The 281674-nt window shown below is 37.3% G+C and overlaps 29 protein-coding genes, 2 long non-coding RNA genes and 1 other non-coding gene across 47 annotated transcripts in view; 18 read left to right on the plus strand and 14 right to left on the minus strand.

Annotated features, from left to right (window-relative positions):
• Positions 1-1578: 1578 nt before the first annotated feature.
• On the minus strand, positions 1579-31823 carry LOC116297454 (ras GTPase-activating-like protein IQGAP1). Of its 3 annotated transcripts, none has more exons than XM_031705676.2 (43): positions 31627-31823; positions 31459-31555; positions 31157-31313; positions 30852-30929; positions 30296-30372; positions 28491-28558; positions 28020-28111; positions 27263-27284; positions 26582-26760; positions 25324-25441; positions 24676-24839; positions 24082-24172; positions 23528-23728; positions 22272-22435; positions 21619-21709; positions 16910-17073; positions 16218-16476; positions 15772-15911; positions 15332-15502; positions 15122-15205; positions 14975-15046; positions 14430-14499; positions 14056-14142; positions 13505-13626; positions 12995-13138; positions 12446-12609; positions 11820-11894; positions 11414-11563; positions 10700-10840; positions 10533-10617; positions 9930-10037; positions 9720-9776; positions 9146-9238; positions 8674-8741; positions 8028-8263; positions 7614-7746; positions 7363-7450; positions 6804-6907; positions 6460-6574; positions 5143-5309; positions 4373-4504; positions 3619-3727; positions 1579-2841 (listed from the first exon to the last, which is right to left on the minus strand). In XM_031705676.2, exons 1-43 carry the CDS (start codon positions 31688-31690, stop codon positions 2728-2730), a joined length of 5115 nt encoding a protein of 1704 aa, XP_031561536.1. In that variant the 5' UTR covers positions 31691-31823; the 3' UTR covers positions 1579-2727. The 3 variants fall into 3 exon arrangements, with proteins under 3 accessions (XP_031561536.1, XP_031561535.1, XP_031561537.1); XM_031705675.2 differs by having other exon boundaries at positions 31459-31558; XM_031705677.2 differs by lacking the exon at positions 9146-9238 and having other exon boundaries at positions 31459-31558.
• On the minus strand, positions 17470-20232 carry LOC116297455 (uncharacterized). The gene is made up of 2 exons (XM_031705678.1): positions 18370-20232; positions 17470-18095 (listed from the first exon to the last, which is right to left on the minus strand). The coding sequence occupies exons 1-2, from the start codon at positions 19561-19563 to the stop codon at positions 17751-17753; spliced, it is 1539 nt and encodes a 512-aa protein (XP_031561538.1). The 5' UTR covers positions 19564-20232; the 3' UTR covers positions 17470-17750.
• Positions 31824-32141: 318 nt separating the features above from the next.
• Positions 32142-34134, plus strand: LOC116297470 (protein FAM81A-like). Its single transcript, XM_031705692.1, has one exon. The coding sequence runs from the start codon at positions 32380-32382 to the stop codon at positions 33475-33477; it is 1098 nt and encodes a 365-aa protein (XP_031561552.1). The 5' UTR covers positions 32142-32379; the 3' UTR covers positions 33478-34134.
• A 981-nt stretch (positions 34135-35115) lies between these two features.
• Positions 35116-38743, minus strand: LOC116297467 (uncharacterized). The gene has a single exon (XM_089037532.1). The coding sequence runs from the start codon at positions 38656-38658 to the stop codon at positions 36688-36690; it is 1971 nt and encodes a 656-aa protein (XP_088893658.1). The 5' UTR covers positions 38659-38743; the 3' UTR covers positions 35116-36687.
• A 78-nt stretch (positions 38744-38821) lies between these two features.
• On the plus strand, positions 38822-49247 carry LOC116297464 (lon protease homolog, mitochondrial). Of its 2 annotated transcripts, none has more exons than XM_031705687.2 (23): positions 38822-39081; positions 39524-39580; positions 39933-40152; positions 40279-40367; positions 40722-40841; positions 41229-41481; positions 41877-42009; positions 42191-42333; positions 42897-43117; positions 43364-43502; positions 43857-43926; positions 44513-44565; positions 44688-44743; positions 45206-45293; positions 45371-45493; positions 46024-46140; positions 46391-46531; positions 46938-47103; positions 47231-47370; positions 47450-47521; positions 47598-47723; positions 48237-48275; positions 48513-49247. In XM_031705687.2, the coding sequence occupies exons 1-23, from the start codon at positions 38828-38830 to the stop codon at positions 48657-48659; spliced, it is 2967 nt and encodes a 988-aa protein (XP_031561547.1). In that variant the 5' UTR covers positions 38822-38827; the 3' UTR covers positions 48660-49247. The 2 variants fall into 2 exon arrangements, with proteins under 2 accessions (XP_031561547.1, XP_031561548.1); XM_031705688.2 differs by having other exon boundaries at positions 39936-40152.
• A 152-nt stretch (positions 49248-49399) lies between these two features.
• On the minus strand, positions 49400-53058 carry LOC116297451 (cyclin-Q). 4 transcript variants are annotated; one of them, XR_016121270.1, is made up of 8 exons: positions 52764-53058; positions 52330-52439; positions 52166-52251; positions 51820-51952; positions 51513-51737; positions 50613-50760; positions 50358-50405; positions 49400-49791 (listed from the first exon to the last, which is right to left on the minus strand). XR_016121270.1 is itself a non-coding variant. In XM_031705673.2 (6 exons), exons 1-6 carry the CDS (start codon positions 52915-52917, stop codon positions 50671-50673), a joined length of 798 nt encoding a protein of 265 aa, XP_031561533.1. In that variant the 5' UTR covers positions 52918-53058; the 3' UTR covers positions 49809-50670. The 4 variants fall into 4 exon arrangements, 1 of the variants encoding a protein (XP_031561533.1); XR_016121269.1 differs by having other exon boundaries at positions 50358-50760; XR_004197231.2 differs by lacking the exon at positions 49400-49791 and having other exon boundaries at positions 49809-50405.
• A 72-nt stretch (positions 53059-53130) lies between these two features.
• On the plus strand, positions 53131-54410 carry LOC116297453 (cytochrome b-c1 complex subunit 10-like). Its single transcript, XM_089037573.1, has 3 exons — positions 53131-53251; positions 53600-53743; positions 54204-54410. Exons 1-2 carry the CDS (start codon positions 53190-53192, stop codon positions 53724-53726), a joined length of 189 nt encoding a protein of 62 aa, XP_088893699.1. The 5' UTR covers positions 53131-53189; the 3' UTR covers positions 53727-53743; positions 54204-54410.
• On the minus strand, positions 54398-56204 carry LOC116297452 (ribonuclease P protein subunit p14). Its single transcript, XM_031705674.2, has 5 exons — positions 56113-56204; positions 55946-56042; positions 55608-55684; positions 55244-55322; positions 54398-54576 (listed from the first exon to the last, which is right to left on the minus strand). The coding sequence occupies exons 1-5, from the start codon at positions 56166-56168 to the stop codon at positions 54502-54504; spliced, it is 384 nt and encodes a 127-aa protein (XP_031561534.2). The 5' UTR covers positions 56169-56204; the 3' UTR covers positions 54398-54501.
• On the plus strand, positions 56151-59906 carry LOC116297448 (leucine-rich repeat-containing protein 72). The gene is made up of 8 exons (XM_089037556.1): positions 56151-56292; positions 56372-56445; positions 56568-56637; positions 56782-56977; positions 57193-57282; positions 58354-58513; positions 59308-59352; positions 59441-59906. The coding sequence occupies exons 1-8, from the start codon at positions 56272-56274 to the stop codon at positions 59607-59609; spliced, it is 825 nt and encodes a 274-aa protein (XP_088893682.1). The 5' UTR covers positions 56151-56271; the 3' UTR covers positions 59610-59906.
• Positions 59894-75432, minus strand: LOC116297461 (myb-binding protein 1A-like protein). Its single transcript, XM_089037542.1, has 38 exons — positions 75190-75432; positions 73613-73819; positions 73404-73484; positions 72977-73090; positions 72267-72389; positions 72065-72157; positions 71675-71786; positions 71095-71180; positions 70649-70741; positions 70283-70362; positions 69887-69950; positions 69719-69804; positions 69220-69268; positions 68533-68658; positions 67975-68068; positions 67595-67668; positions 67435-67488; positions 67273-67326; positions 67047-67154; positions 66815-66872; positions 66470-66615; positions 66005-66068; positions 65444-65643; positions 65032-65146; positions 64592-64625; positions 64443-64500; positions 63993-64109; positions 63654-63729; positions 63516-63565; positions 63271-63360; positions 63069-63139; positions 62445-62496; positions 62009-62077; positions 61379-61420; positions 61200-61262; positions 60813-60920; positions 60439-60563; positions 59894-60139 (listed from the first exon to the last, which is right to left on the minus strand). Exons 1-38 carry the CDS (start codon positions 75313-75315, stop codon positions 59989-59991), a joined length of 3513 nt encoding a protein of 1170 aa, XP_088893668.1. The 5' UTR covers positions 75316-75432; the 3' UTR covers positions 59894-59988.
• A 108-nt stretch (positions 75433-75540) lies between these two features.
• LOC116297468 (stomatin-like protein stl-1) lies at positions 75541-81954 on the plus strand. The gene is made up of 14 exons (XM_031705690.2): positions 75541-75666; positions 75798-75896; positions 75982-76056; positions 76379-76478; positions 76908-76966; positions 77866-77938; positions 78408-78467; positions 78902-78958; positions 79056-79102; positions 79176-79221; positions 79354-79452; positions 79793-79872; positions 80303-80431; positions 80950-81954. Exons 1-14 carry the CDS (start codon positions 75625-75627, stop codon positions 81223-81225), a joined length of 1242 nt encoding a protein of 413 aa, XP_031561550.1. The 5' UTR covers positions 75541-75624; the 3' UTR covers positions 81226-81954.
• Positions 81955-83268: 1314 nt separating this feature from the next.
• On the plus strand, positions 83269-89360 carry LOC116297444 (G protein-coupled receptor 161B-like). Of its 2 annotated transcripts, none has more exons than XM_031705667.2 (2): positions 83269-83563; positions 88012-89360. In XM_031705667.2, exon 2 carries the CDS (start codon positions 88034-88036, stop codon positions 89330-89332), a length of 1299 nt encoding a protein of 432 aa, XP_031561527.1. In that variant the 5' UTR covers positions 83269-83563; positions 88012-88033; the 3' UTR covers positions 89333-89360. The 2 variants fall into 2 exon arrangements, with proteins under 2 accessions (XP_031561527.1, XP_031561528.1); XM_031705668.1 differs by lacking the exon at positions 83269-83563 and adding an exon at positions 86908-86970.
• A 7095-nt stretch (positions 89361-96455) lies between these two features.
• On the minus strand, positions 96456-99791 carry LOC116288042 (uncharacterized protein CXorf65 homolog). 2 transcript variants are annotated; one of them, XM_031694751.1, is made up of 5 exons: positions 99621-99791; positions 98500-98586; positions 97995-98111; positions 97626-97694; positions 96456-97175 (listed from the first exon to the last, which is right to left on the minus strand). In XM_031694751.1, exons 1-5 carry the CDS (start codon positions 99643-99645, stop codon positions 96922-96924), a joined length of 552 nt encoding a protein of 183 aa, XP_031550611.1. In that variant the 5' UTR covers positions 99646-99791; the 3' UTR covers positions 96456-96921. The 2 variants fall into 2 exon arrangements, with proteins under 2 accessions (XP_031550611.1, XP_031550612.1); XM_031694752.1 differs by lacking the exon at positions 97626-97694.
• A 282-nt stretch (positions 99792-100073) lies between these two features.
• On the plus strand, positions 100074-108533 carry LOC116288047 (angiogenic factor with G patch and FHA domains 1). 2 transcript variants are annotated; one of them, XM_089037623.1, is made up of 13 exons: positions 100074-100195; positions 100313-100585; positions 100931-101031; positions 101627-101743; positions 102632-103056; positions 103777-103828; positions 104482-104583; positions 104855-105017; positions 106105-106199; positions 106566-106633; positions 106921-106986; positions 107196-107295; positions 107792-108533. In XM_089037623.1, the coding sequence occupies exons 2-13, from the start codon at positions 100321-100323 to the stop codon at positions 107993-107995; spliced, it is 1758 nt and encodes a 585-aa protein (XP_088893749.1). In that variant the 5' UTR covers positions 100074-100195; positions 100313-100320; the 3' UTR covers positions 107996-108533. The 2 variants fall into 2 exon arrangements, with proteins under 2 accessions (XP_088893749.1, XP_088893755.1); XM_089037629.1 differs by having other exon boundaries at positions 100074-100585.
• On the minus strand, positions 106632-108347 carry LOC148913935 (uncharacterized). The gene is made up of 3 exons (XR_016121276.1): positions 108222-108347; positions 106959-107108; positions 106632-106874 (listed from the first exon to the last, which is right to left on the minus strand). It is a non-coding gene; the product is annotated as an uncharacterized LOC148913935 (long non-coding RNA).
• An 865-nt stretch (positions 108534-109398) lies between the features above and the next one.
• Positions 109399-113050, plus strand: LOC148913936 (uncharacterized). Its single transcript, XM_089037612.1, has one exon. It carries the CDS (start codon positions 109567-109569, stop codon positions 112303-112305), a length of 2739 nt encoding a protein of 912 aa, XP_088893738.1. The 5' UTR covers positions 109399-109566; the 3' UTR covers positions 112306-113050.
• On the minus strand, positions 112287-114887 carry LOC148913937 (uncharacterized). Its single transcript, XM_089037616.1, has one exon. It carries the CDS (start codon positions 114768-114770, stop codon positions 113181-113183), a length of 1590 nt encoding a protein of 529 aa, XP_088893742.1. The 5' UTR covers positions 114771-114887; the 3' UTR covers positions 112287-113180.
• Positions 114888-115116: 229 nt separating this feature from the next.
• Positions 115117-127647, plus strand: LOC116288044 (E3 SUMO-protein ligase PIAS3). 2 transcript variants are annotated; one of them, XM_031694756.2, is made up of 17 exons: positions 115117-115348; positions 115441-115795; positions 117063-117147; positions 117498-117548; positions 117683-117773; positions 118410-118538; positions 118898-119003; positions 119096-119169; positions 119700-119731; positions 120015-120077; positions 120561-120626; positions 120731-120822; positions 121491-121562; positions 121950-122139; positions 122396-122580; positions 123821-123852; positions 124394-124646. In XM_031694756.2, the coding sequence occupies exons 1-17, from the start codon at positions 115325-115327 to the stop codon at positions 124457-124459; spliced, it is 1713 nt and encodes a 570-aa protein (XP_031550616.1). In that variant the 5' UTR covers positions 115117-115324; the 3' UTR covers positions 124460-124646. The 2 variants fall into 2 exon arrangements, with proteins under 2 accessions (XP_031550616.1, XP_031550615.1); XM_031694755.2 differs by lacking the exon at positions 124394-124646 and adding an exon at positions 124946-127647 and having other exon boundaries at positions 115119-115348.
• Positions 127648-150463: 22816 nt separating this feature from the next.
• Positions 150464-150549, plus strand: Trnay-gua (transfer RNA tyrosine (anticodon GUA)). The gene is given in 2 exon segments: positions 150464-150500; positions 150514-150549. It is a non-coding gene; the product is annotated as a tRNA-Tyr (tRNA).
• A 2827-nt stretch (positions 150550-153376) lies between these two features.
• On the plus strand, positions 153377-175296 carry LOC116306638 (high affinity cAMP-specific and IBMX-insensitive 3',5'-cyclic phosphodiesterase 8B). 4 transcript variants are annotated; one of them, XM_031716716.2, is made up of 26 exons: positions 153377-154020; positions 154159-154218; positions 157365-157499; positions 158508-158563; positions 159035-159094; positions 160030-160087; positions 160709-160797; positions 161177-161276; positions 162058-162153; positions 162462-162503; positions 162989-163077; positions 163353-163455; positions 164041-164098; positions 164380-164435; positions 164569-164640; positions 165044-165151; positions 166008-166192; positions 166934-167027; positions 167521-167625; positions 168093-168310; positions 169116-169257; positions 169964-170143; positions 170556-170636; positions 171078-171126; positions 171530-171606; positions 173244-175296. In XM_031716716.2, exons 1-26 carry the CDS (start codon positions 153751-153753, stop codon positions 173391-173393), a joined length of 2733 nt encoding a protein of 910 aa, XP_031572576.1. In that variant the 5' UTR covers positions 153377-153750; the 3' UTR covers positions 173394-175296. The 4 variants fall into 4 exon arrangements, with proteins under 4 accessions (XP_031572576.1, XP_031572577.1, XP_031572579.1 ...); XM_031716717.2 differs by having other exon boundaries at positions 163353-163434; XM_031716719.2 differs by having other exon boundaries at positions 171530-171624; positions 173244-173386.
• Positions 175297-175802: 506 nt separating this feature from the next.
• On the minus strand, positions 175803-179597 carry LOC116306644 (translocon-associated protein subunit beta). Its single transcript, XM_031716724.1, has 6 exons — positions 179470-179597; positions 178919-179079; positions 178445-178543; positions 177916-178024; positions 177248-177325; positions 175803-176430 (listed from the first exon to the last, which is right to left on the minus strand). Exons 1-6 carry the CDS (start codon positions 179470-179472, stop codon positions 176320-176322), a joined length of 561 nt encoding a protein of 186 aa, XP_031572584.1. The 5' UTR covers positions 179473-179597; the 3' UTR covers positions 175803-176319.
• A 409-nt stretch (positions 179598-180006) lies between these two features.
• On the plus strand, positions 180007-183593 carry LOC116306641 (uncharacterized). Its single transcript, XM_031716721.2, has 3 exons — positions 180007-180929; positions 181284-181499; positions 181565-183593. The coding sequence occupies exons 1-3, from the start codon at positions 180305-180307 to the stop codon at positions 182506-182508; spliced, it is 1785 nt and encodes a 594-aa protein (XP_031572581.1). The 5' UTR covers positions 180007-180304; the 3' UTR covers positions 182509-183593.
• A 568-nt stretch (positions 183594-184161) lies between these two features.
• Positions 184162-189479, minus strand: LOC116306642 (guanine nucleotide-binding protein subunit beta-5). The gene is made up of 13 exons (XM_031716722.2): positions 189334-189479; positions 188578-188714; positions 188433-188474; positions 188050-188126; positions 187825-187951; positions 187167-187264; positions 187008-187053; positions 186807-186898; positions 186560-186608; positions 186229-186325; positions 186012-186070; positions 185391-185498; positions 184162-185082 (listed from the first exon to the last, which is right to left on the minus strand). Exons 1-13 carry the CDS (start codon positions 189440-189442, stop codon positions 185071-185073), a joined length of 1053 nt encoding a protein of 350 aa, XP_031572582.1. The 5' UTR covers positions 189443-189479; the 3' UTR covers positions 184162-185070.
• Positions 189480-189569: 90 nt separating this feature from the next.
• LOC116306643 (sperm-associated antigen 8) lies at positions 189570-193228 on the plus strand. The gene is made up of 6 exons (XM_031716723.2): positions 189570-189765; positions 189848-189913; positions 190333-190555; positions 192622-192653; positions 192754-192816; positions 192907-193228. The coding sequence occupies exons 1-6, from the start codon at positions 189694-189696 to the stop codon at positions 193018-193020; spliced, it is 570 nt and encodes a 189-aa protein (XP_031572583.1). The 5' UTR covers positions 189570-189693; the 3' UTR covers positions 193021-193228.
• On the minus strand, positions 193209-197208 carry LOC116306639 (U3 small nucleolar ribonucleoprotein MPP10). The gene is made up of 7 exons (XM_031716720.2): positions 196313-197208; positions 195845-196163; positions 195442-195583; positions 195125-195192; positions 194910-195053; positions 194412-194525; positions 193209-194173 (listed from the first exon to the last, which is right to left on the minus strand). The coding sequence occupies exons 1-7, from the start codon at positions 197167-197169 to the stop codon at positions 193688-193690; spliced, it is 2130 nt and encodes a 709-aa protein (XP_031572580.2). The 5' UTR covers positions 197170-197208; the 3' UTR covers positions 193209-193687.
• Positions 197209-197286: 78 nt separating this feature from the next.
• On the plus strand, positions 197287-200781 carry LOC148913938 (uncharacterized). The gene has a single exon (XM_089037674.1). The coding sequence runs from the start codon at positions 197416-197418 to the stop codon at positions 200677-200679; it is 3264 nt and encodes a 1087-aa protein (XP_088893800.1). The 5' UTR covers positions 197287-197415; the 3' UTR covers positions 200680-200781.
• A 532-nt stretch (positions 200782-201313) lies between these two features.
• LOC116306634 (uncharacterized) lies at positions 201314-225176 on the plus strand. Of its 2 annotated transcripts, XM_031716713.2 has the most exons (15): positions 201314-201428; positions 203959-204102; positions 206826-209234; positions 209696-209722; positions 209861-210225; positions 213109-213139; positions 217088-217146; positions 220605-220694; positions 220778-220864; positions 221059-221268; positions 221571-221750; positions 222188-222400; positions 222940-223059; positions 223357-223497; positions 223680-225176. In XM_031716713.2, exons 1-15 carry the CDS (start codon positions 201329-201331, stop codon positions 223749-223751), a joined length of 4248 nt encoding a protein of 1415 aa, XP_031572573.1. In that variant the 5' UTR covers positions 201314-201328; the 3' UTR covers positions 223752-225176. The 2 variants fall into 2 exon arrangements, with proteins under 2 accessions (XP_031572573.1, XP_031572574.1); XM_031716714.2 differs by lacking the exon at positions 209696-209722.
• A 256-nt stretch (positions 225177-225432) lies between these two features.
• LOC116306636 (xaa-Pro aminopeptidase 1) lies at positions 225433-238193 on the minus strand. Its single transcript, XM_031716715.2, has 26 exons — positions 238007-238193; positions 237189-237274; positions 235008-235118; positions 234125-234188; positions 233655-233759; positions 233473-233504; positions 233267-233318; positions 232868-232890; positions 232586-232706; positions 232396-232491; positions 231735-231816; positions 231427-231577; positions 230673-230717; positions 230464-230550; positions 230130-230180; positions 229768-229832; positions 229238-229315; positions 228916-228987; positions 228494-228554; positions 228348-228417; positions 228153-228257; positions 227626-227700; positions 227363-227439; positions 227174-227221; positions 226950-227000; positions 225433-226606 (listed from the first exon to the last, which is right to left on the minus strand). The coding sequence occupies exons 1-26, from the start codon at positions 238125-238127 to the stop codon at positions 226406-226408; spliced, it is 2130 nt and encodes a 709-aa protein (XP_031572575.2). The 5' UTR covers positions 238128-238193; the 3' UTR covers positions 225433-226405.
• A 13832-nt stretch (positions 238194-252025) lies between these two features.
• Positions 252026-254225, plus strand: LOC116296568 (adenosine receptor A3-like). The gene has a single exon (XM_031704605.2). It carries the CDS (start codon positions 252470-252472, stop codon positions 253769-253771), a length of 1302 nt encoding a protein of 433 aa, XP_031560465.1. The 5' UTR covers positions 252026-252469; the 3' UTR covers positions 253772-254225.
• Positions 254226-259624: 5399 nt separating this feature from the next.
• LOC116296567 (proline-rich protein PRCC) lies at positions 259625-266318 on the minus strand. The gene is made up of 7 exons (XM_089037717.1): positions 265643-266318; positions 265194-265253; positions 264184-264762; positions 263533-263667; positions 261807-261944; positions 260909-260974; positions 259625-259791 (listed from the first exon to the last, which is right to left on the minus strand). Exons 1-7 carry the CDS (start codon positions 266195-266197, stop codon positions 259705-259707), a joined length of 1620 nt encoding a protein of 539 aa, XP_088893843.1. The 5' UTR covers positions 266198-266318; the 3' UTR covers positions 259625-259704.
• Positions 266319-272989: 6671 nt separating this feature from the next.
• LOC148913939 (uncharacterized) lies at positions 272990-273506 on the plus strand. Its single transcript, XR_016119539.1, has 2 exons — positions 272990-273118; positions 273204-273506. It is a non-coding gene; the product is annotated as an uncharacterized LOC148913939 (long non-coding RNA).
• Positions 273507-275119: 1613 nt separating this feature from the next.
• LOC116296570 (uncharacterized) overlaps positions 275120-281674 on the plus strand; it is a 9668-nt gene continuing 3113 nt past the window's right edge. The window contains exons 1-2 of one of the 2 annotated variants that reach the window (XM_089037721.1): positions 275120-275369; positions 278189-278403. In XM_089037721.1, the coding sequence (XP_088893847.1) occupies positions 275321-275369; positions 278189-278403 (264 nt within the window). In that variant the 5' untranslated portion in view covers positions 275120-275320. Of the gene's footprint in view, positions 275370-277064; positions 277661-278188; positions 278404-281674 lie in introns of those variants that run through there. The other variant, XM_031704606.2, reaches the window with a different exon arrangement.

Genomic DNA, 281674 nt, shown 5'->3' on the forward strand with positions numbered 1-281674 from the left:
AAATTTATAGTCTTTATAGAACGATACGATCATTATATATACTCCAATCTACTGAACTCCTATTGGCTAAAACACATCACGTGAGTAGTAGATCATAGAAAACGCAGGACAGTTAATGGCAGGGTACGTTTTTGATGAACATTCGGAATAAGGTTAATGTAAAAAAAAAAAAGAACTTTCAGTACGTTAGGTTAAAATAACAAGAAATAATGCTTTGATAACAGAATGATGAGGAGAAAAAAACGGATCATGATTCGAATTAATAAATTTACTCTTTAAACTGACAGGAACGTTTTGGAGAAGCCTTAAATTTTATTGCGGCCTTGAAACATCCTCTGGGCCGATCCAAGTCAGAGCACAATGTAAAGTAGAGTTACGGGAAGTATACGATAGTATTGGGAAGTTTTTAGTTAATAACTTGAAAGGGGTCGCGAACTACTTGTAAAGTTGAAGCATTGACATGAAAATTACCAAAAACAGCACACAATTAAGAGTATTAAAGAGTACAACGAATAATCTATAAAGCGTATGTCATCACAGGAGTAAAAAACACTAGATATGAAAAAAATAGCAAAGATTAATATTTAGACCAAGACAGTACTCGTTTATATTAATTTGAAATTTATAAAATCAAGTTTTTTCAAAAAAAAAAAAAAAAAAAAAAACTCGTATGAGCGATACACGCATTACTCAGAAAGGTAAAAGTAAGTAAATATGACCAAAATAACAGTTTCTTTGCCCACTGTTGGATGAATAAGTCACGCATAGCTGTCGAGTCTCACTTAAATAAGTGTTCTAAAAATAACGTCATTACTATAAATGACGTCATCGCTATATAATAAAGTGTAGGCGGATATAAAAATATCGTAGCCGTGACGAATGTACGGGAATTAATGATTAATTCGTAAGTTATATTTTTAGCAGTATTGAAAATGAGATTTTCGCATCACATTTACAAATTTTGTTCCCTCAAAATTTAACAGGAGTCTTTTTCATGCTATTCTCAAATCACGCCATAATTTACCTGGGTGGTGAAGATATACTCATTTTATTGTCCATGCTATGAAAAAAAGAAAAAAAAAACTAAAAGTGCTTTCGAAGGAATGAAAATTATTGTATTATTCGGCTCCAATCTCTGCGCGAGTCCACAGCAATCGGAGGGAAAGGTGGGACTGCCCGCAGTCTAGTGAAGAAAAAGAAAACGCGCGCGCGTGCTGTGCTGTGTGCATTCATAAAGCACGTGGGAGTTGGCAGAACACAAACGAAGTGTTAGGTACGCTGAGTGCTTCTGGACACTTCTCGAGTGTTCTGCTAATTCCCAAGTGCTTTATAACGGCACACAGCACAACAAGCAAGTTTTTTATTTCTTTTATGAAATACAAAATACAATAACCGTTATTTTAGATATGAATGACGCAACGGAAAGTGCGCGCGCGTGCAATGTGCTCTCATAAAGCACGCGCTCCAAATCAATCAGAACGCGACATTCATAACAGTTATTTTATAAGAATGAGCATTTTACATTTTTGCTAAGTTCTCTAAAACGTCTTGTATTACTTTATATCACAGCACTATTACTTTAATCAATCAGAATATTTATTTAGCACAAATAGCTTACGTTTTCTTACAATTATTACATCCAAAATGTCAAGACATTCAGTATTTTCGGTGGTAGATAAACTGGTCTACAGTGTTCCCTCTTTGTATACTATGGAAAAATATCTACTGACCTGTGAAGCCAGCCTAACTAGATATTGATAATCTGTTCGACAGAAAAGCTGTCAAAATGTGGTGATGGTGGACTTGTGGTGATGGGAAACGGGAAGCTAGTCTAACCACAATCCTTTGTAAGCGATCATCAAGAAACAGCTCTTCGTTATTATTCAAAAACTTAATGTTCTTGAAGCAAGTGAAATAATTAGCTGATTTGCAATTCAAAAAGACAAGTGTTAAGTTTGCAAAGCATTGTGGTCCAGTCTCCAATCCTTATTTCTTAAATTAAATTGAACGTCTTCCCTCTAATTCAGCGTGCTAATTTTGATATCGATGCAGGAATATTAAACCAAAGCTTAAATATCTTTTATATTAGGTGTAAGGCAGTGAAAGGCAAGTAACGTTTGAGTGCGTTAAGTATCCTAGAATTGTTTAAAATTTTGATCTGATTATCGAAATTAATATATTTAGTTTCGGTTTAAAACTATATTTTAATCTTGAGGATTTTGAAAATTCATGATATATCAATAATTTTCAAGTGTTTTTTTTTTGTCCAAGCTTGTCTGCTTTAAAGACACCGATTTCAAGAACCAGCTCCTCATGACGAGGATGGGCTCCCTGTGGAGAACTTCAAAAATATAACCGAATGAACCACAAATGTACCGCTTGACATCATTTCAGCGATCATTAGTGATTTGACAGGCGTAATAAATGCTTCTTGTTTTGGTAGGTGGGCTACCTGTGGTGCGCTTTAGGAGAAAAAGCATGAGCTACCTTGTGTATAAGTACATTAAAGTACTCATACGAAGGTTATCACTTGGCAGGCTAATTTATATTACCTCTAGCGATTTCAGTTGGTTGTAATTGGCTTATTAAGTGTTCGAGTTGGGCTTCCTGTGGTGCGCTTCGCGCGTGAGACAAGAACCACGTTTGTTTAACAAACAATTCAATCTATTGATTAGCTGATCATGTCAAGCAGCTTATCATTATTGAGTACGTCTAGCTAGCTACTCATTATTTGCCGTAGAACTTCTTGTTCAACAGGAAGATAAGAAGATTCACATTGATTTTCGCTCGTCCAAACATCTTCATGACAGCCACGCCCTCGTACTGAAGCTGAAGAAGATCCTAAAAAGCACAAAACAAAATCGACTATTCAGTACAAGGCATCCATTTTTTTGCAAAGTTGAGAGAGGGCTGGTATCGAATTTGTCCTGCTATGAATCATGGGACACAATCTCGCGCCCAGAGTCGGGCTTCCGGCTTTTTGGTCAACGGGCTGGCGCTGACGGCAAAGCAGGAAGGCGCTGGAGGACTCTGGGTGGTCTGACACGTGGTCTGAAATGTGAAAACATTACGCCCAAGCTAAAGGTCTATTCGGTTTGAATGAGCAGCGTGGGTGTATAAAAGTGATTCAAATCCAGCGTGTTCTTTATAGTCTAAAGATATAATTATAAACCGTTTCAGCATTTCTTAAGAACTGATATATCTTCCCCCGCGTGGTGAACTGTTTCCGCCCTAGAAATCTTATTCGCAGCACTCAGTTATTCTTACGAAAGATAAACTGTACACCAACGCAGACAAAAATAGTACGCTGGACCTAAGCAGGTTGATATTATAAAGAAAATCACACAGCACTCAAATGGTTTCCGTTGACGCCAATTACGCAGCGCGGCTACGAAATTATCCAATCAGAATCGGACAACACACATTATCCAATCAGAGCGCGTCCGCACGAAAGCCATTTGAGAGTCATAAATTTCTATTTCGCGTTAACAGCCGCGTACCTCAAAGAATCATAATTATGGGCCAACTCTGACTAAAAAGTCTGGAGTTTCCAGAATCTCATGGCTTTTTTTGTTTGTTGCATTATCGCAAAGGAAGAATAACCAACAAACGACTAACCTGAAAAACCAGTTCTACTTTCTCCATGGCAACGCCCATGAACTTAGCCGACACCGCAAATGAACCAACATCATCTCCTGACTTAATTTCGAACATGACATTCTTAAACCTTAAAACGAACAGAAAAGGAACATATCAGTGATAGTGCAGGGCTGTCGGTCAGAATAAGGATGGGAGAATGGGATTGGGAGAATAGGAATGAGATAATGGGAAAAAGGAATGGGAATTGTAGACTGACCACTTGGGGCTGTGCAGTCCAGAACAGTTTTACGATTAGCCATTTTTTTCCATGTTCACTAATCATAACATAAAATGCAAATACGATGTTATCCGTCCCTCCCTCTTTCCATCCCTCCTCAGTACGTATATTAAAATACTTCAAATAATACCCTAATGAGAACGCCATATCTGCCCTACGAGCCACACAGGTATAGAGTATAATGGTGATGAAGAGGACGCCAAAGACGTTGCGCGCATGAAAAAAAAAACAAGAAGATCCTGGCGCCTTCGTGCCGAGGCTGCGTCGTATTTGCTGAATCTCTACACCGATTCAGCACGACCACTTCAAGATTTTGTCTAAGCGTTCTATTCTTAAACTTGTAGCATTCTCCCTCGGTGATCCTTCAAACGTGTTAGCTCGTACGTTTTCGCAAGGTTTTAGTAGGATTTTATCTGAGTGTTGGACCACCATTTGTAGCAGATTATGAATGTTTAATGACTTTTATCAGCTGAATGAAATCTTAAGGAAACTTACTGTGCAGGGGGTAGACCCTCGATTTCCAGAATCACGCCTTTCTCGTACAATCTTTGTGCGCTGTACTTCAGTTCTCCCTTGTAAACCTCTTCTTTAGCCTTCTTGCCCTGTTTAATGCCTCGCGATGGTTTCCTGAAAAAATGAAAAATAACTGAATAATGAAAGAATGGCATGGGATGGATGGGATGGATGGATGGGATGAGATTGGATGGATGGATGGGTGGATGGATGGATGGATAGATGGGTGGATGCATGGAGGCACGAATGGTTTTGGGATGAATAAACAGATGGGAAAGTGAATGAATAGAAAGATAATAGAATACGCAAGGGATGAATGGGATAAGACCGTGGATAAATAAAACGATGAGAGAATGGCTGTGGGATGAATGAAAGAATGGATATGTGGATGAATAGAAGGATGGCAGAATGGATGGGAAAACAAGACCAGAGTAGCGGTTTGACATTGCTCGTAGCAGTCGAAGCACTTTTTTAAATAATTACGCGACCAACTCAGTCCAAGAGGTCTGGCTCTTTGGCTTCCGTCGATCAAAAGAAATTACTAATGCAGACCATACGAAATTTGATTGACGGAAGTAAAACACTCAGCTGGTATCTGGCTCGCGTAATTACGAGAATGGGTGCAACCAACGTGGTTGTAAAATTCCCAGCTTGACAGCACTATTTAAAATAGATGCTCCCATTTTTCTCCACGAAGACTTATCATTCAAGCCTGGCTTGGACAAGTCCTAAGGGTGTTCAAGCCTACTTACTTGCCCATCTTAGATAGATTATCCAAACACACGCGTATGTACTGATTGTAGTAATCGATTTGTTCTTCGTAAAAGTGGGTTTTTGTCTGCAGGCTTTCAAGGGTTTGTTTAAGCTTCTTTCTTTCTTGTCGTCTTCTTTGTCTGTATCTTCTCTGATTCCTAATATCCTATAACAATCATGGTAATTTAGAGTTAAAAACAAGCGAAGAATTAAACAGAATAATAGAGCTACCTTTGAACTTTGCTTCTATAAGGTATAACAGTCACACAATAGAATGTTTTTCTTTATTTAAGAGCCCAAAAATTAAAAGAAAAAGCAACGAATACCAAGTAAATGTGTAGCTAAAGTAAGGTTTAGTAGCAAACAAAACAGAGTTAACTACATTTGAAATTTATTTTTTTACGGTGACTATTTCCTCAAGACAGCTGCTTTAAGGGTCAATTCATCCAAATACAATGACCCCCCACTGTTCTTTTAGCACGCGGCTCAGTCATCGAAAATACTAGTCAGATACATCGATTTCCCATCGACGAACTAGTCAGTAATTGAGAGTAGTTTGGGTGATATGGGTAAGACCATGAATCCCGAGGGATTCCCGATTTATCTTGGTCCTCGTTTGAGGCAAGAGAGTGGTTCGTATTCTTGTTTCCGTGATATTCTATTCATAGTCATCAATGTTTGTTTGATACAGATATGAAGAAGTTTCTAGAAGTTTCTACTGTAGTAGAGGACGTGCAGAAGGTAGCGTCGGTGCGTAACGGCAAACAAAAGAACATAGTTCACTGGTAGAGACAAATACTCCTCTATGCAACTCGGGGAAAGCACATGCTGAGTACACGAGGAAGCAAACACGCCTGAGGGGAGGGAGGACGGGTCAGAAAGAACCAATCCACCCATTTAAGACCATGTATCTTGTGCGGTCTCTCCCTTGATTCAAATGGTTTTCTCCAGGTTCTCTGGTTTTGTTCCCTCCGCAAAAAAATAAACTTGTATTTTCAAATAGTCCAATTTACAGTTCCCTGCGCCATCTTGAAAGGTATCCGTGCCTCTTCATCGAACGGTGAGCATGCAATGATAGAGACATGTGAATAATTGTCCAAGGTGTTAAAAAAAGGTCACTATCGTTACAAGGTCACCGTTAGTCTTGTTTCGATGCAAAGGCTCGAATACCTTTCAAGACAATGGCTGTTAAGTTATACTCTCGTAAAAACAAGCACGATTTGACCAGAATTGTAGACACCGAAGGTAGCCTTTGGCGGGAAGAAAGGTGCAGAGATACGAATCTGATGTTTGATGTGATGACGTGTCGTGGTTACCTTGGCGATGGCATTGACGATGTCCTGATAGTCATTCTTAATCGTCACCAGTCCCTGGCTTTCAAGCATTCGCAAGTTTCGTATAATTTTTCGTTTCAGACCCTCCAATGGAAGTCTAGGTTATGAAAGATTGGATAGGAATTAGTAGTGAGTCATTGGGGGCATTCCTCAAGGTTCGATATTAGGACCTACTTGATATCCCAAAAAATAAAAATATGGAAACAGATAGCTAGGGAAACAAATGGACCAGTCAACATCAATTTGATTGGTGGGCGCTAAATAACAAGTCACACACAGAATGTTGGACATGTCGGAATTCCTCAAGGTTCAATACTAGGACCTACTTGTTATCTCCATATATGGAAGCAGATCGCCTGACTTGTGTATTTTTTCGTTTTCTTTCTTCGTTCTTTTCTCTTTCCTTCACAAGATTCGTGTGTGCCGTTTCCTACAAGACAAGGCGAGACAAAAATGATGACGACGACGACGATTGTGATAATGCTTGTGATAGTAATTGTGATGATAATAACGAAGACAATGATGGCAATGATGATGATGACGATGATTATGATAATGATGATGACGAAGATGATGGTAATAATGATTTTAATTAAATGATGACGGTGATGATGATTATGATGATGGGATGATAATCAGTATTATGACGAAGATGATTACGAAGATGATTACGAAGATGATTATGATGGTGATGATGATTATGATAATGATGTTGACAACAATCGGTATGTATAAGATAATGATGATGATTCTGATGCAGATGATGATTATTATGACGGTGATGAATATGATGATGATGACAATTGGTATGTATAAGATAATGATGATGATGACAAAGGTGGAATTCCATCGCACGGTTTTCTAGCCTATAGTAATACAGCTTACCTGTTCTTCTGTAGCCGGTGTTTCTAGAATTTCCGTAAGGTTTTCTCCTTGTTGTACCATTAGCACATCGACTATCAATCTCTTTGTTCTACGAACAAACAACTTAACTGTAACATCCACCAAAACCTACTTTATCGCTATGACGATCACGCGCGTGCAACTGAGAACGAGTAGAGGGACGGGACTTCTTGCAAGACGTAGGAAGCGATAAGACAAAAAGATATTTGTTTTTTCCGCTGGTGTTTACTTACCTGACGAAGAGAGCCCGCATATCGGAATCATCGTCATCAGGAACCTCGAATTTATTGGTCAACATGAGGGAGATCTCTGTTTTGGCCACGTTGGCTAATTCTTGGTCCTCGTCTTCATCGTCAGGGTTACCTCCTGTTGTTAATAGAAACAGCAATATATGAAATATCGGCATGAGTAACGACAACAACAACAACAACAACAGTAACAGCAGCGGTAGGAGCAACAACAACAGCAGCAGGAGCAACAACAGCAGCAGCAACGACAACAGCAGCAGCAAGAACAACAGCAGCAGCAACAACAGCAGCAGGAGCAGCAACAACAGCAGCAACAACAATAGCGACAGCAGCAGTTACAAGGCCACGATGCCAAAGATAAATAAAAACAGACAGAGTGATCATGTGGACCCAACTAACCAATCAGATCCTTGACATTAGGGGCGTCACCCAAGTCGTCTAACAGTTCATGCAGAGGGTCATTAACGTCTGGTGCTATCTGTTCTTGGTGTTCGAGGAGAAGCGTATGCGTGTCACAGATTTCTTGTACAGAGATGTAGATGACAGGCTTTGTTAGCATGACCACGTCTGTGTATTCATCGATGTTGAAGCGTGATTCAGGCTCTTCCACGGTTGAGACTTCGAGGAAGTATTTTCTGTACGTGAATGAAAAGATAAATAAATGGAAGGTGAAAGGAAAAGGGGATTCAATGATGGGAGGGTGATACTTTGGGAAGTACTTTCTATACAATGAATAGAAATTGAATAAATGAATAAAAGGCGAAAAGAAAATGGGATTAATAGGTAAGAAAGGCAATGCGTTGTTGCACAAAAATGGTGAACGCAAGGTGAAAAAGGAATGAGTTGTTATTATTATTATTATTTGAATGAGCGAAAGGAAGGAAGGAAGGAAGGAAGGAAGGAAGGAAGGAAGGAAGGAAGGAAGGAAGGAAGGAAGGAAGGAAGGAAGGAAGGAAGGAAGGAAGGAGGGAAGGAAAGAAGGAAGGGAGGAAGAAAGGGAGGGAGGGGTCTTCGAACTAAACAAGTTTAGAGTAACCCAACTTACTTAAACTTTATATGCGCTTCTTTGATGTAATTGTTCAGTTCACCGAGATGAGAATTTGCTCCATCGTACTGAAAAAATGGAAAATGATAAATGGATAATTATTCAACACCAACTAATGCAATAATAAGGTATTCAGCGACAAAATGAAATAATAAAATACTTGATAAAAAAGTTAATCACACTATCGATACAAATTATTATCATTTTTCATTCAGATAACGTTATAGTTAAGTGTTCATATTTTTATGTTAAAAAGACTTTGTCACGATTGAATATTATTATTTTTATTCTTCATTATTTAACGAACTCATCGGGTTTTTTTAACTTTAAAATTTAGATAAAGATTTTTTTAAATAATATTTTTTTACAAAAGCATTATGACATAAGCTGGATGCATATTAGAAGCTTTATCATTAATTAATAATATCCATTAATTTATTAGTTTGGTTTAATTGATTAATTTTATACTAACAACATTAAAAGCATCATTTGTTTGCGCAGCTGAATCATTCAAGTCGTTGTCAGATGAAGCCTTCCATTCCTCCTTGTTGCTGTTCATTGTTACCTACGAGTATGTTAGTTAGCTGATTATTAGGTTACACTTTAATGCATATTATAAATTATCTGTTATAAGTCTTTCTGCTACGCGTCTTGCTTCTCGTAACATTTCTCTCGTGTTCTGTTAATCCTTAATGCTTTAACAAAAAACAAAGCAAAAAAAAAAAAAAAAGCTTTTTTAGTGCTCTGTTCGGTAATTAAAGCACGGACGTACGTACGAACGAAGTGTAAAGAGAAGCGCGAGCAGTATGCGCGTATTATCTCTGCTTTTGCTTTCAGCTCGCGCGCGCGTTTTTGATTTCTTCATTTTCTTGAATTGTGCGCAGGCAACCAACATAGCACCTACTACATACTATCCCCTCTTCTCCCTCCCTCTCTCTCCACGGGGAAGGCCTTCGACGTAAAGCAATCTTGACATGACAAGTAACGTCTCTTGACAACCAGGTCAGATATTTTCCTCAAAAATGAATGATACGACATAAACTTACGAGTTTGTTTGAGGCAGCGAACTGGAGAAGTTTTGCAATGATGCCCAGATTACGTCTCTGAAAAAGAAAAAAAGATTCAAAACTGTCAATAGAGATTTACTCCATTCAAAAGGATGACAATAAAATTCCATTTTTCTGTCGTCAAAGTCATTTACCGCCAAGGCGCGGCTGAAACAGGAAATTATAATTTTGTAGACGAACAGTGGTTACCTGCTCTGGTAGAAGGCCTTTCTCGACGCTTAGGTTCACAATATCAAAGGCATCTGGTGCGACGATTGCAGGGTTCATGTAACGATAGTATATTAGATTACCAACAACCTGCAGGAAGGACAAAGAATCAATGAGATAATTCTGTAGTATTCATACGTCAATAAGTCAGGTAAAGATAATTATGATGATGATAATGTTGATAATGGTGGTGATGATGATGATGATGCCAGATGGTCATGTAAGATGCTGATGATGATAATGATGATGGTGATAATGGTTATGATGGTGGTGATGATGATGATGGTGGTGATGATGATGAACAAGGTGATGATGAAAATGATGATGGTGATAATGATTATGATGATGATGATGATGAAGGTGATGATGAAAATGATGATGGTGATAATGATTGTGATGGTGGTGATGATGATGATGATGAAGAAGAACAAGGTGATGACGAAAATGATGATGATTGTGATGATAATGATGATGATGATGATTGATGAAGAAGAAGGTGATGATGAAAATGATGATGATTGTGATGATGATGATGATGATGATGATGATGATGATGAGCCATCAAATATGTATTTGGATTCTTACCTTTAAGATCTCATCTTCTGGTACATTGGGGAACTTCTCCATTAATGATACTCGTAGCGTCATTGCTACGTACCTTAACCCAAAACTACAAAACGAGCAATGTAAAGAACATCTGATTCAAAGTCTTACATGTGCAAAAACAGGTGAGGACAACTGCAGATACTTACGGTATTTTATCCACTGATTGAATAATTGAGTTAAGGAACTTGTCCGTGGCTGCGATAAGTGTCTTTACAGATGCACCGATTCTTTCCACTACTTCGGGGTGCTTCAGGGCTTGTTCTGGGTCCACATCGTATGGTAACTTACTAAAACATGAAATAACAATTACTTTGTGGATACTCCAACCGGGACCACTATGATAAATTAGTATCATTAACCAATCATATTGCGACATTTAGTTCAATATCTTTAACCAGCCAATCAGATAGCGCCTCGATATTACAAGAGCGTGAGAACGTGATAATCTGATTGGCAAACACTGTTTTTAGTTCAATTCCTGTCTAGTTTACTGTTATCTGATTGGTCAGTTTCATTCAGGTGGTCCTGGTTAGTGTGTCAGCACAGTAACTATATTGCTTTTATTGATGCACGCTTTACCTCATCGAACAGTGCAAATGTGCGCAGTATCTTCTACATCGATCGATTCAAATGCGCACAACTACTTTGGCGGCTCCTTTACTCTGGAGGAAACGACTTGGAATATAGGATCTTACCTAGTTTAACGGCTCCGGTACTCTGGAGGAAACGACTTGGAATATCAGATCTCACCTAGTTTGACGGCTCCAGTACTCTGGAGGAAACGACTTGGAATATCAGATCTCACCTAGTTTAACGGCTCCAGTACTCTGGAGGAAACGACTTGGAATATCAAATCTCACCTGGTTTGTCCTGTCTCAGTCTCCATTTGATTAATCCATGATTTATACACATCTTGTGGACTGGTATTAACATTGATGTTCTTGTCTTTGAGAATATCATTCACTAATGGCTGCAGTAGATCTCTTAGTGAACTCTGACCCCTTTGACCTCTGTGAAAACAAGAGATGTGTTAATTAAGATGTTGCGGCACTTTTACGGTCACGCCAGTCACACAACACCTGCGCTATACAGAGATTTCGTGATTTCGTATGTCTGTGAAAGACGTGACCATAAAGATGCCATGTTTGAGCGTTCTGATTGGACGCGGTATCGTCACGGTCATGGCACGGCAGTCGAAATAGATTGGTCGAAATAGATTTGTCACACAATCCTCCTTGTAAGAGCTTGAGAATATAAATATCGTACCTGTTAAAATGAACCACCATCCTTATTACCGTTGGGTTCCCTGTGATGATTTCAACCGGTTGATCTACTTTAGAACTGGGGACAAACAAAATAAAATCTTATGTCAACTGCGCGTCACTGAAGCTGTCATAATTGGTTTGTTACATATTTCAGACCACATGTCATTCCCTTGAGTATTATCTCTTTGTCTTCCGGCAACAAGACACTCATATTGACGTTCTCTCAGCGCATGGGGGTTTGAATCCTCGATTCCAGTAGTTGCTTGTTTTGTTATTCTAATTTCTGCTTTTGATTAACGACCTCAGTAGTGAGGCTAAGCCCGCATGACTAAAGTTTAAGAGTCGTCAATAGATGTGACTTATTCCAAGAGGTGTAAAATGGAAAAACATTTCGCTCAAAATAAAAGTGTCTAATGATATTTTCCCAGAACGCTTCCTGTCCCTGTACTTCTATCGGGATAATTGCTTACTATCAATCACGTGACTTTTTGGAGTAGACTGGGGGGCAAACAAGCGGTTGACTGGGGGGCAACTAGCGGGTGTTAGGTCAAAACATGGCAAAATAAGTCCTGGAAGTGACGTCTATTGATAGCAGCCTATAGCTAATGGTATAATTAAGTGACTTACCAGATTTCTTGCCGTAACGCAGTCTCGAATAGCCTAAGTAACAGATATTCTTCTCTGGTGTTGGACGCGTAGTTGTACAAGGTGAGGACCACAGACTCCATGAATTTGGTTGTTTTGCTCTGAGGCATTTCGAAGATCAGCTTGGCCAGGTATGTGGGATTTGTCTGGAAGAGAAAAGTATTATAAATAATAGTAGAAAGATAAAAATTTTCTTGGGGACGCAAGTTGATAGATACAGCGACACCTTCATAGACCCCTTGCAGCACTTCGGAATGCAGCTCAATTTGGATGGACTTTTTCGTCAACGTTTTTCTTTCGTGACTCTGTGAGAGAGATCGTGTTGCAGCAAGAATAGGTATTGACTTACAGCACGTACACGGTACATGTCGTAACACTGAAATGGCTTCCCATTGTCTTCGCGTAATTCATCCAATCACGACGCGCAGTTACGGTTACGGTAACATACGGTACGACTACGAATTTGGCGTATCAAAGTACAAAATCCGCTCCATCTTGCAAAGCACTGTAAAGGTCTTTAGTGAGACTAACCTGTAGTAAGTAGAAGAGGTTCTGATAGGCTTCAAGTTTCTCTCTGCTTTCTTTACTTAGAGACTTGATTCCTTTAGTTCTCTGTACAGCTGACATCATGTCTTGTTTCTCTCTCTTGAGCTTCTTCCCGTGATGCACCACATCCTAAAAGAAGAAGAAAGGTATGAAAATCAAGGATGGGAAAGGTGATGACTGATGGTAGTGATGATAGTGACGATGGTGGTGACTGACGATGGTGATAGTGATGATGGCGATGACTGATGATGGTGATGATGATGATAGTGATGACGGCGATGACTGATGATGGTGATGATAATGATGGTGATGATGATAGTGTCAATAATAATGATGGTGATGATGATGGCGATAGTGATGATAATGGTGATGAGGATGCTGGTGATAGTAATACTGATAATGATGGTGATGACGGTGATCGTGATGCTGGTGATGATGTTGTTGGTAGTGATGATGCATGATGATAGTGATTATGGACAAATGATAATCACGTACCTGTAATGTAATCCTATTCTTCACTAATAATCCAATCTTGATATCCATCAGGTTAAGATCGTTCTCCAGCTGTTGATTGGATCTGATGTCTGTCACCACTTGTGCGCGAAGTTTTTGTAATTCTAAAAAAAGAGACAATCAATCTTAAAATATTAGAATAATATTAGCCATCATTTCGTTATTGGTAGGTTTTACAGAGGGAGAAAAACAGGAGAACACGGAGAAAAACCCTTCGATTCAAGGGAGAGACCTAACAAACTTTGTTCACATTTGCTGCCAGAGACCCCAGAGTTGATAGGCGAGAGGCTAGAGCACTAAGGCTACACACTGCTCATTCCCAGCGTTGTGGAAGTGTTATGATGCACTGTAACATTGCCCAATTAATTTTGTAAGATCAGTGAAATAGGTTTGTGGTACTGGGATATGTAGACCTTCTTAACGCCTCTCGCATCTCTTCGATGCCTGTCTCGTGGTCTGCCTCTGCGTACGACTTGGCACAAGCAAACAAAACGGCTTGCTTGCTCTACTGAGGTAATATACCGACCACTTACCAAGTTCTTCTTCAAAATCAGCGTCACTGTGCTGCAGCAAATGAATAAATTTTCGAACAGTTTTGACCGGAGGATCCTGCATGGATACTAAAAAAAACAAAATAGAATCAGAGTCACGCAATCACTGGTCACATATTACTAAGTCGTAAGCGAATGAGAAAACTAGAGCGTGGATGGAAGAGTCTAGTCTTACTCCAAGTCGACCTCACTTGTCTTCAGGAGTTTTTTTATTCGAAGAGTCATGCAATTGCTGTTATCGTAAGTTCTAATACTAAGTAGAGGGTGGGGATATTAATGCTACTGGAGGGGAGTGAGGCAATCTCTGGTACCGGAAGAAATAACAGCAGTGTGGATTGTTTGTAGGCGACACTTACTAAGTTTTCTGTAGTCATTCTGCGCCACATTTGCTCTCACCCAGGCTTGGATCTTGATAATAGCAGCTTGCTACAGTGAACAAGTGGAGAAAATGGTTAGTAACATGGACACAGAGGAGCACTCCCCTTTACTCACGAAAATACCTCTGACACCCAAGATGATGATGATGATTGATGATGATGCATGTTGCTAGTGGTGGTGGTGGTGGGAATGCTGATGCTGGTGATGGTGCTGATAATGGTGGGGTACTGATGCTGCTTCTGATGATGATGATGGTGATGATAACGATAATGCATGATGCTGCTGATGATGGTGGTGATGATGATGGAGAGGATGGTGGTAAAAATGAGGATGGTGATGATGCTGATAATGATGATGGTGATGCTGCTTCTGATGATGATGATGGTGATGCTTCTGCTGATGATGATGTCCGATTACGATACTGCTGCTGCTGCTGATTATGATAAGATGATGATGAAGACGGCCCACGATAGGAACAACGAGAAAACCGTCGATAAAAGTATAATACTAAGGAATTACATACGTGCTCATCGAAGTATTTCTTTCTTCCTCTGTAATGCTTTCTTGCAAGAAACATTCTGACATGTGACTGGATCTGGAAAAAAGGGATGAACAAATGGAATATGAAAGAAAGGAAAGGAGTGTGCCTTGAAACAAGCTGCCTGATTACCTTTATGACATCTTGTTCTGATGATTTCAGTTCTTTTAACCTTTTACGATACTTGGTTCGTTGTAAGAATCCTTTAATGTTGGCCTGGAACAAAGAGATGACAAACAAATTAAGTTCCCATTCCTCCTCAAAGTCGTTTTTAATTCCAAATCTCAGACTATAGCGTTATGATGCCCCCTTTGGTCCACGCCCTCGTCTGTCCCATCTCACCTGTATCTTGATGATAGCAGGTAGCTGCTCTTTGATGAAGGTCACTCTGTTCTTGTATGATTTACGGGCCAAGTATCCCTTCCAGTGAGCCTGTAGTTTGATGATGGTAGGCTCGTTCGAGGTGAGATAAACCATACGGTCATGTTCTCCTGTCTCACGTGATACTACGGTCTGAAAATAACACGAGTACATTTATTAGAATCTATTCGTATTTAAAGATACCAATAGAGGCTTTGCAGCATCACGTGCCGGCACCCATAATACAGATTGGGCTGCCGGTGGTTAGATGGCAGAAAAATAAAATCCCTTTGCTCTTGGGAATTGAATTCTTTCTCATGTAAAACGATTGCATTGTTCCTGCCATCTAACATGGCTGCCGCCACGTGATGGTGCAAAGCCTCTATTGAAAAAAAAAAGATGTATTACAAAGTCAAACAAACCTGAATCTCTTCTTTTGTTAGAAGCGAGGAATTGTCCTTGAAGTCGTCTGGTTTCGTCCAGCTTGTCTGTCCATTCTCATTGTTGTAGTAATAGACATGACCATAACTGGTTCTCTGCTCTAACCACGGTGATGTTCCTCCTGAAATAACCACAACAATGATTGTATTAATAGTTTCAGGACTTCTTTTCACAGCTCACTTCATAGTTCCTTGACATATCGTTTACGAAACATGCTAAGACGACTGTCATACATCATTCTGGCGTGACAGATTTAATTCCAACTATGACACGCTATTTTTGACATCGACAATACATAAGGAGCGTGACACAGTAGTTCAACCATTACAGTTGTCCGGCATTGTCATAACACATTGGTCACGCAATCTGTCCTGATATGTTATTTCTATATAACTAATATCACGCAATACCACGGTCACGCACATACCATTCTCCTTCTTCTTCTGTTTAGCTTCCTGTAGCGCATGTAAATATTTCTCAGTACATTCTTGCGTGACACCTCGTATTCCTACAGCAGAGTCACCCAGTGCATTACTAAAGGATTGCTGATCCCCACGGTCAATAGCCTGGTTAATAGCCACCAGTCCCTGCGCAAGTTGATGGGTTTCATCGGCATGTTTGTTAGAGTGGTCGATACACGGCTGAATCTCGTCGTGCCATAGCTCCGCGGATCTGTCATTGGTTTTCTGTGTAATAGAACAAGATACTTAGTTTGTATTGAAACGGGGTTCCTGTGTTGTGTAAAGGAGGAGAGGAGGCTAGGAAGCGTAAGAACACTGATATGGTTAAGGGCACGGCACGGTGCTCACAGAGGTGTCGATACTTGTTTTAATATCCTACGCATATCATCATTAGAAATATGTTTTTAAAAACCTTATTATATATCATCGTTTTTATCATCATTACCGTCGTCACCATCTGTGTTCATCATCGTCACCTTTCAACTCTTGTTTCATCAACGCCATCATTTTGATTCCCTTCATTTCCATCACCACTTTTTGGTCACTGTCATCACCCTCAATATTATCATTACTATCATCTAATATCATTTGCTATAATCATTACTATATATCGCCAATCATGATTTTCATCATCATAGCTAAGCTGTCATTTACTAACCTGTGCTTTGGATCTTTTGGTGGCAAACAGTACATCTTGGTAGATCTCTGCGTTGGCAGCGTCCACGCCTGACAGCTTAGCAGCAGCCGCTTGTAAAGATCGTGTGGTTTCGTCTGCGTCTCCTTTATCGATGTTTACATTAATCACCGATAACGCGGCGATCACTGAGAATTGAATGTAGGGATAAGAAATAAATGAATGGGATAATAAAAGCCAGATATAAAAATGGGAATCGGATGGAAGGATAAATGGGATAATGAAGCCAGGTCTAAAATGTGTGAATGTGGTTCTTAAAAATATTTTGGCAGATTTTTGTATGAACGTGGGAGATAATTGAACCAATGACGCGCGGACACGGCACGGTACCCCGTAGCGCTGTTTCTTCGTCTTCATATGAAAGCCTTCAATCACGTGTTTGTTCATGTTCAAATGAGTGAGTGGATGAGTGGCGATAGGCAGAAGTATTCTTGGTGCTCTGTCACGCAACGCGCATACTCGGTGTCACTCATCACACAACTCTCGCTTTATGGACAGAAGATAACAAACGACATCTACAACAACAAAATACGTGCATCTTTATTGGAAGAAGTCGTAAAACACACTGAGAAATTATACATATTCTGTTCACCCAAAGTTATTTTTAAATTGTAGAAGAGTATTCATAATGGCGTAAAAATAGGTCACAATAAAATGCACGAAATTAGACGTATATTAGTATAAGTCGTATTTACATGGATATTAACAGATTGCACAACATTACACGCATCTTTACACGCCGTTTAACGGAAAACGCCACGCGTATTTACTAGCTGTATGACAAATTTTCTTCGCGTCCATTTTGCTATAGCGGTATATGCACATTCTTCATCTTCAGTTGTTTGGTTTTATGTGCCTTGATAATAGCGTCATCTTTCTTTAAGTTCTTCTTATGATAGATTTCGAACACATCATCTCCTTTGATGGCCACCATTTCACTGTAGTTTATCCCACCATCGTTATCAACATCCAAGATGTTCACCAGCTTCTTTAGTTGTCTTCTCGTCATTGGGATCCCTGCTTTCCTTACTCCAGTCATGAATTCAGCGCGGGTAAGTTTTCTGCTGCCATCCTTGTCTAGCTGACGAAAGAAGTCCACCATGCGAAGACCACGTAGCTCAATGTACTCAAGCAGAAGGTTGAGGACATCCTAGAAATGAGACAGATGATGAAGGAATTAGGTATTGAGGTGTATATAGTGAACACGCATTCTTTTCGAGGATTTACGATCAAGGGGATGTTGGTGTTCTAGTCAATAAGGTATATTGCTGACACGCAAATAGGCAACGAGCAAGGAAGGAAAGGAGCAAACAAGCAAACAAACAGACAAGCAAACAAAACAAACAAGCAAGCAAACAGACAAGCAAACAAACAATTAACAAAATAAATGCATAGTAAAGCATTAGAATTACAGTAATACTCACCACTTTATTCTTGATCTTCTTGACACGTTCCTTGCCCTTCATAGCAGCCCCACACTGCACAATCAAATTAGGCCTTGCCTCCAGCACATCTTCTAACAGTTTCTCAAACTCCGCATTAACAGGTACATCATCAAAACATATCTCTTCTATAGCACTATCAGGATTAATATAAACAGCATTGAGAATATCCAGCGCGCCTTTACTAGTAATGGGGTTCTTTCCAACACGTAGAGTCTGTAACGTGGTATTCTTGGCCAATCCTTTAGCAAACTGCGCGGCGCCATAGACGGAGATCCTGTTACAAGAAATATCAAGTTCAACTAAAGAACTATTCTGCTGGAGAGCCTCACCGATAGCTTTCGCGCCATCGTCCGCGAACCCATTCCACGAGATGTCTAGAGTTTTTAAGCTGCAGTTTTGGGCAAGGCCATGGGCTACTGCCAACGCTCCTTTACGACGGATGTGATTCCAGCTCAAATTCAAGTACTCTAACCCGACATTAGCGTCTATTCCCGGTCCCAACAACTGCCCTCCGACCTCACAGAATTCATTCTCACTTAAGTTCAAAGCCTTGAGTGTAAAGTTTTTCTTCATGGCTTCAACTAGTGGTTCCACATCCTTTTCGATGAACTTATTTCCCGATAAGTTTATTTCGATTAACTCGGCGTTTTGTCGCAGCATTTCCGCTACGGCATACGCCCCTTGAGAGCGAAGATCATTGAACGAAATATCAAGTTCTGTGATAAAGAAATTCTCGGTCAGCATCTTCGATATGTAGATAGCTCCTTCCTCTTTGATATCGTTGTACGCTATATTAAGACTAAGGACTATGGTGTTTTGCATCATGGCAACCGCCACGGCTTCCGCTCCTCGCGTGCCCAAGTTATAGTGCTTGAGATTAACGTCAGATCTGTGGAGCTGTCTGAGGAATGTTGAACATGGTATGAGCGAAAGACTCTTGCAGGCTTTAAGATAGGCACCCCTGCCTTGACTAGTATCCTCTTCTGGCTTTCGATTTACGGGCTCTTCTTCTAGATCAGTGTCGTATTCAGCATCACTGTTTTCGAGGGCTGCCTCACGCGAAGGAATGACGGTTTCCTGTTCTTCTTCTTCTTCTTCTCCTGGTTCTTGTCTGGAATTAGTGTGAGGGATGTGTCGTATGCACCCAATCGTTAACTTTGATGAACTGGCCATTCTCAGTTATTGCTTCAAATATCAATTAACGTTTCCTGCAGGTTAAACGAATGTCGAAATCCAACAGCAATTACTAAGCGAAGAAAAGCCCTCGTGAATAAAGAATTATTGATTCTGATAAAACAGTAACGCCTGGAATTCCAGTAGACTTCCTTACAAAGCTGAATCGTTTTTTGTGCAGCACAAACGGTTCAAAATCCCGAGATATTTCTTATGCAAACGCACCTTTTCCTTTCCACTTGATTATATTAGGAGTTAATCGTTTCGTTGTGAATAACTAACGATAGAATTCATTAAGACAACACCAGATGTTCTCTGTTGACGGTACGAACTTCAAGACTGTCAGATACACTTCCTTCGTAGAGATAAGTTCGTTTTTACACTGTCAGTATAAAGAAGATCATAGGAAGCACCAGTTGAGCTCTTTGAAGCTTAATCTAAGTACAAGGCAAGGCTATGTCTAGTTAATCTAGTCAACTCAGCCAAAATTCGAAAACGAGACGAAAATCTTTAAAAAGGCGAGGAAAATTCCATAGAATTTCTCGTCCAAAACATTAAATGGAGCGACTAAATGTCAGGATTCTTTTTGTCTTTTTTTTTTGTCTTATCCTATTCTCTCTTACAGTGAAAGAGAATTCAACTTCAACGAAGGCTGACAGCTTCGATCGACTCAAAAGCTTTAATATTAGTTGCTAGGGACACAAAGAGATAGACTCTAATATTTTGCTGTTTCACCTCATAGGGATGATGACTGCTTGAACAAGAGAGCCAATGAGAAATCCCCTTTTAAGTACCTATTCAATTTATTTCATCAATAATTCAAATCCTACAGCGAGAAAAAAAGGCTTTTGGGCTCGATTAAGTTGTTTACTCGCTCGAAGAATAAATCTGAATTATCTCCATATTTTTATAGCGTGGTGTTGAGAAATTCTGATGTGAATGTAAAATACTTCCTATCACGATCAAGACAAACAAAAGATTTGCTTTATCATCGATGTACTTGAAAATTCACTCGAATTCAACAAGATCAGTAAACATAGTTGTTAACTTTAATCAACAGCATATATTTATGAGCACTTCGTAAGTTTTCTGCAATCGTTTTTTTAAGATTACGAAAATAAATAAATAAATAAACTTGCCTTGAATGTTCTAGGCACTTATATATTATATGTGTTTTGATTCTAGCACAGAAAACCCTCTGTCTTTTCACGTCGAAGCAAATGTATGCAATATCAAATGCTTTTTTCCTTCCTTAGTATTTCTGTATTTTGTGTGGGAAGAAGAAAGCTATTCGAAGGAAAATACGAGCCATAACGTCGCGAAATTAGATCGACTATAGAAAGCAACTGCTACAAAACGAAAAACGGAGTTTAGCATTTAGTTTCAAAGTTGAAAGAAAAACCGACACTTCTTTCACCTGTCCTTTCTTGACGATATGTTAATGACAGGTTTGCTAAATTGGTTCGAGTAATTTGAATACATACTAGCAGGGATAAAGAACGATTTGTTGCAGGTAAAAACATCCTTCAAGTAATACTTAAGGAATAAAGAATTCTTGTACGTTAATCCTGATAAAAGGAGGGGGAAACCCGAAAAATTCGGATGCTTTCGTTCCTTTAAAAATATTCAGAAAAAAGGAGTTTTTTCTTTATTTAGATTCCGAACGGTTTTTTCCTCCTTTTTTTAAACTAGATATACTTGAAACAAGAAACAGAGTTGGGCAATTTAGAGGAAATAAACTAATAAAAAACTAAAGAATTTGTCAAAATGGCGAATTTCTTAAGCTTAATGTGATAGGTTAGGGAGAAAAAATGGTTTTAAAATAAGAGAAAATGTTTTAAAAATGAAGCAAGGGTACTGAAAATCAAAATCAAAATTTTTCTCTAAATTCTAAGATATCTTAGGAGACTTATACTCGGTGTAAAAGGCAAAGCTACCATACATAACACGAGATTTAAAACGGGGTGCGTATGGAGGTGTCGCTCGTGCGACGAATGGTTCACATCAAAGGTCCCCCCACCCACCCCCCGGTGTAGTTTTTTTTGATCTACTTACGATCGTGTTCCTCTTGTACAACCGCGTTTACGTAATCCACGCAAATCTGCAGCTCTAATGGAGTCAGATCATCCTTTCCTATTCCACAGTCCTGGTTTGGATTGATGGGAATAAAGAAAGATGGCAACAGTAACTCAAGGTTGTCAGGTGTACTATCCCCGTCTACGGTTGTGTGCTTATTCATCTATCTTTCTTTCAATCCCTTCCTCGTTTGCATTATCTTCAATCAATCCATCCATTCATTTCTATTTCAGTTATCCTTCCACTTTTTTTACTGATCATTCGATCTCTATATTCATTCCTCATTCGTCCATCCATCCTTCCTTCCATCCATCCATCCATCCATCCAAAATTCTATTCATCCATCCATCCATCCAAAATTCCATCCATCCATCTATCAATCCATGCATTCCTCCATCTAACCCCCCTTCTATCTATCCATTGGTTCACCTATCCCTTCCTCCCGCCCTCCAATTGTTCGTCCGTCCGTCCGTCCGTCTATCCATCCTTCCATCCGTTTATCCATTTTTTCATCTATCCTTCCATCCATCCATTCATCTATTTCTTCTAAACGATTTTTTAAAAGTCGCCCTCAACCCATAGAGAAGAAAAGCCCAGACAAGCTAATGGCATTATAGCCTAACATTTTTTACCTGTGCCTTTTCGTGTTTGACCGACATAAAATGATCCAAGTATCTTCTACCCAGCGTCTCATCTACTGATGATAACTCTGAGTTAGGGTCCTCCATCGTTTTCATCAGTTCATCCGCGTTTTGCTTGTCGATGGCTGCATTAATAGCTGCTGCAGCTGTCAGAACTGTGGAGAGACAGCCACAACATGTGTCACCATGTTAAGGGTAGTGTGATGGTGATGATAATGAGAGTAACAAAGATGATGCTTATGATGATGATGGTGGTGATGATCGGATGATGAAGATGACGATAATAATGGTGGTGATGATGATAATGATGATGATGCTGGTGGTGGTGGTGACAATGTGATGATGATGGCGATAATGGTGGTGCTGATGGTGATAGCGATGATGGTGATGATGATGGTGGTGGTGGTGGTGACAATGTGATGCTGATGGCAATAATGGTGGTGCTGATGGTGATGGCGGTGATGATAATGATGATGATGATAATGGTGGTGCTGATGCTGATGGCGATAATGGTGGTGCTGATGGTGATGGCGGTGATGATGATGATGATGATGATGATAATGGTGGTGCTGATGGTGGTGATGATGATGATGATGATGATGGTGGTGGTGGTGGTGACAATTTGATGCTGATGGCAATAATGGTGGTGCTGATGGTGATGGCGGTGATGATAATGATGATGATGATAATGGTGGTGCTGATGCTGATGGCAATAATGGTGGTGCTGATGGTGATGGCGGTGATGATGATGATGATGATAATGGTGGTGCTGATGGTGGTGATGATGATGATGATGGTGGTGGTGACAATTTGATCTGATGGCAATAATGGTGGTGCTGATGGTGGCGATGATGATGATGATGATGATGACGGTGGTGGCGGTGGTGGTGGTGACAATTTGATCTGATGGCAATAATGGTGGTGCTGATGGTGGCGATGATGATGATGATGATGATGACGGTGGTGGTGGTGGTGGTGACAATTTGATGCTGATGACGATAATGGTGGTGCTGACAGTGGTGATGATATTCTTGTTGGTGTTAGTGATGATGCATTGATGTTGCTGATGACTAAGATGATGATGGTGTTGATGATGATCATGACGACAATGATAATGCTGATGGTATTATTGATGATAATTATAACGAATAGTAATGATAATATGATGGTCACAAACATGATAGCTGCATAAGTTCTACTTATAAGATATAAATCCAAAAGTTGATTTCACAGACAGACTAACTCACCCTTGATCCTATCCTCAATTTCAATATGCTCCAGATCAGCTTGTTTCTGGTTCTTTGCCTTCTTTAGCTCATAATGATAGAGATAGGCACTTCTACCAAGCACTTTAGGCAACATAGCCTCTTGTTTTTGTATCAACATGTGAGTTTCTTCAGCGTTTTCTCCATCAAGACTCTTGTTGATGGCAGATACAGTAGCTTGCACTGATTGACAAAGAGACAAGTATTTTTAGCAAGCAGTACTAGTATATATAATAAATAAATAAATAAATAAATGGGATTTAACAGTGGCATTTCTACAGAGTAGCTATTCATCCACTGTCATACTAATTGGGATTTAGGAGTTGACTTTTGCGAAGGGAGGAAAGCCGGGGAAACCGGAAAACCCTCGAAGCACAGGAGAGAGCCAACAAACAACTCTACTCACATAAGACACCGAGCTCAGCGAGACTTGAACCCAGGTCGCATTGGTGAGGGGCGAGTGCTCTCACCGCTACACCACCCGTGCTTCCCGTAGTATATATAAATCTCACAAGCTTGAATATCATATTTCATACTTTGTCGGTGTGTTTCAGCAGCTTCATTGGCTCCATTGATACTTTCTTGTATCTCACTCTGAGTCAGCTGTGCATTTGGGTCTCCAGTCGTCTACAATACAACATAAAAGTGACACTTAATTGACATCAGATATCTTTTTTTTTCATTTTCTATTGATGACTCTTAAAACTCCAGTGTATGCAGGCTTAGCCTGGAATCCAGGAGTTGCTTGTTTCGTTATTCTAATTTCTGCTTTTGTTTACCGACTTCAGAAGTGAGGCTAAGCCCTCAAGCACTGGAAATTTAAGAGTCGTCGATATATAACATTTTTACCTTGTGCATAATGTTTTCTCATTTCAGACCACATGTCATTCTCTAGAGTATCATTTCTTTAACAGTTACGCATGAGAAGACACAAGAAAATGGATGCAACTCAAACAAAGAATTCTCAAGAGAAAGAAATGTGGTCTGAAATGGGAAAACATTACGCCCATGCTAAAGAGGTCTCAGAGCTGTGAACTCAGGTCGGCACATTAATAGATGATATCAGCATGAACATCTTTATACTCTCCTAAACTAAACTGCCAAGAGTTGAGTTAAGAAGACCAGTTTACCTCTTGTTTAACTTGTCTTTTCTCCCTCAGCATCATTAGATACCAAGGCCCATTCTGGCCATCAACATTCCTTAATCCTGCAGATTTGTCAGACAGGGCTGCTATTAATGCTTCAAGGTCTTCGCCATCCAGCATGCTGTTGATATTATTGATTGACTTCTTCACTGCAATCATTAATGTCACTGTGAGTTAGACTTATTTGGGTTACCTGTGTACACAGGAAGACCAATACTTATGATACTAGACAGGGTATATTTTTTTAGAAATAAGTTTCATACTTATTTCTAAAAAAATATACCCTGTCCCACCTATTAACTACTGTCTAACAAAGAAATAATACTCAGGGGAATGAGGTGTGGTTGAAATGGGGGGGACTTCATATCCAAACTCTTCCTATTTCACTTTGACAATGATGGTGGACACATCGGAACCTCGGTTATTTATATCACTAGTTTTTATCATTAAATCTACAACATAGATACCCAACCTAAATTGGTAAATTGTCCTCTTATAAGTAGGGAAAACACAAATTACACTCATGCATTGATTTTGGGGTTTTTTGTTTTGTTTTTTTTTAATCAGTTTTTGAGCCAAAAAGCCTCTTAAATCCCAAAGGCTTCAAAGAATAAACATAAACCATGAACTCACAGGCTTCTTCAGCCTTCCTCTTTCTGATCGTCTCATTAACTTGATTGATGTTTCCTTGTATTTCTGCTTGAGTTAGATACTTGTCGTAGATGTCTTCCTCTTTGTCACTTCCTGGTGACTAAAATACGAAGGAGAAAAAAAAAAGATCATTATCTTCATGCTTTTAAATTTATTAATTTTGTATGGAATATCCAGGTATTTGTTTTCAAAAAAAATATGAATGTTTAAAAAAAAACAAAAATGAGAATGTCCTGGAAGGTGTTTTCGTTGTTTTTTAGGAAAGTGTCATGAATGAATGTCAGCTTTATTTCTTGAGAAAAATGATAAGAAAACTATTGAATTTAAATTATCAAAATGTAAGATAACTAGTTATTCTATTGTTAAAGATATATTTAAAAAAAGTATCTCATCAAGAAAAATCTTGGCTCAGAGTAATAACTGCTTGCCAGGAAGCTTTAGCTGTGGCTTTTTGGAGTAAGAAAAGGAAGTTGAAATAATGAAACAAACACCTGTTATGTAAAACAGTCAAGTTTATAAGATTAAAAGTCTATAAAAAATGACAAATTAGGCCTTAGGGATCATAACACCGATATAATGCATTTTTACTCAAACCAGGGACAAAACCTGGATGTTATTCTCAAGACAGATTACAGAAATAAATGTACATTTTGTTTGTATGTCAAGGGTGGATTTAGAAGGGTAAATAGGGTGTCATAAATTAGAGTCAAAAAATAAGAATAAAGGACAAGGTAAATCCTAAAAAGGATATGTGATGCCTTTTCTCTAGGTACATTTACTCCCTTCAAATCGTTCTGGATCTGCCGCTGCATGTATATTAAACAGTGTATTCGTGTATAGAAAAGTAGCACATGCAGTAGAACCATGAAAACAAAGTTGATACTGACAAATAGTAGGTATTTAGTGACTAATAGTTGCTATCACTCAACCAGAACATTTATTAAACAAGAGACACAAATGGTCTCTTGTGTATTTGTCTTTGTATGATGAATGTTCTGGTCGAGTGATAACAACTATTAATCACTAAATAGCTACTATTTGTCAGTATCAACTATGTTTTTATTTCATGGTTTTACTTTATGCACTCCAGTAGCCACTGCAGACTAAGTATCAAGTGTTGCAGCAGATCCCTGAGGGGGGTGGGGAGGGGATATTTACTGGTAAACACCATCTAGACCAATAAGCTTGGGTCCCTGTTTTGATCCATTGTTTTGACCTTAAGTCCCTAAATAAGTCCTACCTTTGCAAGGGCCTGCTTGGTTTTAGTACTCTTTGCTTCATACAACAGGTTCTGGTATTCTTCAGTGTTTTCTGAATCAAGGTCAACAAGATGGGCATTGGGATTTTTCATAGCTTCCATGGTACCTGTTGCATCTTGGTGATCAATGGCTTCATTGATGGCAATCACAGCAGCATGTACTGGACAATACAAAAAAAGGCTCTTAATTGCATGAAAGGATGGGTGAGCTAATTAATGAGTTAATACATGGAAGAATGGGACAGACAAAAGATGAACAGATCTATAAATAAGTGTATAGATGAATGGATAAATGAATGGATGGAGGAACAGATCTATAAATAAGTGTATAGATGAATGGATAAATGAATGGATGGACCAACAGATCTATGAATAAGTGTATAGATGAATGGGTAAATGAATGCATGGAGGATAAGGGATAGAACGAAAAATGGATGGGATAAATGAATAAACAGATGCATAAAAAAGTGGATGGATGAATCCAAGGATAAAGGGATGGATGGAGGGGTGAAGGACGAAGGGATAACCAAATGCATGAATGGGTGGAAGGATGAATGGATAAATAAATAGATGGATAAATGGGATAGGATATATAAATGAAGCGAGAGTAGGATGAATGGGATGGATTAATAGAGTGAGGATTTAGAATATCATCTCACTTACATGCAGCCTCATCAACCGGCAGCTATAAGAGAATAAAAATCATTAACATAAAAATCTCTTTGTAATCTCGTGAAAGTTAAGAAGATGTGATAACATCAGTGTATTTATACAGTGTTTAGCAGGCAAGCTTTCAGTATTTGATATCAAACAGTCTTTGAGCACTGAATAAACATTAATTATACGTCCTAATGATTATTAAAGTGCTAGTCTTACGAAAATGACACCAGCACTTTTAATGCATTGCAACCCCAGGCAATTTCAAGGGAACAAGCAGATGGAAAAATAATATTCAATTCTTATAATTTCTGAAAGTTCTGAAATGTCAATGTATAGTCCCAGAAAATATCCATACACCACTCATGGACGAAATTGGGAATTCTGGAGGGGAGGGGGGTCAGAGAATGAACAAAATTACAGAGTTTGTATGGAAGACGATTGGAAGTTCCTGGGGGTAGGGGCTCCTTTTACAAATTTCCTCCGTGGTGGAGGTATGGATATTTACTGGAACTACACAATATAGGATGTTGTGAACTTAATTCTGTCATTTGCATGGTTAAAAATAACGACCAGTCATCGGATAATGTCTGGACAGAATTGAAACTTGTCCGGTCAAATCTATCGACCTTGATAGTGCCTTACATCACATTTTGGTCGATAACATTAAGCTAATAATTAGGTATGACCAAGATAAAACTAATTTGGCCAGTAATCATGGCCAGCGATGACTAGACATTATTTTTAGCCCTGTACACTATACCTCACTCTCAAGGATGCCTCCTATTTTACTGAATGCTGGCAGCTGCAATCCATATTTTTCCAGCTCTTTACGCATAGCACTGATCTGCTCCTCTAAAAACAAGACAATTTGTTTTGATTCAATTATCTATTTAATTGTCTTACATGATGACCTAGTGACTTACACCACAATACAGGACACAATTTATAATAATAATAATAACTTTATTAACGTCTCGAATACTTCTAGCCGGTCACAAGCGCCCTACTAATCAGGGAGACAATTTGTGATGTTTATGCTTAAACGTTTTTCTTGAATACTTTTTACAGTTCAGTTAAGTGACCATGAATAGTAGTTCTAAGTCGAAGTGGGAGTTTCCGAGCATAGCAAAACTATAGTTTATCATACATGTCAACTCCAACTTCAGCTTGGAACTATTATCTGTGGTCACTGAATGGAACTGTAAAATGGAGTATTATAACCATTTTATACCTGTGAACTCAGCCTTTCCATACAAATCTTGAATCTGTGGAGCCAAACCAAGCTTGAATAGGAACAAACTGAAAAATCATGAATGAATAGAAAAATGAATGAGCAATGACCAAGACAACAATAATTGTAATAAATTGAAGGCAGAGTTCTAATAGGTACAGAACGTACAAAACGAGTAAAAAAATAAAAAAAAGACAAAGAGGGAGGGAGGGAGGGAGGGAGGGAGGGAGGGAGGGAGGGAGGGAGGGAGAGAGAGAGAGAGAGAGAGAGAGAGAGAGAGAGAGAGAGAGAGAGAGAGAGAGAGAGTATATCAAAAGGGAAACAGAATAATAATAATTTAATGAAAACAACAGAAAATGACTGTAATTCTATGTCATTGTGATCGCTTAAAAATATGCTTTTACTTTTAGTCCCTCTATCAATATTACATTTATAAGGTAGTTATCAATTTATTGTTTTTCTTAATAACAATAACAATTTCGAAATTATTTCACAAATGCTCCTTTTTATAGTTCCATTCAGTGACCACGAATAATAGTTCCTAGCTGAGGCTGAAGTTTCTGCGCATAGCAAAACTACAGTTTATCATGCACGGTAACTCCAGCCTCGGCTAGAACTATTATTTGTGGTCACTGAATGGAATTGTAAAAACGTGTATTCTCTTGTCTCCTGGAGGTCGAAATTTTTTGCACAATTCACATCTTATATGATTTTCCAAGCAACAAAAAAACCTTAATATTACACAACTGTCTTTTAATAATGCTTAGTCATGACAATAGATGTCATCATGTCTATACATGTCTTTCATTTATAGTCTGTTTGCAGAGACAAGTAGTGCTTTGCATATTATGTGCTGAAGGTGCATTAGTTGAAACAATATGAGATACCAGGATATGAAATATGAATAAATGAATGAAAAAATAAATAAATAAATAAAGCACTAGCACCAAGAGGAGTAAAAAGTTGCATTATACAATGGAAACATGAAAAGTTGGATTCACAATACTTTCACAAATGACAAAAAACACTTGAAAAACTGTTAATAACTAGATTAATTCTTCATGAAAAATTTATAGAATTACTAGCATAAAGAAAAATTTTGGAGAGGCTTATTTACTTTCATTCTTTTCTACATGCATCGACTTTTCGATCTGCATGTTCAATGATAAATACTTGAACTGATAATAATAAAAACGGCAGGAAGGATAATTTAGCATTTGATGTATCCTATCCTAAATCCTAGTGTGTGGGTGGCTAAACTCAATGGATACTATTAGTAATAATTTGTTTCACAGCTTCTTATATCTTGAGAAGACCTAAATTGAAGTTATCAACTTCAACATCATTAGATGTGTTATGTTAATGTGCTCACTAATGCATTATCCATTCACTTGGAATTCAATTTGGCATGCATTTATTCAAAGCTTATACAAGGGACATAACTTATTTCATGGTTTAACAGCAAAGGATGGCACAAGACGTTCTTATTGTACTACATACAATATAGAAAACTACAGAAAAATAGTTTCACTTTCACTTCACTTTGACTGACAGCTTAACTTCTTAATAAAGATTTATTTCAAAAGAATTCAAAAACAAGACTTCAACAGAATGGGTATTACACAATACATCAGCACTTACATAAAATACATGTCAATTAATAAGTGGTTTTAATAAAACGTTAATGAGAATATCAAAGGATAGATAAATAACAATGGTATGATTTATCATATTGTTTAGGGAATAGGATAATAAATACAGAAATAATTAGGACGATGAAGCGCTTAGATTGATTATTTTCTAACCTTAAGGCGTGAATACAGTAAATAAGTTTTGGCATATTCTTTTTGTCATAAATGTCTGTAGTTTCTGGGAAAAAGACCTGAAATAACAAATAGCAGACAACAAAAACAACAAAAATATATATTAATATTGAGCAAAAATGTAACACAATTTCTGTAAACTAGAAATTTCAACAAAAAATTTGCATAAGTATTAAAAATTATAAACCTGGCATAGTAACTTTCAAATACATATTTTTTTGCCTATTTTTGGAAGTATATATATATATATAAGATATTGATTCATGGATCAGGGATAAATCTTTATAATTTATTTCAGAAATGCATTATTATATTGGAAATTTATTTTTGAATAATAATGTTTTGAACAGTCTAAAGTGGAATTTTATGCTCAAGTAGATATACTAAAGAATGCTTTAGAGGATAGAGAGGTAATAACCAAAAGCAATTTTGGAAGTTTAGGATCACGTTATTATTCTAGAATCTGCAAAAGCCTGAGTAAATATATCAACAACGTGTCTAATTCTGTCTAGAAATCAAAGCATAGATTATAATATACCTTTGGAAGACCAACATCATCTAATGCTTTAAAGAAATAATTTATATTGTCTGTGTGGCGAAAATGGAGCCCCTTGGACTGTAAAACAAGAGAAAAGGATAATAGTAAAGTTTGTATTAAGACGAAAAGCGAAAGTAAAATAACTTGGTGTTAAAGTTTGTACATTTCAATGAGTTAGTTCATTTCAGACAAGAATGCTTTAACGAGTTATATTCAAACAATAACATCCAATAACTGCAGTATACGGAATTGGAAATTTTGTTATCGGGGTGTTAATCTATTTGATGGGGTTTTATTGCGCTTACAAGAAAATGTTTCAGCTCTTTGTCGAAGATTCTACGATGAGGTACAACTTTTGGAGCAAAGAAGTTGCCGAGTTTCGCAAGATGGACACCATTTCTCATGCTTTCTTCAAGTTCTGTAGTTTCAGGAAGGTCCTCTTTAAGGCAAGCTTCCATCCACCTGTAAGAATGATACTCGAGTTACAAACCCACAAATTATTTAACGTTGACAAGCAAGCATTGAATCTTAATGCCTCATTCAAAGGGTGTTGCCTATGCACTCTCAGCCATTCAAACCACGAGTAACTCTCAACTTATATACTCACACTTTGGCTTCTTCTAAATGACACAAATATTGATAAGCCAAGTTTTGTTTTCTTTGTTCATCCATCTCTGTTCCTGAAGCTCTCTCGAGTCCGCTTTCTCCTCAGAAAAATAAAAATAAAAATATTAGATTTTTCTTCAAAATCGCGCGCTAGTCTCGGCCATTTTACCTCCACTTTCATAAATTCCACTTGGTTCCCAATGTCCATCTTCCTTATCTATATTATTCTCCATATCTTGAATATACTTCCCTGTCCTCAGGGTCTCAGTATGACCACGACAGTCCCCGTGGTTTTAACGCTAAATATTCGTGAGGATAAGAAGGAGGTGGTTCGTTTGTTTTGTTCAAGGCGCACTTTGGAGGGAATTTCGAACCAGACCTCAGAAATTATGGGATAGTTATCAACTCCACCCCTCCCCACACGTTAACAAACTTCCCTCATTATGCCCACGAAAGAAAAATATAACATCTTCTAATATGATTTATCAGGGGGAAAACACCAATTTTTATATTTTAAAAATCTCATTGCGAATATCTTTTTATTCATCTATTTTTTTCAAAAATTAAACAAGAAAATAATCAAATACGCAAAACGATGGTACCAGCCCTCCCCTCCCCTAAATTAGTTTTGTATGTTGAAAATGTTAGGGGTCAGTTAATCAAATAAAACTTCGTGTTAGAGCGAGTATTTTTACAATCTTTGATCTTTGATCGTTTATCATTGATATAAGGCAACAAAAGAAGAACTTTGAGCGATTTTAGATTGAATTGGTAATTGGTAATTTTCTATTTTTACCAATCACGTCGTGTTCAACTGTGCAAAGTATTGTGTAAACATCGTTTTAGTGAGTGAAGTTGTTGCCGTGATTACGTGAATGTAAACATTGATTAACCTCGAAAACTCTACAAGAAACCCACAGTTATGGAGAAACCAAGCTCTAGAGGAATGGAAAAAACTTCACTCCCCTCTTTGACAACCGTAGAAAACAATCAAATGGCTATGCGACAAGAAACACTTAGTCGTATGGATTTTCTTGAAGACAGGCTGATGTATCAAGAAAAGACGACAAGATCGCTAATTGAGAGAGCACTGCGCGCTAAAGAGGACATCGTAGAGAGCCTGAATTATGCGCAAATGAGTTGGCAAGGAGAGAAAAAAGCGAGGGCATTACTACAAGAACATATTCGTACCATTACTTCTGTTGTCAAACGACTTAGCCGAGAGATAGAAGTTTTGGAAGATGAGATACGTTCAAAGGAGAGCAAGCTTGAGGGAAACAAGACGGCGTTCAAAAACCTCGAGTTACACCATGTCGCTGGAGTTACAGACTTGAGAGGAAGGGTCGCGAGATGTGATCATGCAATTGAAAGACTTGTAGCTGATGTGAGAGGCTGTGCTGAAGCAATTCATGAATTAAGACAGAAACAAGAATACAGTTCTAAAACTACTCATGATAAAATCCAGGATTTACAATCTGCTATCAATGAACTGACCTTAAAATTTGAGAAGTTCATTGCTGAACAATCTACAAATATCCAGAGGGTTAAAGGTGAAGCAGATGAACAAGTAACAAGGCTTGATTCCAAGACAAAATCTGTAGTCGAAGACCTGAGGGGAACCATATCTTCCAGTCGTCAATGGACAGAAAGTGAATACTCAAAACTTGCAAGGGATTTTCAAGAGAGAATTGAACGAATGGAAGGGATAATGTTTGAAAGGCAAAACAAACTGGAAAACAGAGTTGAAACGTATCTTTCAAAAATCGAAAAACTGTTAGAGGAAGAGAAGGGGAAGTATTATAACATATGGGAGGTGCGTCTCAAAGAGACCAAGTCTGCACAAGACAGAGCACTGAGTAACACTGCAGCATCGATGAGGCAAGAGTACAATCAAGGCTTTATTACCATTCATGAAAGTGTTACAAGTCTACAAAAAGTGTTTGATGCAAAGCTAAAACTTGCTGAGGATAATTTACAAAAGTCTATAAATAATGTACTGCGCATGGTGGTACTTACATAGTGTTTGATCACACTATATTTCATGTAGGATAAAGTATTCTTAGAGTTATAGCCATTCTAAAAACATACGATTGCCATCAAGTAGCTATAGTCAGAATCAAAACTGCAAAAGCAAAACTGGGTATATATAATGAACTAGTTTTTGATTGACATTGTCCAAAGCTCATGTTTTTGTTTAAAGAACTTGCTACTCCTTAGTACTATAAATGATTGGCAGTAGTTGTAAGTTAACAAGTTTTGGGTGGCAAAATTCTAGATGTAAATAGCATAATGACAAACAAAGTGTTAGTTGTATAGAATTTCCTTTTCCTGCCTTTCATGAGCATATTAAATTTATCACACAATAGACCAATCATCTTGGTGCAATGGTTCATATTTAGACCAGGTGTCATTCCCTAGAGAATGATTCTTTGTTTATTGTCTTCTTATGCACAACCATTAAACCAAGAATCATACTCTAGGGAATGACACCTTGACATGGTCTGTAATGGGGAAACATTGAACCAAGATGATTTAGGTATATTCAAAAGCTCAACGAATGTAATTGGAGTTACATATCAATGTGTCTAATTTCTTCGTAAGCTAATGGAATGTCATAACATAACATATATTACTTGGGTGATAATTTAAAGAAATAGAGATTAATAATGTAATCAAACATCTGTTGTTCTACTGAAATATTAGTATCTAAAGAAACACTAACAGATAGAGTGGATGCAATTAAACCGTGAAATAAAATCAAACTAAATACTAACTAATAGTATCTATTTAGTGACTAGTAGACACTATTACTCAACCAGAACATTTATTAAACAAAAGATTTGTCTTTGTATGATGAATGTTCTGGTTGAGTAATAGCAACTATTAAGTCACTAAATAGATACTATAAGTTAGTATTTAGCTTGATTTTATTTCATGGTTTAATTGCATCTGCTCTAGTAAGAGTGGTACCCTGCAGGGCTTAAAATAACAGCTGGTAAGTCGCTGGTTGTAATGACAGGCCAAATTAGTTTTAGCTTGGTCATACCTCCTTTCTGGCTCAACGTTACTGGTCAAAATAAATGGCAGGCAAAGATTTGACCAGACAAGTTGCAATTCTGGGTGGACATTGTCCAATGTTCTGCATTATTTTAAGCCCTGCCCTAGGTTCCAGAGGCTCTGTCAGTCATTCAAGCCCTTTCCTGTAATAGGTTCCAGTGTTCTCTTTTGGTGGTGAAACCAATGACCATCAAGACTAGATTGAAAGGGCCTCTTGAACCCAGGTTATACAAGAAGCAATCTTCTATATTTACACACTTGTGCTTGGCTTTTATCAGTCTAACTAATGACGGTTTTATTATGGTAATAATGGTAACAATCCACTTGGGCCTAATGTTTCCCCATATCAGACCATGTGCCATTCCCTGTTCAAGTTGTATCCATATTCATGTGTCTTCTCAATGTGCAACCATTAAAGAAAGAAATTAAACTCTAGGGAATGACATGGTTTGAAATCAGAAAACATTACGCTTAAGTGGATTTGGTCCATTTTAGCAACTCCATCTTTTTAGTCGTTAGTCGATTAAGTGTTTTGCCTGTGAGAAAGATAATATCTTAACACATAGCTTCTACTAATATGAGGAGTGACTGTATAACTTTGTACAAATGGTTTTTAAAAAAATAAAAAATATACAAAATTTGTTCTCTAAATAGGTCACACATACACACACATGTTATCTACTATAAGACTTACATCCAACAAAAACTTAGTACAACAAACAGAAGAATAATTTGATGGGGTAGAGTTTTTCCAAAGAAATTGATGCCATTCATTAAATTAAAGGCATGACTCTAAAAAGATAGTAATTCAAATCGATACACCCTGCTTTCCTATACTCATATCAAGCAAGTATTTTTGCTGTGAACAAAATTCAAAGCATTTTTCTCCTACCATAACAATTGAAATACAGTGAGAAAATCTGAAGGCCTATAGAGTAAATTTCTTACGACTGTGAAACACTACAGCGCATGGCAGAACAGACCTCATTTGTCTTGCTGCAATGTTTTCCCATTACAGACCAAGTGTCATGTCTCATTCCCTAGAGTGTTATTTCTTTGGTTAATGGTTGCACATGAGAAGACACATGAATATGGATACAACTCAAACAAAGAAACCAACTCTCCAATGAATGAAATGTGGTCTAAAATGGGTAAACATTGCATAAGACAAATTAAGTCTATCAATGACCAATCAAAGAATGCAAGATCACTCTGCACCAATGAAAATGCTCGGATATGATAAAGTCATGAACCTGGCATGGCCTACTAGACTGTTCATTTTTCACAGTCCTGTGAAATTAGATGGACCTTGAGATTTCTATTTCACCAGTGTAGCAATGTAAACTGTGGTATCATAGCTGACATGAAGTGCAAAGCTCTAGGCATCTAGTAAAAAAACTATACACCTATTGGCTTCTTGTCTGGTTTATGTATTCATAAAAAGAGGTGAAGATCTGTAATAATTACTTAAATATTTTTTTACAGTTGGAATGTTAAATATATTTGCTTGAGGAAAGGACTTGTTCAACATTTCAATGTAAATGGTACAGAACGAATGAACCCAAACCAAAGCAAACAAGCCAAACCAACCCAAACTCATGTAAAGCTTGAGTAAGCATTGTTTTGATAAGCATGTTTGACTGTCATCTTAGAGCCCAAGACAGCAAAAATGATAATATTTATCATCAGAGGCAGATTCAAGGTGGGGGGGTTACAGCATTTTTTACACCATAGCATCTTCTGGACACATTGGATTACCATACAGCAAAGGCAATATTCTTTAGAAAAGAAATGCTAGCAGGTTGTGGCTGTTTCACCCCTTCCCTAAATCTGCCCCTGATCATGTCACTAAAACTGAATGGTGTCGCACATGCCTCAAGGGATAAAACCAGATTTAAGGTGAACTGGAGAATGATTTTCTTCTTTTCCTGGAGTACCTGATTTATGACCTTTTGTGTCTTTTGGAATGACATTGCATGTTCCTTCGACAAAAAAAAAAAAAAAAAAAAAAACAGATTCAAGGCAAACCAGAGAGAGATTTTCTTCTTTTCCTTGAATAGCTAATTGGAGAATGAGAACATGAATTTCTTCTTTTCCTGGAGTACTTGGAGAATTGATGACCTTCAATGTCCTTTGGAATGAGGCTGCATCTTCCTTCAGAATAAGACCAGATTCAAGGCGAACTGGAGAAGGATTTTCTTCTTTTCCTGGAGAAGCTAATTGGAGAACGAGAACGTGACCTTAAATGTCTTTTGGATTTTGATTTCCTTTTTGATGTTAATAAGGGAGATCTTGACCTTGACCTTGAACTGTCAGATGAAGCATCACTATCAACAGACCCAGATTTATACCATGATTTCTTGTTTGCTTTCGATTTATGATATGGTGAAGGTGATCTTGATTTACTTTTACCATTTTTAGCTCTTGAATTCTCTTTATTTTCAACAATATGTGGTGATGGGGATCTTGATTCTCTGCCAGAACCAAATCTCTTCCTGGTCATAGACTTTGGTGGTGATCTTGATTGTGATCTCGATTTAGATCTTTTCTTTGTTTTGAACTTTGGAGAAGTAGATCTTGATCTATGCCTTGCTCTTCTCTTGGTCTTGGATTTTGATGGAGATTTAGATCTTGATCTTGATAATGACCTATTCCTATCTTTAGAATATGGAGAATTTGATTTTGCTCTAGATGTGGACCTAGACATGGATCGGGACCTTGATCTCTCCTTATTTTTAGACTTTGGAGAAGCTGATCTCGATCTTGATCTGGGCCTAGATTTCTTCTCAACTTTAGACTTTGAAGGAGATCTAGACATTGATCTGGACCTTGATCTCTCCTTATTTTTGAACTTTGGAGAAGCTGATCTCGATCTTGATCTAGGCCTAGATTTCTTCTCAACTTTAGACTTTGAAGGAGATCTAGACATTGATCTGGACCTTGATCTCTCCTTATTTTTGAACTTTGGAGAAGCTGACCTTGATCTTGATCTGGGCCTAGATTTCTTTTTAACTTTAGACTTTGAAGGAGATCTAGACATTGATCTGGACCTTGATCTCTCCTTATTTTTAGACTTTGGATAAGATGACATTGATCTAGACCTTTTTCTATATTTAGACTTCGGCGGAGACGCTGATCTTGATCTCTTCTTGGCTTTAGTTTTTCTATTATGCCTAGATCGTGATCTGGACCTTTTCTTGTTTTTTGACCTTGATTTAAGCTTGGATTTAGAAACTGATCTAGATCGGGATCTTGAATGTGACCTAGATCTACGCCTGGATTTTCTCTTTCTAGGCCTTGATTTGTGCTTTGATTTAGATCTCGATCTCGATCTGGAACTTGAAGATGACTCAGATTTACTCCTTGATCTGGATTGTACTTTCTCTTTTGACTTTGATCTTGAGTGAGACCTGGACTTGTCTCTTGATTTTGATCGAGACTTTGATCTGGATTTATGTCTAGATCTTGATCGTGACCTTCGTCTTCTATTCCTAGAATACCTAACAGGAGATCTTGATGAAGAACGCTTCCTTGGGCTTCTAGACCGGGATTTGTAAGTATGCCGCCTTGACCTTGTGTGTGATCTAGATCTTGACCTCGACCGCGAGTGTAATGCTTTTGGAGTTTCTTCTGTCAGCTTTATCTTCCTGCCAAAAAATTCCTTGTTATTGAGCCCCTCGATTGCCCTGCGCATATCATCCTCTGTTGTGAATTCCACAACCCCTTCACCTGGTCTTCTCCGGTGAGTATCTGCAAAGCATACTTCACCAGCAGTGTTCATAAATTCCTTCAGTTCTAGCCATTTGGCGCGAGTTGACAGGTTTTCAACCCTTACGCGGTAATTTGATCTGGTAGGGGGTCCCATCTGCTTGGTTCTGCCGGCATACCCCCCTGATACCGTATACCCACCAACTCCATTCCTCACTTCCTTGGCTCTCTCTACCAATATACTCTGGCCGTGGAAATTCGTATTATTTAGTGCTCGTACCGCCTTATCAGCATCTTTGGACTCTTTGAACAACACATAAGCAAATCCTTCTCTAAAGTCAACCTCGCGCACTTTACCAAAGGTTTTCACGAGATCTTCGAGTTCTTTCTCCGTTACAGTCGCCGCCAATCGACCACAGTACACCTTCCCACTCATTTCTACTACTATAAATGAAATAAATAGAGTTTTCAGGGTCAAAAAATAGAGATTTTTGTCGGATTTTCAGCTAGGCTTGCAGAGTTTGATGGCCATGCTTGCAGTGACGCGCATACATGTTGGTGAGATACCGCTGTGCTGGGGCTGCGCACGTGGATCAAGAACCGCCATGTTTCGCTGTCGTCGTATGACACCAAGATATTTTAGCCTTCGAAAAACCGCTTTATCCTCACATAGAACTCCAAATCACTGCTGTGGCATTAGAAGAGATGCTGCTTCATCCAATGCAACAGCTGATTCGATTTATTTAGCTCCTATTCGGAGTTTTTCAAGGTATCTTCCAAGGAGTTCTGCAAGAGTTGTTCCAGACGTCATTCCATTCATAATAAAAAAACAACCTTTGAAATTTGCAAGATCTGCAAGGTTTGTAGAATGTTTAGTTGTAACGTGAGCTGTTTATATGTTAATGCATAAAATTTATGCAATCAAACTTTAGTTTTTAACATTTTTGTACAAAATATCACCTTACATATATAGCCAAGGGCCTCGGCTTTAATGGTTATTATGTAATTACACTCTTGATGCATTACCGAGTGCAAACAATTAATCCGTGAAACACTAATTACTAAATAGTACAAAATAGTGCTAATTAAGCAATAGAAAACAATGGAATTTGCATGAAATTATGCTATTTAGTATTACTAAAGTTTCACTGTTATGTTGTTTGCACTCTATGACAGATATCTATGATTATTATTATTATTATTATTATTATTATTATGAGAGGGTGGTACTAAATAGTATTTACACTAATTCTCAATATTATGCATATTATTAATTGTGCATGTACTGATATTTGTTACAGCTGGTTTAGTCCTCGTCGATTTGCAGGATCTCAGAAGAATGGTGATGGTAGCTCAAGGTACAAACAGCCAACCACATTTAAGCAAGGAATCAAATACCTTAAGATAATTGATATTTTGGCTAAGTGATCATTATACTTTCATATATTTTCAAAAATATTTCAAGGAAGATATTTTCTTATTCTCCTGGCTTGTAGAGGCTAGTAGAACTTTCACCAATTTGCTTGAGTGACCACGAAACAATTGCTCCAAGATGAAGTTTGACGTGGTAAAACTTGGAGTCATTGTCTTGTAGTCACTCAAGTAAACTCAGGAAAGGTTTATATGTGTGTTACTTGACCTTTAACCTTGGAGCCAAGGGCACTGTATACATAGTTAAAAGCATATGTTTGGTATTATATTTGAATCCAGCAGTTCATCCGAATCAAGTAGCAATGGAAATCAAGATGATAACGGTGACGGCTCCAATAAAGATGATCCAGAAGTGGTTATTGAGGATAAGGCAGGAACAAGCCCTGATCCAACGCAGGGTGTTCTTACACAGATCCTAGTTCCTGATGTGTTTCCAGAAGTACCACTCATCCCAGTTCACAGAAATCCAGTTTTTCCACGTTTCGTAAAAATGCTTGAGGTATGTTGGGATCCCTGTGGTGTGTATTCCACAGGTAGTCCATCCATTACCGTGATATATTATAGAGTAAATCATGGGTATTTATTAATTTGTTTGTAATTTTAATATGTGTTTCTGCTTGTTTAGATTAGTGATAAATCTTTAATGGATTTATTGAGGGTAAAGTGTCGTCTAACCCAACCATATGCAGGAGCTTTCTTAAAGAAAGATGATAAGTATGTGAATACTCCCTTCTTGAAATTGTCTTGAATGTGAGGCGAACGGAACATACAAAAGAAATGCCACGAATTCCATCAAGAAAAAGCGTGATTTCTTTCTTATCTTCATGTTGGCCTCACATCTACGATATTTTTAAGAAGGGTCCATGAGGCTCTCGTTTTGCAATAAAAATCTGTTAATCAAAGATATTGTTAGAATACATTAAGGTACACAAGAACTGTACTTTGATAAAATGTATTTGATTGATTCAATGGTAGTCTATCACCAACCACTTTTCAGAACTTTTGTCTCAATTAATATTTTACGATGAAAATAGTTCTAAATCTGAGTTGTCAATCTCTTCTTTCCAGCGATGAAGCTGAGGTGGTAACCAAACTGGATGATGTGTACCAGGTGGGTGCATTTGTGCAAATTACAGAAATGCATGATATGGGACATAAGATGAGGATGGTGATTCTGGGCCACAGAAGGTAAGATGCCGCTCTTTGAAATAACCATGGGAATCCAGAAGCTTAGAAGTTATTGTAACAAGGCTATTTACTGCTGAGTCGAGGTTCAGATACAGAAAAACCGTGCTGAGGTCTTGAATATATGTTTTCAAGGCATAGGGCATAGTTTTTTACTATTTGAACCAACTTTATGACAGTATAAAACTTTTTTTTTTCCATGTACTTTCCCACTTGTTTTGCAATTTGTTTTGATGTTAAGCAATCCGTCATCTCAGGATACCAGACTGCAATTAGAGATAAAAAATACAGCTTGCTCCAACAGCTAATCAAAACAGACAATTTTTAGGACACAGAACAGAACAAAAATGAATAGTAATTTATAGAACTAATATGTTATTGTGTTATTAGAATTCAAATAATGGGAATCGTTGAAGATCCTGCCCATGTTGAAAAGTCAGTCAAAGAAAAAAAAGATGCTGTTTCTACTGAAGTGAAGTCTCCAGAAGAAGTTCAAGATCCAGCACAGAACATAGTTGAACAGGACAGTGAATCAGAAAGGATAGATTTAGAAAACATGGTAAAGCAGGGAGAAAAACCAATATTGATGGTTAGAGTGGAGAATGTATTACACCAGCCATTTAAAATCACACCGGAAGTCAAGGTAAATAGTCATGGGCTGACAAAGATTTTACATCAGAAATTTTACCTTTGTCTTCATATCTTTATTTTTACCTTTTACAGATATGGTTTTTATCTCTGTCACTAGTAATAATAGTTTTAAAGTGTTTATGTGTTTTATCCATTCTTTCTTTCATTAATTCTTTCATTCATTCTTTCTTTCATAATAGTTCTTGATAATTTTTTTTCTTTTTATTTAATTTTTTTTTTTTTTTTTTGTAATAATTTGGTAATTCTTTGATTCATTAACTTTTTCAATTACTTACGTTCTTTCGTTCATTTTTTTCATTTTTTCTTTCTTGTCTTCTTTCATTCATTTTTTTATTCATTTATTCATTCATTCATTATTTCATTTATTCTTTATTTCATTTACCTCAGGCATTATCAGCGGAAATGATCAAAACCATCAAAGAAATCATTTCTTTGAACCCACTTTACAAAGAGTTCTTGGCTCAACTCATAGAAGGTGGAAAGAAAGTTGTTGACAATCCGGTTCACCTCTCAGATTTTGGTAAGGCTATGTGCAAATGGTAATCATCATGTCAATAATGCTTGACATATATAATGTATCCCATGAGTGATATATCCTTCCCTACCTCACTCCTGTTGAGTATATTTTGCCACTCAATTAATATGGTTTCATCATGGTCACAAATCTGTACAATGACGATGACAAACTTTTAATGTTATAGGTGCTGCACTAACTAGTGCTGAGTCCAACTTTCTGCAAGAAGTCTTAGAGGAGACAAACATTCCTCGTAGGCTGAGACTTACCCTTGAATTACTGAAGAAAGAGTTGGCAGTTTGCCTTCTGCAACAGCAGTTAGGGAAAGAGGTAGGTATCCCAGGCCTTGAGAAGGGGGATAGGGGGAGTATGGCAACTCTAGCTATCAGCTACCTTTGTACAGTAACAACCAATTAGCATTTGATAAAACTGTGATGTCATAGTACACAATCCGGCATTCAACATACAGGCTCTGACTATAGTAAGCCCAGAAGCTGTTTCAAGGTATCAATAAAATCTGGTTTTGCCTTGCTCGCTATTATTGCACCAGTCCAGTATTCTCAGTATCACTATTTGCTCTGTAAATAATGCCGCCCATTTATTACACATTTAGCTTCAATATCTGTGTGATAAAGCCATGAAAAAAACATATTGTAAACAGTGAAGTGATATCAGTAAACTGGAAACTGTAAATTTTGCTATTTTATTTACCCTAAATGTGTAACAAACAAATTATTACATGTTAAGAGCTTGATATCATTTTTATTCACTTGTTTTCCATATGATATCACTCACTCACTTGCAGACTCGCTCATTCGTGATGTGATATGGAACTTGTGTGAATAAAAACCATATCAAGCTCTTAACATGTGATATTCTTAATGTATTCACAGGTTGAAGAAAAGGTCAACAAGCATCAAAAGAAGTTCCTCCTTCAAGAGCAGCTGAAAATCATCAAAAGAGAACTTGGGCTGGAGAAGGATGACAAAGATGCTGTAGGGGAGAAGTTCCGCGAGAGGATTAAAGATCTTGTTGTTCCCAAACATGCCATGGAAGTGATTGAAGAAGAGCTAGGAAAGCTGTCGTTTCTTGATACTCACTCATCTGAGTTCAAGTGAGTATTATTAAATATTGTAGTCAAATAACTGACCAATATCTAAAATCATCCACAGTAAACAAAAAAAAGATAAGTCAAAGATAAGGTCTCTCCCTTGATTTTAGGGGTTTTTACTCTTTAGGGCATAGTCCTTGCACGCCCTGACTTTGATAAGCCTAGAGGTTGTTTTCAGAAAATTTTAAAAAAAAATCTTTTGTATTGCCTATATGGTGAAGGTCCATATTCATGTTGTTCATTTAACAGCGTAACAAGAAACTACCTCGATTGGTTGACAAGTGTGCCGTGGGGAATGTACAGTGAAGAAAACATGGATATAAAACGAGCAAGAGAGGTTCTGGATGAGGATCATTATGGACTTCAGGATATCAAGGACAGGATTTTGGTAAAACCATTAGACTATCCTAGCGTAGATAGTACAGTACATACCATATATCTGTGAAAAACGCTGGAAAAAATTGCACAAGTTTGCAGGTGTTAATAAGTTCATTAGACCTCAGTAGACTTTAAACTTTGCTTTAATTTAGACAATTTTGAAAGTTAATTTTTTCATGGATATATGGTATGCACTCTATCTATGTGTTATTCAATTTGTTGTCACTGGTTTGAAATAATTTGTATTAAAAACACAAGTGTTTTGGTTTAAAAATGGTCGATTGTTACTGATAGCTGGCAATCAAAGTTGTGATGGTTTATTGACTATGAAGCATTTATTAAGATGTATATTTTTTGGATGTAGGAATTTATAGCTGTTAGTCAGTTGAATGGCAGTGTTCAGGGAAAGATACTATGCTTCACTGGTCCTCCAGGTATGCCGCAAAGCTAATATTTTAAGTAATATATACAGTATGAGTGGCCGTGTTGTATCAGATATACAACCATGAGGGGTAGCTGAGTGATTGTATATCTGATACGACACGGACACAAATACTGTATATGACTTATCAAACGTCTAGGTTAGTTCCTTTGTGTTTCACTAAAATTTTCAAAATTAAAGTGAATTTGGCCAAGAAAATCCAACTTAAAGTTTATGCAAATGAACACAGTTTTGTATCAGATTTACAACACTCTTCATGGTCGTGATTTCTGTTGTGTTTTCCTCATGAATTATTAATGAGTTTGATAAACTTAATTATACCGTAGGTACAGTGATAAAAGTATAAATATTTCTTGCTGGAGGGATATGATGATATTTGTTTTCCATAATATAGTTGTGTCTGTTAAAATGTGGTTTTACACATATTATTATACCCCATATGACAGAAGCAAAATAAAAAATTCAGATGCAGCTTGGAGCCACCGAGTTTGTGTAATACTGAAGAATGGTGTACTTGGTTTGTTCTCTTGCTTTTATAGCCGTACTAATTTTATAAATTCTATATTATTGTTTTTCAGGTGTTGGTAAGACAAGTATTGCAAAGTCTATAGCACGTGCCTTGAACAGACAGGTAATCAAACTAAAACATTATAGTCATAGTATTCTTTAACACCCTATACTCCAAATCCAGATTATATTTATAATGGAATACACACAAGACTGTAATCTATTTCATTCTGTATTATTTTTCAGTATTTCCGCTTTAGTGTCGGCGGCATGACAGATGTAGCTGAAATCAAAGGGCACAGGTTAGTACATGAAACTTGTACCAATGGCTGTCACTCATTTGATTTCCTTAACTTATGTGTTGAATCATCTGAATAAATAAATAAGATATATGAACTGAAATCATGATAGGTCTATACAATACAATAAACTTTATTTAAGGAGGGTGACACAATTAACCCAGAGAGTTATCTAACTTGTGGCCTTAGGTCAGCCTAGGTGTCGTTTCTGATGAGGGAATAAAATTTGATGTGAAATGTGATTGTCTGGGTGAGTGACTGGTGGTGACTGACATTTTGACAACCTGAGTGGAATTCATCTTCAGACACCTGGGTTCAAACCATTTACTCTTGGGATAAAATTTGTATTTGGTTTGGTCATGAAAGATGGTGGGGCTTTAACCGGAATCCATACCATACTTTATTTGAGGTATGAAATATCGCCATGGTTAAGACATTAGAATGACTGTGGTATTTGATTTGCAGGCGAACATATATTGGAGCCATGCCAGGAAAAATTATTCAGTGTTTAAAGAAGACCAAGACAGAAAATCCACTAATTCTCATAGACGAGGTATGGATTATTGACATGATTATAACATATTGATGCTGTCTGACAATATAATGATCTCTGTTTTGTGCAATTGACAGGTTGACAAGATGGGGCGTGGAATACAGGGTGACCCAGCGTCAGCCTTGTTGGAGCTGCTTGACCCTGAACAGAACTCAGGATTCTTGGACCATTATCTTGATGTGCCAGTGGACTTGTCGAAGGTCTAGATTCTACAGTAGTAACTCATTGGTCTTTTCAGTACACTTTACATTGGGTGTTTTCCCATTTCAGACCATGTGTCATTCTCTAAAGTATTATTACTTTGTTTAATGGTTGTGTATGAGAGGTAACATGAATGTGGATACAACTCAAACAAAGATTTTTTTCAAGAGAATGACACATGGTGTAAAAGGAGGAAACATTACACCCAGGCCCAACTTAGAATAAATTATCGTACTAGTATTTTGGAAACTCCAGTATAGGTGGGATGTACGATGACGATATTTGTTTTGGTTGATTGTTATTTAAGCTTTCAACCAAAAATCTAATGAACAATCCAACAATGAAGGGCGACAAAAACTATTGTTAAATGTTAAAATGTTTGGCACATTAACATCACAATGGCAACATTATAAACATTATGTCCAGCTATTTCAGCAATAATCGTTTTTATAACATAATTTGCAAAAAAAAAAAAAAAAAACACTGTATAATAATTATTAAAAACTGCTACTTTGTATTTTATTTTCAGGTTCTCTTTATCTGCACAGCCAATGTTACCGACACAATACCTGGACCTTTGAAAGACAGGATGGAGATCATCCATGTATCGGGCTACGTAGAAGATGAGAAAAAATCTATTGCTAAGGTGCGCAGATATTTTTTGCACACTAGTGCTTATTGCTGGGTCATACCAACCAATCTTTAAAAAAGCTGGGGAAACTGGACCACTTTTTGTAGCACCATTTTTTTCGTTTATTTTTTTGATGAATCACTGACATATTGGAACTTTGCCAATTGTTCCACTGTGTTGGCTACAGCCCTGTTTTGTGACAAATGTTGGTGTTTTTGAGTTTAATATTGTCATTAGTTCAATATCATTTTGTTACCCTCCTTAGACGTATCTGATTCCCCAAGCCAGAAATAAGACAGGAATCAAAGTAGAACAAGTGGAACTACAAGATGATGCACTAGAGACTCTTATCAAATCCTACTGTAGAGAAAGTGGGGTTAGGAACTTACAAAAACACATTGAAAAGGTAAAAACAATATTTGGTTAGAGGGAACCAAAAGAACCCAAAAAGCCATTTATGTGTATTGGAAACTACTTGAGTGTTGGAAGCCATTTGAGTGCCAAAAGCCATTTGGGTGTTGGAACACATTTGAGTGTTGGAACCCATTTGAGTGTCCAAAGCCAGTTGGGTGTGGGAATCCATTAGAGTGTCAAAAACCATTTTGGTGTTGAAACCCTTTTGAGTGTCAAAATCCATTCAAGTGTTTGAAATCATGAGTGCTGATAGCCGATCAGTTGTTTAAAGCCATCTGGATGCTGCAAATGGATTGTGTATGATTGTAGGCTGGGGTGGTGCAGGTGACACTTCACAATAAAAAATGATATACTTTTCCAAATGTGCAAGAAATATTATGGATTGACTTTTTTCTCAGATCTTTCGTAAAGCTGCACTCAAGATAGTCCAGGACAAGGATGACTTGATTAAGATTGGTCCAGACATGCTTAAGGATTATGTTGGCAATCCAGTGTTCAACTCAGATCGTATGTACGATGAAACCCCGCCAGGGGTAGTGATGGGCCTGGCCTGGACATCTATGGGTAAGAAATTAATTTTCACACCTTCATCTTTGTGGAATTAAGTTAGAGAAATATTTTGAACTCTTCTATGAAAAAGAATAATCCAAAAAGTAGTTAAGAATTGTTTATTTTAAATTTATCGCCGCAGGTGGTTCAACTCTCTACATCGAGACGTCGCTCTCCGAGAGCCTTGGTGCTGACAAAGATGGAGCAGGTTCAATGAGTGTCACTGGACAGCTTGGCGACGTGATGAAGGAGAGCACACAGATTGCTTACACATTTGCTAAAGTATGAAAATTTGAATTTATTTACTTCACTGATTCCTACTCTTTGAAGAGAAGGTATGATTATTTCAAACTGTTTTCAGGGCTTCCTGGCCAATCTTGATGCCGATCAAGACTTCTTTAGAAAAGCAAAGATTCACCTTCATGTACCAGAGGTAAAAATTAATATATCAAAATTTAAAAATTCCAATTCCTTTGGTATCTTATGTAATTCTACATATTTTAAAATAGGGAGCAACACCCAAAGATGGACCATCTGCAGGCTGCACAATCATCTCAGCTCTCTTATCCCTGGCCATGAATAAACCAGTAAGGCAAAATATAGCCATGACAGGAGAGGTGTCTCTGACAGGGAAGGTAAATAACTAAAGGCAATTACAAGATTTTATGCCTCAAATATACTTTATAGTACAGAACAATTATCAACTTATATTTAAATATTACAACCATCACTCGCTTACAGCTATTTTCATAAACATGCAACCTCAGCGCTCTTGAGTTGCACTCTTAAAATTTGGTTTATGGCTGGGGCTAATCAAACCTAATCAGTCGGTACCTTTCATATTTTTGACTGACAGCAGCGAAATTTCAGCTTGCAACTCAAGAGCACCGAGGTGATATGTTTATGAAAATAGCTGTAAGAGGGCTCTTCTGTGAGGTTTGCTCTACACGCACAACTTACAACACTCAGCACTAAACTTATAAAGAGAGGAAAACTGGAAAACCTAGAGAACCAGGGGAAAAACCTAATGGCAAGGGATAAAACGACACATCAAACACTCAGCTTACAAGACATTGCCATTGCAGCACCCATGCCACACTTCTTTTTAATGTGCATTAAGATTTCCATTTTTTGCAACTTGCTTCCAGATATTACCAGTTGGAGGAATTAAAGAAAAAATTATTGCAGTAAGTAGAGATTTTTTTAAAATTGTTATGTTGCAAATCACGAATAGAGCATTTTTGCTATAACAACAGCAGCCATATTAGATGCGGACAGGAACAATACAATTGTTTAACATGAGAAAGAATTCAGTTCTCAGGAATAAAGATTTTATTGTTCTGCCCTTTGACATGGCTGTCAGGATGTGATTATACGAAACCTTTTTTGAAATGTCTTATTTATTGAAACTTTTTCTTTAACAGGCAAGGCGAGCTAAAGTCAACTGTATTATCCTGCCTGAGGGGAATAAAAAAGATTTTGCCGACCTGCCAGATTTCGTAAAGGAAGGATTGGAAGTTCACTTCGTCCCTCATTATAATGATGTTTATAAATTTGCTTTTGAGTCGTAACACTTACTAGGTAAAAGTTAGGATAGGTTTAAAAGTTGCTAGGAAATTATATTTATACAATGGCTTAGATTTTCAGTCACTGAAATTTGAGAAGTATAACTTTTTTACAGTGCTTTTCAATCACATAAGTATGATGGTAAAATCATTCAGTTTGCTGTATCAACAAAATAGGGATTTAGTGGACATCAATCAAAGTGTTTCCATGATGATGTCTGGAAACAGAAAGTTGCAAAGAGCATATGCCTATGGAATGTCATGAAAATGCTTTGATTTCTATCTTCCAACCCTACTGAGTGATGACACCAATAGTTGTTATTGCAGTTGAGCCGGTAATTAGACTCTTCCACAGTCTCTCGCTTGTCCGTTCCGTCTCCACGCTTAGAGACTGTAACAGTACAATGACTGAAAGGACTTATGGGTCCCGAAAACTTGTACCCAGCGTGCTTTGGGAACCAAAATACTCGTCCACAGTCTCTCTCGTTTCTGCTGCCATCTTGAAAATATTGAAACGAGAGAGACTGTGGACGAGTATTTTGGTTCCCAAAGCACGCTGGGTACAAGTCTAAGCCGGTAATGTGATATTTTTTTTGTTTTAAGAATCATACAAGTGAGGCTGTTGGGGCAATACAATGCTTGTTGTCTCATTTGCATCTCATTTGCATGCATCCATAATATCTGCTATTTTGTGTGTGTTATTGAGATCAAGTACCATAATTTGAAATAATGAATCTAGCCAACAGTTTTGCAGTCTATAGCATTTAATTAGTTTAACTGTAAGTATTGGACAACAGTGGTGCAATATGTTGCAGGCAATATCCTTGATCTTCAATATCCAATTTTGATAAAAATAGATTTATTGTTCAAGTTAACAATCTGAAACAAAATATGTTATTGTCTACTAGATAAATGAATACGAAAATATATATCGCTACACTCTAGTGTATAAAATGACAGTCTGTTTTGCTTCATTGCAAATAAATATTTATAGAAAAGCTTTAAGATAAGGTGGACTATCTTTCTCTCTGTGAGGATTCATCACATTGGTTGGTGATTGTTCAAGCTTTTAGTGTTTTCACTATGTTTTAGACACACAAAGATATCTAGAAAATTGTATAAACTTTGGCTTCTGGTACTTATATGACAAAGAAATAAAATAAAATAATTTTTAATGGACTAAATTTGTATAATTTTTTGATTTTATAAATAAAAGATACTCAGAAATACTCCCTTTCCCCTTTTTATGCCCCTTAATTTTGTACAGGATCAGAGAGCCCCTTGGATACCAGTATTCATTACCAAGGTTATACCTTTGCAACATGCAGTTTTCCATATTCTGAGAACATTCCAAGGGCTTGTTGTGAAATGGGCTTTTCACTGCCGCCAGTCAAGAACATAAAAGGTACCGACTCATATTTGACTGACGGCAGCGTGCAACTTGTAACTACGGAGTTCGCAGAATAGGGAAAACCGCAGTAAGACTACATGTCATTCCCTTGAGTAGAGAGAAAACTAGTTCAAAAATAAAGAATCTTATTTGGAAAAAGAGATGCAACATGGGACCGTGAGAAATAATACAAATGAACACAATTTGAAAGTATTTAGCGCAGTTATCGATATTCTGTGAACTTGATAGGTGTGAGCTGTACACTGAAATTTGATTTTTAGCTGACATCAATCAAAAATAGACAGTACATGTACCTTTTATGTTCTTGACTGGCAGCAGTGAAAAACCAATTTCATGATGAGCTGTTGAAATGTTGGAATTCGCAGAATATTAAAGGATACAGTAAAAACAGTAACATCTGTGATAGAGTACACGCACTAAACCCGTGCACAATAATTAGTACTAATTAGTACTATTTTATACAGAATCCTTTGTTTTCTATTGATTAGTTATCACTATTTAGTGCTAAAATTAGTATTAGTTTCACGGGTTTAGCGCGAGCATCCTACCTGTTATTTCAAATGCTTTAGTTTCTAGTATGTCCTTGCCCTAAATGTTAAGGTACTGTCATAACGGCTTGCTCTCAAAATCATACAAGTCCATGATATCCTCTGTTATGTCTTGAAGCTCTTTCTCAGTGGCTGTGTCACACATTGCCTGTAGAAAAAAATATGCACCTATAACAATTCCTAAACAAGACAGGCAACTCAGCAAATTAACTAGTGAATCTATTATGAAATTTTGCAAAAATAAAAGCAAAATATTTTTTTATGTTTTGGATCGTGGCACTGGTTGAATTCAGTCAAAGGCAAAGGTTTTTCAAAGGACTGTATACATCATGTGTCTATAGGTGACTGTGGATCGTTACAGAATTTTACGACTAATTTTCCTCCATTAAGATGCTATCAATTTCATGTTATTTGGATGTGAATGGAATGGATTGGTTGTGACTGAAATGGATTGCAAGTGACACGGCCTTAGTCAGTAACTGGGTCTTGAATCAGAAAAAAACGTTTTGAATTTTCACCTTTTGATAGGCCATGGATAATCTTAATGTATAGCAAAATCATGCCCAACTTCTAAAACTTCTTTTCCTCTTCTAAATGCCCGAATTTTGAGTGCTTTTTAATTTTGGAAAATCCGGAACCGTACATAGATGGAATGGACTGGACTTCGGTTGGCTGGATCGTACGGAATGTAGACGTTTTTTTAAGCCGAATTTGCAGCTTTTATCCTACGATTTTTATTTTATTATTAATAACTAGTGATTCTATTCTGAAATTTTGTAAAAAAAATGCAACAAGACACTCTTGGAGGATGCATTAGGTTGCCCAGTGTGCTGGTATGCTGGAGCTTATTCATATCAATTGTCATCATGCACAGAACAAGAAAAAGCTCTGACATCATACCTTCCACCAAGTCTTCTGTGCTTCATGTGAAGGGACTTGCATTCCAGTACATAGTATAGCAAAGTAAATCACAGCAATAGCTACATGTGATGGTGGATATTTAAGAATGATAGGAATATGGTAGCTGTCTCGGAGTATAGACCAGCTTAATTGGGTTACTTGGCTTAAGCGCCAAGCGTCCGGTTCAACCCAATCTTGTAAAGATTTGAGGTAATGAAGAAGGTACTGAAAAGTAAAAAGCAAAAGTAACATTGAGGAAATTATCTCCATAAAAAAAGCCAAAATTTGAGGGCAAAAGAACACTTACCTTGTGCGGCTTGTCAGTATCCACTTTAAACGCTAAGACTCTAAGCACCAATAACTCGCAGTTGACTATGCTGTCTCTTAACTCCCAGTACCTGTTGCCAACCTCGAGAAATGGTACATTCTTGTGAGTGGTCCTTAAATGAAATGATGGTAACCAAGGTATTAGTAACTATGACAACTTAGTACAATTAAAACAATATGCTACAATAATATAGTAACAGTATCTATAGTTACTGGAACTTTCATAGTTAATGTAGCTATAGAACAGTAACTATGACAACAATAACCATGGTAACAGTTATTTTGGTAACAGCAATATAATTGAAACAGTTTGTTATTCAACATACTTATAACAGACATTGATAACATCTCTTAATTTACGTGGAGATTCTTCTGCTTTAGATGCCAAAAATAGAACTGCAGTTCCAATCGACTAGAAAATCAAATATATGAAAAGTTCAGTATTTGCTAGGAATAGGCTGAGTAGCAATACATGAAGGTTTATTATTACCTCAGCATCAAAGTCCTCTTTTTTGCATAATGATACAGATTCTATCCAGAAACGATGGTACAAGACACATGCTGTTGACACTGTTACTGCCGACAGTCTGAGCTTACAGCCTGAAAACAAAGATTGATAATGAACATGAATATGATGATGATTGATGATTATGGTTAGGATGATGCATAATGTTGATGGGGATGATGATCTAGGATGGCAATGATGGTGACAATGATCTGTGATAGTAATGATTGTGATTATGATCTGTGATAGTGATGATGGTGATTATGGTGATAATGATGTGTGATGATCCTGTTGATGATGATGATGATGATGATGATGATGGAGGAGGGTGGTGATTATCATAATGATGATGATGGTGATGATGATGATGATGATGATAGGCACATCAATTAAACAACATCACTGTCCCATTTCCTTACCAGACTCCATGATAAAAGAAGTTACTTTAAAATGTTCTTTAAGATATAGATAATTCCCTCTCTTTCTTTCACTATTTGTAGCCTCTTCTTTTTTCTTGTCTTTCAGGACACTAACGTCCTCAAGTTTGGCCGAAACTTTTGCCATATCTGTCATTGTTCTTCTTGATGCACCAGCTTCATTAAATACCTATGGCCACCATGAAACCTCTAAGCTTTTATTTTCGCGGCTCGTTTGAGAAATAATCGGGGGAAATTAACTTTTATTACGATATTTGAAGTTTTGGTTATTGTTTGTGGACGCCATATTGGAATGAGCCTGCAGTGTAGGTATCAGCTGATATATGAATAGCGCATGCGCTTTTAGTCTTCCTTCGTCGCCATCTTTGAAATTTGAAGAGGAGAGAGTAAAACGTTCTGGTGGGAAGAATGCCTTTAATACAAGAAGCAAAGATTATTACAAGACATTATTCAAAGATAGCAAGGCTATGGTATGGTTCTTAATGCCTTAGTAACCTTTTTCGCAATTCGTTGATGATTTTGGGAATTATAATGGTTTAAAGATATGGCGTCTGGATCTTGCTAGGATAAAAATGATAACTTAAATGATGGACTTGGATGTGGTATTTTACAAATACTTCGTAGTATTCTTAATTAACCTTGTTTACTATTAATGATTATACTTTTTTTCTTGAAATACTCATGGTTACTAATCTTATTTTGTTTTGCTTGTTTATTTATGATCTTTTAAATTTATTTTCGTGATTACTTAGCTTGATGGCAAATTATTAGAGATTATTACTGTTATTGATTAATGAGCGTGTGTGTAATTTTGCCAGGGTTCCAACCATCGGTGCATGGGGGACTGCTGGAGGTGCAGTTTTACTCTATCTCACTGACTGGAAGGTCATCATGAAACACGTCCCTTATGTTGGCAAGAAATATGATCATGAATCACCACGGTAGTAGTCTAACTATTGAGGGTATGTTTGAGAACGTTTGCTTTCATCTTGTATGTGCAGGGCTTAACACTCACTTTTTTAGGCACTAGTCCTTGGGGTAGTCACTGTGGATTATTCTTTTATTTATTTACGCTAGTCTACAGCAAACATTTACTCTAGTCCGAGACTAGTACATATATGTTAGTGTTGAGACCTGGTTTGTATGTGTGCACAAGCACTCTTTTTGGGCACTTACGAGCTCACCCTCAAAGCACAGCAGTGAACAAACAAGCAATTCTACTTGTGTGTTATGATGGGTCCTGAGATTATACCCAGCACCAGCAGTTAGAGGTAGTGATAAGTAACTCATCTCCCTAGCTTACAGAAATATATGTAGAAAGCAAACATTAGGGGAGGGGGTGGAGAGGTTGGTGTTGGGGGAAAATAAGGTAGGGAAGACTAGGAAGTGCATCATGGTAACTGTGTTTCCTTCTATTTTCAGTACCAAATATCTTTACTATTGAAGAGATGACTGTCTTTGCTGTATTAGGAAATTATGTAATTTTGACATTGGTGTCTCTGCTGCTGAGAAGCACTTGGATTGTCATTTTGCCTTTTTCTGCATTAATTTTGCTTAATTTATTAGAGCTGTCATTTTTGCTAAAATTTACTGAAGCAGAATGAATGTGGAATAAATGCTTAAACTTTTTGTTGTTTCTTTTATTATACAGTAGTATATCAACTCTATTTACAAGATACATATTTTATACTTCTACCTATTCTTTTATAAATACATTTTGTTAAGTTTTGATCATTTCATTTTCTGGATGCCATTGTCTGCTGTCTACGGCAAATGCCATTAAGTGTGGTGAAACCTAGAAAAAAAGAAAATATATAGAGAAAACTAGTGGAGTTTAAATCTAGTAATTATTACTAGATTTAAAAGTAGGAAACTCTAATTACCTCGAACTTGCTACTGGACTTCCTTTCACAACACAAATCTAAATTTAATGTAGTTACCACTCCTGGGTGAACGGCTAAACACCTAACAGGTTTTGTGACCCAATTGATAAGGCAGCTGATATATCAAATTAGAATTTTGTGTTGGGAGGAAAAACAGGAGAACCCAGAAAAAATCCCTTCAAGCACAGGAGAACACCAACAAACAACTCAACTCACATATGACACCAAGACCAGCATGGTACTGGACCTGAGTTCCATTGGTGAGAGGTTATGCATTAGCAGCGCACACCACCCATGCTTCAGAAATAGATTCTCATGCTTCTCTTCTCTCATGCCTCCATTTAACATAGGTATCCCAATATGTATTATTTTATCTAAGGAATGAAAGATGTATTTCAGCATAAGGCTTAAAAATATGGCCACATTTATTTAATGTATTTGCATACTTCTTCTGCACTTTTTATTTGGTTAAACCAGCCAGCTTCATGTCAAAATGTGTTGGTTAATGTACAAAAGCATAAAAGTAAATAAATACATTCTTGCTGGTCATACTTTTGCACATAATGCTGTAAATCTTACCTGAAGAACTCTAAAAGCACATCTTTGATCTTGATAAAAACCAAATAAAGTCAGAGCACTCCATACTTTGACAAGACCACTAAAAAAATAATCATGAACATTGGTTGGACTGAATCGTAATGCATGTATCAATAAAACAATACAACAGGGCTCTTAAAACAGATTTTTGATGGGGATATGGGCAGACGAGCAGACAGACCAACAGACACATAGATAACAAGGTATTTTATTGTTTTGCCATCGAACCACAGGTAGCCCAAGCTGCATTATGAGTGTGGACACGTAATTGTACAAAACCTCTATTAAACAAGCCAGAATCTCAGCATTAACATTATTCCCATCACATGCATATAACAAGACAAACCTTTCAGGAACTCTTAAGATAGCTTCCAATGTTGAAGAATCGTATTTCAGCACATCAACTGTCAATGCAGCGCCAACCTAATGGTTAAAGTTGCCATTAGGGGAAGTTCATTTGATATGCCGAGGTAAGGTGGATTAAACTTTCTCCTCAAAAACCTTATTTTTTACAGCCCCCCCTAGAACTTAACATTATTTTCAAAGCCCCTTCAAACGAACCATGAAAATTTTCAAATTCAAATCGAGAGCCCACCTGACTACTTCCAAACAGGGGTCTGGCTACGAATATCCATTGATTATTCGCATTGTTAATCATTGTAGAGGTGAATAACGATGTCTTACCTGTCCATGTAATTCCTCTAGGGCTTGAATCAGAAGTCTTTTATACAGCAACATATCTATTTCAGGTACGTTCACACCATCACATCTTTCAAACTCTCTAAACAAATACCCACAAACATCACTAAAGTTCATCATTAACACCTAGTATAAAGCATAAACTTACTCACAATAATACTTTTAGGTAGAAATACTCAGCTTTTTGCTTAAAAGTAACTCTTTCCATGGCAAGACTGAAGACATGTGGACAATAATACTACCAGCTGAGCCCACAGTTATTGACCTGCGGCCATATCAGCTGGTTACCATAACAACAGCTGCAAACCAACATGGCGGATCGTGCAACGAAGGTTTGACTTTTGTAGTTTTTGGGTGATTTTTATTGACTTTTTCACATTATTCTTATTTTAACTAGTATATTCGTTGTAGGAAGTTGAGGAGCAGCTTAAGAAGCGTCATATTGCGAAAGATAAAGACGTGGTTGAGCTGTATTTGTCAAAAAAGTATGAACAGAACGTTGTTTGTGTCGATATTTAGCTTCTTTGTGTTGCTTTTTCTGGTTTCTCTTATCTTATTTTGTCCTTACAAAATAAATAATTCAGTTGATTCTTTTCTCTTCTTCTAGGGGATTAGATACTGTTAGTGATTTAAAGCGGTTTAAGAATCTACAAAGAATATGGCTCAATGGAAACAAAGTAAGCTTTAGTTTTGAAACGACTGTTCCATCGAGAAGTTCTAGAACTACACCCCTATTCTACATTTAATAATCTTACGATTTACTTTTTGACAAAGTGATTATAATGTAACTTAACTATGTAATAATCATCATATATATTTAGTTTCGTAGGCTAAATTGCTTCAGAACCAACTTCCAGCTCACAGAAGTCTACTTACAGAACAATCTATTAGTGGAGATCAATGGCGCGCTACAACATCTGAAATGCCTTGAAGTTCTCATGCTGAATGGCAACCAGCTGACCAAGCTTACAGATGTTGTACATGAATTTAGAATGATGCATAGGCTCCGTGATCTGAGTGAGTAAAACAAGTCATACAAGGTTGATATGATATCGCGATCCAGGATCTTTTGAGAGAGTGTGTGTTCCGAGGTGCGTTGAGGGAGAGGCGGGCGGGGGAAGATAATGTTTCAGTGTGACATTATAGCAGTTGAAAAAGTTCTTCCTACCCTAGTCCTGTGATATCTTCAGTTATTTATATGGTTAGTAACTTGCCATTTGTTCTTTTTTCAGATCTTTTTGGCAACCCATTATCACAAGAGTATGATTACAGATCCTATGTTATCCATCATGTTCCTTCACTTGAAGTACTAGATAGAAAAGGTAACGTGATGCAGACATATGTTCATAGAATGATTCTCGTACTAGTGGGAAACATACGGTACTGATTTACAGCGCGTACATGGTACGGCATGCCGTAACAATGAAATGGCTTCCCATAAGAATGGTTATCGTATGGGTGGGAAACATACGGTACTGATTTCCAGCACGTATATGGTACGGCATGCCATAACAATGAAATGGCTTCCCATAAGAATGGTTATCGTATGGGTGGGAAACATACGGTACTGATTTACAGCGCGTACATGGTACGGCATGCCGTAACGATGAAATGGCTTCCCATAAGAATGGTTATCGTATGGGTGGGAAACATACGGTACTGATTTACAGCGCGTACATGGTACGGCATGCCGTAACAATGAAATGGCTTCCCATAAGAATGGTTATCGTATGAGTGGGAAACATACGGTACTGATTTCCAGCACGTATATGGTACGGCATGCTGTAACATTGAAATGGCTTCCAATGGTCTTCCAGTAATTCATCCAATCACAACGCGTAGTCACGGCTAAAGTAAGATACGGTACCGACTACAGTACCAGGGCCGTAACCAGAATTTTTACAGGGAGGGTGCGCATCGAATAAAATCGGGGAAAAAAGGTAACCAAAAGAAAGCCAGAACCAAAAAAAAAACAAAAACAAAAAAGGAAAAGATAACCAAAAGAAAGCAGAACTAAAAAAAAAAAAAAAAAAAGGAAAAGGTAACCAAAAGAAAGCAGAACCAAAATGGATGAGCGGGCCTTAAGCTTTTATGGGGGGTGCACGTACACCCTGTGCTCCCCCATTGGTTACGGCCCTGAGTACGACTATACTATTTTGCCGTATCGTTTCCCACACATACAAAACCAACTTAGTTATTTCACATTGTATTAACTTGTTAGTCTATAACTTCAAGTAAGCGATTTTTGATTGTGAACCCTGGCTGTAATAAGACCATTCCCCTCACCTGACCCCACCCCTATGCCTTCCATACCTCCCCACTCCCTACAGTCCCTACACCACTAACTATGCCAAAGTCCCAATGACACATAGTTTTCCTTTGCATATCAACAGAGGTCCTGAAATCCGAGAGAAACAAAGCATTTAAAAAGTACGAACCAAGTCGTGATATGGTCAAAGAGACTATATCCTTTGGACGTCGTGTCGATGGGCCACCAACTAAAGTTCATTTTCCCCCTTCTTCTGCGACGTTTCCTAGTCCTGATATAGAACGATGGTAAGTATTAAATGACTATTATAGATATGTATTTGTAGGGAGTGAATCAATGATTAGTTTAGTTGTCTACCAGCAGGAGACTTAGGGACCTTGATTTTGTATCATTATGGATGGATAAAACGCATGAAATATTAAATCGCGAACTTAAAATTTCTGCTTAGAGATTCTTTTTGCTTTTAATTATCGAGTTGCAAATGATTTCATCGCCATGAAATTTTCAACATACCTCTGTTTTTTTTCTTCCAATATTTTTGCGTGCACTTGTAATTCTCACTGTGATTAATGCAAAATATGCCACCTGTCAAAACGTCTCTTAAGATGAAAAGACCTCAATTTCGATTTTTGCCCCATCTGAGTTTGCGCACAAATATTCGTTGCGGCTAGTTTTTCAAAACGCATCCCACATGGAAAAGAAAGACTATGGATGTTTAGACCCAAGCGACGCAAACGAAAAATCGGATATGCTGGTCATAGCAAGGGGTTAATCGTCTACGGTCTAGGGGCCGACTAACCTCTCCCTTAGGCTTCGGCCGAGCTTCCTGATCAGTCTGTAAATCCGGGGATAGCGGTGTCGGGGTCGAAATCTCCGGCGTAGCCGTAAATGCTTCGCGCTGCCATACGACGGTTCAGCACTCGATGTCTGGATGTATGGTCCTAAATCGATAAAAATAAAAATAAAATCACAAAAACCAGTTTTCCTAACAGATAAAGGTTTAGACAGAAAAAGTGTGCATGCCGTTGAAGGTGACTTTTCAAACGTACTTTTTTCTTTCTTCCTTATTTTATTCAACAGCTGAATTTCACACCGACGAAGGGAGATCCGAGTCTAATACAAGGTGTGTGAAAGATTTTAGTTCAATGAAAACTTTGAAAAAATAATGGTTATGAAAAATTAATATATATTTTTTGATAATTGTCTTACAGCAGTACAAAAGTAGATAATCTGGAAGCAGCCATCGAAAAGCGCAGTCTGCAGAGATCGATAGTGCAGTATTCGACATTTGATTGGTCATCTATACCTTTATCTGAAGAAAGAAGGCTTGCGGGAGGACAAACACAACAACCAAGAATATTAACTGTTAGATTTAGATGAATATAAACAACATAGAAAAGGAAATTCAATTATTGCTCAAATATCAAAAAAGCTTTTTGTTAGAAGCAATATTTTATGTGCCTTAACTCTAAGGTAAATCCCTAGGAATTGTACAGAAGAAAAAAAAACCAAGTCAAATCCTCTGAATTATAGCTGCAAGTCGAAAGTCCGTAACATATACTTCACTGTTGAATTTCGACAACCTGAATTACTGTTCTACCAAGTGCAGCTTTAAAAATTGTGCCAGCGAAAATAGCTATGAAAAATCAAATTTGAAATAAAACTTGATTGAATATCTTTTATTCTTATTCATTCTTTGGAAATTTTTACATGTTGTCTTAAAAAATCCAGAAGTAAAACAAAGTCGTAGAGGTTTAATTTATTTGTTCTTGTCTTTTTTCTTTTTCTTCTTTTCTTTCTGTTTTGGTGAAGACTGTGTCGTGACATTAGACTGGGTTCCATTGGGTCGAGCTTCTTTCTTTAGTTTCTTCTTTTTGGGTTGGCTGTGTTCTTGTGCTGTCCCTGAAGACCTTCCAAATAAACAATCGTGATTAAATTAGTACACTTAACACGGTTTTAATGAATGCGAACGATTTATTTACCATCTCTGCTACTTGTGCTCACACTCGCATTCTCTCTTTTCTTTCACTCACTTCTCAGGCGTGAATTCCTTCGTGCAACTGTCCAACAACTACTTACAAGGGAAGGAGGGGATGTTTTCGCTCAAGATTTCTTCCCCTTGCAATAACGTTAATAGTCTTGTACAGGTGGATTTGATAACGACTTATTAAGAGGGAGGGTTGGGACGGTCTCACTCAAGATGTCTTACCCTTGTAGTAGTGTTAATAGTCTTGCACAAGTGGATTTGATATCCTGTGATCTACCAGTCAGAACACCTTCCGATGCTTTCTGCAATCCCGCCATAACTGAGCTGGAGTCAATTACCTTCTTTTCCTACCACAAATCAATAACAAAAAACAAAAATACAGACTTCATACAAAAACTATTAAAAAGCAGATCCAATTGGGGTTAGGAGTAACACTAGGGGAATATGGGTACAACTGGGGGAATATGGGTACCACTGGGGGAATATGGGTATCACTGGGGGAATATGGGTACCACTGGGGGAATATGGGTACCACTGCTATGGCACTCAAATGGCTTCCTCTCTAAACCAATCAAAATGCAAAAAAGATGATATACCTCGTTCAGCACATTAACTTCTTTGTAAAATCTATTCATCAGCTTTAGAACTTCTTTGAAATGCTTGGCTTTCAGTGTTGTATCAGGTTTGGTACTTTCTTCAAGAATCTTTAGATAAACAGATGATAAATAGGTTATAAAGCAACATCAGTAATCATTTTTGAGCAAAGGGGAAGGGCCCAGTAACTCCAAACCCCCGACTCCCACCCCCCAATGTCTTAAAATAGCTTCAGAAAGAAAGACATAAGATGACAATGCATTAACCTCTGAATTAGCCTTTAAATTCAGCATTAAATTAGTTTCCCTCTCCTCTCTTCCCAGTCTTAATTCCACTCTGCCCCACCCCTCTTGTGGTTAGGAATATATCATAGTATACGACAGACTTACAGATTTTAAGGTGGTCTGTAAATATGGGGCTAATTTCTTCAGGTTTTCTTCATATGAAGATGTCTGGAGATTAGAAATAAGAGAAAGAGGTCAAAAACGAAATATCAATCAAAAATTTCATAGTAATCTTTATTTTTGGTGCGAACCACAGCAATGCTAGTGATGCATATTCAAGTTACCTTGTAAGAAACGAGTGAGGTTAACATCACACATGCCTGACTCTGAAATAAAACAAAACTATCAATCAATCCTTTGACATTCAGACAGAGACAGACTGTTAAGTATTGATGGATGGATGGAAGGATGGATGGATGGATGGAAGGATGGATGGATGGATGGATGGATGGATGGATGGATGGATGGAAGGATGGATGGATGGATGGACAGACGGACGAAAGGACGGAAGGATGGATTTATTTATTTATTTATTCATTCATTCATTTATGAAAATTTCTGGTTTTCAATCATTCCCTGGGGAGTGAAAGAAACCGAGTGAAAAATAACAAAAGGCCATGTTGGTTGATATAACAAGAAAATTCATTGAAAATACTTTTGTTAATTCAACCAAGATGGCAGGGATGATGACGTGTGCAAACGAAGAATACAACCATGAACCACCTTATAGAGGTTTTGCGCCATAATCCAGCTTGGACTGCCTGTGGTTCAATGACAGAACAATAAAATCCCTTTGCTCTCGGAAATTGAAATTTTTTCTCATGTAAAACGATTGTATTGTCCCTGTTATCTAACATGGCTGCCGTCACGTGATGGTGCAAAACCTCTATAGAAAGAAGCAAGGTTCACTCTACCTTTCTAAAATTGTTTACAGCACTGTCAATGTTTTTAGCTAATTCTGGAGCCAGCTCCCAGCCAAGAAACTGAAGGTAAGATAATAATATGACAATTTATTAGAACAACAATATTTCCCATATTTGAAGACTAAAACTATCCTTTCAATTGTTTGTGTGTGTGTGTGTGTGTGTGTGTGTGTGTGTGTGTGTGTGTGTGTGTGTGTGTGTGTGTGTGTGTGTGTGAGTGTAATTCATTGGGACTTCTAAGAAGAATTATCCTAGGCCTAGGGCAAATGTCAAACTTTCCATGCACCAAACTTAATTACATCAAAGAATGCTGCCTCATTATCACCTGATATCCATTGTTTTTAGTGAGTTCAGTGTATGGAAAGTTCGACATTTGCCCTAGATCTTAGAGACTGTTTATACTAAACAGACAGATTTTACTACTTACAGGAAATCGGTTGATTAGTTCTGTAAAAAACACTGGGTGCAGATGGGTTGTCCTGTTAAATGAGTTCACAAGTCAAGGTTAATTCAGCTAAATAAAAACTAATACAGAGTAAATCTGCTGTTCATAAAAATCCAACACCTTCTCTTTGAAGGAGGTGGACCTTTTTGCAAACATCTACATCCAGTTTTTAAGGGCGACAGACCTTGACCATAAAGTGATATATTCATTTCCAATATTTGTTTATTCTACCCTGCGATCAGAGGTTGTTTTTCTTCACTTCTGTAGGGCTGAGCAGCAGGCTGGTCAGGAGGAAAATAAAGCCAGAATAGGGGGCAGAAAAAGAACCTCACAAGCAGTTATGTTTATTCCCATGTAAATGTAATTCTGAAGCACTTGAATGAGAGGCTGCGGGGGGAAATTTCTATTGTTCCAGTCAACATGGTTATTACATGAGAAGGGTACTACGAAAATCACCAAACTGTGGAATAGGCCTGAAATTTCTTATGACAGCTATACCCCTCTTTTGTATACCACAAAAGTGGGCACAACAAAACTCAGGCCTATTTTCCACAGTTTGGTGATTTTGGTAGTAAATGTCATGAAAGTACAGTGTTATAAATGTACCTTTTCTCCATGAAATCTTTCAGAGCTTCTTTAAACAAAGCAGCTACTCTTGGAACATCAAGTACACCAACCTTTACAATTGTTTAGTTTTGTTAATAACCAATTAATTATCAAAACAATACTGCATATTTATTAACCAAATATTAATAATTAAATAAGATCAATGAATTGTTAATACACTAAATCATTTTTAGTATCTTACACTTTCTTTTGCTTGCAATCCATTATCATGTTTTCTTTTCTTTGCAGATGATTCAGGTTGTCCCTGTGCTTTTCCTTTCAACACTCGAATCTAAGAATCATAATGAAATTAATGATGATGTTATATAGTCACCAGGTATGTATGATCAGACAGCTAAACAACCTCTGGCCTGATCTATGTCGTGCAACCCTTCAGGCAACCCAGTAGATGCCATTATCTTTAACATTAACACTACAAGTACATACCAAAAGCATACAGCCTCGTGTAACCAGAGTTACTATATTCAGTGATGGTGCTGTTGGTACAAAATATAACATACAAATCAATAACCATAAGCATAAATCTGAAAATAGAGACCATTTATAGCAACATGACTTATTTACCTGACATAGCTTTGTGTACTAGAGTATCCAGACAGGAGTGTATTTCATCGGCTTTAATATCAGTCAATGACGGATGCTGTGGAAAATATTGATATAACTTAACTTTCGAAATTAAAATATACTGGTGACAGGCCCCCCGGGGAGGGGGGGACGAAGAGCATCCCCAGTACTTTTTTCCCTGAGCCCCCCCCCTCCGGGACAGGCCTAGGCCTGCGACATATGAATTTCATAAGAGAGCAAGATGTATCAGGGGAGATTGAGGTGACCTCTCAATTCACAAGCAGCTCCCGCATGCTCGTTTTCAATGGTCAGTCTATGAATGGATATTGCATTCATTACCTCTTTGATTGCACACAGTTTGTTCCTGTATATCCCTTGTGCGCGTTCCCCTAATGTCTGGTAATCCTTGACATTTAGTGTTGTCCATGCTAGTGATAACAATGGCTCAACAAGATCCTAAGACATAAAAAAATATTACAAATTTGAATAAAAGCTGTTAGTAGAAAGGGTCTACACTACCAACACTAATTAATAATAGTTGTAAAGGTAATGAATACCAGAAATCTGACCCACCCTCTCCATTGTTGCATAAAAAAGTCCCTTTTGAACCTGATTTTTTTGAATGACTACCCCCCCCTCCCACTGCCAAATCTCACAGCCCCCCCCCCCCCCCCCCAAGTTTGATTATAGAATGATGGATACAGGTTTGTTAGTTATAGAGCTACTGTATTTCATTCATTGTTTCCCTTACAAAACAAGATAGTAAAATCCTTTTCTTAATAAACTTACCAGAACTAATGGATTGGTTGACTGCTTCTTAATGAAGATCTCTATGATGTCTAGCACCCTATGGATCAATGAATTAATAAATTTTTAATTTCTAATATTAATCTATATTTTTATTTAACTCTATAATATCCTCAAAACAAACTCCTCACCTTAATTTGAAATGAAGGATGGTTCTTGATTTATCTGAAATAAATATTAATTTTCGGTTGAAGGAGATAAAAATGTAGATCTCTTAACCTGGGCCCGATTGTACGAAGCCTGGATAGCGCTATCCGACGGATAAATCTTATCCAGTGGATAAATTTATTGGATAATAGCATCGACCTATCCACCGGATAAGGATTTATCCGCCGGATAGCGCTATCCAGGCTTCATACAACCAGGCCCTGGGCACAATAATTTTCCACATTTCAGACCAATTGTCTTTTCCTTAAGAATAACATTCTTTGTTTGAGTTGTATCCATATTCATGTGTCTTCTCATGTGCAACTGTTAAACAAAGAAATGATACTCTAGGGAATGACATGTGGTCTGAAATGAGAAAACAATACGCCCGAGGTAAAGAGGTTTATTGGGTTGAAGCTTGTACCTTTCTTTTTCTTTTTCTCTTTTGTGACTTCAGCTCTTGTCTTGAATACTGCAGCTAATGCATCATCTAACTGCATCCTTGACTCTTCATCTAAGTCTTCATCATCGATACTTTCCTAGAAGAAAAAAATGGTGCTCAGGGGAAAAAGAAAGAAGACAGGTACAGCGGCAGATCCAGGAATTTGTTCAGGGAGGGGTGCTGCGCACAAAGTTAACCCAGGGAGGGGTGCACCCATTAGAATCAAAGGGAAAAAACATTATTTTGTATTGGTTATCTTTAAAGTATAGGGGCACAAAGTCAAACCAGGGAGGGGTGTGCACCCCCTGCACCCCTCCCCTGGATCCGCCACTGAGGCATACACACAAAGCAGACAGTTTTTTACCACTACTCAACTATAAAGATAAAAATGTACCTTGTCATTATCATTGTCAGGCAAAGCAGCAGAACCAAGCGCTGCCTGGACTTCAGCTCTGAATGCTTCATCAACTTCGTTACCATCATCTTCATCATCATCACTTGGATCATCATCGTCATCACTGCTATCATCAACATTATCACCATCTTCATCATCATCCTTCTCTTCTTCATCTTCAGAGTCCATGTCTTCATCATCTTCAAACAAAACAATAAGTCTTTTAGGTTACAAAATAATAGCATCATCTCCCCAAGGGGGGTACTCTTGCCCATTTAGGGTAGGGATGTGCCACTGAGCCCTCTGAACCCTGACCCTGATGTAGAGTAAAATCGCTGAAATTCATACCCTGTTCCAGAGCAAGATCACTGAAAACCCTGTTCCAGAGCAAGCGCAATTTTATATACCCTGTTTCAGAGTAGAACCGCTGAAAACCATACCCTGTTTGGCGGCAAGTACCCGTATAGCGAATATAGGGGAGTACCCCCCCCCCCCCCCCCCAGGATCATCTCTGACCGTGTGGCTCAAGTTATTAGCCGTTTTACAGAGAACACTTCTTACCTGATGCATCAATCACTTCAAGGTTTTCATCTTCTTCTTCACCAACATTCTTAGGATCAATAGCCTAAATTCAATAATGCAAGGGTTGGGGATCAGATAAGGCTCTACCAGTAAATGAGCAAATTTCTCTGCTTTAAACTAGTATTCATAGCTTAATAATTTAAAATTTGGTCGCCAGAAATCTCAGCTAGTTTATCATAAAATAACTGTTAGTAACAGTCATAAATTGTCGCTGGTTGCAATTGGGGTGTGTTTTTCAATTATGAGAGCAATACAGCATATGCACACTTTGTATTTAATCATTTTCATTGCTTCTAAAAGAAAAAAAATTTAATCGTATTTTATGAGTCTGGGTTTTTTGATGATATAAACCATATATTTGCCAACACTTCTCTCAAGTCTTGCCATTTGCAGTGAATGTGCTTTATCAGTGCATACAGAATGCACATGTATTTTCTTAAATACCTGCAGTATAATACCAAGAGCATCTTGTGTCAGGTGAGGTGCAATAGCTGTAAACACTTCATCCACAACATGCCGCAGCAGGTTTGATGGGCGTGTCAGAAGACTGAGAAGAATCTCAGTAAGGACTTCAACCCAATGGGGCTCATCTGGGTAAACAAAAAAATTTTTGTCACTCATTCTCTCACTCACTCACCCATCACCTCCCTTACCTAAGTCAACCACTCACTGCACACCCAACCAACTCTATCTCTCCCTTTAACATTCATTTGTATATTTATTCAATTATTATCCATTTGTTCATCTGTTAAATTTACATTCTAACTGTGAGCGACTAGATGGTCTTACCAGAGGATTGCTGTCCCTTTTCTTTTTCATTTCTATTTTTGTAGCATAGCTTCAGTTCCTAAAAAATAAAATAGTGTGCAAACCATCAAAAAATATTCAGCGTTTAATTATTATTTTCTGTGTTCTGTTGAGTAACACTAAATACAGTACAGTTCTCAACCAATCAGAGCATGCATTGATCACATGTAGTGAGGTGTCTGTAGAAAAATGAAGAAGAAAGAAACAGACTTACTTCCAGTATTTCAGTTGCTTGTTTGGGTTCCGTAAAAAGCTGTAGAACCATGTGAGACAACAGCAGTTCGAATGCTTCATCTTCAGGGGTTATCATCCCATCTTGGTGCTGAGTATAACAGGTTTAAAACAGGTTTATGAAAGGGTTTAAACAGGTTTAAAACTAGGTTTGTAAAAGGTTTAAAAGCAATATAACTCAAAACAACATTGTTAAATACAACATTTACCTTTTTATGAATCTTCGTTATCACTTTTACTGACTGTTCAAACATTTTCTTTGCCTATGAAGAGGAAATTAACAATTTATTATCATCTAACAAACAAATAATGGAGTACAAGGTTAGTAACAGTTTCATTGAGGACACCAAAATTTCTTGACTGAGTCTTACATTTTCTGTCCATGAAGGAGACGACACAGTGTAGTCATCAGAAGCAAGCAATTCCTGCCGAAGAAAGAAATGTCCGTGTGAATTATTGACTGAGTTGAAACTACAAATAAAATGTTTGTACTTATTAATGATTCATATAAATAAACATTGGAATAGGTACCTTGAGGTGTTTGATGATGGTGAACATCCATTGCTGCTTTTCGTCTCCCTTGTCACTGGTTTTGGTTTTAGATTCTAAGCAATGATCACAAAAATAACATCATCATCATCATCACCATCAATATCATCATCATCATCATCATTGATTTCACTATCACCATTATCTTGACCATCGTCACTCATCATCACCCATCATCATCATAATCATCACCATCGTCATCATCATCATAATCATCACCATCACTATCAGTATCACCATCATCATCACCACCACCATTATATCTATCATTCACATTATCATCATTATCATCAGCATCACTTTCATCATGAACATTGCTGTTATCATTAAATTATGAGTGAATTGAGCATGTGTCTTGCTACCTTTGTCTTGTCTTCCTTGAGGTGTACCAAGATCCTTTATGATAGTAAACAAGCGCTGTTCAGATATATCTCTAACTTGTTTGGATAAGGGAGCCTAACAAGGTTTAAAAGGAAAAAGAGAATCGTAAACTTCCAGACATTATATATGTAGCTATCATAAACTTACTTTTTCTTTTTTAGTAAATGACAGAATCAGAATCTAAAGCAGTTCATGCATATATTTGCAAATGATAACCATTTGTCACCAGTATAGACCCAAGCCAAGAAAAAGGAAACCTTCAGATCTTTTGGATATAGATGTGACTCCAATCGTGACTCCATAGACCTTTTTGAGATAGCAAACATGGTGCATTGTGGTCTAGCTTGGGTACAAAGGTCTCTTGTTCATCATGCCTTATATGGTGTTCTTTGTACCCAAGCTAGACCACAATGCATACTGTTTATGGAAATCAGAAATGTTGCTTTTGACTCTTATTCCATCGCTAATTAAAACCAACCTTTAGTGTAAATTACATAATTTACTGTAGAATCAAAGGTACAGATGCTACCATAACATACCAATTTGTTGCCTAGTGTGCCACTATCTCCTAACTCAAAGTATGCCGTTTCAATCAGAAAAAATATAATTTTCTTTCTCCATGGGCCAGAATGGTCAAGGTTCTTCTTCTTGCTCAATAACAGGATCTGGGAAAATCAGATTAACGATCTTTTAATTTTGAATTGCGTTTGATTCTTTACTGGACAATAATGAAAAGAAAATGCACCAGATGTAAAATTTATGTAGACTAATAGCATGGTCACTTGGAATCAATGCGATCCATTGAGTTTCCATAGGGATGTTTAAATACTAACATCCCTATGTTGTTAGACCTTCGACGAAACCCTATGTCATATATTACTCCCTAATCACCCTATATGTCATGTCTTACTAAATAATAAACAAATAAAATAAATAAATGGGAATTAACAGTGGCATTTCTACAGAGTAGCTATTCATCCACTGTCATTCCACTTGGAATTTAGGAGTTGATTTTTGCGGAGGGAGGAAAGCCGGAGAACCCGGAAAACCCTCGAAGCACAGAAGAGAACCAACAAACAACTCTACTCACATACAACACCAAGCTCAGCGGGACTCGAGCCCCGGTCGCATTGGTGAGAGGCGAGCACTTCTCACTGCTACCCCACCCATGCTTCCCATATAAGTATACTTAAAGTATAAAAATAAACATTTGATTATTTTTGTACCTGATTGAGGATTGACATTCTTGTGACATCTACCTCTCTCAAAGATGGCCTACAATAAACATGAATAAAAAAAGACTCCCAAATTACTTCCATAAAATCTATACCCTATAATTAAAGTACATAAGTTTTTTTTTGGTGGGGGAGGGAGTGAGGTGGTAAGGTAAGCAATTTTGTTCTATTCTGTAAAACACTACCCTGGCTTCCAGAGAGCCTATGACTGAGAAGCACTGGAGCAAGAGAGACTCTGGAACCCATGGAAATAAAATAGGAGAGAAAAACTATACAAGTGTAAAAGATTACTTGTTGTTTGATATAAAGCTTTCTTTATTGCTGTATAAAATGCACTCAACTTCACACACTTCCACTCAACGACTCAACCAACAACTACGATAGTCATCATCAAAAACTGATGCCATCAAAGTGTACGCGTCAACTATATTTCCATATGAAAATCACAATCTCTACACAAGAATCAAAATTAAGCTTGAAGCATCCATACTTTCCATCTTCTGTGTTGCCTACACTTCCATTTTTGAAACACTCTATGCACCATGAAGCAAGCCTTTCTAATCCAGACTCTTGAAGCTGAAAGAGAAAAATAAAACAAGATTGTCAAGATGGTTCCTTGGTATTCAAGAAATTCATTTTCAAGAAAAAAAATTCTTACTTTTCCCATTAATGTTTCTACTGTTTTTGTTTTTGTCAGCTTGTCAAACTGCAAGTTTCCCTGTCTAAAAGACAAAAGACAGCTTTTAATGTGAGTATTCAGAAAAGAGTAATCATACTTCACCACTAAAGGAGTTTATCATACTTGCCATCAAAGGGGAGGGATGAGAGAAGTGAGAAGAGAAGAAAGGAGAAGAAATGAGAAGGGAAGAGAAGGGAAAAGAAGCACAGAGAAGCAAGAAGAGGTAGGAGAGGAAAGGAGAAGGGAAGAGAAAGGACTAGAAATAAGGAGAAGTGAGATCAATGTTGGAGGCTATACAGTAGTAAAATAGTTTACATGTGGACAACTGGCCATTTCATTCTAAACTATTGCTTCATGTTTGTCACACCACTTTACCTTCCAAGTAGCTGCATTACAACAGCAGCTATTACGTCTTGATCTTTATTTTCAGCAAGAGCAATAGGCATTGATGAAGACTGTGGATCATAGAGAAAATGTTTGATTTATCAAAGAATATTGCAAGCTATACTAACACAGGGGTGGATCCAGGAATTTGTTCAGGGAGGGGTGCACTGCACAAAGTTAAGCCAGGGAGGGGTGCACCCCTTAGAATCAAAGGGAAAAAACATTATTTTGCATTGGTTATCTTCGAAGTAGGGGCACAATGTTGAACCAGGGAGGGGTGCGCACCCCCTGCACCCCTCCCTTGGATCAGCCACTGTAACAAAGTAAAGAGGTAATTTCGTATTTTAAAATGTTTACCAAATGTTTAGCGGCATTGTGAAGATAGCTTTGATTTGATGACAAATTATTGATAAAAGATCTCATGACATTTTTACTTAGTACCATAGCAACCTAAATGGGAAAACAAAAATAACTATTAATGTATGACAAAATAATGCACAGGGACTGTTAAGAGCAAGGGCTATAGCCCCCAACATAGCTGTGAGAGTTCTCTCCGCTCACTATTGTAACCTGTTTTCGAGTTCCGCCAAGCTCAGTGGTGTATGAAAACCCAGAGAAAAACCCTCAAAGCACAGGAGAGAGCCAACAATCAACTTTAATCACATACAATGCAGAGTCTAGGGGGACTCAAACCAAGGTTGCATTGGTGAGAGGTGAAACATTAGCAGCACACACCACCCGTGCTAAATAAAAATAAAATACATGGAAAATGATACGGCAATCTTCAGCACTAAACCTTTTACCTGGTCAGCTTGGAGGTTTGGTAAGACTTTGGATATGAGTGAAAAACCAAGGTATTTTCTATCATGTGTAGACTTGAACAAACCATCTTGAAATAACATGACAATAGATAAAAAAATATCAAAGAAATGATGGATGGATGGGATGTGATTGATTGAAAGGAATGGGAAAGATAGATGGATGGAATACATGAAGTTGATTGGGATGGGTGGTTGGGATAATATTAATAAAACAGGATGGATGGGATCAATCGGAATGGGATTACTGGATGGGATAGATTTGATGGAATACAAATTGTGGGTAGGATCAAATTGAATGGAAAGGATAGGATGGCTTGGATGAAATAAAGGGACAGCTGGGATAAACTTATTGGAATAGGATAGATGAACGGCACAGAGTTTAATTTTAATGGAATGGAATAAGAATATGATGGATAGATTGAATTAAATGATAGGATAAGATGGGATAGGTAGATTTAATGAAATGAAACAGATTGATAAGAGGGAATGGTATAATGAATGAGATAGATGGCTGAGATAGAAGAATGGGATGGATGGCAGAATGAAACTAGACGAAACTTACCATCTACCACAATTCTCCAAAACTCTTCAAAACACTCAGACCCATCTTGAAAAACTTGACTTAATACCTCATCCCAGACACAGTGCACATTGGGATGAACAGAAGTAGATTCCTATCGAGCCAGACATAAAACAAATAGAATATCAAAAAATTATTCTTATGAAATATTCGCACATACAACTACTCCTCTCAGTCTCTTCTCTTTCTTTTACTCCCTCTGCATTTGTAAGTTTTCCCACCTGCCCGACAATGAACTACTGTTAGGGGATGAGTGGGGTCCTATTGGTCACCAGTCTTTCACTTATCCACTGTGGGCTCGAGTAATGGATATTACCTAGTCTAAGAATTGCATGAATCATGATTTTTGATTTATATATGAACAAGTTTTACCTGTAACACATTTAACAGCTTTGAATAATTCTGCTTATCTAATATATTGACACTATTCCAAGCTTTCTTGAAAGTCTTCTTGTCTAGATTTTTCTATCAAAAAAACAAACAAATTGCAACAAGGGTTGTTAGTTATCAATTGGGTTTTTGGGCTTCCTGTGTGATACCACAGGCATCCCATCAACCTAAATCATGTACTAACCTCAAATCTTTTTTTTACAGATAAAGCGACAAGAAGAGAGTCTGGCGAAGCAGTTGGCCATCCACCATAAACAAAATCCCTGACCGATGGCAGAACATGTTGTTCAAAGACATCATATGAAATCTGGAAACAGAAGACATATATGTTATTTACCGGCCAGGAGGTCCGGATAGGGAAAAACTGTGCCCGAGGTCTTGAATATACAGTCCGTTTTCAAGACCGAGGGCACAGTTTTTCCCTATTTGGACCGACTATAGGACGGTAAATAACTTATTAATTTTTTTCTTGTATTTATTTTACTTGCTTTTGTAATCGTTTTGTGTTGTAGTTTAGCGGCAAAGGATACCGGACCGCACGCACGGGCAGATACTGACAAAATACCGCCAGCTCAAACAGCCAATCAGAACGCACCATTTTTTAGGATACCGGACCGGAAAAAAATAAACAACATTTATTTTTCATTCATTCATTCATCCACTTTCCACTTACTCTATTATGAGTTTCAAACCAGGATAAAATGTTGTTTTTTTTCTTTTTTTATTGAAGACAACTTCTAGTTATGTTACATATATACCATACCAAGAGCACTTCCACAAGTTTATTTATTTATTTTTTATAATTCGTACGAAAATTCCACTAATGTCACTTTTTGTTCAAGATCTTCATAAGGAATCAATATTTTCAAAATGTTCTAAGTTCTGTCAGCTTACCATGGTAATAATATCCATAATGGACTTCATATAAAGCTCTCTCAGGTAAATTTTCTTTTCACTCAGCTGTTTTAAAGTTGAAACAACCTGTTCCAACCAAGTGCAATCTTTTGCCTAAATGAGAAATGTTAAGAGTAAAGTAAGTAGCTAACTCACTGATAGAACTGGAATTTAGCAATGTTTGGATGTTTGAGTACCCTTGGACCAGAGAAATGTTTTTCATGGATTTACTGAGAGCAGCAAAGCTGGGAGAATTGAAAGAGTCTAAGAATTCCCAAAATGCCAGAGGTGATATGTGAGGTACCATATGTGAGTGCATTACCACTATGCCACCCTTGGACAAAGCTTCATAAGATTTGATTAGAAATCGACATTAACAATGCCAGCGTTGTTATGGATACAAACATTCAATATGATTTTACAGTACCTTAGTTTTGGTGCTCAGGTCATGTGATCTGACAACAGACATTAAACCAAAAATATGGCCAATATATGCATCTCTTTCTTCCTAGAAAAAATAACAAGTTGATCAGGCTATAAGTAGCTCAACTTTAAATAGGCCACATAAATTCATCATCAATAATATCTATAACCTTCCTCAGCAACGATGGAATAATAGGCTAATGTGTCTTATACCTGACTTTTAACACTCCCTGTGACTTGCAAATGCTCCTCCAATAACTTCATTATATCTGGAGTGCTGATACATTTAAATTGATGTAGAATTTCTGCCAAAACTGTGGCAAATCCTTGTCTGGCTCCTTTTCTTGATGAAGCAAGGCCCTTTGCTAGACGTTTTATGCTATAATTCAAGTCAGTGCAAAGGGGATCTTCATTTTCACCCTGTCAGTTTACAAATACATTATGTTATTGTCATATCTATACTCACTGGTCTAGTATGTAAAACTCCTTTTTACAGTTTTGTTCAGTGACCATGAATAATAGTTCCAAGTCGAGGTTGGAGTTGCAGCACATAGCAAGACTTTATCATGTGTGGCAACTCCAACCTCAACTTCAAACTAATATTGGTGGTCAATGAACGGAAATGTAAAAAGGAGTATTGCCATACTCTTACTTGCTGGTGTAGTATAACAAACCTCTAAAAGCAGACACCTTTTTCCCTTGTCTGGTGTTTGCTTTAAAAAAGCATCTGCTGACTATGTAATTTTGTAATATCGTAATCTTCATTTGTAGACATATATACGTATACAAGATCTAAACTAAACATATATTTACCAATACATGTACATTATATCTAATTGTTTATAGAGCATGTGCAAGTCCATGTTACATCGTCATAACCACCATCTTGGTTGACGATAACAAAGCATTCCTCATTATAGCTACTCTTGTTAGATCAACCAACATGGCTGTCGTTATTCATATCTCAAGGGATTTTGAGTCACATGGTTGCACAAACTTTACAGAATGATTCCCTTTGCCCCTAGCCTACGGCAATGTCCTTAGGGTCTGTGTAAGCTACCCATTTCCCCCTCCCCCCCCCCCCCCCCTCCCCACCAGTTGAGATCATAGTTAGAGGGGTCTGTCTATTAAAGTGCTACTACGACGAAAATCGCTCCAACTTGGATTCAGCTGAAAGTTCCTAAGAATACTCTTTAAAGGTCGAATAATCACTGTATAAAGTGTTTTCTCGATATTCAGGACGAAAGTATGATATTTTTACGATTATTTTTTGGAGTCTGTGACGTCATACACTCAACATCGAACATCGCTCCATACATTTCTTTGTAGTTTATGATCAAAATATCAGTAGTAAAGGGAGAAAGAAATGCCCAAACACCCCAAAATATAAATTATAGTCACAAGTAATGTGAAATAAGCACATTAGCCACCCTTTGGGCTTCACAGGAATAAAATAAATTAAGGATTTATATACAAAGAAATATATGTAGCAATGTTAGATGTTGAGTGTATGACGTCACAGACTCCAAAAAATAATCGTAAAAATATCATACTTTCGTACTGAATATCGAGAAAACACTTCATACAGTGATTACTGGACCTTTAAAGAGTATTCTTAGGAACTTTCAGCTGAATCCAAGTTGGAGCGATTTTCGTCGTAGTAGCACTTTAACTATAAAGAGATGATAAATTTCTACTTCTTTAACGAATAACACCGTTAATTATTAATAATAACAGCCTTTTACTAACATATATGTTCTTTTCAAACGCCTATAAAGAGAGCATCGTACCTCTTTAACATACTGTCCCTGAGATTCAACCAACGTCTTCACAAGTCCATCAGCTGCTTTGATTCTTGTGCCTTCGTTTGGCGACGCAAGCTCCCAGTAATAAGACAAAACACTCTCTGAAGCCATAATGAATCCCTCTTCCCTCAAAACACCCTGTAACTACGCTATTCGAGAAAAATATTCTCAATTTTCGTCATGTTTTGGGGTCCAGTTTTAAAGTTTCAGAAAAACACGTGCAAAGAAAAATACAAGCCCGCGCGCACAAGAAATATTGGCTTGCGGTATACACCCTGGTGATAGACTCGCGCGCGTACATTCATTGTATTACCGCTGTACGACAAATCGCATTCTCAGAGAGGAAATTGGAAGCAAAAATTGCATGTGATAAAATAGAATTATTGCAAAAAAAATAGTAATATCTCTTAATAACTGAAGATGATGCCTTTATCACTGTTAAGACGGACATCCTTATCACAAGTGAGTCATGGCATCATCCAAAAAAATATACGATTATGTTGTGCACAACTTTTATCGTTCCATGTTTGTTGAGAAAGTTAGACTTATTACCTTATTTGAAGTCTAAAACATAGTTGTGTTTCTTGTTATAGATTGGAAGATGGCAGTCTCAGATGGTTTTTACTAGATGCATGGCGAGTTATGGATTTGGTGGAGGTTACAGAAGAAAAAAACCATTACCTCATAATACTGTACGAACGTATTAAACTCTTCTTTAAGTAAGACTATTTTGTTCAGTTTCATATTTAAATTATATATCATTTATTCCTTTTGTAGGTCGTTAAATTTGTCCCACAACAAGAAGCCTGGATTGTGGAAAGATTTGGAAAATTCCACAGAACGCTAACTCCTGTAAGCAGTTTTATTGACTTACGTGCATCCCTCATGGGCTATTGCATTTATTATCTGGATTCCCCCCATCCCCACCCCCACCCCCACCCCCGTTGAGGACCTTGGAATTCTTCAGGGGTCCACAGGGATCTTCATGTCCAGGATTTTTTTAGGGGGTTCATAAAAACTTGGGTCCTCAACATGGGGGGGGGGGACATATAATAAATGCAATAGCCCAATGATTTTTTGCATGCCTCATTCAAAATGTTTACATAAACTAGTTTTTATTAATTTTATATATGCAATTGGATTTTCTTCTATTAAACAATGTTTCCTTTTTCAGGGTTTAGCTATTCTTATTCCTATTATTGATGAAATCAAATATGTTCAAAGTTTAAAAGAGGCAGCGATTGAAATTCCATCCCAGTCAGCCATTACTCTTGGTAAGATATTTAAATAGACAATATTGGTCATGGTGCAATGTTTTTATGTCATTTCCAAGAGTATCATTTCTTTGTTTAACGGCTGCACACAGAGGACAAGTGAATATGGATACATGTAAGACATGGTCTGAATTCTGCTAAAATTGGAAAATATTAGACCCAAATGAATAAGGTCTACTGATGTATGTTCTCTATTATTATTAGTTGTGAACTTTTCATCCTTGTCTCATGTCACTTTTGATTTACCTGTCTTAAGTTCAAATGTAGTGATGACCTTACAGTGCATATTTGCTGCCGTGAGTAAAACCTCTTATTCCAGACTCACTATCCCACACCCCATTATCCTCCTTATTACTTTGGAATAACAACTTGATACATCATTACGAAGTAGCAGAGTAGTCTATTCTAAAGGAGTGATTTGTTTTTCAGACAATGTCACACTGCATCTTGATGGTGTTTTATATTTGAGAGTTGTTGATCCATACAAGGTAGGTATACAATAAGTAATATATACAGTATGAGTGGCCGTGTTGTATCCGATATACAACCATGAGGCGTAGCCGAGTGATTGTATATCTGATACAACACGGACACGAATACTGTATATGACTTATCAAACGTCTAGGTTAGTTCCTTTGTGTTTCACTAAAATTTTCAAAATTAAAGTGAATTCGGCCAAGAAAATCCAACTTAGAGTTTATGCAAATGAACACAGTTTTGTATCAGATTTACAACACTCTTCACGGTCGTGATTTCTGTTGTGTTTTCTCATGAATTATTAATGAGTTTGATAATGTAGAAAAAAGTTGGCAGAGCTGAGTTTTTAAAGCCACATATGAGATTTAGAGACATTGAGCAAGGATAATACAACCACTGAGAGTAGTTGACATAGCCTCCCATAACTCCCTACCTTTTAACTGTAATATATACAATATGAGCAGCTGATCTGTATGGGCATTTACAATCACCTGCTGGAGACAATTGTAAAGCCCATACAAATCTGACGCAAATATTGTATGTTACTTATCAAATGTCTCAGGCTAGTTCTTTTGTGTTGTATAAAATTTTTGAAATAAGAGTGAATCTAACAGAGAAAATCCAAGTTTAAAATTTATGCAAATCAGGATGATTCTGTATCAGCATTTGCAAATTCCTCCACGGTCATGATTTCTATTTTGTTTTCCTCAGACTTTTGATAACCTTACTAAAAACATCTACCCTTAATGCCCTAAATTTCAATTCCCTTTTTTTCTCTCATAACTTTGAATAAGAATATTTTTTTTTTGTATTCATTCGTTTGTTCATTCCTTTCTTCCTTCCTTCCTTCATTCATTCATTCATCCATTCATGCATTCATTAATTCATTCTTTATTATTTTTTTTCATAGGCTTCATATGGAGTTGAAGATCCAGAGTTTGCTGTGACTCAGTTAGCTCAAACAACAATGAGATCTGAACTAGGTAGAACTAAACTTGGATACACCTAATTCAAAAAAGGTTGTTGGGACCAAAAGAGATAGGTGATGATAGATCATTCCAAATCCTAATTAGTAATTATGGGCATTGACTAAACTCAAATAATCTAGGCCATTTTCATAGAATACGAACAAACAATACTGGATATCTCAATACTAGCTACTGTATTCTTGACAAAAACTAAAAAACACAAGCCATTTCAGCTATTCCTGGATCTTGGAATCACTTATCACCTATTGGCTATTGCCTTTGGATCCGACAACCATTTTTAATGGGTGTATCTAAACCTGTAATGTACCATAGTGTACCAATTTAGGTAAGGGAGGGGAGCAAGGTGGGTTATATTCCCAAATAAGCCACTTGATACCTTGGGGGGAGGGGGGGGGGGGAGAGGGTATAGATAATAGGAATCAATTTTTATTTCTGATTAATTCATGTTATTCTTATTCCCAAGGTCAAATAAGTCTCGATAAAGTGTTCCAAGAGAGAGAAACCTTGAATCACAACATTGTGGGTATGTTATACTAAACGCACAGACACACAGTGCAACATTGTGCGCAACATTGCAGGCAATGTTGCTGAAATAGGATAGTTTTCTACAGTACTTCAGCATTAATGTTGTGTGCAACAAATTGCATCGTGTGTCATGGCTCACAACATCAATTGCATGCAACATTGCATACAATCTTGCTCTGTGTGTCTAGCCTTAGTTTTAGTCTCAACTTGACCTGTGTTTTTTATTCCCATTCTTGGGGTGCATGTTATGCCATAGCCGCCATGTTGGTTGACTATACAAAGCATTCCTCATTAAGCTTCACTTGTTAGATCAAACGAGATGGTGGGTGTTTCATTGTATCTCAAGAGATTTTGAGTCACATGGGTGCAAACAAACAATATGCTATTGTTCTTTTATTCAAATTCTTATCTTTCTTTCTTTTTCTTCACCAGAGGCAATAAATTTTGCTGCTGAAGTATGGGGAATCAAATGCCTTAGATATGAAATCCGTAAGACATCTTTTCCATGACATTGTTTATCTTTCTTTATCAAGAGGTAACAGTGCTACATCATAATTTATTTATGGATATTTTACACTTATTTCAGGTGACATTACATTGCCAAAAACAGTGGTTGAGGCCATGCAAATGCAGGTATGACTTTCATATTAATATTAGCTCAAATATTATTATACATTTATTGAATTACATTTTCTCAAATTTCTAGGTTGAAGCTGAGAGAAAAAAGCGTGCTGCCATATTGAAGTCTGAAGGTCAGTTCTTGAATATTGGGTGTCCTGTGTTGATATACCACAGGCATCCCAGCACCTGTTTTCCAATCTTTGTGGGCTACCTTTGTCATCAGGTTCAATAGGTAATCCACAATGCATATTTTTGTCAAATAGGAGAAAGAGAGTCTGCCATCAATGTTGCAGAAGGAAAGAAACAGAGTCAGATTTTAGCATCAGAGGCTACTAAAATGGAGCAGATAAACAAAGCCGTTGGTAATACACTTTACTCAATAAATCCCCGTTTACACTAGTGATTTTTACTGCAATCTTTTTGCAATTTTGTCCATAATAAATGATGGTAAAGAATTTACTTGTAAAGCTTTTTTCAGGATACCAAGATTTTCCTAGACAATTGTCTCTTTTGAAGGATTAGACAAAAGATTTCATATTTCCGGAAATTGCCAAAAAATCGCAGCAAAAATTGCCGCAAAAATCGCCAGTGTAAACGGGGCTTAAAGCAGTTTTTAGAATGAAGTAGAGCAGTGGTTCTTGAGCTCCACATCCCTACCCCTCGCCTCAAGTGCTCATGTTTTTTTGCCCTTGTTTATAACAGGTGAGGCAGAAGCTATAATAGCAAAAGCAAAGGCAAGAGCAACTGGTATTAATAAAGTAGCTGATGCTCTGGCTGCCCAGGTATGAATGATGTCATGGCAACCCTGTTGCCTTGGCAACCCTGTTGCCTTGGCAACCCTGTTGCCTTGGCAACCCTGTTGCCTTGGCAACCCTGTTGCCTTGGCAACCCCAGTGAAATAAATTGAATGGAAATTGAATAAATTGAATGGGAATTGATGGAAACATGGCCTGTTCTGAGATAGCTAGCATAGTGCATCTTGGTCTAGCTTGGGTGTAAACACCTTTTGCTCATCAACATCATCATTGAATAGTGTGGTATTTCTACCCAAGTGTGACCCTAATGCACCATAATGAGTTGGTCAAACTTTTTATTTTATTTTATTTTATTTATTCAAACTGAAAAGATAAAAAGTGTCATAATCAGAATCCTTTACTCAGACTGTGTGATTTGCCTACACATCTGCATTTGTTGCATTGTCATTTTTTTCAGCGTGGAGAGAAAGCAGCAGGTCTCAATGTCGCAGAGCTGTACGTATCAGCCTTCAGTAATCTAGCCAAAAGTACCAATACAGTTGTACTACCAGCTAACGTGGGTGATGCTTCATCTATGGTAGCTCAGGTAACCATCAAGTCTTCGTATATTTTCTTATTTCTTTCTTCAAAATGAAATGTGTGTGGACGGGAAGCATGGTTGGCGTGCACTGCTAATGTGCAACCCAAGTTCGAGCCCCGCCGTGCTTGGTTTCGTATGTGGGTAGAGTTGTTTATTGGTTTTCTCCTGTGCTTCAAGGGTTTTTCTCTAGGTTCTCCGGTTTTCCTCCCTCCTCAAAAATCAACTTCTAAATTCTTTCGATCTTGGGCTCCTGGGCACAAGCAGTAGGCCTTGCTGAGCATCTGATCTCACCTCTCGGACATGGCACATCAAACCCTACTATCTACCCCAGAGCCCTGTCATTTTTACTGTGCACAAATTCTTCACAAAGTTTACCTGGCATTTTTTTGAGCATGCACAGTAACGACGACAGGAGTCTGGGGCTGAGACTGACAAGATCCAAGTTGCTATCTGAATTGCGCAAATTTAGAAATGCTCTTTTGTTCTCCATTCTTTATTAATGCTGTCGTACCTTTATTTTGAAGGCCATGGCCGTGTATGCACAGGTAACCCGTAACCCACTAACTCCCAAGTCAGAACCACCTCAGGATCCCACAGGAAGCCCACCAAAATTGAGTACAGAACCAAGTGCTGCAGAAAGCAAGCCTTCCAGTCCTAAAAACGAAGACTCTATTGAAGGGCACTGGATTGCTCAAAGTAGTAGCAACAGAGATTTACGTGAACCAAGCAGGAATAGTAACATGGTTGGAATGCCTCACTTTACTGCTTCAAGTTCACCAACACGACCTTCTCAGTTCTAGACGATTCTGCAACTAACCGCTGGTCGTGGGGTTCCTGTGTTAGTAAGGGACTGGAAAGTACTTTTTCGAAGTGAAAAAAGCTCGAAATAACATCGATGCTTATGCGGTTGGGTTACCTTTACTTCGTTACCAGTGAAAATAGAATCTGATTCGTTAAAGTAATACTAAATTTCGACCAATAAATCAGCGCGTAAGTTAGAGAAAATTTAGGAGTCCTTGGATATCTGATATTTTCCTGTATGCCTCTAGAATATCTGCATCACGCAAGCAATATGCTCAACTTTTTTAGGGTACTAACCTCGTTTTGGTGCTTATGGATACCAGTCTTGGTTTCTTTTCCAGAGATAAAAATATAGTTGTTTTGGAAACATTTTTAGCACACACATCTACATTGTCCAAGCCCAGTTTTCGTCACATGACGAAATCCTAGTTTGACCAGCTAACTAACGTCATTAGAGTGCATGCGATGTATTCGTAGCCTGCGTAGCTCGGCTCTAGGGGGGGAGGGGAGAGGGCCGCAGGCTAATGTATTCGTGAAAAAGTTAACTAACAAAATTGTACAAATTAGTTCAAAGTTTTGTAGGCCTACGGTTTACTGAGATCTACTCAACCTACTAATTTGTGCAATTTGTATTGTCACTATTTTAGTTTAAAAGATGATACATTGAAAACGAAAATTACATGAACTACATAAATCATCGCTTGAAATAAATTGCGTAACAGAAATAAGGACTGCATGAATTATTCATATCGAGAATCTTATTCCTGTGGGGAAAATACTTTTAAAAACAAGACGCTAAAATCTTTTACTCAGATCAAAACACTCTTTAATCGATACTGGGCTGATAAAATTCAGGGCACGGCTAACCCACAGATCGAACCCTGAAACAAAGCAGGGGACGGCTAACTCGCAGATTTTACATCAGAATATTCGATTAACCAATGACGGATGGGGTGTCTTACTCAATCGCCTGAGGTTAAGTTTTGAAGTTAATTTTTTGCCGAGATTATCGATTGTTTCTTATGGATTGATTCATTAAGGACCATACTTCCAGACATCGAGAGCTGAACCGTCGTATGGCAGCGCGAAGCATTTACGGCTACGCCGGAGATTTCGACCCCGACACCGCTATCCTTGGATTTACAGACTGATCAGGAAGCTCGGCCGAATCCTAAGGGAGAGGTTAGTCGACCCCTAGACCGTAGATGATTAACCCCTTGCTATGACCAGCATACCCGATTTAAAGTTTGCGTCACTGGTGCCTAAACATCCATAGTCTTTGGGGGACGCGTTTTTAAAGACTAGCCGTGACATATGTTAGAGTATATATTGGTAAGCAAAACACTGCGCTATTGGAAAAAGTGCGGTTTGGTGGTAATCGAGGCTGTAAAAATGATTGTCGAGCTTTTTTGAAGATAAATTCAAATATACGTGAAACACGACGAAATTGCGCGCGTCGAAGAAAGCCTCTAAAAGGTTAGAGAAACATTTATCATCCAATCACAGCGCTGAAATAAGGAAGCCATGTAAGTGTCACTTGTGGTAACTGACGTTTCTTTTCTTTTTCCTTTTTTCGTATTCATTGTTTTCTAGTTTATTATTTCTTAATTTTTTTCAATATGTTTTAGACCGTTTTTTATAGTCATTATCTATAGGTTTTCTTCACATCTGAAGAAATAATCAAGATTTTGAGAGAATAAAAACTTGGTTTCTTTTGGTTGCGCTTCCTCTCCATAAGCAAACGGAGTTGAAGTCGCTGAGAGAGGTTTGAAGTAATTATCTGCGTTGTTGGGGTATCGTTGTCAAGGTATTTAATTTTTGTCAAAAGCGATTAATAACTTTGAGATCCGCTAGCCAGAGAATAAACTGAAAAACAGGCTTTAAAAATACGCTATAAAAACAGACAGAAGTCATGGAAAGCTCCTGAATTCGTTGCAAATTGAATGCCAATTTTTTCATGGGTCATACTGACAGGTTGGTAAAAGAAATCATAGCTGGTCGTTCCTTACGTCAGATAGTCGTACTTAATCCCAATACTAACAAAACGTCATGGATGGAATGGTTTGATTGAATATTCAAAGCATTCATTGCTTTACTGTGTTTACTTGTTCTGTTAATCTTAAGAACTTCAGTTTCTATACGATGCTTTATGAGTTCACATAAAAGGATAACTTACAAGCCAGCCTACAAGAAAGTTTAGACAACAACTAACCTCTTCTTGTAATACCTTCATTTACTGTGGTTTCGTATCTTTAAAACTCGACAAAGCTGGTTTATTTTGTGTTGTAAAGCTTCCAGACAGCAAAAGCCCGCCAATCGTGTAATATTTATAAAAAGGTGAGTTTTTGAGTATTTGTTTGTTGTCTTTATCGTTTTGTTATCGTTTCCTTCATCTCCCTAAACAACTTTTTCCCCTTTTGACTCGTTCGAAGAAAACAATTAGCCCAACAATACCAAAAAAGGTTATTATTTTTAAGTTACTTTGGTTGGTTTATTGAGACGCTATTGAACAACGCTGATGAACCTCCAGTTGACATTTAGTTTTACTTTAACGTTTGTCGAAGTCACGAACAAGTCCGCAAACGAATAACTATCTTTTTTTTCGCCCGTAATCTTAGACGCAATCTATCAAAACTTCTTTGGCCAGGAGAAAACGAATAAAATAAATTATAGGTAAAGTTTGATAAAAGATAAGTTTACATTTTCTCACTCGCGCCGTTTGCGTAATTTAAATCAGTAAGACTATTTTTCAAACAGCATTTTGTTCAAGCTACATATCCATTCCTAAACTTTTTCAGTTTTTAAATCGCTCAACTGCTTTTCTTTATCATACTGGGTCATTATATCAAAAATGTAAATAGGGGGTGGCGGTTGGGAAGGGATAGACTCGCTTATTATATATTACGCAGCATTTTGAAATCTTCTGACAGATCTCAAAATACGATGCTACAATTTTTGTAAGAAGAGATAACTAGCTAAAAACTAGTGTGAGCTGCGTCGGTGTTTCTAATGAAACGGTAATGATAAAAGGGTAAATTATACACCGTGAAAAGATGAAAAAACTTACTGACGTTTCTTTCTCTTTTGCTCCGACGAAGGAACAGCGTTCGAAACGTCAGTAAGTTTTTTCATCTTTTCACGGTGTATAATTTACCCTTTTATCATTACAATTTTTGTATGATACTCAACGAAATATTCAACGAGGGGGTGGGGGTGGGGAAGGGATAGACTCGCTTATTAGATATTACGCATCGTTTTGAAATCTTTACAGATCTCAAAATACAATGCTACAAGTTTTGTATGATATTCATCCGAAATTAAGCATACTTTCCTTTCCTTTATTCTTCTAATCTTGCTCGTATTTTCTAATAAAAACAAGACGCTTAGACAATTTTCTTCCCTCCCTCCCCTCCCCCACAGGAATATTCTTTTCACGTTAAGTTTAATTTTCGCCAAGTCTCCAAGCTTATCTAATTAACACCTTGCATGTTATAATATTTTCAAAAACACCGATTATTACTTTGAATTCCAAACGAATTTACATAAATTTAGAAATCTGATTCATCTCACATTCTTCATTGTATTTTCTTTTACATTATACATTGTCGTCGAATAAGGATGATTTCGGTGTTGTTTTCACATGAGTTCAGTTCGACCCTGTTGAGCTGCGCCACTGCTGTACTTGCGGTGGTGCCTTAGCAATGACAAGTGCTTTAAAATTTGATTTCGGTCTTGTCTTGTCTTGTCTTCATTTATTTTGCTTTCCAACCATAGTTCTCGTGCCACGGCCGGTTACGCCAAGGGCCGGTACAGTAGACACTGCGAATGTAAAACAAAAAATATTAGTAAAAATTATTAAGAGTACTCTGAAACTCATTCTTTTTTGTTGTTGTTGTTGTTGTTGTTGTTGTTGTTGTTGTTGTTGTACTTTTGTAATGTACGAATAATTTTGTAGAGGTAGTGGTAATGGTGGTAATGATAGTGGTGATAATGGTAGTGGTGGTAATGATAGTGGTGATAATGGTAGTGGTGGTAGTGGTAGTGGTAGTGGTAGTGGTAAAGGTAGTGGTAGTGGTAGTGGTAGTGGTAGTGGTAGTGGTAGTGGTAGTGGTGGTGGTAGTGGTAGTGGTGATAATGGTAGTGGTGGTAATGGTAGTGGTGGTAATGGTAGTGGTGGTAATGGTAGTGGTGGTAATGGTAGTGGTGGTGGGTGTGGTGGTTGGTGTGGTGGTGGTTGTGGTGGTGGTGGTGGTGGTAGTTGTGTGTGGTGGTGTGTGGTGTGGTGGTATGGTAGGGTGGTGTGGTGATGGTCGTGTGTGTGTGGTTGTGTGTTGGTTGTGTGGTTGGTGTTGGTGTGGTGGTGTGGTGGTTGGTGTGTGTGTATTGTGTGTGGTGTGGTGTGGTGGTGTGTGGTGTTTGGTGGTGTAGTGGTGTGTGGTGGTGGTAGTGGTAGTGGTAGTGGTAGTGTTAGTGGTAGTGGTAGTGTGTAGTGGTAGTGGTAGTGGTAGTGGTAGTGGTAGTGGTAGTGGTGGAAATAGTAGTGGTGGTAATGCTAGTGATGGTAGTGTTCGTAATGGTGGTGTGCTGATGGTGGTAGTTAATGTGTTTAGTTTTGGAAATGCAAATTGTGACAATATATGATCGAGAAAACTAATGACGACAATTTTTTTTCCGACTGCAACAAATAACAATTAACAAATCAGAAAGTTCTACACTTGCTGGCATCAATAACTGTGGCACATCGTCTGTCCTAGCCTGTTGTCGGAATATACTATATTACTGTTTAAACGTTTAATCTTCCTGGCTAATAATAGTTCTCCATGATAGAACGATAAATCTGGCTGCGGTAATATAACTAAGCTACCTGAATCATAAAGGATTATTACTACAACACGATTAGCAGAAACTGAGGAACAGAATTAAAAATATTCTTGATCCTTTAACTCAGTACGCGAACTGAAGTAAGGCAAGTGGCACAATGAAAAATTTCATAGAATAAAGAAACATCGAAGTCCTGTTTTCCAGGATTGTTTTAGTTTCGTTTCTGGGCGTTCATGATGTTCGAATTTGGTTGGTCAAGACCAGGTTTAAGTTTTTGCAAGTACCGTCAAGAGTAAACTCTCTTTTATCCCCTTCAGTAAATATCACATCAACTGTTCCTTTTCGTTTCCAAGTTCTTTTAAGGTTTATCTTAGTTATCTTGTTTCTCGTGACATTTGTATTTAGCGGCCTAATCTTCATTTGCGGTTTAAGATAATATCTCAAGTCAGCTTGTTCACACCTCATTGAACGGGGCCTGAAGTCACTTCGGTAAATCATTGTCTTTCCTCGACATCATCTAAGTCTGGTCACGCGCCGTTGTAATTCCTAAAACAACTTTCCAAATCATGTAGCACAGTTGTAGCTATTTTTGAATCCTTTGAGACAAAAGCTGTTCAAACGAAGAGTTTACTAAGTACATATTTTTAAAGCTAAAAATGACGTTTCTTAATCACTCTATTCAGTAATGTAACTCATACCTGACGTCTGTCATTAAATAGCCCAATATTGTGTTAAATCAAAAGCCCTCCTTAGAGACATGGTTTCAGTTCAAGTCTTGACATCTGACATCTAGCGTGAGCTCACCTTTGAGTGCATTAAGGAGAAATAGGCTTTAGAAGGCATTCCAGTTCACTCGAAAACTGAACCTCTTAACTACCGGCAAAGCTATACAGCGATAAATCTTGGTTAACTACTGCATTAAGGTACTTCCATGAATCAATTATTTGTCAAGATCAGCTTTAAAAAATCCGAACCGCGAACACTCTTTCGCGGCTTCAGTATATTCTTTCTGGTGCGAGTGTAGGTTTTGGCGTTGACTCCGATTATTTTATAAATTGAACACTTCGGAAGTTCGATTCGTGGCCCAGGTTTTCCTAAAAACATTGAAAACAACGGAGGAAAACATAACCGCAACGAAGGAAAGAAGGCAAGCTCTTTTCACACGTAGTGCTTTCTTGCTCAGCACTTTTTTTGCGCGATCGTGAGACAGAACATAAAGAAAATCTCTGGCATCGATTAGAAAACCATAGATAGCATTGGTTATAAATGAATGATAGCAATCCATGTTGAAATTTTTTATAGCAAAGCCCCAAGCAAATAGCTGGAATGTGTTAGGATGCTCATATCACGAAAGTCTGTTTTTGGCTGCGCCTTGCTGAATATATCTTTTGGCTATATTTTGGAAATCAGTTCCATTGTCGTGAAAGAAAAATCGCTCAGTACATCTGTTTACTGAACTCTGTTGCAAAATCTGGCGTGCAGCTGGGTAAATACATAAGTAATTAATGATATATATATCATATCATATTTAATTACGAACAGGAGTAGCCTCACAATTGTTTTACGAATTCCTTGCATTTTTACTTTGCCGCTTTACCGTTTTTCACATTTTCTGCTCATTTTGAATATGCGATATTAGTTCACGGATTCGATGCTCTAGCCAATCAAAAAGGGGAATGTATTGGCCAATCAAAATAATTTCTAATTACAGGTAATCATATTTACCCACGTAATCAATCAGTCAATCAATCTGGAAAAGACTCTTTAGATGAACTAGAGCGAACATGTAGCAATGCACATGACAACCTCAAGAACCAATCAGAGTGCACAAAGCTTAATACTGCTCATCCAATGAAAATGTGTGGACCCGGCACAGCACGGTCACAGCACGAAATCTGCCGTATTGGTCAATAGTAACTTAAATAATTTAAAGGTAATCTTGTTTTTCTCTTTTTTCTCCCTAGGAAATACAGTCACTAAATAACCATGGATAACGAACAAACACTCAAAGCAATACAAGAAGATTACCTGAAGTTGATTGAACATGAGAACCAGCGTGCCAGAGGACAGGCGGAAAAAAACATCGAATCTCTTCTCATGGGAATTTTATTCCTGGTCTCCTTCCTGGCCAATGCTACCATATGCACGGTATTGCTTCAGTCCAACCACAGGCAGACGGCATCAAATGTGCTGCTTCTCTCTCTCATTCTTGCCAACTTGTTAATCTCAGTGTCGCTTATCCCATTCAACATTGCATCAGTCATAGCAGATGAATGGCTTTTCGGGACAACGTGGTGTGAAACATCTGGATTCCTGGTCAATACGTTGTTTTCAGGGTCAAACTTATCAATCGTTGCCATAGCAATACACCGGTATTATTTTGTAGTGAAACCGCTTGCTCTGAAGATCGACGTTCGGCGTGCACACTTCATTGTGGGTTTCCTGTGGTTTTCCTCGCTGACATGCGCAGTGCCTCCATTATTCGGTTGGAACTCGTATGCTTATTCCCCCGGTAAAGCTCACTGTACATTAATGTGGAAATCAGGAGGACCAGCGCTATTCTATTCGATTTATTATAGTCTATGGTGCTTTCTCATTCCGTTGCTCATCATCCTATTCGTTTACAAATCAATTTACAACAAGGCTAAAAAACAGCGCAAACTGGGTACCATGGCAACGGGGAAATTCCCTACCAACGGGCACATTCCACGCGCAGCTAGTTTACAGTCCATCGACAACCAGCAATTAGCTTGTGGATGTTTCCCTAAATGTACCTCTCAAACGCAAAATAATAATTTCTATATGCAAAGAAACCAAATAGTCTCATCAGTATCGTCAACGTCTTTTTCCTTCGAATCGAGTACGCAAAGCCTACCGGGTAGACTGAATGTTCAGCAAAGGAAAGAAGCCTTAAGGAGACAGGTATCCCGTCACAGTTCAGTCATACAGCAGCGAACGTTCCAAAGCGTCTCAGCTATTGTTGTCTCTTTTATCGTGTGTTTATCGCCATATTTTTTTATTAACTGGTGGTCGTTATTTAGCCAATCATCGCCTCATCGTATTCTGGATTTTTTGACCTCTTGGTTGTATCTTATAATGACAGCTGTCAATCCAGTGACTTATGGGTACTCCAATAGGCAGATACGACGTGCAGTGAAAAGGCTTCCTTTGGCTAAACGTTTCTTTAAGGCGCACGGTAGGGGAAGAGCTTACCAGATGGACGCGACGATTTACAAGAAACCAGCGATAAGCCAAAGAAATGAAGCTCTTGAACATGATAGTTAGCATAAGACAGTCTTTCAGTCGTCGCGTAGGGGAGGGGAGGGGGAGGAGGTCTTCATGGCTCACACCCAATCATGCGCCGCAGCGACGGACCATTAGATTTTTGAGGGGGGGGGGGGGTTGGGCAATTTATTTACCATTGGTCAATGACAGGTTGTCTATTTACAAGTCATTAAAATAAAGAGGTTTAGCAAATAAGTTTCTATTTTGAGATTTCGATTTCTGTTTTTCCTCAATATTTTCCCTTAATAATATTTTTCCCTTCTACGAAAATCATGGCCGAGAACAACGATGACCCAAGAAGAGTGCAATTTCGCTATTTGCTTTTCTTTGTATACATAGCGACAACTCGGAAGCGACAACTCGGAAATTTCCGACTTTTCGCGTCCGCGAGAGCCTGGGACATAGCGACAACTCGCAAACGAAACTGGAGAAAGAAATTATTTGACCCTTATCGGCTTCCGTAGATGTTTTTTACAATAACGAAAACGATACAAACTTCTCATTTTTACTGATCAAAACAACTAACGGAAAGAGCGCGCGCTCGTTGACGTCAGCTTTATCTGTCTGTCCTCTTATTGATGATAAAAAAATAACCAATCAGCGCGCGAGAAATTTGTAAGTTATTGTAAAATAAAGCGTTTGCCTTGTGATTGACGTCCACCAAAATCTTCTTCGTACGCGACAGTAACAATAGCTAGAGAGCGCGTGTAATTGAGAATGGCTGTAAGAATACATGATAGTTCAGTAATTTCAACTTTGTCTGATTTTGAAGACATTTTTCTCGTCGGAAACTAAACATTTCCCCCTCCCATTGAAGTCACTACAACTCTGACCAATCAGGAAGCGCATGCTAAAAATAGCTCAGGCTTGCGCGCGGAGCTAAAAATAGATTTTCAAAAACTTTCATGGGTTAGAGACCCATGTATGGGAGATGTGCTCTCTTACTTCATACATGTATTTTCTTTTCATGGGTTAGAGACCCATGTATGGGAGATGTGCTCTCTTACTTCATACATGTATTTTCTTGGTGGGTGCGCATAATAAATGGAATAGCCTAATGCGCCAGGCATCTTTTGTCACAGCGCCATAGACCTTTTTTTGAGATAGCGAACATGATGCATTGTGGTCTAGCTTCGGTATAGACTCTTCCACAGTCTCTTGTTCGTCCGTTCCGTCTCCACGCTTAGAGACTGTAACGGTACAATGACCGAAAGGACTTATGGGTCCCGAAAACTTGGACCCAGCGTGCTTTGGGAACCAAAATACTCGTCCACAGTCTCTCTCGTTTTCGCCGCCATCTTGAAAATATTGAAACGAGAGAGACTGTGGACGAATATTTTGGTTCCCAAAGCACGCTGGGTCCAAGTTTTCGGGACCCATAAGTCCTTTCGGTCATTGTACCGTTACAGTCTCTAAGCGTGGAGACGGAACGGACGAGCGAGAGACTGTGGAAGAGTCTAGCTTCGGTACAAACACCATGCCTTATATGGTGTTGTTGGTTCTGAATCTATACGACAATGCATCGAACGCAGAAAAGGCTATCGCTACAGACGTCATCGCTACACAGGTTGCAGAGAAAATTGCTCCTTGTAATCGCTCCTTTAGATCACATATTTTTTCGTGTAAATTAGTGTATGTAAACTTTTGAAATTCTGTGCTTACTAGTCATCTTACTATCTATTAACATGCTTACTATCTATCTTACTATCTATCATTTATGTTGTAGCGATGGACATCCTATTGGTCCACGATGAACGCATACCCCAAAAACCAACTTATCGGAAAACAACAACAACAACAAAGTCTGTCATCTCCTTCACATGAAGCTCATTGTATGGAAAGAGCACCACCAGACAAAGGCATGGAAGAAAATGTACGAATGTCTATTAAGAGAGCATGGGGAAGTGGTGATTATGAAATGGTTATTTCATTAATCCAGGTATTGTAAAGGCTTATGATCTTACTAAACTGCTTTACAAAAATCTTATGAGATACCTCTGGGAGCTTACTTTTTTGTTAATATCATTTTCACATCCTTAGCATGTCTCGAGTATTACTGAACAAGTTTTGTATAAACATGCCTGTGCATTCCTTTCTTCATGTTTCGGCATCCTTTGATTATTCTCTTCCTCAAAAGTTTATACTAGTATTATGTAAAAGGTGCCGAAACGCGAAGAAAGGAATGCAGACTAAAAGGTGATGTTTGTCGACAGAGTTGCAGACGTTGGCGGCCACACGGAGACATGACTGGCTGTTTATCGAGCAGATAAAACTTTACCAATTACTAAACTGGTTTACGAAAAGCTTATGAGAAATTCTTACTTATTGTCGAGCAACATACAGGTTACATGACCATTCCCTTGAGCACAGAGACATGACTGGCTGTTAACTACCAAAACGGGTAGAGTGACAATGGCGCCCGAAAAAAGCAGTCGCCAATGACGATTAAGATAAACGTATCTGGTTACATTCAAAGTTAAATTGCCGCTCTGGGCTCAGGAATGTAACCAGATACGTTTATGTTAATCGTCATTGGCGACTGCTTTTTTTCGGGCGCCATTGTCACTCTACCTGTTAGTGTTTTCGTAGTATCGAGCAGATAAAACTTTACGAATTACTAAACTGGTTTACGAAAAGCTTATGAGATACTCCTGGGAGCTTACTTATTGTCGAGCATCATACAGGTCACATGACCATTTCCTTGAGCATCATACAGGTCACATTACCATTCCCTTGAACATCATACAGGTCACATGACCATTCCCTTGAGCATCATACAGGTCACATGACCATTCCCCTGAGCATCATACAGGTCACATGACCATTTCCTTGAGCATCATACAGGTCACATGACCATTCCCCTGATCATCATACAGGTCACATGACCATTCCCCTGAGCATCATACAGGTCACATGACCATTCCCTTGAGCATCATACAGGTCACATTACCATTCCCTTGAGCATCATACAGGTCACATGACCATTCCCTTGAGCATCATACAGGTCACATGACCATTCCCCTGAACATCATACAGGTCACATGACCATTCCCCTGAGCATCATACAGGTCACATGACCATTCCCTTGAGCATCATACAGGTCACATGACCATTCCCCTGAGCATCATACAGGTCACATGACCATTCCCCTGAGTATCATACAGGTCACATGACCATTCCCCTGAGCATCATACAGGTCACATGACCATTCCCCTGAGCATCATACAGGTCACATGACCATTCCCTTGAGCATCATACAGGTCACATTACCATTCCCCTGAGCATCATACAGGTCACATGACCATTCCCTTGAGCATCATACAGGTCACATGACCATTCCCTTGAACATCATACAGGTCACATGACCATTCCCTTGAGCATCATACAGGTCACATGACCATTCCCCTGAGCATCATACAGGTCACATGACCATTTCCTTGAGCATCATACAGGTCACATGACCATTCCCCTGAGCATCATACAGGTCACATGACCATTCCCCTGAGCATCATACAGGTCACATGACCATTCCCTTGAGCATCATACAGGTCACATGACCATTCCCCTGAACATCATACAGGTCACATGACCATTTCCTCGAGCATCATACAGGTCACATGACCATTCCCCTGAGCATCATACAGGTCACATGACCATTCCCTTGAGCATCATACAGGTCACATGACCATTCCCTTGAGCATCATAAGGTCACATGACCATTCCCTTGAGCATCATACAGGTCACATGACCATTCCCCTGAGCATCATACAGGTCACATGACCATTCCCTTGAGTATCCTACAGGTCACATGACCATTCCCTTGAGTATCCTACAGGTCACATGACCATTCCCCTGAGTATCCTACAGGTCACATATTTATATATTTCATAGTTAACCCTTAGACGTTTTACCATAACTTGGATTAGAGGCTAGACCTGCTTGTGCTTACAACGTCCGTCACGTGCACACTGAGCGAGCGAATGAAACGGCTTTTTCAAACTATTTAATTGTTTTTTTGTTTGCTTTTTCAAACTATTTCTCTTTTTGTTCAGTTTTTTCGACTTTGTTATGGTATCGCTGTGCTCGTGGTTCCACTTGAGTTTGGATTTTTTTGACGTCATTTCATGTTCGATTACAGCACAGACCCATAGAAAATTGAGTTCGATTTGTTAAACAACTAAGATTTCATGTATTCATTACATTCATGTATAAAGCATTTGCATATGTATAATATATATTCATATTTTTCATTATCATTTTTACATTTTATTTGTACTTTCACTGCATTTCATTCATGTATTCATTTCATTTATATTTCCAGCCAGTAAACCCTCATAAGTAAAAGTGATAAACCAGTAATTTGTCTTTGTTGCCAGGGGAATAACGTTAATGAAGGACAAGAGTTAATTGACCTTTGGGATCAAGCACATTACTGCATCGCAGAAAAGGAAAAAAATAGGACTCTGACATCGTTGGAGAAATTCCGAATAAGACAGAAGTAAGCAAAGTTGCTTTTGAACGAACTTTTCAGTTGAAGTTAGAACAACAAAACATTGGTTAGAAGAGATTAACAGTCATTGCTCTCAACTTGAGTCTGTCAGAATTATAACAGTTTGACGACCAAATGCTAACATCCGGTTTGTTTAAACAATCAATTTTTGAAGTCCAATTAAAGATAACTTTGTTTTCTGTTATTCTTAGGAATTTACCACCAGAAAGCATTTGTCCTTTGGGAAAGAGAAGAAAGATTTCACATTCGAAAAAAGCTGTACAAATCCTAAACAGTTGGTTTGAAGACAATTCTCACTATCCATACCCAAGTAGGGCAATCGTGGAAGATTTGTGCAAGAGATGTGGGCTCTCAGACAAACAGGTACTATTACATAATCCTAATAAGCTTATAACTTATGCTTTTAAAGAATTTCTGAAAATTTCTGTTCAAACTCACCTTAGTATATTTCTACCTCAGATAAAAACGTGGTTTGCAAATGCGAGAAGAAAGCTGAAGGATCCTGGTTTAAAACAAGTAGAAAGAAACATCGACAGCAGTTATATCGATGCTTTAGACAGTCACAGTACTCCAAAAGATCTCCAAAAAATTCATCATCCTGACTTTTCTAATACCACAAGCCAACCACGTTGTTTGGAAGATCAAGTGCTACGTAATGTAATGTCGAGTAGAGGCAACTTTGAAGCACCTGTTGGTCCGTTTTTCCATGAGCTTGCAGAGCCCCGTGTAAACATTATCCCACCCTTAAAACTACCACACGGAATGAATAGTGGAAGACCCAGTGTGATTCTGTCGTGGTTTCGAGAAGGTTTATACTCAAGCCCACCATCGATATCTCCAAGATATTTCCACGACAACAGCTATAACTTGAATACGCCATTACAAGGTGAAAACCTATGTCCACATTGGGCCATTCCAGGACCCGGTTGTACGAAGGATGAATAGCGCTATCCGGCGGTAGAATCCTTATCCAGTGGATGCTGTCATGCAATAAATTTATCCAATGAATAAGATTTATCCGTCCGATAGCTGGGCCCCTGTACTTTAAAGGACCTGAAAAAGTTATCCAACTCATGATCGGCACTTCCATTTCTCATCTCATAAGTGTTTTTTTTTTAAGCCAGCGGAAGGATCGAACCATCTACAAAGGTATACGTTCAGAGCTGGATTCCCGATTTGCTTCCTTGTTCTTGGTAAATATTTAAAATATCTTTGTTGGATATACGGAGGGGGAGATCCGGAATTTGTCAGGGGGGGGGGGGGGGAGAGGTTGTCCAAAATAAAGAAATGTATATAGAAATATTATGCATCGTAAACATTTCTTTTAACAGGGCTTTCACGCGAGTCACGCTTCAAAAAAGCAATTAAGAAGTAATTACGACATAAGGGGGTATCCGTGGACCCGCCCCTGATATGAGTCCATTATATTACCAACCTCCAATATATCTCTATAGTCTTTGACAAAGATGTTAACTGCAAGTACGTACATCCTTCTAAACTAAGGCGCCCTTTTTTCTTTTTTTAGGGCCCAACAACTTTGCCCAAACAAAACCATCGTATATGGCGAAAATATTGTCAGAAACGCAGCTCGCATTCTTCTCCATTTGGCTGGAAAAGACAAGAAACCGTCTCAGTCTACACCAGCGAAAGACGCCATTTAAGCTTATTCTAAGAGAATCTCGCGTCTTATCAGCTGCTGATGATCGCTTCTTAGGGTATTGATCGCATCCCATCAAGATCATAATTCCAGTATATATGATCGTTAGATTTCTTTTCAAAATTATTCTTCTATTTTCTTGAAACGTTAGGTTGAGTGTGTGCGCCATTAATGTTACTACTGGTCGTCGAAATCTCTGTAAATAGTTGATTTTTGGGTGCTTTTTTTTCTGACCATGTCTAGGGAACCACCATAACGCGCATGCGCTCATAGCAGGATTCCTCTCAATCTTCAATCTCGGTATCCAAAACTTGTGTATCTTCTGGCCTGCGGCAAAGAACGAGGGCTCTGGCATACTCCATTTTTTGAGACCAGAATTTCTTGGACTTTCAGTATAAGAGGGCATGCGTTTAAAGACTTTTGATTGGAAGTAAACATAGAAATCTATTTTGAATCATGATTGTCATTGATCATATTTTACTTCCGGAAAATTGCGCATGCGCCAAAAAATGGATTATGCCAGAGCCCTCGTTCTACGTCGCAGGCCAGAAGAAACGCAGGCTCTGGGGACGAGATTGCTCAATCTTATACCCAGAGCCTGCATTTTATATGGTCAGCGCCTGGGTGCTGACCAAGATAAACGCAGGCTCTGGGGACGAGATTGGATTTTTATTTCCTTCCCAGATAGACTCTTAGCCGTGAGTGTAATGATTTCCCATTTCAGATCGACGATGTGTCATTCCCTTTAATAACATTCTTGGTTTGAATTGTATCCATATTTATGTGCCTTCCCATGCACAACTCGCGTTAAACGAAAAAAAGTATACTTTAAAGAATGACACAAAAAACATTTCGCTCAAGCAAGAGAAAATGAACTTGGCTCAAGCTAAAATGGTCTATTGAACTGCGTCTTTTTCGCTTGGTGATAGTGAAAAGTGATAGGAAAAACCTTAATATTGTCGTGTTAATTTTCAAATTTATTTTGTTTCCTGATGCATAAAATGTCAACTGAGTGATGAAGAGTCCCTCAAACCAGCCCCATAATGCAACGTATTTCTACAAATAGACCTTACCCGAACATTGATCAAATAGAAGATATTACAGTTGCATTCTATTGTCTTCAAAAAATTGTTGCATTTGGGTCAGGTTCTATACATTTTCATTGTATTGACCTAAATGCCTCGACTTGAAACGGCAATAGAGAGTGTGACTCTGATGTTTGACATTGCACGAGGTCGTAATGGCCCGGCAGGTAAAAGGTACGGTACGAATAATTAATACTTTCAACATTTAAATTTACATTTGAGTTCAATTTCAGTTGTTAAAGGTACGCCAATATGGCGGCCGTGACGTCATCGGTGAAAGCGCTCTATATTTCATATGACGATCACGTGATCTTAATTGTCGTCGATGTGTTTGTAGCTATCGAGGCTTCTTTAGCAAGTTAAGAGGAGTATGTGATAACTGAACACTTTGACTTCGGGCTCGACTTGATCTTCGGCCCATGTTTGGACTGAGCAAATTACGGGATTGTTGCGGGATGCCGAGGTTTTTGCTCGGTCTTGGGACCAACGACGTTCTTTTTGAACCCAAGCCGGGATGCATTCCTCTTGCGGAATTCCGTGGAGAAGAGTGTTTTTCTTCCTTTTGTTTCGGCGGTGGTGGGTTGAGTCTCTCTTAAATAAAAAAGAACCATTTTTGAACAATTGTCTCTTATATTGTGTATTATTCTGTTCATTATTATTCATGGGGGCGGTAACGGGGAAGATGTATTGGTATAACAAGATTTTCGATGGCCCAAAACTATAGTACAAAAGGGTTTTCTGCGTTTTGTTTTATTCTGTTTCCCCGGTTCCTAACAAAATTGAATGCGAGACTAACTGGAAATGCATGAGACTGCGTAAATCACTTGGGTACACAGCATGGTTAGTTTCTAAGGATCGAATAAAACCGGCTTGATTAAAGAAGAAGACCCGGCTTGTCTACTGATCAAACTCCACTCGAGAGCATAAGGGACAGAGAGGTACTGTACTAGATTAGGCGGATATCTTGCATGTAATTCTTACATGAAATTTCTTTTTACATATGCGGACCTCTTAGTATAGTAAATGGTTACTTGAATTCACCTAAAAATTCTTTATTATCTTCTAGGCTTTCTAGTAAAGGTACAAACGTCATTTGATTGTCATCAGTCTCTATGAATGAAATAAATGGCGGGAGACGTATGAATAAATCAGAAGTTCTCTGTTAGGTTTATTCGTGCGCAAAATCATCTGCCTCTCTCTTAGTCTCGTACCCAGAGCTCCTTGGTCTTGGGAGTTTCATCGGCCGCGGTGATAAACGAGTCAGTGTGCCAGACCTAGTAGCGACCAACTGCAATAGTTTCCCGCTATTTTTTCGGTCATACGCATTATGTGTCACTAGTTTCGTAGTAATAGGCTCAAATTTTCTCAAACGTTTCTAATTTCAAGCAGAATATAACAGGAATGACTTACTTTCTCCTTTGACAAGAACAAGAATTTCTCGACTTGTCAGGAATTTAGTTGCATATTCTAAAGGATGTTTTATCAGGTTCTTGAGACAGCCTGTTTCATCTGATAGATCCACGATATCTTTGAAGCAAAAAAAATAAATTCAGCGATTACTATTATGAGATGATTAGCACAGCAAAAGAAGAAAGATAACCAAAAAATTACAATACATTCACTCAAGACGTCACATGTAAGCATTAAGATTCGAATAAACGACACTGGAAAACAGAAATAATGCTAAAAAAATATGGAAAACAAACAAAAAAAGATAGCAACTTGAATAAACAAAATCTACAAAATATATTTCTAGGAAGTTTTCGGAAGTCAAAACATGGTCTGGCTGGATATTTCATCCTTTCACTTCTCTACTTTTATGCTTCTTTGACAAAATTTAAAAAAATATATTTTAGAGGTTCTTATGTGAAATATTGGTTTATTACTATGGAAACATAAGTTGTCGGATATTTACCATCTTCGTCACAGTCACAACGTTCCTTTATGTTGTTTAGCAACAAGCAGCTTCTACAATCCGGATTAAACAGCTCTCGTCTGTCATCTGAAAATCATAAATTCAAAATTCACGAAGGCAAATGACTTTAATTAATAAATGAAGAAATTAATTACAACCCCAAATTTTCTTTTAATTCTGAAATGTTCGTCATAGTAGTCAAATCTAGTGATAGTGAAATGTTGGTGTCAGAATCAGTAAAAAGCTTTGTCCTTTCAGCTGTTGAACAGGTTACTTCGGTAAATTAATTTGTTGCATGGTTTTATATTGTAAAAACGGGCCTAACAAAGATCTCCCAAAATAAGAAGAATTTTTGAAATAAAAATACTGAGGGTTAAAAAAATCGATTCAATGAAATACGCGCCTAAAAAGTCCAAAAGTCCAATGCTTGTCGTAATCGCGATGTTTCACAACCGAAACTTCATTTGAACATAAAAACGAAATTTTGAACTCTATCTCTGAAGACGGTGGGAATCTTTGCTTAAATACTGACTGTAATATCAAAAAGAAACAAAGGCCACGCGCAGATTTCAAAAAAAGTTACTTTACTTTGCGGGAATAAAGTATAATCTATTAATCAAAGGTTGCAATTTTTGTTTTATTCTTTAGAATAACAGCGAAAAATTGTTAAATTTCAAAGTTTCTTATCTGTGATATTCCTTTGATCTTCAGAATCCGGTGCCTCTAGGAAGAGCACGAATAAAACCGTCAACCGAATTCATAGAAAAGTAGCTTTTAAATATATTCAATTCATCGCTTAATATTTTACTTCTTCTAAGAAAAGAATTTAACCGAACATCTTCTCTAAAACAGGAAATTAAGATGATTCCCATAAGAGAAATTATGAGTTCAATGCCACGTATATTTGAGGATTTTCGCTTGATTTACAGGATCTATAGATCATCTAAAAGTTACTCTTAAAAAATATTTTAGTGACTTAGACAAAGTGTAAAAACACAGCGCTTAAGAAGCGCATGCCGTTATGAATCCATTCATCTTTTAGGAGTATTTCTTTTTAAAAGAATTAGTTGTATTTAAAACAACACTTAATTAAAAAAACGTAGGGCTTTCTTCTCACTTACCTGCATAACGCACGATCACAAACATGACTGGATTTGCTCGTAAATTCAGACTGATTAGTTATAAACACATTTAAAAAAATAGAAAATATTAGTAAAAATTATGTTTACGTTAGCTTATCGTTTAAAATGCCCACGCGCAACGGGAATGAAAGAATAAAAAGATAATATTCCATGAAGTATAGTTTGTTTTTATTCTAGTTTACATGGAGATGGGGCTTTGCACCTGTCACGTCTGCCGTTTCCGCCAGGCGTTCCTGGTGAAGACATGGGTAATAATAAGAAGAAGAAATGACACGAACGATTATTTTATTATTTCCATAGTAAATATTATCTATGAGTATTTTAAAATTTATTATTATTATTTTAAAGATTGACTCTCTACGTCGCAATTTCGCATGAGGTCTTAGATGATTAGAAACACCGCTGGTTTGTGGTATCGCAGACCTCACATAAAACCAAAATGGCGGACGATTTGGTGTCTTTTCGTTTTCTCGTTTTATAACCTTTTTTCTTTGACAAAAATGGCGCAAAAAAGATTTCAAAGACTCATTTAGATCGAAGGACATTATATTTTTGTAAATAGCTTTGTTTTCTTTTGTAAAATGCTCTTAAAAACTTCAAAAACGCCGTTCTTGGCCTTCATAGTCAGAATCCTCCTTATGCCAAATCTTTTCTGTGTTTGCTGTTTCCAGAGCTTAAAATGGCTACAGACTCGCTGGGAGTTGACCAAGTTCAAAAAGAAAACCAAGCTCTTAAAAAGCAGGTTTCAGGGTTAAAAGCTGAACTGGAAAATCTAAAGGAAGAAGTGAAAAGTTGCCATAAAAAGTTGAAGAAGTTGGAATATGAGAAAGAAAATGCAGAGGGACATGTTATCAACTCGAAGAGAGATTTGGATGCGCTTAGGAAAGAACTTTATGATGAGAGAAAAAAGTGGAAACAAGAGAAGGAAGAACTCTCTAAGGCTTGTAAGTATATTATCTTTTACCTCAGTTGAAAGTTAGTAAGGGAAGGGGAGAGGAAATGAGGCACAAATAGAGTGGTACTTATACCCTCCATCTGAATTTCACAACTATGTTTGTCGCAATTTTGGAACATTCTTGTGTTGCTTGTCAGGATCTAGCCCTGATGGGGCCTTGCTGTCAGTAATCCATTAGAGTAGTCTGTTGTTTGTCAATACTTTGTGTCTCTCGTTTTGCATTTCAAGGCCGGTCAAATTTACCCCTAACAAGGCCTCAGTAATACCGCTTGTTAGATGGGCATTACCAGGTCTCGTCCACAAGATTTTTTCATGGTATTTTCTTCTTTTTTAGGTTCTTATGTAGGCCAAAGAGAGAGTATTTCAACTGAGTCTGCACAAGAACTTTCAAACTCTTCAAACAGTTATCTTAATCCTTGTGAAAATGATTCAAAGGTTGGTACATTTAGTCAAGAGTTCCTTGTGTCTACATGACCTGCGCAAGAACAATAACAGACCAAATTTTGATGTATAGATAGACATGCTACATGCCACCTGCGGGGTGGGGTACTCCCATATAATATGGACTATACGGGGATGATCCGCTGAACAAGGTATGGTTTTTCAAGCTTCTTGTCATAAACAGGGTATGCAATTTCATTCAAGTTCCAAGTTCTTCCTGAGTTTCCTGTCATATTCAGGGTTTCTACTTTCGTATTGACCAAAACTCGTTATTATGGTCATCAAAAAAAAAAACAATACGTGAGCTGACATGATAATTGAAACAGGAACTCAGTGCAATTAATTATAGGGTCTACAAATTTGTGGGGTTTTTTTGTCATAAACAGGATACCCCTTTCAGAATCCCAGCGGAACACCCCTACCCAAATCCTGGTGGAGTACCCCCCCCCCCCCCCATCATGACATAAGCTGTGTTTGTGTTTCCTGGGTACTTGGATGAAAACTACCTTTAAACCAAAACCTCTATCCAAGTTTACCAGATGGCATATAAACACATTCACCTATGAATCTTTTATTGTGAATTTTACAGGACATAAAAGCCGTTCTTGAAGAGGCTGCAACTCAAGCCATGAGTAAAAGTGGATTTGTGTATGACGACAGGACTGGTCTGTACTATGACTGGAATTGTGGGTTATATTATGATCCTGTAAGTACATCCATACTACTCTAACCTGTCACCACCTCCATCAGCGTTCTGCAAAATTTAATTTAATGCGTTTACCACTATTGGTGGACGGCTTAAGTAACGATGCCGTTTAGAATGATAGCGAGAACAATAGGCCTGCGGCATGGGCAGCTGTTTACGATTTGGATTACAGCGGTGTTAATTAAATTATATTTTTCAATCTTATTGACTTAAATTCGAAAAGCGCCAAATTCAAACTTATTTTCGTTCTTGTTCTCATACGAGTCCGGTATAGTTGCCGTAAATTGGCGAGCAGACTTGTTGAACAACGATTGATAACATAGGCGAGTTTGGAACAAATTGTATGTGGGGAACCATTTCCGAGTGTTCCCCACATATGATTGGTCTAAAAAAATTCGGACAATAGTTCCAATGTGTCTTTGGTAAATGGAATGACAATTCAGTACTATTTCGGCGTTTTTCCGTAAAAAATACAATGACTATTTTTTTCGGCCAATCAGAGAGCTTGGATATAATTACTTAAGCCAATTATAGAAATCTTCACTGCACATGCCTTGCCGTTGGGTGCTATCGTTCTAAACGGCATCGTTACTTAATGCCTAACAGGTTTTACAATCTAATTGATAAGGAAGCTGATAGATCAAATTAGAATTTAGAAGTTGATTTTTGTTGTGGAGGGAGGAAAAACCAGAGAACTTTGAGGAAAAACCTTCAAAGCACAGAAGAGAACTAAAAAACAACTCAACTCACATATGACACCAAGCCCGGCAGGACTTGAACCTGGGTTGCATTGATGAAAGGCAACTCATAAGCAGCCCACACCACCTGTGCTTCTGAAATTGGTTTTTTGTTTACTGCTAAACTAAACTTTATTTTCTGACCTGACAGAATAGCTGTCTGTATTACAACAACCAGACTGGAACATATTACTTCTATGATGAAGCAAGTAAAAGTTATAAATTCCACTCACAAGTTGAATTACATCCTGAAGAAAATAAGATTGAACAAAACAATGACCAATATGATAAGCCTCCAAAAAGGAAAAAGAAAAAGAAACCAATGAAACGAAGAATCATTAAAGTTAAATCAAGCTCTGATGAGGAATGCAGTTCTGGAGAAATTATTAGTACTGATGAAGATGATGATGATGACAGGGACTTAGAAGAAGGAGATGATGATGATGATGATGATGATGCAAATGAAGAGCAAGTACACAAGGTTGCACCATGTATAAGAGCTATTGTAACAGAATCGGACAAGTTGAAAATTGGGACTTTATTTATTATTACATGTACTGGCGGAACCCTTGGAAGGTACAGTATTTACATTCAGTAGTTTATTTGAGTTTTGAAGTTGTTGTTATTTTTTAGGGCTTAAAATAACAGCTGCTCAATGGTGAGACATGATGAACAGCCACATTAGGTAGATTCAACATGTAACCAGATGTTCAATTATCTGGCCATTATTCTTATCCTTGTATGTTTGAATAAGATTTATCCATTTGTACAGTCATTAACTTGGATTCATTCATTTTAAAGGCATTTTATGGCCAAAATTGGACAAAACAATAATTTATTTTTTTGCAAAAAAAAATTAGTTTCCTAAAGGAGAAAATTTTAATTGTTTTGCCTCGCACAACTGCTATGAAACCCCTCTAGACTTTTAAGCCTGGTTGTCACTAGCAATGCAAGCAGACACAACCTACATAGCAAGCTGTTAATGTAATGTATTCATAAAAATACAATGAATCATACCTAATACAATAGATAGAATACAATAGATTCTCTGAATATATTACATCATCTGATTGCTACGTAGGTTGTTTTTGTTATTCACTATGAAATGAAGTGACACATGTGCAAATACAAGCACAAGATAACTGAAGATTTTGTTTTTCTTTCATTGGCTTGCGCTTTTCCCATGCTTGGGTCGCTATTAGATTAGAACCAGGCTTCAAAGGCTACCTGTGTCACACTGTCCAGTCTATTGTTATGCAATATTCATGTATTCTGACTGCTGTTTGATGTTTGTAGAGAAAAGGATGTTGGACATGGAATAAGAATACCTGATGTATCCATTAGTAAGGTATACCCTTAGATATACAAAACTCTAAACTACTGTACTCTATCCAGATTGTCTTCATCAAATGAAAATTCTGTGATTTCAGAGGCAATTTCATTCAAGATTATGATTATTCATTAAAAAAATTAAGTTCAAGCTACGGTAACCAATGTCTATGTACAATCCAATGATCTAAAATGTTATTTTTCCAATTATGGAAAAAAAATTAAATCTTTACTTATTTGCAAAATTTGAGCACAAAATTACTATTTATGAAAATTAAAAAAATAACAATAAATTGTAGGATAAAAACTACGAATCACAGCGTAAATAACGTTTTGCGATCTGAAGTTCCACTTAACTGAAGTCCAGTCCAGTCCATCCATGAACAGTTCCTGATTTTCCAAAATACAAAATCCCTCAAAATTCAAAATTTAAAAGTATAAATCAAATGTAAGAGGTTAGGCATGTTTTTGCTTTAGATTTAGATTATCTATACCCTTTTAAAAGCTGAGAATTTGTTTTTTGCAATTCGAGATCCGATGTCCAGTCCAGTCTAATCTTCATGATTCTTGATTTTCCAAAATGCAAATTCCTCAAAATTAAAAATTTTACAGCATAAATAAAATTATCCATATGCTCTTTCAAAAGCTGAGAACGTTTTCCCCCTTCCCTAGTATCACTGTAGGATATCATATGATCAAGAGAGGAGACAGTACTTCATTACTGACTTGGGAAGTAAAAATGGTTCTTTCTTGAATGGGCAGCGACTTGGACAGGTATGACAGTATTATAACCTATGTAACATTCAGGGGTGGTTCATAAATATTTATGTATTGGGAGTTTTAAAACAACACCTTTTACAAACCTAAAATTGTTTTGCCCAGCACCCCAGAAGTACAGAGTAAATTAGTGGACCTCTCACAGCATCCCCACACCTACCCCCTCCCCACCCCCCCCCCACCCCCCACAATCCTCAGATAGTGATTAGAGCTTCTTCTTCTTAATGTTATGTCAAAATACGACTTATAGTCGTTTTTTTATTTATAGGGGAATGAGGAAAGTGAGCCACATGTATTTTCTCATGGAGATGTACTAAAAGTTGGAGGTACAAGCCTTGCTATTCATATCCACCAAGGGAATGAGACATGTGATGATTGTGAACCAGGCTTGGTTCAAGCAAACCTGTCAACAGCTGTGAACAATGAAGAAGGTAAGATCAAAGTGGACATCATGGTGATGATGGTGATGGTGTTGATGATGGAGGGGTTGGTGATGGTGATGGTAATGGTAATGGTAATGATAATGATAATGGTGATGATGATGATGATGGTGATGCTTCTTAAAGTGTATATGACACGAAAACATTTCATCGTTTAAAATGTATAGTTTGTTAATAATGATAAATATATCGTAATAAAATTTGTTTCAAAAGCTTAATTCTTGAGATATGTGAGAAAATTAAGCCCAATTTGTGACGTCATTTTGTTGACACGTACTCTACATTCGGTAGTAATGCACTAAATATAAATTGTAATTCATATAAAATAACAACAAAAGGCATATTCTATTAAACTTCATTTGATAGCTTACGTAGTACTCTTCAAATGGTGGGAAACTGAAAAGTGTACTACATGAAATTAAGATTCTGCATTCAAACAAATTTCGTGTATTTGCAACTAAATCTGGAGACTTGTAAACAAAATGACGTCACAACTTGTGCTAAATTTTCTTGAATTTCTAGAGAAATACGTTTTTGAAACAAATTTAACTGTGATATTCTTATTCATGCCAATAGAATACACATTTTTAACATTAAAATGTTTTCGTGTCATATGCACTTTAAAGAGATGATGATGCTTCTGTTGATGATGATGGTCATGTTCTTACAGTATGTTGCTGGTACAGCCTATAATAATAATTCTGATGATGAGTTTGATGCTGGTGTTAGTGAAGATGATGGAGGCGGTGGAGTGATGGTGATGGTGAGGCTTTGGATGACGGTGGCAATGATGGTTTTGATACTGCAAACAATGGTAATGGTAGTGATGAGGATGATGGTGTTGCTATAGATGTTGGTGGTGATAGATAGTGATAGATGATGGTAGTGATGGGGATAATGATGGAGTTGTTGCAGATGATGGTGCTACAGATGGTGATGCTGTAGATGGTGATACTGCAGCTGACGAAGATGATGGTGGTGATTGTGGTGCTGACTTGATATGAATGAATATTGATAGTTTTTTTGTCAGATTGTTCTCATGCCCCAGAACTAGACTCAGACTCTTATTTTCTTTCAGTTTATGAGTCCAATACTACGTCCCAGAGAAACTTGAACTCTGAAGACAAAAGAAAGAAGCTCCTGAGGAATCTTAAAAAGGCATATGGTTTAGAGGTCTGTGCATGTCATTCCCTTTTGTATTACTTCTTATAAGTAAAGAAAAAAACTTTAAATTTTATGAATACCCTGAAACAACCTCTGGGTTGATCTAAGTCAGGGCATGGATAACTTACAGATCGGACCCTGGAACAACCTCTGGGCTGATCTAAGTCAGGGCATGGATAACTCACATATCAAATTGAAATTTAGCATTTGAAAATGGGAGGTGAGGAGGGAGAAAAACCTTTGAATCAAGGGATAGAGGTTCAGGGATAGACCCAACCTTAGACCCCAGAGCTGGGGGCGAATGCACTTCCGCTACCATTACATCATATTTTGATTTTCCTTCAATGAGGTTTGACCCCACAATATTTTTTTCAGAAAGAAGCCTATGAAGAAGATATAGATATTCCGAATAAACGAAAATACAGAGATCGAGCAGATTTGAGGTGAAGAATTATACAGTCATTGTAGACTTTAAAAAAATTAAAGTTATTGAATTGAAAATAACATATTGAATTTTGGGGAGGAATGAAATCTGAAGAACCCAGAGATGTCCCCTTCAATTGAGGGAGACACCCAATAAACTTTACTCATATATAAATCTGAGTCCAGGAATTGAACCTTAGACCTCAGAGGTGAGAGGTGTGTCCAACCAGTAGTACAACAGCATCCTTGATTCCCTGTTTGCTGAAATGGAGAAACATTGTTCTAATCATATCGTTTTTCTATTCAGACGAATCAAGGTTGGAAGTGACGTTCCAGTTGAATTACCTGATGCCCCTCCTGCATCCGTCCACAGGTTAGTCTAACAGTTTCTAAGGTCGTGTTTATCCAGGGGGGAGGTTAGCTTGGTGAGGTAACCCTCCTTCTCACACAAATGAATCGTACTACTCTCTATTTGACCAAATCTCTTTCTTGGAACTATAAAAAGATGAATGGAGTCAAATGAATAAATGCAAATGAGTATCAAAGGGAAATAGTTTCCAAATGTTTTTATTCTTATTTCAGGCCTATTAGCTCAGAGAACAAGGGTCGAAAAATGCTGGAAAAAATGGGTTGGAAGGCTGGCGAAGGCCTTGGCAAAGAAGGCTCTGGGCTCAAAGAACCGGTTAGTATGGGAAATAGGAGTATGGTCCAGTTTTTATTCCATCCATCCATCCTTCCCTCCATCTATCCCACCACCCCTCCCTCCCTCCCTCCCTCCCTCCCTCCCTCCCTCTCTCTCTCTCCCTCCGTCTATCCCTCCACCCATCCATCCATCCATCCATCCACCCACCCACCCACCCATCCATCCATCCATCCACCCACCCACCCACCCATCCATCCATCCATCCATCCATCCATCCATCCATCCATCCATTCATTATGAATGTTTTTACAGGGACATTACTAATTGAAATTAATTAGCTTAACATTAATTTAATACAACATAAAGACGCAGTAAAAAAATACAAGGAGATAACGTTGAAAAACATTACGCTTATGAACAAATACTTAAATTCGCTTTTATCTCTCCCATTTTTTGAAGACTTACATTCTTGTTACTTATTTCCACAAAATCTTTAAACTATACAGAAACTATACATTCTAATTTCTTTTACCAGGTGACCGCCGGTATTCACGAGAAATCACGAGGTCTTGGAAGTGGAACACTAAGGTCCATAGACAGTGTCAACTTTTCTCCTAGTGTTTCTAGTGTGATGCGATCAAAAGCAAGACAAAGATACCAGAAAACACAGACGTCTGACGCACAAATCGTCACTTACAAGGAAACTGTATTCGTTCCTCCAACGACTAAACCGCCGTAGGCTTAACAAGAAAGTAGTCTAAGCGAAATTTCATTTTGATGTATCATGTAAATGCCGACACGGACGAATAATACGACGACTTTATCGCACGTGAACGGGCTTACGAGTAATTGAGGAGATTTCGGGAATAATTTTACGGACAGCACTTGACGACGAATTGAAGTTTATTACAATCCAAGAACTTGTCGTAAACTATAACTTATTATGAGAAACAAAGCGTACTTACATAACAGTCCCGCTTGCCGAGGTTAAGATATAGGTTATTGCTCCAACAAAGATAACTAAAAAACTACTCTAAACTCTTTGATCACGAATAGATGTGTTCTCGTCGACTTCATACACTAATACTAACGCTAAGTGGAATTGAGACGTGTTGTAACTAAGTGAAACGTTAAGGATATGACGTAACTAATAATAGATACAAAAATAAAGTGTTCGTGGGCGGGGCTGATAAGCCTTCCTTTACATATCAGTTGTCGCCTCTTGTAAGAAATGTAAATATGAAATAAATAAATAAATAATATGAAGTTTAATCGAATGGAATTTGTTATTTATTTCTTACAAAGCTGAATTAAGGTGGCTTTACACCTTTCACACTTATAATGTATGATTTACATATGCACCCCCTTTCTATGTATACCGCTTACAATCATGAAAGGTCGTTTAGGCACTGATCTTTTCCGTCCACAGTGGTTCTTCTGATTTCAATTCGGAAACTGACTGTTTTTGGAATAGGATGAAAGGAACAACTAAAGCCCGGTGCAATAAATTTTTATTTTTGTGATCATTTTTATTGATTGACCATACTTCCAGACATCGAGTGCTGAACCGTCGTATGGCAGCCCGAAGCATTTACGGCTACGCCGGAGATTTCGACCCCGACACCGCTATCCCTGGATTTAAAGACTGATCAGGAAGCTCGGCCGAAGCCTAAGGGAGAGGTTAGTCGGCCCCTAGGCCGTAGATGATTAACCCCTTGCTATGACCAGCATACCCGATTCGACGCTTGTAGCGCTGGTGCTTAAACAACCTTAGTCACTCCTTTCCATGTGGGACTTGTTTTGAGATTAGACTAGCCGCAACGTTAATTTGTGCGCAAACTCGGATGGGGCAAGAAACGAGATTACACGTAAGCTAGCCAGTTTTCATGATTTGCGCAACACAAGTTTATAGTGTCTATATTCGCTTGTTTTTTTTTTGGGTAGACTTCTGGAAAAAAAATTTTTGTAAAAAAAATCCTAAGACAAGGATTGATGAGATTACTCTCCGTGATTGACTTTAACTTTAAATGTGTTCTTTTGACGCAAGTCGTCGCATTCTTTTAACAAAAATAAATATTCAAAATTAAAAATAGCCTTAGGGTGGAAACTTGAGTCAAAAGTCCGGTTTCGGATTTCCAATTCTTGGCTTTCACGTGACGTCACTGACCTATTTCGACCTATCCAAATATGGGCGTCCGCCATCTTTGTGCCCCTCCGAGTGTGAAATGTTATGATAATAGTAGGCCATTTTTATAGTGTTTAGAGTTTTAGCTCGCTTCAGAGACAAATGACGTCTCAAAACTTTGGAAAATGGCTGTGCCAGTGCTCTCGAAATATGGATCAGGTCTTGAAAGTCATGTAAAGGAACGTTATTTGAAGAAGATCGAGGCAGTAGGCGTTGATCCAGTCACCATACCAAGTGAGCAGTTTGATCCTGAATGTTTGCCTCCAATAGAGCAGTCAGATTTGTTTAGTTACTTGGTTTTGCAGACGAGCTATTATACGAACGATCAGTTTAAAAATTACAAGAGTTTGGAAGCATATAATCAAGTGGTGTCTGGATTTGTGGCTTCAGTAAGAGGACGAATTATCTCAAGCAAGCATGTGGTCGTGGCGAAAGTTCGCCATTCCCAACGCATGAATGACCCTCTGGCCGATATTTGGATCATTGCCGGCAAGGATGGCACGATTTTTTCTGCTCATTGTTTGGGTTGTAAAGCAGGCCTAGCAGAATCTTGTTCGCATGTTGCCAGCGTCTTATTTTACATCGAATGTTGGACAAGAATCAACGGGAAATTAGCCTGTACCCAAGTTAAGTGCACGTGGCTTCTTCCCACGTATGTCAACCAAGTATCTTACGCAAGGGCCAAGGACATAGATTTCTCTTCTGCGAAAAAACTCAAAGAGATTCTAGACAGTAACATTGATAAATTGAATGATGAAAATTTAGGACAGTCTCGTAAAAATCAAGCTGGACCTGGACGAGACCCGAACCCTTCAGCCCAAGTTTCAGCAGCGGAAAAGGAGGAATTTTACACAAAACTCTACAACTGCCAAACAAAAGCTGCTTTGTTAAGTTTAATCGACCCCTTCGCTGACCATTTCATTTCCAAAAGTCGGAATGTTCCAGTTTTATGTGATCTTTACGAGCCTTGTAATTTAGATCTAGATTATCTAGAACTGTTGCGAAAGTGCTTAGATGTCAAGCTGAACATTTCAGACGAGGAGATAAAAGCGGTTGAGCAAGACACAAGAGATCAAGCTAAGGGCCCAGGTTTTTTTAGACATCGTGCTGGCAGAATTGGAGCCTCTGTATGTGGTGCTGCCTACAACACCAACCTAGCTCAGCCCTCCCAGTCACTGATCCAATCTATCTGCTACCCCCACTTGTACAAGCTGGATAACAAGGCCATTCGACATGGCATCAAGTACGAACAGTATGCCATTAATGCATATGAAAGCTTAATGAAAACAAAGCATATTAACTTTGAACTTAAGAGATATGGTTTGTTCATCAACAGGGAATTTCCTTTCATCCATGCAACCCCAGACTTTTTAGTTTCTTGCAATTGCTGCGGATTGGGATGTGGAGAGGTGAAATGTCCCATTTCCATCCCCAACTGTGACTTTAAGCAGTATGTTCTACAAAAAAACTCTTGTCTTGAGGTGGTAAATGGCCTAATGAAGCTAAAGAAGAGCCACAATTATTACTTACAGGTTCAACAACAGTTGTTTACTCTGCCAGAAAGAAAATATGCTGACTTTGTTGTTTGTGCTGTGGATTCAGATGGAAATGCACACATTGTGTGTGAGAGAATTTACCCAGACCCCCACCACTTCAAAACTGTCGTGAAAAAGCTTAAAGCATTTTGGAGGATTGGCATACTCCCTGAGATCTTGGGACGGTGGTACACAAGAAAGTGCAATGTTATCATTAAAGTTCCAGGTGATCAAGCAGTCTGCTTTTGTAGAGGACAGTGCAGTGATGAGATGGTCTCCTGCAGTAATGCTGACTGTCCTTATGGCCAATTTCACATAGAATGTTTGGCTGTAGGTGGGAAGTCCATACCTAAAAGATGGTATTGTCCTCACTGCAGCAGGCTGCCACAGTTTAAGAGAGGAATTGGGGCTTCAAAAGCCAAGCCGAAACCATCTACTGTCAACCAAGCTGCAATGCAATGCAATGCTATCTGTGTTTGTAATGCAAAGGCACTCATAAGTGATAAACTGGTCGAGTGCCACAATGCCAACTGTACAAATGGTCATTTTTTTCATCTTAGCTGTTTGGGATTGAAAAGAATGCCAAAGAATCACCAGTCAACGTGGGTGTGTGGTGCCTGTAAAGCTAAAGAAAACAAATCATCCACACCTACCACTTCTACTTCTTCAAAGACAACCTCTGCCAAGCCAAGCAATTCACCATCACCAGAAACTTCAGAATCACAAACAGATGATTGTAATAGTGACAGTGAAGATGATATTGAAATCACACAGGTTACAACCGGTGTTGTTGACAAGTATAGTGCCCTTGCAACACTAAACAATGCTGATTATGACCTCATCAGTGATCCTGCTGGATGGCTTAATGGTGATATAATTCAAGCTACCCAAGTATTATTGCAGAATGTAAACCAGTCAATTGAGGGATTTCAGCGCCCAACCCTAGGAAGAGTAAGGAACTTTGATGTAGTTTCGGGAGAATTTATTCAGATTTTGCATACAGGGACTGATCACTGGGTATGTATTAGCAGTATAGGATGCTTACCTGGTGTTGTAAATCTTTATGATAGTCTCTACCATCATGCAATTAGCCAGGAAATAGAGGAGCAAGCAAATGACTTAATCGGTGGAAGACTAGTTAATTTAGAATTTGTACCAGTTCAGCAACAAAGTAATGGTAGCGACTGCGGAGTTTTTTCAGTTGCTTTTGCTACGTGTTTGGCTTTTGGTACTAACCCCAGTCATGTAACTTTTGATGTTGCTAAAATGCGTCCCCATTTATTAGCTTCCCTTAAAGGTGGACAAATAAGCATGTTTCCAACTTTTTAATTCATTCTTTAGCAAAGAAAATTATTAGTGATAAGTAATAGTCAGTAATATGACATAAATATTATAATAAATAATTTTTAATAAATAACCAAAAGCAAAAAGCTGATAATCAAAATAAATACTTCATTTAAGCGATTTAAATCAGACATCTTTTCATTGGAACTCAGTGAATAAAATGTAAAAATGTTTGTGTCTGAACTGTCCAGCATTATCAGCTTCTTACTTTAGGCTCAGTCAAAACAGATTAATTCTGCTTTGAGAAATACACCAACATATTAAAATCTTTTCTTTCGAGATTCAATCTACATCTCTTATTATGAAATCTAGTGACAATATTAAAATAAGCAGGAACCCATGTTCAGGGAAATGGTGTATCAGGGAAGAAACAGTAACATGACAATGAGTCATACATAGAGCAATATTTCTAGCAATAAAATTAATTAATAAACATTTCAGTTGCTATTGAATATTATTAGACCTCTGTTTACCTTTGGCATAATATTTTTCAATTTCTCTCTGGCTAAAAAATTGTTAGTTGAATCAAAATCAGTATTCATGTGTTAGCCACAGTTATCTTCTTAGCACATAATCTCAGATGAAAAATTAGGCCATAGGTAAAGAGTTATTTTCACTTTCTTTTTCCTTCATGCCCTTTTTCATATCAAAATTTAATTTTTAAGATTGTTTGTCCCCTCCATATTTGGACTTGTTGAAGAACGTGAATAAAATTGTTGCTTTATTTCTAGTGAAATAGTAATTGTGATGTTTTTGTGTTTTGTGCCTGTCGCAATGTAATAATGATTTCTCCTGGTATAATGTTATTATAGAAAAAACTTTAAACATTGTTACCACCCCTGCTTTTTATGAAAAATGTACTACTCAAATGGCACTATGGAAGGACAAAAATTAACAAGTGCAGAGCAAACCCTTAAAATGCGGTCAACGATTGGTACCTGGAATTCAGGCGACCCATTCTGGTTGCTGCTTACAAAGTTTGTGGGCAGTGTTCCTTCCAGAATAGTGTATTTTCGCTGCAGTAGACCAATCACTCTTTCGACGTGTATCCTAACACTGGCTATCCCCCTTGAATGTTCAACGTCAATGGGATCTAACTGGGCTTTCCCTTTGGTAAATGCTGGAATTACCAGTTTTCCATGCTTTAAACCAACACTTTCTGTGATGGTAAATCCCCGATCAGCCATGACTGTATCCCCTGGGGTCAACTTATCTAAGAATCCACAATTCTCAGTTAAATATTTATCTGAGGTGCGGCCACCCCAAGCTTCAGAAACAAAGCAAATTGTACCTTGGGGAGTGATACCAATAAGGATCTTTATGGTGTTGTGGTGCTTATAAGATGAGAACGTTTGAGCTCTGGCCATAAGATTTGTTGGTTTTTCAATAAAAACTTCAAAGCAATCGATTATGACAGTTACTTTGCGCCTAAATGTATATTGAAAGCACATTGGCATAGTTTTCCACAACTGTTCCCTTTCAGGCCAATGGATAAAGCAGGACAACCTAGAATCCATTGCCAATATCCAAGAGGTAAATATTCTTGATACACTTGACAGGGACACCACGAAACGATACGCTAGGTCTTGAAAGGGAACGTTTAGTCTCAGCTTCATCAGTACCAGCACAAATTCTTGAAATCTATTAAGAACTGTAGATTTCCGTTGAACATGTGGCGCGACATGCTCAAACACCACCATCAGGACTTCATAGGAAGGTAGTCCTGTGTAAAATCGAACTTTATCAGCTGTATCGAAGAATTCTCTGTCCGGAGCTTGATATGCAGATTTTAAAAACATGTATTCAAATTCATCTGTCTGTGTGTCAGCGTTCTGTGAACCTTCACAATAAGTTAAGTCTAAGTCCATCTGTGTTGACTCGTCCTTGAAAGTCACTACGGGTGTCTGGGTGCTCTTGTCGAGTATTTCTTCACGCTCATCATTCGCACTGCTGCAAGAAGGCTCAATATTAAAACATGAATTACTCTGTGTTTCGGTAGAAAACTCTATATCTTGGACAGCATTCCCAGTTTGATTCAAGTCCTTCTTTTTCCTCTCGACTCCAAGTTGCTGATGTTCTATGATTCGCTTCCTGCGCTCTCTTGCCCTTTCAGCTCGTTCTGTCTTAGCTTTCGCTGCTTCCTTCAGATCTTCTTCCTGACTTTCCTTTTTGCCAAGGTTAATAGTTGGAACCCAATCAATATTATATCTGTCCCAGACTTTTGCAGGCTTTCCAGAGACAAAGTGAAGACCACAAACACGTTCGGTTTCAAGAACCCTCTTCGCGTCAGTATCGCCTCGACTGATGGCCGAAATCCAAAGCCTTCTCCGCTCTCGTGTCAACTCTTCGTGCTCTTCGCCTTGATTCGATATCACTTTAGGTATTGAAGAAAAGGAAACTTTTTTCTTACCGCTCTTTGAACCGCAACCAACTACGATACAATGCACCATGTTCAGTGAAAAGTTCACACATATCTCTCTGTCGCGTCTGTTTGTTTACTATCGAGGGGCACAAAGATGGCGGATAGCAACCGTTGTCAAGACCGGTGTCACGTGGGTGAAAGCCAAGAATATATGCGTTACCAAATCGGCTTAAAGTCTAATCATTCATTTCTTTTTGCTTTTTCCACAGTTTTTGTTTGTTTTATTGATCTTTTTAGTGAGTGGGAAGCGAATACGTGCGTAAAGGGTTATGCAGTTCTGTTCTAAAAATAACAGTGACGCAATAGATCACATGACCTTTTGAGCGGTAAATGAAACGCTTGAATTTCCTTCTTCCTCCTTTGAAAAATTCTGGTTTCATATACATTTATCTACGTAAAGAAATCTCAATTTATTCCCTAATGTGATGAAGTAGGAATCTGCAAAAAAATATGAGGAAGTAAAAGCGAAAGTTTGTTTTTATTTCTGGGGTGCCTTTGTTGGTAGTTATCCGAGTGAAAGGGCCTGTGAAGTACGTTGGGCGCATGCGTCATTTTTAATATTTCTTTGAGTGTAACTGAAAGATGGACGAAGTAGCGGAATTACGGGTAAGAAAAACCCTTAAAACTATTATGAATGCTTATTTTCCCACCACAAATCTATACTACATACTTACTTTGGTTTATTTTCAAAATTTCAGCATATGTTGATGGGGTTTAGGGTGTCAGAACTTCAAGTACTTTTAGGCTTTGCTGGGCGGTCGAAATCCGGTCGAAAACATGAGCTTATGGGGCGAGCGTTACAGTTACTAAAATGCGAAGGAAATTATCAAATACGAGCCAAAATTAAAGATTTATACCGTCAGAGATATCCAAGAAAGTTATCCTCTCCTCCACCAAGAGCTGCTCCACCTGGAAGAGTTTGTATTGTCCCACAAAGTGTTCCCGTACGAGGTCGTGAACCTCCAAACGGTATTCCTGTCCATCCTGATGTCCGTCTAATTTCTCTACCTTTTTTTGAATATATCGACGATTTGGTACGTCCTACTAGTCTAGGTAAGAAATATTATTGTTATATTTAAGGAATTTAATAAAGGGCTCGGTAAGGGTATTGATAATTCCATCAAAATGACAACTCCGATTGAGTGAATATCGCGTAACATTTCGTTGTTGCTGTTATCTATGCCAACGAAATACGCTAATAAAAATACATCTTACCTACTTAAACGTCGTTATAAAAGCCTCAAATCCCAAAGAAAAGACAATAAAGGTCATCCTTTTCGCTTATTTATTGAATTTCTTAATGATATGATAATTTTCCCTCCAATACGAATGGGTGAAAATGGGAACTGAATGTTTACATTCAAGGATTACGCAAAATCTGCGTGAAAATATAACATACTCGACTTGTATTTTATGGTTTGTAAATGAAGAATATTTGCGTTAAATGTCAAAATAACCGAATAGAATCATAGGTAAAATATAGAACATTAAATTATAATCAAAGTTTTTTTCAATTTCGTAAGACTTTTTTTCAAACATTTTTACAAGTAACAACACGAACAGGAAAAAAGTTTATGATGATATAAGCACTTTCCTTCATTCGTTATCTCTACTTTTCCTTTTTTCCTTGCTTATTTGTTTTTTTTTTAAACCTCAGTTGGTGATTCATTGTAAGCAGACAATCATTCGATTATTCATCATTTTGATTCTAATAATAAACGTTCCCTTACAAGTATAAATTGCATTTTATTTCATAGCTGCCATGTTGGTTGATGATAACAAAGCATTCCTCATTAACTTCTCTTGTTAGATCAACCAACATGGCAGCTGTTCCATTGTTATTCATATCTTAAGGGATTTTGAGTGATATGAAGGATCCCATTGAAAATACAACCAACCTTACTACAGTTGTGTGTTTTTTTTCTTCTCTAACCCTGATTCTTATGCCCTGATGTTTTATGCCATAAAGGATACCATACTTCCTTGTGGCCTTCTATATGCATATCTAAGTTCCATAAACATGGTGCATTGTGGTCTAGCTTGGGTACAAACAAAACGATATCAGGCATGAGGAACAAAATACGTTTATATGCAAGCTAGACCACAATCCAGCATGTTTGCTATCTTCAAAATACCATTCAGGCTTCAGGTCTTGTTTTTAAATTGTACAAAGGCATTATTTATTTGTAGTTAGTGTAGTTAGTGTGCTGCCAAAATAAAATATCAACATGCCTTAGAGATCCCTGTGACATTTGCTAACTAGAGTATTACTCTTATAATCTGTGTGATTAATTTGTATCTTTCTATATTTGCATTTCAGTTCCACGAGGCATGTCCCAATTTCAAGAATCATATGTAGTGTTTCACCTTACCCCTAGACAAGTCAACCTAATAACTACTTCTAGGTATATACGAATAAATCAGGAGAAAACTTAATGGCTTTCCTCTATAGACTAGGGAAGTTTTATGGATGCATGGGTTGGATAGGCTGCTTGTCACTGCTGGGTCACATGGGTTTGATACTCGGACATGCCATCATATAAGTAGAGTACCTTGTTGGTTATTTCCTATATTTTCGAGGGTTTTTCTCTGGGTTTTGCTGTCTTTTCCCCCCAGTCCTCGAAGAATTAACTTCAATTCAGAAGATTGAAGACTGGTTTTGTTGTGGTTGTCAAACACTGTGATATAACACATTTTTTTTCCAGAATTTTTTGTTAATTTGGTAATTTTGGTAATCTTGTTGATTTGTTAACAGAGATATAAGACCAAACTCCAAAAATGAATACACAGTTCAAGTACAAATAAGGTATGTCAATAAACAACAATGAAATAAGCATTCAAAACTGATTTTTATTGTCTGCTTATATTAAATCGAAATGACCTAGCATTGTCATGGTAACAAGTAACTCATTGTTCCTTGACTATTTTGTTATTTCCTAGATTTTGTTTATTTGAAACAAGTTGTGAACAGGAAGACAATTTTCCATCCTCTTTATGTGTCAAAGTCAATGGGAAGATCTGTCCATTACCTGTGAGTATTAATTATAAATTAATGAACTTTATGATAGGGATGTTCACACTGACGTCAGCTATTGACATAAGGAAATCAAGGGTGGTGTAGTAGTACTGCATTTAGCCTCTCACCTCTGGGGCTCAATTGCTGAACCTAGGCCAAACAAAAAAATAAGTGTGTTTCCTGTTGTGTGACCGACTCTAATTTTCTTATATTTTTTTCATTCCCAAATGAACCACAGGGTTCCCAGTAAGCTCATTGTTGTATCAGTAAAAAAAATCAGACCTACCAACCCCAATTATTTTTCTCATGCAACAGGAAACACACTTATTTTTTTGTATTTTTTGCATCATATTGTAAGCAGAGTTTGTTAGGTCTGTCCCTAGATAGTTTTCTCAGGGGGTTACAGTTTTCCTCGATGAACAAAACTCCAACTTAAATCTGTGAATTAGCCTGCCTTTACTATAATTGGCCCAGAGGTTGTTTCAGGGCATTGATAAAATTTTAATATGATTTTTTTTAAATGTTCGTCAAATGTGAATTTGACCATGTAACCCAATAATTAACTTGTATTAAATACATTTTCATTTAGTGGTTGTGTTTCTCTTCATTATTAAACCAAATGTTTATTTTATAATGTATGTTAATTTTCAGGGTTATGTTCCCCCTGGCACCACAGAAGCAAAACGTCCCAGTCGACCTATCAATATTACTTCTCTTTGTCGATTATCTTCTACTGTCCCTAATCATGTTCATATCACTTGGACACCCAGAAATGGGCAGGTATGATTTTAATTGCAAACATGTTATAAAATTGCAAATAAGAGACATCAAATTTACTAGTTCAATAATTATTAGAGCGATTTTCATATGAGTAAAAAACATACAGCATTCATTTACAGCAAGTACATGGTATGACATACTTGTGTTCCAGTAATATTAATCCACCCATAACACTTAGTTACTGATATGGTAAGAGACAGCTACAGTACCAATACAAATTTGCTGTAGTGTTTGCAACTCATACTGAAAGCACTCTGACAGAAGTTCATGAACCAGCATGAATTTTTTTTTTTGCAAAAATATTATACGAGAAATAAGACTTTCATTAATATTTTTTAAATTTCTTTTATGTCCCTCAGCGGCATGTTGTAGTAATTCGGCAAGTAAGACAAGTTACTTCTAGCTGTTTGATGCAAAAATTGAAAGCAAAAGGATACAGAAACCCTGATCATTCAAGAGCATTAAGTAAGTTTTTATGTTCCATATCTTATCATTACCCAACATTTTACAAACAAGATCTATAAATAACATATGATGTAATTTCTTGTTTGTTGCAGTCAAGGAAAAGCTAGCTCATGACCCTGAAAGTGAAGTTGCGACGACAAGTCTTCGAGTAACGCTACTTTGTCCGGTAAGTATAATTAGCATTTTTTAATAAATAGAGGATATTACATGGGCGCGCGGAGATACGAAATTTATCTTCGAGTGTTGAAAAGATCTCTCACAAGTGAGCGCAGCGAACGAGTGAGAGATTTTCAACACGAGAAGATAAATTTCGTATCTCCAAGCGCCCATGTAATATTCTGTTTATTATATAATTATCAATGAAGTATGTTTTGGCTTTTTCAAACAATTCTTTCCGTGTATTTTTGAATAGCCATCACAATGGTGTTATTTTCACGTGTGAAGATAACAATTTTTTCGAAATAGAGAAAAATAGATATTTCATTGGTAATTATATAATAATCAACTTTATTTGGCGAGGCCAACACATGGTTTATTCTGACAGACCTGTGGTACTTCTAAAATATTTAAATACTGTTGGAGATATATGATCTAATTTCATACCCTTTATGCACTAAAAATTATTCTGAAAGAGGACCAGGGGCTCATGTTAAACAAGAAGGATTAATTCTAACTTAATTTTCTTTTATCTTAAAGCTTGGGAAAACGAGAATGACGCTACCATGCAGGTGAGGAGAAATTCTTAATCAAAATGAAAATTATCCCTCTGTTGATATAACCAATATCAGAGGGACATAAAAGTACCACTGAGGATGTAAAGAAACCCTGGAAGTGACCACCCTCAATGCCTGCATTTCATACTAACCATCTCTCATGCTTGTAAATTGCATAAAAAGCAATCTGTCATTCACAACTCAATGTTAAATGCCTTTGATTACATACATATAGAAAGGGCACTATATTGTAAATCATTAATCATAAATCATATAAATATGGACTTTTGTTTGACAGGGCATCGACATGTAATCATCTACAGTGTTTTGATTTGGCTCTCTATCTGCAGATGAATGAACGGTAAGACACTTACTGTCACGTCATACTCTCAGCTGAAACTTGCTCAGACTAGTTTAATGCATAATGATTGCGGCATGGTGGTGACTATGATGAAGATGATATTGATGATAATAAATGTGACCATGGAGAATGATGAAGATGGTGGTGATGGTAGTGGTGATGGTGGTGGTGATTATGATGAAGATAATATTGAAGATAATAAATGTGACCATGGAGAATGATGATGATAGTAGTGGTAGTGGTGGTGGTGGTGGTGATTATGATCAAGATAATATTGAAGATAATAAATGTGACCATGGAGGATGATGATGATGAAAATGGTGGTGGTGGTGGTTATGATGAAGATGATATTGAAGTCAGATAATAAGTGTGAACTTGGATAATGATGTAGATGATGCTCTTATTAGGAGAATGTTGATGATTGCAATGAGAATTGTATTAAATATAAAAAAGCATTACAAAATATATTTTCATTTTTTGTAGGAAAACAACTTGGGTATGTCCTGTTTGCGATAAAAAAGCACTTTACAAAGATATCTTCTTGGATGGGTAGGTTTTCTTACTCACTAGATATTAAAATCTAAAAATATATTAACATTATACCCATGGATATTCTTTTTATTAATTCCAACAATCTATCAATAAATTCACAGGTTGTTCAGAGAGATACTAGATAGTGCTCACTGTAAAGAGATTGCTTTTTACGAAGATGGTTCATGGAGACCTATTGATCAAGATGGTCAAGGTGAGCAAATATGAGGAAAAAAATTACGGTATAAAGAAAGAATGTTTCAATTATCATCAAGACCTCGTCTTTAACTATTGTGCAATCATTAGCTACTTCTAACACACTGTTTAATGTGAGGCAACTGTAGTAAAATTATCACCAAGACCTCGTCTTTAACTATTGTGCTATCATTGGCCACTTCTAAGACACTGTATAATGTGAGGCAACTGTTGTAAAATTATCATCAAAATCTTGTCTTTAACTATTGTGCAATCATTGGCCTCTTATAATAACACTGTATAATGTGAGGCAAACTGTAGTAAAATTATCATCAAGATCTCTTCTTTAACTATTGTGCAATCTTTAGCCACTTTTAAGACACTGTATAATGTGAGGCAACTGTTGTAAAATTATCAAGATCTCGTTTTAACTATTGTGCGATCATTGGAAAATTCTAAGACACTGTATAATATGAGGCAAACTGTAGTAAAATTATAATCAATATCTCGTCTTTAACTATTGTGCAATCATTAGTCAATTCTAAGACACTGTATAATGTGAATCAAACTGTACTAATATTTCATCCACTTGTGGGGGTAGAACTGAAAACCCTTCCCTTTTTATTATATTACAAGTTTTGTACATATAACTGTTGTTTACTAGATAACATCTTTTTTATCTGACAGATCAAGAGAGCAAAGCAGCAGTTAAAGCCATAATAGCTTCAAATAATTCACTTCAAAAATCAGTTATCAAAGGTATATTGCATATCCATGCAGTGCTCGACTCAAATATTTCTAGATACCATGCAATGGGCTAGTAAGTCCAGTAGCCCAGCAGAGTAATCTACTAGCCCAGATAGTTAATAATCCAAAAAGTCACTAGCCTATGGACTAGTATGTCTTAATTTTCACTAGTCCGCAGCAAAGATATACTAGTTCCAGGCAAGTGGACTTTAGTTAATGTGGAGCACTGACGTGTTGTAGGCCTCTTATTGTCATAGTCATGAGTTAAATCTCTGGACCTGCCACCATATGTGGTTGGAGTTGCTTGATGTTGGTTCTCTTCTCTGCTTTTTGTTAGACACCAAGTCAAAAACACCTCTTGCTCATTCGTTATTTCTTGAAATTGTTTTTTTCCCTCAGCTTCTTCGGAAACGAGCTCATTTCAGAAAAGGGAAGCAGAAATAATCGATCTTACTGGTGATAGTGATAGTGATGATGATGACACTGATGATGATGATAATGATGATGATGATGATGATGAAGAGAGAGATGAAGGTATAGATGCTGGTGATGATGACAAAAGTATGGATACTGATATGAGTCTTTATAGGTGAGTCAAAACATCCAATATTGAATTATCTGTTACACTGTGATGCACGAAAATATGACCAAATTAATGTAATGTATTCGCACACTTCTATGCACAGGTTTTTACTTGCCTTATGAAATTTGTGAAGAAATTTTCTGTTTTGCTGCTGTGAACCCCCATTCTATTCACAATAATAATAATAATTTTATAATTTATAAAAAACGACTACTATATCTGGAGATTAATTTGTTTTAATGTGACTTTCATGCTGTTTCAGAGAGCAAATCAGCAGTACTAAAATAAGCAGTAGCATTAATGGCTACCCTAAGAGAGTGTCATCAAGCTCTGTGATCATGCCACCTTCCTCATCAACCTCCAGAAGCATGGCTGGTTCTTCATCATCCAGTAGCCTCTTTAACCATCCAAACTTTTATTCATTACCACATCAATTAGAATTTCCAGGTAATTTCAATTCTTTCTTCTGCTAGAACAGAACGTTTATGATTGTAAAATTTGTCACATGGTTCATTGAATGTGCCATGCTGTGATGGTGCCACTACAATTTTCCAATATTTTGGTTCCTTGTACTGTGACTCACTAAAAAGAAGTCTTCAGTACACCTCTTTAGTTTTAGACAACAGTAACGTTTTCACATTTCATAATGCATGTCATTCCCATATGAATATGATTCTTTGATCCATATTCATTTATTCTTTATGAGCAGCCATTAAAGTGCTACTACGACGAAAATCGCTCAAACTTGGATTCAGCTGAAACTTCCTAAGAATACTCTTTAAAGGTCCAATAATCACTGTATGAAGTGTTTTCTCAATATTCAGGACGAAAGTGTGATATTTTTACGATTATTTTTTGGAGTCTGTGACGTCATACACTCAACATCGAACATCGCTCCATACATTTCTTTGTAGTTTATGATCAAAATATCAGTAGTAAAGGGAGAAAGAAATACCCAAACACCCCCAAAATATAAATTATAGTCACAAGTAATGTGAAATAAGCACATTAGCCACCATTTGGGCTTCATAGGAATAAAATCAATTAAGGATTTATATACAAAGAAATATATGTAGCAATGTTTGATGTTGAGTGTATGACGTCACAGACTCCAAAAAATAATTGTAAAAATATCATACTTTCGTCCTGAATATCGAGAAAACACTTTATACAATGATTATTGGACCTTTAAAGAGTATTCTTAGGAAGTTTCAGCTGAATCCAAGTTTGAGCGATTTTCGTCGTAGTAGCACTTTAAACAAAGAGATAATACTCTAGGAATATTGACATGTGGTCTGAAATGGGAAAACATGCCATTAGGCCAAACAAAAAAATAAGTGTGTTTCCGACCCTAATTTTCTTGCCGATTTTTGCAGACCCTAATATTTTTTCATTCCCAAATGCACCACAGGGTTCCCAGTAAGTTCATTTCCACTGTTGTGTCAGTAAAAAATCCGACCTACTGACCCCAATTATTTTTCTCATGCAACAGGAAACACACTTTTTTTTCCGTTTGGTCTTAAGGTAAACATTAAAGTAGAGGTCCATGCTATACCATAAAATCTGTTCTGTTTTCTGAGCTATTTCACAGTCAAGCAAACTCTACTCTAACATTGCTTCATTGATTTAACAGTTTTAGATTCCTAGCATTCTTATTTTCTAATTTAATTTTGTATTATTGTCGTAGGTCTTGAACTTTATCGATTCCTCAATGATGACGTGAGTAAGCAATTAAGGAAAATATTCTCCTTTAGTCAATAGTGATAATCCAAACACTGTCTGTGTAGATGTAATTTTTAGTGATTTATTTTCTATTTTAACCTTTTTTCTTTTTCCTTACTTTTTTCTCTTTTTTCTTCCTTTTTTTCTTTTTTTTTTCTTTCTTTTTTTCTTCTTTCCTTTCCTTCCTCTTTTCAATTTAAGAAAATATTTTGTTTGGCGAAATTTCTCTCATCAACCTTTAAATAATTACTTAATTTACTGAGCTTTCAACCTACATGGTCATCTTCAACATCTATGTATGAGATAAACTTCGCCATAAGAAAATCTTTTGGTTCAAGAAAACAATTAATAGTTGTTTTAATCATATTTCCTCTCATTTACCATGGTTTGCATTATCATTTTATTGAAAATTTGTAATTGAAGTGGGTCTATACCACTGCCGACAAATTTGCCAATAACTTTGTTAAAACAGAGGACAAACAACAAGTATAACCTTAAAATCAATAACACCACATTCCACCTATCACCCCCTATGTAGACTGACGCTGTGGATGAACACTGTGCGCAATTGCTGCTCCGGCGCTGCTTAGATCCAAATACTTAGGTACATGTTGATAGCAAGGTGGGTTAGATTGAATACTGTGTCTTTCCCACCACTTCGTACAAGAGCCTTGTTCTATATTGAGATATAAAATTTCATTTTAATAGTCATGGGCTATCTGAGAAGAGTACATGTGAAAACCTCAATTAAAATATTGGAAGAAAAAATTGAACAAAAAACATTTGTCTCTGCTTGTCAAATAATTTATCTAAAAATATTCTGACTAATGCTGGTGAATATTAGTAGCTATTATAGCACAACATGCAAATGTATGATCACATTTAATTTATTTGCATATTTCTATGCGCTGGCTTTTTGCTGCCAAACAAGCATTTGCATGCCTTATTTGGTAAAACAAGCCAGCTTCGCATCGAAGTGTGTCAGTTTAATGTACAGAACCTGTGCATAGGAGTATGAGGATACATTAAATGTGGTCATACTTTTGCATGTTGCACTGTAATTAATCTATTATTTTGTTTTTACTTTTAGTTTGCTCCTAATATGTACCTCAGTGATCAAAGTAGCTTGTTGGATCAACTTGGTGGTGCGTCCAACGTCATCCACCTAGACTGAAAGGAATGGGCATTACTGAGGTGATGTTTCACATCCGCAGACCCCAGCTTCTTGGTCTAGTGCAGTTGCTATCCCATGAATCCAGTACAGCTGTTGCAATCACTCCTGCCAGGTTTCGTATGGAGCGGTAAGACAGCGTAGACCTGACAACTGTTTGACAAGCTGATAAGATGAACATTTCTATATGTTGTTGACCAAATGAACAAAAAGCACTGGAAAATGCAGATATTCATGGTATCATTTTCACAATTATTGTCCAGTTTTGACCCAGTTCCCCCATGATATGAAACAATGGATGTGGTGATGATAAGGATGTTATACCCCTCGTACATTACCCACCTGAACTGAATATCAAAAAATCACTAGGTGTTGAATGCCTCTCAGATAAACAGCTCTTCTTGAAGCAGCACTTGTCCATCACATTCTTCATTTCTGAGTTTCCAATTCCCAAGAGGATGAAGTAACAGGAGTCATGGCAGCCATGTTGATGGATATAACAAAAGAGACTAATGGCAAATCTTTTGTTAAATTCATCCAACATGGCGGCTGTGAAAACCAGCTGTAGCAAAACTCTATTATCATTACTTGATAATATATGTCAAAAATGGAGCTTGGTATACCTGTGTTGCCAACCAGCTTCATACAGTGATTATCGACATCAAAATATCTGAGAGAAACAACAATAGAACGTTTTCTCATGTTTGCATGCGCATTTAACTTGACGGGCTGCAAAACTGCAAAACGCAAATTCAGTAAAGGCAGTTTTTTATTTAAAGAAGAGAATAATCAATTTTATGAATTCTTGTCGAAAAAAATCATGGCAATGAATGATAAAGATCATCATAAAGCTCCTGTTTTGGTATCGTGGCCCGTCAAGTTCTTTAAATTTGGATGAGCACGCAATCTTGAGAAAACGGTCTATTACCATTTGGGCATGCCATTTGGGCAAGCCACACAAACCCAAATACTTACTTAGGACCAGCTTACATGAAGGTAGTGTAACCCTAGTGCTAGGACCAGTCTTGTTTCCCTGATACCAAAAAGAGTTAGCCCCAGTTGTAAGATCAACTTTAATGATCACAAGAGCTTCAAGCTTGTCTGGCTTATTGCTTTTGAAATGCTCTGAGAGTATCACATTCCTCAAGTAGACCTGAAAGATTATTTTACTCACACATACGGAAATATAAATAGCGAAATTTTATTTACAGATTAGATGTTTTCCTGTACAGTTCTATAGAAATCAAGAATGTTCACCCATTCTAAGTGCCAAATTTTTTATTGTACATATCATTTTCTACTTCCTAGATTTTCTCTTAGACTGTCGACAGCCCTCAATATCTCAGGCCTAGGGCAAACGTCGAACTTTCCATGCACCGAACTCATTAAAAACAATGGATATCAGATGATAATGAGGCGCCATTCTTTGATGTAATTAATTTCGCCGCATGGAAAGTTCGACGTTTGCCCTAGGCCTCAGCCTTTTAGAAACTGTAGCTGAGAAATAGACTACTTTACCTTGGGCGTAATGTTTTTTCCATTTTCTTTTTTTTGTAATTCACTAGAGTATCATTTCTTTGTTTAAACCTTGTGTATTAGAAGGCACATGAATATGGATACAACTTAAACAAAGAATCTTATTCTCAAGAGAATGACACGTGGTCTTAAATGGGAAAACATTACGCCCAAGGTAAAGAGGTCTTTAGTTTCCGCATGCATGGTAGTGCTTTTGGCTTTAGTAGTGAAAAAGAAATTTTGCCGAGATCAAAATAATGTCAAAACCATAGCAGTTGACGCCACTGCTGAGTGCTACGTTCTTGGAGGTTTATTTTTTTAGAGAAATGCCTCTAATTTCTTCACTTACTGATATTTTTAGTAAACATGCGAACCCGGGAGCTGCGAGCTGCATGCTGAATTTTGGTTTTTCGCTGCCGCCAGTCAAAAATATGAAAGGTATCAACTGATTAGGTTTGATTGATGGCAGCGAAAAACCAAATTTCAAACTAGCTCGTAGCTACCAATATCGCATGTTAATGAAAATAGCAGTATGTTTGACGTAGACATCGAACATCAAAATATTCTGGGCAGCCGTGCACCCGCGAACTTAACTGGCTGAAACACTTCAGCTTCAGTTAGAGTTCATAACATATATCCGTGAAAGAGTTAACTAACAAAATTGTAGAAATCAGTGCAAAGTTGTGTAGGTCTACTACAATCTACTGAGGCCTACTGAACTTACTAATTTGTGCAACTTTCTTACAAAGTTTTTTCACGTATATATGGTATACACTCTACTGAAGTAGGGCTTCATTCTAAATTTTGCTATTTTCTTGGCAGTTTTGCGTGCAATAGTCCCTTGAGATAGACATTGCAAGAATCATTTATGTCGAGTTTTTCACAAAAACACGTGACCACGGCTGGGAGTTGTCTTTACAATGCTTAGCTCAAGCATGTTGCTAAGCAACAGAGTAATACCCATAAGGGAACGGGGTTAGAATGATAATCAGATTACCGATAGACTATAATGAATAAAGGAATGTTTTGTGATATATTATATATATATATATATTATACTAATATTTGAAAAACTGAACACAGTTAATAAATTATTGAAGAATCAACTCTGTTACATCTAGCACTTTTTTGCTTTGCTTTGGAGGGCGCGCAGGTCTTATAGCAAAAATCAAGTAGTATATAGGACATGGAAATGCCGTTGTAGTAATGGTAAAACGCATGTGCGCAAATTTAGATTAGCCATAATAAGGGGAACTTAGTTGCTTTAATTAAGTCGCTATTTTCAAAGCTATTGTGAGACAGACTTGTAAAAGAAATTTCTAAAGCCAACGCCCTCTGTAGATCGCAACATTACACCGTGTATACACGTAAAAACTGTGATGTTTTGCAAACAAAATGCTGCTTTTCGGGAACTTTGTAACAGGCTACCCAGATCTTAACAGAAATCAAAACGTCAAAGCGCAAATCTCCTTTTCCACTGCAATTTATTAGTATTCATAATAATAATTTTCTTCGATTATCAAGAACACAACCACTTGAAGTCAAGAGAACAAGTTTATTTAGAAAATACCATTCAATATCTATATTCACATTTAAAATTTTTAGGAATAGACGAAAACTGCTAAATGAGAATGAAAACCTATAAAATCCAAAAAAAGTTTCCAAATTTTTAGTCTTTCAAATTTCCTCTATTACGTGGTTTTCTGTGTATGCGTCGTATCGGTTTTCGAACGAATGACTGACACCATCCGCACTTGACTGGATTCCAGTGTCCATAACAACAAGCTCGGTAAGTTCTCCTTGTTCGTTGGTATCGGTTACGAGATGACATCGCACCGGAGTCTCTAGTGCTCCATCATGACTTGTCGAAGAATATGAGCTAAAAATATATCTTGGAAGATTTTGAGATGAAGATCCCAACGAGTAGGCTTCCGTTAAATCACCTTCATTGTAAGAGTTTTCGAGAACGGTCTGTTCAGTCGTACTGACTGGGTTGGCTGTGGTGGAGGAATTGGCGCTTTGACTTGAGGCTACATCCATGCATGGTGTCATTAGTAGTTGCTTGTTTGATTGATGGCTGTCAATCAGGAAAGTCTCCTGGGGACTTCCTCCGTATGACTCTGAAACGGTTGGAATCCATCAACGTTACGTGTATAGTTAAGTGCAAATAGGTGCGCAAAGTCGCACTGACCTATTTAAGTTATTGTATGAAGCGGGTAAGCTCGATAGCTCCTTTTTGATGAGTGGATCGTCGTATCAAAAGAACTAAAGAAGCAAGCATTAAACAAGAAAGCAAGCAACAAGGAAGGGAGGAAGCAAAAACATGTGAGGGAGGAAAGAGCGAGAAGGAGGGAGGGAAGATTTCTATCGTGTCTCTTCATTACCTGTATTATCATACATAGTATCCTTTATCTGTTCCACCGCGCATACATTTTCGTCACGAACGATTGCGTCTGAACTAACGATTGTCTGAATGGCATTTATAGTCTCGTGGTCGCTCTCTTCTTTTCGTTCTAGTAATGAAAGTAATTAAGTACCAGTCATTCAGTCGGCCAAAAATGTAAATAAATTCTATCGATACCCTGAAACAACCTCTGAGCTGATCTCAAAGTCAGGGAATTGAACAGATTAGAATTAAGTGTGTTGGGCTTTGCGGAGATGGGAAACCCGGAGAAAAATCCCTCGAATCCGAGAGGCGAGGCCATATACCGCTACGCTTCCATTGTCTGTACCTGCAGTTTTCTAGACTTTTACCTGGCATGGAGCTCTGTTTCTTTTCCTCTAACAAACGCTTCTCCTTTGCTCGTCTGTTCTGGAACCACACCTGAACACGGTCCTCAGCCAAGCCACTCTTAGTAGCGATAGTGTGACGTAGTTTACCATCAGGGTAATGTTGTTCGTTAAACCCTGCTTCAAGGATAGACAATTGTTCTTGAGTGAAGACAGTTCTGCAACGTCGACGCTTGTCCTTCGGTCGACAGTCATTTACTCCTTTGGAAGACAAAGAAAGCTAGCTTAGTACAGCAGCCAATAGTGATTCAGTGGAAACTCTCAAAAGCGGACGTTCTTAGGAACCGACCATGCAGAATGTTCGGATAAACTAGATCAAAGCTTTTGAATTTATGACAATTATTTTACTGAAATTAATGATTCAACAAGCATCGATTGGTTTTTGATATTCCGCTTACCAAATACTTATCTTAGGATGCTACATTTTCGCTATTTTGTGAATCAATTTTAAGTTACGATTCGAGGATGAGTTAATGACGTCAATAATGAACAATGCCCAAAATTTATCTTTGATCAATCAGAACCTAATTTTTAAAAAAATGAAACAATTTATAAATTAAGATCTTCTTGGCGATAATCATTAATTAATAAAGCTAAACTATTCCAAATGATTGAGAACTTTGAAAAAGCGCGCATACAATTTGTGATCAGGTCAAAATAAAATCTATGTTGAATGTTTTGAAAAGCGTTACCGTCACTCGGAGGTACATTGGGATAAATTCCACACGAGCTCAAGACAGATGAAGGAAGGCTAGCTGTATTTGGAAGGTAATACTGATAGTAGTAGCGTGGTGGATAAAAAGGCATCTGGGATACAGGACTTCCATGAAGCGTGGAATAAGACGAGGGGTCGATTTGGTGAGGCTGTTGGAAAGCTGAAAACTGCTGTTGTATACTTTGATTCTTGTCTGTTTTTGTCTCGCAAGTTGGAAACTTCGGAGACTGTTCTTCGCTACTCATGGAAGCAGATTTCTGGGGAATTTGTTCTTCCATTCTTTCAAAATGATAAAGCAGAATACGTTATTTAGTTTGAGAACTTTACTTTTGAAGTCAAGTTGACTAGACTACTTGCATGTGACGTAAAACCTCGTAATTGTGACGTAACATAAGCGCGCGCAATCGACGTGATCCTTTGCCTTACACCAGACCTCCATCAGTACACTCACCAGTGAACAATGTAAAAACATCTGATGAAAAGCATTGATTTTGGTGCTTAGAAATTAATAAACAATATAAGATAAATTTCAAAGTTCATATCGCAGTGCGAATAGTTTTTCTTCTTATTTCTGTTTGCGCTTTAATTGCAATATCATTTTTAAAATGCTTTTCGCAAGGGGCTCTAGATCTGAACTGTAGATGAAAATAACGTGAATCGAAGATGGCTTCACAGCTAAATTACATCGTTTGAGGCTTGGCAACGTCATATTGCGCTAAAGTCTAGCGTATTACCGTGTTATTTAGAGATGTCGCGCTTCCCCGGACGCGATTCCATGTTTTTGCTGATGCAACTTTTAACTGCGTCATTACTGCTGGAAGAGAGAAACAAGGGCGATGGTTTGCTTTTGACGGAATCTCTCTGTTATTCAAACAAACTATGGCGTCAAAGTAATTTAAAGTTCATCGTTGAGTATGGACAAGAGTATGGATCGCAAATCAATTTGCTACCGGAAAATTCTGTTATATTTTTTCAAAGATCTAACCTCGAGTTTAGATAACGACGGTTGTCGCTGTGCTTTGATCATGAAGTTTTTGGCTTACTGTGTGTAAGCTTGAATCATTAGAAGTTGGTATTAAATATGTGTGAAAAAACTGTCCAACTGCGGCAATTTTAATAAGAATTTTATGTTTTTCGGCCTTTTTTTTTTACTATTTTCTCTTATTTGCGCTCGTAGCCCAAGTGTTTTCGCAACTTGGAACATAGACACAACAAAGACAACAAGTTTTAGTAAAGCAACAAGAAAATTGATTTTAATCGTTGTACAAAGAAAATTATATCTCGCCAGCATTCCAACTGCAGAGTAGGAAACAAAATAACCTTTTTAGGAATTCAAAATAAATGATATACTTCATGTAAGCTTTTTTCCGTAATAAACGGAGAGCTAATAACCACTTTGTTTGGCGAAGGAAAATCTGGAAATTATTGGAAAATAACTCTATCAGATTACCAAAAGAGTCAACAATAAACAATTGGTGTTTTATTTAATGATTATATTACTAGCTCGTATTTAACTGCATGCTTTTCCAGCATTGGCTCTGAACCTTAACCCTTTTTGTCTATATAAAACAGGACAGCGCATTTGTAAGCGTACTGCGACACAAATTCAGTCTAGCAAGTTCAAAGGAAGAACGAGAAAATGGCTCTGGAAAATTTGGGTAAGTTAGACAGTCTTCATTTGCATATCTTTCATCTTTTATGGTCATTGGAGGTTAAAGTGATTACCGCGACGGTTCGAGATATAATTCATTGCACAATTTGTATAATTTTTATAAGACAAACCCTTTACAAGATATATAGTTTGATCTACGCAATGTTAAAATGCTGCGATTGGAAAACTAATTTTTCTTCCTCTTTGGGAAGCAACTAGGTGGTATAGTGTGCGACCCTAGCTGGACATGCCTTCACATGTGGGTTGAATTCCTTCGGTTCCAGTGTTTCTGCAAGGCTATTTCCCTGGGCCCGGTTGTACGAAGGGTGGATAGCGCTATCTGACGTATAATTCTTATCCAGTGGATAAATTTATTGGATAAAAGCATCGACTTATCCACTGGATAAGGATTTATATTCGTTGGATAGCGCTATCCACCCTTCAACCGGGCCCAGGGTCTTCTCTCTTTGTAAGAAGGAACTTCTAAATTACATTTCGGATCTATTGGTCGTGCGAAAAGAGACGCGACCACTTCTGCCGTGATCGACATTAGTTAAAATAATTGCTTTAACGATAGTTGACTTTACCGATGCATGGCTTAAAACAAATAAGTTCCAAATCGATCAACGCACAAAAGCAAGGAAAGAAAAAACTCAGTTCTTCACATGCAAACGGTTTTCAGCCAGTTTCGATCGCACTGAGTTGTTAAGCAGCAGTAAGGGGGACTCGCGGTCACCCCTCGGAATTACACGGATATTCCCCGTGCTCACGTAACAGCGTCCGAGTCGGGTATTACCCGCGCGCTGATTCCCTTACTGCTGCTGGGTACCGTAAATGGAGGTTAAGATATTTTGTTGGATATACGATGCATGAATGTAAAAAGTTCACCAATGACTTCTGTATAATTTGTCTAAGACCCAAAGTTAACATACCCAAGCCCAAGGGTTTCTGGTGTTGTGGTAAGAAAATGCAAATAGAAGACGACACGTCAGCACAGTGTTACGAGTGTGGTAAGAATATTCGTAATGCCGTACCAAATGCTACCAGAGAGCAGTATTATGCCAATGGAGGTCGTAAGAAGACCCCATACAAAAGAATAAAATACTTTAGGGACTGGATGAGTCATATCCAAGGTTATCGACCGTTATATTTAAACAACGAAGTAAGGAAGAAAATCATAGACCACTTAGAAGAGCCAACCCCGCAAAATCTACGGAAAACGCTGAAAAAATTAAAACTAGGGAAATATTACAAAGCTATTCCTTATCTTTTGTCTGAAATTACCGGTAAGTCTATTCCCGAGGTTTCTGATATGAGCAGAGCCGAGTGGATGTTTTGTCGGCTGAATAAGGATATTCCTTATTACCCTGACGTAATTTACGAAATATTTTACAAAATAGACCCCAACCACCCCCTGTTAGGATGGATTCCGAGAAAATAAAAATGCAAAACTGGCGTTTATTTTGCCAGAAACCCCACTGGGGAATGCATCGCGCAGAACACCAAGCTATCCCCAGTGGGGTTTTTTGCATTTTGGGCTTACGGGGCTTATTTCATCCCGCGCCAGAGGCCCTCTAGTACATACGCATATATCTTTCTTACGACCCACCAGAGGGTGAACTCCGGACAGCGTCCCGAGACACCCCCTGACTTTTCCAATCGCGAAACCCCCCATCGCGGGGTTGAATCGCACTTTCTACCCCTCCCCCCACGGTTGCTGTGAGTGGGGGAGGCTTTTTTTTCACTCACAGCAACCGGTCCAAATGCGTCTACAGCGAGGCTTGAACTCGGGACTTTAGGCCTCCCCAGCTCCAAAGTCCCACGATCACAAGCGAACGCCAGACACATCTGGACGCTTATGTATGTGAAAATTATTATATTTAATCTGCATATTTTCTAGACTGACGTTCGATATGTAAATAGAATCCCGTCACGCCTTTTTTCGAAGCAGATGTTTACTGAGCAAGCTTTCTTTGAAGCTCTTCTTTCGCTTCTTGATAGATCTTTTTGCGAGATTCCTCGGAAAGATCTTTTACGACTGTTTTTTTATTCCTTATGTCCGACTTTAATTTCTCGTATTTGTCTTCTTCGGCCAGAATAAGCGAAAATTCTACATCATCTATCTTTCTGTCACGCAAAGCCTTTAAGACAAGATCGGTAATTGTATTTACTTTAGCCCTTGACAGAGCTATTGTCGTGTCATGCTTGGATATTTTGCTTGACAACTGTTTCATAATACCCGTAGCAACAGCAGAAATAATACCACAGGCTGCCCCAACGCCGGCCAAAGGAACTCCAACGATTATTCCCGGCCCAGTAAGCGAAGTAGCAACGCCGGAGCCCGTTAACACAACGGATATGGATCCTGAAGTTATCGCAATCTTATGTAGCGTACTCCGGGCTCTGACGTATTTCTTCCTAACTTTTTCGTAGTGTTTTGCTTGTCCTTCCAAGTAAGCCAGGATTAAATTTGCTTTGTTGAGCCTGAAGTTTTCGGCATTCATTTCGTTAGGTCCCTCCCTAGGTAAATCAGGATAAAGTGGAGGTGCTGAAGGTATAACATCCATTATATATACTAATGTACGACGCTTTTGGGAATGATATTGAGGAGCAGCATGCAGACCCTAGTAAGTTCGAAAGAAGGCCCGATGGTATTTACTATAACGGCTCTAGGATGTACAGCAATGCGGACTTGGAGCCAAAGGCGGCCGTTAAGCATAAAGAAAGGCAGCCTAATTTCCCGGAGAATTTATTACCGACAACAGAGGGTTACCCATTTTACGACAACAAAGGTGGAGCGGATGACTTTGCTAAGATGGTTACCTCCTTAGAAATCCCCGTGGGTCCTACGACTTTCAAGACAAAGGTCAGAGACATCTTTAGAGAAACTGCCATGAAACATACCTCAGGGAAAGAATCCAGAGAATGGTTATCAGGTCCCAACATGCGGTATTGGCCGCAGCAGTTAAACTTTGCCGTCTGGGCTGCTACTAAAGGATGCGGTATAGCCGCGGATATGTTCCATATTCCTTTCCTGCGATTTCATGTTGCTTTTACTATTCGTAGGATATTGTTTGAGTTAGGAGCGCCGCTTCCTAGTGACACTATCTTTAACCCGAAGGATAACAAATATGACAAAGTTGCATGGGAGCGATTAAGGAATGAGTTTAAGCTTACCAACCCCGATTTTCGTAACAAAGAGGGTGCCGCCCATGGTTTAGGAGAGACTTACACCTATGCTTCGTATGTTGGTGCCAGCATAGAAACGCCGGGCATGGGGTATCCCAGTTCCTACGAATTTTCGGACTTAGGAGGCAGCGGAACGAAGGGTAATCTAATTTACTACACAGAAAGCAAAGAAAAGTATCCTTGGGCGCCTTTCTTTGCCGCAAAGGGCATTGGACTGAAAAACCTAGCAAGGATTAATCGAAGCATCGAAGCCTTTGTCTACTGCATTCTAGGAGCGCAGGTTAGCACTCGCAGCCCCATCGTAGATGCCAGTGGTGCGTCACAGGAAACACAACAAGTATTCCTTGTCCTCTTTGAAAGCGCTGTTATCGAGAATGAGATTTCTAAGTCAGTTCAAAGATATCAACTTGCGGTGCAGCAATCAAAGGTTAGACTGGATTACGCTTTGTCGCCTGGTTGTTGGTTAATGCCAAGCAATTTGGTCATCAACGCCGATTCCATCGTGGGTTACAACAACAAGCTGCAACGAGCTACCAAAGACATGAAATTTGGGGTGAATGACGTGAACTCTGACACTCTTAGGAACATTCCCCATTTCGTGGAGAAGCCAAAGAAGGAGCACGTAGAGAATCCTGCAGGGAAACCAAAGAACATAATCAAGAAGAAGGTTATGCCTGCGATACCTGAGGAATATGACCATAACTTATTAAAGGCCGGCCTAGCCGCCGCGGGTGTTGGTCTGAGTTATTATATATGGCGATGAACAACCCCTACGTAGCTGGAGTAGATTGCGTTTATACGACTTACACAGGTGAGAAAAAATACACCCAGGCATCTTGGGTTGATGTCACGGGGATGTCCGTGAATTTGAACTACTCAGGAAAGAAGTTAATCCTTTGTAGTATTTGCATTGGCACGAGCAGCCATGCCAACGTGGGCTTCAGGTTTCTAGATGACAACGGCGTACTGCAGCCTATGCGTGTGAAGACAAACAACAGGGAGCCTGTGCATTTCTCCGTAGAGCCCAACCCAGCCAGCGCCGAAAATCTATCGGTTTGGACTTTCCACATGGTTGCTGATTGCCATGGGAAGGTAAAGCTGCAAATGCGCGTAGATGACACCGGGAGCGTTTGCATAAATAGTATAGAAAATCAGAGAGATACGGTTTATAATCACAAGACCATTAGCACTCTTACGGCGGTGAGCCTTTAGGAGGATCTTTGATTCTTGAAATATATGAACCCACACGCGAAGGAAGATTGGTTTCTACATTTTTTGGAGGAGAAGGACTACTTAGAACAGCATTGGCATGACACCGGGCTGTGGGTGAAGGTTGGGGGCCTGGGATTGATCATGTGTACCATTAGCATTTCGACGGGGTATTCGTGTAATGTCGGGTTTAGGATCGTCGATGAGGATAACCACCCATTACTACCCTACAGAAAAAAAGATAATAATAGGAACCCAGCTCATTTCTCGTCGGAGCCCCCACCGTTAAGCACAGAAGACTTAACGCCGGTAACTTTTCACATGATAGCCAATTGTCAATATGCGAAGCTTCAGGTTCTTCCCAACGACGTTGCCTACCTTCGGATAAATGCCGCCCCGTCAAAAGATCCTCCAACGAATGCTGTTTGGAAATCATAAGCCCATTAGCACCATGACTGCTATACCCTAGATACCAAATTATCAAGGCGGTGCGAATACTATCTTTACTTATCCCCAGTCGAGAACGCCTCGGAGGTCTGACGACGATAAGCCACCAGTAATACACAAGGATAAGATTAACCCTTCATCTTCTTCAGGAGTACCACTCCAATAGCGACAACCAAGATCCAAATGTTGTTGCCCACAAACTTTAGCAGTTCTCCGCCAGCCCTAAGTGCCAAGGAAACAACCGAACCCAGCAGCCCAGGAAGACCGGCTGCCATCTTTTTTCCCAAGTCCGTTAGTCCACTGCCTAATTTCTTTACGCCCGCGCCCGTAGCCTTAAGCGTGGATAGGATAACTCCTACTACGCTCGAAATAGCAACCGCAAATGCCAGTGGAACGCCATACTTCAAAAGGGCTCTTTTTACCTTTTCCTTGGTGGTAAGCCCCAGCTCCTTTTCCAGGTTTTCCTTTTGTGCCTGTAATTCCGCAAGGCACACCTCTAGGGTTTCTACTTCCTTTTGAGCTGCCTCCCTTTCCTCTTCAGGCCGAACCAGGTCCGTAATTACTTCTCGCTGCCGATCTATTTGCCCCTCCAGGTCTTCGATGGCTTGATCTCTTTGCCGGATTTGTTCTTCCTTAGTATTAATTTCAGCCATTAACCGTCGCCGTTCCACTAAAGAGCCGGCTATGGTAGTTTGTAAGTCATTAGCATCTTCGCTTCTTAAGTCCAACTCTTGCAGGGCGAGGTTAAGAGCCTTTTGTGCTTGATTCCTTTCACGCCGAATTCGGGTTCTTTGGTCTACCAGCTCACTTATTTCTTGATTTTTAAATTCGACTTCCCTCCTATGTGCGTCGGCAAGCCGTTGGTTTTGCTTCATGTATTCCTCCTCCCTTTCTTCCAGCGTTTCTCGCAGCGCTTCCACTGAGGCGCCAGAGCCTTTAGCCTCCTCCAAGTCTCTTTGTGCTTTATCCCTTTCGCGCAAAGCTTTATCCAAATGATTCCTCATTTCTTTCATTCTTTCATCTTGATGGGCGGACCCCTTCTCAGCATCAGCGAGTAGTTGACTTTGCTTTGCGTATTCTGCGTCTCTTTTTTCTAACTCCCTTTGCAGCTCCTCGGCACGCTTTTCCATTCCAACCCTTTCGGTTAGGGCTTCCAACCTTTCTAGCATGTTTCGGGTGGCCTCTTGGAAGCCCCTTAATCTCGCTACGTTAACCTTAACTGCACCATTTTCATCGAAAAGTAGCTGTGGTTTTGTCCAGCGGTCTTTGTCAGGGTACCTCATGTCTTTGACGCTTATGAGAACCTTGTTTCCGCGCTCCGTGAGCCTTAACTCGTCAGCATCAAGGTGGGGGTAGCGCAGCTCTAGCTCCTGCTTTGCCCACTCTACGGTCTCCCGCGCGGTTGCCTCTGGCTGCTCCACGTTTTGAAGCTCCAAGTACTCGGGGATGGGTTCGTTGGGCTTTTTAGATGACCACATGTCTCTTAAGGTGGCTTTGGCGCGTTCCCATCTGCTACCATACTTGTTTTCTAGGGCTGCGTCGTAAACTAGGGGGTCGGTTTCCGCGCCTTTAGTCCATGCGTCGAATTCATCGTCGTTAATGTCAACTTGACCTTCTTCGGTAAGGGGATCAAAATCCGTTCCTTCTACTTCCATTATATATGATAAGCTCAAAGTTAAACCCCAACGTATTACCCAAGCAGGTTGGCGGACTAAAGGCAGAACGCACCTTTCACCGGGTTACATTCACACCTTCTAGCGCTAAACCTGGAGAAACGCTGTACGTAGGCGTGCCCCGCCTAACAGATAACCTAGTGTTGGTTCCTGGCACCCTGGCGCTAAGGTTTGACCTAGCAATACAACCAAACACTGCGGACGTGCGTTACGTCGTCAATAACGTGGGTAGAAACCTCGTTTCCAAAATACGCGTAAAGTTCGCCGGGGAATCCTTGCTGGACTTAAACAGGTATGATTTGTATACCACGTACAAAGACTTATGGTTGACTGCATTTGACCGCGCGCAAAGGATAGAGCAGGGAATCGCCAGTGATGCCATACGCAAGGTAAGAAGCGCAACCTCTAGCGCATCAGGAGAAGACGAAATAAAGACGGCTTATGGTACTAAATATGTCGTTCCATTAGATTTCGAAGTTATCACGAACCACGGTGCATACTACCCAAGGCAGCTAAGCGAACTGCAGTTCGAAGTAACCCTAGCAGACACTACAAACATCCTGCAGGGAAAGGACGTAAGTTCCTCAGCCGTCCACCCATACTCCGTTACTAACTTAGAGCTGCAGTACGAAACGGTATACAGCAAAGATTTAGCACGTAGCGCCGGTATGGAATACAGCGCCGGGAAGGCTTTCCTTTACGATCACGTCGTGATGTACAAGACGTTCAGCTTTACAAACAACGTCGAAGAGGTCATCAACCAAAGCATTAACCTTCCCAGGCGCAGCCTCACAGGGATAATGTTGCTGTTCGCAAAGACATACACGGCAGGATTGCGTGACTCTGAGGCGTTCTTTAATCCTAACATCACTAACGTAGGCGTTAGCATTAACGGAGTGCCTAATAAGGTTTACTCACAAGGGATAAAGCCCGAGGACGTGTACCGGGAAGTCGCGCGTAAGTTTGGCGACCAAATTGGCCCAAAGGAATTCTTTAAGGATAAGTATGCGCTGTGGATCGACATGCGCACAACGAACGACGAAGACCTACATGGTCAGGGTTTACGCCTGGTAAATACCCAGGACGGCATTACGTTGGAGATCAAGCGCACCAAACATGCCAGCGACACTACTAAGATAAACGCGTACATTTTCGTAGTCTCAGACGCGCAGCTAAGCGTGGAAATGAATCAGCTAAAAAGCGTTGCCTATTAAAATATTCCTTACGTATAATATGCTTCGCGTATTTCAAAACAACGAAACCAAACTGCAATGCATAGTGCAAGGCGACAAACTGTACTTCAAAGCAAAGGAGGTGGCTTTGGCGTTGGGCTATGAGCGCCCTAGAGATGCAATTAGAGCACACGTATCTGAGAAATACCAGAAAAGATGGGTTGATCTACAAGGGGCTTCAAATCACCGCTCCCCTACTACGCAACCACATTCCGTGTTTATATCCGAACCTGGTTTGTACGAACTGATATTTAGCTCCAAACTACCCAAAGCTGTGGAGTTTCGTGATTGGGTCTTTGAGGAAGTCCTACCCGCGCTGCGTAAGACGGGTAAATATGCAATAGACAAGCGCTTCGACGGTCCAAACAAGTTGGTATTTAAGATCGAAAATGAATTCGACCTGCATAAAAAGGTAGTGGACTACATCCGCAGGTTTTACCCCCAAATGCTCGTGACCCCTGGTCTAGGCGAACTGCAGGACGGCGACGGTAAACGCATAAAGTGCTGGCAGAAAGGATATCAGCGAGGGCAACCCGACCTGCTCATCCTGAATGCGCACACCCATTACCGTGGCTTCTGCATCGAGCTGAAGACTCCAAAAGACAACGGGGTATTATCCGAGGATCAACGCCGCCTCTTACAGAGGTATGAAGAAAACGGTTATAAGGTAATGATTAGCAGCGACTACGATGTCATTTGCAGGGAGATCACGGAGTATGCACAAGGAATTCGCCTGCCATGTAGGTGGTGCTGCAAGCGCTTTAAAAGCGCGCAGACTCTGGCAACGCATTTGAGAATATTCCATAGGTATAATGGATAAGGATAAATTTAACGAGTTAAAGTTCATACAAACACACTGGAGGGATTTAACCGTGGGGGAGATTTACGAGATAAAGAATTACGTGGTCTTTGAAGACTTGGACCGCCTGCGTTTGGTCTTAAAGAATAAAAAAAGAACATACACCCTTTGGGCGCCCGATAGGATAAGGTACGCCATCGAAGGGCAGGACGTTACCCATGTCATGAGTCATGGTAAAAAGGATGGCAGGTGGGTATTTGACGTAGTCAAGTATGAGCCCGAGAGTCCTCTGCATTCGTAAGGACGTCTAATAGGGTCCGCTGCGCTTTAGGATCCGCGGAGCACCAATGCCCCACAAAGGATTCTTCAAGGAATGCACTGCCACAATGAAGGCAGGTGTATTTTTTACGCGGTTTAGGTTTGGGTGTCGCAATGCAATCTGCAGGTGGTTCGCACGTAATACAGTCCATATATTGAAAGGGCGATTAGGAATCCTCCAAAGAATGCGGCTGCGTAGGCTAGCATATACCTTTAAAAGGGGTCCTTATTTTTATTGTTGATTTGTTGAGGTATTGTTGATCCCTAACAAACAACAAGAAAAATAAGATCAGGATTTGAGACTCTTTGCACAAACCCTGCTTTACTATTAAAGGCCCCAAGAAATGCTATTGCGTATCATATATTTCAAAGAGTGTCTCAGAATGTTGACAATAAGGTTAAATCTTTGTTAAGACACCCCGGAAACTATTTCAAAAGTGTCTCAGAATGTTGACGTTTAGGTTAAATCTTTGTTAAGACAGTTGAAGATATGTTCCTCTTCTCTAACACAACCACAACGATCGCACTCCTGCCTCCAATACTCCCTTTTAGTCCACGGAACGCCTTCGGCGCGTTCAAAAGAGGGGAAAGTACGGACTATCTTCTTATGGTAATCTATGCGATTCCTTAAGTAATCCTCTTTATGCGGGCAGCGACACATCAAATCCGCACATTGGTAGCAATCCACGCCTTCCAAGTCGTAAGCGCGGGAGAGAAACCTATAATTCACTTCATGCGTTCTCCGGTGCGTCTGTAAACGTTGACGACTACTAAGTATCTTATTACAGAAACTACACTGTCTGGTTCGATTACAGACGCCCCTTTTCAGATGCTGCTGCATTTCGAAGGGGTTGTGGAATTCCTTATTACAGTCCTTACAAAGCCCACAAATGCGTTTATCCTGATGTTGTTGCATCTTTTGAACGGTGCTGAATTCCTTACCGCAATCCTTACAAACCTTACTAATTGGCTTCTTCGTGCAAACTCCATGCCGAACATGGTATTGCAGTCTTTGTTTGGTGCTGAACACCTTTTTACACATCAAACAGTCCATATATACTTAACAGTATCTTAGCCTCCATTTAACATCCTTAACAAAGATTTAACCTTATTGTCAACATTCTGAGACACTTTTTAAATAGTTTCCACATATACTTAACAAAGATTTAACCTTATTGTCAACATTCTGGGGCATTTTTTGGAATAGCTTATGGGCGACTTAACAAAGATTTAACCTTATTGTCAACATTCTGAGACACTCTTTGAAATAGTTTCCAGGCATCCTTAACAAAGATTTAACCTTATTGTCAACATTCTACAGGGGATATCGCATGAAGTCCTTAACGGACTCCTTAGCCCACGTTGCCATCGTTATCAGCGCGCCAAACCGTTCTGCACGCTTCAGACCGCACATTTCATCGTACAACTCCTGCACGCGCTCTTTCAGCCGATCGATCTCCTCCCTTTGCATTTCTATGGTGTCTCTTTTATCTTTTGCGTCGGCGACAATTCTTTGCACTGCTTCCACTGGCTCCATATATATCAGGGAACAAGTTCCCTTCGAAAGAAGGGATATAATGAACCCAGATCACATGCCTTGTAACGCTCTGATAGTAGGACCCACCGGCTGCGGAAAGACCCAGTTCGTCGTGGAGCAGCTGTTAGGACCCTTTAGATACCGTTTCGACTACATCGTGCTGCTTTGCCCCACCTACGTGAATAACCGCACCTGGACGGGCATAGGAGTGAAAGACGACGACTTCTTCGTAGATATCTTAGACCCTAACGAGTTATCCAGCCATCTTAAGTTCTGGCACAAGCAATTCCCTAAAGATACACAGACTTTACTCATACTGGATGACATTGCCTGCGGGGACGACGTAAAAAAGCGCACCTCCGAGCTCGTTAAACTCGCTTTCAGCGGCAGACACGACAATATTAGCGTTTGGTTGCTCTCGCAGCAGCTTACCAGCGTCTCTAAGCCCTTCAGGGAAAACATAGGTTCACTTGTCGTATTTTATACTCCAAGCAAGTCTGACCTGGAAACCATCTTGAGTGACTATGGGGGTGAGATAAGCAAGGAACAGTTGCATGAATACATGCGGCATTTAAAGACGCACCAACATTCCAAGATGATCTTCTCTTTGAGGTTTCCGTATTCCATTAACATATATGGACATTGAGCAGCTCTTAGATGAAGTCCCCACACAGTTAGATGAAAGTAACCTCAAGGAACAACTCAACATCCTTGTGTCTTCGGGGAAGTGCAAAGAAATGATAGGCAAGGAACTTACCCATGAGCAGGTTAATAAGTTGTCCGACGAGGAAGTCAAAAAGTTCCATAAGAGGTATGAGGCTGCCCTTGCAAGTAAGACCACGGACGCCGTAGCAGACTCCGCTATCCGACTTGCGACTAAATTACTTGGACTTGCGCTGCCCATAGACGACGTGGAGCAACTGCGGAAGGACATAAGCGAGGACTATGTCATCGCCCAAGAACTTAAGATAACCTGCGGGTGGTTGTCTTTGAAGTGTGGTAAGTTCATGGCAGTCGCCTCTGCGGCACTTCACGTAGCTCAGCACGTCGACTTGAAGGAACTTACGACATCTTGGAAAGACTTCAAGAAGGACAGAGAAGTCGAAAAGGTCTTCCAGGCGGCACTTGCTGAGGTACCTGATCAAGTCGCCTCAAGTACTTAGTTAAGTCATCCCTAAGTACTTGGTCAGGTCGCGCCCAGGTTATTTCCAAGTCGTCCTTAAGTCATTCTCAAGTACTTATCAAGTCCTTCAAGTCCTTAGATATAAATGGAAGCAGAGCAGCCCCAAGAGGAGCAGAAGATTACCAAGGCTAAATCTCCAGGCAGAGTCGCTGCCGGAAAGAAGCTCGCGGAGATGAATAGGAAGAACAAAGCCAAAAAAGAAGAAAAGGTGGAGGAAAGAGAAGAGGAATCCTTTATTAATCCTGGGTACGTCATCGGCGCGTTAGGAGTCATCATGGCAGCAGGCAGCCTCTACTTACAATGGCGGGCTACGAAGCCAAAAGTAAAATTGGAACCAGCACATTACGCACCTGCGGAGCCGCCCGTGAGAAAAAGCAAAATCCCTGAAATGGAGTAATAACCTTCTCGCTTTGTAATATAATGTCGACCGCGTTGTTGAAAACTGTTGAAGAAGCAGCTATTATTACTTCCATCGTTGCGGGTATTGGTTGGGTAGGTAAGAAAGTGCTCAAAGAAGACTTTACTGAAGACCCAAGCAAGAGCTTCGCTAATTTTGCTAAAATGACCGCTGCCGTAGGCGGGGCTATCATGGTAAAGGATTACCTACGGAAGGAAAAGTACCTGCCAACGACGTAACTCGTGAAAATCTCTGTGATTTTCTAATATATAATGGCTAGCGTGGTCGCAGGTGGAGTTATTGCAGCCTTAGCATTCACTGGAGCTAATTATGGTGGTCAATATTTGGATAGATTAGTTAGAGGTGATCGCAGCGGAGATTTGGCCGCCGAAAGGAAGAGACACGACTTAGCGCTGGAGAAATATCAGCGAGACGTGGCGGCTTGGAATGAAAAAAGACAAGCTTACAGGGATTGGTTGGACAAGAACTACCAAGACAAGATGCAGGCGGATAAGAACTTCGAAAACACGGACTACGCCTTTAAGCTCTATGCGCAAGCACACCCCGCGGCATCGATGGGATTGAGAAAGCCCCAGTTTAAGGATTACTACCAGCCTTCTAAGAAACAAAAAGATAGCGAGTTGGTCTTCGTAGGAGTCGCAGGGCTGGCAGGGGGCGTAGCTTTGGCGTATCTAATATAATGATCGTCTTTTTGGAAAGCGATAAAAATAACTTTACCACTTATTTGAATCCCCCTATTAAAGCCCATAAGGTTAGGCTGGTTAATTGCTCTTTGTACAATTCTTGGTATAATTTAGTCAATGCCTTGGTCACTGAGCATAAAGGCGGCGGCAATTATCAAGGCGTAATGCTGCCCGATGGACATTACACACCAATCACCCTTGCTAAGGAGCTCGCCAAGCGCGGTTATACTCTCACCACGGGATTGCCGCACGAAATGACCCTCAAACATAATATGCCAAACTATTCAGTAACTTTTGGAAAGCTTGACCCATTGGGATCTTTATTATGCGCCTCGGGCAAGACAATTACCGACACAGCCATACCTGTGAAATGGAAAGTCGCATCCTCTTACGAAGTCTATTGCGATTTAGTCCATAGTTACAACAACGGAGAAAAGTCTTCTCTTATGTCCAAGTTTCTGCCCAAAGGTAATCCATTTGACCCAGTAGAATACACTCCCATTTCTTTAAGCTATGACTTGTCTAATTTGGTAGAAAGCATAAACATCACCATTAAAGTGGACGGAAAGACGGTAGATTTCAACGGACGCAAGATCAATCTCGTTTTGGAATTCATATAATGGGCCGCGTAGAGGACAAACTCAAGAGGATTTACTATGGGCCTGAGGGCTATTGGAGAGGAGCATCAGCTATCAAGAAACTCGCGACCGCGGCCAGGGTATCAGAAGAAACGGCTAAGAACTGGCTAAGAAAACAAACCCTCTGGCAGGTCTATCTTCCCGTGCCCAAGTACATTCCCAGGCCCAGCTTTACCGTAAATGCCCCAAATGGAGTTCATCAGGCGGATTTGCTTTTCTTACCACATGACAAGGTGAGAAAGAAGACCTATAGATACGCTTTGACCGTAGTTGATATCGCAAGCAGATACAAGGACGCCGAACCCATAACCAGCAAGGATTCTGGGGAAGTCGCAGAAGCCCTAGGTAGGATTTATAAGCGCGTTTTGAAATGGCCTAAGCTGCTGCAAGTGGATGCGGGGACGGAGTTCATGGGCGTGGTTACTAAGACCCTGAAAGACCACAGCACTAAGATTAGGAGAGCCGAAGCTGAGTACCACAGGGGTCAGAGCATCGTCGAAAGATTCAATAAGACCCTGGCCGAGCGTCTCTTTGGGTACCAGTATTGGAAAGAGCTGGAAGATCCCTCCAAACGCAACAGGGAATGGACTCAGAGGCTCCCCCAGGTCGTCGCGGCTTTGAACAACGAGGCGGCCAGGGCTACGGGAATGAAACCCAGGGATGCCATAAAAAAGAAACACGTGGAGCACAAGTCCTACGTCAGAAGTTCGAGGGCGGTCGGACTGAAGGAAAAAAAGCTACCCCGCAACATAGTGGTCAGATACCTCTATCAGCCGGGGGAACTCGAAGGTGGCAGTAAGAGAGCCACGGATCCTAACTGGTCCCTGGAAACGTATGAGATTTCGAAGTCCGTCACCAAGGAAGGGCAACCCGTGTTGTATTACCTAGATGGCCCAAGTCGTGGATTTGTCAAGGAAGAGCTGCTCATAGTCCCCAAAGACTCAGAGTAGTGCTGCTCCACGCGCCCGATTACACTCTAGGCATGTCAGTCTTACATTGCCTCTACAATGCCCGCGTTTGTTATTTATGCGATCCACGGAGAACTGCTGATCGTCATTTGGGTCAAACCTCCATAGTAGAGGTATGTTACACTTGGCACACCTTGCCCCTTTCTTATAGACGTCGTCCACGCATAGGTCGAACGTCATATTTTTTTCTTCGTCGTGCCGCTTGTAGCGAAGGAGTTTCTTAGCAATGTTCTCTTTGGCTACGTCCTCTGGCGTCTTATCGTAGCGCAGTTGCGGCCCCCAGGCTCTTTTCAACTGCTTGGCATATTCTACGCGGCTTACGGCGGTGTAGATAAGGTTGCTCCAACACAGCCGCTGGTCTATGATCCATAAGGTTTCTTTTATGGTAAGCCCTTGCGCGCTGTGGACTGTCATGCAATAGCCTAAGCGCCAGTCTGGATGGGAGGTTATTTTTTCCACCTTTTCTATGGGTACCCAGGCTTTACCATGCGTTACCGCATTTTGCAGTTGGATGTCGGTACCAGGTACCCAGACGTCTCTTTTTTGCATGCGGGTGTCGTGGGGTTTGTAGCAAACAGGTACGGGATGCGTAGGAAAGCGCTCTCGGTGTATATTTAGCAAATCCTTTTGTATGCGAGATTGTGCCGCGCGTTTGCTGCTCAGCACCAGATCCTTTGGATGCCATGTGTAAAGGAAGTCCTCGTATTTCTTCGCTCGTACGCGTTTGCGCAGCGTCTTGCATTGGTCGGCATCACTGAGGCCCCGAAGTTCTGCTTTCAGGTTTCTTATTTGATCCTTACTACGGTAGTCGGCGTTAATTTCCTCCGCATGGTCTACGAACCCCTTTAGCCATTCGTGGGGCATTTCTCCGGATATTGGAGGAGGCTGGCAGGGATCTCCGGCGAATATTACTTGACATTTCCCGCGAAGGAACTCTACGAACTCTTTGAGGATTTCTAAAGGCACGGTGCAAATCTCATCCCAAAGTATCACCGGAGGTATGTCATGGATGGCCTCTGGTACCCATTTTTGTCCATTCCAACGGAAGAAGCTGTGGTACGTTTGAGCGTCGTGGCCCATTTCGCAGAGTTCTCTTTCCAAACGGTGCGTTGGCGTTAGCACCTTTATCTTAGGAAAGAGTTCTAACACACGCGTCGTCTTACCGCTGCCTCCCGTACCATAGAGGTAAGAGAAGCGTTGGTAGGAAATGGGGTCGGCAACTGAAGGTAGAGGCTCCACGGTGGGCGTTATGGTGCCCCGGGTGTGTTCTCCGTGATATTCTACACGTGCCCTCCAAGACCTTATCTCCTCATCTTTAACGCGCCATTGTCCACTTTCTGCGAGTTCATCGGCAGTGTAGAATTCCTTCATCTTTTCCAACACGTGCGGTTTCACGTATAGGGAATCCGTGGCTACGCGTGGAATGTCTTCTTTGTCAAACCGCAGGAGCATCGCGAGAAGGTTAATGTGCGCATATGCAAGCATACTGGCACGCAGATGGTAATACTGCGGTCGATGGTCCTGGTAATAACACAGCGCATTCCATTCGTGCAGTTTATCGTCGACAAGGTAGTCCCATTTCTCTACAGACACCATCGTTCCTTTGTCATGCGCGCGCTTGATGAGGAAGCTTAACTCGCCTTCGTCCGTTATCAGGCGCCGCTGCATATGTTTTTCACCTTCCTTAGCGCCCTGCGTGAATTTACCTATGACCACCCGCGCTGTGGGGTTATGCTCCGGTAACCATTGCGTGAAGGCGCTGTGACAAAGTATGGCTTCATGCGCTGTGTATTTTAAAAGTTTGCGCTCTTCAAAGAACTTCAATAGGGGCACCGGTATCCATTCTTTCTCCTGCAGGTGCTTCCCATACCACGCATAGATTATGGGGTGCAGACCCGCTGCTAATTTCCAGGTGGTCAACCGTACAAACCCCGTTGCTGGGGCGTCGTAGTGACCATCCAACGCAACACGAAAGAACTGTGAATCTGGATGTCCGTAACGGTCGTAATATTCCTTACAATCTCCTAGGCCTTTGAAGCTTGCGGGGTAACAATGTTTCATATCCAGCGACACGTATTCGTCTTCATCGTACTCCATGTTCCACAGACCACCGTGACCGTGTTCTACACAAGCTTTAGCTATATCTTTGAACTCCTCCGGTGTGGATTTCCACCCGTTTCTTTTCTTTGCGGCTAAGAAGTCCAAACTGCGACTACTAAGCACTTCGTCAGAGAAGTCTTCTCCTAAAGTCTCACAGGCGCTTTGAATGCGCAGCTGTTCCACTTCAGGACGGTATAAAGTACCATCTTGGGTCATAAACTGACTTCCCTCCGCGTCCATTAACCATATGGAATTCTCATGAACTAATTCTGTCAATGGTGACTTCTTATAGACCTTTGTCTCCTTCTTTTTAGGAAACCTTAACTCTCTCCATGCGTGTGCGTTGTGCTGATAAATGACTATAGGAGCACCTCTGCCTCCGTATTTGTGCGTTCCTGGGTAAATAAAGCCGTCGGTAATGTCTTTCACGTGTATGCGCCTTTCTAACGCAGTTTCTAACTTCTTGATGTTGTCAATAGTTGCTCCAGCCCTACGAGTAGCATCTTCCCATCTCTGGATGGCTTCTCTTCTTTTTAGGGTAAGTTTACCGCCCCGAGAGGAATCTTCGAAGAACTCTCTTACTAACTTCCCTACGCAGTTGCCGGGATGTCGCATTGGTTTAAGCTTCTTAACGTCTGGTTTCTTAATCTCGTACGCGCCGTAAATAACTACAGTAACCGGGTATGCGACCTCGTAGAACAGTATGTCTATTCCTTCAAGTGCTCCGGGCCTGGTGTCTTTATTCAGCACAAACAGGTTTTGCTTACCTGACGCCCGTATTGGATTGCGCCCCTTTTCTATCATCCACTCACCGTCTAAATACTTTATAAATGTTAACTCCAAACGGTATTCACCTTCAGGCATCAAATTGATTATCCTTTCTGCTCTTTCATATGTCATTGTCTCGTCCGTATCGCCCTCCATAAACGTTGTAAAGGCAAAGTCAGCATCCAGGCGATCCAACGCCTGAGTTCTCAGTTTGCGCACAGTTTTATTTCTAATGCTCGTGATGGCGTCCATCTATATGTAAAGGATATCTTAACCTCCATTTACGGTACCCAGCAGCAGTAAGGGAATCAGCGCGCGGGTAATACCCGACTCGGACGCTGTTACGTGAGCACGGGGAATATCCGTGTAATTCCGAGGGGTGACCGCGAGTCCCCCTTACTGCTGCTTGTTAAAATAGAAAAATACACGTAACTAGTTATATTTTCCATCACATTACTCAACATATATGAACAGTTTTGAGCCTTGATTAACCTATAAAGTATAAAATGATTGCACAATCTATTACATACACTTCTAAAATATTCCATAGGCAAAATATGCAGTGCACCAACCGCGGATGCACAAATCATTAGTATTATTGCACGTTTTAAGAAACTTAGTACGGAAGTACAGGATATATGAAGTCCTGATTCCTTCCAAGACTCAAAACTATTTTAGAAAAATGTCTACGAAAAAAGTTTTAAAAAGGAATTAGCTGCACTTTCACAAATATTTAAGATATTTAATTCAAGTTTGTTCAGGTTTCAGACGTGCAACACGTTGCATCTTTGTCGCATATGACTTTATTCGAGTGTATTTAAAGCTGTTAAGTTGAAATTCTTTTTGCTGAAAATATTTCCTTTTTAATGATAGATGAACAAAAACGTTTATTTTATAGATATGATTTCACATCATGGGAAATACGTATATTAATTCACTTCAATTCAGTTGTCAGGGACGGCGGAGACGGTGGGTGGGAGGGGGTGGGGCTGGAACCCCCCCCCCCCCTCCTTACACACACACACAAACTTTTTGCGAGAATTACATTTTTATTTTGTCTAATTTTTTGGTGTGTTGTCCCTAGTTAAGTTTTTAAAATTTCTTCTTATAACTATTTAGTTTTATTTATCACTCTATTCATTTACTAACCTCTAAAATATTTTCACCTTTCCGTTTTAAATTAAAGTAAAGCTTGGAAAGCCAATAAGATGTCAGGTAACATTGGAAAACCATTCTGATGCAGGGAAACCATTTCAATGCCCATGCCACCTTAAATGATAAGAATTTTGTTTCAGAAATCTTGGGAACCATTATTTTCAAAATCCTTTTTGGGGGATTCTTGCTGTTTTTTTTGTTGGTTATTATTTTTCTAACTTTTCGAGTTTCTAATCATGCGTTTGAAAAAAAAGAATTATTTTTCTTGCCAAGAATTGGCCCGAGACCCTCACGGGCGGCATGGATCGTTTCTTAGCATTGACTCTAACAAACCAAAATGAGTATAATAAGAGAAATATTAAAAAAACTATTCTAAACTATTCTAATTTAGCGAATATTAAGTAAATATAAGATCATATACATTATTTGCGATGTCAGTTTTCAAGGATCCTTCGATAGCTCAGTTGGCAGAGCGGGGGACTGTAGAGTCATCACTGTTATCCCTAGGTCGCTGGTTCAAATCCGGCTCGAAGGACTTTTTTGTTTTCGATGGCCTTTGAATTTTATTTTCTCATTATTGTAATTTTGAGATTATTTTAATTCGATAATTCTGAGCTACGACACTTTTTTCTTACTTTGGAATAATCTTTGATAAGTATTTTAGTGACGTCATTAAAAGAACGGTCCACTTCCGGTCTAATGAAAAATTATCTCCCGCCGTACAAGACGTCAGCAAACTTTATAATCGTATTAGTTATTTTCTTTATGTTTTGACAACAAATGAGAAAAGTAAAATATTGTAAAACATTCGTATATTTTTCACTGAGATTAGTCATTCTGAGGTTGAGGGAAACATGCTGGATCAAGTTGGCATTGCCACAGTGCATGCATTGTGGATGTTTTAGGGACGAAAAATAGATGCATGCCATCTTGTCCCAAAATATACTGCAATGCTAACTTGACTCAGTGTTTTACTCAACCTTGAAAATACTAATACTACACGTTTTCCATTTCCCGACTCTTCTAGATCTCACTTGGAATATCCAGTACTGATAGTAGAACTACTCGAGTATCCATTGACTTGGTGACGTAAATGATATAAAGTATAGAAAGCTGAGCCATGCTGGAGACCCGCTACACTTCCAATTTCCAGTGACCCTCATCCTATTCCCGTGGCATTAAACCTTATTTTTCTCTCTCTTACGCCATTCTAGTATATTACTTCGTCTCAGTGTCGTCGTTGAAGGCGAGATCCAATAGATTGAGTCGAACTTTGAACTTACGCCTTACTTGAAAGCGACATCGCAAGCCTTTTAGCATAAAATTTCTGAAATTAAATTTTGCAAAAATAGGACTAAGCTCAAAATTTTCAATTGTTATCCCACAAACAAGGCATTATATAGGTATACAATTGGCACCCATTCAACGCCAAATATTGTGGCATGTATTCATTCAATCTATATCTTCCGGCATCTCCCATATTCGTTCTCCCGTCTTGCTTTTCGGTCGTTACCATGGTACATTGCCAGTGTATTATGTTGGATCTGGTCAGTAACTTTACTTGCATGATCTGACCATTCGATCAGTAAATACCATTTGTTTACTGGAGTCGGACAACAATAGGTGGACACACGGGAAAGGTAACTTAATCCTGAAGTAATTTGAAGTCGTCTAACTATCTTTTTAATAGTTCAATCATGTTTCGAAAGTCAATCGTGCCATCAGAAAGAGTTTATCAGAAGTAGCGTACTAGCTAGAACTGTCATATCCAAGAAACAACATCCTTACTGAAATTTAAAGCTATCTTTACTTTCACAGGGAGTAAAATAGACGAAAACTATGTGGAAAGCTTTGAAGGATATAGTTTTGAACAACTTCATCCTTCAGGCGGTCCTTCGCCAGAATACGACGCACCAAAGGTAAGCCCCCAGGTCATCATGTCCAACATTTTTCCCCTTATGACGAGTCGTATAGTGAAATCAATGACTGAACTCAGAAACTGCACTAAAGTTTTTAAAAGATCTCTAAAATAACTTAATGCAGAACTATGTTAAAATCATTTGTGTATAAATTCTTTTTCGGAAACGTATCAATTGTAGTTCATTACTTTTGTTGAAATGCGAAAAGTTTGACCTCACCAAAGTCCCATCTTTTTCAAATCACATCGAGGAATTAAAAAGATTAACTTTGTTTTGTTCAAGTTGTTTGAAGCTCATCTTGAAACAATACGCAAACTGCTGCAAACTTAATCAATATCGCTGGCCGTAATTTCAAAAAAAATAAAACTATAAGTTTCAGCCGGTCTTCTTGAAAATTGTTGCCTTCGTTAGCAAAAAGTGACGTTCCTATAGATCTGTTTTTTAGTGGGTGACGAATGAAAAATTACTCGTTACAGGCAGCCGGACAAATATCTATTGTTTTTGAGTTCATAATGAACGAAAACGTTAACTATGGCTCTGGTTAAAGTTCAAGTTCACTAGAAAAGATCGACTACCTTTTTGAAACGAAGACTTCCACACAACAGTACGTGATAAGTTAAAAAAAACGTATTTCATTCGATCAGTAGCGCTACTTAATATAGAAACAACCCAGCAGGCTCAAATAAACTTTATTTTTTCTGAATAAAATTTGTAATATATGGGTAAGCTGGGCACTTGACGTTAAGTATATATAAAATAGAAAAAATCGGCATATTTATTTTGACGTTCAATGTAAAAGTGTAACAACCTCGTGCCTAAAGCTTAATAACAGACAACTTAGTCTGGTTGTGGTAAGCTATGAAAAATCTTTACATGAAATACGAAAAACTAACTGTACTTCCGTCGGTGATTCTTGGGATTCATATTGATTTACACGGCTTAACAATTACAAAAACAATACAATTTTGTCGTATTGAAAAACTATTATTCAATCAAATTACGTTTTCACTTGTTTATACAAAATTGATATCCCATTCTCATAATCTTTTTACAGCTCTGCAAAAATATTCCACACACGATTACATGTGCAATTTTCTGACGTCATTATTTCGCAGTACATGTTTTGTGTACTCTTTGGCATATCGCTATAGGTTTTTGGCAAGACTGGCTCATTAGGTTGTTCCAAAAAAATCTAAAAACCTCAAAAAGAGCCTGTTTTTAAATTCTCAATAGAAGGGAGTTTTTCTGCGATATTCGGGATATTTGAAATGGTTGTTCGCAACACCATCTTTTTCCGTCCACCCATATTATAAACAATAACAGTGTGCAGCTAGAACCAGCTGTCCTGCTAGCTTAGTATGAATACATTAATGGCATAAGTCACATGATGGAATAGTCGGTGTTGATTGGTGAGTGTTTTTGAGAGTGTTTGACATCAGCAAGGCCTGTACCGTTCCCATGAAAACACCGTGCCATACTTGCATATATACTACTATCTAGGTTCTTTACTGCTCTCCCCTTACTCAACCAGACAACACTCTAGCCAACCGAATATCAACTCTTTCAGGGTTGAGCGACCAGTTTAACCGTCTATCATGGCGATACCGCGTATTTGGGGGTGATTTTGAAGCGCTTGGCAAAGCGACGTCGATGTGGTACGAGGACGTGTAGATGCGCTTTTAGACCGTTCGTCGACGTTTGTTCCAATCTTACTTACCAAGGGACATTTTCATTTGTGTTTGAGTGGCTTTGGAACCGTTTCAGTTGCCCAAAGGACCGCTTCTATCGCTTGTGAATGAGCACAATTTCCAGCCCTAATGGGCTGTGCTCCTAGCATACACGTCTCTCAATCAGGAATAGTAATTCGTGAAGAAATCCGGGAGAGTTCTAGCCCAAGGCCTATAGTTTCTTCGCCTAGTGAGATAGTCGGCCATATTCGTTCTAGTTCAGACTCTGGGTCGCATATATCTACTTCGTCGTCTTCTCGCTATCGTGGAAGCTATAAGCGAAGTTATTATTCAGCCAGGGGCAGTTCAATAGAAGCGGAGACACAAACCCAAGACCTCAGTATGACAGAGAATATCAAGGTATAAAAAAGATAGCCTGTTCTGTTATGGCTAATACGGCAGCAAGATATCGTCCAATAGTTTACATGTATCTATCACACATTCAAAACACCTTTGTGCTGTTTTCCCCTCATACATTCACTTCTGTGATTTTTCCAGAGCGAAAAACGACCGGGAATCATGTTGGGACCTATGAAACTATACCAGCCAATTGTGCAGGTAAGCTCTCTCTTCAAATAAAAGCATATACTGCTTACTTTAGAACCCGAGTTCTTCTTTCGAACCTCCTGACCAATTTACCTTTCTTTTTAAAAAATCGCCGGTTTAGATTCAAAAATATTTCCCCTGAAATGCAATTTCAATGAACGATTCAATTTACTGATCGAATAATTTTGTTCTATAGCTCGATAAACCTAGTGTATTACTCTTTATGATATTCAGGTTTTATAGGTCGACTTCGCTGAATATAAAACCTTAGCATCCATCTTCTCAGTATACATGGTTTTCAATATAATTTTTGTTAATGTTAAGTAATATTGTCTCTGGATTTCCGATTCCCTATCCACAGATACAATTCGGAGATTTTGTAGAGTTTTTTTTCTCATTGAACTGACAGAGTTCCTCATGACATTTTTGGCTTCTCTGTTAAACAAAAAATATATATTCAAAATACGAAATCATTTCTAATTCTCTTTTTGTTTACCAAAGACTTTTTTGCTAGGGTAAGTAGAATTCACCATTGCTGTTGGTTTGAAATTATCTTTGCGTAGCTTGTGCTAAATCTTGAGGCTAAAAGATGCAAATAAGTAAGAAGTATTGTCAACCATTCCAAATCGATGGATTTTCTCAACTTTATGCATGTTTTAAGGCCGAAATTCTCGTTGGAAATCAATTTTTTCCCTTCGACGACAGAATTTTTTTCCTTTTTACTAATGATTCAATTTTAACCACTAAATATTAGAATTTTCATTGCAAAACCAGCTTCGCATGTCTTTTTTTCAGTTGAGATAGTTTGGTTGCATGTTTTTCCCTTTCACGGGGATTTGCTTCGCCGTCGAACGATTATCCTTCATCAAAAAACAAGTTTACATCGTATTATTTCTTTTTTATTTCGACGTCCCTAGAGAAAACTCTGTTCAAAGGTTCGACTATATAATGTTATTGAAATTTCCCCTTGGATCTACTGTACTTCCTTGGTGCTTGACGACGTAGGAGTCGGTCAGGGAAGCGAACAAGGGAAGACCTTGTTGCAGAAGCCAAATTTTCGAGTTAACGAAAATAAATAGAATATTGAATCAAGCTGAACAGTCTCTGCTTCCTCATAATATTTTTAATCGAAATTTTTTAGTTTCCTATCTACGGTTTCTTTACGTTTTTTGTTTTCAGTGCTTTCGGAGGGAGAATTAAGCTTAGTTTTTCTTTTTTTTTCTCGGTCAAAGTGGGAGCCGGTAAATGCAGTCGATAATATGCTGGTACTTTGAATTCAGCGAAGACAAATGTGCAAGAAATCTGTTTTCCAACGCTTTCTTGATTCGTATGGGCTTCCTAGAATACAAAACAAAACAAAAAACCAGCGCAAAAATGACCCTCTAACACTAGATATACAAACTTCGTTGTTGAACTACGCTTTTGTTAGTGTTTTTCCTTCAGCTCATATCAATTTTCTTCACTCTGCAGATTTTTTTTTCGCCGATTCAAAGGGCGTTCATCTTTTAATGTCACGCACAATTCACTAGTCCCAAAACTTTCTTCTCAAATTCTTTTTCCTCTCGTTTCGAAATTAGTTATACTTTGCACTGTCCTTTTATTATAGTTCAACGTTTTGCACTTTTTTGGTCGAATTGTTTATAAGCTTATGTCTTTTCTGACACATTTAATGGTTCCCCTCCCTACTATATACTTTATAATAGTGGCCAACAACATTTAATGATAAAAAGAAAGAAAATATTAATATCATATAGGTAATGTTATTCTTTGTTGCATCGTTTTATCTTCATGATCCCTATGATAACAAACAAGTTTACAAAACTGTTATTGCTACTTTCTTGTATACACCAAAAGGCTATACCATTTCAGAATATTTCTCAGCTGGTCAAACTGTATAATATACGTAGAAAAAAATTCTACTATGAAATAAGTATTTTCCATGGTTTTATAAACACCGAGAATTTTACTTGGTTAGAGTTGAACTGTTTTTTTTTAGCTAATGCCAAGGTTACGATGTCAAGCGCAAGGGAAAACGAAGAAAATTGTTGGGATGGGATGGCAAAGATTGTGTGCACAGTTTGTTGTTTTCAACAGCAGAATTCTGTAGTCTACTTGTTGGTCATGGACTGTTGCTTCAGCTGAAAAAGAGGCAAAGAAAAAACAAGAAAGAAAGAATAAAAGAAAGGAAGAAAAAAGAATGAATAGAAAAAAGAAAGCAGGAAAATGGAAGGAAAAAAAAATAAAATAAAAATTCATCTCATTTGGTTGGCGCAGGCTTTCACACTCACCAACTCAGTTCTTGAGTTCAGTGTAGTTGATCTCTTCATTCTAAATCTAAAAACCTTTGGAAAAGCATAAAGAGAATTACATATCTGGGATTATGAGCGATGAATATTTTATCAAGCAAAATGGAAAAAATGGACAAGTACAAGTAAATTTGGAATCAACCTTAGTCACCTTCTAGAATGTCTACACATTTAGGCTTCAGAAGACCTCTAGCTTTTGATCAATGTTAACTTTTAGGATTCAAATTGTTTCAAAGTCATCATACTATCACAATCTTTATGGTGAATTTCATTGACATTTGTTCTGCTTCTTGACAAAAACTTACACATTTAATGACAAAAAAATATATTTTCCAATGATGGCTTGTATTTTCCAGTACTAGAAAGTTTGAATTCTTTCTTAATTGAATTTTTCACACAAGCATTTTTGTTCCATTCTTCTATTATTTTTCACATTGGTGCTAGATTTCTGAGGACAGGTCAGAGAGCAAAATAAGATGCTTTGTTGAACTGAACCTGGTTTCTAACATGTGCATTACTGGTGTATAGTTGTATTTTAAAGTCATGAAGTACTAGTAAGCCTTTATGCTAAAATGATTTAAGATAGTATTCAAATCGAAATCCAGAATGGACTATAATGTTTGAAAGGGGCAGTTCATAAATTAGACATGAAGTTTTAAAAAAGCTATGTCTTGCCGTAGTTTTTTATTCAAAAGTTTTTATGATTCTATGCTGGTAAACATAAAAATTCTGTTGCTATTAATACTGGGTCTGAAGATGTGAATTTTATAAACTAAAGCACTACAACACCATTGAAACTAAAAGTGCAACTGAGAGTTAACTTGCTCATTTTGACTTATTATTGAATTGCAGATAATGCTAGTGTTTGCAAAGGAAGATGCACAAACAGAAAGTTTTGTTCAAGCTGCTGAACGAGGTGGATATAAGTATAGCATATGTAAGACGTTCGAGGCAGCCATGGATCAGTTCCTTAGCAACCAACCTGAAGTGAGTATCAAATCTTTCCCTTTTCCTTTCTCATGCTTCCTTGAATCATATTCTTTAGCTGATTTTCTTCTAGTTCCACAAAGATGATCAATTCAAAATTTCATTTGGTTACAATGAAAAAATATTGCCACCCTTTTAAAATCCTAATGCTAGTTTTCATTGCGATTTTTGAAAGAATGATTGCAATATAGATAAATTATATTAATCAAGCATTGCTCAGTTGCTTGTGAAATCTAAGGCTGGTTAATCCTTGTAACCATGTCAACAGTCACCAAACTATTGTGTTTGGAACCAAGATTAAAATTTGGTTATTAATAATTTAGCATTTTCAACTGTTCAAATATAATATGCTGTTCCTTTAGGAAAACCCTTGTATATTAGTGATTGCAGTTGTAGTTTTGCATGTTTTATTCTACTACCATGTACAGTTTATGATTAAATAATTAAATTTCTACAAATATTATTTCTTTAATACTCTTGATTAACTCAAAGGACTTTTTTCACATTAATTTATGAATTTCTGCCTCAAATGTTTCAACTTAAGTATATTTTTTCAAGTGTTGTTCATTACACTCTTGTGAAGTTTGAAGATATGACATGTTTTCATGTCATAGACATTTTTGAATAATCTAGAATCTCAAATTTGTCATCTCTTTATTCGTCACATTTAGCCGAGGCAAGTAGATAATTAGGTTGTTTACTAGCTATAAGGAATGAAGGCTACATGCTATCTTGTGTTTGTGTTGGTCTCTTGATTTTGATTACTGTATATTGAGACTGGATTACATGTTTTATTTCTTGTTCTAACTAGCAAACATGGTGTCTTTATATTGTTTGTAATTTAGAATTTAATTTAAATACCTTTGTAATAGTAATGAGCACTAAACTACAAAAAATCTTTGTTGATCTTTGACCCTATGCTTTGTGAGGCATCTTGTAAGTCATTAGGATTGATTAATGTTTGGTAAGACAATAATGTCCTTTAACATGTTGATCTTTCTTCTGTAGGTAATCTTCATTGATATGAGAGACTCTTCCACCATTGATGGTGAGAAGCTATGCAAGTAAGAATTTGAAAAGAAGTATTGAAGTGTAAACAAGTATAATAATTGTGTTTTTTTGAATAAAATATAGCTAATCCTAAATATGTATGCAACAAGTCAGTCATCCATTAATGACGTAATAAAAATAAATCATTGAGAAGCATGAAAAGATTAATCTCTTGTCTGAAACTGCCAAAGCATTTGTTATCTTGATCATCTTTAACAAGAAAAAAATTATAAAGGACAGGGATAATCCTTAAATGAAATAATCAAATATTTTGTAGTCTACATCCAATTGTGTGTAGTTATAAAATCTCTTCTTGTGTACATTCCTTTAGCGCTTTGTTATTGTATTGTGCATTATAAAGTTACAGAGGTGTGGTTCATCACGAATTTGTAATTTTAGTGGTTTTTTCCTGTTGAATACTTTATCTTTGAGATTGTTTATTCTATGATATTATCTTTATAGAGATATAAATTTTGTTTTCACAGAAGCATGAGAACAAAACGACCAAGTGATAGCTCAACTATCATAGCAGTAGTTAAACCTTGGTATGTGATTCCCTGCTATGCAGTATGTGTACTCTAATCTTATTCGTCTATAGTTACCGTAGATTACATCTTTGTCAGTTAAGAGATATGTAAATTTTTCTGTGCCTGTGCATATCTGTAAAGCCTAGGTTAAATTATCAAATATGAAAACAATTACTTATAATGAGTATGTACACTGTGATCAAAATTTTCTAGAAGTTTATAACACTGGAGAAACTCATTTAAAAGCTATTTTAACTTCGCCACTACACCTCATCTACTCTTCAGGGTTAGGGGAAATTTGAGGGCTGAGCCTAAAACTTTTTGCAACATATTGTGATCAAAATATAATACTTGTTTTCACAGTTTCATTCATTGACCACAAATAAAAGTTCCAAGTTGAGGTTGGAGTTGCTGCACAGCATAAACTAAAGTTTTGCTATACACGGCAACTCCAACTCCAACCTCAACCTTAAACTTTTATTGGTGGTCACTGAATGGATCATTGGCTTTCTGTGGAGCAAGAATAAAACCTTTTTGTACGCACACACACTGATGCATATCATCCTTCAAAGACTTAAGCCCCCCCAACCTCCTAAAAATCCGGTGTTATCACTGCTTCTTTAATCAGTGAATCTTTAGACAATTAGAAAGAAAATATAGAACATTTTAGACCCACAATCATGTCACCTATCCAGGGCAAAACATGATTGTTGGTCGGTAGCCAATCATGATGAACCGGCCAAATTAGTTTTAAATTGGTTATAGCTCATTTCTGGCTCGACATTACTAGTCAAAATGACCGGCAAGGCTAAGACTCGACTGGACAAGTTCCAATTCTGGGCAGACATGGCTTGGTGACTGTCCATTATTTGGCCCTGCCATCCCCCCTCCCCCCTGATAATAACATACAAAGACACACACACAGCCATATGTAAATGAAAGATTCCTTTTAGTCCTAGGCACTCAGATGAGCCTTCTTTCTTACCCTTATTAAAGACTGGGTTTGATAGGGTAAGTGGAATAGTATAGTATGATGTACTACAGTATACTATAATCATATGAAATGACATGCTATAACACTTAAATGGCTTTCTATAGCAATAAATGTCTTAAGTGCAAAACATAATAGCTGTACTAACTTACAACATGTACATGATGTTATACTCTACTTAAATGGCTTTCTATAGTAATAGTTATTATGAGTTGGAAACATATTTACTTACAACATGTACATGATGTTATACTCCTTAACACTTAAATGGCTTTCTATAGTAATGGTTATTATAAGTTGGAAACATACTTACAACATGTGCATGATGTTATACTCCTTAACACTAATAATAATAATAATAATTACATGTCTTAAATGGCTTTCTATAGTAATGGTTCTCATAAGTTGGAAACATACTTACTTACAACATGTGAATGGTACTATATTCCTAAAAATTGAAATGGCTTTCTATAAGAATGGTTATGTTGTGCATTAAAAACATGTGGTACTGCCTTAAAGCATATACATGGTGCAATATCCAATAACATTTCACTGGCTTCCTATTGTTGTCTGCAGAATTGTTCAATTCATTATTCCCACGGTTTAAAACTTTCTAAATGTTTTATATCATTCTATTGCAGAGGTTTATTGAAAATACAAATGTTGGTGGATGCTTTAATGAGCTGAAAATGTTAGAATATGGGGAGGTGCGATCACAGTTGAAGTTACGGTATGTTTGGAAATGTATTGATTATTGTTAATTTTTTTTCTGGCTGGCATCCTAAGAATCCTGGGTTCTGATTGGCTTCAATAATGGGTGGTATTTTCAACATCTTCCTGCGGTCCAGTATCCTGACGTAAGGCTTACATCATGCAAGCGTACGCACATTATTAAATGGATTGTTAAACAACAAACCAATTACAAGACTAGTGAAATGGGAAAAAAAAGTTATTTGAGGTCCTAAAATTGGTCAGGATAGGAAAAACCTCTACGTTTGGTCTTGAAAACAGATCTCAGCCTAATGGCCTCAGGTCCTAAACAAATCATGTCCGCCTACACCCACCTATGTATTCTTGATGTTGACGTCATTATATCTTTTTATTTTCAGAGCAACAGCATGTTTTATAAATGCAATAGAACATACCCACGATGCAGTAGAGATAACAAGATTAGATCCAGATAAGTCTGATAATCAAGTCCATGTAGAGGTGAGCAGCTTGACAACATGTGCTAACAGGTCACATTATTCAACCCAATTTAAAATGAATACTGTAAATGAAAAGAGCATCTCAATTTTAGAAGGAGGAATTTCAGCTCATAATGTCAATAGGCCCTTTGCAGCTCAGTAATCATGTGCTTATTAATTCACCGAGAGCAAATGAATGAACATCTTGATTCCCATGGGTGAAATTTACTGGACTGCAAACAAACTTTCTACAACCTGTTTTGAGAGATCGTAATAAAACTGCATTTCGTAACACACTGGATACACAGTCATGTTTTCATTCAGTTCTTTACAAGTAGCTAAAAAGAATCACCAATTTAATATAAAAACAAAAATTTTGCAGTCCAGTACAGACACGTGACCGTTAACTGCAAAGGGCCTATTATTGTACGATAAATGACATTAGGAATGAAAAAAACCTTTTCTTAGGATTTGCAATGGAATATGTTTGGCTGGCAAGCTATTGTTAAATAGCAAATGGCCTCTTAGCATGATTGTTGATGATGATACCTTTAGTAAAATAATCCTTGTTTGGTAAAGGTTAATGGGCACTGCAGCTTCCAAAGACCTTTGATGTTACAATGTAAAAACAGGAGAGAAGTTGAGAGAGATCTAGAGGAGATTGATAAAGTTACATGTGAATTTATGAAATATGTTTTTGTCACTCGGTAAAGATCTATATGTTAAGTGTATGCTACACTTAACATAAAGTTACATGTGGTTTTTATTACATGAATTCAAAGTGTTTATTTTCCTCTCAACAGTATGTGAATCCTGCTTTTGAGAAAATGACAGGCTATTCTAGGCGAGATGTCATTGGACACACACAAAAACTGATGTACCTAGAACAAAGCAAGCCTGTAAGTATTCATATTTCTTTTTTTAACCTTTAACCTTCTGGGGTCTTGTGTTCAGATCCTAGTTGCGGCATCACAAGTGAGCAGAGATTGTTTGGTCCCTCCCTTGATTCAAGGGTTTTTCTCTGGGTTCTCTGGCTTTCCTCCCTCCACACACTAATTTCCAATTAGATCTTTGAATTAACTAACCAAGCCCTGACTTTTATCATCCCAGATCTTTATATGTAAAACATCTAAATGCTTCACTGTTTTCTTAAATTTTATCTTGAATTAAATAATAATACTCATATTTTATTTTTCTTGAATTTAAGGAATTATTTGAAGCAATTCTTTCACAACTGAAAAAGGGAACAGTAAGAGCAAAAATTCTCACCTAACCATTCCTGGTGTCAAAAGTTGTATCTTCTCATGAATGCTGAAGGATTTTAGATGCATTGCATGTTGGATTGCAATTCATTATCATAAGCTGTGCCATTATCAAAAAAACCCTGGGCCTTGTCCACACTATGCCAGATAAATTTGAATCAGAATTTTTTTTTATTTGGTTAGGCCTACCGTCCACACTAGTCCGGGCGAATCCAGAGGAATTCTTCACTGAAAACGAATTATTTTTGAATACGGTCTCCAGAGTGGAACATTTTGAAAACTCTGGCTAGCCATATTAGTGTGGACAGAAAACATTTCGTATCTGAAATTTTTCAAATATGATGATGTCATGATTGTCATGGGAACATGGCGGGAAGGCTAAAAATTCACTAACCTTCAAATTCCTAACCTTTATTATCCCAGTGAAATATAAGGTATTGTATTATTATTGATGCCATGCTTTTTCTTGCAGACTTGGGAAGGTTCTTTTATGGGGAAAAGACGAAATGGGGAGCAATTCTTACAAAATGTTCATATTGTACCTATCATAGGGAGGGGAGGGTAAGTAGAATGATGTCTATCATATAGAGAGAGTCAGTGGCTATACTTGGAGGGGAGGGTCAGTAATATTGTACTTGTATTAGGAGGGTAGGGTAAGTTGTATTTTTGTAATGGGGGAGGGGTAGGATAGTAAAATTAATGAAACTCAATACATGTCCAAGAAAAGGGATGGAAAAATGTTTTATTCACAGTTAGGGAAGAGCTCTTAAGGTTGATAATAATAATAGATGATGGAAGGAACTGATGGTAGTTTGTACTCATTTTTTTGATCACAGGAAAGTAGAACACCATGTTACTGTAAAAAGAGAATTAAAAGAAGCAAATTCACTGCACAACCAAGTCAACATGAACATGAGTGTAAATATGCATATGGAAACAGTATGTAGTCACTCTTGATATTTCAAGGGTGGATCCAGGGGGGGCAAAGGGGGGCTGAAGCCCCCCTTCAGCAGAAAAAAAAAGCAAAACAAAACTGAAGAATTAGATGCTTTTTTATTGTTTTCCATTGTGTTGATGGAAGGAACTCAAATAGCCACCCCTAAACTCAATTAGCCCCCCACCCTAAAATTTTGGCTGGATCCACCCTTGTATTTCTTTCTATATCATGGGACTCAAGGGTGGTGAAGGTGTGGAAACACCTCCTCACCTCTGGGTAGACCTTGAGTTCACTCCCTGTTAGGTCACTCACTTGATCCAAGGTGTTTTCTCCAGGTTCTTCACTGTTCCTCCTCTACAAACCCTAACAAGCTAAATTCCAAATCAATCTGTGAGTTAGCCATGCTCTGACTTTGATCAACCAAAAGGTTGTTTCAGGGATTGATTTGTGAGTTAGCTGCGCCCCAACTAGATCAGCCCAGAAGTTCTTTCAGGTTCTGATGAAAGTTGAGGCTTTCACGACATAAACCTGACTGGTTATCGTTCATCATATTCTCCATAACATTTTAATATTCTCCTTCTCCTCAGCCTAGTTCTGGTACTGGCCACAGAGATCCAATAGATTATAGTAGTACATTACCTAATGGTAAGGAATTAGAACAGCCCTCTATTGACTACATGCTCTCCTTGAGACCACCACAAATCTGTGAGATATATTATACTCTTCAATATACGTTTCCATTTTATAGTGTTATTATTATTATTACTGTATTAGTGAACAGAGCACGGTGCTGATGCCATCTGCATGCACAGGCAGCTTTGCAAAGAAGTTTTAATATGATTCTCAATTAACGGGAAACACTTTTTAGAAGTCAATTAGGAAATGAAGTTCTAAGTAGTCATGATCTTACATGGTTTTAATTTCAGGGAATCTTCATCGGCGGCCATCAATGACATCCAGAATAGAAGCACCAATAACGAAGGTTTCAAAATATTACTTTATCAACTCTCTGTTGTCCTCTGTCAGCCAGCTGATAGACTGTTGTCATGGAGACTGGTTTTCTTGGTTATTAGTTGTTATGGTAACATGCTGATTGTGTGTTTACTTATTCACAGGTTATAAACATGCTTAATGCAGCTCAAGAAAACAGCCCATCGTCTGTTGTCCAGGCACTCGATAGAGTCATGGTAAGATGCTATACCATTTGATAATGATTAAGCATTATTATTATCAAACATAAAAAATTTAAAAAAAATTACAATTATCTTTTTTCCGTCTAGATTTTCTTAGATTTAGTGTGTTTTTAATCTTATTTTTATGAAGGGAAATGCATGTTAGTCTATAATGATGCTAAATGACATTGTTATTGTTACAAGGTCATTCACAGCTAGGAAAGATTTTTTGGGGGATGGGGACCTTCTCACAACTAGTAAAATACTTCATTCCCCTTCACTAACAAAACCTGAAGAATTTTAAATATTCAATGCAAAGCAGACTGTACCTCTGGTTAGTGCTTACTAACTTTGATAAAGTATTCTGTGCTCTTATTGATCGCAAATGTCTCACTCTACTGCTTGTACTTTTTTACAGGAAATACTCAGAACTGCAGAACTGTATTCTCCGGTATTTGCTGGGCACAATACTATGGATGCTGATGATGTCATGGCCATTGACCTTGTTGGAGGCTTAATGAGCAATGTAATAACCTGTGAATTACATCTAATAAGCATTGTGTACAAATTATCCTTCCCCCCCAGAGGAATTTTTTAAAAAACCCACTACCCCCTACCCCAGGAAATTCCAATTTTCTTCAATGCAAACTCTGTAATTTTGTTCTTTCTCTGACCATCCCCCCACCAAAATTCTCTGTGGGTGGGGGAGGGGGTAGGAATAATTTCTGGAACTGCACATTACCCCTTTGTAAATTGACTAACCTACATGTGGGAAGAAAGACAACTGGAGAACCCAGAGAATAATCTTCAAATCAAACGCCAGACCTAACAAACTTAAATATGGATTCATGTCCTCCCTGTGACACCCTTTTTGCTATTATTGCCATCTGTATATTTCTTTTGCTAATAATGTAAATAAATTCTACTCACATGTAATTCTTAGTCACTGCCATTTTCATAAACATGCATACTCTGTAGTTGCGAGTTCCAAGCTGAAATTTGGTTTTTTGTAGCCCCAGTCAAAAATATGAAGGTACTGACTGATTAGTTTTGATTGACGGCAGGGAAAAATCAAATTTCTGTCTGCAGCTTATAGTTAGTGAGTTCACATGTTTATGAAAATAGCATTAAGGAATCAAACCTGATGTGAGCGATGAGTGCAATACAAGGGCAGATCCAGGGGGGCAAAGGGGGGCTGAAGCCCCCCCCCCCTCTTCAGCAGAAAAAAATGATGCTTTTTTATATTGTTTTCCATTGTGTTGACAGAAGAAACTCAATTAGCCCCCCCCCCCCCCCAAATTTTGGCTGGATCTGCCCTTGCAATACCATTATGAAATCCTTGGTTCCCTTAGAATGAACAAGTTAAGTTTCCTTTCCTACAGGGACGAAGAAGATCTGGTTGTGAAATACAAAGATCAAGTCATCCATTTCACCCATCTAAAGAAAGTGGAAGACTAGCACACATTAGTCATGCACCTGAGATTCCTGCTGAAGTTAGCAGTGCCATGGTTGATGTCGCTGATTGGGACTTTGATATCTTGAAGCTTGAAAAAGCCTCCAATCACAGGTAAGCTGCTTGATAATGATGATCCGCTACGCCTCGAGTCTGTATATCGGATACAACACTCATATTGTAGATTATTTATCAAACGTCTAGGTTAGTTCCTTTGTGTTTCGCTAAAATTTTCAAGATAAAAGTGAATCTGGCCAAGAAAATCCATCTTAACGTTTATGCAAATGAACAGGATTCTGTATCTGATTTACAAAACTCTTCACGGTTGTGATTTCTGTTGTGTTTTCCTCATGAATTATCAATGAGTTTAATAAGTAATATTTATTACATGACTGTGAATCTTAGAGCCTGGACACTAGCAAATCGAGCAATCTGATTGGATAGATCGCATCGCAGACTGGTCTAGATTCTCCGGTATTAACCCGTCCAATCGCATATTAATCTTACAGCAAAAACATTTTGTCCTTTTCAATGAAAAGTGGTCATATAATAAAACTCTTATCAACCGAGCTTGGTCGGACTGTACGGGATAATCTTGACCTCAGTCGGGTACAGACCTTGGTCAAGATTATCCCGTACAGACCTCCCGCTTGGTTAATAAGATCTAAATACGATATGAGCAGCTGATCTGTATGGGATTTACAAAAAATTTTTCTTCACTATGAATGACAACCACAGTCATAATGCTTTTGCTGTAGTTAACAATGTTGATGACATTGATGATAGTGACGATATTGCTGCTACTGTAACTTCTTAATGTTGATTGTTGTTTAATCACTTTTATTTCTTTTTTAGGCCGCTTTACTTTCTAGGGATGAAAATCCTGAACAAGTTTCGTGTCTGTGAAAGGCTTAACATATCTGAAGAAATAATGAAAAATTGGTTACAGGTAAATACATATCCCTATTTTGCAGTTTGAACTCTTACCTGTAGGGACTTCGAGGTAAAAGATTAAACATAAGAAAATGTGAAAATGATTTTCAAGGTACAGGGAGTAGAGGCCATGTCACTATGTCTATGACAGTCATACACAGGCAGCTCCTTAAATGATATATTAATAATAAATAAATGATAAATAAATATATCAACTTTGTTTAGAGAGGATAACACTTGTCAGTAATGCAACTGATAAACTCTTGGTCCTCTTTTGAGGTAGTCTCCAGTTGAGTAGGGACAGGGCAGATATTAACGTGGTCATCGGAGCCATGTGAAGGTCTTACTATTTGCAGATGTAATTAGAAAAGCAGCACCTTCTCCTCAGTTATTTTAAGACCCCAAGTGTAAATCTGGCCAGGACTTGAACCGTGACCTCACAACAAACTGATGCTCTTACGACCTGAGGTAAATGGGCAACAGTTTAACAAAGTTGTATTATTTTTCAGTTAATAGAAGCTAATTATCATCGGAAAAATGCTTACCATAACTCTACACATGCAGCAGATGTCCTACATGCAACTGCTGTTTTCCTGGCTAAAGAAAGAGTGAAGGTAAGGAGAAAAACAAAGAAAAATGGGAAAAGGAAAGAAGTACATGAAGAACAACAATAGGAAAGAATGGAAGAAAAGGAATGGAAAAGAAAAAGAAAAGGAAAGAAATGGGAAGGGGAATGGAAAGTAAAGGGAGGAATGAGAAAAGAAAAAAGAGAGGAAGACCCAAGTAAATGTTGCACACATTTACAAGTTTATAAATTAAAACTAAGGAAGAAAGAAAAAACAAACAGAAATAACAAAATAGGAATTAAGTGTGCAGTTATGATTAAAATAGTTCAAACTTTCGAGTTAACCACTATGAGGAAATGGAAAGGAAGAGAAGAAAAGAAAAAGGGAAGAAAGGTAAAGGGAAGGAAAGCAAAAAAAATGGAAAGGAAAAAGGGAAAATATGGAAAGTGGGAATATATGGGAAATGGGAAAAGGAAAGGAGAAAGGCTAATCAAATGACTTTATTTTTGCTACAGGCTGTGTTAGAACCTCTAGATGAGGCTGCATCTCTTATAGCTGCTATTGTACATGATGTTGATCATCCAGGGTATACAAACTCTTTCCTTTGTAATGCTGGAAGTGAACTGGCTATTCTTTACAATGATATAGCTGTCCTCGAAAGCCATCATGCTGCCCTTGCATTCAAACTTACTGCTAGAGAAGAGAAGTCTAATATTTTTAGTGGGCTTGATGTGTAAGTAGAATAGATCATTGTTGATTTCATAAAAATACCATTGTCAAGGCTGCAAAGAAGTGCCAGTCATTAGACGAGTGTCCAGTGAAAGTAATGACTTGACTGGTAAATGATTAACCTTGACCAGATATTTGACCAGCTACACTTGGGTTTTGACAGGTCAAAATGCTTCTGGCCAGTTTTCTCTGTCCTGACTTGCTTATCAAAAACTTATTTGCAGCCTTGATTGTATGTCGTGATTACAGACTCATTTACTCAGGGTTAGCCTCATTTCAGTGTCACAATATTCACAATTACCAATGACAATGTAAAGAATGCACATCTTCAACAATATAAACACTTTGAAATGCTATGCATATTCACTGGAACGCATGAATATTGAACCCTGAACCCTGAGCAATAGAGAATTTGACACTAGAGTATTTGGGGTCGGTTATAGTGCAGTTTTCGTATGACCGTGAAAAGTTCACGGCACGAACACAGTCATGACACAGCAAGGGATATGCCAGACCAATTACATTTCATGAGATTTTACTCTGTATCCAATTAAATCCCTGGAACACGGCATAAACACAGCGCAGACACGGTCACGCCAAGGTCAAGGCAATGCAAGACCAATCACATTGCGCGTGGAAAAATCAGCCAATTAAAATTCTAGAAACCATCACAGTCATGGCATGCCACGCTTACGGCACTGAGCTTTCACAGTCATACGAAAACTCCTCTAAGAGTATGAACACATTGTACTCATGGAATGAAGTGTTATCTCCAAAACTGACAAAACACTGTTATTTCTTGTGCCTAGTGAGGACTTCCGCACCGTTCGGCAATCAATCATTGATATGGTGATGGCCACAGAGATGACACGGCACTTTGAACACTTATCCAAGTTTGTTAATAGTATTAATAAAAGACGGTCATCAAGTATGGATGAGGTTCATTCAGTGGTAAGTGAACACTCGATACCTGACAACTAACTTCAACAAATCAGTCCTGTCTCCCTCTACCCTAGAGAAAAGGAATTGAACTATGAAAATACATGTGTTGCCAATGGACCTTGCTCACGTGGCAGCCATGTTGACTAGAACAATAGATTTTTCCATGCATATCCTTGCATTCAAGTGCTTGAGAATAAATTTAGGTGGGTTAAACAAAGGGTTTTATTCCCATGAGAATAAACATGGCTGCCATTTGAATAAGGTTCATGGGAATGGTGGTTATGAGATTTCTTTTGAAGATATCTTTACAAGATTTCTATTCTACCATAAATTCTTAGACATTACATCTACACTGTCAATGGGAATTTTAATCTCAGGCACCCCCAGGACCCCCAGGGGATGGTAGCCGACCACTAACGTCAAAAAATCATCCTTCCCTCCCTTTCCTGCTATAAGGTCTTAGACATTACTTCTATACTGTCAATGAGAATTTTAATCTCAGGCACCCCCAGGACCCCCAGGGGACGGTAGCCGACCACTAACGTCAAAAAATCATCCTTCCCTCCCTTTCCTGCTATAAGGTCTTACACATTACTTCTACACTGCCGATGGGAATTTCAATCACAGGCACCCCCAGGAACCCCCTCAGGTTTATATCCCTCCCTTAAGCTGTTTAATTGGTACAGAATCTTACCTATCGAAATTACTTCAACAGCATAGTGGACGTGACACCCCAGACTCCAATACTTCGTCAACTACGGCATTGACTACTCCAGAGAACAGGACCTTAATCAAAAGAATGTTAATCAAGTGTGCCGATATTGCTAATCCTGCTCGGCCAAGATACCTTTGTAAAGAATGGGCTGAGAGAATAGCAGAGGAGTACTTTTCTCAGGTTGGTATACCAGAAAGAAGAGCAAAAAGTAGCTGAAAGTAATGATTTCTTTAAGGGTTGATTGTGGGATGGATGTGGGGTGGGAAATTGGTGCGGTGTACCTCTAAGGGCACCCTGTGTCCTGCACTAGCCTGCAGGCAAAAATCTCAAATAATACCAGTAAATATTTAGCTGGGATTTTTTTCAATAATTTATTTATTTATTTTATTCAATATTTTAACAGGAACATTAATTTAGCACAGGCTGGTTTTAATAGAGTCCTGCATAAAATAAATATAATTACAAAGTAAATAAACACTACATGAATTACAAGTTACATTACTATACAATATATTATTAATCAAAACTAGACAATCCCTTATTTCTAGTGTTTAAAATGGCTCTAAAATAATTGTTGTTTGTTTGTCACTAGACGGATGAGGAGAAGAAGCGAGGTCTTCCTGTGGTAATGCCAGTGTTTGACAGAGCAACCTGTAATGTGCCACGGTCACAGGTAAACTTAAACAAATCATTCATAAACTACACACTTTTTATAGAGTACTCTTAGAATTATCCTCAATATTATGATGTGAACAGAAAAGCACAAGAGAACCTCTCATGAGATTATTTGGAATTTGGAAAGAATTTTTTCATAAATGTAAATGTATTCTATGTGGATTGCATGGAGTGATTGCTCAGTTTTCTCAGCCAGAGGCTCATGTTTAAGGTAGATTAAATTGAAATTTAGTACTCAAGTTTTAGGGAGGAAGGAAAAAGGATTAGTTTTGCGTCAATAGTAAGCCAGCTATCACCTTTGAAGGGGTTCTTGCATAAGGATCGCACTACGTTTATCATAATTGCAACTGCATTTTGTATAGTGATTTAATAAATGATTTTTGGATCGATCCAGTGCTTATATACCAGTATTAAAATGTTCTTTGTTGTCTTTGCTTAGGTTTGGTTTATAGACTATTTTGTCAGTGACTTGTACGACGCCTGGGATGGTAAGTCATGTGTACACTGGACTTGATTATGTCTAAATTATTAAAAATCTGGATTGGAAATGTAGGAGAAATCTGGTTCAAAGAGATCTCAATATACAAGACATCCTCATTTAATGAGATAAATCCTGATTAATTCTTATGAGCTCGTAGTTTATTAGTTTCAAAGGTTGGAAGCCGAAAGCTCCAATCATTAAATATCTTAACCAGAAACAATAATTTTGATAATATAATCGTGGATAATTTTAAGACAATGGGAAGCCATTTTGATGTTATGGCATGTCGTACTGTGTACTCACTGTAAGACAGTACTATTTGTTCCCCTTAAAGACAACTCTAGTACAGCAGTAATATATTTATATTGTAAATTTAAATCTCCTCATGCCATTGCAAATTCTATTCACAGCATTTGCTTATGTGCCAGAAACCATTCGGCATTTGACAGATAATTACGATTATTGGAAGAAGAAAGCAGATGAACTTGTGAGTCCTGTCTGAATTGTAGGTTTGCCAATGAGAACTGTGCTCATACATAAGCTATACTTTCTATGATAATGATCCTGATATTGATATAAACTAAGATTAATATTCTTCAGCATTGGATGTTAGGGTTGTGTTGGGCAAAGAGTGACTCTGAATGATGGCCTCTTACTTGCATGATGGCCTGTGATTTGACTACCACTACCAAAATGCTTCCTGAATTTCTTTTATTTTTTAATTCAAATTAATTTTATTGCCTCTTGACAACAGTAAGACAGTTGGTGCTTATTAACTGAACAAAAGAAAGTGTGCAAAGGATTCTTGTAGTTGTAGTTAATGATGCCGTAATGCAAGTGTTCTATTTATATCAAATCAAGTTGGTCACTTCCTCAAGAAATGAAGAAGAAAAAAGCAGCCCAGATTGTGATTTGATTTTCATAGCCACTCTTGAAAAAATGGCAGAAGCTATGGAACTGTCAGTTGTTTAGCATGTTATGGATCACATTGTCCCATTAACTTTGCTTGTATGCCTTTGAAAACTGATTTGTACTGTAACTGCATCCCATTGCCAGAGACATATTCTTTTTTAGACACGCAAGTTGCATTCTGGTCCAGCTGCAGCGAACAATGATGATTGTAGTACCCAAGCTAGTCCAGAATGCATAAGATAAAGGAAATTAGAGATTGCTAAGTAAAGCAAGATGGTTACATCATAGTATCATATTTGATAAGATGTACCTTATATTCCATAGCATATGCCATGGCCGTCTTTGCCTGATACACTCCATAACATCCTTTGATGATGTCAGAATGTGTAGTTCCAGGAATCCATACCCCTCTCCACAGAGGAATTTTTTTAAAGACCTCCCAACCCCCGGAAATTCCAATTTTCTTCCATATGACATACAAGCTCTGTATTTTTGTTCTTTCTCTGATCCCCACTACCCCTCGGAAATTCCAAATCCCTCTTTATTTTGGGTGGGGGGGGGGGGGGGTGGGGGTTATGGATAATTTCTGGAACTAAACAATAGAATAAAATGAAAAGTTTTAATACCAAGGCTCTTGTGTTGGCAAAGCAAATGTGACAATGACAATGACACCAAAATTTTCATGCACTTAAGAAAAATCAGGAAAAAATGTTAGATATGGTAAATGAGATAGATAGATCAATTGGCTTTACATTTTCTCAGTTCTATGCCAGCAAAAGACATTGAATTACCTTCACAGTAGACTCTATGCTTGTGGGGTCTTCTGTGTTTGTGCATGAGCACAGTTGATATTTCAACTTTTAAGGGGTGTACTGCCTCTAATATTTATCCACTCAAAATATTGGTCTAAAAAAAACAACAAGTGCTGTCAATCAGACAGAATTCTATTCAAAACTTGTGATTCAGTTGATAAACGTTTTCACATAAGACTTGGAATGATGTCAACCCAGCAATTAATAGCAGTATTGCACAACTTAATAAGACTGTGCAAAAAGAACTGTGCAAAAAATGGTATTTTTTGAAGTGTACATACCTGTGTACTACACAGTGGTTGTGTATGAAAACACCTCATTTGCAGAAAAATGCAATTCTTTACACGACTTTTTCATAATAATAGTATTGAATTGATTGTATTGATGATCATATTTCTAGGATGCAAAGCGTGCAGCCTCCCCTTCGAGTCCAACCACCTCAACCACAACTGCAGGCAGTTCAGCTAGTACTGCGCTCAATGCTGCATCAACAGTGTCATCCACATCTGATGCCAGATCATCTTCGATGACATCCTTGACATCCGTCTAACTTAACCAGGCAACAGTGTACTTGAGCACACTATTTAAAACGTCAACTACTACAAGAGAGATATCTGATATTATACTATGAAAAATTGTAAATAGCATCCCTTTTGGAGAGACACAAAGAAGATATTCTCTATAACAAAAATGCTATATTCTATTTATTTCTTGAGTGAAAAAAAATTTTTTTTTGTTTGATGAAATGGACTATACATAAAGTGAACCTATAAATACTGTGTTTTAGATCAAAAAATCAGAAATTTTCACAGTTGAGGTGAATTGACTGACAAAGAGCAATGCCGACAGCACATTATTTTTACACCTGAGACCATGATTAAGGGGAACATACTCTATCATGGAAAAGGTTTCAAAAAAAAAAAACACTGTTAAACACTGGTAAATGCTATAGATCCTGAGTCTAGAGTCTATGGAACTGATTATTTTGTCCAAAAAAAAAAAAAAAACAATTTTCCAATTTGTTATGGGATCAGAATTTTAAATTATGAAGCAGTATCATCTTCTTGGCATTGCAGAATGGTGATACTGGTCACGATTAAGTGATTAGTATCAATCATTTGCGAATCAACAGATATTGTAAATAGGTTGAATCAGTGTTGAGAGATTGGCAGCTGTCAATCATGATTTGTGACAGCTGTGGATTGTCAAGGAAATGCTTAGTTCAGATCACACATCTCAATTGTGACTGTTAGCTTCCTGAAGTAATCTTCAAGGTTGACCAGTACAGATTACCTTACTTTAATAGAATTATAAAACCCTTTCTACATGTTTCTAGCTAGAGCTGTTAGTAAAAATCAGACAAAAAGCTTGGAACAGCACAAATTAATAGCAGTTTTTTCAACCTTGTTGATTACTACAGTGTACAAAACCAAATACAATGACATTCTTCATTTTCCTTTTGTTTATCCCCTCGTTCAGTGGAATAAGTTTTGGTTCAGTAACGCAGGATTTGGTGATTTTGCCTGATTATGGTGTAATATTAATAATATTATAATACAGAAATTGTAGAGATCATAGTAGTTTTTGAAAATTTATCATATTATACAAAATGATTCATTAATATTATAAGATGCGTATTAGACGTATTGTTATTATGAAAGAAAACTACAACTACGAAGCAATATGGGACATGTCGTTTTATCGACGTTAAGGTATTGAACAGTGTATGTAGTATATAGTATAATTAACTCGTTTTTCTATTTTTAATGCTTCCTCGACTGCTTGTAAATTAACTTTAGGTTCTCTTCATTCTCTTTCAAAGCAGGATTTTTAGTTTTACTTTGTAGCCTTTAAAGTGACCTTGATATAAACTTTGTACATGTTCATTCAAGGGTTTCTTTAGTCCTACAGCTTTAGACTGCAACCCATTTAATGAATTATTGATAATGATTAATTTTATCTTTCACGGGGGATAGTCAGGTGACAAAATGATATTTCAGAGTTGATTATTTTAAAATCATATTTATACTTGGTAAAATTATTATTAATAAACAAAACCAAATACATTGCTTTATTATTTTCTATTATACAAATTCCCAAAACTTATTCACTCAAATTATTTTGCATGTTGTCACCTGAGTGCTCATCCCTCACAGAAGTTTCAATTTCAAATTCCTTCGTCAGTAGTAACTGCTGAATGTTTTTAGTTTCATCTTTATTCCAATGTTGGCTGATTGTATTTGCCATAGCTTTTGGCATATGTAATAATAAATCATTGTCCTGTGGTCCTTCTCTTACGTATACTCTCACTGTACAGCTGTAAGGAGTACTAAATTATGGTGCTTTTATTTGAGAAGTTTATCAAAAGCTTGTTGCTGTGCTATAGTTTGGTACTAATATTATAGATACCAGTATGTACGACATTCTGAAGTAAAAAAGCATCAAAAAATTGACTTGCTGTTGGATACATCTTCATCATGTTTGGGACCACAAAAGAGTGTCTTAATAGGTCAGGTGGAGAGGGGTAATGACACTGACTAATCGAAATGGAGGCCAAGATTCATAGTTTTATTAGACCCCTTGCATGTGACGTCAAAGCAGCTCAATTTGGAGGACAAAACAAAAGAATTTTTATCTCCAGAGAATTGGAAACCTATTTTTATGTCCTCCAAACTGAGCTGCATTCTGATGTGCTGCAAGGGGTCTTTTTATTCCCATTGATATTACTAACTTGTTTCAACTTCGCAGTCTCTAACATGTCATTATTTTAGAATGGAGTGCCGATATAGAGGCAAGAAAGGGTTCACTTATAGCTTTGTGCTTCTCACCCACTACCCCTACAACAAACCAGGAACACCCACACCACCCCCCTGGGGAACCACCATAAGCATCACCCCTCCACCCACCCAGAAAAATTCCTCTAATGTAAAACAATTTACAAAGAAAACAAGGCAGTAAGCACAATAAAAGTAAAAATTTATTACAATAGGCTAGGACATGAAGGTATTCATTCATACATGCTGTTGATATAACAGCCCCAATTCCATTGGTGGCAAGAAACAAGATGGTTGATTCTTGGTAGCCTGCATTCAGCCGGTATAAAATCCTCGAAATTATTTCAAGGGAGTTATACTGGCTGAATGCAGGCTAACTCTTGGTAGTATAAATTATGATAAAACAAACCAAATTTATGGCTAGAAAAGAGTTTGTGAAATATGGAAACTTTAATGAGTAGCAAGACTAAGACACTATATTATAACAGGAGCCATTTTGTTTAAATCCTCTTGTGATACACTGCAATTTTTTTAGAATGAGATTGTAATGCAAAAATAAAGATTTTCATTCAATGGGATTATTCAAAAATGGCCTAATTATGATTAGTCAAATGTGACGTACCAAAAGTTGAGATCTTGACGATAAGAGTTTTATAGAGGAAAAGGGGTGGTGTTATTTCTAATAATATTGCATATTCTAGTCTAGTTCTTCTTGACTTTGAAGTTCTCGTACTTGCTGTGACTGCGGTACCATATCATCAGAGGTAGGAGCAATGTTGGTATACACATAAGGCTGAACAACCCCCAATCCACCTAAAAAACAATGGAGAAAATAAAGGTTTTGTGGATTTAACTAACACTCGCACACTACTTTAGATCATTTTTTGTATGACTGAAAAGCTCTGGTGTATGCTTGCCTTGCCATGACCAAGATATTTTCTAGCTAATTTTTTTCTCAGGCAATGTAATTGGTCTTGCAGTGCCGTAACCTTTGTGTGACTGTGTCCATCCCCTATTCCAAGTATTTGATTGGATGCAGAGTAAATTCTTGCACAATGTGATTGGTATGGTGTAGGCCTTGCCGTGTCATGACAGTGTTGGTGCTGTGATCTTTTCACAGTCTTATGAAAACTGCTCTACTTTGCACTGCATGAATACAACTCAAAGCCCACATTTTGATTTTATTGGAGGAAGGGAACCAGAATATCTGATGAAAAACTTGGTGAAAACTAAACAAATGAGGATCTCGCACAGCCACCATGTTGGCGGGAAATATAAATCTCCCCCCCCCCCCCCCCCCATGTAGCCTGCGTAACAGTTAGTTCGGCTGCATGCAGGCTACCCCCATGTAGCACTTCAGGATAAGCACTTCAGGATAAGTTAACCTGAGCACAAACAAAAGTTTTTTATTTCGTGGGAATTAACATGGTGGTGGCACAAGAAAGGTCCACAGGGACCCAACCGTTTAGGACAAAAAACAGTAAAAAGCAAATGTTTACCCGTGTGCTGACCCTGGGGACTTGATCAAAACATGATCAAAAGGCATGGATAGACACCCAAGGAAATTATCCCTTCACAAATATATATTACACAATATTAGCTGAGATGACATAGAGAAGTTTTTCCATACCAGATGTGGAGAATGCTTTCTCTGGTAGTCCTTGTTGCTCATGATGCCACCTTCACCAGGTGCTGTAGAGTATGCAACCTAAACAAAATATAAATATATTATATGACATAATAATATTATGAGCCAAATTATCTCATGTCCCATCCATTTTTCTCTTCCCTGTGAATTAAGAAATGGCCATTATTCTGCATGCGTCTATCAATCTAAGAAAATATAGATGAATTTGTATACGGTTAAAAGAACTGTAAGAGACATGATATGAGACCAGACACTCGTTGAGGGTGTCTGTTTTCACTTGCAACGAAATGGGAGTCAAAGTTGAGGTCAGAAGCAGCTTATGGCAAAAGTAAAGACCAGAGAACTGAGTCTGGATCAGATTATAAACTGTGTGTCAGAAGCAGAATTCTAGGATTGCAAGGATTCATTTTGCTTAGTTTGCTTACTCTTATGACAAGCAGCTTTAACTTGCAATTTCACACATGAAATACTTCCCACTCTAATTCCATTGCAATTAAAAACAAGGCTAACAGAAAAATATGTTCACCATTTGCTTTAGAACGTAGCCAGAACAGAAAAAGTGTGTCAATAAATGGGATAACGTTCTAATGAGATTCTATCAAATAGTTGATGAATATTTCATGACTAACGAGGAATTTCTTTAACGTTACCTGTACTGGGCCATCTTCGCTAGCTTTGTATGTAACTTTAGCAGCAGTGAAATTAAAATTGCCAGATTTCAAGGGGTGTAGGATGATGGAATGGGAAACATTAGTTCCACTAAATACAGTCAAGGATGAAAATAATCATGATAATAAAACAAATGATAGGCTAGCTGAGGAATAAGCAAAAAGCTATTTCAATTGTACTGAAAGTATAGAATTCATTAGCCAATAGATTTTTATCTGAGCTGAAATGTTTGAAACCCCTTTTTATTATTTTGAGAATAAGATTCTTTGTTTATTGTCTTCTCATGTGCAACCATTAAACAAAGAAATGATACTCTAGGGAATGGCATGTGGTCTGAAATGGGAAAACATTATGCCCAAGCTAAAGAAAACTATTCCTAATTATTACGAAAGAAAGAGAAAATGAACTCTAGGAACAAAAGAAAAAGGAAGGAAGGAAAGAAGGCCGAAAAATGGAATAAATACAATTATTTTGTCTCCTATTGCCCATAAAAAGTATAAGTAAGGATACGGAGCTATTGATTTCCACTTGATAGAAGATAATCCATGAACAACTTGAAATGCAGACTCAGGGAATGAATCTTCTGTCAATGTGACTGCACTGGCAGGGCTGAACAACAATGAACAAGTCATGTATTAGCCAATATTAATTATTGAATATTTACACAGGTCTGACTTCACATGATAGACCTAAAAAACTTTAGTAAAAGGATCAAGTAGGGTTGTATCCAGAGATTCTAGGGTGGCCCCTTTCTTATTGGTATCTAAAGCCTTTCAAATTATATCAAAACCTAGAACGATCTCTGAGTTGTAGGGTCTGGGCACAGCTAACTCACAGATTAAATTTAACGGGAGGGAAACCAAACAATCCAGAGAAAACCCCTCGAATTCTGGGAGAAACTTAACATGTGATGCCAAGTTGAGAAATCAAGCCAGGATTGAGAGGCCAATGTACTACCATCAAGAAATAGTGACATATATTTACCTAGATCCAACGTTGTATATAGTGTAGTGAATAGTAAGATCTTTGTTTTCAACAACGAACTGATTCAATACATTCTTTGCAACAATGAGCCTTGCACTTGATTCTGAATCAGCACAATGGCTACTTCCTACCAATGCTCCAAGAACTAACGCCAACAGCAGCTAAAAGATAATAGAATAATTATCAATAAAGATTTCAAAAAGAATAGCAAACCACAGGGAACCCAACACAAAGTTTGGAACTATAAAACAAAAGAGTTTCATAGAAAATTAAACGTGGATAGGAAGAGACAAGAAATATTGGTATTTGCTTCTAAAGATAAAATACGCAAGGTGTTTCAAAGTTTTGAATTTAAGTTGATAGAAAAATTGATATTTAAAAGCTCAACGAACTTGGAAGACACGTTTTTTGTTAAAAGCTATATTCTAGAAACCCTAAATTTGATCAAATCTGTGATATTTTGTGGATGGATTCTTTTGGTATTCCATGTAGAAGACATTAAGGAAGGTGTATGTGTGGATTATGATGTGAATTTCCGGTAGGTTCCTTACCATTTTCGGTGTAATCTTCGCCGCTTCGTCCTTCGCCTTTTGATTCTTTACAAAGAAAAAAGAGAGAGAAAGATGACGTGTTATGAGCACGCTCCAATGATATATCACGCTGACCGGCACATCCACGCAGGCGCAGCTAAGAACATTTCTTTCCTACTCATTCTCATTCTATCCCATACATTCTTTTTATCTTTTTGTTATAATATCATAATAATTTTTTTGCTGTACAAACAAACTAAGCCACTATTTTTTAAATATTATCGAAATTAATCGAGATAAAATTCTGGCGTTTCGCACATAAAATTTTAAAGAAATAAAAAACAATTGGAAGAAACGAATGTGTTTTCAGACGTTTAACGAATTAAAAATGAAAATAATTGAAGGAATTCTAGTCGGTATTCTATAATTTATCAATTTAAAACATACATACTTCATGTATTAAAGATACTATTGTTTATGAGAGAAGGAATATTATAGAATTTGTTCCATGAAGTATGTGTCTTGATGACGTCACGTCGCGAAGAGACCCGATCCAAACACAGACATCCATTGACCGTTGCTGTGTGTGATGATCGTAAGTACGTCTTGTAAAGTGGAGATTTGTATTACTGTTTAGAGGGAGAATTATTTACAAAACACTCAAAATTCATATTTTAGAAGAACGTTTTCTTCCCTGAGCTGATGTTTTACTTTGGACAAAGGATTTTTCACCCAAAAGCCACGTAAACCTCATCAAAACTTACTAGTAGCGTACTTCCTAATTCTCTTTTTGTGAGAGATTCTTGTCCAATCATCAGTTCTAAGATGCATTAGTTCTCATTGTGATGAAAGTAATATGGGAACGAATGTTCACGAGGAAGTAGATCGGCTGACTCAACACGGTCATACCTGTCTTTCTGAAGGCAACATAGACGATGCTTGCTCTGCTTTTGAACGAGCAGCAGCTCTTTCTTCTCACATCGAGGAAGGATACACCGAAAGAGCCTGTTATTTTAACCTCGGAGCTTGTTATGTAGCCCAAGGGGATGCCAGGAAAGGTCTAGAGTACTTAAAGAAAGCTGTTCCACCAGACAAAGACAGCGATGGATGCGCTAACTATGCAGACCTTCATTACAACTTGGGCTTAGCTTATGATGCTTTAAACCTACTTCAATCTGGTGTTGAATGCTACGAAACCGCATTAATGGAGTATAAAAATCAAAATAATCAAGAAATGCAAGCCGAGACGTTAAACAAGCTAGCAGTTGATTGTTCAGCTATCGGAGAAGCTAAAAAGGCCGCAGATTATTTCGGAGATGCTGCTGGGGTTTATAAAGGTCTTGGCGACAAGAAGAACGAAGTGCTGGCTCTCACAAGCCGTGCTAGTTTATTGGGGCTCTTAAAAGAGATCGATGAATGTGCAAAAACATTGACGTTAGTGATTGAACAATGTGAAGACTTGACTGACCAAACACTACAAGGTAAACATACATAGATAGTTCCTCACTATCTGTAGCCACGACACAGCTTCTTGAAATTTAAAATGATCATTTAATTTTATATTCCTTTAAAAACATATTAAAAATTCAATAACTAACGATAAATATCTTAGTTTCCACTTTGTACAGATATTTTCCAGAAATTTGTCTTTGTTACCGTGGTAATGTCAATCAAATACTAATGTCATTAAAGGGTAACCAACCCTGCAAAACAGGTTCATCTAGCATGTCTAGCTGCACAGAAAGTTACGAACATGGTCTAGGAAATTCTTTTTTTGGCAGAGTTATGTGTTTTATTATGACAAGCCTTACTTTGAATTCCATTCCTGCATTCAGGTAAAATCTACAATGATCTTGGTCTCCTATACAATGGCCTTAAATCATACAAGCATGCAGCAGAATGCTTTGAGATTGCCATTCCTCTCATTAGTGGTGCCAGTCAAGAGAAGGAACTTGAAGCTGTTCTGCGGCAAAATCTTGGAGCTGTTTATAACCAGTTGGGTCAGTACAGGAAAGCTCTTCAACATCATAAAATTGCTGGTAAACTACATGGTAAGAACAATTACTTTCTTCCTAAATTGTAGTTCCAATTTTAATCCATTTTTTTCTCATTCCAGGTGAACTGGGCAGCAGATCAGCTGAAGGTCAAACATTCTGTAACATGGGATTTGCCTATAGTCAGTTAAAAGACTATGAAAATGCTAAAGACAGATTTTCTCAAGCAATACAAGCATCTATTGACACCAATGACACAAGAAGTCACTGGCAGGCAAGTGAAGGACTTGCAGCAGTTTATTTCCTTCAAGGGAACTACAAAAAGGCAGTGGAGAACTATAAAATTGCACTCGGTTTGTTGTCATCTTCAGGGGACATTACTGCTGAGCATAACGAGCGCATAGTAAACAAGCTTGCTGATGCAATGAAGTTTCAGTTAGCACAAGGAAAGTCAGATAATTGGCAGAAAAATAGCAGCTACAGAAGATCAAAGGGTTCTAAGAAAAGCCCACAGAATGGCAAAGATGAGCTTGACATGGAGAAATCTTACAAAAGAGTTGGTAAAACCAGATTAAGGAAAGAGAATCATAGACTTATCGCACATGGATTAGCTGGGCATGACATAACTGAATCTGATGAACCTGATTCTTCAAGCAACAGTAGTGACTCTGAATCTGATGCTGAATTTAAAGGAGAACAAGCAAGATATGTTTCCACTCCAAAAGAAAAGAAGAGAAGAGAACGGAGAGAAAAGAAGAATTTGACTGGCAGTAGGCCGGAGCTTCTCCTGTCAGGGCCTTATCAGAAATTGATTAAAAACCGGAGATCAAGTGCAGATGATAATAATGAAGCATATGAAGAACCTGTTGATGATAATGTCGCACCTTCACCTTCAAAGGAAAGAATCCCCAAAGCTGATTACTCTGTGGAAATGCCAAGAGCTTACCGAGAAGCTTATCTGGCATCTATTGCTAATTCATCCCCAGAACACAGTAGAGAAGTAAAACGGGTATCATTAGATAAACAACCACACACGACAAAATCAAAAACCTGTGTTATCCAATGAATAAGTTCTGCAGCTTTTTATCTAGTATATAGTTATGCAGCTATTGGACCTTAAAGAATTTTACTGGGCCCGAATGTATGAAGGGTGTATAGCTCTATTCAATGGATAAATCTTATCCAGTGGATAAATTTATTGGAAAACAGCATTGACTTATCCACTGGATAAGGTTTTATCTATTGGATAGTGCTATTCACCCTTCATACAACCGGGCCCAGGTGTGTAGAATTGCTGGCATGAAAATTGACTTTACTGAGCAGAAGTAACATGGAAAATCTGTTATATTTGTTTAAAGAGGTTCGCCAGAGTAGGGATTACCTTGTAAAGAGGGAGGCATGGAGGCAAGACATCATTTATCGCTTATTACCTGGTAAAAAATTAACAATAGCACCTTGTGCGGTAGTAAGAAGGGTTCTTGTATGAGTGATAAATGATCTGATACTAACAGCAAATTTGTAGTTAGCATCTTAACATAACTGTAGTGCATGCTAAACAATGGAAAAACCATTTTAGTGCTATAGCATGTCTTACCAAGTACATACACGTAAGTCAGTATCATATTTGCCTGGCAAAAAAAAAATAATTGTGACACATCTAATTATCCATTCACTATTGTCAACTTTATTGGCATGGTGGTTTGGTCTACATGTCTCCATTTTGCTCTAAATCTGATGTACATACAGTCAGAACAGTCAACCAAAAAAGTTGGTTTCTATTTTTATACATACAACTTAAAATATATATACTTAGTTTTTAACATTTATATAGTACAGAAGTTAAAAGAATTGGTTTAGTTTTTTCTATTCTTAAGTACTAATCCTTATAAATTTGAAAGCCCTGTTTTTGTACCAAAAAACATTTGGACCTTTGTTGGCCAAGAATGCGTAGATTGCTTGCAGTTTAAAAATATCCATCTTCACCATCTACGTAACGCAAGTCATAATTTTCAATTTTTTCCACTTTGGAAATCATTTTCAAAGTTTCATAATTTTTTTCAGTAGCCAGAAATGCTGTGTAGTGTTGAAGCAAGGCCAAAATGAATAAAGAAAATTGCATTTCCAAATAAATTTATTTGCTACAAACCTAAACCTTTTATGATTATCATTTTGTATATTTCAATGGTTAATATGTACTGTTTAAAAAACGAGCAGGAGTGTTTTATCAGGTATGAAACACGAGGCGCAGCCAAGTGGTCTTAGACCCGATAAGACACGATCTGCGAGTTTATTAAACGGCTTAGAAAACTCATGATGTATGTTCTCATATTGTACAGAATACTTTACGAAATGAACCAAGTTTGATAGAGAAAATCCAAGTTAAAGTTTATGCAAGTGAAGATGAATCTATATCAGATATAAAGTCACCTTCATGGTCATGATTTCTATTGTGTTTTCTTCATGAATTATTAATGAGTTTTCTAATATTTCTTTAGTCAAATTAACTTCAGCATTTTAGAGTGATTTTCATAAACTCATGAAACAGATACCATTAGTGTGTAATAGTGAAATGAGAACAAAATAACACCATGGAATTAGGCTCTACTAATTTGTGTGTATTTCATGGGTTTATTTCATGGGTTTATGAAAAACCACTCTACATTCTAGCATCAATGTTATGATATAAACCAGTTGTAGTACAAATAGATTCACACAAGTCTTATTATAAAAAAGCAGTTTTATTTGTTGTTTCTTCTAGTACTGTACATTCTAAATAAAAAATGGTAATGAGTATGAAGAGGGCCTGTAGTTAGGGGCAACAGGTCTAGTATTAATCTCCCCACCAGGAGGACGTATGGAAATAAAAGTGAATAGAAGGTTAGCCAATCTGGATATAAAGTAAAATAATCTTCAGCCAATCAGGAAAGAGAAGAATCAGTAGTGTTATAGCTTAGCCAATCACTGCTTTGTTTTCATTCTGAAATTTTGATTGGTTAACCCCAGAAGAGCAATCCTGACTGGAGGCTCTGTAACAAGTAAATCATAATGAGAAATCAAATAAAATTAACTAATTCACCTAAAACGATGAAAATTAAATAATCTATTTACAATAATCAACAAAACTCTAGTCTAACTGTAAGAACAGAATTTTTCCTGTACTTCTTGAAATTTTCACAAGAGCATAGGCTATATCAGTTTTGATTTCGATTATCGTAAGAGTATTTCAGTAAAATGGAGAAAGATCAGAGTGTGTCAATTATGATCTTTCAATGTATGTACAACATTGTTAAAAATGATTCGCATAATCAATATTTCAATTTTTGAAATTCCAATAGTTTCTGCTATATATTTGCATTAATTAATGTTTGATCAAAGTTTTCAAGAGTGTAACTTTTAAAAAGTTAAAATATTTTTGCTAAATAGATACATTTTTGATTGATAAATGGATCAAATTCTTCACTATCCACTATTATTAGTACAGTTATCAATAATATATACATCTGCGTTTGCAAGGAGGGTGCTCTTTTAGATGATGATTTTATTTCTTTTTGATGAGCGTAATGCAACCATGTGCAACCACCATACTTGATGTTTAGGTACAATCACACCATAGTTAACTATCTTCACACTAAGCCCATATCTGGAAGAAAAAAATCACACACTTTCTTACTACCAATCATGTGGCTTTTTGGAGTTGACCGGGGCAATCTGAATATGCAACAAACATGTCAAAAATAATAAGTTCTCAATGTATCTATTTCACTGTGCCTTAAACCAGAAATTAAGATACACAATAGTCATACAACATCCAAGATCTTCCAAGCTTCCAAATGTTGGTTACTTCCCAGTCAAAACACAGATATTACCGGAAGTGAAGTCTTTTAATAGTAATCTATATCATCATGCATAATAGACTGAAATAAAATGCAAGATTGCGGCATTAGTTACCCTAAGAGTTTGATCCCAGCTTCCTGTACATACACATGTACCATCAGGGGACACACGAAGGCTGCTAAGTCGATTGTCATGACCATAATAAACAGCAAGCCTCTCGGACTGAAAAAGTTTAAAATGCTAATATTAGTATATTATATTATTATTATTATATTATTATATTATTCATACATCCTCTAATAATAATTGACCTATCCCTTGCATTTCAGTCTCTATGGGTATTTCTCATATGGCAGCCGTATTAGACTGTACAATAGATTTATACCCTGGGTTTAAACAATGAACATAGCTAAGGCATGAGGAAGTATTTCAGTAGGACATTCTCTCATCAGTGGCAGATATGGAGGAAGTTTATAGACTACCACATTGAAAGGTTGGAAGACACCTATTATACACCCATTGGAAAGTCCCCTTCACAGTTCCCTGCACCATTTTTGAAAGGTAGTTGTGTCTTTGCATTGAAGAGAGACAATGTGAGCTTTCGATGTTAGAGACCTTTTTAAACAACTTGGACAATTATTCAAGTCTCCATCATTGCAAGTTCACCCTTTGTCTTGCTTCAATTCACAGGCTACCTTTCAAGATGGCGCCGGGGACTGTTAAGGGGATTATTACCTTTAAGGTGTCCCAAACATGAACTGTGTAGTCATGGTAACCCGCAAACAAAATTCTACCTAAAGACAGGGGAAAAAAGAACAAGTTTGAGATTCAGAAGAAGTTGCTGAAATAGAGAAGAGGCTTTTGAATGAAATGTGAATACCCAGTTGGCTTCAATAAAAAGTATTGCTGCAGTTATGTTGAAAACTAAACTATACCAGTGTAAGATTCTTACCACTTATAGAAAAGTCTAGAGATGCTGCACCAAAGATCACATGGTCTTTGTAATATGTGCTTAATAAATGGTCAGCTCGTAGATCAAACAAACGCAACTGAAAGATACAAATAGCAATATAAATCTTAGGATGGGTCTATAGGGATGTTTAATATGTACCATTTCATAAATAAGTTCAACTAGGAGTAATATCAAAAAGACAGGTATTGTACGCATCAATGCTGTGTCTACCTATATATTATTTAATTGTCCAAGTTTTGGGCTCATCGAGCCATCATCAAGGAATGGTTGCAAATATGAATGATACACCATTGTACGGTGATATTATTACCTTTCCATCATCACTTGCTGTACCAAATGTATCACCACCAGGATAAAACCTATGAAATTCATAATTACATTTTATCTAATATATTGCATAAGATACAACAGCCTAACATAGAAAGACAGTAATTATGATGATAATGATATTTAACAATAATATCTAATACTTATATTGTGCATTTTCTATATAAATACTCAAATGCGCATATAACTATAATGTTGATACTTGCTGAGCTTAACATGTATTAGCTCACCTGACACAGTTAATATCAGAGTCATGATCATCAAACGAATTAATGACCCGTCCAGTCCTAATGTCCCATACATGAGCCTTCTTGTCACATCCCTACAGAACATAAAGCATATACTTAGCATGTTGTACTTAAGTCAGTAGTAAATAAACATATTATAAAGCCTATAGGGATTTAAAAGGGTTAGTTTGAAAGATTACATACCCCAGATATGAAGATGTTTCCTCCTTCTGAGGGTGATAAATCAAGACTGAAAAAAGAACAATGGTCATGGTGATGAAAATATTATGGTTGTTTAGTATGCAAAATGATTAAAGTATCCAGTTTTATCCTAAAATATTTCTTAAAACTTTTGAGTTATACCTCATTACATCAGAATAATGACCATGAAAACTCTGTATCAACTGATTAGATTCTACGTCCCATAGACCACATGTTGAGTCACCACTTCCTGTAAATATCTGCACATAAAAAAAAAACAATTTCAATAACTCTAAAATAGGTAACAGATAAAGACATAGGTAAACAGGAGATGGCTTGATTTTTCAACAGTACAAAAATATCCTATTAGCCTCATGTTATCAGGCTCACAATAAATTATGAAAATATTATGGTCTTGTTAACTCTTTAATTATACAGCTTCTCATTAATCCTATATAGGTAACTGTCCAATTATTTTCTTAATTGGACAGGTCTCATTGATATGGGATTAATTAGGCAGCTATATAATTAATAGGTAATGGGATTTCATGCTCCCCAATCAAGAAATAATTAGACTTGAAAAATTCCTCTGACTGTGAAATTGGACTTGGCCTACGGCCTCATCCAATTTTGTCAGTCCTTGGAATTTTCCTCGTCCAATTATTTCTTATTTGGACAGCATGGAGTCCTATTACATATACTAACCTTGGCCCCCAAATTTTATTAACATAATGACCTTTTGATCCCTGACACATGCCGTATAACTATTACAGAATCATTTATTTAATCTTTTCTTACTGTTATTATGGGAAAGGTGTACCTGATGATCTGAGTTAGCAAATTTACAACACGACATGTAACTGGTATGCATTGCTACAGTTTGTTTCTTTGCATTCTGTGCGTCGTCATAACTGAGCTTGAAAACTGAACACTTGTTATCCAAACCCCTACAAGGATATGAGCAGGTAAAATTAACACAGGACAGATAATGCTAAGTTAAGTTGTTTTTCGATTTACTCAGTTGTCAGGAGCTTTTGCGACTTACCCGCATGCAACCAAGCTTCCTGATGGTGAATATGAACATGCCATTACCCAAGTGGTTGGCATGGAGATTGCATGTTCCTGTTGGGTTAAAACATATGTGAATAATCAGCTTGCATTGATATCTGTAATAAATTATTACTGTAATAATTTAATTCGAGTTTAGTAAATACTCATCTTTAGCTTGAGCATAAAGACCATGTGTCATTCCCTAGAGTATTATTTCTTTGTTTAATGGTTGAACGTGAGATTAAGACACATAAATATGGATAGTCCCAAACAAAAAAACCTTATTCTCAAGAACATGACACAAGGTCTTAAATGGAAAAACATAACACCCAAGGAACAAGGGACTATAACTATTTAAAAAATATTAGTTTTTAATACCTTATTAGTTGTGAAAGCATCCCAGACTATAACTTTACCATCCTTCAAAAACAATTTAAAAATTTCAATACTAAAGATCAACTTATATATTAAATATGGGTGGAGTAAGAATATACAGTACCATAAATGAAGGAATTTCACATACCTGTGAACTACTGACTAGATGTCGTCTATCACCAGACCAGTCCATGCATAAAACTTTACCTTGATGACCCTTTAAGATACGCCGTACTTTCATGTGACATCCCTGTAGACTTTGAAGTCGCTCAGCAACATTCTTAACTAGATGTGAAAAAATGAAAAAATGAAAAACTGGGATACAAACTGAAATGATGGGAAATAGCTAACTGAGACTAAAATTTCCTATCATTTAGTACTGTAAAATGGAGGATGAAATCAGTTTTGTGTTGTCAAAATTAAAACGAAATGGTCAGCAAGCATATGTTCAGCTGACTGGAGGAGTGTCCATTTTCAGTTTATATTCTATTGATGGATATATACTACTTTGCTGTCTAAAATATGTGTTTTTTTACTATCATAAGATAAATTAAAGGTGTATTTTAGAGTAACTTACCATAAGCTCGTTAAAAAACTCGTTTATTTGGGCAAAGATTAATGATTTTTATCTCAAGCACACACAGGAAGCCCAATCCTAGATTCTCTCAGCCAAAATCAGACACACTTTATTTATATTTTATCACGTCAAAACTACATTAAAATTTAAAAAGATATTTTTTTCTACTGGTTAAAGCGGTACAAGCAATATTAAGAGAAACTACGATAATTTCCTGCTTTGCAAAAGAGAAAGTGCACAAGAAACAGCTCACGTCAAGACTCACTTTACCGCTCAAAAACCAAACAACCCCAGCGCTAAAGCACACAGTTAGATACGAAAGCTTACGTTCTTTATCGTGGTATTTGCATATCTCTTCTTCTATCCTTATTTTTAGTTGTTCAGCTTCTCTGGAGAGCGAATCTAGAGTGTCTTCAGTCTCAGTACAGCACGCCATCTTCTTTCTTCTTTCTCAATATTTATTTTGTACATCCGGGACCCTTGATCTAGCTCTACATCCGGGACATTCAATATACGGGTACTTTGACCGGTTTGGTTGCTATGACTACAGGAGTCTGGGCATGAACACAAATTTCGGATCAAGAAAACAAAGAAAAAATATCAAAAAATCCTCTAAAAATATCGAAAGATTTCGTGATATTCCATTGATATTTTTCAACATATACCCTCAGTTCTTGCTACTTAAATATGACTGATTCGATTAGTGCTATTAGGCATAATTCGAATGGAAAAACGTTACTGGATAACTGGGTTGAAGAGGTAAACACTAGACTTTTCCAGTTATTATGATCACAAGCTTACAGTCTGTATTCTAACTGGATTTTTCCCCAATTTTTTTTAGAGACAATCAGCGCAGTTTGAAGATCCTAATGCTACTATACCTACTTTACAAAGACATGGACACAGGGTATGACATACTGTATCTATCCTCTATCCTTCCTACTTTGAATATTTTAGATTTCAGCTTCAGCTTTATAGAAGAGCTTTTTATTCATTCAGCTTTTAATACAGACTCCAAAATAATGAAAATCTATGACCAATGAAAATTAGATTTCTTTTGGTATCACATTATCTTATTTTAAAAGCAATACTTGAATTTCAAAGCAAAACAGCTGTTAGTTATTAGTGCTCTATTGAACTCTGAGGGCTCTTAGTGGCACAAGGAAAATCAACTCATACATTTGTGCTTTTTGAAGAACACCTTGAGGGAATCCCATTCCTCAGATCTCATCTCTTTTTATGGCTTCACAGTATATAACAATCCCCAACCTTTAAGCTCCAGTTATCTCCAATAAGTTGATCATTCATTTGATTTCTGCTGCACAGGGCATTATGACCACAGAATTTGAAGCAAAAGCAGAGGACCTCACAACAGTAAGAGATTCTTATAGAGAACCCATAGAGTTGGGTATAAGAACCAGAGGAACAAAAGAAGAACACTTACGAAATAAACTGATGGCACAAGTTGCTGCTGAGTTGGAAGAAGAGCTCAACCCTCCACCACCCCCTGTGGAATTAATATCAACGACACATAAAGACTTTAATAAAGGTATGTAGCTACCATTACATCAAACAGCCTATGATATATATATATATATATATATATATATAGCAATGCTTTTACTGGGTTTTGATCAGCTTCACAGGACTTCATGCAACCAATGCCATGATCCAAAACAAAAAAAATTTTTGCATTTTTTTTGCAAAATTTCCAAATAGAATCACTAGTTATTTATAAAAAAATGAAAATCATAGGATAAAAGCTGCAAATTCGGCGTAAAAAACCGTCTACATTCCGTACGATCCAGCCAACCGAAGTCCAGTCCATTCCATCTATGTACGGTTCCTGATTTTCCAAAATTAAAAAACACTCAAAATTAAGGCATTTAGAAGAGGAAAAGAAGTTTTAGAAGTTGGGCATGACTTTGCTATACATTAAGATTATCCATGGCCATTGAAAAGGTGAAAATTCAAGATCCAGTGATTCAAGATCCAGTGCCTGACTGAGGTCCAGTCCGGCTTGCAATCCATTTCAGTCACAACCAATCCATTCCATTCACATCCAAATAACATCCAAATTTTCTCAATATCATCTTAATAAACCTGCTACGATCCATGATGTATACAGTACTTTCAAAAACCTTTGCCACTGACTGGCTTCACATGTACAGGACTTCAGCCAGTGCCATGATTCTAAACATTTAAAAAAATTTTGCATTTTTTTTTTTTTTTTTTTTTGCAAAATTTTGAAATAGAATCACTAGTTCTTCATAAAAATATAAAAATCATAAGATAAAAGCTGCAAATTCGGCGTAAAAAACCGTCTACATTCCGTACGATCCAGCCAACCGAAGTCCAGTCCATTCCAGCTATGTACGGTTCCGGATTTTCCAAAATTAAAAAACACTCAAAATTTGGGCATTTAGAAGAGGAACAGAAGTTTTAGAAGTTGGGCATGATTTTGCAGTACATTAAGATTATCCATGGCCATTGAAAAGGTGAAAATTCAAAACTTTTTTTTGTGATTCAAGATTCAGTATCTGACTGAGATCCAGTCCAGCTTGCAATCCATTTCAGTCACAACCAATCCATTCCATTCACATCCAAATAACATCCAAATTTTCTCAATATCATCTTAATGGAGGAAAATTAGTCATAAAAATCTGTTACGATCCATAAAGTCACCTATACACACATGATGTATACAGTACTTTGAAAAACCTTTGCCACTGACTGGCTTCATATGTACAGGACTTCAGCCAGTGCCATGATTCGAAACATTTTTTAAAATTTTGCATTTTTTTTTTTGCAAAATTTTGAAATAGAATCACTAGTTATTTATAAAAAAATGAAAATCATAGCATAAAAGCTGCAAATTCAGCGTTAAAAACCGTCTACATTCCGTACGATCCAGCCAACCGAAGTCCAGTCCATTCCAGCTATGTACGGTTCCGGATTTTCCAAAATTAAAAAACACTCAAAATTCGGGCATTTAGAAGAGGAAAAGAAGTTTTAGAAGTTGGGCATGTTTTTGCTTTACATTAAGATTATCCATGGCCATTGAAAAGGTGAAAATTCAAAACTTTTTTTTGTGATTCAAGATCCAGTGTCTGAAAATTAGTCGTAAAAATCTGTTACAATCCACAGAGTCAGATTAGGTGTTAAATAAGGTCTAGCATACCAGCACATTGGGCAACCCAGTGCATGCTCCAAGAGTGTCTTGTTTTATGAGTAGGCAGCATGGTACTGAGTCACAGCATGTATGGTATGATATGCTGTAACATTGAAATTGCTTCCCATTGAAAGTTCCAATTCCAGTTTGTCAAACTGCATAGTAATCCCTACCCCCTTAATCCCACTTATACACTAACATATACCATGCATGTATAATCTGTGCATCCCACTCCATAAAAGTTAAGATACGTTACCAATCGAGATAGAACTACAGAACCAAAGATTTGCAGTTCCAATGCACTTATGTAGCTGAATTGGTGAAATGCTCTGTGGACAAGTTTTGTTGTATTGCTGCCCTTCAAAATTGTTTGTCAAACGGTAGCTTTAGGAGGTCATATATGTTCTAATCAAAACGTTTATAAACTGTTCATTTCTTCACAGAATTTGAACCATTCATAAAAGAGCCAACAAGGGTGAGTAGTCTTGCAAATGTACTGGCAAAATAAAACATGTTCTTGAGTAATATCTAGTGAAAGTATCTAACGCATAACTGTCAATGTTGTTTTTTTTCAGAATCATGACGTAAATAAAGATCAATCTTTAAGTTTTTGGCTTGAAAGGCACCAAGAAATTCATGTAAGTCAGATGTTCTTGCATCATAAATTTTCATTATTTTCCTTATGAGATTAATATTCTAACTTGTTTCATTTTTCTTTGATTCCATAGGGGGTTTCACAAGTCAAAACACAAGACACTCCTTTCCGTAAAAATGCATCATTCAGCACTCCTATTGGGGAGTATTTGGATGCGCCAAAACCAGGAGAACAATGGAAATTCTAATGCTCGTTTTAAAATATCTTAAGTTTTATAAATATTAAGAAAAATGCTAGACTTTGACAACCAGTAAAGTCATGCCTGGTGTTGGTTATAATATTGCCGTTACAGACTGAAATCCATGTAGAAATTTTTGCATGATACTAGTGATATACCACCCATAGAGTATAGGTCAAGTGGAAGTATGAATAAAATGAAATCTTAAAATTTTTAATGTAGTTCGTAGCTATTGTATATTTGGCCTAGGGTACTACATAGATACATTTTTGGGGTAATCTAATACTATCAGGAGGATGTTATGGTGATGGTTACAGGGCCGTAGCCACAAATTTCTGATTGGTCCAGTTTTCGAGGGTTTTCAGATTTTCTTATATTTTTATATTATTTTTCTTATATTTTCCCCCCGAAAGTTGGTCTGGTTGAAACAGGACCAACCATACCATTGGATTAGAACACTTTAGTTGGACGTAATTATTACAGTAATGCTTTCCCATTTCAGAGGTCTCATTCCCTAGAGTATAATTTCTTTGTTTAACAGTTGTACATAAGAAGGTAAGCAAAGAATCTTATTCTCAAGATAATGACACATGGTCTGAAATGGGAACACATTAGATCCAAGTTAAAGAGGTCTACTCAAAAATAATTTTAAATTAAAAATTTCAAAATTTTTAGTCTACAGTTTCAGCCCTGAGATACTAGTTTCAGCTTTCTTTTTCTTCTTTCCACTTGGACCCTTCTTTGAGTTAACTTGTAGCTTGACTTCATCATGCAAACGAGAAAAGAAAGCAGAGGATGATTTCAAAGTTCTTTCTTCAGCATTTTCTTTAACTACTGAAATACTCTTAGAAGATTTGCTTTCCTTCTCGATATCCTCTAATGCCTTTTTCTTGGCATATTTATTTCCCAGACCAGGATTTAATTTATTCATAAGCTTGTCCTTCTTCATTTTTTCTTTTGCTTTTAGTCTTTGCTTTAATTTCTTGCTTCTTCTTTCTCGTTTTCTATCTGTGTCTGTCTTCTCGGTATCTCCTTTCAGTCCAATCTTTTTCTCATGTGTTTCTTCAGGTGCTAGTAACATGGCATCACTTGCAACGACTGGAGCAACTTCTTCCATGCTAATTACTGGGGTGTTAGTTACTATCTTGACCTCAGGTTTGAGCTGTTGGATAACATAAATGCTTTTACGATATAACTCAGTAAAACAAGACTCAACAACATCTAAATATTGTCTGTGTTTAGATCATTATAAAGAACAGTGGCATAAGCTAGGATGCTGGTGACCCCCTTATTGTTAAATGCATGAATTTTTTGAGTGAGAATAGAAAGGGTTGATTTTTTGATTACTTTGGAGACATCCCACCCCCCCATGGTAAATCCTAAAGACTATTCTTACTTACAGGTTTTGGTGTGAAGTGGAAGTTTGACAAAGCATCCAATTTAGTGAATAACTTTGTCATAAGTTCCTTTATTTCCTTGTGTCCTTCGATTTCTTCTTCTTCTTTGGGCCCCTCCTGAAAGAAATATTCAAATGGCCTAAGTTGAATTGGTAGCAAATAAACCCTAAAATTTGGTTGGGGACTAAAAATTTGAAAAGTATCACAGAAAAATTTATAATGAAACAACAAAGACAAATATATGTTATTTACTGTACAATCCTAAGGTCCTATATGGACTGAGGCCATTCGGTGCCTAGGTCTGTTTTCAAGACAGAGGGTACAAATTTTTTTCCCCCTAATCCAGACCAACTTTAGTACAGAAAAAAAACTTTTTTCCCTTTTTCCTTTTTGACTATCTGTGATCCCATCTGTAATACCAGGCTGTAGGCAGATACTAAGAAAAACAGCCAATCAGAATGCCAGATTTTTAGAATACTGAACCAGAAAATAAAAACTAACCTGTACATGGGTCTGTTTGACATACTCCTGCTCGTAAATCTGACTCAAACTAAGCTTGCTTTTCTCTTGATCTAAGGGCTGTTTTTTCTTGTACTCATATGCTTGTGTTACTGGCTTCTGTTTACGCTCAACATCATCCCAAGACTGTAACAAAAACAAATTACAATAAACAAGCTGTAAAAAGAATAATAAAAGTAATATATAAGAATATTCACCTCATCCTTGATTCTTTGTTTGATGATGTCTTCAAGGCTTTTGGTTGTCTCTTCAGTGATTGGAGGAGCTAAATAAAAGAAAGAAAATATTTAGGAAGCCTAATTCATCTGACATGCTACATTGTAGATCTAATTAAATTGTGAATTCTAATTAGATCTGGTAATAATAGCTTTATCACAAACTTTTATCTTGGTAGCTATGACTCTCTCTATTTCAGATAGAAATAAATTAAATTTCAATGAATGTTCAGGAATTATGAGCCCTATGAATGACAATTATTTGAGTCCATTTTCGCTGTCTCTTGATAATGTATTACCTACTGCTGTTGTATGGTCAAAGTTAAGATCTTCTTCAAGTAAACTATTAAATGGTCTTGCAGTGCTTCCAGCTTCACCACTCATCTGCCAGGGTTTGGTAGTAAGGTTTTCCTTTTCCAGCTGCACAATTTTCCTTTCCATCTGTAACATGATAAAGATAGCTTAGCTGTCAGTAATGCACTCAGTGGAGTGTCTCCCTGACTTGGAAAAACATGTGAATAGAGTTTCTTCATTCTCTTTCTTGATTTGAGGGTTTTTTCTCTGGGATCCCCAGCGTTCCCGCTCAAAACTTAACACACTAAATTCCTCTTCAATCTATGAGGTGGTCCTACTCTGACTCTGCATCAGATCCTGAACTTTTTACTCCACAAAACATAAATCCGTTTTCTGTATTAACTATACCTTCAATTTCTCTTTTTCATGTTTAGACAAACTTTGCTCATTATTATTTCCCTCATCTTCTTCTTCGTCTTCATCATCCATCATTTCCTTGTCTTCGTCATCCCTGGATTCATCATCGTCATCATCATCATCTTCCATGTCACCTTCATCGATATAGTCATCAACATCATTATTTATGTCATCATCATCTTCTTCTTCACTGTCTTCTTCATCCCTTTTCATTTTTTGCTTTTCATAATCGGGAGGATCAAAGTAATCATTATATTTTAATTCAGCGGCTGTTTTCGTCTTTGCATTCTTTGTACCTCTTTGGATATCTCTGTCATGTAACAAAAATTTAACAAGTATTAGAAAGATAGCTTAATCAACTGAGGTTCAGTAGCCTGTTTCCCTTTCCACATCAGGTGTCATTCCCTTGAGTATTGTTTCTTTTTTATCCTTAAAAATAGAGAATTCAAGTTTTATTACCTTCCCATGATCTTTGCTGTTGTTCCTAAAACATTCCCCCACTCGTCATCATCTGACTCTTCATTCTCATCCCCATCACTTTCAATATCCATGAAGATGTCAATGTCATCCTCGTCATTATCATCTTGTTTACCATCTCGTTTTCGTTCAAAGTCTTGATCCATTTTATCAAGAAATTCTGTCATTTCTGATAACTTGAAAAACTTGTCATCCACTATTGAACCCGACTTTCCCTTCTTCTTTCCTCTTTGATTTTTCTTTTCTTGCTTTGTTGATAGTTGTTTATTATCATCACCATCATTTTCATCATCATCATCCATTTCATTGTCATCATCTATTTCCTTATCTTCATCATCTGCTGCTTGTGCCGCTATTTCATCTTCCTCTTCATCCTCTGAAGATGATGCTGGCATTATCACTCTATTATCAGTTTCATTTGAATCTAACGCATCATCTTCATCAGCAGAGTCTTCAAATTCAACACCTAAATGTCCATCGTCATCATCATCATCATCATCATGTCCATTTTTAGTAACTGAAGGTAGTAATCTTAGTTTTAAACCCATCTTTCTAATATCTCTGACTTTTTTCTTCGTATCAGTGATAACGGGTTTGTTCTGTAGTTCTATTTGTTGCCATATTTGTTCTTCATCAAATCCATCAACAATCAACTCCTTCAAAAGACACGAACCATTTCCATACAAAAGCTCGTGTTGCCTTGAAAAATCAAACAGCCTTTTTAAACTGCTTAATGTATCTTTTGGAAGGTCTTTAGTGGGCTGAAAGTACGATTCAGGGTCTGTGGGAATCGTTTTGATGTGAGACACCAAATCCACGAGGTTACCTTCGGCCGCCATCTTTGATTTGATCTTCTGAGTAAGACTGGTAACTAGTAAAAAAATATCTTGTTACACAGGAATCCCAATCATGCAATAATCAAAGCTGAATAGAATAATAATAGCTGTATCATTCAAGAAGCTATCATGCAGGAAGGACGTCCCGTTGGAGCTCCTACAAAGGAGCCATATTTCTTCAATTAAAACATAATGAATCTAAACTAAACTATCCAAGCCGTAATACTTTATTTTGGAGAAGCTGGAAAGATGATAAATAACCAAGATGACCTTATTTCTGCGAATGACAGCCAAACTGAGCGTAAGCGAGGAAGACCTAGAAAACCTGTCAATGAGAAGTCAACGATCACGCAAGTGGAACCGAGAAAACGAGGTCGACCTAAAGGATCCAAAAATAAAAACCCAAAGGAAAAGCAAGCTGCATCAAATAGACTAAATTCTTCAGCAGTTGATATCTCAATTTTACAAGAAAATTCTATAGAATACGAGAACGAAATTAAATATGTATCTAGTCAACCGAATCCATCAACGAATTTGAATATTACAAACATTAATCTTCTCCCAAGAGATAACGCTGAATGGATCGATAAGATCGATAAGAATACATGTACATCTATTTCAATTAGTGATTGTTCTTCTGAAAGCGTGAGTAAGCCTGGTAATCTTCCATTATATACAAACGTTAACAAACCAACTACAATCTGCTGGGATAAAAATTTAGAAGGCGTGGAAATTAATATTCCTACCATGGCCATACTAGAAGCTTACAACGAAATAACAACTTGGAGGAGAAATGTCTTTTTAGTTCCTTATGGGAGAACTGGTAGAGATTTTATCGATCAAATAACTTTACACATAGATGATTGGAATGCGTGCTCTGACAAACAGCATATTGCCTTAAAAGCTGCCTTTGTTCTGTTGGCTGTGGGTCTCCAAAAGCCAAATAAAAAGTCTAAAGCTAAAGAAAACCAACGCATTCTGGCGAAACGTCTCGCACTCTGGAAGGTCGGTGAGCTCAATCAATTAATTCGCGAGGGGAGGATAATTCAAAGTCGCATGAAGAAACACAAGACCACATGTCCACCTGATCGATCAAAAGTCTTTGCAAAACTTGTGATGGAAGGACAAATTAACTCAGCATTGCGCTTCTTAAATGAATCAACAAACGGAGGCATATTACCACTTACAGATGACGTCATGACTCAACTCAAGGAGAAGCATCCTGAACCACAGCCAGCGAAATTGGGATCATTGCTATTCGGCCCAATTGATGATGAGATACCCGAGTCAATTTATAGTGAGATAGACGGTGATATGATCAGACAAGCAGCCCTGAGAACTAAAGGCTCGGGTGGCCCTTCAGGTATTGACGCTAATGGCTTCAGAAGAATTCTTGCCTGTAAGTCATTCAAGCAATCCTCCTCAAAGCTTTGTGAAGCACTAGCCACAATGACAAAGATCCTCTGTACAACATATGTAGATCCCACCACCATAGAGGCATTAGTTGCAAGTCGTTTGATACCGCTTGACAAAGGTGAAGGCAGCGTAAGACCCATTGGAGTTGGAGAGGTAATCAGAAGAATCATTGGAAAGTGCGTAATGAATGTGTCAAAGGATGACGTCATCGAGACCAGTGGCTCTCTCCAATTGTGTGCAGGCCAGAGATCAGGGAATGAAGCTGCAGTTCACGCAATGAATACTATCTTTGCTGCAGATAACACAGATGCCGTACTTCTTATTGATGCATCAAATGCTTTCAACTCACTAAACAGAGCTGCTGCTTTGCACAACATCAGAATCCTTTGCCCTATTATTGCAGTTTATGCCATCAACTCGTACAGACAGTCAGCAAGATTATTCATCACAGGCGGGAAAGAACTCGTGTCAGCTGAGGGAACAACACAAGGTGACCCACTGGCTATGGGTATGTACGCGTTGAGTATGCAGCCTCTTATTACAACATTGCAGGCTTTTTCTGACGCCAAGCAATGCTGGTTCGCTGATGACGCTAGTGGTGTAGGAAAAGCAGCGGATCTTAAAAAATGGTGGGACACTCTTAACCAGTACGGACCAGATCTTGGGTACTTCCCCAACGCAAAGAAGTGCTGGGTTATAGTAAAGCCACCAAAAGAAGAAATCGTCAGAGAAACTTTTAAGGATACACCCATTAATGTAACAGTGGAAGGGCACAAACATCTTGGTGCAGTTCTTGGTTCCAGATCGTTTCTAAACGAGTACGTCACGGAAAAGATTGACAACTGGGTGAACGAGATCACCAAATTAGCAGAATTTGCTCTATCACAGCCACAGGCCTGTTACGCTGCCTACACGTTTGGCTTAAAACATCGCTGGACGTACTTTCTTCGCACACTTCCAGATATCTCAGACCTACTGAAACCTTTAGAAGCTGCCATCTCCGACGTGTTTATACCCGCCATGACACAAAAAGATTGTGATGAAGATGATCGCAAGATTTTATCGCTACCGACACGATATGGAGGTATCGGTATTACTAACCCGTGTATTGACGCAAAGTATGAATTCTCATCGTCAGTCAAAGTAAGTGCCCCACTTGTGGAGAAGATTATCTCCCAGTCTCACGAGTTGCCAGATGAAATTGAAGTGAAAACAGCAAAGCAGAAATGTCACACTGAGAAAGAAAAAGCATCCAAAGATGCGTTTGAAAGCCTGAAGGAAAGTCTACCAAAGATTACAGCCAGATCCTTGGACTTAGCCGCAGAGAAAGGAGCATCAACCTGGTTAACTGTAATTCCTCTTAAGGAAATGGGATTCGACTTGAACAAGAGAGAATTTAGAGACGCTTTACGTCTCCGTTATAATTGGTCTTTCAGAGACATTCCATCAAAGTGTGTATGTGGTGAAGATTTCTCGGTCGATCACGCAATGATATGTAAACGTGGTGGATTCGTAATTCAACGTCACAACGAATTACGCAATCTGGAGGCTGAGCTTCTTAGCACAGTATGCAACGACGTAGAGATTGAGCCCTTGTTACAATCAATCTCAGATGAGAAACTAAGCAAAGGAGCAAACAAAGCTGCAGACGCAAGACTTGACATCCATGCACGAGGTTTCTGGGAGAAGCAACGTTCTGCCTTTTTTGACGTAAGGGTTTGTCACCCAAATGCAGATACGTACAAAGATCTAGATCTACCCAAAATCTACAAGCTACATGAAAATGACAAGAAGCGGAAATACACCGAAAGAGTAAACGAAATCGAACATGGAACATTTACTCCCCTTGTCTTTTGTACAACAGGAGGTATGAGTAAAGAATGCAAAACATATCACAGCAGGCTTGCTGAACTGATAGCCCGAAAGAAAGGTGAAGAGTACCACAAAACAATGGCATGGATTAGGGCCAAGACTTGTTTCTCTCTGTTAAGATCTGCACTTGTATGTCTACGAGGCTCAAGGACTATAAAAAGAACTTATAATGATATAAACAACATAGACTTAGACATTCAGGTTGCTGAAAGCGCCATTTTATAAATTTAGATTTTTAGCTTATTAACGTAGATTTTTAGATAAAGATACATAGTTATATATTTAATATATATTTCAATTTTCCTTATTAGTCAGTTTTTCATTTTATAATTCCTTCTTCTTTGTAAGTATTATATATTAACATATTCATATTTAAATAATGGACAAATTCTATTCGTTTTTTACAATCTTGAAAAAATGTATAAATATTTAAAATTTATTAATTATTGATTAGAGATTATTGTTATTATTAATTATTGATTAAAGACTATATATCCTTAATGCAATAATCAAAGGAAAAACATTAGATTTTTCCAAGTATTTTTTTTTTTGTCCAATTCTTTTTTGTGTTGCTCTATCTATTCCAAAACTTAACTTTGATACAACAAGTTAAGCGTTTGATTTTGAATTCCTTAGTTATTTGTCTTTGGATTAGTACTGTATTTAAAAAAAAATTGGTCAAAAAATTATTTCTATTTTCTTCCTGACAAGATAAAAATAAAAGAAAAAAAATCTTAATATGTTTTATTTGCGTTCAAGTTTAAGAATGCTAGTTAAAGGTTAAAAATTTAATTTTTTTATCGTTTTATTACCAGTCTCCTCTTTTCGCGCTCGCTAGTTACAGATGAGTAGCCCTGGGTCAAGTCGGTTCGTGATGGCGGATGAGAGTTCCGATAAACCTTGTGTCAAAAAAGAAGCTGATTTTAAACGAATTTTACCCAACAATTCTAAGGAAATTACTAATATTACTAACGGTAAGAGACTAAACTAACCTTCAAGACTCTCTTGGTGGCGTATTTTAGATTATTTAGTCATAGACATGCAGTGTAAGCCTAGAGAGAGCGACGCGCCCGCATTTTGTCTCTCAAATCATTTGACACGAAAATGCAGATGGTTGAATCCATTGAAGACATTTTTAACGCCTCTGCTGACTAACTTGAGAATATTTGTACCATTCTTTAGACTCAAGAACAGTGTTAAGGAGTCGGATGAACTAAAAATTTGAAAAAATCTGACGAAAAAGAGACGTTAAACTTAATACTTTGGTTACAAACTCATAAGTTTTAAGCTTGTGTTTTGGTTTCACGCGAATGTGATAAGAATTATAATTTTTTCATTAATATTTGTGTATTGTTTTTTTAGTATAAATACTTCGAAGTCTGGATTCTTAATATTTAAGTGTTTCTAGGCTGTCGGCTTCGTACTAAATTTTGAGCATCTAATATTTATATATGTAAGCTCATACTTCTTCCAACAACGTTTTCATGGAGTTTGGTTGTGAAAATCTGTCTTTAGCGACATGATTTGGTAGTTAATATTTTTCTTTATCATAAATATAATATAAGTGCTTCGCTTTGCGATTGTTTTGCTCGAACATTCATAGTAAAGTATATGCTGGGGTTTCTTGAGAGCATATTATAAACACTAAATGAATATTTTGCTCTAAAACCTCACCCACAACGTGTTCCTAACAACTGTAAAAGGATTTCATCCAGAAATAATTGAATGGCTTTTATTTTTTGACTGTTTTTAGGGATTTCTCCAATGAAATAATTCATCAATCAATCAAACGATAGTTACTTTAGCTTTTGCCATTGAAATGACATTAGTTCTACTCAGGCCATACTTCGATGGTCAATAGCTTTGATGCCAAAATAGTCTTCCTTTATTGGCCCTATTCCTGCTTAATACCTAATATCTATAATTCTAATGAGCTTGGAGCCACACTTTTTGAAACTGTCCTTAATAAATAATTCCTAGAACTGGAAAATCATTTTTTCGTATTCCCTTCCTAATTTAATTCCATTCATTCACTTGATCGCAAATTTATTTTAACTTATATTTCAAAAAATAGTTTTTGGTACACCAAGGAAAGAATTTAACATACAAATTTAATATTAGTTTTTGACAGACTTTTGCCATGGTAACGGTATGATGTTAACACAAACTGAAAATTGATTGCTCTGGTTAATATGATAACAAACTTATCTCCTGATTTGGATATTATTTGAGTGCTTAAGGACACAGAATGATGACAAAAGTGAAAAGCAATATAAAATGTAATATCAATGCATTTCTATTGAGAACAAAATTTATTTATTTTGGTCATAGTTTTCAATTTTTTAGTGAATTTCATGGGATCACTGTCACTTTTCCTCCTGAATTTGTATCATTATTTTTACATCTTTAATGGTGAAAAAGTAGGTCCTTTGTGCATTCTTCCCAATCAATTATTGTTAAGTCATTTCAACCAACAGAGTCATTAATATTTAGGAGTAAAATATACCGAAGGCCTGATTACTGTATTGCTAGTTATAAGGCACTTTCTCATTCAGAGAATTAAAAAAAAGTACATTAAAAAATAATAATTTTTGGGGTAATATTGTAAGGCTAAAAAAAAAGCAAAAAAAAAAAAAAAAGATATTACTTCCTTTGTGTAGAAAATGTTTAAATGGCCATAATAGTTTACTTTAATCACTAAAAGGCACACTTTTGGATAACATACTGTATCATATGGAGGCATTCTTAGCCTATTAGCATCTCAAAAATTACGTATGAAAATTCACCTGTCAAAAAATATTTTTGATGTTACTGTTTTTCATAGCTTAGTATTATGTAGTGTTATTAATATTAACACTGCTGAAAATTTTAATTTACTGATCACTTCAAGTCCAAAAGGTATTGTGCAAATTTAGCAGCTATTTATATCATTGGCAGTAAAATAATAAGAGAAACATGTCTCGAGGAAGTAGGAATCTTATTAGACTTCTACAAGTTGTTTTTTTTTCTTCATATCTTTCATTGACTGCAGAATTTTTTGGTAAATTTTTCAGTAATTTGAAGCTCAGACAAAAGCTTAGTCCACTAGAATGAAAAGTTGAACAGAGGAGTATAAGAAATATAGTATTTTGTTAGACGTAGAAAGGAATCTGAATTGTTAAGCTGCTCAATTGTTTAATCATTCTAACCTTCAAGCAATGATAAATGGAATGTATTGATAGAGAGTTATATTTATGGTATAAATCCTCGAATTTCTTTGAACCCTGAAAAAACCTTCAACATGAACTAAGTAAGGAAACATATGCAGATAATTGCAAATCAAAATGAAATCTAGCGTGTTAGGGTTTGTAAAGGGTGTCTTTTGCATGTATTTGATACCTGGTAATGAAATCCAACTAGGTATTTTTGTTGCACCCAAACCAAGAAGAATCTCCTTGGTTAATTTGTTGGTATGATTTCTGGTCATTTTATTCCCACTTATTCAGCATGATTTATTTTTTTTAGGTGATCATCAAGTAATGGAACGAGAAAGGGTAAAGAAAAAGCCAGGCAAGGCTGTCATAATATCTGGCACAAGCACGGAACCTCCAATACATGATAAACCAATCGATGTGTCTGATACAAGTGAATATGTTATGGAATACACAGGTTTGTACCTTGACTTTTGGTCAAAATAACATTACAACATCCTTTACCTATGCTTGTAAATGCTTTACAGTAAATTATGGAATTTATTTCCCATCAAACATACATTGAGAGATAGGCTCATCACTAAAGTACTCAATGCCAGATTGAATTGGAATTTAGGAGTTGATTTTTGTGGAGAAAGGAGAACTTTCAAATGACGTGTAAAGGGTATGATTTATGATTAAGTATGATTTAAGAGGCAAATTTCTGTAGATTCTTTCAGCAAAAACCAATTAATAGAATAAATTAAAGTAAAGTCTAGCAATCTAATCCAATGATCTGGAGTTAACCCTCATAAAAAAATTTAGTTGCAAGGTGTTTTTTTGGCTTGGTAAGTTATTTAAGATGTAAAATATGTCTTTTCTGGTTAATTTTTCCTGGGGAAAAATCCAAGCTAAAAAATAAAAATAAAAATAGATTAAAATTTTTTTAGAAAGCCAAATAAATAAATAAATAAATAAATAACTTAAGAAATGAGGTTTATGTCACTCTGACATAACTAAATAATTTTAGAATTGAATAGAGAAAATCAGCCAAAAATGTGAGTTTTAACTTCATGACATAATTTTTTCAATTTACTTGTACAGCCCTTGCAAATAATTTGTCCAGACACTTTAATATAGAGAGAGACAAACTTATGATTTTATGGCTGTAGTTTCATTAATAGTAAAGTTAAAGATGTGAAAAATAAAATAGAAATTGAATGAAATCATCAACCAATTAATCAGAAGTCATGCAATCAGTCGATCAGTCACCTATTCCATCATGCAATACATCAATCAATCACATTCAAGTTCAAAACATGAATCTATCATGCAATCATGGAGTTCTTTCAACATTCAATTAATCAATTGATCATTTTTGATATGCTTTAAAATCTTGATTGATAAATAAATTAATCATTTATTCCAAGCATGAATTTTCAATACCTAAACCACAAAATGGCTTTGAGCATCATTTATTTCTTAGCATATAATATGATAGCTATGAAATTACAAAAGAATTCATTTAGCCAACGCCAGAATGTCTCCATGAATACAAATTGAAACTTGTGGATAATGTTCAAGACAAAAGCAGGCAACTGAAAATTCAATCAACACTTGGACTTCACAATAATGAAAAGGAAATGCATTCAATTTTTATGGTTTTGTCTAGTGTCTAGAATAAACTGAATAAAATGTAAGGTCCAATAAGTCCTATGTGATCTTACTTTAGATTTAACCAGATCAGATGTACTTGTATGAGGTCTATAAAATTGTCAAGCACTTTATTAAAATGGACAAAAAAATTTCTATTTTTTAGTGTTTTCATGCAGGGTTTACTAGCCCTTTTTCATTATGGCACAATATCAGTTTATGTCCATCCAACTGTTTCCTTCCTTTGTCTTAATTTTAAAGAATTTTTAAGAAATGAATGCCCCTGTGGTTTCTAATGCATTCAGTAATATTATATTAGGATTAACTGGCATCCTCACTTACTCTCATAATGCCTCTTAAAAGCTAAGATATTCCAATCTTTTCATTTATAGATAGAAACCAATGAGATGGAACTTGTAGTTAACACGGGGTTGTGTTTTACATAACTTGATTGGCCATGGAATTTGTATTACCTGTATATTAGCTCAATACAAAAGTGTGTTCCAGCGTATTCCATTTTTATGTGCTGTTTTAAGCCTTAAGATTATCGATTTTGAAGTTTATTCTTACTATTTGGTATGGATTATTTCTAAGTATCACGTTTTTTCCGTATTCTTTCATTCATCATCCAAAGTCATTCAGGCTGTGTTAGACTTAATGTGTATCAGTGATAGCTTGTTTTTTATGGTTGTTTGAGCATGCATGGTATAGTCTTTAATAATTATTAAGCCTAAGTATTTAAACTAATCAGTGATTACTCTAACTGTTTTGAGTTAGATTTAAATAAGGCAATGGAGCATGGGCATAGGAAATAAAATTCTCATACTCATTAATAATTCATGAGTAAACCAGCCAATCAATGGACTATTTTTGGGTCACATGATGTTACTTGAAACATGGTAAAGTGCTGTGAAAGGAATGCATTCAGTCTGGAGTAACTGGAACAAAATTAATTCAGTCCTAGGACTGAATTAATTTTGTTCCAGTTACTCCAAGTCGAATAATTAATGATATGAGAAGTCATTTCAAAGCCTCCAATATCGGACTGGACGGGATTTCAAGTCCGCGCAATTAGTTCCAGTCAGAGGCGAACTAATTGCTTTGAATTGAAATCCGGTCCAGTCCTCATTGTCGGCTTTGAAATATTACATCATAAATTACCATTACTGTTGGCATAAATGATTGTAAAGGAACTAAGCATTAAATATACTTTCTATGCTATTATTAAATTCAAAATTTAATGAGTTGTGCTTATTTATCGCTTTTATTCTTCTCTCTATTACGAGTACTGGTGCCTTTTGCTGTGAAGTGCTCTCCTATCAACCTTCTTAAGGATGTTAGAATATAACATTTACCTTTTACAAAGAAATGACAGCGGCCAAAGAAATAACTTTTTGAATCAATGTGAAAAACATTATTTATTGCTATGACCGTTGTAGACTAAACACTACTTTGAAGCAAAACAAAAACTTTTTATTCATTTCATTTATTTATTTTTAAGCAAAATTTAAAATGCTGAAATATCTTATATTATATTCAATTTTGCAGATATATTTGGATCCAACTCTGCCTCTGGTGTCGTCGATTCTGAAGGAGAAGTCGAAGAAAGTAGTGATACAGAAATAGTTGGACACAGTAAAGAGAATGCTCATTATACGAAATCTGGAGATGATGAGGAGGAGGAGGAGGAAGACGAAAGAGAAGAGCCCCCTCCATTAGAGAGTGAGGATGATTATGAATATGATGACAGTGACCTAGGACTCTCCCCTCCCCCCATGGGAAGTGATGGCAGTGACCTAGATGGCTATGTGTTATCCTCAACATATACCTCCCCAGCTAAGAGTCTATCAAGCGTTAGTGATAACATCAAAGGGGAAAAGGAACCGTTATTCAAGCCTAAAGTGGACAGACGGGATAGCAAGGAGAGTGACCTTGGATACAGGGAAGGACCACCGCCTCTAGATAGTGAAGAAGAACCAGAAGAAGAGGGGCTAATGCAGAATGGAGTCAATCATAGTGATTTAGAGGAAAATTACGAAGAAAAAGGAGAAGGAAGTGAAAATGAACCGGATATACAGCGTGACATTGGCAGTAGAGGAAACCGTGACACGGATAGTGGGGAAAACCGTGACACGGATAGTGGAGAAAACCGTGACACAGATAGTGAGACGGAACGTGACATACAGCGTGACATCGATCGTGACACACAACCTGCCATCAATCATGAAGTAAATAGTGAAATTAATCATGAAATCGACCGTCCTATTCAGCGTGACATTGATCGTGAAATCGATCGTGAAATAGAGGGTGTCATGCAACCAGAATCGGAAGAAGAACTTGATCCTGATGAAACAGTAGAAGAACTACAAGAAAATGGTCCCGAGGACGAATTGGACGAAAATGATGAAGTACTGGTTACTCCAGAAACCACAGAAGGTGCAGACGAACATGAAAATGTTGAAAGACAGGAAACATTCTTACCGTTCGAAGACGAAGAGCTCGACTTACACCAGGAAAAACGTGTAGAATCCCCGGTGAGCTCCATCTCCCCTGAACCAAGCCAAATCCCCGAGGGAGATGGCTACACTGACTCAGAGACCTCGGAACCAAATCAACCAATGATGAGACAGGAAACACCAGACATCATGTCTGATCCTGAAGCTCCTTTATTAAACGACGACCCAGAACCAACGTTTGTCCCAGTGATTCAACAACTTAAGAAAAACAAAGTGTCCTTGAAAGAAAAAGGAAATACCCGAGAAAAGAGCTCGTTGTTGAAGTCGGAGAGTTCAGAGGATGACGGTATGGAACCATCCTCTGGAACTTATGGCGGACAGACGCACTTGAGCGAGAGCGAGTCAGAAAGTGAAAGCGTTACGGAAGAAGTAAAGGCTGCTGAAAATATCAAATTGATTGAAAGTGAAACTGTTGGTACTAAATATTCAAAAGACGGTAACGTTAATTATAAAAAACAAATTAACAAGGACAACACTGGGATGAAAGCCGCTAAATCACCACGAGATACCACTAGTAATAAAAACACTGGATCCAAGAAAGTTAATTCTGTTGATGCAAAGAAAAAGGTTCCTACAAAACAAACTAATGATAGTAAAGCGAACAGACCGAAGGTTTCAGCGCAAGGTCGAGGGTCTTCAAGGGGCTCTAGTGTAGAGAACAGTACAGAAGATCTAACAAAGAAGGCTTCTAAAATTGCTGGTAGTATTGGAACAGAGCGTCATGTGCGAGTCAAACAAGCATCAGGGATGGCTGTTAAAGATGAAAGACCTAGAACTAAAAAGATTAATCAAGAGGTGAGGAAGCATGCGCCTGGTCTGCCGGTTAAGGAAACAACGAGTACGATTAGGCAAGCTACTGGGAGAAGTAAAGAAAATCTTAATTTAAAAGAGGAGAAGAAGAAAACTAGAAGTCCCGTCGATTCTGGAGAAACGCTGGCTAAGAAGACACGGTCAGAGGCACAAGATAGATCAAGAAAAGCAAATGTACCCGTCAAGAAAGAGGAGAGAAGTAAAGAGAATGTAAACGCGACGAAGAATGAAACAAGAAGTAAAAATACTCGTAATGGTGACATAGTAAAAACAAGACCAAGGCCAAAGATCTCGACAAAGAATTATGTTGCCATAGGAACGGAAGATGATGACGAGCCCCTTGAAGAAACGAATGAACTTTTTGTCGATGAAAATAAAACTTCGAAGACAAAAACACTCGAAACTCGAGAAATAAGCCAGGAAAATGCTAAACCCAAGCAGAAACCTCGTGAAAGAAGCAGCGTGAAGACGTTGAAGACTAATGAACAACCGGTTGGTAAAGGACATACAAAACATGACAGGAGTAAACATGTCTGGTTGTGTAGAGATGATGAGATTCACAAGCTGATTGCTCAGAAGGCGTCGCTGTTGAAGGAATATGAATCAGGGAGTCTAGCTGGAAAACATGTCTGTAAGTATAGCATGGGGAGACGAGTTGGATTTCATAGCAGCGTAAAACAAATTCCCTGAGTATAAAGAGACAAAAAATGGCCGCCATGTTGGATGACATGATAAAAGAAATCAAGACCAATTCTTTTGTTCAAGTCAACCAACATGGCGGCTATTACGTCACATGCACAAGGATAAAAGACATGGCCGCCATGTTGGTTGACATGACAAAAAAAAAATCAAGACCAAATCTTTTGTTCAAATAAACCAACATGGCGGCTATGACGTCACATGCACAAGAACAAAAGACATGGCCGCCATGTTGGTTGACATCACAAAAGAAACGAATGTTATTGAACATGGTGGCCCTTTATTTGGGGGGGGGGGGGGGGGGTGGTAAGGTCAACCTTTCCTGTTCAGAGAGATTGAAGCGCACTTGATCATTTATTTGGTCTTCTTAATCTTATTTTCTAATGATTGTAGATCACAAGCTACATAAAAACAAGTCCTGTGAGTCCCACTTTCTTTTCTTTCTCTTCTTCCTCTCCTCCCATTCATCCATTCTTTCTTACTCTTTTCTTCATTCACTTTCTTTCTGAATTGTTTCTATTGATTTCTGCTTGATTGATTCTTTGTTGATTATTTCAGTTTCGGGTCAAAAGGGTAGACACGGTAAAGAAGAAGAACCTGGCTTGGACATGCCAGAAGTAGGTTTCTCTGGAAACAAATCCAAATCAAGGTCTACCCGACCAATGAGCGAAATTATAGGAGACAGAGAACCCTACACGTCAAGGAAACGAGAAAACAGACGCTCCCTACAGCACAGGTACTCCGGCTCATCCTCAGAGGATGATGATGAGCGCACCAACAAGGCCGCAGCAGCTAAGAGAGATAAGGGTCCATCTGGGACGTTCTCCGTGGGGATGTCATCCAGAAATTTTGCTACACAGAAACACGAGGATCAGTCAGACTCGGAGCACGAGGAAACATGTGAATACTGCGCGGCTGAGAAGGTGTGTGTTGAAATATTGTTATGTTGTATGTATGATTAAGCTTCTTCCTTATCTTCTTATTCCTCTCTCTGTCAAAGTCAAACTCGCCTTTTTTCACTAATTGGGATACCTGTGTCGGATATTACGAGTAAATTCATTCCTAACTGAAATATTCACTATTTATCCGTTTGGATTGATTTTTTAAATTCTAAAAGTTAATGGTTACCCTCGATTTTTATGTACAATATTCATGTATTCTACGCTCTTTCGGTGAATGGGTCTGTAATCAAGTCGGAACGCAAGCGGTATCGGAAAAGGTCTGTTTTGGGATTCCTGTAGATTGAGATCGAAAATACTTAGGTCGAGTATTCAATTAGGAACGAGATGCAGGTGGTTCGAGACAAGAAAAACTTGTAACCACAAGACGCCACAAAAACAAAAGTATCAGCTAGTAAACTAAACAAATTGATTCGATATCGCGGTCTGAGGCGCTGCAGGAATGATTGGCTGTTTGGAGTCCGTTTATTGGCTGGTAGTCGTAATTTCTGTTATTCTGCGTTTATTGGCTGGTAGTCGTAATTTCTGTTATTCTGCGTTTATTGGCTGGTAGTCGTAATTTCTGTTATTCTGCGTTTATTGGCTGGTAGTCGTAATTTCTGTTATTCTGCGTTTATTGGCCAGTAGTCGTAATTTCTGTTATTCTGCGTAATTCGTACAAATTGAAAAAAGTACAAATGTCTTGTGATATACACTCGTAGAAGACCGGCATAGAACTGAAAATTACGGGGGAAATTTTATTATTTTATTCCGATATTTTCCCCCATAAGATGATGTTGCGTTACTATCTTGAGTATTACGTGACGCGGTGGTTTTCTATCTATCATTCATTCACATTGTAGGCAAAAATCATCAATATGTACCCACAAACATGTGCTTTATTTATTACCATTTTTGAGCGTGACATTTACATTACGTGACATTTCGTATATTGCGTTACACTTTCTTCGATCTCCCAGCTGGTAGAATTTAGGATAGATATTTCTATTAACTTAATTATTCCACTAATTAGCGGTTAAGGCTCCTGGTGCTATCGATGATAATAAAAACTCCATTTTCTTTCCAACCAATGTGGGTGTTAGTCTATTTCCACCAATACAAAATAGAAAGAAAAAAGAAAATAATTTTTTTGTATTAGTTCGATAGTATTGCAATTTGATTTTTTACAAAAACATAGCACATTCTCGCAATCTGATAGGCTTACAGCTATGATCAATAAGAGGACATATATATACATACATATATACATAGCTTCATATAAAGTTTAAGTAGTAATTTTTTAAAAATATATGTCTTGCTTCACCAATCTTCCTCCTTTCGTCGTTCTTATTTGCGCACAAGGTACCCCAAAAAATTTTTTTTGGAACACTTCATGTAATAGCTTGTCCATCCTGTTCTTTATTATCGATATCTAAGCTTGAATATAAAAAAGATACAAAATAGACAGGTGTCCTAAAATTCATAAAAATTCATTAAGATACTTCCAATAAATAACGCGTTATGAAAACATTTTCAATATCAATTCCATTCATTCAAGTTCGGTTGTATTTTTCATATGTTTTATTTTATTTTTCATTGCCATCCCTTTCTCATTTTCAGTATCATTCTGCTTCGTTTAGGAAGTATTTATCTTTTTCAAACAACTTTTTACTTAGAATCCATTTTTGTTTGCGCAAATATGTTTTGTTTTTTTTAAATTTCCCTTTTTCAATTCTACTTCTCTTATTCTTATCATTCTACTTAGTATCAGATCGACTGAGAGTTTTTCTAGAATTCGCTCAAGCAAGGTCTTTATTATCTTTTTATCGCTATATCAAGGATCTAAGACCATTCCTTCCTTCCTTCTGACACTGATTTGCGTGATAACCTCATATACCAATACATTAGCTCAATGGCCGCAATTTCCATTCGTTTTTCATATTGGAATCGAACAAATAGGCTCATTTTTATTCGATTATATGATATACTTTATGCATTTAGACTTCCCATTACCTTTAAAGGGTATTTCCCATCCATTTTTTCCATTTCTTCGGCGATAAATCGGTTGTCATGTTTTGCTTAGAGAATTCTCTTTCAGATTTGCTTGCATCTCTAATGCATTCTTTCACTTCTCTCTCTCAAATGCCTCCATATTGTTTATTTGCGTTAACATTTAACGTGATACTTCCTTCAGTATTATCTCTTTATTTACCAATAACGCATAGTATAACAAACATTTAAACAGAGTCAAATTCTCAAGAGATCTAAAATAGAAAAACACTTCAGCAAACTCGAATAGTGCCTGATCATTCATTATATTTATCACAGACATATATTTATTCATTATATTTGTTCATACATAAATTCACTTTAGTTAGATGCTGTAGTAGTATTACCATCCGACGTTCTATTTAATCTTAATCGTATGCATCATGATCGTTCTTCAGGCATTAATTATTGAATGAGCTCAGTATCTATTATCATGAAATTATTCCAAGACTTTTGACTGACAGTCTTTCTTTCTCACTTCATATATTCTCTTGAAGTCCACTCAACCAGACTCTAAACCATATAGAATATATATACTATTTGTATATGTATAATATGTATAATAGCCTAGTGTTTGTCCCAGTTGCCTTGATGAGAGATGAATTCATATGACTCGTAGTTCCATACAGATGTATTATTGTGGCTGTATAATCTAATACAAATGACCCAAAGACTCACCAAGAAAACTTGATGCACAAAAATTTCATTACTTCTATTGCTACTGAAGACGACTTTCCGGTGAATAAACTATTTAACGTGCAAGTATTAAATTATTCTACTCGGATTATTATTTATTGCCCTTCCTTCCTTCCCTCCTAGGCCGCAAAGAAAGCTCAAGAAAGAGATTTAGGTAAGTCTGAATGATATTTTTCCTTCTTACTCTAGCTTACTCGATAAACTCTACTCTTAACTCGAGAGCTTTATTCCAGGGAGCTTCAACTTCATTTCGTAAACTAAGGCTGGAATTCTTCTCTTCCGCATTCAAGAATTCGTTAAATTGATCGATTAAATAAGTATCTTCCCACCCAATGTGGTTAAAAATCTTGGAAAGTGCAGCGAAAGTTAGACTGTGATTCGAAAATTATGCTGATATTTAACACACGAAGGCTCCAACATCTTACATTTCGATATGTTTTTCTTCGAAAGTTTACTCTTTTGCATAACTTTTTTTATTATTTCACCAGTTAAGTTCTTTAATTTTTAATGCATTTAGTGTTTTTTGTTTCTTTGAAAGTGCTTCAGGCTAAGCTAATTATTTTTTGGTTTCACGCACGTACCAAGTGGTATCGTGACATACCATAGCACTCAAATGGTTTCATCTCGCGAGAACCAAGCTCACCCAATCATATTCTTTGAAATGGGAAGCCATTTGAGAGATGGTCACTGGATCGCACCGCACTCAAATGACTTCCTCTCTGAACCAATCACAAGGCTCACAAAAACGCACCTCATCCAATCACATTCATTGAATTTGGAAGCCAATTCAGAGTCACTGAATCGAACGTTTTCCCACTCTTACAACTGGAGACAAGTTGGGATTTATCCAGCGGTCGTACTTGCTTTATACTGCACTCCTCATTCAAACCTTTCAAGTATTTTCATAATTTTTCGAAGTGTTCATACCTAACACTACACGATTTAGAGAGAAGCATATCTTTGACAAAGGAATTATTATCCTGGTGTCCCTCTTTTCGTTTTATTCCGAATAGTTTTCGCTTCATTTCAGTTTCCTTATACACTACTTCAAAGAAATGGCGGCGTAGCATTAATGCAGTCGTCACTCCTCCAGGGTCTCTGGTTCGATTCCTCGACTCAGCATCACATGCCAATGTGAGGCAGAGTTTTTTCAGGTCTCTCCCTTGATTCAAGAGTCTTTTCTCCGAATTCTTCGGTTTTCCACCCTCCTCAAACCTAACAAGCTAATTCCTAATCTGTGAATTAGCCGTACAGTGTCTTAGATCAAACTGGGTTGTTTCGGGGTGCGACGAATTTCATAAGTTTCTTTTTATTTGTAGATTCGTCTGGTCGGCGGGTTATTTCTTTATAAGCTATTTATTGCCTTTTTTCAATTCTCTTGTATTTTGCACGCAAAGAATATTTTATCAATTGCACAGGAAGCCCGGTTGTCAAGGAAGTCTCTTACATCAATTTGGATGTACTTCACTTATCGAACACTATCTAATCACAGCAGTCATACGTGTTCCGCTTATGTCCGTGTTTATTTGCTTTTTAATTTAAAGCACTTCAATCTGATACTATCCTGTCCAACTCGAGGTCACGCAAACGTTGATCAGTTAAGATGATGATGATGACGATGATTAGGATGATAGTGATGATAGTGATATTGTATTGCAATATTTTTTCTTCTACATTACCTAAAAAATCGATGAAAGTGTTGATGGTAACAATAAATATGATGATGACGACAATGATGATGATTATTATGGTAATGGTGTTGTTAATGGTGATGAAAATGGTGATATTGGTGGTGGTGAGGATGACGACGGTGATGATGATGGTAATGGTAATGATAATGGTGATGATGATGATAATGGTGATAATGATGGTGATGGTAATGGTGATAATGATGATGGTGTTGGTAATGGTAAGTGATGATGGTAATGGTAATGATAATGGTGATGATGATGATAATGGTGATAATGATGAGGAGGAGGATGATGATGATGATAGTAATGAGAAGATGATGTTAGGAATAATAAAAGTAATGTAATATGATAGTGATGATAATGATGCATTTAATATGATGTGATATGACTAAATAATCTAATATATTACAGTATATATTTTCGTATTTTTATTTTCTCTTTTGTTTTTATCCAATTTGGGCTCCCTGTAGCACAACTAGGTTCCCACTTTCGCTTTCATGTGCATTAAAAAAGTTCTCGTTTTCCCTGTCTATTTTTCGTTGTTTTTTTTTTTTTCTCTCCCTCTACAAGACTCTACTTTAATATCGATCCATCTTAACCATTACTTGAGGGTCTCCTAAATATATCAAAGTGATTGAAGGTTTGATACATGGAAGAAAATGTTTGTTGTTTCGTTAATTTACAATACCTGACTTCATATCCACATATAAAACCTTCTTTAAGAACTTCAAGATTTAAGCCAGATTATTCCAATACTGGGGAAAAAATCCCCAACTAATAAGCTTAAAATGTCATTGGATTGTAGAATAAACTTCTTAAATGCACTTACTTTCCAAATACACTTGATTTATGAATTGAATGGGACTTAGATTTATCTATTAGATGTTTGACATTAGTTTTAATGACATGTCTCCGAACCATCGCAAAGGTTAGGGCTTCTATTGTGAAAGTTATAATCAAAATCCTACTATACGAATGCAATACAAATAAAGCCACCTCAGTCCCACGCTTGGAGTGGTTTACTCTAGACCTTAATACTTAATGCTAAGTAATCACGGTTGCTGGAGTTCATTAATCTTATAATAAGCAGCGGAAAATTCGGGTTTTTTGGCGGTATTATAAAAGCGCCTACACTGTGGTTCTTCACTGTTGCTTTTTTTATTTTAATATGAATTATGCTCATTAATCAACTCCAAACTCTTTTTCTACTGGAAGGCTACGCCAAAGAGATTAACAACGTCTACTTGACCGTTCATTCATTCACCACGCAAAACCAAACATCCTTTTCAATATCCCACACGTCAGTTGTCTTCAAAGTATGACTCTTTTTTCCACTGCCTCAGCTCGCCTACCAGCTCTCTGTATTCGCGTAACACGTTCAGCTGTTGATGCGCTGTATGATTCATAGTTTCTTACCCTTGGAAGCCAATTTGTTGCTCTCGAAATAAGTCGGGCTAGAATTAATTAATCTTAGAAGTTGTTGATAAATGAGAATCATTTGTTGACATTCGGGGCAGTTCAGCAGCTGAACGCCACAAAACACCTCACTCATTGTTATCACGTCGGTTAGTGCCTACTACCAAGTTTATTCATCATTACTATGGCGATATCTTTTCCATTGATTGATATTATTCTCCAGATGTGACAGCTTCATGCGAACTAACTGAGAAAACGTAATCGGGAACTTATCACATGTACTCTCTTCCAACACTTCTAGACTTCATTCCTACCACACGTTGCCACTTCTTTGCTAAATATTGATGAGATTATATCGATTTTTTAAAGAAATTTGCCTCGTGTTATTCTTTGGAGACAATTAATCTTTTACGACGTGATTGCTTAAAGCGATAATGAAGTTGTGTAGTTGTGGGATTGCTGTCGCTTTCCCGGCTGTACTGTATTCCATTGGTAGCATATGTCAAGAGCTTTGCCCGTATCTCAAGTTGTCTAGAGATATTTAAACGTCCGTACTTCATATCTGAATATCTAGGAAAACTCTCCGTCAAGAGTGGCGGCTACTACGAGTATTTCTATGTTATGCTTGTAAAATGGGATTTCGAAATGGATGACCACGGTGACTCGGATGAATCTGACGAGTATATTAAATACGATGAATCCAAGATCCCAGAAGTTAAACTTTTCAACAAGTTTTGCCAGCCGTTTAATCAGAATCCACTTCCTGTTGGTAAGCTATTCTCGTCGCTAGCACAGCCAGACAACTGATTTCAGTTGTGTTTACTTCAAATAAGCCATATCTTTTTACTTTTCAGTTAACCTCGACCTCCGCTAACTTTACCTGAATAATATGTGTTGTCACAGACGAGCAGAGCTTAGTTTTATTTTAAACTTAGAAAGTTCCGCCATCCAAAATAACTAATTTGTGTTAAATGGTTCGTTTTTATTCCTCGCAGCATGGGAGGGCCCTCATCATCCAAGGAATCTGCTTCTTGGCGTCGTCTATACAGCCAAGGTTAGTAAAAATATCCTTTAGCGAACTAATTGCATTTCAAATTATTTGTGGTTTGTGACCTTGCAGCAAAGTTTACGTTATTCTTTCTCTAATTTACACTGCATCTATTCCCCTATATTACCTTGGTTTACCTTCATTGACTTCGTTTGACTTATTGACTCTGTTTTGCTATCATGACACGCAACCGACAAAGGTAATCTTAATTTCAATTCAATCAGTTCAAATTCGACATTTTTTGTCTTTCGTAATGAAATATGATCTCGCAATTTTTTTATATTTATTTCCCTCCACACAAAAGGAAAAAAAAGTCTTCAGTTTACGTGCTGTTATAGAATAAAACAAGTTAACGTGAAAAATTCAAAATATTATGTTCCTATTGCTTACATATATTGCAATAACACGCTCATATTCGCGAATAAGGTACAGTATTTGGTGCGTTTGGTTTGCAATACAATCAAGACTGCGCTCCTGCTTGAGTGCATGGTTTCCTCAGTCAGACAAACATATCCTGGTATCTCCAGAAAAGTCAAAGTACTTGGTGTATAGATTTAGACTAGAGTATTGATTATACGCAATGACAATACAATACGCTATAGACGATTATTTAACTAACAAAAACGACCATGACTTGAGTGAATGTCAGATCAAGTTCCTAAGATACTCTCAGTATCATATGGTAATGCAAAAATACTGTCATTTGATTTATTTTTTTTTGTCAGTCGGCATTGTATTTCTCGGCTTTCGCGTCTTTTCATTTTGTTCTCTATGAAAAAATCCGTTCATTACCTCATAGCCTACAAACTAGAGTAAGATGTTTCAAATATGAACTCAATACATTCCTCAAAACAATGCGGTATTTCTAATTTTTAAACGCTAAAGGTCATCACTTCTCAGCTCTCATATTTATACTCATTATTTGGGATTGATTTTCACTTTTCATCCATTTTTTATTCACTCGTTTAAGCCTCTCCCATTTTCCATTTATATTTTTCTTCCATTTCTACATTTTCCTTCTTTATTTTCCTAAGAGGAAAATTCTCAAACCTTGACTTTGAGTTTGAACTGGCATGCATAGATAAGCCTCTCTTTAAAATACAGAACATAATTAGTTTACTGAAATTACTTAATATTTCTCAATCTACCATCAATAAAGCAATCCATTATTAAAACCAACTACAAACAACCCTAGCAATTCTACAATAATATATCCTATCGCTACCATCATTCTCCTCGACTTCAGATAACACAAATCAAACTTCAAAATTTATTTTTCACAATTGAAGCCGTGGAAAAAATTAAATATAGATTGTCTGGTACTTATTGATTCGATGGAACATTTGCAGTCTAATTACGAGTTATAGATTGTAAATATTCTAGTCAACGGTGTTCATCTTTTATTTTTGTTGCAAGCTTTTCAGATGTGTCACATTTGATGAGTGATTAATACTGGCGGCGTCGTCAGTACAGTTTTCTAAGCAGGCCCTAAGCTACTCAACTCGATCTGTTTACAGATCTTCATTTCTTTTTTTTCAAAAAGTTCCTGTGAGCGACACGTTGTTCTGTATCCGTTTGTAAAGCCACGGGTAACTAGCTGTTTAATGAGTCCATAAAGAGTGAATGGGTGATATCAGTAAAATATGACCGAGCGAAAATGATTGAAAAACATAGCAAAGGGTTCTTTTTTTCCCCCACGATATTAACTTCCGCGTGCAAAATAAATGTGCAAAATCTTCTTTTTTAACCGTTCCAAAAATAAGTGATGCGATTTTAACATGAAGGAAAACTGTGAAAACACAATTACTGAAAAAGATTGAAAATATGCCTTGTTTTCGTTATGTCAACTGAATCAACCAGCCAACCAATCACACTCTTTGTTCTATAAAAGTTATAAGCTGTAGTAATGGATGATCAAGACAGCTTTAAGTTAATTCTTTTTTTTTTTCGGATGTGTATTTTTCTCTTCTACTGTGGTCCTAACAAGACTTTATCCAATACATATTGTAATCACCCGCTATCAGAACGGAAGCTCGACAGACGATTTCCCATTAAGTGGAAAAAAACCCCGCTATTTGTAAATGACAAGTTTTGTCGCGATCCGTTTGATATTCTGCATTTTACAGAAAACCTTTTTAGGCAAAATGCTCCTGGCTTGAATTAGAGCAATAAAAATAAATAGAACAGTCGTAATTTTCCAAGCAAAACAATCTAATTTATTAATGGCAGATTTCTACTTCTCTTACTTTGGCTGTTAAAAAAATCCAACCAAAATATCCATTGGATATTATTTTAGATTTGATAGGAATTCGTTATTCGGGTCGGTTACGTTACTACCACGAAGCATGAACCATTTATAAGTCGTATGCCATTTTGTTTGTTTCCTAACTTCATTTAAGATTTCGCATATGGCGTAAAAATACTCTTTAAGCTCTTGATCTTGGCCTTGAGTATTGACCCTGATTCTGTTATGATCCGGTATGAATATATATTACAGCTTTTTGAAAAATCCTTTTTTTCTTCCAAGCAGAATGCGCATCTGGTTGCTTAGTACTTAGACCTTAGGGGCTTTCATTTTATCAGTACATGGGGGGAGTTGGCAAAATCACATGGAAAGCTCTACAAACATAACCCATCCACCCCCCCCCCCCCCCCCATGATAGATGCAACAATTGCATAACCCCCCTTCATCACCCTGCGATAGTTCTCAACCACCTCAATATGTGATAAACCCCCTAACCACGTCACTTCTCAAAATAACTTAACCACTCTGAAATTTTGCCGGTAATAAATGAAAGCCCCCTTAATAACTAGACGAGCAGGTGAGTTTCGTAAAAAGAAATCTTGCGGTGTCTTTTAGTAAAGATTTGAATAATAGTAAAGATTATTTACTGGAGAAGTGAACCCATGTCGTGGTGCGCCATTTCTGTCTCGAATAAAGAGGACTTCAGTGGAGTTCTCAACGGGACGCGTCGTCAAATGACTTTAGCACGGCAACATTACCTCCTTGGTGTTCGTTTTTTATACTTAAAAAAAGATTGAAAAGAAGCTACTTAACATAAAAAGCATTTGATACGAGGTGAAATACTACTGAGTATCAATAGAATTGCGCATACGCTACTTGCCCTTTGATTCTTACCGCATCCAGAAAAAAAAAAAATTCATCTTGATAAATCTTAATTCTGAAATCCAGTCTCAAAAAAGACAATGGCCGGGAATAGGAACCAAAATAGTTTTGGATAGTACTTTCGCTTGTTTATACATAAAAGCACCCAATACAGATCATTGAGGGAAACCAGCACGATATTTCCTCACTTGGATTACTAGAAATACTAATGGCTAAACTTGTTTCCTCGATTGCAAAGACATCAAATCTTTGCCCTTCATTTTAATTACTCTATTATAAAGGACCTAATGTAGATCTCTGTGGAACACCTTATAAGAATGCAAAATTATTTTTTTAGTATCTGGGATCATCACAGATAATGTCGGCCCAGTCCCCCAACCGGTCGGTACGAATGCAGCAAGCCCAGGAAGCAGTTGGACGAATCAAGGTACAAAAAGGAAATCATGAAACTTAGCTTTTCCCCACATTTCACTGCTTGCTCTTCATAGAAGTCTTGTCTTCGTCTTATAGGTACCCGAAGGCGAAGATCAGCCGACAACAGATGTGGATTTATTTATTTCTACTGAAAGAATTAAAGTCGTAAACTCTATTAATAAGGTAAATACTTCAATCACTCGATAAACCGTGACGCTGTCACTCGGTTGCGTATTGCGTGACTTTTTCGTGTGTCGTTTTTTTTTTCACGCATTCCCAAGAAATCTACTCCAGGCTTTAGCGCTTTTCATGCGTTACAGAAATATCTAGAGGAAGTATAGCCTTGTTTGTGATAAGTCGATTGGTTACTTTCGCAGGAAATCATGATGGACCACGCCCTACGTACCGTATCGTTCATCGCCGATATCGGGGATGTACTTGTCCTCATGGCCCGTAGACCCCCAGGAGATAATGAAAACATCCTAGAAACCAAACCCTCATCAACACAGATTCTAGCCAGTGTTGCTAAGGCTGAAACCGATCCCAAGATGATTAAAATCACGTGTCATGTGTTCCAGGCTCCGGAGGTAGGTCACGGATAAGTAAGGGCTGAACATTTGAAGTGCGTTGATATCCAACTTGGCCTTCGTTTGAATCGACTTTTCATTCTCATTCAACCCAGGCGCGTCATGTTTTCTTTTGTATTTTTTTGTTCTGTCAATCAAATATCACGTTAGTTTTCAATTGATAATCTAATCTATATCCATAAGCACGCGTATGTCCAAAAGTTGTCAAGGTCGTAGTAACAAGAACACAGCTTGCATTTTTGCGTTATTCAACGTGAATTAGCGCAATCTCGTATAACTATAACTTTCCTTTCTTTTCCTAGGCACAAATCATAGCTAAAAGTATCGGTCAGGCGTTCAATGTCGCTTATCAGGAGTTCCTACGAACCAACGGAATATCAGAAGAAAGCGTTGAAGATGCGGAGTACAACTGCGTGTTAGAGGCGCAAAAGATCCTGGGAGAAGATTTATCGCTGCTTTCTGATGCCAGTAAATCAAGAGAGGTACGTTATCACATGAAGCAAGGGGCGCCATGTTCAGCTAACAAGTTAAATTCTAATTCAATCTGTTTCTCTCTCTCTCTTCTCTACTTTCTACATCTTAAAAATATGTGGAAATATTTAATTTTGATTATAAAATAACTGCTATAAATCTCGCATTCTGATTGGTTGGGAGTGCGTGCTTTATGAGAGCACACAGCACGCACGCACCCTTTGCATTTTATAAAAGAAATAATAAACTTGTTTGCTGTGCTGTGTGCAGTCATAAAACACTTGGAAATTTGCCGACCCCTCGAGAAGTGTCGAGAAGCACTCCGCTACGCGTCGTGCTTCTCCTAACACTTCTCTCGTGTTCTGCCAACCCCTGCGTGCTTTATAACTGCACACAGCACGCGAGCGCGTTTTCTATTTCTTCAATTTATTATCTTTCTATGGTTCAGGTCGTAGTAAACAAGAAACCAGCCGAGTCTCTAGGTATCATGATCGTAGAATCAGGCTGGGGATCCATGATCCCAACAGCCATCATAGCACATCTTGCTAAAGAAGGACCCGCTGCTAAATCTGGACGACTAAACGTTGGAGATCAAATACTGGCTGTGAATAATACTAGTCTTGTTGGGCTACCTTTGGTGGAATGTCAGACAATTATCAAGGTAATGTTTCATGGCCAACGCTCGGTTTCACTTGACGTCATTTCCTGTTTTATGCACTTGACGTCATTTCCTGTTTTATGTAGAATTTTCATCAGCTGAAAGCACATGGTGGTCAGCGTTTGACCACCATTTGGAGTGGTTAGCACTCGTTTACATAGACCATAAGGACCTTTCAGTGTCAAGGAATAGAACGAATCTATTGCGTTACTACTCGTTCTATTGTTTTCTTTTTTGAACTAGTGCTTGCCATTTGAAGCTCATATTATTCTCTTGTCTTTTTGGGATACCTTTGGTTCAGAAGGCTTGGAACACAGATATCCCATATTTAGTAAAAACCTGCACCTTGACGCGCCATCTTCATAATAAAAACAGCCATGAAGATAAAAGCGCAAAGAAAAAAAGATGTTAGGATCTTTGCGTAAAACCTGATCTCTTTTTCCTCTTTGGGATAGCTGGCTAGGACTGGTTTGCAACACAGGTATCCCAAAGCTAGTAAATTAATCCATCGGGTGTTGATTTATTAGTTTGTTATTTCTTAGAACTCCCGTCCAGGAACTAAAGTGGTAATGAAGGTGGTATCGTGCCCACCCACTGTCCAGGTAGTGGTAAACAGACCAGACACTAAGTACCAGTTGGGATTCAGCGTACAGAATGGAATGGTAATAACTGCCAGCAAATACTTTACTATAGATAATATAAACATATATTAGAACGGGGGGAGGGGAGGAAAGGGGAGAAAATTATAGAAGAGGGTGGTAGAAGAGGGGGTGGTGCAAGACCTAACAAACTCTACTCCCATTAGACGCCAAGTCTGGAAATCAAACCCCAGACCTCGGAGATCAGAGGCAGTACCCATACAAAACCCTTGATTCTACCAAGCAGTCAATGAAATTTTCCCTTTCTTCCCCCCTGCAAGTATGATTAATATTTTCTCTTTGTTCTAATATTTTTCTCAGATTTGCAGTCTAATGCGGGGTAGCATAGCTGAACGTGGAGGAGTACGTGTGGGACATAGGATTATTGAAATTAATGGTCAAAGTGTTGTAGCGACGTCACATCAACACATAGTCGACCTGTTGGCTTCAACTACAGGAGAGGTAAGTACGGACTACCTGTGTGGGTGTCACGTGATCCTTCCTCTACTAAAATAAAAACCAAAATGGCGGGGGAAAATCACGTGACTAGTTCGTGCGTCATGCCTTATACAAACCAGTAGTAAGTAGTAAGTGAGTAATGTTTGTAGTAATAACCTAACGTTCCATGTTTTTGTGTGTCGTAGATTCGTATGAAGACGATGCCTGCCTCAATGTACCGTCTATTAGTCGGACTAGACGTCCCTCAATATATATAATCAAGGAATATGGCGATCAAGGTGCATGGTTGGATCAACAGACCGTCAGCAGGCGTTTGCTGTGGAGCTGCAGGATTCTCGTTTAAGATAAGGAAAAATAATCGATCTTGCTTGATCATTCGATTCTAACTTTTCGATTGATCATTTAACCCCATATTTGATCTACAACTGATATTTGACTCCGCCTCGAATAGAATTACCTTTCAGCGAAATGGTTCTCCCAGTTGTCGACAACCAACATTTCTTAAAAATGATCAAAATTATGCGGTGGACAAAAAAGATTGATACAATATCTGCGCTGTTCTTGCGGTTAGTGTTGGATTCTGCATTATCTTTGTATTATATCTCGACAAATACTGGAATTCAAATGCGTCCATCGGGCTTGTTAGAGCTCAAATTCTAACGTATTCCGTACGTTTCCATGCCAACGCCAATCTACTTTTTACCGCTGGCCAAAAACGAACGATTATACACAAGCAGCGAATGATACTCGTGAGAGATTCGGAAAAATCCTTCGTTCTTTTACCTTCGATTCTTTTACTTTCCGTGAGTTCTTCACAATTTTATTTATGACGATAGGAAGGATGTGGATAATGGTGTTACAGAAACTGGAGAACATAGTTTTGAATAATCGCTATGAAGATTTTATGTTGACTTCAAATACTATGAATAGATCAGAAAAATAACTAGCTACATAGATTGGTCAAAGATTGTAAAATACTGAAAGCACAACTTGATGAATATAATGGTGGTTACCATGACTACAGGACCGTTGTCATGACAATGATTTAAAGATGTTTGGTATCACGTCATCAAGTTTCGTCGTAGTTGCCATGGCCACAGAAAGAGTGTCATGACTATAATATGGTTACCATGACTTGATATGGTTACTATGACTACAAGGTGTTGCCACGACTACTAAATGACGACTTCAACTTCAGGATGAATGCCACAACTACTACTAAATTGTTGCCATGGTTACGAGGTAGTTGTCATGACAACAAGATAGCAAAAACATGGCTGATAAAGTCCGCTAAAAATTCTGGTAGCTTCTTCAAAGATAAACAATATATCTTCACCAAAATTTCTAATTTATTTCTAGATTTACCATAAGTGCTCGGAATATTTTAACGATATTGTCTTAAAAGAAAAAACTAGAGACAAAAGTATTATTGGACAAAATTCTTTTAGCTTAGTAAATGTTAGACTACGTGTGCGAGAACTATGGGAAACCAAACCTGACCAGATCTGACTTTAATATTAAAATTACCGAGTTTGACTTTAAATCGTAAAAAAACCACCAGAAATATTATAAATCAATATTTGTGAAATGCGTAAATTAATAATACATTCACCAGGCTTACCTATACCAATCTGTAGTGAACGTTTTTAACAGAAATCAAATAAAAATATATGTAAAGTTTATTGCGATACTGTTATCTTTCGTATCTATTTTCTTTCTTGTAGAACCCATAATTTTAGGGCCTGCCATAGACCATTAGCTCTTTAAAAATGACGTCATATCAACGTCATATTAATCAACAAGTGACGTCATAAATATTCAAGATATGGTTGATTCTTACTTCTTCACTGATTCCAGTTTATGACGCAATGATGACGACATGAATAGAAAAATGACGCATTGATGACGGCAGATAGAAAAATAATGATGACATGAATGGAAACATGACGCATTTTATTGTATTTTTAGGATATGAATTTCGCAAATTAATATTTTCCCATTAATGCAATCCCGATATTTCATTGTGCTATTTTTTAATATCCCATTTTATGATCATTATGTACATGATGTACACTAAAATATCATAATTACAAATGTCAAATATCTGTGAATATGTAATAATACCTAACAAAGACATTGGCGATATCGATAACATAATGACAAAGTTAAAGTTGTACTATAGTGATTTTACTTTCCTGTGATAAGATAGTAAGTATAATACATAGACGTACACACTAATGCCATCGTTTTCTTTTACTTTGTCACTAATTATACGACTTTGTTCCACGGGCCAAGTAAAATAAGTCTAATTACCGTTTGCATTACGATCGAACCCCAGAGGTATAAATACCTTCCACCGTGTCTCCTTTTCTCACTGGACTCTGAAGATGACTTCCGCTCAGGTTGTCGAAACGTCCGTCACCACCACCAACAACAGTCTTTCTCAAGACTACACTCACACGGACGATCACATTTTACGACAAACTTCAACACCTGGGTTCAAACCATTTACTCTTTAAATCACTCTATTAGTCAAAAAGTCAATTCGGCTCTAGTGTTCTGAATCAAATAGTGAAATTGCAAGCTATTGAATTTTGTGTGTGAATAAGCTTCATGTGATTAGAGAATGCGAAGTACTAGCGAAAATAGTGGGACAGTATATACATACTCATTCACATTTAAATGCTTAAAAGTCAAAAAAGGATTTGTCAACTTCATCAAGCACACAGTCTTGCTTTAACGAGATAATGACTTTCACGATGTAGCACAATCACGGGTCAAACGCGCGTAAAACTGTAGCCAATAATCACATATACTCACGATCACACACAATCACGAGATCGAACGCGCGTGAAATTGAGCATAACCTATTTCGTCGAACAGCGGCCTTATCATAAAGTCTTGGTTTGGATTAAAATAATAAATACGCTAAACCGCTGATCAGAAGAATCGCCGTCGCCATGTGATCACGTGATCCATCTGATACAGGATTCCGACTGAGCGGCTCAGTTCTCTTGACTAGCCAATCATAAGTGTCCATCTTGTTTTGTTTCTTGAGTAGAGCGCCTACCTTGGCACGAGATTCTCGATGATAAGCATTCACGTACTCGAGCTGGAACAAAAAGAGAAAGAAAATCTAGGTGGTAGTTTTGAATAGGAAAAATAAGAAATAAGTAACAACTTTTGAATCAGGCCAAGGCTAACCCGCAGATAGGCTTGAAATTTAAGGTGTTTGGCTTTGTAAAGGGAGGAAAACCAGAGAACCCGGAGAAAAACCCTCGAATCAAGAGATAAACCTTACTGTTTTATGGTGTAGTCTTTAACATACATACGAAGCCTGCTGTAATAACAGATGTGGCGGTTCTCTGCATTTGGTTCTGGCGCTCCTTCATTAGCCTCCCAATGACTTCAGAGGCACAAAAAATATTGACTGTTCAATTACTATGCGTACATACCTCACAGTCGGTCAATAAGTCTAACAGTATCATCTTTCTTTCATAAGGCATCTGCAACAAATTATTTTTTAAAAAATCATAAGACTAATGCCAGTGATTCTAATTGTTTTCATTTCTAAATCAATGCTGGCTATCGTGACGTTAATTAGCGTGACATCGGGCATTGGTTAGCGTGACATCGCATCTCTTTGCGTTACGGAAAGTTGAGGGAAAGTTATACGTACGAAGTTAGCAGCCTCAAAGGTGACGAAGTACATATTTGGCATGTGGCTCTGTTGAATGAAAAACCAAACCCTATTAAAATTTTCGCTATTAATTAGCGGTACAAAGAGAACGAAATCAATCGTTTACATGACGTCACATATGACGTCATTAGGCGGATATGGTAAATATTTAAGCTGGCGTGATGCTACCTTGACTTTAGCAGGGACTGCAAGAAAAACTGTCTCTAAGCGGATACCATAGCTCCCTTCTTTGTAGTATCCTGGTTCTGAGGCAACAAAAAACGAAATGATGAGCGGGTTTTTAAGGAGGCGCGATGCTACCTTGTGTTATACCCTTAGCTCTTATACTGGGCATTTCGCCCACCGCAATCCTCTGATATACGAGCATACATGCCCGGTACTATCGGGTGTTCTGAGCCCTACAGGGCATTTTATCTTCTATTGCTACTTACCGTCTGATGTAAACATCCCCGGTACTATCGGGTGTTCTCCGCTACGGGGACAAGACATGCTTATTGCTTGTGGGCCTGTAATTTTTTAACAAAACAAAAATGACTATTGACTAAAATTCTAATAATTTTGATAATTTTGTTTTCCAAATCTCGTCTTCGCTATTCCGTTAGATTCTAATTCATCCTCTCCTCCAGAAAAATAACATGCGATATAAAAGCGACGACACTGGTAATAGATTACTTCGTCGATACGGCGGCCATCTTGTCAGGGGGTAAAACAAAGACAAAGATGACGGAAAATATATAGAGTTTCGAGTTTGTCTTTCTTTTATAGGTAAAGGTGATTGATGTGCCGTCTTAATTCATCTTTTGTTGTATTCTCTTGTGGTGAGCTGTTAATATCAATCAACGTCATTACTGTAACAAAGCTTTATTTGCCCCTGGACGCCTCATAATGCATTGCGATCCAAGATGGCCGCTGTATCATCGCGTTTGTCTATTTACAGACGAGAAATCTGATGTATTACCTTCATGTACGTTAAGAAACATCCCCACTCCGTGTCCAGTGCCGTGCCGATAGTCAAGCCCACCAGCCCATAGTTCCTTGCGGGCTAAGATATCAAGAAATCGTCCTGAAACAATGCAAAGAGATATTGGTTACTTCGGATCGATCCACGCGATACGATGGCCGTGCAGTGTCATATTGTAAGGCTTATACTGACCTTGTGTTTTGTTTGGCCAAGTCATGAGAGAGAGTTGAATCAGGCCTTTGAGTACACGAGTATAGGCTTCCTGTAGACCACAAGAAACAGGGTAACATGACTATAATCCTTAATAGGAACGTGACGTCTTCCAACTGCTTGCCTACCTTTTGCTCTAAAGATGGAGTTCCAAAGTGAAATGTTCGAGTTGTATCACATGTTCCATCCCTGGAAAATAAGACACCGTAAAGAAAGATTGAGAGGTTCCAGTGTATTGGATTATCATCCCAGGGAGTGAGCAACGCGGCAAACTACATATTGTGAAATAAGATAGTTGAATGATGTACAATAGACCATTTTCGAGTTCCAAATTACCGCTGTGTTCTTTGAATGCAGACTCATTTACTCAGGGTTAGCCTCGTTTCAGTGTCTAAATATTCACGAATACCAACGATAAAGTAAAAAATGCACAGCTTCGACAATACGAACACTTTGAAAGTCCACGGGCCTTCATTGGAACACGTGAATATTCAGCACAAAGTCGAGCTAACCCTGAGCAACAGAGAACTTGAAACTGGAGTATACTTACTTATACTGTGAGCCAGTATCCACAAGTAACGTACTATCTGTTGTAATTTGACGATCAGAAGATTTACTTGGCCTATAAAGAAACAGAATAGGAGTGATAGCCATTATCTTTTACCGTGCCCTCGTTATTCTTGATCAGCTCAGTGCAATATTTCGCTCATGCGCACCAAGTGCTACCTATTCCTTGGTAATCCCAACCCTTGTATCTCTTCGCAGCTAGCCCATCAGTACAGTATTTCTCTTGGCGCACACAACGCAGAGTACGCGGGCTCTCAATTCACTTCATTTTATCGAGATATCTTCTAGAAGTATATTCCACTTACGAGTAGTGGATGATAGCTGCATTGGGACCATAGCCAAAGATACTCCAGAAACTAGGGCTAACGTAATCTTCCTGCTTGCTGTGAAAAAAGATAACATGAGGTATTAGATTTGAAAAAAACAAAGGTATCTTATGACCGGTTTACCACAGGTAACCCACTAAAAAGGACGGAATTCTATAAAGGACACTATAAAAAACTCCACACAAATCAACGTTTTAGCGTCGTCGTACTCGATGTTCCTAATGATGGCACGCATGCATGGATTTTCAATTCAATCACGTCTGAAGAAGAGAATAACCCTCTACATATATTTTCTCGGACAAGGACTCAAATCCGTAGGCCCTGTCTCCCTACCCTTCCTAACTTACAGTAAAATACGCAGCCCGTAAAGTCCTCCACTGGTCATGACTGTGAAGCGCATTAAGACCAAGTAAAATGCGCTATATAAGAACCCCGTTATTATTGTTATTATTATATATGACATTTTTACGAGTGAGAAACAAGACATTCATTGTCAGCGTTAACCATACCTTTTGAATTCCTCCAGCTTTGCCGATGCCATCAGCTCTGTTAAATCTCTTCTACCTTTTGGAACCTTAAGAAGAAAGATTATACAAAAATAATAACTTAGAGATCTCCACATTTGGGCCAGTAAAAACCAAACAAACGTCATTCCCTTTTTGTTCCCATTTTCCTTTCCACTTTTTTCTTTTTATTGAATCCTTTCCCTCTTCACCCTTTTCCCTTTTTTACGTCTTCCTTTTTTGCACTTCGCAACTTCTTTTCCCACTTGCCTCATTTCTCTTTTCCCCTCTCAATTTTAAACTCGCCCTACCCTCCTTATTTAATTGTTCCATTTGTTTCGTAATATTTCAATATGGTGCTTCTTTACCTCTTTTTCCAACCATTCTACGAGCTCACACATCGCCACTGCATCTTTCAGCTGTTGAAAAACAATGGATAAATGTAGCCTAGAAAATGTACATGTCGTGTGAGAGACACGTCGAGTAGTATGCGCTGTTAATGCGTGGCTTCTCACTGCTGTGGCGAGTGCCTGACAAAACTCTCAAACCCGCCATCACATGTGAGTAGAGTTTTTGTTAGGTCTCTCCTGTGCTTCAAGTTTTTTTTTCTACCACCGCAAAAACAATTATTTGGAAATCCTATTCGATCTGGCTTCGAAAAACGATATTAATTTCTTGTACACCACGATGTTTGGTTCTTACATTAGCGTTTTTCATGCCTTTGATCTCAACATCGTTTTTGATGGACTTGGGTAAAACAACCGGTGAATATTCAAGATACAATGACGTCTGGAGAAAAAAGACACAACAGTAATGATGAACAAAGGAGTACAAAAAAGGATGACAAAAAAGGATGGGAAAAAATAGAAAGGAAGAAAGAAACAGGATGAAGAATTTCGATGTTCGTTTACCTTGTTAACATTCATCGCCAGTGCCTGACTGCCACGAGGACTGATCTGAAGACATAAGAAAGGACTGAATTCCATTCCAAAAACCCGGTTACATTAGATGAAACTCAACGATCAAAGAGACTCATTAGAGTGTATATCATATATCCGTGACAAACTTGGTGAGAAATTGCACAAATTAGTAAGTTCAGTAGATCTAAGTAGGCTGTAGACCTACAAAACTTTGCACTAATTTGAACAATTTTGTTAGTTAACTTTTTCACGGATACATGGACGTATGCACTCTAACAAAAGAGGTTCCTGCATGAATGATCCTAATCCCATTTTCCAGCTCCATTTTGACCAAATCCCATAGTCTCAGCCTATTTTTTGTTAAAAACTCAATCCCATTCGCATTTTTTTTGTGTGTGTGTTAGTGAATTCCATTCCCAGTGCTTAAAACTGATCTCATTTTCCAGGCCCAAAAAAGGCAATACGCCAGTTTCGAGTTCTCTTTGCTCAGCCTTAGTCTCGTTTGTGCTTTATAATATTCAGCTATTCAACCAAAATCCGTAGCATTTTAATCAACTCGTATTGTTCCGTAGTGCGTACATTCCTTACTATACAATGGACCTTAATGAAAGAAAATAACACATTTGTACACAATCGACGCTAAGACTGAGCAAAGGCGAACTCGAAATGGGTGTATTCCAAGCTTCATTTTACCCCTTCAGCAACCTCCCCAAAGGTTTTGATTGTGAAACATAACGTTACTTACCCACACTTTCCAGTCATTTGAAGAAGACAAATTTTTTAAATCATCCAATATCTGTGAATAATTCTTCACCAAAACACACAGTGAACTACAGTTACTCATTTGCAAGTGTTGTCGTACTTCAGTTGTAATCTTGTTTTTGTCGACAAATAACCTGTCATTGTTAGCACAATAAAAAATACTTCGTAATTGTAATAAAACATTGATTTGAAAAAGTTACAAGTGACGCCAGGGAAATAAGAGGGCGCGCTTATGAAAATTAAAGAATTGAGGACGTCTTTGCGCAGTCTATGGAATATCGTTTGACTTACGTGACTTGGTCGAGTGTGACTATTATGTAAGAGTAAAACACAGGATTGTATGGTACATCTGATCCACGAAGATTGAGCAACCCTGAAATAACATGCGAGAATAACCGTTAATATCATCAGTCATCAGCACTATCATAATCACTATCATAATCACTATCATCATCACTATCATCATTACTATCATCATCACTATCATAATCACTATCATCATCACTATCATCATCCCTATCATCATCACTATCATAATCACTATCATCATCACTATCATAATCACTATCATCATCACTATCATCATCACTATCATCATTACTATCATCATTACTATCATCATCACTATTATAATCACTATCATCATTACTATCATCATCACTATCATCATTACTATCATCATCACTATCATCATCACTATCATCATCACTATCATCATCACTATCATCATTACTATCATCACTATCATCATTACTATCATCATCATCATCGTCAACATCACCATCATCAGCACCATCACTATCATCATCCCCATAATCACCACAACTCACCAACATCATTTTAATCACCATCAACATCACCATCACCGACATCATCTCCATTTAATCATCAGTCGTAGCCATCGTCATCATTATAATTATTTCAACATGTGAAGATATTGTGAGAAACTTACATGCGATTTCATCCATTTTATATAAAACAAGAGCAAATGACTTCTTCTTCTTCATTTCTAATCGAATCTCTCTCGTTTTTTCCTGCCATGTTTTGCCTTAAGAGAGAAAATATGGACGGCGAAATATAATTTATTTCGTCGAACATGCGCAGTAAGAAATAAAGGCTCTGGGAACGAGATAGTGGGTTACCTGTGTATTTAAGTGACAGTGGGAACAATGTGCCATTGGGTAACGGCGGCTGATTGGTCCATATTTCATCCACCAGGTTAGGAAGCAGACTTTTTAGCTGTAAGCCTTTCTTGTTAAGTTCCTGGTAGGGTATACGAATAGATGATGATAAATGTGGACACGAGTCCTCGATCCAGCCGGACATATTAGTTATTTCATGTGCATTTGAATTGATTATTTTTTAAATAATAAGAGTTTTTCCGTGTTAAAACTGCAATGGGAGGCATGAATATTCAAACATACCGTTTTCAAAGATTTGTAAGAATCTGAAAAATAAAGAAAAGATAGACTGTTTATCTCTCAAGACGACTTTCATTTTTCATCTATTTTAAGCATCCAACAGGAGAAATTAGATTACAAACTTAATCAAAATAACTCACTGTTAAGACCTAGTACCCACGCTGAATAAACTGGCCGTCGAGGGACTGGGTAGTAAAAGAGGGAGTGACTTGCCCCCAGTCCCTACTGGTAACTACATATAAAATAATGCTATGATACCGCACCCATACATATAAGTATGGATGGTAACATCTAGTACACACGCCGAATGAACTGGCAGTCGAGGGACTGGGAATTAGTCAAATGTAAGAGGGAGAGACTGAGCAAGAGTGTCGTTCCCAGTTCCCTGGCTATGATACATACCCATGCTCATTAGGTATGGATCGATAGCAACAGTTTCGCCTTTCTTTAAAATCTGTTAACGATCGATAAGCAAAAAAATAATACTCATTATGAATCAGTAAATTGTATGTAGATATGCGGGTCCTTATGTCATGTCATTATTCAGTAAATGATTTATGGGGTTAATCTGATCTTTTTTTAATGTAGTTAGTATACCGTCTACTAACCTTTGTTAGCCACTCAGTGGTAATTAAGTCATCTAATTAAACAGAAAGTAGAATTAATCCATGTGGGATGTGAATATCAAACAGATTGTAGGCAACACTAAGGTTCATTAGGTTAAGACACTCTAAGCCGATATCCTTTTCACAGTCAAGTTTTCTAGACTGCCATTATGTATTTCTCTCACCTGCTTTCATCAACACCCAGTTCGAATCCATCTCCATCTTTGCCTGCACATAATACCGTCCGTCCGTCCACAAGGCGGCATGGGTCATCGTTACCACTGCATCTCCTGCAAACAAAATAGATGTATTCTATTCAGCTATTATTGCTTTTGAGCAAATTAGTCGTATGACTCTGAGCTCACTACACGACCATGACCATGACCGTGCCGTAGACTTGACAGTGAAAGTGCCGTGACCGTGACAGAGCCGTGCCCATGACCCTAATGTGACAGTGCCGTGACCATGACGTGACAATGCGAAAGTGCCGTGACCGTGCCGTGTCATTGGCTAAATAATGATTGTGCGCTATGATTGTTAAAAGGATGCCATCAATTCCGTACCATGACCGTGCCGTTTGTCTCTAAAAATACTTAAAGTTTCTTCAGGTAACATTGTTCTTGATTGGCAGGAAAATGCCAATAGAGATACCAACCTGATGAGCCAGTGAATCCAGAGATGAATGCTCTTCTTTTATCATGTAGAGATATATATTCACTCTGGAATACAAGTCACAGTGTAACATCATGCAAAAGAAGCATATTTCTTTTGATAACGTCATAGGTAAGCAAAATCACCTATTTACCTTGTAAGCATCGTCTCTCATTTCGTTTGCGCATGAGAAGACACATGAATACGACTCAAACACAATCTCGTACCCAGAGCCTACGTTTCTTCTGGCCTGCGGCGAAGAACGAGGCCTCTGACATAATCAATTTTTTTGGCGTATGCGCAATTTTCCAGAAGTGAAATATAATCAATGAAAATCATGCTTTAAAACAGAGTTCTGTGTTTACTTCCGATCAAAATCAAAAATATCGGGAAAATTTTGGCAAGTCTTTGAACCCATGCGCTCTTATACCGGAAGTCCGAGAAATCCGGGTCTCAAAAAATGGATTATGCCAGAGCCCTCGTTCTTCGTCGCAAGCCAGAAGAAACGCAGGCTCTGGGTACGCGATTGACTCAAACAAAGAATGTTATTCCCAAGACACTTGGTCTGGAATGAGAAAACCAGACGCCCATGGTAAAGAGGTCTATTGCCATGCTAACGGCACAGACAAACGATCCAAGTGTTGTACGCAAACATAAACTGAAATTGCACCATGTGTTCGCCTCTGCAACTGTTGCGCAGATCATTGCGCGCAGCCTTTTGGAAATACAATATCTACTTCTAAAACCTTCATAACAAACTCGTATGTTATGGGACCGATTACCGAGATAATCGCGGACACAAATATTGTTGCTATAAACGTTATGTTTTATCACTGACCAGCCACATGTATGAGCTACTTTAAGAAAAACATTTAAAAAATACAGACCTGGTGAGCATCAGTAGATGGTATAATATACGCTGATATGTTCTTAGCCTTCATCAGAGCGCGTAAGTCAGCCAGACGCTTGGTGGTGTTAGTTCTTGGCAACGCCTTTTCCTTGAGAAGAAAATAATAGCGATATTTGCTTTAATATTTTGTCAGTGTTGGATCAGGCAATACTTAAGTGTAGGACATCATTTCAAAGAAAATTAAAATCTGGGGTATCCAGCTTTAGGTAGAATTTTGCCAACCTAAAAAACTATGAGAAACTACCCTTAAATTGCCGAGTTTGAAATATATATACATTTTTTCGTTAATTAAACCGTGTTTAAAATAAGATTGCCTACCTACTATTTAATGTGCCTTCCAAACTGCTCTATGTACAAATTCATATTTTAGGACGAAGAGTTTTTTAAAAACCATTTTTTACTTTTATTGATTGATTCATTAAGGACCATACTTCCAGACATCGAGTGCTGAACCGTCGTATGGCAGCGCGAAGCATTTACGGCTACGCCGGAGATTTCGACCCCGACACCGCTATCCCTGGATTTACAGGCTGATCAGGAAGCTCGGCCGAAGCCTAAGGGAGAGGTTAGTCGGCCCCTAGACCGTAGATGATTAACCCCTTGCTATGACCAGCAGACCCGATTTTAAGTTTGCGTCGCTGGTGCCTAAACATCCATAGTCTTTCTTTTCCATGTGGGATGCGTTTTGAAACTTGCCGTGAGGCTAGGTACATTACTTACAGAGGAGAGGAACCAGAGATTAAAAAAATGCAAATATATCATTTCTTTAGATTTTTGTCTAATGAGTGAGTAGTATTGAAATATCAAATATTACATGCCTCGGGATCGGTTCAGTTTCACCAGATAACCTTTTCTATAATAGATTATCAGCGTTAAAAAACATGCCGATTGTGCCTGATTATTCAATACTCCGGGGCCAAGAGTTCATCTTTGAATTCAAGAAAATTGAGATATTTTATTCCCGACATCGCTGGCGGGGTTATCTATTTATCTTTATTAACTTTCATTATCTTTGAATGAGGTTAGATACGATTATACTCGTAAAAACAGGTTTAAACTTGAACTTCGCTACGTAAGCCAATATGCGGTGATAAACTTTAAACCATACACTATATTTTTTTCTTAGGACTTCGATATTGTGTTCAAGATAATTTTCTCAAACTTTGTTTGTTTGTTTGTTTTTTGTTTTTGTTTTTTGAATTCTTAAGTTTTCAGCTGGCGCATGCGCAATGCGAGGTAAGCTCAAAGCAATCTTCTCCCCATCCCAATAAAAAAAGAAAATTTTTTGTCAAAACTCTTATATGCGTGAAGTTGTATTCTTTTTCTTGTGTTTATTTTTGTAGTTGGTTTTCTTTGCTTCCAGTGCGAGTATTTACTATATATGCAACAATTCGACTGACAAACACACAGAACTGACTCATTTCTTGCAACTTTGCGCCAGAGGATCAAGATCTGCAAAATATCAATTATCAGAGCATTCCAATATACTCGGATAACAATACGACTGATAATTGTAACTTGCTTTCCTGTTTTGTCTTCAACATTTCCTGCTTTGCACGTCGCAACGGATGATCAAACCCTTCCTACCTGATAACAGTTGAATAGGCTACTCTGTTTTTATCTCTGAGATATTCAATCCTTAAAAAGAAAAATCGCTGCTACTGATGCACAAAAAGATAATCTGGTATTACACTTATATCGTTTGATTATGATTCTATCTTTCTTAATCCAGTGCACTGCAAAATTTTCTGAATAGTCATTACGTTTGTTGATAGTATTCTTACAAAGCGTAACAGCTTCCAAATGAAACGCTTTCTGATGATTTAACCTAGAATTCTTTTTAAATGACTCAATTTATCGAAGGTCGACAAATATGATACATCAACTAATTGCTTTTCTTGCTTGTAGGTCATGTTTCTTGGGTTGATTACTTGCACTACACAGGAGAATGATAGATATTGTAAGAAACGTGGTATCGAAAACGTTTGGCAGTTTTGGCAGTAAAACAATGGCAGTTTTAAGCCATTGGATCAGTGCGACTTCTGGGTCAATATCAATTCGAAAAAAAGAAACGACTTGTCAAATAACAAATGTCAAAGTTATCGATTTTAAAGCCTCAAAATTTTGAACAAATTAATTGTACTTAGTTATGGCTTACCTGCAAAGCTCGTCGCTGAAAATGATGTACGGATTCTTGCCTTCTTTGAGCACCAGCTCCAATGAGAACCAAACTAGGCAAAGTAACTATAAATAAACAAATGCAAAGCGACGTAGAAAAGAGTATTTTTCATGTTTAAAGCAAACTTAAAATCCTAAAATATAAACATTTATTCTTCCTTATAACAGGAATGAAAAATCATTTTAATTTGGGAGTATTTCTTGTTAATTATATCTATCAACGTCTGAGGGTTTTGCTTAATTCATTAGAAGCATATCTTTTCACAAATCAACATTCAAAAAAAGTCGTTTCCGGAGCCGAATCTAAATAAACTGTAAATACAAACACAAAGACCACAAGGTTTGTTGAGAATTTTGCATTTTCATTTTTACGGTTGTCTACAGGATATTGAAAACAGAAAATTTGGGGGGAAAATTCCCTGCAAAGAATATAATTAAAGAGAAGTGGTATATTGTCAGTAAGATTTTTCTTAAGATACGTATATGTACAGCAAACGCAATTTAACAATTCGTCATCTAAAGTGCAATGCTTCTCAACGTCTGTCAAGAAGGAGCACTGCTCAATTATAACAAAAAAATTATTAAATGAACTTGGTGGTTCTGTTGCTCTTCTGTTATAATGTCAATTAAAATTTTTCATTCGGTTTTGAATCTAGCTTATCGTCGAGTCTATATATCCTTTTTTTAATGCAGATGTTCTAACTTTCGGCACGAGCCAAATCGTGGTCGTAATGAGCAGGCACTACTGCACTACCATCCTTAGCAATAGAATTATTTTAACGAAATCAAATTATTTACCTGTAATCCAGAATAAAAGATTCTTGGTTTTCATATTGGTTGATATTATTAAGATTAAGCGCTTGCTATTCTGGAGATAAACAGACGAGAAGGTCTGCTGCTCTGAGGTCAGTAACAGCATGTGGCGAGTACTCAATCTGTGACTCGACCACGAGAGATTAGTACCGACACCTGTACGTTCGGGCTGTAAACTGGATTAGATTTATCGATCAAATCACAGGTAGCCCAAGCTTGGTTTCTGTGGTGTCATGTTATGAGGAAATGTATGGGGATTTTTCAAAAATTTCAATAAAATCATTGAAACTTGAAATAAAGCCTCGAAATTTTACCCAATCATTGAGAAATAGCTGTTCTTTTGCTCTGCGTGGTTATTTTTTGAAATTAGCCCGTTTTATAATTTATTTCCACCCCAGTACTGTAATTCCTATTTTCCAGTATATTCTAGAGAATCGCCTGCAGTAATTAATCCTTGCATACTTCCGCACTGATAATTAATAATCCTATTGATTAAAACTGATTGTTTTGTTGTTAATGAAGAGCTCTTTTGGCCGTTCGCCTCAGACTGTCTTCCGCTTATACATGTCGTGTCTCTACTGACAAAAACAAGATTAATAACATCATTGACAATAATCAAGCCAGATAGAATCAACCTTGGCAAGTTTTAGAAATATGGGTTTTACTCCGTACCAAGAAATTTGAAAACTGGGCCCGGTTTTGAGGGCCATGTGTTAGATAACTCTCTGGGTTAATTGTGTCACCCTCCTTAAATAAAGTTTATGGTGTGGTGTGGTGTGGTGTGGTGTGGTGTGGTGTGGTGTGGTGTGGTGTGGTGTGGTGTGGTGTGGTGTGGTGTGGTGTGGTGTGGTGTGGTGTGGTGTGGTGTGGTGTGGTGTGGTGTGGTGTGGTGTGGTGTGGTGTGGTGTGGTGTGGTGTGGTGTGGTGTGGGAATGGTTGTACAGGGTGGAGAACGCTGTTATATCTAAAAAAAGATTTATCCATAATATAGCACTATCCACCCATCCTGTCAACGCAAATTTCGAATACTTCAGGTTAAAAATCGAATAAGGAAACTTTCGAATAGTTCAGGTTAAAAATCGAATAAGGGAATTTCGAATAGTTCAGGTTAAAAATCAAATAAGGAAACTTTCGAATAGTTCAGGTTAAAAATCGAAATTTTCCTTATTATAATCGCAATCTGAAGAATTTAAAATCGAATGTTTGACAAAAGAGAATAACACGGGTCAAAATCGAATACATGAATTTCAATTATCGAATAAAACGTGTCAAAATCGAATAGATTAAATTATCGAATAAAACGGGTCAAAATCGAATAGATTCAATTATCCAATAAAACGGGTTAAAATCGAATGAATCCAATGATCGAATAAAACGGGTCAAAATCGAATGAATCCAATGATCGAATAAAACGGGTCAAAATCGAATAGATTCAATGATCGAAGAACACGGGTCAAAATCGAATACATTCAATTATCGAATAAAACGGGTCAAAATCGAATGAATCAAATTATCGAATAACACGGGTCAAAATCGAATACATTCAATTATCGATTAAAACGGGTCAAAATCGAATAGATTCAATTATCGAATAAAACGGGTCAAAATCGAATAGATTCAATTATCGAATAAAACGGGTCAAAATCGAATACATTCAATTATCGAATAAAACGGGTTAAAATCGAATACATTCAATTATCGAATAAAACGGGTCAAAATCGAATGGATCAATTATCCAATAAAACGGGTTAAAATCGAATGAATCCAATGATCGAATAAAACGGGTCAAAATCGAATGAATCCAATGATCGAATAACAAGGGTCAAGATCGAATAGATTCAATTATCGAATAACACGGGTGAAAATCGAATACATTCAATTATCGAATAACACGGGTCAAAATCGAATGAATGCAATGATCGAATAAAACGGGTCAAAATCGAATAGATTCAATTATCCAATAAAACGGGTCAAAATCGAATACATTCAATTATCGAATAAAACGTGTCAAAATCGAATAGATTTAATTATCGAATAAAACGGGTCAAAATCGAATGGATGAATTATCGAATAACACGCGTCAAAATCGAATGGATCAATTATCGAATAAAACGGGTCAAAATCGAATAGATTCAATTATCGAATAAAACGGGTCAAAATCGAATGAATCCAATGATCGAATAAAACGGGTCAAAATCGAATGCATCCAATTATCGAATAAAACGGGTCAAAACCGAATAGATTCAGTTTTTGAATCAAACGGGTCAAAATCGAATACATTCAATTATCGAATAAAACGGGTGAAAATCGAATGAATCCAATGATCGAATAAAACGGGTCAAAATCGAATAAATCCAATTATCGAATAAAACGGGTCAAAATCGAATAGATTCAATTATCGAATAACACGGGTCAAAATCGAATGGATCAATTATCGAATAACACGGGTCAAAATCGAATGAATCAAATTATCGAATAACACGGGTCAAAATCGAATGGATCAATTATCGAATAACACGGGTCAAAATCGAATCGATCCAATAATCAAATAACACGGTTCAAAATCGAATGAATCCAATGATCGAATAACACGGGTCAAAAACAAATAGATTCAATTATCGAATAACACGGGTCAAAATCGAATAGATTCAATGATCGAATAACACGGGTCAAAATCGAATACATTCAATTATCGATTAAAACGGGTCAAAATCGAATAGATTCAATTATCGAATAAAACGGGTGAAAATCGAATACATTCAATTATCGAATAAAACGGGTCAAAATCGAATGAATCCAATGATCGAATAAAACGGGTCAAAATCGAATGAATCCAATTATCGAATAAAACGGGTCAAAATCGAATGGATGAATTATCGAATAAAACGGGTCAAAATCGAATAGATTAAATTATCGAATAAAACGGGTCAAAATCGAATAGATTCAATTATCCAATAAAACGGGTTAAAATCGAATAAATCCAATGATCGAATAAAACGGGTCAAAATCGAATGAATCCAATGATCGAATAACAAGGGTCAAGATCGAATAGATTCAATTATCGAAGAACACGGGTCAAAATCGAATACATTCAATTATCGAATAAAACGGGTCAAAATCGAATGAATCAAATTATCGAATAACACGGGTCAAAATCGAATACATTCAATTATCGATTAAAACGGGTCAAAATCGAATAGATTCAATTATCGAATAAAACGGGTCAAAATCGAATAGATTCAATTATCCAATAAAACGGGTTAAAATCGAATGAATCCAATGATCGAATAAAACGGGTCAAAATCGAATGAATCCAATGATCGAATAACAAGGGTCAAGATCGAATAGATTCAATTATCGAAGAACACGGGTCAAAATCGAATACATTCAATTATCGAATAAAACGGGTCAAAATCGAATGAATCAAATTATCGAATAACACGGGTCAAAATCGAATACATTCAATTATCGATTAAAACGGGTCAAAATCGAATAGATTCAAATTATCGAATAAAACGGGTCAAAATCGAATAGATTCAATTATCCAATAAAACGGGTCAAAATCGAATACATTCAATGATCGAATAAAACGGGTCAAAATCGAATAAATCCAATTATCGAATAAAACGGGTCAAAATCGAATAGATTCAATTATCGAATAAAACGGGTCAAAATCGAATAGATTCAATTATCGAATAAAATGGTTCAAAATCGAATGGATCAATTATCGAATACAAGAGTCAAAATCGAATGGATCTAATAATCGAATAACAAGGGTCAAAATCGAATGAATCCAATTATCGAATAACAAGGGTCAAAATCGAATGGATCAATTATCGAATAACACGGGTCAAAATCGAATGGATCAATTATCGAATAAAACGGGTCAAAATCGAATGAATCAAATTATCGAATAAAACGGGTCAAAATCGAATCGATCCAATAATCGAATAACACGGGTCAAAATCGATTGAATCCAATTATCGAATAAAACGGGTCAAAATCGAATGAATCCGATGATCGAATAACACGGGTCAAAATCGAATGAATCCAATGATCGAATAACAAGGGTCAAGATCGAATAGATTCAATTATCGAATAAAACGGTTCAAAATCGAATAGATTCAATGATCGAATAACACGGGTTAAAATCGAATAGATTCAATTATCGAATAAAACGGGTCAAAATCGAATGGATGAATTATCGAATAAAACGGGTCAAAATCGAATAGATTCAATTATCGAATAACACGGGTCAAAATCGAATAGATTCAATTATCGAATAAAACGGGTCAAAATCGAATAGATTCAATTATCGAATAAAACGGGTCAAAATCGAATACATTCAATTATCGAATAAAACGGGTTAAAATCGAATACATTCAATTATCGAATAAAACGGGTCAAAATCGAATAGATTCAATTATCGAATAACAAGGGTCAAAATCGAATACATTCAATTATCGAATAAAACGGGTCAAAATCGAATGGATGAATTATCGAATAACACGGGTCAAAATCGAATAGATTCAATTATCGAATAAAACGGGTCAAAATCGAATGAATCAAATTATTGAATAACACGGGTCAAAATCGAATACATTCAATTATCGATTAAAACGGGTCAAAATCGAATAGATTCAATTATCGAATAAAACGGGTCAAAATCGAATACATTCAATTATCGAATAAAACGGGTCAAAATCGAATACATTCAATTATCGAATAAAACGGGTTAAAATCGAATACATTCAATTATCGAATAAAACGGGTCAAAATCGAATAGATTCAATTATCCAATAAAACGGGTTAAAATTGAATGAATCCAATGATCGAATAAAACGGGTCAAAATTGAATGAATCCAATGATCGAATAACAAGGGTCAAGATCGAATAGATTCAATTATCGAAGAACACGGGTCAAAATCGAATACATTCAATTATCGAATAAAACGGGTCAAAATCGAATGGATGAATTATCGAATAACACGGGTCAAAATCGAATAGATTCAATTATCGAATAAAACGGGTCAAAATCGAATGAATCAAATTATGGAATAACACGGGTCAAAATCGAATACATTCAATTATCGATTAAAACGGGTCAAAATCGAATAGATTCAATTATCGAATAAAACGGGTCAAAATCGAATAGATTCAATTATCCAATAAAACGGGTCAAAATCGAATAGATTCAATTATCGAATAAAACGGGTTAAAATCGAATACATTCAATTATCGAATAAAACGGGTCAAAATCGAATGGATCAATTATCGAATAAAACGGGTTAAAATCGAATGAATCCAATGATCGAATAAAACGGGTCAAAATCGAATGAATCCAATGATCGAATAACAAGGGTCAAAATCGAATGAATCCAGTGATCGAATAAAACGGGTGAAAATCGAATACATTCAATTATCGAATAACACGGGTCAAAATCGAATGGATCAATTATCGAATAAAACGGGTTAAAATCGAATGAATCCAATTATCGAATAAAACGGGTCAAAATCGAATGAATCCGATGATCGAATAACAAGGGTCAAGATCGAATAGATTCAATTATCGAAGAACACGGGTCAAAATCGAATACATTCAATTATCGAATAAAACGGGTCAAAATCGAATACATTCAATTATCGAATAAAACGGGTCAAAATCGAATAGATTCAATTATCCAATAAAACGGGTTAAAATCGAATGAATCCAATGATCGAATAAAACGGGTTAAAATCGAATACATTCAATTATCGAATAACAAGGGTCAAGATCGAATAGATTCAATTATCGAAGAACACGGGTCAAAATCGAATACATTCAATTATCGAATAAAACGGGTCAAAATCGAATGTATGAATTATCGAATAACACGGGTCAAAATCGAATAGATTCAATTATCGAATAAAACGGGTCAAAATCGAATAGATTCAATTATCGAATAACACGGGTCAAAATCGAATACATTCAATTATCGATTAAAACGGGTCAAAATCGAATACATTCAATTATCGATTAAAACGGGTCAAAATCGAATAGATTCAATTATCCAATAAAACGGGTCAAAATCGAATAGATTCAATTATCGAATAAAACGGGTTAAAATCGAATACATTCAATTATCGAATAAAACGGGTCAAAATCGAATGGATCAATTATCGAATAAAACGGGTTAAAATCGAATGAATCCAATGATCGAATAAAACGGGTCAAAATCGAATGAATCCAATGATCGAATAACAAGGGTCAAAATCGAATGAATCCAGTGATCGAATAAAACGGGTGAAAATCGAATACATTCAATTATCGAATAACACGGGTCAAAATCGAATGGATCAATTATCGAATAAAACGGGTTAAAATCGAATGAATCCAATGATCGAATAAAACGGGTCAAAATTGAATGAATCCAATGATCGAATAACAAGGGTCAAGATCGAATAGATTCAATTATCGAAGAACACGGGTCAAAATCGAATACATTCAATTATCGAATAAAACGGGTCAAAATCGAATGGATGAATTATCGAATAACACGGGTCAAAATCGAATAGATTCATTTATCGAATAAAACGGGTCAAAATCGAATGAATCAAATTATCGAATAACACGGGTCAAAATCGAATACATTCAATTATCGATTAAAACGGGTCCAAATCGAATAGATTCAATTATCGAATAAAACGGGTCAAAATCGAATACATTCAATTATCCAATAAAACGGGTCAAAATCGAATAGATTCAATTATCGAATAAAACGGGTTAAAATCGAATACATTCAATTATCGAATAAAACGGGTCAAAATCGAATGGATCAATTATCGAATAAAACGGGTTAAAATCGAATGAATCCAATGATCGAATAAAACGGGTCAAAATTGAATGAATCCAATGATCGAATAACAAGGGTCAAGATCGAATAGATTCAATTATCGAAGAACACGGGTCAAAATCGAATACATTCAATTATCGAATAAAACGGGTCAAAATCGAATAGATTCAATTATCGAATAACACGGGTCAAAATCGAATAGATTCAATTATCGAATAAAACGGGTCAAAATCGAATAGATTCAATTATCGAATAACACGGGTCAAAATCGAATAGATTCAATTATCCAATAAAACGGGTCAAAATCGAATAGATTCAATTATCGAATAAAACGGGTTAAAATCGAATACATTCAATTATCGAATAAAACGGGTCAAAATCGAATGGATCAATTATCGAATAAAACGGGTTAAAATCGAATGAATCCAATGATCGAATAAAACGGGTCAAAATCGAATGAATCCAATGATCGAATAACAAGGGTCAAAATCGAATGAATCCAGTGATCGAATAAAACGGGTGAAAATCGAATACATTCAATTATCGAATAACACGGGTCAAAATCGAATGGATCAATTATCGAATAAAACGGGTTAAAATCGAATGAATCCAATGATCGAATAAAACGGGTCAAAATTGAATGAATCCAATGATCGAATAACAAGGGTCAAGATCGAATAGATTCAATTATCGAAGAACACGGGTCAAAATCGAATACATTCAATTATCGAATAAAACGGGTCAAAATCGAATGGATGAATTATCGAATAACACGGGTCAAAATCGAATAGATTCAATTATCGAATAAAACGGGTCAAAATCGAATGAATCAAATTATCGAATAAAACGGGTCAAAATCGAATAGATTCAATTATCGATTAAAACGGGTCAAAATCGAATAGATTCAATTATCGAATAAAACGGGTCAAAATCGAATACATTCAATTATCCAATAAAACGGGTCAAAATCGAATAGATTCAATTATCGAATAAAACGGGTTAAAATCGAATACATTCAATTATCGAATAACACGGGTCAAAATCGAATGGATCAATTATCGAATAAAACGGGTTAAAATCGAATGAATCCAATGATCGAATAAAACGGGTCAAAATCGAATGAATCCAATGATCGAATAACAAGGGTCAAAATCGAATGAATCCAGTGATCGAATAAAACGGGTCAAAATCGAATAGATTCAATTATCGAATAAAACGGGTCAAAATCGAATGAATCCAATGATCGAATAACACGGGTCAAAATCGAATGGATCCCATCATAGAATTACACTGGTTAAAATGGAATGAATTTATTTAGGGAATAATACGGGTCAAAATCGAATGGATTCCATATTTTCAACGAAAATGAATTGATTTCCATATACATTGTACGGTTTACTTTATCTTTTACTGTACCATTGCTACCTATCTACGATACATATCCATAGTACGTCTCGTACGCTCAATAACTGTTTCAATTACCCAATGACTTAATATTTATTACGTTTGTTTATTTATTTATATATATCTTTTATTTTTCATTATTTTTCTTTAATCATTTTTCACACACGTTCCCCCCACCACCTCCCCCTGGCTTGGGTCCGAATACCTGTGTCAAACCAGTGTCATCGGGTTTTTGATACCCTTAAATAAATTTTCTTAAATTCGAATAAGGAAAATTTCGAATAGTTCAGGTTAAAATTTGAAAAAAGGAAATTTCGAATAGATATAATAATGATAATGATAATGATAATAATAATAATAATAATAATAATATCAATAACAATAATAATGATAATAATATCAATCATAATAATAATAATAATAATAACAATAATAATATCAATAATAATAACAACAATAATGATAATAATAATAAAGAAAATGTTCAAGGGATTATAGTGACCTTGGTAGATCCGCATACACTCACGCACAAATATTACTTGAAACAGCAGGGATCCCTGTGGTATTTTGACGGGATGCCTGTGTACTTCAAAATGGCGCGAACAACACAGTCTTCAAGCAAGAAGCCATTTTTCTTCATCGTTTCTCACAGGTAAGATCTATAGTTTAACCTTATTCATCTTGTAACTACCTTAACATCTTAGGTTTACTTTACGAGCTGTTTGAAACGTATTATTCGGGCAGTTTTTTCAGAAATATTATATTTTTACTGAAGATGATTTGAACCAGGTCGAGTTGACCTGTGAATTCAAAGGTTGAGGATCAGAGTTCGTAATACATGTAACAAATAGCGTGCTTTTACTTTTCGAGTGTATTCCAAATACCACGCAAACATTACCAAAAGAAATTTATGAACCTCTCGAATCTGTCTGTGCAACGGCAAAAATATTTATATTATAATGATTTTGAACTGATGTACACTAACTAATTAGATTTTCGTGGAAGGACTGTTAGGATAGATTGTTCATTATGAGGTAATAGAAATTCAACGTCTTTTCGTTGGAGTATCTAATCATCATCAAATGGAACTGACGTTTTTTCTGGGGGCTGGGGTGAGGATGGCTTTGCTCCGGCATCTTTTGAACTTGACGAGACCGGGGATTTAAAGCGCATGTAACAGCGTGAAAGCACGTATATACAGGAAATTTAATGGGTCTTTTGTGGAGGGAGTAAAATTGGAGAAGCCGGAGAAAAACCCTCAAAAAAACCCTCGAATCAAGCAAGAGACATAAGCAATGTTTTTGGTTTTCTGGTTTGTGATGTTGGCAAAAAGACGATAATAATTCTCATATTGGGAAAAAACGTTTTGCACTTTCCTTAATTTTTCATTCGTGCATCTATCCCTCCCTCTCTTTCTTTCTTTCATTGATTCATTTTTTATTTTCTATATTTCTTTCCGTAATACTTTCTTTCTGCCGAGCCAAGGCCTACCTGCCTGCCTGTTTCTGTCGTTCGTTTGTGCGTTCCTTCAAGCGTTCTTTCTTAAATCTCTTTATTCATTCTTCGCTCGTAATTTCGGTAATCGAAAAAGCCTCGAGAAATGAAGTGTTCATTATCATCGGCACGTCTCTCCATTATTTCGGTCCATTATTCCATTACGATCAACTTCCTTTCTTCAATATTCCATCAATATAATCTGGGACGTGACCACTTCTTATTACTTGGAGCCGAACTGATTCCACAAATATTGCATTAATTTTATAGCTTACTTCAATTTAAGAAGTTATTCTTGTTACATCCCTTCAGTATTCCTGGTTAGGCACGAAATATCTGACAAACGTTTTCGATGCATTTCAGTTTCCAACCCCAAATACGATTTTATATATTCATTGTCGTTTTATTTCACGATCTTGTTTTTTTAACATACTTAATTCACTTAACTCGAGATTTTAATTCTGAAATATTGGATATTTATTTTACCGTTTCCATGGCAACCGGAGCGTCTTAATTCTTCTTATTAAAAAACATGTTTTTAAGAAAAATTAAAGTAAAACACGAATAAAAATGAAACGAGCTAAAACAGCTGCCTCTATTATCGTTTCAGGGTCTTGCTAAACACATGTCTGTCTTTGAATTTGGTATTTATTTTGCCGAAAAGGTCAAATCCAGCACTGTTGATAGAAAAAATGTGCTGCCACTCATTTTCTTTCACTATGCTAAACATAATTCAAATGAACAGTCAAGGGTTAGAAGAATAGCTGTCATAATATCGTGTAACTTATTTAATTCCAGGCGACATGTTTTAGCCGTGGGTGTTAACTCTCCTCGGAGTATTTTGAATGGTTTTATAAATTAAAAAGTTTTTATTGGATTCATGTCTAATTAATCTTTGGTCCTTATAAAGCCGGTAGTTTTACAAATAATTATTTGAAATAAGAGTTGGTCGTTAGTTATTGGAGCTGGGAGAGCTTGTCATGGATGGATCTTTCTGTAGTCTTTCTCATGTATGGGAAGTATTTAATTAAGGTTAATATTATTTGCTGAACAAAATGAAAAAAAAAAAAAAAAAAAAAAAAAAAAAGAGAGAGAGAGAGAGAGAGAGAGAGAGAGAGAGAGAGAGAGAGAGAGAGAAAATTGACGAAAGAGCTTCAATTTGTTGTCGCTAGATTGCATAGAATCGCATGTTTCTTATTTTGGAAATAGCAATGGAAGTAGAAATATATGGAACCGATATAGTATCCACAAGAAAAGGGAAAAGAAAAATAGTGTAATAGAAAACAAATGCAAGAAATAGAGGAGAGAGAAGCTAGGTTTGCATAACTGATGCTATGAATACTAAAAGTGTGAACAATTTATTATCTCGATTAATGCCACATTGCAAGTATAAGTGCATAAACAAATCAAATACTAGAAAACAACATATAGCAAAGCCTAATTGGTATTCCAAGTCTCATTGATTCCAAAGTTAAGTTACAGTCACACCAGCTCATGCGTTCCTATCGAGGTTCAAAGATTCATTTTATTGTTCGCTGTTTTTTTTTTATTAATGCAAGCTTCAAAGCAAGATGAAAATCAAACTTCGATCGAATAACGAACTGATTGTTGGAACCTCGATGGGCTGAACGCATGAGCTGGTTTGACTGTAATCGTTTGCGAAGGCTGATGATGACGCACATCTAAATTAACACGTAAGTAAATGAGAATAATAGAATAGTTTTAGGTATTTGTTTTTTAGCGATGAATCTAGTAATATTACACATGTATGTGTTATTCAAATTTCTCATATGCTAACGTGTGACCACCGGTCTACTCTTACATCCTTTTGACAGGCGTCTCCAAAGATTCTTTTTGCAAACATCGAGTTTGCTGGACGTCTGTCAAAAAAGTCAACAAAATAAGTCCATTATGTGATATACATGTTTATCAGAAATCCGTTTTATCATAAGCCTCATTTTTATGTACGGTTATTTGGGGGTGGGGGTGGATGGGCGGGGGGGTGGGCTGGTGGGAACTAGTGGGGGAGGGACGTAAAAATATTGCACTCAAGGGGGCCACCCCTAAAATAAACAGCTAAATATAAAAATTATTTAAAAAATTTATTCTGTTTTAAATAGTGGTCCACGTAAAAAAGTTGGGAAGGAATCATACATTTAAAAAAAAGCAAAAATTAAATGGTCCCTAATTCGATCGCGTGCGACTGAGTTCAGAAAATTATTATTTGAGATATTAAAGAGCACTTCATTAAAATCAACTTATAATATATATACCTAGACACACGCAGACACACGGTGTAGCCATTATGTGCAATCTGGTGTAGAATCATTTCCTACTTCAGCAACATTGCTTGCAACAAATTGCGTCGTGTGGCATGGCTCGCAACATCTATTGCCTGAAACTTGGCGTGCAATATTGCACCGTGTATCCGTAGCTTAATTATATGTATACTATACGCAACATTGATATTTATCTCTGACGATCCTACTCCCTTTTACCCTAGTACCATCTAGATAAATAGAAATGGACTGATAAAATCATCGAAAAAATAAAATAAAATAAAATAAAAATAATTAACTAAATAATCAACTAAAAAAAATTAAATGAAAAAAATAATGATATTAAGTAGATTTTGCCGATCTTTTTTTCATAATGTCAACTTTTTCAATGTTAAGTGTGTTAGTTTTCCTGTTATCATTCGCTAATTTGTTTGAAGTTTGATTTAGCATCTTAATCAACATCAGATCAACTGAAGGAGTTATGATTTTTTCCCTTATTAATTAAAACATTTATACAATCGCATATACATGATTAGACATGCATTTATAATTTTTAATTTTGGTCAGAGTAAAGTCTTGACTTGTAATGAGTTTAAGCTAAAGATTACATAAGTCAACCTACTTTTTCCGTTTTTTCTTCTTTTAGTTCACCTCATCTGTCTTATCTTTCTTTTTATCTCTCTCTCTCTCTATACCTACCTTAATGTATTTCCCCCCTACTTCATATCTAATTTACTCTCATCGTTCAAACTCAAGTAGCAATTCCTTAATCGTTGTCAAAATAGCTTGCTTTGTGTAGGAGGGAAAGGATTGATTGGGCGCAGTTTTCTTTAATCTATTCCGCTTCTCTTGTCGTCCGAGTCGGCTTCATTACGATATCGATGTTTTAGCCTGTGTACATAACATTATCAGACGCCAGTTAATATTTCACTTCACTAGTTCCAGAAGCTTAAAGTTTAGTTGCTATCGTAAACCTCGTAGTTTATATTTGTGCATTTATATAAATATTGATAAAACAAAATTGTGACTTGTGTAAACATGTTTGTTTGTAAATTATCCCAAAATAATCAATCTGACTTATAACATGAATAAAGATGTATTTACTTGGAAACCTCGATTCGTTAACAAACCAAGATCAATAATACCTACTCATTTTTACAGTGGAACCTAGTCTCCTGACGGACACCTATATCTAAGATCTTGGGATCTTCGTTGTTCTCTTACATAATAATTTTTTTCCCTCTCTTTTTTACTTATTTTCCGTCGTTTTTCCCCACGTTTTTTCCAAGTTCTCGATAATCCCCTTGAAATTTTTCTCGCTCAATTTCCGCAGTTTTATGGAAATTCCATTAAGTTCGTTCGATAAGAAGAGCGGCTTTTGGTCCAGAAGTGGAAATGCATTCTTGGTTCTTCAAAATACTTGATGCCTGAAGGTTTGCAAAGCCTGTGTGATAATAATAGTACAATCGAATTTGTCCAAATAATTTATAATTGATTGCCTATTTCGGTTTTCTTTCCTGTCATACTGATAACAGGACAAATCTGCCTGCTCTTTGAGCGGAGATTTTCTGTTCTTTCTACCCCCTCCCCTCCCCCCAAACGAGAATGAAGAACTCTACTCATTTGCCCAATTTTTTTTTTTTTCTATTCTATTCTCTCGTTCCTCAAGGATCAGCGTTGGTGTTGAAGAGCAGGAAAAGACGTAAAAATATATTCCCTTAATTCTTACTTTTCTTAATGAAATACTTCGCGAGAGAATCATTAATGCAGGAAGTAGAATTACTTTTTTGCACTCAATTTTTTCCGCTGCCTTTTGTCCAAATTCACTGATTCATAATAGTTTTGCAATCCGCAAAGAATGAGAATTCAGAGCGACAATAATCTTTACGTCCTGTTATACCGAAACTTCATTTGCATGTTCAGTTTTACCAACAGCTGTTACGAACGTTTTTTTATTGACTGTCCTACTAAATGGAACCAGTCTTGTCAAGTTCATCAAAAACATTCAATTAATGTCTACTAGTAAATAAGCTTGGTATTCACCCAATTGCTTTCAATATCCTAATTGCCAGGGATGTCTTTTTCTCTGAGGAAGCATCAAGTCTAGCAAGGTTTAACGAGCTTTTCCGTTCGACAAATAAATAGCGTCTCAAGGACCTGACTAATGAATTGGTGCGCATGCGTTAAAGTGGAAAGTTTATTTTTGATCAGTCAGTCGATGTGAACATTGCCTCCGAATTGAACCTGAAAACAGATCTGATAGTGTTCGAGCTCGAGGGCTATATAAATGGTAGAACCGTGGCTGATTCAACATCAAGGGCACTTAGATACAGTTGTACTGAATGCCGACTGTTCACTTAATGCAGGATACCACAGTGGCATATGATTTCACGCAATGAGAAAGCCACTTCTATTCCAACGGTGCCAACTGATACAACATGGCTCCCTGTTTACTAAATACAAATGCGAAACAAATTCTATCCTTCGGAGGGAACAGCAGCCAACCTGGGCGCTTGATAAACTGTAGCAACACGAATTTCTCCTTCGTAAATAATGAGACAAAGGACTTGGATAATCTTGAGGAGGTTAACCTTGGTAAATCTATAATGATGCTCTTCGCTATCGGCGTAGCAGTGATGGGGAATTTCTTCATAATCTTTACTTATTGTAAGAATTTTAAAATGAGAACGATAACTAACACTTTGGTCGTAAATCTATGTGCAGCTGACCTTCTTTCATCGATTTTTGATCTTCCATTTTGGTTAAGCTTGACACTAGGCTCCACACTGTACAAGCAATTTACGCTGTGCCGTATTATTTTTTGCTTTGAGGATCTTTTTCATATAGTAGCCATACTAACCATGTGTGGAATCGCTATAGATCGCTACGTTACACTAGTCAAAGGCCTTCGTCGCTTGATGACTCATAGACGAGCTCATCTCCTGATCGTTTGGTCGTGGATCCAAGCGCTTATATCAGCTGCTCCTTGGAACCTAATCCATAAACTACACGGCTCAAAAAGATGTACTACTTTTCCCCATTTTTACGAACCATCAATCCGCATCGAAGTGTTTAATATTTTCCTTAAAGTCATAAATATTGTATTTCCATTTCTACTTTGTTACTACGTCTTTTATCGCATCATTCAAGCTGTTCGGGGGCGAAGTAAAGTCAACATTGACAACAATTATGTTTCACGGAACTACAGCGCCGAGAGATTCGCTGTTGATGCTTACAAACGTTCTTCCAAGACGGCAATTATTCTTTTTTTAATGTTTTTTATCTGTACTTTCCCTGAACTTTGTGTTACATTTTGGAGCGTTATAACCTCTGACAAAGTTGGTTTTGGCATTGGTTTCATCACGTATTTTATTTTCACTTTAAAGCGATCGCTTTTTCCAGCTATTTACATATTTCGAAATCGCGTTATCTGGAGTTATATTCACGAAACTTTGACTTGTGCCTTTTGCCGAGGAAATGGCAATTCTATTCACAATGACTCCTTATCCTACGTACCTGCTGATCAAAGTATAAGTTGTTTTACAGTTTTTGGGAGGAATTTTTATCGCTCTCGTATAGATCCTTCCGTGTTTGACGGCGAGAAAAACTATTTCCCTAAAAACCTCGAAGTTTGCTTTGTTTGCGATGGAAAAGAAGTCATTGCTGTAGGAGATAAATTTACGGATATAACCAAAGTGGAAGAGAAAAAAGTCAACCCTTCTTCGAGCTCAGTAAACTAGTTCACCATCATTTTAAATCTTCATCCTTTTTTGTATGGAAGACGTGAGAAAGCGAATTTAAAATGGAAAAATTATTTGAAAAAGCGAATATTGTTTAACCTGATATGTTTAGATGTCAGCCATGATTATTTGTATTTAGAATGACAAATCACTGACCATCGCCAGAAAAATCAACTTCAAATAGCATATGGAAATTTGCCATTATCCTCTCTCCAAGTCTCCAATATGTTTTGCAATCTTGTTTTAGAAGTAGAGAGTCATTTCAAATTCAATTAATTTCCTTCCAATGAACTCTTCATTATTTATCTTGCCTTGTCTTGTAACTGCTGATGTCATGAAAATAGTTAACTAAATGGCAGCGCAAAAATGAGTTTTTTCTAATGATATGACGAAAAGATCTGTAATAAATAATTTAAAAAAATGTCGCTACAAATAAATAACATCTTAATGGTTTTGCACTGCGTTCAAATTCATCCATCTAAAATATTAGACGTTTAATTTTCACAGTAATTTTGAGGAATGGTTATTCCCTTATTCCCTAGTGCTTTTGCACTTTATTTTTTAGGGCTCTGCATGAGTTTGATCTTTATTTCGTAAACTATTATTTTTTTCAATTAATTTTGACGAAAAAACAACGTGCTGACGGAAACGACAAACGAACGAATAATACACAAGCCACTATGGACAGTTCCGGTCAACGCATATTGACTTTTTTACTTTACTTTTTGATTTTATTAACAACTTATTTGAATCAATGAATTTGAAAATTTTATTGTTTGGGTTAATAATTCTTTTAGAAAATCGTCTTAATAAAGCTTTTAAGAATAAGTTCTGAAGCGGATAAGTTCTGAAGCAGACGAAGAGGCCCCGCTGGTTCAAAGTAGGGTAATCTCATAAGGTTGATTGTTAACCGCTTCGTAACTGATCTTCACGATATTCTGACATTCTAATATTCATATTATAAATTCCGGTTATTTCTATGGAATATATCCACCATCGTCACCATCATCAATATACCGTCATCATCATCAATATCATCATCATTATCACCATTATCATCACCACCATCACTATCATTATCATCAGCACTAGCATCATCATCATCCCCACTATCATCATCACCATCATCAGCACTAGCATCACCACCATCATCACCACCATTACTATAAACATCATCATAATCAGCACTAGCATCATCATCATCCCCACTATCATCATCCCCACCATCATCATCCTCGCCACATCTCCACTTTCACATAAACTAACCAGCCTCTCAACGCTGCTTTGATCGTAAAATTGCTTCCACTAAAAATATCACTTAATTATGACGCTATAATACGAGTGACTCATTTCACATTATTTTAACATGATTTCAAGAAAAAACAAAAACAAAAACATTCAATTGACACCTATATTCACCGACGGCGCTTTTTTAATAAAGCTTATTCGAGTGTTCTTTTAAGAAAATTCACAGGAGAGAAAAAAAAAAAAGAACTAAAGGAAGAAAGACGAAAGCTTTTTGTTCGGAAATAACAAGACAGAAAATCAACATCGATTTGCCTTTTATTTGTCTATACTCCAGATAATGCTTCCTGCACCTTTCGAGTGAATTTATTCTTCAAGTGCTTTAGAACAATACTTTAGGCTGACATATGCCCGTCTCTCTACTCGCGTTGGATCACAGAACGACAGCTTGTCATTCTTATAAGATTAGTTAACAATTGGTAAGCGAAAAAATATCGCTTAACAGTGAAAATAACCATATAAGATTCAGTAGAAAATGACAGCATCTTTGAAAGTATTTTGATCTGGGAGGAAAATCTTTTTTATTGCTCAAAGTAGATGCGATTTCTATTTATTTTCAAATATTTCATGAACGTTGATACCATTACCGATCATCCACTTTTATCCATATATCTATATCTATTATATATATATATCCTTTTATCCACCATATTAAGAACCATAGTTTAGCCTGGTTTTGGCTTCTAGAGGACACTCACCAATAATTTACCGCGATGACTCGAGTTGCAATTCACTAAGCGAAGTAAAGAAAAGTATTCTGTATTAATGCAGAAAGAGTTTACTACTACTACAATATAGGTATAACATGTTGGTTGAGCCTGGTTTTGGCTTCTAAAAGACTCTCGTTATAATTTACCACGATGACTCAAGCTGAAATTCACTAAGCGAAGTAAAGAAAAGGTTTCTGTAATATTTGTACGAAAATAGATGTGTTGGCTTGATCAATAGGTGTGTAACATATTGGTTGAGCCTGATTTTACCAGATTTGTATATTTGTGGTAGGTAGCGAGGTCTCGATTATAGTGGGGTATGTACCATTTTCCCGTCAAATGCAAACTTTTTAGGGGAAGGGGGGGGGGGGCACGTGCCCCTCCGTACCCCCTCCCTATGATAGTGCTGGTATATTACTGTGATGAAGGCTATATTGATAGTTTTTTAAAGCACAGTCTGTATGGATAGTGGTGAACTGCGAGCTTGAGCGGCGCATGGAATTTGGAAAAAAATTAAACCTTCCGATCGCTTCAATTCCGATTCAGATCCCACTGCGCTTCCGTCATTCCCACTGCGCTTCCGTCTTACAGTTTACATTAGCCGGACATTAATTAATCGTACATTAGTCGGACATTAGTCGGACATTACTTGTACATTACTTGTACATTAGTCGGACATTAGTCGGACATTAGTCGGACATTAGTCGGACATTAGTCGGACATTACTTGTACATTAGTCGGACATTAGTAGGACATTAGTCGTACATTAGTCGTACATTACTTGTACATTATTCGGACATAAGTCGGACATTAGTCGGACATTTGTCGGACATTTGTAGGACATTAGGCGTACATTGTAAATGCCACTTACGGCGCCAATTTGCTATTCCACGGTGGATGAATATACTGGTTCGAGTTAGCATTGCAAAGCATTTTGGGATTGTTGTAGGAGAAGAAATAGACGCCATCTTGGAAGTCCCCTAAAACAGACCCACAATGCACTGCAATACCAACTCGACCCAGTTCTTTTCTCACCTTTGGATTGGTTAATGTTCCCTTTTAGTCCAAGGTTGGGTTTGTTTTCTCATTTCAAACCATGGGTCATTCCCTAGAGTATCATTTCTTTGTTTACGGTTGCACTTATGAATACACAAGATATGGATAAAACTCTAGCTTTTTCGGAGGGGGGAATGGGGATCTTATTATCATTAGAATGGCACATGGTTTGAAAGGAGAACACATTACGCCTAAGCAAAAATTAAAGTCTATTCTGATTCTGATTCAGGTGCTGATACAAATCAACATTATGTATATATCTACAAGTGACGTTTGAAATAACACTCCATACAGTTACATGTCCAAGCAACTTTATCTGCATTTGTTTTGGAATGATGTCTTTCAAATTTTCCAATTTTATTTAAAGCAGCAATGAAAATATTTCACACAAAACATGGGATATTGTTCCTTTGGCCAAAATCTTAATTTGTCATATCTTGCAAAAAGGTGTGAAAATGGCCTATTTTTCATCAAAACCATGGGCTATAGTCCATGCTTTTTAGCCAAAAATGCCCAAATATGACTGATTTTTCATTTCACATACATAATTCATAGTTTTGCAAAAGGTGTGAAAATGGCCTATTTTTCATCAAAACCATGGGCTATAGTCCATGCTTTTTGGCCGAAAATACCCAAAAATGACTGATTTTTCATTTGTCATGAATAATTGATATCTTGCAAAAAGGTGTGAAAATGGCCCATTTTTCATCAAAACCATGGGCTATAGTCCATGCTTTTCAGACAAAATTGCTCAAAAATGACTGATTTTTCATTTTTCATGAATAATTGATATCTTGCAAAAAGGTGTGAAAATAGCCAATTTTTCATCAAAACCATGGGAAGGAAGGAAGGAAGGAAGGAAGCTTCTTTATTTTGCCACGGTAAAAACATCAGTCGATTGCCTAAAAATATTTAAAAGTAAAGATTTACGATTAAAAAGCTAGTTACTGTTTTACATGTTTACCGTGGAGCCCTTAGTTACAACTTTTCTTACTGTACAAACTATCAATTTCCGTTTTAAATTTTCGTACTGACTTGACCTCTTTTATATTTAACGGTAGGTCATTCCACAATTTTGCCCCACTATAGCTGAATGATCGTTTTAGATATTCAGTGTGTGGCTTAGGTATTGACAGTTTATGATCATGATTTCGAAGGTTGTATTTAGTATGGTAGTCGGAGAAAAGGTTTTGTAAGTAAACTGGTGTACGTCCCTGCATCGTCTTAAACATTAGTAGGGCTTTTTGTTTTTTACGACGAACTGCAAGTGTATCCCAGTTTAATTGGTCAAGGAGATGGCTAGATCTTATGTCATAGTTAGATCTTGTGATAACTCTAGCCGCTCGATTTTGACGCTTTTGTAGTTGAACACATAGTTTATCACTTAATCCATCCCAAACTGCACTACAATAGTCCAGTTTGGGTAGAATTAAGGCTTCGTAGATTTCGATGGCACTATCGGTCGAAATAAATGGGCGAACACGTTTTAGAGCCCCTATACTTGAATTGGGCTATAGTCCATGCTTTTTGGCCAAAAATGCTCCAAAATGATTGATTTTTAAGTACTCATAAATAAATGATAGATTTGGAAAAGGTGTGAAAATACCCATTTTTCATCAAAACCATAGGCAATAGTCCATGCTTTTTAGCCAAAAATAACCAAAAATGACTGATTTTTCATTTCACATACATAATTCATAGTTTTGCAAAAGGTGTGAAAATGGCCTATTTTTCATCAAAACCATGGGCCAAAAATGCTCAAAAATGACTGATTTTTCATTTGTCATGAATAATTGATATCTTGCAAAAAGGTGTGAAAATAGCCATTTTTTATCAAAACCATGGGCTATAGTCCATGCTTTTTGGCCAAAAATGCCCAAAAATGACTGATTTTTAAGCACTCATAAATAAATCATAGTTTTGCAAAAGGTGTGAAAATGGTCCATTTTTCATCAAAGCCATGGGCTATAGTCCATGTTTTTTGGCCAAAAATGCCCAAAAATGAGTGATTTTAAAATTGTCATAAATAATTCATATCTTGCAAAAAGGTGTGAAAATGGCCCATTTCTCATCAAAACCATGGGCTATAGTCCATGCTTTTTGGCAAAAAATGCCCAAAAATGACTGATTTTTCATTTGTCATAAATAATTCATAGTTCTGCAAAAGGTGTGAAAATGGCCCATTTTTCATCAAAACCATGGACTATAGTCCATGCTTTTTGGCCAAAAATGCCCAAAAATGAGTGAATTTTCATTGTCATAAATAAATCATAGTTTTGCAAAAGGTGTGAAAATGGTCCATTTTTCATCAAAACCATGGGCTATAGTCCATGCTTTTTGGCCAAAAATGCCCAAAAATGACTGATTTTTAAGCACTCATAAATAAATCATAGTTTTGCAAAAGGTGTGAAAATGGTCCATTTTTCATCAAAGCCATGGGCTATAGTCCATGTTTTTTGGCCAAAAATGCCCAAAAATGACTGGTTTTTCATTTGTCATAAATAAATCATAGTTTTGCAAAAGGTGTGAAAATAACCCATTTTTCATCAAAACCATGGGCTATAGTCCATGCTTTTTGGCCAAAAATGCCCAAAAATGACTGATTTTTAAGTGCTCATAAATAATTCATATCTTGCAAAAAGGTGTGAAAATGGTCCATTTTTCATCAAAACCATGGGCTATAGTCCAAAAAAATGCTTAAAAAATGATTTTTAACTCATGATGAATAATTCATATGCTTGAAAAAGGTTTGTGATTTCCCAATTGATAATTAAAGTAATAATGAAAATGTAGCTTTCCTTTTAATTCCTATATTTTTATGCACAAAATAAACAATACTATTATTTTAACATGTCACAATCTTTAAAACCCATATTTAGCTTGAGTCTGTCTTTTTGTTTGACGATTTGAAGACCACTGTTGTTGTAGTTCAAATTCCCTCTCTTTTGCCTAATTAATAATAAATAATGATTAATGAACTATCACCCCACATGAAGTGGTTAACACCCAGTGGGGGGGGGGGGGGGGGTACTCCCATATATGGACTATATGGGGATGATCCACTAAACAGGGTATGGTTTTTCGGGCTTCTTGTCATAAACAGGGTATGCAATTTCACTCGAATTCCAAGTTCTTCCTGAGTTTCCTGTCATATTCAGGGTTTCTACTTTCGTATTGACCGAAACTGGTTAGTTACGGTCGTAAAAAAACGATACACGAGATGACATGATAATTGAAACAGGAACACAGTGCAATTAATTATATCTTTTGTCATAAACAGGGTCTATAATTTTGAGTTTTTTTGTCATAAACAGGGTACCCCTTTCAGAATCCCAGCGGAACACCCCTACCCAAATCCTGGTGGAGTACCCCCCCCCCCTGGGGGTTAACTACATTAAACTCTTCTCCTGGGTACTTTATCTGGTCATCTTTGAGTCCCAAGAAGGGGGAAAAGAAAGTCTTCTTATTTTTAATTTCAGATTTTTAATATGCAAAATCTCAATAGACCAGTTTCGAGTTCCAAATTACCGCTGTATTTCTTGATTACAGACTCATTTGCACAGGGTTAGCCTCGAGTTTGTGCAGAATATTCACGTGTTCAAGTCAAGGTCCGTCGAGTTTCAAACTGTTTTTATTGTTGAAATTGTGCATTCTTTACTTTACTGTTGGTATTTGTGAATATTTAAACACTGATACGAGGCTAACCCTGTGTAAATGAGTCTGTAATCAAGGAACAAAGCGGTAATTTGGAATTCGAAACTGGTCTATTCAATATTGGATTTAATGTGCTCTGACTTCGTTCAGTCCAGAGTTTGATCTGTGAGTGCCCAGACTTTGAACACCGCAGACCACATCAGCAATGCTGTAATTTGTTATTGTGTTTAAATAAAAGCCATTATTATTATTATTAAGTTTAATACACTGTTGTAAGCAGGCATTATAATTGTAAATCTCATAGATTCTTTCAGGGTTCAATAAAATAGATATTTAGTCTATAAAGGTTGTATTTTCAATTTTTATGCTGCCAAACACAACTAACTTTCAGTGCATTGTCAAGCTGACATACCTGAAATGCTAAGTAGGTGATTTGATGTTTTCTGCGTTGCTGTGATGATGGCATATTGCCCTTTTTCTGTAAGAAGAAAGAAGAATTGAGAAATGATAATGAATAATAGACAACGTAAATTATTGTATTGGCAAAACTGTAGTTTGTCTAGTTACATGTTTGTGGGGGGAGGGGGAAGTGAGGAGGGGCAGGGGGAAGGGGGAGGAGGGAGGAGGGGGTAGGGAGGAGGGGGGGAGGGGGAGAGCTGGTGGGGGTCGGGGAAGAAAAGACTGTAGATTACAAAAAATGTAAATGTGGCCCTAATAGTCCAAATAGAATCATTAATTGCCCTTTCAGGAATTATAAAGTTGTGTATTTAGAATAGGGACACTTCATCAGCCAGTTTATTTCTTATGCGCAAGGAAACTAAAGAAATTAAGGTATCACTTTTTACTATCAGCAACCCTGCATTCTGTAACTCTCAAAAGGCTAACAAGTTTTGTTGACCTGGACACATTGTTGTCAACTTTTGATCTTCACTTGTGTTAATAACAATCTACTGAGACTCGTGCAAATAATTCATATGATTATATAAATCATAACTCCTGAAAGTCTGGAGTGAAAATAGACCCTTTTGAAGTTCCAAATTACTGCTGTGTTTCTTGATTACAGACTCATTTACTCAGGCTAAGCCTCGATTTTGTGAAGAATATTCACGTTTTCCAGTCAAGGTCCGTCAAGTTTCAAAGTGTTCGTATTGTTGAACTTGTGCATTCTTTACTTTACCGTTGGTATTTGCGAGTAATAATATTAGACACTGATTTGAGGCTTCACCTGAGCAAATGAGTCTGTAATCAAGAAACACAGCGGTAATTTGGAACTCAAAAAGGGTCTATTAAAAACCCTTGATGTAACAAACCTTGGAAGGACGATGAGCAATCTGTTCAGAGGTTATTTTTGTCATTTGTAGCTGGGTGTCACCAGTCTGGTCAGCCGCATTGATATCTATGATGTTGATCTGTTCGTTACAATTTCTTTTACCTTGTAATCTTTTTAACTGGAATTTTTAAAACATCAAGGGTGGTTTTTGTTAAAATAGGATCACATGTGATATATACCTGAGTTATTATTACCATATATATCATTGTCTCATCACCATCACCATTATCACTATCTTCATAATCACTACCATCACCACAACCACATCATCATCATCATGACCACTACCACATCATCATGACCACTACCATATCATCATCATCATGACCACTACCACATCATCATCATGACCACTATATCATCATCATCATGACCACTACCACATCATCATCATCATGACCACTACCACATCATCATCATCATGACCACTACCACATCATCATCATCATGACCACTACCATATCATCATCATCATGACCACTACCACATCATCATCATCATGACCACTACCACATCATCATCATCATGACCACTACCATATCATCATCATCATGACCACTACCACATCATCATCATCATGACCACTACCATATCATCATCATCATGACCACTACCACATCATCATCATCATGACCACTACCACATCATCATGACCACTACCACATCATCATCATCATGACCACTACCACATCATCATCATCATGACCACTACCACATCATCATCATCATGACCACTACCACATCATCATCATCATGACCACTACCATATCATCATCATCATGACCACTACCACATCATCATCATCATGACCACTACCATATCATCATCATCATGACCACTATATCATCATCATCATGACCACTACCATATCATCATCATCATGACCACTACCACATCATCATGACCACTACCACATCATCATCATCATGACCACTACCATATCATCATCATCATGACCACTACTACATCATCATCATCATGACCACTACCACATCATCATCATCATGACCACTACCATATCATCATCATCATGACCACTACCACATCATCATCATGACCACTACCACATCATCATCATCATGACCACTACCACATCATCATCATCATGACCACTACCATATCATCATCATCATGACCACTACCATATCATCATCATCATGACCACTACCACATCATCATCATCATGACCACTACCATATCATCATCATGACCACTACCATATCATCATCATCATGACCACTACCACATCATCATCATAACCACTACCACATCATCATCATAACCACTACCACATCATCATCATGACCACTACCATATCATCATCATCATGACCACTATATCATCATCATCATGACCACTATCATATCATCACCACCACATCATCATCATGACCACTATCACATCTTCATCATGACCACTATCATCATCATCATCATTATCAACACCACCACATCATCAGCATCATGACCACTATCATATCTTCATTATGACCACTATCATCATCATCATCAACACCATCATCATCACCACCACATCATCAGCATCATGACCACTATCATCATCACCATCACCACTAAGCATCACCACCATCATCATCATCATCATGACCACTATCATCATCATCATTATCACCACCACATCATCAGCATCATGACCACTATCATCATCACCATCACCACCATGTTAGTATCAATAACTTTACCAACCTTTTCCATATCAATATCATCTGTCTGCTCATTAGTCTGTTCTTGAGCATAACCTCCATATGTCTGGTTATACATTCCTTGTGTCCCATCAGCATCATAATATCCAGGATTCTCACTATATGCTCCATATCCTGACTGGATGGACAACAAGAAAGGTATGTCAGGGTAGATCATTGAGCAGAGTCCTCATGGTGAGGGCATAGGCTAGTGTTAGGGGTATTATTGCAATGCTGACTGGGGTACTGTAGCTGAAGCACTGCTAGAATAAGAGAATCTGGATTGAAGTGTTCTGGCACCTAAAGACTTCACATCCACCCCATAGTCCATGCATGTGACAGGGACTACCCCAAAGTTTTAAAAAATGGAACTAAAGAGCAATGTAAATTCTAAAGAGAAAGTTATATCCAACCAACTTTGAAATCATCACCAAACAAAAGTGTAAGTAGTTTGCTATTATTATGATAACTTCATAAATTATGTCCATTGAGTTTGTTTGATGCACTGTTCTTTGTTCTGCAGTTTTCTCCTCTGAGTGTGAGTTGAGTGATGTAAATAGTGAATGTAGTGGTAGTGTGTGTGGAGCAACTTCATAAAAAAGCCCTTTATGAAATATGAAATATAAACAGATTATAGGATCCAAATATTCCTTACATATTGTTGACTAGGACCTGCTGTTGGCTGATAGTAAGTCGTAGAAGCACCTTCACTAGTATCGTAGTAATGAGAAACAGCTGATGTACTTCCATAAGGACTTCCTTCTCCTACATATGATACTGAAGCATGGGCACTCTCTACCCCAGGTTTCCCAGAACTCATAGGAGCACTGTACTCTGTACTGTTAACTTCAAGGCTACCCGTAATTGTCTCTGATTTATTATGTGTTTTCGGCACATCTATTGGATTTTCATCTCCCAGAATGTTCACACTCATCACAGACGTCTCTAACTTAATTTTCTTAACGTCTTTTGGTACATTTGTGTCTATGACACTCTTTTTCTCACTAAAGCTGAAGAAGGCAACTGGCTCACCATCATCTTCATCGCCACTTCCATCGTCTTCTGATTTTTTTCCTTTTTTAGCATTTTTCTTTGCCGGTGCTGGTTTTTTGGTGAGTGTATGTGGGATGAGAGGTCTGTTGGACAGTTTAGCTATGGGTTTGTTAGGGTTATATGAGGTTGTAGTGATGCTGTGTCTTGGTTTTGGAAGAAGTGAAGAGAGACCTGAACCAGTCTGACAATAGATCAACATTAAAGAAACATTATAGACTCATTGAAATAATTCCCAATCTGGGAGTCAAAAAAAAAAAAACGATTTCCCTTCTCTTGAAGTAATTAATACTTTTCATTATTTTGACCCCACAGGTAGGGAGGGATTTGGTGACATTAAACAAGTAACTCTACTCAATTTTGAGAAATAGGATAAGTTTCTTTAATCCAAACATGTTTTGGCGTACATACCGCCATCATCAGTGAATGTTAATGATGTAATAAATGTATAACCTAGATTATATATAGTTAATAAGAGCACTCCATCACATGATGGTAGATTTAAGGGTCAAACCCACCACCATAATGACGAGAGATAGCAATGTCACTGGCAGTGCAACACCTGATTGATTTTAATGTATATATTTCTTTAGTAGCAAATAAGAAGGAACTTACTTTTGATTTCATGGGCTTCTTGGCAGTAGGTTCTTTTTCATCATCATCATCTAAATCATCCTATAAAAACATACATTTTGATTGCATTACTTATTCCTGGTGCATTGATTACATCATTGCTACTCCCTGGAACAAATCAAAGGTTTCTCCACACTTCATCACTACTAACCAATATCGAGGGACATACAAGGGCCACTGAGGATGTAAAGAAACCCTGGCAGTGACCACCCTCAGTGTCTACATCTCATACTAGCCACCTCTCGTTCACAACTCATTGTAAAGCGCCTTCGAACATATGCATATGGAAAAGAGCACTATATAAATAGATATCATTATTATTATTAAAGGTTTGACTGGAAAGGGTGGGCCTAACGCCTGGTGTGTGGGGATAGGTGATGGGGGGGGGGGGGGGGGGGGGTGGTGCCTACAAGTGTCAACTAGTATTTTACCTCACTGATTGTAGGAGCCACAATTCTGACTGGCTGCTTTCTTTTTCTACTCTTATCATCTTCATCATCTTCAGAACCTTTCTTTTTACCAACAGAAATTCCTGTTCCAAACGACCAGGGAGAAGGCATACGCGAAAACAAACTTCCAACTGATTTCTGCTCTTCGTTTGCCACACTTACTGGAGTCTTTTTATCTTTTTTTATTTGACTTAAAGGAACATACTCCTCTTCGACCTCTATAATCTCGTCCTCATCTTCATCGAGGTTTTGAGTGTCAAGAGTCGAGAAATTCGATCTTAAAACTGCTGTGGCGTTGTTTGGATTGTTTGGCTTTGGTAATAGCGATGATAGACGTGAACGATTACCAGAATTAGTCAAAGTTACGTCTTCGGAGGCCGTAGAAGTAGAAGGAGTAGTTTCTTCTACACGTTTGGCAGATGAAGTCGAAGGTTCACAAGCGGAAAACGACGATGTTTTTGGAGGAAAATTAGTGTTTCCTTCTCCTTCGCTATCACTTGATCCATCATTACTATCTCCGTAAGCTACAAGTGACATTTTAGACGTCTTGTTCTAAAATATTAGTCTAAATTCCGAGCTAAAATGTCGAACTTTCTTTACACAAGAACCTACAAGGACGCCATCTTGAAACTTCTAATGAAATGCGCCTGCGCAAATTTGAAAGATCGTCAATACCACAGGAAACCCAAAACTTTATTTTATTTTTATATGTGTGGCGTTCATTGATATGAAATTCTGCTAAAAACCGTATATTTCTAGAGATAAACTCACTAAGGGGACTCTCTTTCAGTAGATAAGTAGCTTGAAAGCTAAGGAAGGCCATTGCATTAATAGGTTTCTTCTTATTTGACAAAGTGAGTGAGCGCCGAACGGGAGTCGAGAAGCGGCGGCACACGTTTACGATGTAAAGTTTACTATTTTCGTTGCAATCTGAAATTGTTTTTTCTTGGACTTCATATATAGCTGGTCCAGCCCATCGAATCTCCGTATGCTACGAATTTGGTTGTACTATCCACATGACAAGTTGTCCAGTGCGCCAATGCCTCCCATGAGTTTTTCAGGGATTGGCCAGCCCATCGAATCTCCATATGTTACGACTTTTGTTGCGCTATCCACACATGACAAGTGGTCCAGTGGGCCCCTGGAAGGGCATCGCTACCCAAAGATATTTTCCGATTTTTATCCCCACATTTATCAGAAACATGATATTTATGGGATTGCCACATTCTCATTTGATCTTCTTTTTGGACAATTCTATTAATATTCCATGTTTGGTTTAACTATTAACACAGAAAGTTGTATATTTTCTTAGCCATCAAGTACATATGATCTATTTCTTAGCCATCTAGTGCATATGGCTACAGCAGAATCCTGAAACTCTTCAGGGACAATGTTGTGGCCTTTAATATTTTGATTATGCGCAGTTTGAAAGATAAGTTCCTGAAAACGACAAACCGAAACTTCCGAGGGATGTTTTCGCTAAAACCATAACTCACCAGGCTGGGTATGGGGCTTCATTTTAATTAGTAAACTCACCTTTGTTTCATGCATTGTTAACTAAGTGTTCCACTTCTCTACAAACCGTAGAAAATGTTGAAAGGAAACACCATTTTTTATTTCAATGAAACGCGCTTCCTCAAACTCGAAAGACCGCTGTACATGTAGAGAGAAACACAGGAAACCCAAAGCTTTTTTTGTTGTATCTTTGACATTGAACTATGATAAATGAATAAATAGAAAATAAAACATTTTTGACGTTAAGGGGTGATAAATAAGTGTACAAGTAAAGGGGATTCCTTGGGTCGGCACCAGTAATCAACGAGCAAGTCGTTCACAAGTACCTAACAGGTAGATTTCTATACATATACACCATGATACCACATGATAACATATAGTATTCCATTATTAATGACTCCTTACGATCCCCTTATTGGCTCCAAACGAAAAGGAACAAATATGAAACGATCGCCATAACTTGCTACAGTAAAAAAGGAAGCATATTAAATGGGAAAATAGAAAACAAATGTGATGGAAAAATGGATGGAAATCCCTTGGAAATAAACGTAAGTTTAACCGGTTAAAATTAGAGTTATACAAGAACAGAAATTCTTTATATAACATTCGGATGCTTCGTCGCCATTTTATTATAACGTGTTTTTTATGATACTTTATATGATGGTCGTGGCTTGAATAATGACTATATATCCTATTCAGGCGACAAACACATTGTTAATCTAACGCTTCTAAAAGATATTATAATCTAAACGAACTGTAATGGTTGTTTTATCTACTGATTACGAATAAACTCGCTGGTAGAACCTGTACGATTAGGTTTTAATCTATTATGGCTGACGACGTCTGTGCTGTTTATCATGCAACAGTGAAAACTATTGGCTAGATTTATTGCGTTTAATATCCATGGTAACTATTTACTGTCTGTGGGAAATATTACAAGAAAATTTGAATCGTATCTTATAGAGTCAGGGCCATAGATATGAAGAAAGATTTTTTTTTTGAAAGCCTGAAAAAATAATCAAAACTTGTTGTGAAATTCATACCTCCCTAGCGTTATCAAGTGTATATCTTACAAATAATTGAATTACAAGTTGTTTCGTTTCCTCAAAACGCTGCAGTTGACACGAGAAATTCTTACTCTATTGAGAAATTTGATGTTAAATTATTTTTTTTTCAGATGTAGAGAAATCTATAGATTCAAAACGATTACCAAATGAGCCCGCACACCCGGGATGTCTGAGTTGCCCTCACCCATAGACACGCATGCGTACTCACTAACAAAAGAAGCCAAAGAATTATTAAGTCGTATCAATATAACTAACCACTCGCCGAGGGTTGGTAAGATGGACGATCATACTCCATTGTCTCCAGAAACTAAAGTTCATCATGAAAACATGGCGCTTTATATGTTCGCTGGTATTGTCGTGACGTTTGTTCTCATTAGTACGGTTATCCTGTTCGTGGAGTTGTATCGAAATGGACGGTGTTTAAAAACTACGAAACAGAAAAAAGAAACCAAGAAAAAGATAGAGGAAGCTGAGGAAATTGAGCTTAAAGATATCTCATGACATGCGCAGTAAGGCAACGTGAAAGTGCAAGGAATTAAGGGATTTTATAGATATCTCATGACATGCGCAGTAAGGCAACGTGAAAGTGCAAGGAATTAAAGAATTTTATAGATATCTCATGACATGCGCAGTAAGGTAACGTGAAAGTGCAAGGATTTAAATATCTCGTGGCATGCGCAGTACGGCAAAATAAAAGCAAAAGAAATTGCGGGATTTCACAAATATCTAATGACATGCGCACTTGAATATCATGAGCACGCAAGAAATTATGGAATGTATACACGTGCGCAGTGAGACAACATGAAGGCGCAAAGGATTGAAGGATGTTATAGAAACTTCATGACATCTGTAGTAAGACAGAACTAAACACAAGAAAAATTTAAGAGTATTATAGATATCTAATGTCATGCGCATTTGAATAGTACGAGTGCAAAGGAATAGATATCTCACACATGCGCATTGAGGGAACATGAATGGCAATAAATTATGGGGTGTTATACATATTTAATGACATGCGCACTTGAATATTATGAGCGCGCAAGAAGTTAAGACGTGCAGATATAGATATCATTGCTGGTTTTCAAACATTCCCAAGAGAATGAAATAACAAAAGACACGGCGGCCATGTTGGATGACATAACAAAAGAGACTAATGACGAAGCTTGAATTCATCCAACATGGCGGCTGTGGAAACCATCAATAGATGGGCAAGAAATCAGTTATGGGATGTACGTCATTGTAAAACGTTAGCTAACCCATGCATTCCCATCTACCAAACTGAACACTCGTCCCAGTCTCCGGTCAACGAATTAATGTAACGCAACCATTTCCTAACGGTGTGGTTTGGTAATGCTCTTGAAATAATTTATATTTGAGTTTAATAATAAAATGGGAATTCTGCGTCAAATATGTTATTCTAAATATCTATTTTTTAACGAAAAAAACTAGCGATAGTAACTGACCTTTCAAGTGCCGCTGACATCATTTTCAAAGTGAAACAGAAAGAGTTTGAGTCATTTATTATCGCTAGTTTTTTTCGTTAAAAGTATATAAAAAGATTCTTTAACCTGAATATTTATGTCAACCTTAAGCAATGGTCGTCGAACTTAATACGTCTCACTGATGTGGTTTAATAAATTTCTGGGTAAGTAAGAAGTATAGTCTTAAAACTGTTTTGAAGTATGAGAGCATGAGAAAATGATAATGAAAGCGCTATTTAGCGACAGGCGTCAACTATCTACAATACACGTTACATGTTGAAATCATATTCCTGAATTTTCTTGAAATTTTTACTTTTTATTCATGAATTTGATTAATTTTTTTAACAACAGCTAGAGCTGGTGGTTCCTGTGTTACCGGAAGTTCCTTTGTTTAACACTAAGAGTCCTGTACTAAATGTCTATTGTTACTGCCTCTATCCAAGAGGTACTTCATATATTTTTTACAGAACTTCTGGTGAAAAAAATTTATTACGAACAAAGCGCTTGCCCATCCTTGACTCTCTCTCAACAAAAGCATCATTTTTTCAACATCCTACTTATGACAGATGAGATGAGAATCAGTTTCCGTTCCCTTAATGTGTGTTTTGAGAGTTGTAGTTTATCCTCGATGATGCTTGACGACCAGCAGAGGCGTCGGAGGAAGTCATTCATGATAAGGCAGGTCTGTGGATCTAAAAACTTGGATTTTTTACGTAGATTGTACAATTCAGTACTTGTAAAAGGATAGACAATTACGAACTCGCCGTACATTTTGGTCTTATATAAAGCAGGTCTGAAGATCTAGGAACTTTTTTACGCGAGGGGGAAAACACGTAGAAAATTTATAAAGCATAGAGTGGGGGGTAACGTTTTTAAATAATTTAATTAAAGTCTTCGTACAAATTCAATTGCTTTTTAGATGTGCTTCTCATTGAAAACCGTAAATACAGTATAAAAAGACATCCTGACAGCTGTGAAGTCTATACATTTTCCAATAGTTGCCCCCTCAGCAATTCATAATGTCTTAATTAAAACAATATAATTCAAGATGGCCACCATATCGGAAAATATGTCTATCCCTTGTAAACATGTACAGTAAGTTACGTCTTATGCTGAGTCACGCTGACCGTATAACGGATATAACAGTCTTTAACTCACTTGTAAATATCGCATATCAGTGGTTATATAACATTTTATTATCGACACCACTTCAGATATAATTGATGACTGTCTGTTCTTGGTCTGGGATCATCAGCCTTGTAGATACCAATATACCGGCCGGGTGATAGTAGTTAAGTGTGTTTGTTGTAAATAGTTAACCCAAGACTTACTGTTCAGACAACTACAATAATGATCACATGTTTTCTAACGTAAACATCATTCAAAATCCAAATGAACCAGACGCACAAACGCTTTTGAATATTCTCAGAAGGAGAGTTTTTTGTAGGAGAGAAGAAGGGGTTGATGTAGTCTATTGTTGATATAAAATATAAAACTGTTAGCACCGAGTAGTCTGCTGAGCCGTTTATCTAAAAAGTGTAAAGAAATGAATTACCCTGTATGAGCTACAATTGCGGATGAAGATTTTGCTTTTAGACTAAAATACAAACAGTTCCCCAAGCAATGCTTAGTCAGGTTTTTACAAGTGGAAAAGGATGGCCAAGTGAGCTCCAAATCAATTGACGTCAGTTTTCGCTAAAGAAATTAAAACTACAACAGTTACAATAACATAACCCTTAATATAGAGATAATAGGCAGATATCCTATAAATTAATCATATTAAAGAGCGTGGGTTTTTTTTTCGTGTGAGCTTGATCCTATTTCACCGTCTTTTTCTCTCTAATTGAATAAGCCAATCATTGAGCGAGAAATTCCCGCCATTTTATTACCTTACGGCGCGCGTGTGTTCCAAGGCATAACAGAAATCTAAAACATAAATTCTTTTATAAAAGCTTTTGGAAACTATAATATGAGAAAACAGTTAAACAAAATTCATACTAGCCATAATAGAGTAATTATTTCCTGTGGTGGTCGTGTAAATCCTTTAATTTCATCTTTGCGTGACTCAGTAGCACCTGAGGTACAATATCAATCCGAAGTACTCTTAACAAATTCTTATCAGTTTAGTAATTAAAACAATTTGTTAAGTGAGGAATAGAAATCAGTCCATTATCAGTTTTATTTGTTTAAATTCTTTAACGATCTTTTGAGCGATACCACTGAACTTTATCCCCAATAATGACGTTATAAACGAAATATTATGAAATAACCTGGGCATAAGTGATTCCATCAAGGATTATAGCAGTGATTTGGAGTGTTTTTCTGGTTGATTTATTCATCGTATTATTCTAGAATTAATTCCAAAATCAAAGCACGAAGAAACCTGACAATATCACAATGGTTAATTAACAGTCGATCAAAAAATTTCGTGGGAAATTTATTGAGGTTATTGTAGCGTTGAATGATTGAAATTAAGATTGCTACTTGCTTGGAGCCGTTCTGGTTGAATCACGAGAGAAATGATCAATTTATATACACACCTATTTCAATAAACATTGTCATCGCAGAAGGCGATAGATGATACTGAGGTCATTGCGACATGGAAATGGTTTTCGTTGAACACAAAGAATATTGAATCAGTCTCAACACTAAGATCCTCGTTCTGGACGAGAATGAGAAGCAGAAACACAAGTCATTCCAGCTATTCTTGGATCTTTGGAATGACCTATCTTCTATCGCTTTTCGCCTATTGCATCCTTTGGCGATGACAGCGTTTATTGAAATAGGCGTATATGAACGTAAACGTGTTATAAACAGTGTCATGCAGTTCTGAAGGCCATAAAAATGCAGATAAAAAGATGCAAAGTCCACTTGCAAAGAATATCACAGTAATAGAATATCATAGATAAAAACCAATATCATAGGTCGATGTGGTTTGATCGATGCAGCCAACTGAGGCAGTACGACTAGTCGAGTTTGATAAACTTTGTAACGGATACCGGTCAGCAAAATCCTTACGCTTCACTTTGAACTAAATCGAATAAAACTTGAATCTATGTGTGTTAGGACAGAATGCCTAAATAGGTTATTATTTTCTGAGTATTTGTCCTTGAAATATGAAGAGACAAAAAGCTTCCATGGGAAGATGCTGCTTTTGGAAACTGGAAGTTGTTGTTAATAATTTCAACAGGAAGACTAAGATTTGAAAAAAGAAAAAAGAAAAAAATTATAATGAAATTAAAGACGTCAATAAACGTAAATTTTTTTTATTTACTGTACACAAATCTAATGCCTCGTCCAAGAACTTGTAAAAAGTGTAAACGAAACCTTCTCCATTGGACCATTACTAGTTTGAATATGAAAAAAAATCACTTTATTCATGACATCTGTCGCAGGTATGTATACTATACTCTACTGACCACACACTGTACAACACTATTCACTAAACAAAACATGCTTGTGTATGAATATTACATACAGGCTGCAAGATTGAGTTCGTCACGGAATCCATCTAGCTACAAGAACAAAGATTAAACACACTGGCAAAGGGTTCGTGCACTTGGAACACTCATTCGGAAACAACCAAATTGGTAGATAGCCAGTTTTATAACATGTCGTAAAAACTCTGCGAATGAATGGTCTCTTGTCTCACGATAAAGCCTTTGCAACCTCTACACAAGTTTGTAAACTCTAAAATAATCTTCATTGACTCTTATAAATAACAATTAAAAGTATTTTAATGTTGTAACATGAAAGAATGATTAAACTGCTTGAACAGCCAAAGTAACCATTTGTCATTGACCACTTGAAACATGACCAATATTCAATATTTTTCATCTGGATTTTCGGTGATTTTAATGATTTTTATTTATTAACGTGCCGGGAAAGTCGACAAACTCTCTTAAAATTGGTGGCGATGATCACAAAGTACGAAAGTAAGCTGAATGACGGAAGAGGAAGAAGCAATGACGTAGTTCCATCCAGATGGACGCAGATAGAAACGCCTGACTCCCAGCAACAAAGCTCAGGAAACACCTACTTGCTTTAACGAAAACACAATTCAGTTCGTCACAAAATGCGTTCAACAATTAAGAGAAACGCTTCCTAAATGCCTTTTTAGTGGCATCGTAGTATGTGTAATGTCCGCCAATCCATGATCGAGTTGGTATCGTACATGTTAGGTTATAGTTGACGTTTGAATAGAGAATAAAGAAAAGAACATTGCACAGTTGCTAACAAAACTTTCAAATCACAACATAACAGGAAAATGTCGATGAGAAGGGACCAAGAAAACCTCAACACAACCCCTCACAGAGCAAAGAACTTCCTCAATATTAGGAGAAAAAGATAGAAAGAAAAATGGGGCGCAGCTGTGCGCAGAACGCTTGTTTGACTAAGATAAAATAGAGACTTCAGCATCCTCATGCGATACCAAAGTAGCCATAACTTGCTTTAGTAACAGGATCATGAAAAAAAGGTTGGACTCAAATTGTCCAATAAATCTTGATTCGCTAATTCGGTGCAGTAATCTTAGAATAATTGAACAAATGTTGTTCTTTTGTCGGCTGATTTAAGAAAGATTAACACTGTACCAAAGACAATTATATATTAAATATTTGTCATAACTTCACGACTAACCAGAAATTTCTGACTTCAAAGTTGTAAGACGTCGATTCCTGCGTTGTTTCTTTCCAAATTAATAATGGTAATCTTAAGTAGATTAATCAGGAAAGCTTAAGAATTGCGAGCATTGTTTGTTTTGGATAAAGTAACGGTACACAGTTCTGAGTACTTTTTGTCAACAGTTTGAAGGACTAAAGCCTATTGTTTATAAAGTAATTTATAAACATTATTCACAATTATTCTAATACTTTAAGAAATTAAGGGTGTGAAATGTTTTAGATTCTGCTGAACTCGTGGCAAGGCGCTCTAGAAAACGTCTTTTTAAACTTATACACCTTTTGCTGTTCATTAACAGAAAATGTACATTCATTTGTGCCAATAGTTGTATCAATAACGTGTAATGTACTTTCATCAACACCACAAGTAACATCATTAGCGTGGATCAACTTTCAATAACGACAATTGAATATGCGTGTACATTCGTGGGCATCAATGGACAATCAATAGCGCGTTTGTACATTCATATGCGCGGAATGTATTTTCTTTTGCGCGAAATTCAACTTCAACTAACACCAAATGACAAACAATAGCATTTATGGACAATCATTTAACCAAAAGTGAAAATTCATTAGTGCTATTAGCATAACCATTGACAATCTATAACGCATTTGGACAATCATGAGGGTCAACGTTATATTCTATAGCGTGGTTCGACAAACATTTGCATGATTCGAATGAACAATAAGAGAAATAAAACAATCATTAGCGATTTTTGTTTTTATCACTTTAAAACATATAAAAAACTCAGGTAACTGCCTCCATAAAAGCGGCTGCGTAGGAGAATAGCAATTAGCTCACTTAAAGCAGCAATCAAAGACGACATCAGCAGTCCAGAGATCCAACAACATACGAACGATCGGGCTGAGGCAAGACGACGAGGGATTGCTCTAGGTCACTACAGAACGCAGTTGCTAATGGAAGGGTTCCAGAGAAATGTGGCAACTATCACTATCGCTAAATGTGGTAAGTGGTTCAGTTATATGCAAACGTATTTGCCACGATGTATAAATGGCGAAGAAATTAAAGGCTAAAATAAATAAATGATTGTTTTATTTCTCTTATTGTTCATTCGAATCGTGCAAATGTTTGTCGAACCACGCTATAGAATATAACATTGATCCTCATGATTGTCCAAACGCGTTATAGATTGTCAATGATTATGCTAATAGCACTAATGAATTTTCACTTTTGGTTAAATGATTGTCCATAAATGCTATTGTTTGTCATTTGGTGTTATTGAAGTTGAATTTCGCGCAAAAGAAAATACATTCCGCGCATATGAATGTACGAACGCGCTATTGATTGTCCATTGATGTCTATGAATGCACACGCATATTTAATTGTCGTTATTGAAAGTTGATCCGCGCTAATGATGTTACTTGTGGTGTTGATGAAAGTACATTACACGTTATTGATACAACTATTGGCACAAATGAATGTACATTTTCTGTTAATGAACAGCAAAAGGTGTAATATGATTCAATTTGAAATTGTCACTGCAAAGATAAGCATATTGCTTGCATAAATGTCTCGTGTGAAAAGCTGGTGTGAAGCCTTTTGGTAATCAGAGTATCAAAAGAGTTATTAGAAAACGTTTTTTATATCGGTGATGACTAATGATATATTGGACTTCTTTTCACAAAGACCACACAAATTCTTCTAAACAATAAACAAATCCAAGTAAAACTGAAGCTTAGTCCGATGTATTGTTCGAGCTAAATTCCTTTCAAGAGTGGGACCTATGTAGTTTTCTGTAACAGCCGTTGGATGTAAGGAGGTTTTTGAGTTAGTTGAGAACCAGGAAGGACAGAGATGCGTTGGTTTTTCGAATTTAGGCTCGTCAGTCCCACACAGTTGGCGAGGAGGTGTTGAAACAAGCATCACAAAGGCCTTCAGAGGAAAGAAATAATATAAACAACAACCACCCCTCCAGCTAGAAATTAAACAGCAATCCTATCACGACCTAAAACTCTATTGTCCCTGTATTCATTTAATTTACAATGCTTTTGTATCTCAACTCAAGGGATTGTCCGTTAATTATACCAAGTGAATACATTAGACTAGGAATAAACAAAAAGAAAACAACACAACCTATGCCGCCCTGCTGTTTTCCATTATTAGCGTAATACAACTTTGGACGAATTGTTTAATCGCAGTAGGTTGCCATAATAAAGTTGGATTATCTTTTCACTGTAATGAGACAAAATTGCTTGGCGAGGTCTCCAACTGTGAAAGCTTAGCTTGAAATTACCTCGAGTGTATAACAGGAAATTGATCAATCGTCTGGTAATCATGTTTAACTTTGTCAAATGCGCTCTTCAAACTTCCTGCATCAAAAAATCCAAGATGAGGCTGATTGACTGAAAACTCACAAGTGCGCATCAGTATTAATGAAAATAAATTACACCGTAAGTAAATTTGCTGTAGATAAACACCGCCCGCTTTTATCCTCATAGCCATGGCGATACAGCTCTTTTAATTAGGTTGATTGGCCGCTAATTTTCCCTATTCTGCGCCCAAAATAGCCCTAACAAGAAGGTATTAAAGCTACAAGTCCTTAATATTCATTTGGCTCTAACTATCAAAGCAAGGTGGTGACTTAAAGAGTATCCTTAAATGTCCAAATGTTGTTTTATTAATTTATAAAATAAATAGTTGAAGTAGGTGTCGAGAAGGTAGGAAACACGCATAGGATGATGTCAGAATCTAGAATGGCGAACCGGCCAACAGAGCTGAATTATCTTCTCGCTCGGTGATTGGACAATCGTTAAAGGTTATTTATTCTTAGCCTATTGTATTGTGAAATAAACACTAATTAAGAAACTGACATACGGTCATTTTGATTACCAAACAAAAGCGCTTAGATTAAAAGCAAATATTAAATTTGCATTCATTAGAGGTTTTGAACTCGCTCGAACAGGTTGTAAAGACAAGGGCTGTTCTTGGGAACGCACGAGCATTCGCGGTTACATTTCGGCTTGTTATTAGGGTCAGTACCAGATTTGTAATGAACAGCTTAAATCGACCAAGCATGATGTATCGTGTAGGGGAAAGAGAGAGATCGCTAGATGAGGTTCAATCACAGAGTAAGAGCAATCACTCTATAGAGTCAGCTTTAATTCAGGCCTCCAGTAAAGGTTATACCATTGATATGATACTTGGTGGCAGCAACGAGAGACGACAGCCCCAGAACCGAACCTCGCAGAACGCCGAACAAATCTCAACGTCAGTCGAAGACGAGTCTAGCGATGTTGGTAAGACTTTATTACCTTTTAAATACTTTGTTGAATTCGTTTTACTCGTATCTACTGCAGAGATTAATCTCATTAAAGTTAAGTACTATACACTAAGTGAATCGTCTATAGTTGCTATCGTTAATGGCAAACGCAGCAGGGATATTCTAAGTGTTTAAGTAATTCTTTCTTTCAACCAACATACCAACTACCTAATACATGTGTTTGACGCTATGGACATTTATGCTCTTATAAAATCACTAACCGTATCAAATCACAAGACTTTCTTTCTAAATATATTTAAACACTCTGGTGCGCGGAGAGTTAATTCTCTTTCCCTAAGATCGCAACCCCCAAAAGCCTAACCCTTTTGCAATTCCCATAGAAAGTGCAAAAGCAAATAGACAATTTTGGCCATTTTTCGTGTGTTTTTCATTTATATAAAGGTTTTTCTATTGAAATAATTTGAAAACGTCAATAGACTCTTGTCATGTCTTTAGATTAGCGTATCATAATTTTGATAGAACGTATAAATGTCATTAATTAAAGACGATGCTCCAAGTCCGGACGAAAAAGACGAGATCTACAGCAACGACAGTCCAAGTGATGATAACAGAGGACGCAAAATGAGAAGAAGTAGAACGACTTTCACGACGTATCAACTACATCAGCTTGAACGCGCGTTTGAGAAGACACAATACCCTGATGTATTTACACGTGAGGAACTGGCTTTGAGACTTGACTTGAGCGAGGCAAGGGTCCAGGTGAGTTGTCTAGGCTAATCTTGCTATCTCAAATTATCAATTTACTAGTAATTATGTGATAGGAATATTATAAATTGGACCATAAAGTTCCTTGAAGCCATAACACTATATGTTGATATCGGTGGTTCGCTCCCAACGTAGCATAGTAGATCAGATAACGGTTGGCTATATTACTGTTAATTACTAATTAAACACTCTATGACTGCTGTGAAAACTGTACCCTCATAAATTGAGTTAAAACACTACGTTCCTTTCCGTGTTTACTTGACTCATTATAACCAATAAATACAACTCTACGATCCAAACAAATTCATATTTGTCCTATAATTTATCATCAAACGGATAACCAATTCGATATTCCCGTATTCTCTATTTTATGTTGTAATAAATTTTCTCGCGATGAAAAAATAATTCAGTTTCCAGTCTAGATATCGAAGTATCTTATTTATGTTTAAATAAATGGTAGTTGGAGATTATTTGAAACAGTCATCGAGGTATCGATTGGTCCTTCAGAACGTATTAGCTTTTTTCGCCCGTCTTTGAAATTAAGACCTATGACGCATGGCATCGGCACAGCCTAAAGCAATACCGACTTCAAAGTCACCTTTAATTAGAATTGTCTTAGTTTTACAAGCCAGTAATTAATCACGATACTTCGGTGCCCAAGTTTGCAGAGATGAGACCGCTTGGAACAGGAGTCTTGATCAAAAGACAAGACATACTGTTCTTAATCACAAAACAAACGAAATTGTTTAAACTTACTATAATTCTCTTTGGTTTTAGCGGATCTTTTCAGTGGTTTTTACCAGTTTTTGAGTTAGAAGTCCACTAGTAAATACCGCCTCGATGACCGTATTTTTGATCTGTTCTTGCATCGACTGTTCATATTTAAGAATATATTTTACATTTTGCCTATGGAACTGTGCTAAAATATTAAATCGAGGGAGAATCTTTAATTAACAATGACTATAAAAACATGAATAAAAATTAGAAAAAAAATCATATGAAAGAAAACAAGTTAGAAAGGTTAAATGAAGAAGAAAAGGTTGATTGAAAAAAAAAAAAAAAGAAAAAAAAAAAAGATAATACGACAAGTAAAATTAATAAGATATGAATTGGAAGTTTCTCGAGGTGATATCAATTTGATAAGAGAGAGTGTGCTATATCTGTTGCCAAGCGTTCTTAAATGGACACTAATGACCAATTAAAACTCTACAAGTCGATACAAAATTGAGTGAATTAATTGAAAATCAAATGTTTGCGTTGATGAAGAGTAGTGTGAATTGGGGGTCAGTTTGTCAGATAATTAATATCAATACATTTAGAGAACAATAAAATCCATACTATATTTGATGTTGATTTAAGAGATAAACTACTGCAACGTGGTCGATTTTGAAATCATAAAACCTGCTTTAAATTGGCAAATAATTTAAGTTAAATGTAAAAAAAGGCTAATTTGGCCGGGTCATATCCCAGTATCGAAGTAAGTTGAAAAACTAGTTTGAGTTTTTCATTCATTTTAAAATTCCTTTTGATGTTATCGCCGCTAGACTCTTTCAACTCGACATTTTAGTTATACAATAGGGGTAGGAATCAGCTACTTAGGTATTGATATCAAAGAATATCAATGGTAAAGTGTTTGATGAGAACTAGTAACTCGATAGCTTGATATCTTGTTGGAGGTAACAATTAGTTAAGTTTGTAATCCCAAGGTTTTTGATAATGCTTTCATCCTGTTTGTTTTCGTAAAATTATCGATGAAAAACGAAATCAAACTTTGAACTTTCAATTTAAGTGTTTAATATGAGATGAATTACGTTTTTGAGGTCGCATTTTTCAATCAAAGATAACTTACCAAAAGGTAAAATAACGCGGACAGGTGCTGAACAGTTAAGGAACCTAGTTTAACTGGGATTTTGAATAAAGACTTTATTGCGAAAGAAGGCGCGTGTTCATGTGTTTGTATGTGTTTTTACTGAGAGAGTAATAACCAATCTTGGAGAGGCAAAAACATGTGTGATACATGAATACAATATTCGTCCTCTTGAATATGGCGTACAATATCGATACTATACCAAGGACTCGATAGCAAACTTGTATGAACACGAATATTATCACCGATAGAACTTAAAAACACAAGTTCAAAGATATATATATATTTAAAAAATTCCTGAAAAGTCGTTTTGTTAACAATATTTTGAAGATTTCATTTGTCATGAGAAATTGCTGAAATTCGATTTCAAATGATAACACACGCTTCGATGGTACTTTAGTTTTGGGCTGAGGACACAACGGTCGGATAATAAATTTTCGTGATTTTATAGCGAACACATCCACTCAAGAATGTATACATCATTGTTGATTCATTTAGACACGTTCGAAAAGACACGAGTTTAAGTCTACATTCAGCAGTCGATAGGATTACTAGACCGTTAGCTTGAGCACGAAATGGCCTTATACAGATGTAACTTGCTCTTAGTGCAAGGCTATGGGATTCGAAACTGAGTTGGTGTCAGACGATAAAACACTAACTGAATGATTTCCTTGATACAAACTTAATACAACATGGAATGTTAAATGATGATATTACAATTTATACACATTACACGAGTTTGATAAACATGTAGGAAGATAAAATCGACGAGTTTCTGAAGTTTTGTTACGCGAGTAATTTGCATTAGCTATTAGCCCCATGCGGAGAAAAGCAAATAAACCCTTGGGCTGTTTGCAGTTTTTTTCCAAACACTCTATCGATGAGATTAAAATCACGTTTAAACAATCAACTTAACTTGTCTGTTTTACACGTTATCCTATCTGGGGATATTAGATGGCTAAGCCAATACACGATACAGTGAATATATAATTTGTTTATGAATCTAAGATGCTTAGGTTTAATATAATGTGGTAGCTAGAGCTATAGTTTACTTCATGCCGCTTGGTTTTGCTGGAGAGTAAAAGATGTATGTACCACACGAGAAACCTTTGATTGACAAACAAAAACTCATTATATCCGGGTTAATTAAGTCTAAATTGTAATCATTATTAGTATATAGAAAAAACACCTTGATATGAGATTTATGGACTCGACATTTACTGACACACATCTTTCCGAGTAGATTTAGATCTACGTGTTATGATTTGGTCTTCGCTAAAGTTCAACTTACTGTGAGAACAAAGACTGTAAAAATTAAAAAAACGATATTTGGCTTTTCAAAACGTTCTGTTCTGCAATAATTAAAAAATTCTCATTGTTGCCTGGAGCTAATCATTT

This window comes from Actinia tenebrosa, unplaced genomic scaffold, assembly GCF_029948245.1.
Source record: "Actinia tenebrosa isolate PJP-AT-01 unplaced genomic scaffold, QUT_ActTen_1.0 PGA_scaffold0__85_contigs__length_37466705, whole genome shotgun sequence".
NCBI classification, from domain to species: domain Eukaryota; kingdom Metazoa; phylum Cnidaria; class Anthozoa; order Actiniaria; family Actiniidae; genus Actinia; species Actinia tenebrosa.

What these genes read in the sequence shown, in the direction of transcription:
- LOC116297468 (XM_031705690.2), top strand. Translation starts at nt 75,625, where the DNA reads ATGATGCCTTTATCACTGTTAAGACGGACATCCTTATCACAA. An exon ending in TTGAGGCCATGCAAATGCAG is followed by an intron (nt 79,103 to 79,175) that starts GTATGACTTTCA and finishes TCAAATTTCTAG; the next exon opens with GTTGAAGCTGAGAGAAAAAA. An exon ending in CTTCATCTATGGTAGCTCAG is followed by an intron (nt 80,432 to 80,949) that starts GTAACCATCAAG and finishes TTTATTTTGAAG; the next exon opens with GCCATGGCCGTGTATGCACA.
- LOC116297451 (XM_031705673.2), bottom strand. Translation starts at nt 52,917, where the DNA reads ATGACAGATATGGCAAAAGTTTCGGCCAAACTTGAGGACGTTAGTGTC. An exon ending in ATACTGACAAGCCGCACAAG is followed by an intron (nt 51,738 to 51,819) that starts GTAAGTGTTCTT and finishes TTTACTTTTCAG; the next exon opens with TACCTTCTTCATTACCTCAA. An exon ending in CACAGAAGACTTGGTGGAAG is followed by an intron (nt 50,761 to 51,512) that starts GTATGATGTCAG and finishes TTTTTTCTACAG; the next exon opens with GCAATGTGTGACACAGCCAC.
- LOC116297444 (XM_031705667.2), top strand. Translation starts at nt 88,034, where the DNA reads ATGGATAACGAACAAACACTCAAAGCAATACAAGAAGATTACCTGAAG.
- LOC116296567 (XM_089037717.1), bottom strand. Translation starts at nt 266,197, where the DNA reads ATGTCACTTGTAGCTTACGGAGATAGTAATGATGGATCAAGTGATAGC. An exon ending in TGGCTCCTACAATCAGTGAG is followed by an intron (nt 265,254 to 265,642) that starts GTAAAATACTAG and finishes ATGTTTTTATAG; the next exon opens with GATGATTTAGATGATGATGA. An exon ending in TTGCTCATCGTCCTTCCAAG is followed by an intron (nt 260,975 to 261,806) that starts GTTTGTTACATC and finishes TTCTTCTTACAG; the next exon opens with AAAAAGGGCAATATGCCATC.
- LOC116306636 (XM_031716715.2), bottom strand. Translation starts at nt 238,127, where the DNA reads ATGCTGTTACTGACCTCAGAGCAGCAGACCTTCTCGTCTGTTTATCTC. An exon ending in TGGCGATGAATGTTAACAAG is followed by an intron (nt 230,551 to 230,672) that starts GTAAACGAACAT and finishes TTTTTTCTCCAG; the next exon opens with ACGTCATTGTATCTTGAATA. An exon ending in CCTTTGAGGCTGCTAACTTC is followed by an intron (nt 227,001 to 227,173) that starts GTACGTATAACT and finishes AATTTGTTGCAG; the next exon opens with ATGCCTTATGAAAGAAAGAT.
- LOC116297453 (XM_089037573.1), top strand. Translation starts at nt 53,190, where the DNA reads ATGCCTTTAATACAAGAAGCAAAGATTATTACAAGACATTATTCAAAG. An exon ending in TCAAAGATAGCAAGGCTATG is followed by an intron (nt 53,252 to 53,599) that starts GTATGGTTCTTA and finishes TAATTTTGCCAG; the next exon opens with GGTTCCAACCATCGGTGCAT.
- LOC116306643 (XM_031716723.2), top strand. Translation starts at nt 189,694, where the DNA reads ATGACTGATTCGATTAGTGCTATTAGGCATAATTCGAATGGAAAAACG. An exon ending in ACATAAAGACTTTAATAAAG is followed by an intron (nt 190,556 to 192,621) that starts GTATGTAGCTAC and finishes ATTTCTTCACAG; the next exon opens with AATTTGAACCATTCATAAAA. An exon ending in TCATAAAAGAGCCAACAAGG is followed by an intron (nt 192,654 to 192,753) that starts GTGAGTAGTCTT and finishes GTTTTTTTTCAG; the next exon opens with AATCATGACGTAAATAAAGA.
- LOC116288044 (XM_031694755.2), top strand. Translation starts at nt 115,325, where the DNA reads ATGGACGAAGTAGCGGAATTACGG. An exon ending in ACAGTTCAAGTACAAATAAG is followed by an intron (nt 117,549 to 117,682) that starts GTATGTCAATAA and finishes GTTATTTCCTAG; the next exon opens with ATTTTGTTTATTTGAAACAA. An exon ending in AGAATGACGCTACCATGCAG is followed by an intron (nt 119,732 to 120,014) that starts GTGAGGAGAAAT and finishes TTTGTTTGACAG; the next exon opens with GGCATCGACATGTAATCATC.
- LOC116288047 (XM_089037629.1), top strand. Translation starts at nt 100,321, where the DNA reads ATGGCTACAGACTCGCTGGGAGTTGACCAAGTTCAAAAAGAAAACCAA. An exon ending in CTTGTGAAAATGATTCAAAG is followed by an intron (nt 101,032 to 101,626) that starts GTTGGTACATTT and finishes TGAATTTTACAG; the next exon opens with GACATAAAAGCCGTTCTTGA. An exon ending in AGAGATCGAGCAGATTTGAG is followed by an intron (nt 106,634 to 106,920) that starts GTGAAGAATTAT and finishes TTTTCTATTCAG; the next exon opens with ACGAATCAAGGTTGGAAGTG.
- LOC148913937 (XM_089037616.1), bottom strand. Translation starts at nt 114,770, where the DNA reads ATGGTGCATTGTATCGTAGTTGGTTGCGGTTCAAAGAGCGGTAAGAAA.
- LOC148913938 (XM_089037674.1), top strand. Translation starts at nt 197,416, where the DNA reads ATGATAAATAACCAAGATGACCTTATTTCTGCGAATGACAGCCAAACT.
- LOC116297455 (XM_031705678.1), bottom strand. Translation starts at nt 19,563, where the DNA reads ATGGCCAGTTCATCAAAGTTAACGATTGGGTGCATACGACACATCCCT. An exon ending in AGAAGATCAAGAATAAAGTG is followed by an intron (nt 18,096 to 18,369) that starts GTGAGTATTACT and finishes TCTCATTTCTAG; the next exon opens with GATGTCCTCAACCTTCTGCT.
- LOC116297452 (XM_031705674.2), bottom strand. Translation starts at nt 56,168, where the DNA reads ATGGAAAGAGTTACTTTTAAGCAAAAAGCTGAGTATTTCTACCTAAAA. An exon ending in TTCTACCTAAAAGTATTATT is followed by an intron (nt 56,043 to 56,112) that starts GTGAGTAAGTTT and finishes GTATTTGTTTAG; the next exon opens with AGAGTTTGAAAGATGTGATG. An exon ending in GTGCTTTTAGAGTTCTTCAG is followed by an intron (nt 54,577 to 55,243) that starts GTAAGATTTACA and finishes CTTTTTTTCTAG; the next exon opens with GTTTCACCACACTTAATGGC.
- LOC116306639 (XM_031716720.2), bottom strand. Translation starts at nt 197,169, where the DNA reads ATGGCGGCCGAAGGTAACCTCGTGGATTTGGTGTCTCACATCAAAACG. An exon ending in TGACCATACAACAGCAGTAG is followed by an intron (nt 195,193 to 195,441) that starts GTAATACATTAT and finishes TCTTTTATTTAG; the next exon opens with CTCCTCCAATCACTGAAGAG. An exon ending in TCAAACAGACCCATGTACAG is followed by an intron (nt 194,526 to 194,909) that starts GTTAGTTTTTAT and finishes TATTTCTTTCAG; the next exon opens with GAGGGGCCCAAAGAAGAAGA.
- LOC148913936 (XM_089037612.1), top strand. Translation starts at nt 109,567, where the DNA reads ATGGCTGTGCCAGTGCTCTCGAAATATGGATCAGGTCTTGAAAGTCAT.
- LOC116297454 (XM_031705675.2), bottom strand. Translation starts at nt 31,690, where the DNA reads ATGGAGAATAATATAGATAAGGAAGATGGACATTGGGAACCAAGTGGA. An exon ending in AAAGACAAGTTAAACAAGAG is followed by an intron (nt 24,173 to 24,675) that starts GTAAACTGGTCT and finishes GTTGTATTGTAG; the next exon opens with ACGACTGGAGACCCAAATGC. An exon ending in TCGCTGCCTCAAACAAACTC is followed by an intron (nt 9,239 to 9,719) that starts GTAAGTTTATGT and finishes ACATACTCGTAG; the next exon opens with GTAACAATGAACAGCAACAA.
- LOC116297448 (XM_089037556.1), top strand. Translation starts at nt 56,272, where the DNA reads ATGGCGGATCGTGCAACGAAG. An exon ending in TGGCGGATCGTGCAACGAAG is followed by an intron (nt 56,293 to 56,371) that starts GTTTGACTTTTG and finishes TATTCGTTGTAG; the next exon opens with GAAGTTGAGGAGCAGCTTAA. An exon ending in CCTAGTCCTGATATAGAACG is followed by an intron (nt 58,514 to 59,307) that starts ATGGTAAGTATT and finishes ATTTTATTCAAC; the next exon opens with AGCTGAATTTCACACCGACG.
- LOC116306644 (XM_031716724.1), bottom strand. An exon ending in GCGAAGATGGCCCAGTACAG is followed by an intron (nt 177,326 to 177,915) that starts GTAACGTTAAAG and finishes TATTTTGTTTAG; the next exon opens with GTTGCATACTCTACAGCACC. An exon ending in GAAAGCATTCTCCACATCTG is followed by an intron (nt 176,431 to 177,247) that starts GTATGGAAAAAC and finishes ATTGTTTTTTAG; the next exon opens with GTGGATTGGGGGTTGTTCAG.
- LOC116288042 (XM_031694751.1), bottom strand. Translation starts at nt 99,645, where the DNA reads ATGTTTGTGATCGTGCGTTATGCAG. An exon ending in TGTTCTTGTCAAAGGAGAAA is followed by an intron (nt 97,695 to 97,994) that starts GTAAGTCATTCC and finishes TTTCATTCATAG; the next exon opens with AGACTGATGACAATCAAATG. An exon ending in AGATAATAAAGAATTTTTAG is followed by an intron (nt 97,176 to 97,625) that starts GTGAATTCAAGT and finishes TTTTTATTTAAG; the next exon opens with AGAGACTCAACCCACCACCG.
- LOC116306638 (XM_031716716.2), top strand. Translation starts at nt 153,751, where the DNA reads ATGGGCTGTGCTCCTAGCATACACGTCTCTCAATCAGGAATAGTAATT. An exon ending in TAGTAGTACATTACCTAATG is followed by an intron (nt 164,099 to 164,379) that starts GTAAGGAATTAG and finishes TTTTAATTTCAG; the next exon opens with GGAATCTTCATCGGCGGCCA. An exon ending in TGGCTAAAGAAAGAGTGAAG is followed by an intron (nt 167,626 to 168,092) that starts GTAAGGAGAAAA and finishes TTTTTGCTACAG; the next exon opens with GCTGTGTTAGAACCTCTAGA.
- LOC116306634 (XM_031716713.2), top strand. Translation starts at nt 201,329, where the DNA reads ATGGCGGATGAGAGTTCCGATAAACCTTGTGTCAAAAAAGAAGCTGAT. An exon ending in AATTACTAATATTACTAACG is followed by an intron (nt 201,429 to 203,958) that starts GTAAGAGACTAA and finishes TATTTTTTTTAG; the next exon opens with GTGATCATCAAGTAATGGAA. An exon ending in GCGTCGTCTATACAGCCAAG is followed by an intron (nt 217,147 to 220,604) that starts GTTAGTAAAAAT and finishes TTATTTTTTTAG; the next exon opens with TATCTGGGATCATCACAGAT.
- LOC116297461 (XM_089037542.1), bottom strand. Translation starts at nt 75,315, where the DNA reads ATGGCTTCAGAGAGTGTTTTGTCTTATTACTGGGAGCTTGCGTCGCCA. An exon ending in CAACCAATCCATTAGTTCTG is followed by an intron (nt 64,110 to 64,442) that starts GTAAGTTTATTA and finishes TTTATGTCTTAG; the next exon opens with GATCTTGTTGAGCCATTGTT. An exon ending in TACAGACCACCTTAAAATCT is followed by an intron (nt 60,921 to 61,199) that starts GTAAGTCTGTCG and finishes GTTTATCTAAAG; the next exon opens with ATTCTTGAAGAAAGTACCAA.
- LOC116297464 (XM_031705687.2), top strand. Translation starts at nt 38,828, where the DNA reads ATGTTTCGCTGTCGTCGTATGACACCAAGATATTTTAGCCTTCGAAAA. An exon ending in AAATCACACCGGAAGTCAAG is followed by an intron (nt 41,482 to 41,876) that starts GTAAATAGTCAT and finishes CATTTACCTCAG; the next exon opens with GCATTATCAGCGGAAATGAT. An exon ending in AGAAAAAATCTATTGCTAAG is followed by an intron (nt 46,141 to 46,390) that starts GTGCGCAGATAT and finishes TACCCTCCTTAG; the next exon opens with ACGTATCTGATTCCCCAAGC.
- LOC116306641 (XM_031716721.2), top strand. Translation starts at nt 180,305, where the DNA reads ATGGGAACGAATGTTCACGAGGAAGTAGATCGGCTGACTCAACACGGT. An exon ending in GACTGACCAAACACTACAAG is followed by an intron (nt 180,930 to 181,283) that starts GTAAACATACAT and finishes TCCTGCATTCAG; the next exon opens with GTAAAATCTACAATGATCTT. An exon ending in AATTGCTGGTAAACTACATG is followed by an intron (nt 181,500 to 181,564) that starts GTAAGAACAATT and finishes TTCTCATTCCAG; the next exon opens with GTGAACTGGGCAGCAGATCA.
- LOC116306642 (XM_031716722.2), bottom strand. Translation starts at nt 189,442, where the DNA reads ATGGCGTGCTGTACTGAGACTGAAGACACTCTAGATTCGCTCTCCAGA. An exon ending in ATCTAGTCAGTAGTTCACAG is followed by an intron (nt 188,475 to 188,577) that starts GTATGTGAAATT and finishes TTGTTTTTGAAG; the next exon opens with GATGGTAAAGTTATAGTCTG. An exon ending in GAAACATCTTCATATCTGGG is followed by an intron (nt 186,899 to 187,007) that starts GTATGTAATCTT and finishes TATGTTCTGTAG; the next exon opens with GGATGTGACAAGAAGGCTCA.
- LOC116297467 (XM_089037532.1), bottom strand. Translation starts at nt 38,658, where the DNA reads ATGAGTGGGAAGGTGTACTGTGGTCGATTGGCGGCGACTGTAACGGAG.
- LOC116296568 (XM_031704605.2), top strand. Translation starts at nt 252,470, where the DNA reads ATGGCTCCCTGTTTACTAAATACAAATGCGAAACAAATTCTATCCTTC.
- LOC116297470 (XM_031705692.1), top strand. Translation starts at nt 32,380, where the DNA reads ATGGAGAAACCAAGCTCTAGAGGAATGGAAAAAACTTCACTCCCCTCT.